At 39.0% G+C, this 288358-nt stretch overlaps 2 protein-coding genes, 1 non-coding gene and 2 pseudogenes across 11 annotated transcripts; 3 read left to right on the forward strand and 2 right to left on the reverse strand.

The window, feature by feature from the left end:
- Positions 1 to 38533: 38533 nt before the first annotated feature.
- SAMD3 (sterile alpha motif domain containing 3) lies at positions 38534 to 88790 on the forward strand. 3 transcript variants are annotated; one of them, XM_027600940.2, is made up of 11 exons: positions 38534 to 38576; positions 38835 to 38934; positions 39621 to 39810; positions 42702 to 42809; positions 58269 to 58454; positions 58713 to 58797; positions 65013 to 65180; positions 80141 to 80341; positions 87334 to 87505; positions 88013 to 88095; positions 88332 to 88790. In XM_027600940.2, exons 2-11 carry the CDS (start codon positions 38856 to 38858, stop codon positions 88614 to 88616), a joined length of 1557 nt encoding a protein of 518 aa, XP_027456741.2. In that variant the 5' UTR covers positions 38534 to 38576; positions 38835 to 38855; the 3' UTR covers positions 88617 to 88790. The 3 variants fall into 3 exon arrangements, with proteins under 3 accessions (XP_027456741.2, XP_027456740.2, XP_027456742.2); XM_027600939.2 differs by lacking the exon at positions 38534 to 38576 and having other exon boundaries at positions 38777 to 38934; XM_027600941.2 differs by lacking the exons at positions 38534 to 38576; positions 42702 to 42809 and having other exon boundaries at positions 38777 to 38934.
- Positions 88791 to 90962: 2172 nt separating this feature from the next.
- Positions 90963 to 210838, reverse strand: L3MBTL3 (L3MBTL histone methyl-lysine binding protein 3). 7 transcript variants are annotated; one of them, XM_027603584.2, is made up of 23 exons: positions 210751 to 210822; positions 207139 to 207216; positions 185627 to 185743; positions 179044 to 179155; positions 178608 to 178682; positions 177016 to 177175; positions 175763 to 175895; positions 173860 to 173944; positions 172226 to 172317; positions 170165 to 170269; positions 164243 to 164378; positions 162286 to 162377; positions 159593 to 159744; positions 148438 to 148514; positions 142595 to 142680; positions 140665 to 140775; positions 131857 to 131971; positions 130403 to 130505; positions 120985 to 121134; positions 108907 to 108986; positions 98204 to 98373; positions 97919 to 97981; positions 90963 to 92790 (listed from the first exon to the last, which is right to left on the reverse strand). In XM_027603584.2, exons 3-23 carry the CDS (start codon positions 185726 to 185728, stop codon positions 92647 to 92649), a joined length of 2343 nt encoding a protein of 780 aa, XP_027459385.1. In that variant the 5' UTR covers positions 185729 to 185743; positions 207139 to 207216; positions 210751 to 210822; the 3' UTR covers positions 90963 to 92646. The 7 variants fall into 7 exon arrangements, with proteins under 7 accessions (XP_027459385.1, XP_027459387.1, XP_027459381.1 ...); XM_027603580.2 differs by having other exon boundaries at positions 90976 to 92790; positions 98204 to 98376; XM_027603583.2 differs by lacking the exon at positions 210751 to 210822 and adding an exon at positions 209938 to 209957 and having other exon boundaries at positions 90976 to 92790; positions 98204 to 98376.
- Positions 136418 to 136887, forward strand: LOC113927618 (annotated as a pseudogene).
- TRNAK-UUU lies at positions 157664 to 157736 on the reverse strand. Its single transcript has one exon. It is a non-coding gene; the product is annotated as a tRNA-Lys (tRNA).
- Positions 186581 to 188131, forward strand: LOC113927859 (annotated as a pseudogene).
- Positions 210839 to 288358: the final 77520 nt, after the last annotated feature.

A 288358-nucleotide genomic window follows, 5' to 3' on the forward strand; every position in this document is an offset into this window, starting at 1 on the left:
CAGTTCGTTATATATTCCAGATATGATTGTAGACAGCCTGTACTCAAAGTGAAATCCCCATTAAACACAGAATACATATAGGGATACCCAAATTATAAAACGGTTGTAATATCTTATGATATTTTTACTAGGCTTGTTGGAATTTTAAAATAATTACTGACATTGAAAACAGCCAATAAATGTTAGCTAATAGTACTAATAGTAGTAGTAGTATATAATACTTTTTGTTATATTTATATGGCTAACTTAAGATGACTTTACTTAGTGTGTTACTTATGTTCAGTATAAATTTCTTTTGATACATTTTTAAAAGTATTTCTATTACTATATTTAGTTTCTTTTACTGCATCCCTTCCTATCAATAACTTATAGAATAACTAGGAAAATAAACAAATATGTTCATCTACATTCAAGTTAAGAACTTTTTTTTTTTTTTTTTAGAGAGAGGGAACATGTGTGAGCAAGGGTTGGGAGAGGGGCAGGGAGAGAGGGAGAGGGAGAGAATCTCAAGCAGACTCTCCACTGAGCACAGAGCCCCAAGCACAGCCCTGAGATCATAACCTGAGCTGAAATCAAGAGTGGGACCCTTAACCCACTGAGCCACGCAGGCACCCCTTAAGTTAAGAACTTGTAAGAGAGTTGCTTTTGACCCAAAATTTTAACAAAAATTTTAACTGTAAATTCTTAGCTATGAATTAAACTTAAAAGTAAGTTGTTTGAGGGCGCCTGGGTGGCTCAGTCATTGGGTGTCTGCCTTCGGCTCAGGTCATGATCCCAGGGTCCTGGGATCGAGTCCCACATCAGGCTCCCTGCTCCGCGGGAAGCCTGCTTCTCCCTCTCCCACTCCCCCTGCTAGTGTTCCTGCTCTCGCTATGTCTCTCTCTGTCAAATAAATAAATAAAATCTTTAAAAAAAAAGTAAGTTGTTTGATTTGAAAAATGAAAAAAAAATAGCATGAGGGCTTAATTAATTAATAAATATATATGGAGTGCTATATGTCCAGCACTAAACTCAATACTAAAGGAGAAACAAAAGAATTAAAACACCCGAGGCCAGTCCTTCTCAAAAAATATAGGACAGATATGATTAAATTTAAAAATAAAAAATAATAATAACTAAGAGTTAACCCACACGGTAATTACAAGATCTACGATAGGACATGAAAGAAAAGGTATGGTAGGAAAGGCTGAATTAGTTGCAGACAGCTTGGTGAAGAGACTAGAATTAGTAAAGGAGTCAATGAGTGAATTCAACCAGTGAGAAGATGAAGCATGGGATTATGGAAAGTGTTTTAGCCAAAGATTCAGGAGATTTGTTTTCTGGATCTGATTTCAATTTGATCCATTCAGTGAGACTTTCAAAAACTGACTTAAACTCTATTTTAGTCTCTATGTTGTTATCTCTGTTGTTTTAATTTTAAAATGAGGGGCTGCACAAAATTATTTTAAAGTATTTTCACAGCCTTAAAAATTCTACAGTTATGATTTCAATAGGTGGAATCATGCAGAGTTTATTTTTGGACCACGACGAAATTAAAATGAAACTTGAGAACAGAAAGGTAACTAGAAAGTGACCAAATGTTTGATAATGAAGCAACACACTAGTAAACAGCCCATTGGTCAAAGAAGTGATCACAGTGGAAATTTGGAAATACATGAGGTGCAGCTAAAGCACCACAAAGAGGAAAATTTATAGCACTAATTTCTCCTACTAGAATGGAGGGAAAGTCTCAAACCATAAGAGTTCCCACTTCAATAGAGAAGAAAAAGAGCAAAATAAACCCAAAGCAACACAAGGAAGGATGTAATCAAGTTAAGAGCAGACATTATTTAAATTGAAAATAGGACAACAGTAAAGAAAAGAAAATATACAAAATGCTTGTTCTATAAAAAAAATCAATAAGTTGATAAACTTTTTTCAAGGTAACAAACTAAAAGGAAAGAAGACACAAGTCACCAACATCAGGATTGAAACCAAGGATATTATTACCAATCCTCAGCCATTAAAAGGTGGTAAAGCAATACTACAAACAACTTTATGCTCACAAATTCAACAACTTAGGAGAAATGGACAAAGTTCTAAAAAACACAAACTCTAAAACTCAACCAACATGAAATATATAATCTGAAAAGTCCTAGAATCATGAAAAAGTGAAGTAATATTTTTTAAAAGCTCTGAGGAAAGGAATCTCTAGCCCCACATGGTTTCACCAGAGAATTCCAGTGAACATTTGGAGAATTAACACCTATTTTACACGATCTCTCCCAGAAAATAGAAAAGGAGGAAAACTTCCAAACTCATTTTATGAGGCCAATATTACCCTGATACCAAAACCGGACAAAGACAGTATAATAAAAGAAATCTACAGGCCAGTATCTCTTATAAACTTAAGTGTAAAGATCACCAACAAAATATTAACATTTTGAATCCAACGATATATAAAAAGAATTAAAGAATTAAAAGCCATGACCACGTTACTCCAGGTATGCAAGCCTGGGTTCAACATTTGAAAGTCAATCAATGTAACTTACCACATCAACAGGCCAGAGAAGAAAAATCACACGATTATATCAATTGACACCAAAAAAGTGTTTGACAACATGAAACACGCATTCATGAGAAAAACTCTGAGAGTTAGGAATGGAGGGGAACTTTAAATATTCAGGGAGAAAGAAATGAAAAGTAAAAGGGTAAAAAAGAATATACCATGAAAACAATAAAAATAAGGAAACTGGAGTGATTATATCAAAGTAGATCAAAAGACATATACAAGAATGTTCAAAACAGCTTTATTAGTAAGAGGCAAAAACTAGAATTCCCACATGTCCATGAAAAAAGCCCAATGAAAAAATAATAAATGGCTGTGTATATATTCAATGGAATACTAACAATAACAATAAGAAAGAAGTACTACAATGCAGTAACACGTATGAACATGAACAAGCAATAACATGCACTTCTATAAGCAACATAGGTGAATCTCACAGAAATAAGTGCGTAGATTGTACGATTCCATTTATGTGAAGTTCAGGAAGAAGTAAACTACTTATTATGTGATAATACATGTCAGTATAATGGTGACCTCGGGGGTAGCAGCAGTAAGGGGCGCAATGCAGTCTCCTGGACAGCTGGGCATGTTCTACATCTTGATCTGAACGCTGGGTTGCTGGGTATGTATGTATATTATGTTAAAATCCATCAAGCTGTACACATTAAATGTATACATTTTGCCCCGTGTATAACTTCAATAAGAACACTGTAAAAGTTCATAAATTAAAAGCTCAATAATCCTATAGCATTTTGAGTAAATTAGGTATGAAGGATTACTAGAAACTTCGATCCAACTAGAGGTAGAGTTGGTGTTGAGAAGTGGTGGGAGTAATAGTTGAGGGGTATAACATACTGTTTTTCTTAATCTGTCAGCAGTTAAAGTATTCTTCTAATTTATTTTAAAAATAGATTAAATGAATGCCAACTATTTATATTAACCCAATTTCTCTATTATTCTCAAAGTACTTTAGATCAGGCCAAGGCAGCTGTGGGACTTTGTACACTAGGACAAAGAAAAAAGTTTTAGAGACTCATTTACAGAGCAGCTATCTCCAAAAAAAAAAAAAAAAAAAAAAATTGAGCTAGCCAAATAATAACTTTGAGTACTTGTAAAATACCTTTGTTTTACACGATTCCATAAAGCTAAGTTAAGCATCTTGCAGAATGATAGAAAAGTGAACCCGTCCTTTAATAACATCTGGATCAGCTGGAACATCTGGGCTGGATGTTTAAAATAAATTTGAAACCAGAAATGTTTTATTTTTTATTCCGATCCTGTTTCATTTATTACATTGTGGAAAGCACAGGCAGCAACATCTGTTTCCAGGAACACTGGAAGGGGAGTGCATATAGACAAAACATGCAATCATAAACAGACAAGTCAGGAGACCAAGACTCTCCTAGTTTATAAACGGAATGGCAGGAAGCAGTAAAAACCAGAAGGATCATTGAGCAAGATTAAAAAAAAAAAAAAGAATTAGAGGGGCGCCTGGGTGGCTCAGTCGTTAAGCGTCTGCCTGCGGCTCAGGTCATGGTCCCAGGGTCCTGGGATCGAGCCCCGCATCGGGCTCCCTGCTCCACGGGAAGCCTGCTTCTCCCTCTCCCACTCCCCACTGCTTGTGTTCCCCCCCTCGCTGTCTCTTTGTCAAATAAATGAATAAAATATTAAAAAAAAAGAATTAGAGCAGGCAAAGAAAGATTCTACAAAAAGTAATAGTGTACAGATCTCCAGAACCGATTCATCTTGCATAACTGAAACTTCATTTCCTTTGGTTAACATCTCCCCATTTTCCTATCCTTCCAGCCCTCGGAACTATTATTCCACTCCCTGGTTTTGTCAGTCTGACTATTTTACTTTTTTATTTTCTGAAAGTAAGCTGTGCACCCAACATGGGGTTTGAACTCATGACCCCAAGATCAAGAGTCATATGCTCTACCAACTAACTAAGCCAGCCAGTTTGACTCTTTTAAATTCTTCATAAACTTGGGATTATGCAGTGAGCCTAGAGTTAACAATACTGTATTGTATACTTAAAATTCACTAAGAGGGTAGATCTACATTAAGTTCTCTTACAGCAAAAGAAAAAAAAATACTGTCAATACATACATGCATACATACATAGGACAGAAGGAAACTTTTGGAGGTGATGGCTAAGCCTATGGCCTTGGCTGTGGCGATGGTCTCACAGATGTACAGTTCTCTCCAAACTCGTCAGGCTACATGAATTAAAGATGCACAGCTTTTTGTATGTCAGTCATGCCTCCAAAAAGTGGTTTAAAAATAATAATGGGTATGCATAAGCAAAAACAGTCCTTCATTTTTACAAGACCATGAATAGGGAAGATTTAGTGCAGAGTCATCACTGGTCTTAAAAGATTTCTGAAGTACAATTATAAATGATTGTCTTGGATCCTGATATACAGGGCATCTAACAACTTAAATAACAAATTCTTCTGTTATAATGTTATAACTACTAGCTACAGAAGAAACGCTGGTATAAGTATCTCATTGCTGATTGTGCTAAAGAACAAGAAGCCTGGAGTGCCACGGTTAATCAAGCAGCTCATCAACGAAATCAAGGGTCCAACCCTCTTCATGTTTCCCGGATGCCATGGGCAGTTTATCTGCTTCATGCTTGCACTTCTTCCCCTCATGGCTGCAAAGTGGCTGCTGCAGTCCCAAACATATAGACATAAATGTGGCTGAGAAAATGGAAATACTTCCTACTATGCATTGTTTTTTGTTGTTGAAGAAGAAAACCTTTCCCAGATGATTCCCAGCAGACTCTTACTCGGTCCCCTTGACTAGAATTATGGCCCAGGTGCATGTCTTTTATGAGCGCAGGATGAGCAGGACTGGAGGTATCTGATATTGTCAGCCTTTCTAGTAGGAGGAAAACTCGGGTATCAAAGAACAGAGTTGAGGAGGATAAGTAAACTGTTGGGTGTATGACTGGTTATGTCTGTTACACTCTCAGTGTACAGATTTGAGGAGGGGGTGAGTGAAAGAACATAGAATTGGTGAGCACAGTTATGGTGTCTCACAGAATTTGTTAGAATCCTGACTCTGTGCTCTGTAACCTTAAGGCTAGCTGTTCTGGTCCTTAGTTTGCTCATACATAAAAAAATAAATAATGCATAAATCACAACCTTTTTAGTAATAAAGGATTTTAGTAATAAAGGATTTGTGTGGTGCCTGATCCATAGAACACACTCAATAAATAACACTACTACTACATTAAAGCAGCTCTATTAGCCCGTGACTATTATTAACAGGGTAGGGTTTCTGTTCAATTATACATTTAAATGTTTTCTTATTCTTTACAGGTTCACCTTCACATTCTTTTATTTCCTCATCTCTAGGGCTAATGTTTTTACAGACTGTTATGCTTTAAATTGTTTAATGGTATAGAAAAATGTCTATAAAGGAAGATCAGTTGATAAGTATAGAGATCAAAGAATGGTAAAATATCAGGGCTAGAAATTCAAAACCTCGTTTTACTAAGAGAAGACCCAATACATAGCAGACATTTAATGATCTCAAGTGAATGAGTAAAGTCCAGTAGGTAAGTAAGTAAGCTGGTTAGCAGCTGGATATTGCAGTTCAAAAATAATGACTTTGAATAAAATGCTGATTTCATATGGATAATGTTATTACTTGGCTTCTAGTGTACACGTGGTGGCATGAATTCAAAATTCCTCCCTTTGGCTCCTGGAAATCACCTTAGAGCTTCAATCCACATTGGCTTATTTTTTTATGAAACTGGGAGAAGCTAAATTTTCCAGACTTTAGAGGCAAGAGCTACTGAGAATAGCTGAGACTGAACAGCGAGATCAAGAATCACAAGGAACAAAGTGGAGAGAATGTAGCACAAAAAAGATAACCTTGGGGCAATGAAACTCAGTAGCTTCTGGTAAGAAGGGCCAGCGAGGTATACTCTTGAAGATGAAAGACACCCACTAGAGTGCAACAGCTGTTGACAGGAGACCCTTCAACTATTTTTAGTTGTGAGGAGGCAGAGGAAAATGTCAAATTCGCACAGGCAGCCCTGTTTTCTGGAAGGAATCTGTCTCTGGAGGCAGTGGATGAAGAGACTCTATATTGATTAATGTGACTCTCTCCATTGTCTGAGGGAAACAAAGGAAATATAACTTCTGCCAGTATGATGAGTGGGGAGAAACAAAATAAGGTATATTAATACACTGGAATATTATGTGATCATAGGAAGGAATGAAGTACTGATCCATGCTACAATATGGATGAAACATGATAACATTCTAAGTGAAAGAAGTGAGACACGGAAGACCACACTCTGTATGATTCCATTTATATGAAGTGTCCAGAATAGGCCAATTCAGAGATAGAAGGTAGATTAGTGGTTGTCTGGGGCTCGGCAATGGGGAGGGAGGGGTGGGGAGTGACTTCTAAGATGTGTGCAGTTTCTTTTGGGTGTGATATAAATCTTCTAAAATTTAATTGTGGTTACGGTAGCACAATTCTGTGAGTATACCCCAAACCCCTCTACTATACACTTACATATGTGAATTTCATGTTATGTGACCTCTATGTCAGTGAAGATGTGAAAGGGAAGAAGCTTTTATTTTGTAGGTATAACTGCTTCTACAGCCTTTCCTCACCCCCTCTCTCCCCAGTCCTTTTGCACTGGACCAAGGGTAAGAGCACTTGGTAGACTCTCTGTCAAGAGCTTAGAGCAGGAGGGAGAAAGCTTTGGAGGATGTCAAATGGGTTATGGTGCTATGTCCAAAAGAGGTCTTTGTAAATACTTTGATTAAATATGCTAAGCTTACGCCTCTTTGGTTTCAAATCTTAGCCAAACCTGTCTCACTGTGGTGTTGATGATTCTAATCTGCACAACTAGTTGTAGGTACATGTTGTAGAGCAGTCTGAGGGCTCATGTGCATCTCCATCCCCACCTCTTGCCCATTACTTCATTCCTGGGACCGCCATGTTGTTTAGTATTGAACCCCATGTTTGACCAGGGTTGGTTAATGTAAGTCAGAAGCCCTTCTTTATGCTGTGACCACAGAGCTTGTATCTGGACTTCTTTTCAGAGTTTATGGGTCTCAGTCAAACTATTTTGAATACGAGATGACCAAAGAGCGTCCCCACCTGATAACCTTCAGTATTATATAAAGCTCTACTCAGCAGCACCTGGCTGGCTCAGTTGGTAGAGCATCTGACTCTTGATCTCAAGGTCATGAGTTCAAGCCCCACATTGGGGATGGAGCCTACCTAAAATAAAATTAAAAAAAAAATAAAGTTCTACTCAGAATTATAACTTTTCTGGGATTTCTTCTTTGATAAAGGACTTTCCCTGAAACTGGTCCTCCTGGGCACCTTCAGATCAATGGTTCTCCCTGTCGTCCAGCCCATGTGCTTACAAGATGGGTCCAGACTAATAATTTTTTTAAACTAGTATAGACTGTGTCAAGTATCTTTTGAACTTATCATATTATTGTGCCTAGTCAGCATGTCTCTTCTCCTGGTTTCTCACTCTTGTTCCTTCACCCTGTATAATAGGATAAAAATATATACCTTAAAGTTCAAGTGTGTCTGCTGTGCATAGATGTATACAAGTCATTAAAGTACAGATGCTGGGTTTGCAAAACTCCAGTCAGCGCTCAGGATGCTGACAGCCGCAAAATGTAGATAAATTAGAGTGAAAGCACCATTGTTTCTCTCCTCGAGGTCTGCAGACACCATTCCTTTTCAAATATGAGGTTCAGATGTATTAGAGAAAAAATTAAAACAAAGTTATTTTGTACAAATCCGTTTTTACCAGAGGAAGACAAATGGCTTTGGAATAGAGACTCTTTGGGCAATTAGAGTAAGTTATGTTAGCATCATGAAGACAATGAGGAGCTAAACTCAGGACCTCATGTCCAAATCACACTGATTAGGCCCTAGCCATTTTATTTCCTGTCCCGGGGCTTCTGATAACCAGCATGGCCCAGACTTATGGCTGTAGGGCACTCATCTGGTCCCGGCCCCAGCTGTATTACCAAGTTTTCCAGGAAAGGGAAGGACTGATCTCTGAACAATTAGCTCCCAAATGATTTTTATTTTGTTTATCTTTTCAGAAGTGCCCAATACCATCTTGTTATTAAACCTTGGGATTGACCCCTATGTCAGATGCTCTGTGGGCCAGACATAGATGATATCTTTGCCCTTGAGGGCTGGTTTTAATCGAATTTTACCCTGATAGCCACCTAATAATTTAAAATTTCCTTTTGCTCCAGGAATAAGAGCAGGATTCCTTGCTAAGGCTTCTAGAAGACATCTTAGCTGAACTGCTTATAAATGGAGCCCAGGTCCTTTCTCTAAACCCTTCTCTACCTTACCCCTCGTCCCCAAGGAGAGCCTGGCTTGTTACTGCAGAGTTCTTCATTGGTTGGGTCAGCCATAATCTTCAATGCCAGATGCTGCCACGCTTGGAGTCTCTTTCTTGCCTTTTTCTCTCTACCGAGTCTCTACCAGGCTGTAGGTGATGGAAGGCTGAGGGTGGGGCATCCCCTGGTGACAAGCAGTGCTCTCCCTGGGTGTTCCCCAGGCACCGGACATCTTTCCTTGTTAACAAAGTGGGTGCCAACTGCTCTAAGTTGATTTTGTTTCTAAGCCTTTTGTGACTACCAGAGGTAACAGTGAGATGTAAGAAAAGACGAGATTAGGGTGCTGAAGGGGAAGAACTGGAGGGGGCGGAGCTCCCTGCAGTACAACTTTGATCCGGACATTAGGTGGTCATTTGCTGGGACCACTGCTACAGCATTTGAATAAATTTCAAAATACTGTGACTTTTTGTTAATAAAGGCAAAAAAGCAAATCAAAATCTGCAGATTGCATCACAAAAGACAGCTAAAGTAAAATGATTCATAGCAGTTCAAAATAACAGGGTAATCGAAAGTATACCAAATGAATGCTAATAAAATGAAAGCCTATCTAGGACTCTTAATTTCAACAAGGTCAAAATATGGCCAAAAATACTACACAGCACAATGAAGGGCAGTTGATCATCCTATAAGACGTACTTCATGCCAAAAATATTATGAATATTGGTGAATCAAATGCTATAGCAACCATAATCATAAAAGAGGATACAAGCAGAAATCTACAGATGGACTCCAGAGATGGACAACTGTGAAGTGCCCTGCTCATACTAGGATGGATACAATGGTCAACACAGAGGTGGAGACATAGACACGCCCAAGAGCCAGAAGTTATTCTTCATGTACTAGCCAAATACTTCTATAAAAAGAAACTTATCCTGAGGTGCATTTCATACAAGAAAGATAGGATATATACCTGACTTTGTTGTGGTTGTCCTCTTATTTACCAGTTTTCAAAATGATGGCTTGGTCCTTCAGCATCTTCCAAAGGTGACTGACCCATGGGGCTTCTTTAGTTATTAAGAATTTATGATTTTAAACATACTTGATGTGTTTCAATGCATTCTAGGTATTACTCATATTAATGCTCAGATTGTCTCATCTTTGTTCACCGGGAGCATTTCCAGGTTGATTCCTGAGTCCTTTTGATATGATAACAATCATTTTTAATAGCTCCTTCAGTTTCTGATATGACAGGATGACTTGGGCTCATTTTATTCACTTTATGCCCTAGGCTGGGAATCAGTCATTTCCTCAAGGAGAACAGGTTCCTTTGGAAATAGTTTTTAGAGGTAATAATCTGGGTTCTAGGAGTGCTCAATGTTTCTAGGTCAAAATTATATAGGAATATAATAAATTGTGAGCTCATAATGGAATTTCACATTCAAATTTATAAGCAGAAGAATTTTACTTAACCTTTTCAACCTTGTATTTTTATCTGTTTTTATCCCTACACCTGAAATCCTATTTTCCAACATCAACATAATTACCCATTTAATATACACATAACAGTCTTTAAAAAAAATACCAACACTACCACCAAAGATATGATTACTGAAAACAGTTTATCCATGTTTTGATTGTTTTTGTCCTTAGGATATATCCACTAGTGATGTACTGTGTAGTCACATTAAGATGTATTAAAGCCATTTGAAATAATTCCACTTCTGTGTGTTTATGCAACCAACTTGACATACTATTGTATTCCTTTGTTTCATTTTGTTTGCAGTTTTTATGGATGGCTTTTAAATTTTTCTATTTTGTTTTATAATTACATATTTACATGGTTTCAAAGTTAAAGCTACTCTCTCTCTATATATATATACACTTTAAAAATATTTTGGGAGCACCTGGGTGGCTCAGTCAGTTAAGTGTCTGCCTTCGGCTCAGGTCATGATCCCAGGGTCCTGGGATCGAGCCCTGTGTTGAGCTCCCCGCTCAGGAGGGGAGCCTGCTTGAGATTCTCTCTCTCCCTCTCCTTCTGCCCCTCCCCCTACATGCTCGCTCTCTCTTTAAATAAAATCTGAATGTGTGTGTGTGTGTGTGTATGATTTCTTATCTATTTTCTAGAAGCCTAGCCTTGATCATGGTTCTCCAAGACTCTCAGTGGTTCTATGAGCTACTGAATGTTTCTTTTATTAACCTCTTTTTCTGCTTAGTCTACTTAAATTGGCTTTGGTTTCTTGCAACTAAGAACTTGTCTGATACTTGGGGAATGGCTGTCGAGTGAGCAACCAGCTCCATTTGTGGACTGATCCATGCTTCCCTGAGACCAGCGTTGTATGAACAAAATCTCAATAATGTTGGATCTGAGAGTTATTAATGTGCCTATTACACCTTTACCACCCTCCTACCTTGTCCTGGATTCATGTCACTAAGGGATCCCACTCAAGTGATTTGCCACAAAATAGAAAGACACTGTTGCAGGATAACTTTGAACTCCACCTCTAGACTCTAGACATGGGAGAAGCTGGCCTAAATTTGAGGTATTCACTTCATTTGTTACCTTATATAATTCCTGCCTTACTCTGTTATGTACAGTTTTACACACATTTCAAGAGGTTCATTATATTCCCTGAGGCCTATTCATGGCTCTGCTCCAAAGGAAGGTTGAGAAGCTTATATTCATCAAGAGTCTCCACTTACTGTGTTGTGGCCACCAATGGTGTAGTGGTGCCCTTCCTCCTGGCAGGGGACAGTGACCTCTGATCTAAATAGAATATCAGTTCCTCTCTTCAAGTCCAACGTAAGTCTGAACTGAGACGCGACCACAGGGAAATTGTGAAAGAGCGCTCATTCTCTCCTCTATACTTAGAACACATGGTATACTAAAAAAAGGTAGGAGGTTTGAACACTATGAATTGGATCTGATGGTGAAATATAGAGATGTAATTATCAAAATAGCATTACTTTCTCTTTCCATGATAAGAGTCCTAAAAATTTCTAGACATTTCTGATTGTGGTGTGTATTTTCTACTTGTTCTTTGGCAGCAGAAACCCTTTTTAACTACTCTTCAAGTTAATCTAGCACCTTCCACACAACCTTAGTTTTTATAGAAAATGACTATGCCTCAGGCTGGAATTCCCAGGAGTCTGTGGAACATTTTCCTGGAGGCATTCACAGGCATGAACCCAAAATATTCCAAATTCAAATGGATTTGGGAACTTCTACAGAGACTTTACGCTGAGTGGGAATTCACATAGCCCTTGAGCATGTCAGAGCATTTCAGTCACAACACTGCTTTCCAAGCATGTATGCTAACATTCTTCATATCCATCTTCCCCTAGAAAACAGTATGGGAGTAAAAATAGCGAATATTTACTGAGGTCTCACGTGCTACCAAGCAGAGTCCTGTGGCTTTGTTCTATCCCATCATCTTGGTTAATCACAACAATCCTGTCAAATTGGTACTATTTTACAGCTGAAAAACTGGGGCACAGAGATATTAAACAATTTACTTCATAGTATACAACTGAATGTACATTATACTGTAAATGAAGGAGCCAGGAATCAAACATAAGACATTATGACTTTTGAGGCCATTCTTAGCTGCTACACTTGCTGCCTTCAAATGAAAAATGCTACCAGAGAAGCATCTCAATCATTTCTATGCTTTTATGACACATCTCATAAGGTTAGTGAGGCTTCAAATTGTCTATTGTGTAGAAGGTTTATTCTTTGTCAAAGGCATGAAATATTTCCCTCTAAATCAAATCATCCAATAAAACTAAATTTGCAACCAAATTAAAATATACTTCTAACTTATTAGGAGCAAATTTAACAGCCTTATTTATATAGGAAAAGAACCATTATTTGAAATCTCTCTTCTATTTGGTATTTGCAAATTGATTAAAATTTTGTTAGTCATTTATCTAATGAGAATTTCACGGTTACCTACTCCTCTTTTTATCTAAGGTCATAAACAAAGAATCCAAAATCAAGTTACTGACAATATATATTCATGAGACTATTCAAGAGCAAAACAACAATACAAGTAGCAGCAGATGAATTTTTAAAATTTTTATTACACAATGTGTGTGTGTGTGTGTGTGTGTGTGTGTGTGCGTGCGTGCGCACACTTGTATATGGGTAACACTGGCAGGAGACAACTTTCTCCCCAACTATTGGACCTCGGAGGAAATCACTAATCTTCATCAAGACTCATGGTTTTTAAAGAATTAGTGGTGGGGCGCCTGGGTGGTTCAGTCGGTTAAGTGTCTGCCTTCGGCTCAGGTGGTCCTGGGATCAAGCCCTGTGTGGGCTCCCTACTTAGTGGGGAGTCTGCTTGTCCCTCTCCCTCTTCCTCTGCCCCTCCCCCTTGCTCATGCTCTCTCAAATAAATAAAATCTTAAAAAAAAAAGAATTAGTGAGATTATATAATGTCTAGCACATAGTATTTTCTGTGGTTGAAAGAGCCCAAAAGTTGGGAAGAACTCACTTCAAATTTTGGTTCTGTACTCAATAGTTTCATGACTTTGTGCTGGTTATTAAAACTTGCTGAGCCTCAGTTTCTTAACCTGAAAACAAGTGGGGATCCTACCTACCTTGTAAGTAGTCAAGATTAAGGGAGATAATATATATTAGGCACACAGCATCTAACATGATAAATGTCCATTCCAATTTCCTCTTCCCCTCTGTCTTGTATTCTCTCATCTCCTAGAAAGGAGTGGTAGACATGAGGGGCACAGTTTGGAAGCAGAGGTGCCTCCTACTCAGGAGAAACCTTTGTCACTGAAGAAACCCAGCCAAGCATTGTGAGCTCAGAGAAGGGGAATCAGAGAGCAGAGTCCTCGGGTTCTAAATTTTAAGGCAGAAAGAAAAAAAAAAGAGGGCTTTAAAATTTCTTCCCACCTATCCCGACCCAACTCACCAGGACAGCAAAGTAGTTAGGGATTCAAGTGGAGACATAATGAGCAAGCACGTGCCCCTTCACCTGCAGGGAGCTCAGAAGCAAAGATGAGCTTCCTGGAATCGCTGGGGAGGAAGGGCTGGGGAGGAGGCGACGGTTCTTGGCATCTGTGATGTGAGGGGAGACTACAGATGCCTCAGTGCCACGGTACGGCCTGGCACAATCCCTGAGGTGCCCCAGGCACTGAAGGACCCCAGCTAGTGCCCAGGGACAACGGGCTGCCGCCCCCGAGACTTGCTCCCCTCACCCTCAGTGCCTGACTCCAGCCATTGGAGGGGGGCCTGCTCAGCCACCAGAGCTAAGCGTGCCTCCGAAGCACACGCAACACTATCCCAACAGCATCGTCTCCCTCCCAGTGTGTCTCCCGTGTCCTTCTGCCTCAGCGCAGGCGAAGCGCTCCTTCGGGGGGCCAGCCCTGGACATTATCCTACAAGCCCCTCCCAGAAGCTTCCCGGGCCGCTCCTTCCTGGCGGTCCTCCCTGTTCTCTGCCTGCCTCCCAAACCCGGATAAACCCCAGTCCTCATTTCCCTGCCGGTGTTTGCCAGGAGGCCTCTTTCAGTTTCTGGTAACATTACTATTCAAAATGTCTTCAATTTGTTTACTTATTTATGCGTATTCTTTCCCTCACCTGAAAACAAGCTCTAGCAGAACAGGGACTTTGCCTGTAGGCCAAATCTGGTTTACTGCCTGGTTGTGGTAAATGAAGTTTTACTGAAATGCATCCACACACATTAGTTGACATATGGTCTGTGGGAGCTTTGTGCTGTACAAGGGCATCGAGCGTTTATTCTCTTTATAGAAAAAGTTTGCCATCTTGTAGCCTGGTTCATTGTTCTCACAACAGAACAGTGTTTGGGACAAAACAGGCACTAAGTAATATTTGATGAATAAATAAATGAGCACTAGACAGAGAAATGAGGCCACCTGCTTCAGGGAAAAACTTCCCCCTTGGAAGACTTTAGACACTGTTGCTGGGAAAGGTTATATTAATATAAGTAGCTGAAGAATCATAACAGATAATATTTACATTTATTTTTTAAGCTTTTTTTTCCAATGTTTTTTTGGTTTTGGTTTGTTTTGTTTTGTTTCGTAGTGTTGGTAGTGACTTGGTAGGAATCAGGTCTAAGGTTCCTACTTTAATTTCAGAGCTACATTAAAATAACGATTTGATCCAGGAATATATCAGGCTTACTAAATATAATTATTTTCCTCTAGCTAAAGTTATTTTAAAAGATAATATAGATCCATTATTGAAAATGTAGAAGAGGAAAAAATTACCTCGATCCCATTTCTCAAAGACAGATGTTGACCATGCTTTCCTTTGCAGCCTTTATTCCAGATATAAGAAGTTTTTCAGAGTTGTGTTTTTATTGATGTGAAAATTTTTCTGCTTTGATTTTCAATTTAAAATAAAAATATTTTTGTGTGCTTTAGTAAGGGTTCATTGGTTGTAAGCCACAGAAACAAAGAAGCAAGGGCTTAAGTAAAAAATGAAATGTATTAGAAAGAGCTGGGGTAGCAAATAGAATCAAAGGCAAGTTTGTGTAACAGAACAGGCTCTTCAGCTGCAGCTGTTTCTAGTGTTGTGTCCCTCTGATCAATGTTCAAATTCCAGGCAAACAGAATCTGACCCGCACAGCAGGAGTCCTATGGACTCCCCTCCTACTCACCCCCCAACCCATCAGCCCCCAGGGAGCCTGGGCTGTCTTGATGGGCAGTTCGCCAAGGGTGAATGCAATAGGAAAAAGGAAGTGTGCCCCAAAACACTGAGGTGATGTTACCAAAAGGAGAGAAAGGAATGCAGATAAACAGATGTCCACTGTAACATGTTATACACTTTTTTTAAGTTTATTTTCTTAATGGAATGCTTTATTGGAAAGTTATTGATTCTTAGCAAGAGTTCTTTGCAAATGGTTAGATTTTTCTTTTAAGTAATCTCTACACCTATCGTGGGCTCAAACTCACAACCCCAAGATCAAGAGTCTCATGCTCTACCGACTGAACCAGCCAGGAGCCCCGCTCTTCATAAATAAGTTGAGAAATTACTTTTGAAATTGATGCAAGAATCAATGATTTAAAATGCTAGAAAGAAGGGTACCCAGGTGGCTCAGTCAGTTGAATGTCCAACTCTTGATTTTGGCTCAGCTCAAGAGTCTCGGGGTCGTGAGATGGAACACTGCGTCAGGCTCCGTACTCATCGTTGGGGAGTCTGCTTGGGATTTTTTCTCTCCCTCTCTCTTCCCCTCTGCCCCTGCCCCCACTCTCACTCTCAAATAAATAAATACATCTTTTAAAAGATGCTAGAAAGGGGCAAAAATTTTCCTTTGCCTCTGAGCCCACAGATGTCTATGATTACTTACCTCCCTGACATTTTCCCATCTGAGCATTATAGTTTATTCCAGATGGTCCCTCTTTGACCGTCTTTGGTCGCATGATTATTTTATTAAGACATTTTGAGACACTGTTGATTAGGTGTTTGTTATAGTGTTTATTATACCAGGTAGCTTCATCAGCATTGGTGCCCAGGGCTCTGGAGGATTCCCTGCATCCTATAGCATGGGTTAAAGAAAAAAACTATTTGGGAAGAGGAAACTTCAGGAGCCCAGATCAGCAAGAGAGGAAAATGCAGAGAGAATCTCTTCTTCCTCCCATTTCCCCATGGAGAGGCATGCTAAGACCAGGCACTGTGCCAGTAACACACGCAGCATGGGATTGCACTGCAGGAGAGAGAGCCGATTCTTCTGGTGCTCTGCCTTCATATAGAGCAAATGTGAGAATAGCTTTTCTAGAGAAGGTGTTCGCATGCTAACAGCACCATGGGAAGTCAGTCTTACTCTGGGGAGCAAACTTGGGTATAGTCCCTCCTATTAAGAAAATGGGGCCCTGGTCCCAGCTAGCTCATCATTCAGCCAACCCAACAGGGAGTATGTGCGGTGGCATGTTAACAGTTTTCTCAGGCCCAGGGCCCAGGGCTGCACCACTGTCTGCATTGTGGAAAGAAAAGAGAAGTTCAGAGCAAAATTTCCCCCTCAAAACTTAAACCAACCTTTGCATATAAATGTGTGGTTTTCACTTGGACAGTGGGATGTGCTGGCTGCTCTCATTTCTCCTTTTTTGCCACTAACTGTGAGACCTCAGATAAGTCAGCCTCTCTATCCTTCTGTCTGTTCGTCTCTCTGCCACAGTATTTTCACCTATGGTAGAAGTTAGTTGGACTTGATAAATCTTAGGCCCCTTCTTGATCTTAACTCTTAAAAATCTATAGCTCTGTGATGGACAAACCCTGAAATGCCTCCACAGGCTAAGTTTTCTTTAATTATGTAGTATTTAAAATTTCTTTCTAGATTTTTTTATTAAATTGACCTAGTCTTAGAATAGCTTATAAAGTACCTCAGTATATCTACTGACAGATATTTGTTGTAGCTGGCTTATGGCTTACTCATCTTTTGCTCATGGTTACAAAGCAGACCCTGCAACACTCCGCACCATTGAGCAATCTGGCGGAAAGGGCGAGAAAGTGGGAATCGGGATATAAAAGGCTTCAAGGTAGTGTACAGCCTTGGGACAGTCTCACACATCATCCGTTAGAGGGTTTCCAGGCGCTCTCCTCCACCTCTTCATGTCTGAGAAACTGAGGGGAGAACATTCCTCACAAGGACCTCCTGCGCCCACCGCTTCCTGGCCCAGACACGGTGTGTCAGTCGTGAGCTCCCTGTGTCCACAGGGGCATGAGGACTGCACGGGCTCAGCCTCCCCTCCTGCCCGTGTCCTTCCTGGAAGTCCTTTTAGAACCTTGTAGTTATTAGAGCAAATTTGTGTGCGTCCTTTTTCATATCTTTTGATCTTTTTTTTTAAGATTTTATTTATTTATTTGAGAGAGAGAGAGAGCACGAGAAGGGGAGGGGTAGAGGGAGAGGGAGAAGCAGACTCTCAGCTGAGCAGGGAGCCCGATGCAGGACTCGATCCCAGGACCCCGGGATCATGACCTGAGCTGAAGGCAGATGCTTAACCTACTGAGCCATCCAGGCACCCTTTTCTGATCTTTCTTCGCAAATACCAAGGAATAATCTTTTCTATTGTTTTTTTAAACAGTTAAACATGGTCTCTGGCTTTGGTGCCTCTTTACTCACATTAGTTATTCTGGTTAAAGGGTTGATTTGATGGAAACAAAAGTAATTATTCTTGATTTCCAAACATTATTCTACACTATCTTTCATAAGGACAGAAGAAATACTAACTGATAAAATAATTCACCTGCCATCTTCCAAAAATATTTCCATTTTTAATATCAGTTATTTGGCTTAACTGTCAACTTTGATCACATTAATATTAAGTTTCTAATTTCTTAAGACTGTTGGGGTTTTGTTTCTGTGCATGCAGTTTTAGCTGAATAAAATTAATTTTACAAAATATTGAGATTGCTGACAATTTGGTCCTATATATGCATAAAACATATTTATATATATGACTACTGTGCACTTTATGCTATAAAACAAAGTAAAAATGTGGTGATTTAGAATGTTTTGCACCTTTAATGCTAACTAATTCTCATTATGAACTATATTGGCAAAATCAACTGAACTAGGGTTTCTTTCTTTTTTTTTTTTTAAGCTTTGTAGACTTGGAATTGAACCTTTATTACATATTTTTAAACACTTAATTTCGGGGTGCCTAGGTGGCTCAGTCAGTTAGTTAAGCGGCTGCCTTCGGCTTGGGTCATGATCCTGGGGTCCTGGGATCAAGCCCCACGTCCAGCTTCCTGCTCAGTGGAGAGCCTGCTTCTCCCTCTCCCTCTGCCTGCCACTCTGCCCCCTTGTGCTCTCTATCTCTCTGTCAAATAAATACATAAAATCCTAAAAAATAAAGAAATAAACACTTAATTTCTTGTAATGAGCATTTTTACAAAAATTAAATACTCTAATCCTCACAACTAATAAATAAGCCTGAAATAACCCCCAAATCACTGATTTGGGGGGGTGCATTTGCTTTTAGAGGCAGTGCCTCAGAGGGATCACAATCAAATCTTGGCTCAAGATTTATTAGTTGTTTGAGTTGGGTATGTTACTTACCTCTCTGAACCTCGCTTTCTTTGTCTACACAATAAAGATGATCGTATTTCCTTCAAAGGATTGTGGTAAAGTGTAAATACACATGTATGTGTGGTGTCTGGCAATCAGTAATGCCAGGTGCTATTCTTAGTGCTTAGCTACCAGTCGTTTTTAAAGCAGTAAAACAGTCTGACCTTTATCAAAACATATCTGTTATCATTTTTATCCAGTGTATGGTCATTGGGCTTCAGCTTTAGGTAAAAACAAGCAATTCAGGACAGCTCAGAAATTTAGATCAAACCAAAATTCATCAAGTACTAAATGCTGGGTGCTTTGTGAAGCATTAGGGATGCCAGAATGAGAGAGAGCTAGGAAAGAACTACCCAAAGGGCTGATGCAAGTACAACAGAGCAGGAGGTGCGCTAACACACGCAACTGATATATGTAGGAGTCTGCTACTCTGTTTGACATGAAATGTCTCAAGGGTAACTTGCGCTATTGTTATTCAAATTATTTTTGAATACATATATCTTTTAAAACGAAATGGTTGAAAATGTTTTGCTATTAAGTAAAATTCATAAAAAATGGTTCACATAGATTTAGAAATCAATACATTCATTTAAAAATCTGTAATATATGTAACTAATTGAACATTTGAAAGTATAATTCAAGTCCCATAATTTAAAAATTGTTTACGTTATGGGTATTAGAGTTTGACCTCGGAGTTTGAAACCTAGCAAATTTACTTATTGGTTAATAAGCTAAGCTTGCTTATAACTCTACATCTGAACTACCAAATGCACATAATAATAGGACTATGAGGCTGATAATTATATGAGACAATGCCTGTAAATCATTTTGCACAGTTCCTAAAACCTAGAAATTGCTCAATAAATGTGACGCTTGTTACTCTTACCATTATTCTTAAGTACAAACTGAAAACAATTAGCTTCTACCGCATAATTTGAACTTTAACCAAATGTTGCATTTACTTGTGTTTCAGACTTTTTCAAATATTGGGAAGTAACTACTTTTTACTTTAATTTTTGAGGAAATGGATTTAGATTTGTTTTGAATGTTCTTTTACTGTTTGGGAGTCTAAAGGCATATAGTTTGAGCTGTATGTTTTGTAAACCTCAGGATTTGGTCTAGGTGGCAAATCTTCCTTTTAATTTTCTTGAGTAGTGATATTTTGTGTTCATTCTAAGTGACCTTATACTGACAGATCTCGGTTTTAGATCAATGAATGGGCATCTAAGAGAAAGATTCTATCATTAAAGTAGCCACTATTAAGTTCAAAACTCACCACAATGTGCAAACTCAATAGGAAATCAAATTATTGTTTTCAAACTCAATGCAAACACTTGGAATTGGTGTGTAAAAAGCATTTGTAAAAATATCAGCCTTGGGCGCCTGGGTGGCTCAGTTGGTTAAGCCACTGCCTTCGACTCAGGTCATGATCCTGGAGTCCTGGGATCGAGTCCCGCATCGGGCTCCCTGCTCAGCAGGGAGTCTGCTTCTCCCTCTGACCCTCCCCCCTCTCGTGTGCTATCTCTCTCTCTCATTCTCGCTCTCTCAAATAAATAAATAAAATCTTTAAAAAAAATAAAAATAAATAAAAATAAATAAAAATAAAAATATCAGCCTTATATTAAGGTTGAATGATGAGAGTTCTGAACAAGTTAGATAGCTTGCATAAAAACTGCATTTTGTGGCATTATATACATTGTTGCCAGGCATAAATACATACATACTTTTCCATCAGTAGCTCATTTAACTCATTAGAGAAAAACATTAGTATTTCCATATTTATTATAATAAAGCCAAAATAGAAATTCAATTAAATAAGTATAATTTTTCCATTTCTTTTTAAAACATTGAAATTTTAAACAGTTTAGAAAAGTATGTAAAGATTATAGTTCAAAGAAAAACAAGCTTTCAATCCCAAGTTTGTTATGCAGATTTGGTAGTACTCAGGACATGAAACTTTCTTTGTGTTCTTGATTATGGTGACAGTTTCATTCATATATATATATATGTGTGTATATATGTATATATATATAGTGATACACACTCATAGATATATGTGTGTATGTGAAAATCCATCAAGTTGTGCTCTTTAAATGTGTGCTGTTTATCAATTAAACTTTAATAAACAATTAATTTAATAAATAATTTAGTAAACATCAATTAAACTTTAATAAAGTTGCTTTTTAAAAAAAAAACCTCTTTGGTATTGAGAAGAAATAGTCAAACAATCTAATAAAGAAATAGGGGCTTCACATAAAATAAAGACAAATGTATCTTGAACATATGAAGAAATGATTAACTATCCATATAAGAGAAATACAAATGAAACCTCAGCAACAACATAACAGTGACACAATTCCTACAGTTTGGGAACACACAACGGTAAGAAAGGGTGGGGGTGAGGAACCACTCTCCTGCATTGCTAAGAGAAATTAAAAAAAAAAAAAAGGATAAAACCCTAAGAAGAGCCATTTGGCAATTTCTCCCCAAATTTCTAACAAACGGCAAGTACATTTAATTTTGATCCAGCAATCATTCTCTGGGGAAGACAATCAACAGATGCTTTCACTCATAATAAACGGTATGTACCATTTGTACATTAATATTATACATATGCAAATAGTGAATAATTATACAACGTGTAACATTGTATCTATTAGCCAGAGTTTGGAAACAGCCCAGGTGAATCACTACCACACTGGCCGAGGAAGCAGAGGGACCAACACAGGGTGCTACACGGCTGTGGAAAAGAATAAGGATGCCCTCTGCTTTGATAGGGAAATACTTCTGAAACTTATTTTGAATAAAAACGGCAATGTAGGATTGTGAGGATGGCTGCGCAACCATGCACAAACTAATGAACTCTATACTCACAACAGGCAAATGTTATGTTATATAAGTTATACCTCAAGAAAGCTTTAAAAATAGGTAAATACATATATTTAAAGTTAAGGTATTACTATCACCTAACATGTTATGTTGTAAACTCTGTTTCTCTTTTAAAAATAATTTGAAATTGTTGGGTTTTGTGAAGGCAGTGAAAGTGCTTTGAAAGGTGTAAATCTCTATGCAGAGTAATATGATTGATAAAAATAAATAATAATAAACATAAAAAATAGCAATGCATTTGGTGTACTATTTCTATCCAAATAAGGAAACTTAAGATTTTATATATATATATATATATATATATATATATATATAAGATTTTATTTATTTGACAGAGACACAGCGAGAGAGGGAACACAAGCAGGGGGAGTGGGAGGGGGAGAAGCAGGCTTCCCGCGGAGCAGGGAGCCCGATGCGGGACTCGATCCCAGGACCCTGGGATGACAACCTGAGCCGAAGGCAGATGCTTAACGACTGAGCCACCCAGGTGCCCCAAGATTATATTTTTGCATTATCTTATATTTGCATGCAAAACTAATAAAAGGGTAGTAGAATAAAATAACCAAGGTCACTTGTAGAAGGGGGAAATTTGGTAGAGGAGGGATAGGAATGGGAGGAAAAGATTTCTCTATATTTCTTTTAAAATTATTTCCATCTTTAAGGGAATGTATTTCTAAGTCAAAAATATTAAAATATATTTTTTATTTATCTAAAACCAACCAAACAAACAACAGCCAGACTTTTTAGGTCAAATGTTTGTCACATGGGTTTGTTAGTAAGCAAGGAACATTGTCTGATCAGCAGTGATTCAAAATTCATGTAATTGCAATCCCTAATGAAAGGTTTCCTTCCCAAAGATACGCTAAGAATTTAGGTATCTTTTTTTTTTAAGATTTTATTTATTTATTTGAGAGAGAGAGAATGAGAGATAGAGAGCACAAGAGGGGGGAGGGTCAGAGGGAGAAGCAGACTCCCCGCTGAGCAGGGAGCCCGATGTGGGACTCGATCCCGGGACTCCGGGATCATGACCTGAGCTGAAGGCAGTCGCCCAACCAAATGAGCCACCCAGGCACCCAAGAATTTAGGTATCTTGAGGAACATACCTGCATTCCTATCTAAATGTAATTAAGCAACAAAACTCAGTTCCAAAAAAATCTATCAAGTTATCCTAGAACGACCCTATGAATGAATGGGGTTGTGTTCATGTTGTAGCGGTATATGAAAGGATTACCCACAAACCCCACTTTTTCAAGGGAAGTCATTTGGTCCAACTACAGAAGCAATTGGCTCATACCAGGGAGTAATGTTCCATAAAATTAATTTTTTAAAATAAAGTTGATTTTTACATTTCAAGCACTAGATTGATCTTATATTCAGCAAGTCAGCTTCCATCGTGATAGCAATCAAATGATTCTACTTCAGGGTTCTGATTAAAAAAAGAAAACCCAGCAAACCCCAAAGGCCAAGGTCACCTTTCAGCCAGTCTTGCTTTTTAAAGCAATTCCTTCCTACGAAATGGCAGTTGAATAGAAACTCAAGCAGATGCTTGACATTTATCCTTCCACTCAACTCGGAATCCTTGATGGCCTCATTTACTTTTCTTTCACATCACTCGATTGCTGGGAGGACAGTGTGAAGCTTTCATTAGTCTGGAAATTAAATCAAGTCATTTCCATTTTGAGCTTGAAATTTAAAGCGTCAATGATCGTTAACAATCAAGTCAGAGAGTTAAGATTGTCTAATAATCAGGGACTTTATACAAGATGACAAATCCATTTAGGGACAATTTCCCTTTCCTAGCAGCTCTCACAGTGCAAATCAAAACTCCTAGCCAGACTGTGTCATCTCCACACTAGGCCAAAAATTAACTGAGAATAATTTTTGCGCTGGCCTGGCTCCTAGCACCAAAAAGGGAAGAGTGAACCCAGGGTGACCTAGGAAGGCGAATGGCCCCATTAACTCAGCTCATACCTCAGTTTGATTTTAGAAATGAATAGACAGAGTTGGGGGTTGCAGGTGCCCGTTTCCTTGAAAAAGGTCAGACAAAAGGAAAAGTTTCGATTTTGCTCTCTGCTGTTTCTGTTTCTCTCCTGGTCTGTTTTCGCCTTTAGATGCAGAGAAGTACAAGTGAAAATTGGGTTGTGGAATATAAAAGGAGGCTGCTGCCTGCATCTGGGTCAGCCCCACCGCCATCGGGTGGCACACTTAGATCGTCTGGGGGAGTCTTGGAAGAGTTCCAGGGCCGGGGTCTGCTGTGGAGTGTGGTTGAGTTCTCCTTGCGTTACTATGTTTTCAGGCTCTGAGACCCAAAGCTTTCTGAGTGATCAGAGAGCATGAGGGCACGGGGACCACACATCACGCTCTATCTCCGCAGTGATTATGGGCCTCCTGGACTCACTGTACTCCAGTCCAATTACTCTCAGGATCATAAAGGATGCGGCTGGCCTTTGTCCCTGGAAGGTAACTTCTAAGCCCTTGGAGTTTGTCAAGTGATAGAATTGTCTTTGCTGTGATTCAATCAGGAAACCTGTCTGTGTAATGAACCCTCAATAAAACTCTGGACACCGAAGACTGAGTGAAACTCCCTGGTTGGCCACACTCTGAGTATTGTCACTCTCAGGTACTGAAAGGGGACCAGGTCCTGAGAGCGGCAGAAGATTTACATTTGGAGCCTTTCCCGCAGTGGAGTGGTCAGACTTTAGAGGCTCTGGGGGAGTGCCGACAAGGTGGCGGACACTTCCCTCCTAGTTCAGGGTTTAGTGGCACAGAAAGAGTCTACCTGTGCTGTTCAACACAGTAGTCTATGCAACTATGTAAAATTAATTAAAATTTGATAAAATTAAAAATTCATTTTCTCAACCACATTTCAAATGTTTAATAACCATATGTGGCTAGGGACTACTAAACTGGACAGTGCAAATATAGAACATTTTCAATAATGATAAAAGTTCTATTGCTCAGCACTAGTCTATGCTGTTATGTAAGGGGGCTTGCGGGATATCCCTATATATAGGGGCAAAAAAAACTATATATATATATATATATAGAGAGAGAGAGAGAGAGAGAGAGAGAGAGAGGGAGAGAGTGAGAGAGAGAGGGAAAGATCATGAGATCTATCTCCATGCTAGGCGTGGACCCTGCTTAAGTTTCTCTCTCTCCCTCTGCCCCTTCCCCTTCTCTCACGTGCCCTCTCTTTCTAAAAAAAAAAAGAAAGAAAGAAGAAAAAATGTACACCATGCAATTTTTAAGGTCTTTGAAATATTTATTTTCTTATCTAAGTCATTGATAACGCCCTTGGACAGAATGTGAGTACAGGCTGAATTGAGAAGCAAGGCACTGAAGATCTTCCCCCAAGCTCTTAAAAGAATTTTTCAGCTTTGATTGTTCAACTAATTTTAAATATTCCTATCTTAGTATCCAATCCATATTTCTTTATCTTGGCCACAAGATATTAACAAGACTTCTTTAACCAGGACGGAACTTGTTTGTTCATTGAATTTATTCAACAAACATTTGTTGAGAAGCCATTCTCCCTCAAATGGGGAGGCTTGGAGGGTTGTGCAAACAAGAGGCAAACAAATAGCCCTCTAAGTTGTAAGCTCAGCAGACGCCACGTCCTGGACATGATGAGGGCAGCCCAACAGTCTCCCTGGCCCTTGTCCCCTGCCTGTCCCTGTTTGGTCCCAGCCTGCTGAAAGTTCCCACCAGAAAGTCCTCTGGATTGTGACCAAAATGTTCTAAGTGCAAAGACTTTCCACTTAATACCATTCTCCTGATGGGCTCACAGTAATAGCTTCAGCATTTAGGTTCTTGGGATCTCTTCTGGGAACTTGGTGGAAATAAATATGCATTCTTTTCCTAAACAATTTAATCAACACTGTTCTGCATCACAGCTTATACTGTGTGAACAAGAATATAATACCATCAAGTCCTTCTTTATTTTAAACTTCATTTCTTAAATACAATCACAACTTATTGTAAAACATGGTAGTATTTGTATAAGCAAATATTTGTCTAATGAATCATGAGTAGAGAAAAATAATTTCTCCAACTATGAAACTCGCCTACATTTCAGAGTCTACAGTAAATCTGTTTGATAACGATTAACATTGTCACTGTGGTGAGGTTTGCTGGCACTTTGGCTTTGAACCTCTCCTCCTCTAGCCATGCAATTCGTTTATCATAAAGAGCTCTGCAGTTTACCAGCTATGCAGCTTACTAGCTATAATTTAGTCATAAGGAGCTCTTCATTTACTCATCGTTTCAGAGGGTTTGCTGTGCTCCAGGCATAGTACTAAGTGTTAGAACGACAAAGTTGAATAAGATGTGGTCCTTAGTCTCAGAGAAGTTAGAGTGGAGAAAGCACAGGTTTATGATCAATTTCATTTCTATGTGATCAATGTCACAGCAGAACCACAACATGATGCTATGGTGCACCTAACCCAGGTTGTACCACCCTGGGTTTTTCTTAATAGCTATGATTGACTTAATTTTTTAAAAAGTGTCGGCAGACAGGTATAAATCTGGGTCCAATAAGTCAGTAGCGTAGATTATCAATTTGTCGTTATTTCATAGCAATGAAATATCAGGCTCTGAGTCCCTGTTGCACCAGAGTAAGGAGAAAGAGAAGCACCCTCAGTTCTTCCTAGATTTCCCCTACTCTTACTCCCTAGGGTTCTGTCATGGATTCCAGGACATGGGCACTGCTAAAGCAGTAAGGGTGGAGGGTGGCTGAGTGGTGGCATCTGGCATTTGGTCATTGGACACACAGTTTTCCATCAAAACATCCACTGTCCTAGGGCGCCTGGGTGGCTCAGTCAGTTGAGCGTCCAACTCCTGGTTTCGGCTCAGGTTGTGACCTCAGGGTCGTAGGATTGAGGCCTGCATCGGGCTCTGCATTCAGTGTAGTGTCTGCTTGAGTTTTTCCCTCTCCCTCTCCTTCTGCCCCTTCCCATTTGTGCTCTCTCTCTCGAAAATAAATAAATAAATAAATAAATAAATAAATAAATAAATAAATAATGATAATAATCCACTGCCCCTGTTGATGCAGTCTTGGGTCCAGAGGCTCACTACCACATCTGGGCCATGCTTGGGCACAGGAAACTTGACCCGGGCCTCCCAAGGTCACATCTGTGCAGCTCACAGCATGGCATCGCTGTCTCAGGGGTGGCTGTCCCCCGGCGGTGCTGAGAAGGCTCAGACTCTCTCTCCAGCCTGAAAAGGTCCTCTTCTCTTTGTTTTACCAGGATACTCTCTCTAAGCCCACGGAGTACCTTGGAGCTCAGGCTTTTGTTTATAATAACCAGCAACACCATACTCATTTCTGCTATTTCTCCCCAGTGGCAGTGAGCCCAGAGCCCACTTAGGAAAGGGGTGATAGTAGGAGGAATGATCTCAGACACACCTAAAAATACGTCTGCCGAGTATTCTTTGCTCACACCTCCCACTGGCAGCCCTCCAGGAGAACCTCCCTTGAGTGGATTGCATACAGCCAAGAGGAACCTCAACAAGGAGGTGCTTCCATGGCAGTCTTTCCTTGTTTCTGGAGGTCTGTTCTGTCTGCCTCACGTTACACCATTGCTTCTCAGCCCTGATGCACATTGGAATCACCGGGGGGAGCCTTAAAAAATACTGATGCCTGTGATCCACCTTCCAGAAATTCTTGTTTAATTGCACTAACTTGGAAGCTGGGCACAAGTTTATTATTTTCGTCCCCCCCCCACGTCCCAGGAGATTAATATGCAGCCAGAGGTAACCACTCGACCACTGCTGTCTCCATCCCTCCTAGTTCCCCCAAGCTCCATTCTGCTAGCCTGGCCCTTTGCTTCTCAAACTCTTCACATCATAGCATGCAGAGAAATGTGTATATGTGTGTGTGTGTGTGTGTGTGTGTGTGTGTGTGTGTGTACAGGATGGACTAAGTAAATAAAACTGCTTAAAGCCTCTGTACACTGGGAAAAGGTTCTAGTACGGCAAAGAGAGAGATCCAGCCCTTACCATCTGTCAGTGGAGGGCAGGCAACCAGTGTGCTCACGCACGGGGTTGGGCAAGTCTGGATTGAAAGAGGCATCTGCCCCTGTAGGTACAACCTGTGTATCATTCCCTTCAAAGCATATTCACACAGTAATTGTACATGTGCCTATGAAATGGAATATTGTTCAATGACCTTCGAGGTCCTGGTATGTGTTGTTAGTGCTCAGCATGGGGAATATACAGATGAAAAGGCTGTTGTCATCATGCAAGGGCTTCCAGTCTATAGGCTGGTAGCCAATACAATTCATTTTTCTTGCTTTACTGAGCCCGATAAAAAGTGCATCCTCACTCACTTAGCTGTATGTCCTTGGGCAAGTCACTTGGCATTTCTGAAACTCTCTTTTCCCCTCTAGGAAAGGAGAGGATTTTTGCCAGATCTGGAAGATCCTGGTAAGATCTCCATCGCTAGGGACACCCAGGTGGCTCAGTTGGTTAAGCATCCGACTCTTGATTTCAACTTAATTATGATCTCAGGGTCATGAGATCGAGCCCTGCATCCCGCATCGGGCTCCCTGCTTAGTGGGGAGCCTGCTTGAGATTTTGTCTGCCCCTCCCCCTCCTTCTCTCTCGCATGCTCTCTCCCTCTCTCTGTTTCTTTCTCTCTCAAATAAATAAATAAATCTTTAAAGAAAAAGGTCTCCATGGCTACTAATGATGTAACAGGAAATCAGAGTATGTTGAATGATTCCTCTATCTTTATGATCATGAAAATCAGCTTATTAAAGCATGGACCTGAACAGATCTGTACACTCATGTTCATATCAGCATTATTCACAATAGCCAAAAGGTGGGAACAACCCAAATGTCCATCAACACGTGGATGGGTAAACAAACTGTGATAGAAACATACAAAGGAATATCATCCAGCCTTAAAAAGGAAGGAAATTCTGACACATGTTATAACATTGACATAACATTATGTTAAGTGAAAAAAGCCAGTCACACAAGGACAAATATTATATAATTCCACGTAAATGAGATACCTAGACTAGTCCAATTCATAGAGACAGAAAGCAGAATGGTGGTTATCAGGGGCTGAGGGAGGGAGAGGGGAGTTAGTGTTTTGTTTTGTTTTTTTAATTTATTTATTCATGAGAGACAGAAGGAGAGAGAGAGAGAAGCAGAGGGAGAAGCAGGCTCCCAAGGAGCAGGGAGCCCGATGCGGGACTCGATCCCAGGACCCTGGGATCATGACCTGAGCCGAAGGCAGACACTCAACCCTCTGAGCCACCCAGGCTCCCAGGGGAGTTAGTGTTTAATAGGTATAGAGTTTCAGTTTGGGATGATAAGAAAGGTCTGGGTAGTAGTGATGGTTGCACAACAATGTGAATGTACTTAATGCCCCTGAGTTGCACACACAAAGGGGTTAAAATGGTAAATTTTATTTTATATATATTTTATAATGTTAAAAATATCAAAAAATATCAAAAAAAATGAGGGTGCTACATTTACCTCACATTCTCAGTTTTATGAAAAATCATCATAAAATACAATATTACTACATTGATTTCAGTGACATGTACATATTATTTTTATAAAGTGCTAAGAAAATTCTTGAGTATAATTTAGACATAATGACATTTTAGGATGAGTTGCAAACTTTGAGCTGTTGGGCCACACGGATTGGAAACAAATCATCATGAATATTTTTTTAAAGATTTTATTTATTTATTTGAGATAGAGTGAGAGAGAGAGAGAGCGAGAGCACGGGGGGGAGGGGCAGAGGGAGAAGCAGGCTCTCCACTGAGCGGGGAGCCCAGTGCCGGACTTGATCCCAGGACATGGGATCATGACCTGAGCTGAAGGCAGACACTTAATGGACCGAGCCACCCAGGCACCTCCATCATGAATATTTCAATTGCTTCTCAAACTTAGCTAATCAGAAGAATCATTGGAAATAATTCAAAATACTTATTGCAGGGGCTCACCCAAGCCACCTGAAATAGAACCTTCTGGGGGAAGGCGTTGGGATACATATGTTCACGAAGCACCTCTGGTTGACTCAGATCAGTTGGGAAATACATCTTTTAGGATAAAATTCTGAGTCCTGAATTCAGCAGAGAGAGAAGCAGGGAATCAGCAGCAGCCCTCGACCAGAGCAACTCCCTGGCACCCCCCACTCCTGCCCCGGCTGCACATCGGGTCCCTCCAGCCGACAGCCTTCACGAACACCCTGTCCCGGGAATGCTGATGCCCCCGTGTTCCTGCAGAGACTTCTGCAACAATGGATGGAAAACCGTACCAGGAAGAGAACAATCTGACATGGATAACCAGAAAGATGACTAGGGCAATGGGAGAGAAAGGGTAACGTGATTGGTAGACGATAAAGCCAGGACTGGGAGAGGAGCGGGCTGCCGGCCTCGCTCACTCAGGCCTCTTTCCTCAGCACGGCACCGGGAAGCCCGCACCAGCACTTCTCAAGCTGTGTTCTGAGAGCCAAGACATTTTAAATGACAAGTTAGTTTTAGGCCTGGTTATGGAAATACTGAATTTTTTGTTATATTTTAAGCCTTTGGGGAGACCTAATTTCTGAACCAAATTTATTTCTCTTCCTCTAGACTACTCTTAAACTTTTACCCTGGTATGCCACATTTGTCCCCAAATGGGATTAAACAATGGTGAAAGACCATTGTTTAAAATGAGATATTTTTTTTAATTGTAGAATTTTTTTTTTACTTATTTATATTTTTTATAGGATTTTTTAAAAGATTTTATTTATTTATTTGAGATAGAGAGTGAGAGAGAGAGCATGAGCGGCAGAGGAGAGGAAGAAGCAAACTCCCCCCTGAGCAGGGAGCCCAGCATGGGGCTCGATCCCAGGATCATGACCTGAGCTGAAGGCAGACGCTTAACTGACTGAGACACCCAGACCTCCCAATTGTAGAGATTTTTTAGAAATTTGTTCACCATGATACAATCTAAAAAAAGAAAATGTATTTTATTACAATCCCTACATCCTTATTTTTCCAGTATGATTATCTTACCACTTATTTGTTATCATTCATGATGACCTTTTCCTCTGCTCTTTACTGTTTTCCCCATGCTCACTTGTTCACTTGTTTGGTCCTTCCGTCTGTCTTTCTCTCATTCATTCTCTTTCTATCTCATACAGACAGACACACACACACACACACACACACACACACACACACACATTCAAGTACACACACTTCGACTTAACATTAGACTACAGTCTACCAATTGGTACCACTTTTATTTTGGGGGCCAATTTTTAAAAAAGACTAGTTTTAGCTTTGTGTGAATGAAAAGTTTGAACATTGCTGCCTGTCTTCAGAAAAATCCAGGGCGGACAGAAGCATGAGCATTTGTCACTCATCCAGTACCAGTTTTGTAGGAGAACTAAAGGGGTCCTGTGCCTTTTTCATCCCTGCCCATCCCGTCTGTGGTGTGAGTCCCACTGTATTAAAAAGAATTAAGAAGATCCAGCTGGGCGCCTGGGTGGCTCGGTCAGTTAAGCCTCTGCCTTCGGCTCAAGTCATAATCCCAGGGTCCTGGATGGAGTCCTGCACCGGGCTCCCTGCTCAGCGTGGAGCCTGCTTCTCCCTCTGCCTGCCACTCCCCCTGCCTGTGTCCTCTGTGTGTGTGTGTGTGTCAAATAAATAAAATCTTAAAAAAAAAGATCCATCACCTTGTGTCCTTTCTTTAGAGAAGGGAGCCCCAAAGTCCCACTGATGCTCAGTATCACAGATGAGCAGAGCCCAGCTTGACTCACGAGCAGAGCCTTATAGGAAGATGCAATAATCAGCTGTCACATGCTCTAACAGATGAGTGGCTCCCAAGAACTGTTTACTAAACTGCAATATTTCAATAACACAAGTTCTTGCCACCATTCAGAACTACAGAACAAGCAATTCTCACCTGCACTATCCCATGCACATTGAGCTATGTAATAAACATCACATTAAGCCAATGTCTGTGCTCAATAAAGGTTCATGCATTTTACTTCTAGCTACTTACTCCAAGAAAACAAAAGCCCTAACACAGAAGGGCTTTCTTAGACACAAAACTTTGAATCCTCGAATCAACACCTACATTCTAATGTATGTGTTACCATCTCTGCCTTAACGTTGCTATGGCAAATGGTTTTCTGATCAGTATAATTTCTTCTAGGAGTTAAAAAAAGTTAATAAGGAATTAAATATATTCGAAGATATATTATTGTGCACATGTACTTACATATATACTTACATGGGTGTTTATCACTCTTCTCAAGACCTTCCTTCAAGAGCTGATGAACATTAGCTCTCTGAAATCCAGCCCGTTTCAACATGGCTTCCTGCTTCCAATACCTTGCAGTGCACCTTAGAGGGCGTCTTGCTCTTCTTTCAAGGACACAGTCACTGCTCTGTCTGTTGCTGTTCAAAAGTGAAATCCCAGCATTTCCAAAACTTACAATTTTTTAAAAGAAATCAAGATTCTGAACATTTTTTTAAAGATTTTATTTATTTATTTCAGAGAGAGAGAGAGAGAGAGAGAGCATGAGCAGGGAGGAAAGGGAGAAGCAGGCTCCTGGTGATCAGGGAGCCCAATGCAGTATTCGATCCTGGGACCCTGGGACCATGACCTAAGCTGAAGGCAGACGCTTAACCCACGGAGCCACCCAGGCGCCCCAAGATTCTAGAATTTTTAATGAAATCTTCCATTTTTAAAATACAATAATTAAAACCACTTCCATGGCTGGATCTGGCATAGTGCTCCCTCTTTTGATCTTCTGGTATAGAATTGGTGGATTGACGCTTCTCCAGCAATGATCCATAAATATCACTTTTTATCTTTTATCTTTAAAACCCTAACTTCCCTGAAAATGAAATTTTTCTAATTTGTTACTCTCAAAATTTTCTCAATGAAAAAGTCTGAGAGTAACAAAATAGAAAACAAGATGCATTAATTTCGCCAAACCAAGGAAACCACTTTTCCCTTTTGGTGCCTGTTTTCCCAGTCTGTGCGACCCCTATATGTAGTTCTAGTTTTATTTCATACTTCCTACAACACTGAAGCATATTATAAACTTATTTTGACTTAATGATATTTCATGACTTTCTCTTTATTGCTATCTTTAATTACTGCATAATATTCCATTTTAAATATGTTACCATAATTCAGAAGTCAATTCCTATTTCTGGAAACTTAATCTGTCCAATTTCTAGCTATTGCTAGGCTGCCCATTTTTGTGCTCTTCTCTGGTAATGTCCTTAGGGTAAATTCTTAGAAATGTTATGTTGGGGTCAAAATGTAGGAGTTTTTTTGATGATTTTTCACTTATCTTAGTAGCCCTTGAAGTTGGAGAGATTGGGATTCAAAGCTACTCTTTCCCTTACAAACTATGGACTTTACGTGAATTACATCTATGAATTTCAGCATTTTCATCTATGAAATGGGAATAATACAACAGAATATGTTGTAGCAATTTATACTTCCTTTAGCAATATGTAAGAGAAAGTTAGACCTCGCATTCTTGCTAATCTTTTTTTTTTAATTTTCACCTTTTTTAATAGAGTAAATGAAAATGGCATTTAATCATTTTCATTACAAAGAATGTTGAACAGATTTAAAATCTTGTTCATGAATTGCCCATTCCTATTTTTTATTGGTGTATTTAACTTTTTTTAAAAGTTTTTATTTAAATTCCAGTTAGTTAACATACAGTGTAATACTAGTTTCAGGTGTACAATTTAGCGATTCAACACTTCCATACAAAACATTATATTCCTTATAACTATATGTGTGTACGTAAATATTTTTCTCTTTTAGTAGTAAAATCTATCAATCTTTTATTTTTTTTACAATCTTATTTTAGATTATTTTAATTCTTTTTTATTTAATTTTCATATTTAATTATTTAACTCATCTGAGGAATTCAGTTTATAGGTGATGTGATAGGTCGTGTCCCAACAAAATTGGTTGAATAATCCCTTCTCTCTCTACCAATTTGAATCAATGTCTTTTTAATACTTCCAGATTTCTATTCTGTTTCAATGATCTGTCCTCTTTTGGCCCAGTACCATGCTTTTACATTTATTATAATTTTATAGGACTTCTGAACATCTGGGAAAGCAAATCCTTTGCCAAGAATTTCTGTCTCCTTTTGCCCATTTGTCCTTCCTGATGAACACAAGTATCATAGTTAAGTAAAAACATAAAACAGTGTTTGAAGAGTAATTGGAATTCATAGATTAATTCTGAAAGAATTGACAGCTTCAGACTATCAAGACTTCTCAGTTACACATTCAGCTTTTGATAAAAGTTAACAGCATAGCTCACAGTATTCTCTGGCAAGAACCCCGAGGATTGCAGTCTGTGTTGCTGACCCATTAGCTTTGACAGTCAACTAGGCAGAAGCGAGGATGAACCATAAGTTTGACTCAAAGGCAAAAAGACCTGGGTGTTGGTGACTCAAAAGTCCCCAAAGTCCTGGGACACTACCCTATTTTTTCACTGGTTTGATTAACCTCCCGGATAAATTGCTCTTTAGTTTCTTTACAATGTAAATATATAAAATTTAAGTTACTCTTAACTGTGTTCCCCACTTCTCTTCCTCAGATTTCTTGGGGGTGGTGTGAATTACAGATACCGCTAGTAAGTTTTGCTGGACACAAGGAACCCAGAAAGACTTAGTAGTTTTCAGAAGATCAAGATTTTAGTCAGTAAGTTCAACCATAAGAAATTACTGATCTGAGACTCTCGTAGGTACAAAAAAAATGGCAATTTGATATGATTCAGCTTAATATCTATTGAGAACCCCTGCTGGTGTGTTTCATTTGCTTGGTGTCAGCTACCTTTGTAGATCTCATTCTGTTTTTGACAGTGATTTATGAAAAAAATTAAAAGTTTTATTTCCATAATTTTTAAAAAAAAGATTTATTTATTTATTTCAGAGAGCACACAAGAGGGAGGGGCAGAGAGAATCCCAAGCAGACTCTGTGTTGAGTGCAGAGCTGAGGTGGGGCTCGATCTCACCACCCTGAGATCATGACATGAGCCGAAACCAAGAGTGGGGTACTTAACCAACTGTGTCATCCAGGTGCCCTTATTTCCATAATTTTTTGAGAGATTAATATAAACATCTGTCTTCCTAAAATGAAGGAAAATTGGTGCATGTAGGAATGTTTAGTAAAAGCTAAACCCTTCATTGTCATACACAATTTACTTCAAGAAAGAACACCCTTTCCTGTAATTTATCTGACTCGGCTGTGTAAATAATCCTTCTGAAGCATGGATTAAGTGACCAAGTCAATGACTTCCCCAAGTTTATGTGTATCTGTAAGCTGGGAACTCAGGATTCCCAGCTCTCTAATGATCTTTCAGATCTGTCTGCTCTTGCCACTCCAGAAATCTCGTCCACCTACAGGTCCGCAAACATGACTTGTTTATTGCTGGGTTTTTACATTCACTGTTCTGAACTGTATTTTTTGTTCAGATTCCAAGTTAAGATCCATTCAATCCATTTCCAGGAGAGTGGGATAATCCAGCCCTGAGTGCTTTTTACAGCACCTATCATAATTGACTCCATATTATATTCAGTTTATGGACACGTCTTATGTTCTTTTTTTTTAAAGATTTTATTTATTTATTTATTTGACAGAGAGAGACACAGCAAGAGAGGGAACACAAGCAGGGGGAGTGGGAGAGGGAGAAGTCAGGCTTCCCCCTGAGCAGGGAGCCTGGTGTGGGACTCGACCCCAGGATCTGGGATCATGACCTGAGCCGAAGGCAGACTCTCAATGACTGAGCCACCCAGGCGCCCCACGTCTTATGTTCTTGGTAAGGTTTCTAACTTGTTTATCACCATTCACCTAGCTCGGAGCTCTAGGCAGTAAACATTTTGATGACAAAGGTGGGTAAGGTATTCCAGTTGACTATTCCAGTTTTCATACTTTCTGGTCTGGTGATGTTTGGAATGAACGATGGCCCAAAGTGGAGGAGATGATTCGCTTCATTGGAATACAATGACATCATTGTTTCCTGCCGTAGCAAGGCTGCTCCCGACGGAATTGCCTCGACTTGGCTCCATGTGACTACCATATACCTATTTTTTTGTACCTCCCCCTTCCTTCTTTTTCACTAACAGGATCTGATTTTTTGCTAAATGGCATCTTCCTTCAAGTACAGCCATGGTAAGAGACGTCCTTTGGCAGGTCAGCATGAGGCGTTGATCCAGGAGAGGACTTAATGTCACCAGCAAAGCTTTTAAAAAAATCTTTTTGTTGCCTCAGCTTTGCGACCCTGGGAAAAGAAAAAGAAAAATGCAAACAGCAAGAAAAGTGAAAAAATGTTTTCATATTTTCTTTAAAAGTGCTTATTTGTGGTTGATGTTGTTATACGCCACAACATCCTTGAAGATTATAAACCACATTCATGGCAGCTGATACTATCTTCCTTTGGAGCTTTAACAAGCTTATTAAATAAAACTTACCATTAGGCTGCTTTAACTGAAGTCTTATCTCTTCCTGGCTTTAATTAGATGTGATCCTTTAGTATTTACTACAAATTTATTAAAGTACAATCTAATCGAATAGTGAAAATGCTTTGGCTATGGTATTCACACATAATGTTCTGATGTTATTCTCCCTTTATTATCGTGCCATAAAATATTTAGTGATCATACTTGGCCTCACATTTCAAAATTGCTTCACATGTTTCTGAAACTGCTGGGTACACAGTAAGGCTGCTGGATACATATTTTCTCATTTGACATATCTTCTGTTCTCTATGAGGTGTAAGGTCATAAATAATATATCCATTATTTATGTGAGAAGATGCAAAGTTGTTACTTAAAGTTGTTACATTGTCTCGGAAGTGATATTATTTTATTTTCTTAAATATTCAGAAAACCGAATGGTCAAAAACTACACTTCTTTAATCTGATTATGTATGTATGTATGAAGTTATAACTGTTTTGTTTTTCCTGGAAGTAGAATTAGGTAAATATCAGGGAATTTAAAAATATGAGGTTTCCAAGCACTTATTTTATTTTCAAATTTCCTTTTATCCGTTGATGGCCACAGGGGCGGTATCTTCTGCTCTGCATACCTTTTAATCTTGGAGTTTAGCGAATTGTGGGTTTTTTTTTTCTTTTCTTTTCTATTATTTTTTAAAAGCTTTACTCTTCACAAGGAAGCCAGAAGTGTGACAGGAAGGTGTGATTTTTTAATTTACACCAGAGTCTCGCAAATAATGACTTTTCACACTGTGCTATTGCAGCTTAGCCTAAGGGAGGAGTTCTGTGGCTACTGTTGTCTTAGCAAATTAAATCTACTGCTGTAATTCAGCAAGACGTTCTTCTATACTTAACCCTTGTTTTCAGTTTGGCAGCTTGGTGTTTGTGAATGCATATGAGAATGTAGCTTATTACTTTGAAATGGACTTGTTTTCCAGGAAATGAGTTTTGAAGACCATTATCTTTTCAGATTGTTGCAGTATGAAAAAGGTAAACATGTTTTCCCTCCCTGCCCTGCTAACTGTGATGTTGGAAATTCTAACGGACTCAAATCCACAAAAATGAAAAATACAATAATATTAATTTTGAGAACTTCTAGCAATAAAATTTAAATACACAATCTAATAAATATTTGTATCTTTCCTTATGGTTCCATTTCTCTAAGAGTAGCTTTGTGTGGTCTTTATAGAAGAGTCAGTGTCTCGATGTACAAGTAAATTCTGCATCATTTAGATTAAAATATGAAATAGAAAGTATGCTGAAAGGTGAAAATGTTTTAAGTTTTTTCAGTTCCTCCCTGGTCCATTTAAAGTAATTTGGATTGAATTATAAAAAAAAAAATAGGGAATGAGCTGCTAAGAGAAATTTTAAAAATTACTGAAATTGATACACTTTTTTTTAAAGATATTTATTTATTTGTCAGAGAGAGAGAGAATGCACGAGTGCACAAGCAGGGGGAGTGGCAGGCAGAGGGAGAAGCAGGATCCCTGCTGAGTAAGGAGCCCCATGGGGGACTCGATGGGGGACTCGATGGGGGACTCCATCCTAGGACCCTGGGATCATGACCTGAGCTGAAGGCAGATGCTTAACCAATTGAACCAGCAAGGGTCCCTGAAATTGACATAATTGTTAAAGTTTTCTAAGCAGTTGCAGAATAGCGGCATGTAAAAATAACTGAATAGTTAAAGAACGTATCTTGCAAACTTTATATACACATCCTTCACTTAACGATCCTTAACATATTTCATTCTTTTCCTATTTTGAATTTGCCCAGCTAAATTTTTTTAAAGTTCTCAATCAATGTGCTTCTTTTTCCTTGTTATCTTACCAACCATAATGCTGTTTGATAAAGTTCTAGTACTGAATAGAATATACAAGAGTATTAATGGAAGGAAGGAAAGAAACATTCAGATTCTCCTGAGAAATCTGGCTCCTACTTCCTCCTCTTGTTAAACCAAAGTAATCAGAAGCCTGAGAAGCTCTTTCCTAGCTGGGCTCTACAAGGGGTTAAACAGTCTTGGTTTACTAAGAATCTCTGTCAGGCTTTTATTTGATCCTTCCTCCCTTCCTCCCCTGCCCACCCCTTTTGTAAATGTCAACCACTTCCTGATGAGCCTAGTAGTGGTGAATTTCACACCTTTCTTTTCTTTGTGAAGAGACCTGGGTGTTAATGGTACAGGATTGGGTACCATTGTACGGCTTTGGCGGTCTGTTAGTAAAGCTGAGGGATGCCTGTGGAAAAAAAGTAGAAGGTGAAGAAATTCGAGAAATGAGACTAGGAAATAGGTTCAAACCGGTCTCATTTTTTAAAAGAGTATTTGTTTTATTAGCAACTTTTAGATGTGTATTCGGGAAAGAGTAATCTTAAAGAAGCTTTGTATTGAGAATCTCAAAGAGTCTGGCAAAGGGAGGAGCTGAGATTAGAGAGCTGACTGGGAAAAAATAAAAATAAAAGAACAACAATCAGAAAGAAAAACTGAAGAATCCTTCTTTGACCTTTTATTCTACAGGTGTATTTACAAGACACAGCCATGGAAACCTGGTCAGTTGATCAGGTCTGCAGTTGGTTGGTGGAGAAAAACTTAGGAGAGCTAGTTCATAGGTTTCAAGGTGAGTTGTTTACACTTTGAAAAATATTAACAGAGCAGCCTAGATATTGAATGTCCTCTGTTACTGATAATTAATTACTCTCGTTGCCTAATGCATGCGAATGTGGGTGCGGAGTTGCTGCCTTGGGAAACTTCCCTTTCTTTACGGACTGTGGCAGAGTTTGCGTTTGACCTAACATCCAGAGGAGGATGTAATATTCGAAAAAGAACTCAAATAAAGCAAAATAGTAAGAGCTACTCAAAATACATCTTGGCTATTTGCATTTGATACTGCTTTTGTCCTTAAAGAATGCAGCCTGTGTTCTGATCATTGTTGGATTTACAAGTATTGGATATTGCCTGGGAGGTACTCTTAAGAATGATTTTCTGAGAAACTTTTTTTTTTTTTCTTATAAAAACAATGCCTCTTACAGAGAATAATCGGAGGGGGGAGGCCCCCCCCCCGGGGGAAGCAAATGTTTCACTGTGACTCCCTGTTCGGATACTTTCTTAGGAGCTGGTTGGGAATGATGTGGTGTCACGGGTGTTCTTTCTTTGTCAAAAAGAGAGATAATTTTATAACTTAAGAGGACAAGTTTAGATGGTCCTTTCAACCCCAGAAATGACTTTGCCTGTTCAGAGTGCTGTGTGTGTGGTGCTTTACCGGGCAAACATGTGGAGACATCTTTTTTTTTTTCTTTTTCCCAGAGGAAGAAGTAAGTGGGGCCGCTCTTCTAGCACTTAATGATCGGATGGTTCAGCAACTGGTAAAGAAAATTGGGCACCAGGCTGTTCTGTTGGATTTAATTAAAAAATATAAGCAGGAGAGTCAAAGACTGGGGTCCCTTGGAAGCCCTAGAGAAACAGCCCCTCATGCTCAAGCAGGAGCAGACCTAGAGTAAGTCTGTTCCTGAATGGCCTTAGTTTTGATGCTGTGCTTTCTTGATGAGGACTATAGCATGACATGTGGGGGTTAAGACTCTTTGAAAACAGTGACCATTTTCGGCAAATTATATGCACAGTATTTCTAGTCTCTTCATTAAGGACACTTTTCCAAAGTTTTATGAACCAATCTACATCTTTCTTTTTTTTTTTTTTTTAAATGCATTGCTTTTTGAACGTTGACTCCAGTTGTTAGGGAAGTCCTATGAATTGGGAGTTCCTATATAGAAAGCTCTGCAGCGAGTGGTTGAGTGTGCATAGAACACAAGTGCAAATTGCCTCCTGCAGCTTGGGTCTTTTTAAAATCAGGTTTTAGGAAAGGCATCTTTTACTGCTCCTTTGCTTTTCCCCCAAACTGTTTATTTATTTATTTATTTATGTATTTATTTATTTGCCAAGAATTTCTTGTAGTAACTAATTTATATTCTCCTCTAGAGGCTTTTGCAGTATAATTTGCTAAAGACTCTTGCCACAATGAGTTTTCTAATTTCCCAGGGGTATTCTTACTGAATGCTATGATCACATCCCACAAAAATCATGTAGAAAAATTTGTGGTGCCTTTGAGGTTTAGGGATGGTTTTGTTGTCTTTTTTTTTTTTTTATCACTCACTTCTGCAATGAAAAGGAGTGATAGCAGGAATTACAAAATTAAAATGGTCACTTTACAAATCTATGCCCCAGGGATCATTTCAAGCATTCTGACTTGGTTTTTCCATATTTGAGACTTTTTGCCAAGTTTCTAGGGTTAAATAATTGCTGCACACCGATTTTTCATTAGTTTTTTAAAGTAGGATGATGATGTTTGATAAAATCCATTCTATGTCTTTAGTCTTTCAGATTAAGCCTGTGATAATATATATGGCTGTCTTGCTCTTTGATAAGCAATACAATGTTAGAGAGACTTGGCCTAAATAATTTAATTCCTAGAATATTTGGATATTTGGAACATGGAGGGGGACAGGTGGTCTTGAAGGAGTGGTCCATGGTTGGCCTGAAGATTCTGCCATCTGATTTATTTGAAGGATTTCTCCTAAACATCGTTTTGACATATCTATGTAAAATCACACTCTTCAATATGTGACTTTTGATGAAGTTCCCATTGCATGCTTTTACTCCTTTTCAGCAAAGGGTGGGTGTGAACCTCAAATCGCGCTCGAAGTAATTTCCCAGCATTCTTGGATGAGTCGGACTTCTGAGTTGGAAGTTCCCTTCAGTTGACTGGAATCTTGATATTGCCTGAGGCACAGCTTGGAAGAAAGCAGACAGCCTTGTTTCCACTGCAGATCAGTTTACAATGTTCTCCAGTAAATGAGAACTAGCTGGACTGCCAGGAAATCTGGGCTTCATTCCTGGTTCTACCACTGCCTTGGATTGATTATGTTAAATGTTGACATTCCTGTTGCTTCATCTGTAGCTTGCGAAAAGTAATACATTACCTAACTTCATGTTAATTCACACTGATGTTGGTTGTATCATAATCTTTGAGAAAATCTTTCCTCCTTCAGAGCAGTCTCATGTTAAATATTAAACTTTGTTAACCTGGTTAAGAAAGCCATTTGCAAGTGTAGCCAAGACTTGGAACATTGGTAGTCCAGGGATTTATGAGTGGGGGCTTTTCACTTTACCCAGTAAGTAGCTTATTCACTTTAAGTATTGGTTAAATTAATCTGGTACAAAGCCACAGTTGCAGGTGGGGTTATTGGTTAGACTTGGTTTAAGTGCTTATTGCCTATATTTGCTTATTGTCAAATATATTGTCATGTGACAAATATATTGTCACATGGGAGTCATGATAATGGAAAGAGGCATGAGAATATGTTATTTAATTAGACCCTTTCAAGAAGTGCTTACTAGAGATGGGAAACTGGGTGTAGTAGTAAGAACCCTGAAGCTAGGTATCAAAACACTTGATTTCAAACCTCTGTTCTGATGATAGCTACTCATCTAACCTTGGAGATTTGCTTGGCTTTTTTTAGTTTCAACTGCAAAATGAATTAGGTAGACTAAATGGTGCTTAAGACTCCTTCTAAAGCGTCGATAATGGCATTCTAGATCAGAGATTGCAGATGGGTTTCAACTTGAATGCAGATTTCTTTTAAAGGCTAATGGTTGCCTAGTATGTTATTTTGAAAAGTATTTGTAGGCCACATCTGGACAGAATATTTGGCATCCTATTCGGACTTAAGCAAATCACAGAAATATGTAATAGGTAGGAGTATTTGCAGTTGCTTTTTGGTGGTTGTTCTTGTTGGAGCTGGTAGAGAAATCACAGGACAGAAAGTCAGAAGGGTGAGCTCAACTCCTGGCGCTGCTACTGAGGAGCCTGAGGCTGGGGGCAGCTTGCTTTTCCTTCTGGGCTTCAGTTGTACGACTCGTAAAGTGAGGGAGTTAGTGGACTCTGGTTCCAAGGGTATTAGATTCCACAGATAATAAAAGTCCCCCCAAAATGGCAGGGAGTGGAGAAGGAATCTGATGTAGATTTAATCACTTTGTTTTTTTGGCGGAATAGGGATATTAACCAATAAAGATGCATTCTATTCTCACCACCATCTCAAAGAGGAAAGGATTGCCATACCACCACTTACAATATGACCGACTGGTGCAAACTGTATTGAGAACAGGCATCAGTCTACCTCCTGGCATATATGAACCACTGTGTGAGTTTTGACTCCAGAGTGTCCTTTTTGTTTCAGTTCTCTTAGTCATAACCTTAATGTGGAGCTGGAAGGTAGACACAGATTATGGTGTCACTATGGGCTGTCTTCTACCCTCAGAGCTGCCATGAGATTCAACAGTTGTGGCTCCTGTTGAATAGCTCCTAACACAACTCTTCTTTCTTGGTGACAGGGATGAAGAGTCCCCTAGTCCTGCCAACCGTGGGAAGCAGACACCGTCTTTCTATGCAGCCAAAAACCTTGATAATGGACTAATTGACCAAAGAGTACTGAAACAGAGGTGGGGTTGCTAACTTCTAACCGTTGTAAAGCCAAATGATAATATTTGTCTTTATTTTTTATGAGATTTCATGTGTTTAAATGCATTTCTAAAGTGGGAACCTTTTGTTTTGCTGGAAGGGAATCTTTTATCAAGTGATGAAGAGATTTGGGTAAAAGATGAAGATGAAAACTTGTGATCCTTATATTGGAAAAGTGAAATGTTGAGATGATATTGAGCACCTTCCAAGTACATGTTTATTTATTCAGTGAATAATGTCCCATAGAGTATGCCTTTGGTGGAGTCTTCAGTTTTGTTGTGAATTTTGTAGTTGTGGTTGTCTTAACTTGACTGTTCCTGATGGAGACACCACTTTGGTAAACATTTCCTTGTATTTCTACACTGGAATTTACATGGTATAGTATTTCCATATATGGGCTACATTGGAACAAAGGGCAACTATAAACCTAGAGAACTAGATCCAGGAATATGAAAGTCAGACAAAGTCCTGAGGGCAATTGTGGCAAAGATGTGGTACAGAGTCATGGCAGCCTATACGGCATTTCCCGGCCACCTGGCCTGTGTGGTTCGTGCATCGGTCATGATGCTTGTGGTTTTCAGTCACCCACCAACAAATGCTTTTTGTTACATGTACTGTCATTGAAAGGAGAGGCGTCAACTCGCATAGCAGAATAATCAGGCAATAGTCAAGTGGGGGCCGGGGTGCTTTATATGGGTTCTGCCTTCTATGGGTTCTGTAGGTCTTTTCTCTTTTCTAAGTCTTCTTCTTTTTTTTTTTTTTAAAGAGAGAGAGAGAGCCCTAGTGGGGGTTGCGGGGGGCGGGTAGGGGCAGAGGGAGAGAGAATCTTAAGCAGACCCCAGGCTGAGTGCAGAGCCCAATGCGGGGCTCGATCTCACGATGCTGAGATCATGACCTGAGCCAAAATCAAGAGTCGGAAGCTTCACTGACTGAGCCACCCAGACACCCCTCTCTTTTCTAAGCCTTTTGATGACATTTCATCCTCATAACAGTTCTGTGATACCTGCAGGGAAGGATGATTATTGCCATTTTTTTTTTCATATGGCTGGTCAAAGGAACACCTCTGTTCCTTGTGGTATTTCTCATCCTTCATAGCACTTGGCAAGGGGGAGAAAAACACAGAACTGGCCTGGAAATGGAGAGAAATAGGAGGGTTTGGAAACCAGAGTCGATACTCCCATATCTTTCTCTGTAATCATTAAGTCTCTCCTAATCTCTCTGACCACCTGCTGCCCATCTCTATCCACAAGCACCTCAGAGTTAAATGTGTCCAAAAAGTGACCTCATGTCCCCTGCCTTAGTATACACTTGGGTGCAAGAGACACAAATCCACTCAAACTAACATAAGACAAGGGGAGTCTATTGTAAGAAAAACATTTCACAGCATGCCACAGCAAAGCCTGCAAGTTCCCTGGGCACGGAGGAAGCTGTCCCTCCCCTTATGGAGCCATGTGATGGCCGTCTCCGTCTCTGTCCTGCTTTCCTTGTCGGCCTCCTTCTCTTGCTTCTCCCTGTGAGGATGGATTTATCCTACTACTCGTGGTTGCCCTGCGCTGTTCAGACTGGCTGACATATGACTACCTTGCCGTAGCACTGACTCCAACGGAAATTCTCCCTGCAAACAGCTCAGGTCACCCCAGCCAACCGACTCAGTCTTCCAGTGTTGCTTTGTTGGGTATCTGAGGAGGAGAAACTGAGGGGTCCAGCATGGATCACATGTCCCCTCTTGGGCAACCAGCTGTGTTGTGGGCAGAGGCAGATTAAAGACAATGCACCTATTTTAAATATTTTCACTCTGGTCCTGCCCTTTATCCAGAGCCATGCCTGGGTGGGGTCAGGGGGGCAGACAGAAGATTCCTTTCCCACATCCTGTCTCAGACAGCGGCTCTGTCGTCCAGCTGTGTGATTTAAACTCACTGGAGCCAGCCTGCATCCCTTTGTCCTTCCTCCTGCCCTTCTGTCTCAGGTGCTATTCCTTCAGCAGGTGTCGATGCAGGGCCTGTTGCAAAGCTTTTGTGTCTGTGTTGTCCTCTTCCTTCCCGGCCTGCTCATCCTTGAAGATTCAGCTCAAAAGCTCTCTTTTACAAGCCCCTCCATTTTATTACTCCAGGCCCGGCAAAGAGCCCTTCTTCTATTTGTAGTATCCTCTATGTATCTCCTGCCTTACTTTTAAAAGGCGGCCATGGAATTGATCACTTTAACGTCTTTATTCCCTCATTAGCTGGAAAACACCTGGGCAAAACCACGCCCTTTTTGTCATTGTAAACACGGCACTGGCACCGTCCTCACAGTCCTTGGCACACAGAGTCTAAGGAGGAATTTTTAAATTGAACTGAGGATGCGTCATCCAATTAAAGACTGAATATATCTCCATGGGGTGGGATAAATATTTGAATAGCATCAATTTCTTTTTAGATCCCTTGATACAATTCGTGTTAAGTATGCTGACTTTGTAACAGAGTTAAACTCCAGAGTTAATATGTCACTCATTCGGGACAGGCTAGAAACCTTATGGTGTTTGGCTACAAGGCTTTCATGAAGCCATCTGCTCTCAAGAGATGGGGAGAGATCGTGGAACAAGTGTCCACTTCGGCTGCACACACCTGCTCTGGAATCTTGACTCCTCCGTTTGCTTGCCAGGTGGTCTCTGCACAACACAGGATGGGAAGACCCGCCTGCATATGCAGTTCTTGACGCCCAAATGGGACGGCACTTTCAAGTGCGTGGCACCCATTATCACACCATACAAGGTGGCTGTCATTATTCTTGTGATATTTTTTCTATGGTCCCTAAAAAGACTGTGTGCTTTCACCTAGATTATTTGCAAACAAGAAGAAAAAGAAGGCTCTAGAGACAAGCTGATCACCTGATCTTGGCCCTTGAAAAGTCTCTAGTAGAGATATGTGTGTCCCAGTGGATGAATTTTGTGAACCAGGGAAACACTAGGGTACTGTGACACACTGCAGGTGTCTTTGGGGATAGGTGATACCATGCTCTTGACTGAATTGCTTAAATGCCCTTCCCTGATTATGAGCACCCATCTTCAACATGCGTTGGTGACCCTTTGGAAAGAGATTTTTTTTTTTTTTTTCCAATGCAGTCCCTTGTTTTTCATTTACACGATTTGCTTCCCTTTTAGTGCTTAATAAAGCATGAAATCAAAGAGGTAGAGGTTTCCTAAATGCTACTTAGAAACACTTTGCTTAAACTTTAGGTATATGTGTGCAGATGTTTTGCTTCTCCCTTTGGGCATAATTATAAATTAGTCGTGGTTTCATGCATATTTAGAAATTATTTTAATGATTTGTGTCATTGGTCTACATTTCCTTGGAGATGCAGAATGATCTCACTTTTCTGCCTGTGCTCAGTAAGGCAAACGTCAGTGGGTCCCCACTTGATGTGTTGTTCATCGGCATGATCACACACGCAGCCAGATGAGGGGCATCGGGGTCGTCTGCGCATCTTATCCAGCGCGTAACGGGGCGGTTCAGTGAAGTGCACCAAAGACAATACATGTGATAAATTGTCACAGGTCAGTGGAGCAAGAATCCCTCAGAGGGAAATGCAGGAGCCCACCATCTCCCCCGACAAGGTGTCTAGAATATCTATACGTAAAGGATCTGAGCTTTGGAAGTGTTACATTGTAACTCTAGTCCTTAATCGGAGATTTCCCAGCGTACACAAACACGGTAAATGCTATGAGGAGTCCTACAGTGAGAAAACCCATGTGACTTTGTTCAAACCCGAATTCTTTCTCTGTGTAAAATACATTAACAGGGGCACCTGGGTGGCTCAGTCGTTAAGCGTCTGCCTTCGGCTCAGTCATGATCCCAGGGTCCTGGGATGGAGCCCCGCATCGGGCTCCCTGCTCCGCGGGAAGCCTGCTTTTCCCTCTCCCCCTCCCCCTGCTTGTGTTCCCTCTCTCCCTGTGTTTCTCTCTGTCAAATAAATAAATCTTTAGAAAAATAAAATAAAATAAAATAAAATAAAATAAAATAAAATAAAATAAAATAAAATCTATTAACATTACAAAACACACCCCAGGAAATACTGACTTAAAGATTTCTTACCCAAGCCATGGTGCATTCATTCCTTTCAGACATAAATGTTTACAGAATGCTGATTCTGGGCCAGGCCCTGATGTCAGCACTGAGGATATAGTAGCTAACAAAGCTGACCAAACCTCTTGCCACCCCCTTCCAAAGGGGGAGAAAAATAGCAAATAAATGTGACACTCCATTATAACATATTTAAGTGTTATAAAGATCATTAATGCAAAGAAAAAAGGAGGTGGGATAGAGAGTGAGTGGCACCGTGTGTGTGTGTGTGTGTGTGTGTGTGTGCGTGCGTGTGCGTGCGTGTGCGTGCGTGCGTGTGAGCATTCAGGAGGGTTCTATTTCAGACGGTATTTTCAGGGAAGTCTTTTGACTTCGACGAGGTGATGCTTGAGCACAGACCCAGATGAAATGAGGAATACTGGCTCACTAAGCTAGAACTGAAATTTCCTTCAGGGGAGGTTATCTGTGGGCCCGGACAATCAGGAACTGCAGAATCAGGGGAAATTGGGCTGAGACACTTGATAAATGTTTCTCTGACTCTTACGCATTCCCATTAAATCTAATATGCAGTCTTCAGAGCTCTAAAGTAAGCTTGAATTCTAAACTGTTCTCCCCCTTTTTGTTCAGTGCAAAAGTTCCTGAATACACACACCATGAGCTCGGTGTGATTCAGCCTCTGGGGGAGGGGGGTGGGGGGCACTTTAGTCCTCGCCCAGGGGACCTCCGCATCTCGTAGACACGACTGGCATGTCAGCTGACAACTGCCGTATGGGAAAGAGAGAGAGAAGCAGGAAGGCTCAGGGGACAGACACAGTACAGGAGGGAAAGAAGTAAGACTTTCAAAGAAGCCAGGATGGAGAAAGCCTCTGAGGGGATACTTCACAAAAACTGAGTGAGGATTTTCAAAGATGATTAGAAATTCAGCTAAAGGAAGACAGGGCAGTAAAGGAAAAAGACATCCACAGCGAGACAAAGAGCCCGTGCCGACGTACAAACACCTGAAACGGTATCAGGGATTCTGTGAGGTATTTTGGGAAAGTGACAGGTAGAGGTGGAGAAAATGGAGTTATGGGAGGTGGTAAGAGGTAAGGAGGCTCTGTGCTACGGGCATGAGCAGAGCAATTGTACCTCAGGTTCACCGTCAGGATTTAAAAGATACAAGTGCCCTAGACCAGTGCTTCTCAAGCTCTTCTGTACTTGAAGATCACCAGGGAGTCTTGTTAAAATGCAGGTTCTGATTTCATAGGTCAGGGGTGGGGCCTGAGATTAAGCATGTCTAACAAGTTCCCAGGGAATGCCAAAGCTAGGGCTACCCTTGAGGAGCAAGGCACGAGGCCAGTAAGGGTTTCTGGCGATGTACAATCGACTGTCTGTGTCCCTCCACACTTCATATGTTGAAACTCTAATCCCAACGTGATGGTATTTGGAAGGGGGGCATTGGGAGGTAATTAGGTCATGAGGGTGGAGCCTTCATGGTTGGGATTGGTGCCCTTGTAAGAAGAGGCCAGAGAACTTGCTTCTCCCTCCACCATGTGAGGACACAACGGGAGAACAGGCTTCTGCAAACCAGGAAGAGGGTGCTTACCCAGAATCCAGCTGTGCAGGCACCTGGATCTCAGACTGCCAGCCCCCAGAGCTGTGAGAAATCAATGTTTGTTGTTTCAGCTACCCAGTGTAATTTGTTACAGCAGCTCAAACTAAGACAGGGTGGGACCTGTGGGCCTGTGCATCAGTATTTTTTTATTTATGTTTTTATTTGTGAGAGAGAGAGAGAGAGGAGCAGAGGAGAGCATCTTCAGGCAGACTCCCCACTGAGCACGGAGCCCGACCCAGGGCTCAACCAAGAGATCATGACCTGAGCGAAAACCAAGAGTTGGATGCCCAACCTGCTGAGCCACTTAGGTGCCCCCTGTCCATCAGTATTTTATAAAGTTCCACTCACAATTCTAGTACATAATGAGAATGAGACCTATCTATGAGTTCTTGTGACTGTCATGAAAGGCTAGAAGTTTCTGGATTTTTGTAAGTGTGTCAGTAACAAGAGGAATTGAGCAATGGGAAGACATAAAATATTTATTTATTTTAGGCTTCTTTTTGCGATTAGTCAGAGCCCCAAAGGCTGCTGGGTCTCTGAATCTCACACTGGCAGCCAAAGACGGGGAGAATTTGAGAGGAGTCTGTCTGTCTGTGCCACAGCACATGCCTGATGCCATTCACATCTCTACCCCCGTTTTATGTCTGATTATGTGTTCACACATGCACTTCAGAAACTAAATTCCTCTGGAAGTCTGACAGTTTAAATGGCAGATGTGAAAGCCCGCAGCTATAAAACATAAATTAAAAGCAAACATCAAAATGCTGAGAATGTGGAGCAAACATTTTCTGAATTAGTGGTGGGGACTGTCAGTTCCAGCAAGAGAAGAGCACATTTCCTTCACAGTCCAGGCGCGTCTTGGACATTGTTCACTGTCTCCAGAGGCGGTACCTCACCTTGTTCATTCTCTTCACTGAGCTTTTCCATGTATCTCCTCACTCAGCTTTTCCAAACTTCTTGCTCGCCTTGTTTTCTTATCAGTCTTGCTGAGCTCAAGGAAAGCAGGCGATCGCCAGAGCACTGGTACGTAACACAGAGCAACGTTTCTGTGTCATTTGTAGTTAGGTAAAGTGTGATCACTCTTTTGAAGAGACATATAACATCCTTTCCTTCTCTAGGCTAAGATGACAGCAAATTCTTTAAACAGATGTCTAAGCCTTCAATAGCTTCCTTCCTCTTCTTCTACGTTCCCAAAACATCTCAGCCTTTAGATGATGCTGTGGTCACATGCTATTCAGCTTTGGAGTTGAACATGTAAAGCTGGGCATGCCAATAGATAACATTGTCAGTGTATGAAGTCTGTGAGCTTGGGTGTGGAGAAGAATAAAATGAAAATAAGATCTCAAAAGAAAGTGGCTGGTAGGACACTACCTTTCAGTCCAGTCCCTGGAGAACATAGTATTTGTCATCACTTTCCTTACCAATGGTGGGAAGACTACCCCTGGTGGTACTTCAGATATGAAGACCAAGTCCTGTAGCCAGAATGGACATTCTTCACAGAAAAGTGCCCCCATTTGTCCCTGGAGAACCAGAAAGCCATACTATTTTATAAGATTAAAAAAACATCAAGGTTCCTGAAGGTAGCAAGTGATCTCTAAGCAGGTGCCCTTGGAGAAAGGTGCCATTTGGGCTCTGAAGTTTAAAAAAGCAGGGGGGATTCATGAAATGACTGTGGCTCCAAAAGTCAACCAGGATTCAGATGAGAGTGATGCAAACTCTGCCCCTGGTTCTGGAGAGAAGCCTCACGGGATGCAGCTCAAGACGGGTGAGACACTGAGATAAACTCCTATGGGAGGTTTTTTTGCGGGGGGGAGGAGTGTGTTTGGTCATTCGGTAATTCTCCACAGCTGCAGTCTAATTCTTATATACCTTTTGTGTCTACAGAGGACTTGGCTCCAAGCCCAGATCTGCCTCTCTAGGATTTGGGCCCCACTGGTTTTCGTATCTCAAAACATAAGGACTTATGTGGCCCTTCTTGTTGCTGGCACGTTGGCTTGATGCCTTTCTAGCCAATGGTTCCTTTGAGATAGGTGGGCAGTTTTTAATGTAACGGAACTCTCCTTTTGGAAAGATATCAATTTTATGTGTGAACACACAAGTGTATGGAACAGAAGACCGCCTTTATCTGTCATAGAATATTACATTGAATATTTTAGATCTCTCTCAAATGTTCCTAAATCTTTTACAACATTTTTGTTACAAACTGTTCCACTCCACAAATTCACAGGGAAATCAGAGCAGATAAGGAGGCAAGACTTAGTTTGAAACCCATGGGGCCAACACTGGACTAGGCCATGTGGGGGGGTGCAGACAAGGAAGACCACCTGAAAGCCAGAAGAGTGGAGGAGAGTCCACCTGAAGAGAGAGCTTAAGATGAGCCCAGAAGAATGAAGGGAAACTTAAGGCTTGCTGGGTGAGAGAGAGAGAGAATGGCTGACACATGTGTAGTGTGTTCTGGAGATACAGAAGGCATGATTTTTGGCTGGATCTGAGCATTCACATTGGAGAGTAGCTGATGATAGGATAGCACAACATCGGACCATAGTACAAATGATTCTAATTATGATGATGATGAATTCAAATTTAGGATGTTCAGAAGTTATACACCATGAATTTTATTTTTGTTCACAGATTCTAAGAACCCTATCACCTGTTTTATTTGTGGAGATGTACAAAGGGGAGAATGAGAAAATTTCCTTGAAGACCAGATCACTAAACTGGAAGCAATAGTTTTGGACTCTCAATATGTTTTAATTCATAAAAAAACACTGAAGCTTTCTGGTCTGGAGGTTCAAGAGTTTATATTCTCCCTGAAGCAAGGGGAGAATCTGCTTTCAGGGGGATAAAATAACTGCCAACAATCAATAGCTCTAAATGGGGTTTTATTGCACGGAATAGTTCTAGGTGTTTCCTTCCAAACATACACTTTTACATTCAAATATATTAGTAAATCATGCTTATTTTCCTCTCCTTGGAGAGTTCCAGGAACCCAAAGGGCTGATAATTCAAGGACGAGCCTGGTTCAGACCTTCCCTTAGAAATAGGCAATAGTAACTCTATTCTCAGGGAGACCAGATACTGAAGATGCTATTGGTCAAAGAGATGAACATAGTACACTGGGTCCCCGATGGCCTGTCTACTGTGTTCAATGCTTAATATCTGCTTGCTAGGGACAGAAGAATCCTGAATCACCCATGTCACTCAAAAGTATGGGTTACACTATAAGGAAACAGGAAGAGTATCATGCCTATAACAATTGGGAAAAGGGTGAAGTTTGCATGGTGAATCACAAAAGGCAAAACATCCAGCATGGTCAGGTGTTGAAGACAAAGTTTCAGCTTTTCCATACACTTGGTCTTTAAACTATGGGACTTTTAGATTTGCAGTGAAATTTCCACATTGGCTTCTGTCTAATCCCAGCAATCTTTCAGTACCTGAGGTATTTTTAATTCTTTTACAGGCAGGGAATAGTCCGCCCAAATGCTGGATTCTTGGGTATTTGGACTGCATGTGGCTCATACATGCTGTCCAGTTATCAGATCACATAAGCCCAGAGACAGCTGACCTTCTCTATAGTCTCCAGTCACTGTGACAGTTGTCAGTCACAGACAGATAACCTGTTGAGTGGTCCTTCAGAATAAACTGCTTCAAAAGACAAGAGTTGAAGTGATAGTCCAAGGGTTCATCATATTAGGGCAAAATTTGTTATATGATTAGGACAAATGTGGGAGGCCGGCAATAGCCCACTCTCCATGTGATATGATTCTTTTCCAGCTCTATTTTAGGTTTGAATATCTTGTTTGTCTTCTCTCTGGAGATAATTTTCTTATGGATATTCCTCCTGGGCATCCATTTTCTTATCATGACAGGGCAACTGGGTGCTAGGAAGAGCTTCTCTGTAGGAACCTGGGAGCCTGGCAAGCTGCAGAGAGATGTTGTCTTTGAATAGCATCGTTAACAGCTTTTTTAACACGTCTAGACCTCAGATGGCCAGGTCTGAGTTGGCATAGTTTGCTATGGTCATTCAATTAGACCAGGAGCCATGGGCCTAGAACCTGAGTTGCTTCTTTCTCTTAGGCATGGTTACTATGTCAAGCAAGACTGGTTTAGTATACTGGGTCCCTGGGCTATGTCTTGGGTCAAGGAGTAAACTGGAAGCCATTAACCAGTTCCAGCTGGCTGCTGTACTGACATGATGATATCAGTGTTTAAGTGAAATGAGACAGAAGATCAAGGGGAGAAGGTTTTATGACTATGGGGATAAAACACAACAACACAGAATTTAAAAAATGCACTATTACCATATTGTTTTTCAATCTCTTTTCTCCTTATTTTTTAGATTGGATTATTTCTGTTGCTTTGCCTTCAAGCTCACTGACTCTTCTCTATATAATGTCAATTCTACTGTTAATCCTATCTAGTATATTGTTTAATTTCAAATTTTGTGATGTCCTATTATTTTAATCACTCTAGCATATTTTCCTTTAAGTCACTGAACACTGTTATACTAGTGGTCTTAAAGTCCTCACAGACATCTAGATCATCTCAGCATCAGACTCTATTAATTGTTTTTACTCTTGAGAAAGGGTCACACTTTTCTGGGGTTTTTGTTTGTTTATATTATATAATTTTGGATTGTATCTTAGACATCGTGAATGTCACAATGTGGAGACTCTTGATTCTGTACTATTCACGAGAAGAGTGTTGATTGTTGGTTAGTTTGTTTTAGCAAAGCAACAAAATTGGTTGGACTCAAACTGAAAACTGTCTTGGGGATCAGCTCAAATTCAAGTTTAGTTTTCTTGTTCTTAGTTGGGCTATGAACATGCGTAGTTCTAGATCAGCCAAAGATTTGGACAGTTTATACACAGAATTCATAGTTCCCTCTTATTAGCTACCTCCTTCTGAGGATTCTCTTCCTCTTTCTGGAGAGAAGGTTGCCAAACTCTGTCCACTAATTCAGTAGTCCAGAAAGACTGCAGGTTTTTAGTAGAGTTTTGAGCAGCACTGCCTGAGACCTGCCTTCAGACCAAAAGTCATAAAAAGGAAACTCCTTCCGTCTTCCTTTTCTTGCAAGTGTAGATTCTTTTCAGAATCTGCCTGCTTTTTTTCTACTTTCTGGTGTTTTCCGATAATTTTTGTTGGCTTATTTGTTTATTTTTGTATTTTGTCCAGTGCTAATAGTTATCATTCATAGGATAGTTTGTCCAGTGTGAGCTAATTAAGCCATTCCAAAAGCAGAACTCTGCTAGTCAACTAGCAAAGTGGTCCACATTTGAGTGATGAATGCTTGGATAAATGTAGTAACTGAACAATGGAGAGAAGCAGGCAAATATAAGAGATAAGATATAGAAGAATTTTCATGACACCCAGATCTGAAGAATTAAGACATTTAAGTATTAAGTCTGAGTTGCTAAAGAGATACAATGAAAGAGATACAATGAAAGACACATGGAAATTGGAATGGTGTGTCAGTCAGCTCAGCTGCCATAATAAAATAGATTGGGTGTTTAAACAACAAATTTATTTCTTACATTCTGGAGGCTGGAAAGTCCAAGATCAAAGTGCCAGCCAATTTGGTTTCTGTTGAGAGCTTTCTTCCTGGCTTGCAAATGGCCAATATGATGGAGAAAGAGAGTGTGCTCTCTGAGGCCTCTTCTTATAAGGACACAAATTCTGTATATCAGGGGGCTCACTTTACCTTAATTATTTTTATGAAGGTCCTATCTCCTACTATAGCCTCATTGGGGATTGGGGCTTCAAAAGATTATACATTATTTTAGATGTGTTGAGTATGAAATGAATAATATACAAATTGCTGGAGATGGAGGCTGAGGCATAGAAAAGAGAAGATTACTGATGATTTATAAACCTTCAACATGTAGCTTCAACATGTAGCTTCAACATGTAGAGTTGAGGCCCTGGGGGATGAATGAGCTGTATGAGGAAGAAAGCGTAGATCAAAACTGAGGATTAAGAGGGCAAAGACCAAGCCATGTGCAAACTCTCGTAGAAGATAAAGGATGAATAAGTGTGCAAATAAAACAAATGAGTTCTTGGATAGAAAGAAAGGAGGCAAGTAAAATAGTGTGTAGGAAAATGAGAAAGAAAAGGGGGCTGTGCAAAAGTGGTCAATTGTGCTATATGTGGTCAGAAAGGTCTTGAAAAAGGCCAGTGTTAAAAGGCCCTGGATTTGTAAATTAGGAAACTGTTATTGACTTTTGAGGAGGCCGTCTTACGAAGTCATTGGGAAGATATTAATGTGCAAGAGATTAAGGAAAGGCAAGACGGGAGTGACATGAAGGACATATTTGGAGCCTAGATGGTGAGTTGGATAACCGGCTAGCAAATGCAGTGAGGAGCCACTGAATGTTGAGAACAAATTGAATTCAGCCATTCGCAGATAACCACTCCTTTCAGCTGACCACGTTCATCCTTTCATCAGTCATTGTGCACGAACTCTACTAAAGCAAAATTATCTATGCTGGAGATAAAAGAAATGGTCCCTGCTCCTGTGTAACACATATGTGTCTTCTGTTCACTGCCAAGGCTCAACCTCTGTCTTGTGTGCACTGAAATCTTTCCTTAGAGAGCTAGAGCTCAACCTGACCTGTTCTTTTTTTTTATGTTATATCTTTTTTTATTTTATTATGTTATGTTAATCACCATACATTACATCATTAGTTTTTGATGTAGTGTTGCATGATTCATTGTTTGCGTAAAACACCCAGTGCTCCATGCAGAACGTGCCCTCTTTAATACCCATCACCAGGCTAACCCATCCCCCGACCCCCTCCCCTCTAGAACCCTCAGTTTGTTTCTCAGAGTCTGTAGTCTCTCATGATTCCCCCCTTTATTTTTCCCTTCCTACTATCTTCTTTTTTTTAACATATAATGTATTATTTGTTTCAGAGGTACAGGTCTGTGATTCAACAGTCTTACACAATTCCTGTGAGTTGTGTAAAACCTGACCTGTTCTTAATAGAGCCATCTTCCTTACCCAAGGTGAGCTCCCTACTGTCTGCAAAATTCAATGATTTTTCACTCTAATTGGAGTAGTGAGCAATGGGTGTTGTACACAATTGATGAATCCCTAAATTCTACCTCTGAACTAATAATGCAGTATATGTTAATTAAATTGAATTTAAATTAAAAACTTTTTAAAAATTAAAAAAATAAATATAAGAAAACTAAAAAATGTTAGACGTTTCAGAATCAATGAGCTTTTTCATGAGAACCTCATGAAAAAATTTTAAATTAGTGCATATGCAATAATGACTATGTCATTTAGTAGATGTATCAACTTTATTATAAGTTTTTATATTACATATATAAACTCTACATATAAACTGAGTATTTAGTTCCATAGACTTTGATTCAGTTAGACTGGGATCAATCCTAGCCATTAATATTGTCTTAAAAGCTTTCCAGTTGATTTTATTGGATACCCAAGACTGAGAGCCATTGGATCAGCATTTTGTTGTTTTGTGGTATTTTGTTGAAAAGCATTGGCCCTGAGGTGGGAACAGAAATATTAGTGTCCTCTCAGTTTGGGATTGCTTTTTGCTCCCTGCACTTGCTATAGGGTGACTTCTATTGGTGTTCTTCTCAACTGTACCTCACTAAAGATAAGATGAATAATCTTAACCTCACAGTAAAGATTTTTTTTTTTTGATCCAAAGCCAATACCATTTTATGGATGGTAAATGATTGTGCGTGCAGTTATCTGCTTCCAAATTAGAGTGTATTTTTAATTTCTGATGAGTCCTTTTACTTGTGTAATATTTGTTTGGACTTGTATTAGTTAGCATAACTTGTATTCTCCTCACTTCCAGAATACCTTCTTAAATTGCTTTAATGCAAAGAAAAAAGTCTGATGCCTCTGATTTTGCCTGATGATGCTGTTAAAGGGAAGATGGAATATCTAGCTTTGATAGAGCTTGGTATGTGTCTAGCTACATTTAGGGAGTTTGACAAAAAATAATGCTCCTAAAATAAGAGTCCTACCCTTATTTTGAGGAGAAGTGACATATAGGAAAATCTATAGAACAAGAAGGTAAAAACTGTACAAAGCCCTATCTGATGGCATGGAAATACTGAAGTTACCCATTGATGCAGTACTAAATAAGAGATAACAACCTCAAAAGCCTAAGGTGTCATGCAGCTAATTTAGCCACTAGAAACTTCTGGGGAAAAGGAGATAAAATGTTCTGAAACCAATTTAACACCTGCACAGTTATAGCACCTTTTAAAAACATTGGGAAAGCACAAAATACAGCAAACAAAACCTGCCTTACTTTATACCCTTGGTCTGAATGAGTAAAGGATAGATCACGGGTGAAACAAACAAGTTAATGCAATAGGAAAGGAAATCGGGATTGTAGAAGACGAATTGGCATACGGTAGACCCCCAGTAACTATTGGATGAAAGATTGAATGAAATGAGAGAAACATAGGGGAAGTAGTTTGGGCTGAAGCACAAATTTCATCTGGGAATTGCCTGTTGCTGCATTGGATCAAGCATTGTATTATCTGTGTGCTTCCTCTAGCCAGGACATAGTTTCCCCACTGATATAGGACTGCCAAAGGGGGAACAAAAGAGGGAGCTTATCATGAAAAGAGAGCAGAGTGCTTTCTCTTCTTTTCTTTAGTCCCTATGTTTCATTATACCACATGCGCTCTTATAATATATGACCTCAAATTCTAAAGGAAGCCTGGCCTTTCAAAACTCATCAGAATTTTGTTTGGACAATGAAGGATTCCATGGGTGTGCCAGAAAATAGACCTACTTAGGCTAATTTAGGAAATCCTTCTGTTCTTTGTCTTCTACTTGGTTCGGCTCTACTCCGCTTCCATTCCAAGGCAAGCCGATTGTCTCTGGTAACTTGTTAGGAAATTTTACTAGAGATTCCTCTTTTTACACACTTTATGATTGGTTACTAACTTCAAGGTTTACAAGTGGTTCTGATATTTAATTCTATAAATAGCTTTATTGTGGTATCATTTAGATAACATAAAATTCATCTATTTAAAATAGACAGCTCAGCTAATTTTAGCCAATTTATACAGGTGCACAACCACCATCACAGTCCACTTTGGGATGCTTCCATCCCCCTGAATAACTCCCTTGCACCCCTTTGCAGTCAGTCCCTGCACTGATTTCCAGCCCCAGGCAAACACTGATCAGCTTAATTTGCTTTCTGTGGCTACAGTTTTCTCTAGTCTTTTTTAGAAACTTCATCTGAATGTAAGTATCTGATATGTACTTTTAATTTAGAAACTCACTTTACCTTATTGAAATGGCCAAAGACCAACTAAATTAAGTGGCTCTTGTATTTCACTATAAACAGTAACAGAGTAAATCAGTTAGAAGAATTTTCTTAATCAGGTGCAGAGACTTTAATTGTATGCCTCATTTGCTTGGCTGATTGCAACTTTCTCTTAGTTGGATATCTTGTTCAGTTTTGAGCTATGCATTACATATTACCTCTTCAAGATGTATGAATCAATCTTCTTTCCAACTTTAGGCTTTATTCCACAGTCAATTTTATTAAGACATGTTTTCCAGAACTACAAATATTTATGTGTGTGCAAAGTGAAAGAAAACAGAGATACCTTATCAGCCCTCAAACATTTGCGGATAGATGAATGGATGCAAGATGGATTGATGAATTCCATATTTAGCCCTCAGGAAAGTGGTTTATATTGTAAGTTCTCAGATGTAGAGAATTCACAAGTTGCTTCTATTTGAAATAGAATTTCACTATCTGTGTGTTTTTATTTAACAGAAGGAATGTGAAACATGTTCTAGCAAGGAATAAAGCATTGCAATGGACTAAGCCCTATGTTTTACCAGAGTTTCCCTATGATGTCAAATGCATGTTAGCAGAACAGAAGTGTCCCGATCACAGCATGAGGATAAGGATCATTGAGTTTCTCCAGGCCGACATGACTAAGTATCTGGAAGGCTCACTGTGAGTAAATAACAGGGCGGACTTGCTGCTTTGGGAGAGGGTCTGTTTGCAGAGTAGAGTAGAACTCATGTGGAACCAATGTGCTTGAGATTTTGGATGACGTATTGGTGATACGCCCAACATTGCCCAATATTTGAATATCTACATTGTTATATAGGAGGATCTGAAGAACAGTGAGTATAATTTGGACTCAACTTATAGGAAAGAATGTGGGCTGCTGCTTGAAGTGAAAAATGTCCTCCTTGTTGCACTTACCAGGTATCCCAGCACCCAGCAGTACAATGATGTGGTCAACGCCTTGCTGCAGGCCCACCCTTTCCTGGACGAGGACGGCTGTGGCTTTGTAAGTGACCACATGGCGCCATACCATTCATTCCAACCCATCTTAAAATAATAGCATTGTATTGTCCAGTAATCTTATGCCCCATTCCCCTTCTCTCAGTCTCTCTCTATCCATCTATGTCTGTTTCTCTTTCGCTGTCTTCTTGGACTCCTTGTCTCTGTCTGGTCTCTCTGATTCTGTTCCGTTAGCTCTATCTCATTCTGTCAGTTCCTGTTTTTTTCTTAGCTTTGGTCTCTCTCTCTCTCCACTCCTCCTCCTTTTTCCTCTCTCCGCAAGATTGAGAGGAAGGTACAGAGATCTCTCATGTTCCCCCGGCCCCCACATGCGTAGCCTCCCCCATTATGAATATCCCACACCATAGTGGGACATTTGCTACAATGGGTGAACCTATATCAACACATCATTATCACCCAAAGTCCCAAAGTCCATAGTTTACATTAGGATTCATGCTTGTGGCTGTACATTCTATGGGTTTGAACAAATGTATAATGACAGGTATCCATCATTATTGTATCTTACAGAGTCTTTCCACTGACCTAAAAATCCCCTGCGACCCACCTATCCATCCCTTCCCCATCTCCTTCCTTTGTCTTCTTTGTCTGTCTGTCATCATCTTTCTGTCTCTCCCTCAAAGCAGTTTGGAAGCCTATGTGTCCTGTTGACTCTCCAGGCAGGGTCTTTAGGGAGATGTACTACACAGAAGGAGGACAGGACCGCACCTGTGTCAGTGCTATCATCACTGGAGTGTTGCTTGCCTTCCTTCCTTCTTTTCTTCCTTCCATTTTCTTTCTGTATTTTCTGTGTGGATAGAATCAGAATTTTCTGAGTGGGAGAGGGCCATATATATATTCTTATTTACCACCCAGACTCACGAAAGGAATTGTATTCTGTGTCTGGAACTAGTAACTATTGAAGCCCAGAATGGAATTTAGGTATTTTTGCTTATAGCCTGACATCATTCCTAAAATATACTGCTGCATATAAAAAGTATACTGTAAAATAAACCACATTTTCTCTAAAAAAAAAACCCACACTATATAAAAAACGTTTAAAAACTACAAAAATAAACAAACCTAGAGTCCCAACATTGATAAACACACTGATATGCCTGACAAAATTGAATCTAAAAATGCCTTTTACACTCAAGATGTATTATCTGCCAACTAATTGTTACTGTGTACATAGTTGTATTTTAAAAAAGAATTTAAATTTGCTGTTTGAATAAATTATATATTCACAAAGTTCAAAACTCTAAAGCTACAATAAGATATAAATGGAAAAGTTTCCCTCCCACCTCTGTCCCCAGCTACCTAATCTTCCTCCCCAGAAGTAACTAATGTTATTAGAGATTCCTTCTCGAGAACCTTTGCATACATATAAGCAAATACATATTTATCCAATTACATTTTGACCTTTAGTTTCATGGTTATGAAAGTGAGACAAATAGAAAGTAATGAATAATGCTTACTTTGATCTTGTGTGCATTTTACCCACTTCTATCCCCAGTGGCATTAATGAAAGATGGCTAACTGAAAGAAACCTGAAAAATGGCTTAGCATGTTATGGCCCATGTTTGTATACATACAATGGAGGGAAAACTCTGGTGCATAGTAGAGAATGTTTATATGCGCATGCACGTGTGTGTGTGTGTGTGAGAGAGAGAGAGAGAGCGAGAGAGAGCGCACACAAGCGATCAAGCTCTTTCTTCGTCATTTTTAGGGCTAATTTTATTCTCGACTTATTTTGAAAATTTTCATGTCTACACAGAAATTGAAAGAATGCTGCAATGACCACCCATATATCCTTTACCTCAATCAAGGTTTCTCCATCTTGGCAGTACTTAGAATTTAGGCTGGATGAGTCTTTGGGGTGGCGGCTGCATCCACATTGTAGGATAGTTAGCCGCATTCCTGGCACTCCCGAGGTGTGAGTAGCCCCTACCCACTCACCCAAAGCATGAGAACAACCACCATGTCTCCAAACATTGCCATGCGCATTCTGGGAAGAGGGAAAAATCCTGATACTTAAGAATCACTGATTCACTAGGTATTAATATTTTGTCACATTTATTTTTCCTGGCTCATATTGATCTCTTTGTTTTGGCTGAGCATTTGGAAACAAAAAATAGGTTTCAGATGCCATTCCTAAATACCTCGGCAGATATCTTGTAAGGATAAGGCTGATGTCCTCTATAAGCACAATACCATTTTTATACCTAAGAAAATGAGCAGTAATTGCATAATTTCATATGCAGTAACTGCATAAAGACATATATAACCCATATACCCATTTCTCCAATTATTCCAAAAATGTTTTTGCTATAAAGTCAAATTGCATTTGACTATGTCTCTTCAATTTCTTTTTGTCTCAGAGTCTCTCTGGCCCCTCCCCCGTTTTTTCCCTGATATTTATTTTTTGGACAAGTCTAGTCCATTTGCCATGTAAGATGGTTCATATTCTGGGTTTGTCTGAATGTTTCCTAAGGATTATATCTGGGTTTAAAATGTGGAGAAAAGACCTGCTGGTGATGCCATGGACTGCTTCCCGTATCAGAGCAAGGGTCCATAATTTCAGGGCTATTTTCTATTTCAGAGGGGTCGAAGGAGAGCCCTATCCATGTAGCTCTTTCTGCCTTCTGCCGCACTGCCCGGCCCCTCCCCCGCCCCCAGGTGGAAAAGCATGCCCAGGGAGGATGATATTTCAGTGACAGGGGTATTTTCTACTGAGGCATCTATGTAAGGAACTCATGGTGCCAGGCATGTCCCAGATGCTCAGTAAATACTCTCCGATTTGTCTTTTCTATGTTCCTATCAGACAGTTAAAAGGAGAGCAGGGAGAGGCTGGGAAAAAGACACTAGCAATTAAAAAATGTCCTAGTAGTTGATGGCTGTCATCTTTCCCACCAGATCAGCAGATTTAGAAGGACTTCAGAGCTGTAGGAAACATGAGGGAAAAATGTATTTGCATTCATTCATATTTTAGGGCTAAGAAAAATGTAAGCCGTCCATTCTTTTTGGGCTGTTGTAAAACAGCAGCGGCTGAGGGCAAACCCGCAAGGCTGTGGGAGGTGAGGGAGCGTCTCTGACTCATACATACTCATCATCAGAGTTGAAGCCGTCCGCCAACCTCAGCCCACAGCAGTCCTCTGCAGGGCTGTGGAAGGTTTTATGAACAGCACTCTCATTTACAAATCACTTCTGTGAGTAGCAATCATGTCGGTCTTCCAAAACCCCAGGGCAGTTGACAGGACTGAGTTTGTTGTTCCATTTTATAGCTGAAGAAACTAAGACTGAAGAGTTACTTGCTGATTTCTTGGCTAAGACACACTAGGCCTAGACCCTGGGTCCTCCCAACATAGATCCTTCTTCTGAAGGGTAGGGAATAACTCTTCTAGAGACTTAAGCCAGGGAAGAAGGAATGGCAGAATCTAACTGCCAGACATGGTACTGATGTGATCTCAGTGGCATGCCCATTTGCCCATGAGGAAATAGAGCTTAGAAGAGGTGCCCAAAGTCACCCCAAGTCTTGGGCCTCTTCAAGCACATGGCATGACAAGGAAGTGGAGGGGCTGAGAAGCAGCCTTGAGGCTCCGGTTTTAAGAAGTGTTGGGCACATGATGATGAACATTTTTTCAGACACATGAAAAAATGTTCATCATCCTTAGCCATCAGGGAAATTCAAATCAAAACCACATTGAGATACCACCTTACACCAGTTAGAATGGCAAAAATGGACAGGGCAAGAAACAACAAATGTTGGAGAGGTTGTGGAGAAAGGGGAACCCTCTTACACTGTTGGTGGGAATGCAAGGTGGTACAGCTTCTTTGGAAAACAGTGTGGAGAATACCCACCATTTGCATTGACATGGATGGGACTGGAGGAGATTATGCTAAGTGAAAAAAGTCAAGCAGAGAAAGTCAGTGATCATATGGTTTCACTTATTTGTGGAACATAAGGAACAGCATGGAGGACATTAGGAGAAGGAAGGGAAAAATGAAGGGGGGGGAAATCGGAGGGAGAGACGATGAACCATGAGAGACCATGGACTCTGAGAAACAAACTGAGGGCTCTAGAGGGGAGGGGGGTGGGCGGATGGGTTAGCCCGGTGATGGGTATTAAGGAGGGCACATTCTGCATGGAGCACTGGGTGTTATACGCAAACAATGGATCGTGGATCACTACATCAAAAACTAATGATGTAATGTATGGTGACTAACATAATAAAATTAAATTAAAAAAAAAAGTGTTGGCCTACTCCTCATGAAGTGAGGTCCTTACCAAGCAAGGCCAAGACTCAGAGTCTTGCTTCTAGTTTGTTGCTTTGACACCTGGGTCCCTCTACCTCACAGAGGACGGATACAAGGCATCCAGTATTTATAGTTTCTCAGATGCATCAGGCACTGTGCTGGGCTTGGTGGGCAAAGCAGACATGAGCCTGTCGTCTTGTGCTTACAGCCTAGTGAAAGGAAAGGAAATAAAGAGGGAATGGAGTGAAGTAAGGAAGCAAGTAAGCAAATGGGGGAGAATGAAGAGAGGAAGAATGAAAAAAACAGAATAGAAAAGCACAGAAGCAGAAAAACATCATACAGATGAAGGTAAACTCCCAGTGTGGTAAATAACAGACAAGGAAAGCTGAGAGCTGCTAACCAGGGGACATGAGCTGACTGAGATCTGAAGGCAGAGCAAGAGGTAACTAGATAGCAGCAGAGTGAAGGAGGAGGGGATAGAGCTTTCCAGGCCAAAACCAAAGGCCCAGCAGAGGAAGACAGTGTTGGTTTGTTGAGAAAGCCCAGTTGTGTCCCTCAGCTGTCGCCCATGTCTTTGATTTCCCAAATGCTCCACATGGCAGACAGATTCTTCCAGAGCCCAGATCTGATCAACTGCTGTCCTCTCTCAACATGGCCTAGGAGGACTTCCTAGCTTGGCTCTTTGGCTGGATTATCTATAAAGCCTTGAAAAATACAGACATCTGGGCTCGGCTCAGACCAACCGAATCAGAATCCCGAGGGTCTGGGCCAGCAACATCAGGGTCACCTGGGAACCTGTAAGAAATGCAGATTCTCAGCCCTATCCCTGACCTTCCCAACCAGAGAATCTGAAAGACAGGCCCAGCAACCTGTGTTTTAACAGGTCCTCCAGGAATTGTGATTCAGGTTAAAGTTTGAGAACCACTGCTTTAGAGGAAGGACCAAGGATGAAAGTTCCCTGTGAGATGCTGATGTAGCCTGTCCACAGACAAGGGTTTGAAAAGATCTCGTTCTGGATTGCAGAGAAGCTCCTTTATGGGGCAACCATGCCTTTCAGGATTGGGCTGGGGCTTCTCTCTCCTGTCTTAGTTTCTGGCCCATTCTCTTCTGGCCCATCTTAAACTCTGTGTTCCAGCCATGCACAGCTCTTGGCAGCTCTCCAAGGGGCGCGGGCTATCCCTCTGCTCCGTGGCACAGGCTGCTTCATCTGGAACTTCTAACCACCCCCACCCACCTGGCATTTCCCAGTGCCGTCTCCATTGGCCCCCCTCATGTAGTTTTCTAACCCTAACACCTAAACCTCAGCTTAGATGTACCTCCTACAGGAAGGCTTCTGTGGTCTCCTAACCTGTCTCTTCCCCTGTTATAACACTTTTCTTTCTGAACTGAAATTACTCATCCTTCTGCTAGATGGGGTCTTCCTGTGCCCCGGCTCCCTCCCAGGGCAGGACCCTGGTCTTTGCGTCTGAAACAGTAGATGCTCTACAAATATTTGGGGAATGAATGCCAATAGGATTCACCAAAGTGAATTTCAAGGGATGACAGAAAAATTGTTTCTAAGAAAATGCGTCAATCCACATATGCATAAGACAGTATCAGTTCTTCCCTAGAACCCAGTGGAAAAGTGGTATGTGTTGTGGAGACAGCAAAGTATGGTAGAAAACATCCAATTTGGGGAATTAGAAAATCCAGATTAAAGAGCCATTATATTCACTCAATAACTAGGTGGCATTGGGGAACTATTTTTATTTTTCTGACTCTGTTTCCTTAGTTATGATTTCAGGATTATATTTTTTATAGCAGTACCATAAGACCCTTGTGAAGGTAAGTGGAAGAATAGTTCTATTATTTCTATTACTGTGATGTGAAAATAACTTCAAGCCCAAGAGTGATGAAGATTTTAGTGTTTATATGGGCTTATTCTAATCTCCTTGAAGATTAACTGTCCTGTTCTGTTAATTTATGCAGTTTTTATGGAAACGAGCTCTCAAAGATCGCTTTAAATATGTTCGGAGACCCATAGAAGATGATGAACAAGTGATGAGAAATAAGTGTAAATTTGGACACCGAAGAGGCCAGACGAAGAAATCTCTGACCAATATAAGCTTTGATGAGGTTAAAATTGTCCAGATAAAAGTAAGATTGGATACTTAGATGTTCTGATAATTTGTTGATTGATTGATTAAAGGATAATAAGTAATAGCATCTAAAATCACTAAAACAGAATCAGATATTCTTTTTGAAAATTGGAGGTAGGGAAATCTGTTTTGCTTGGCTAATAATATGAATGATAATATTTCCAAAAGAGGGCTTCCTGAAACAGTTTGAGCAGAGTGTCTGTTATCATCATCTCAGGTTTATTCTTTCATAACCTTTGAAAAACCTGGAAACACCCTTTTGTTCTGGGTCTTTGAAAAATGTCTCTTCCTCTCATCATAAAATACATCTTATGTTCTTGCTGTTCTTATTGCTGCAGACAGTTTCTAGAAATCATATTGTAGGGTAGCCTCTATCCTCAAGGTTTCAGGGAAGCATGGGTACAAACCCCATCCTGCCCTTTCATTGCCCAGAAGACATCCCGTACCAACCCATGGGTGGCTGTACGGACTTTCAGGCCTAAGGGCCAGACAGCGCCAAGAGATTACCCCCTCAGCAGTGGGTTTGCTGTAAGTAATGTGCATGCAGGTCCTAATTACTGAGATCCTATAAATATCCTTTAACTACCTCAGAGCCCCCAGATATGGTCAAAGCCAAAAATGTCCCCTGCTAATAAAGTAAATGAACTCTTTAGGAAGGATGTCCAAACTACCAAGTATAAAAGAAGTCCAATCCCATGACTGCCAATTCTGTCTCCACCCCAGTCCAACATGAACATGTAATCCTAACTCTTCACCACAAACAACATATTTATGTTAGTGAATGTACTTGGTGTGAATATTCCATTTTCTTTTTTAGCTGGTATATTTATTTGATAGTAATACAGCAACCTAGTTGGTCGTCTCAATTTTCTTAGTAATAAGCTCCAGGGGATAGGAAGATTTTTTTAAACATATTTTGCAAATCATTCATCCCCAGAACATAAAAAAAATTAGATGAAGGTGTATATTTTAAATATCTTATTATAATTTCCAATGAGATTTTCACGTCATAGGCCAGTTAAGAGAATATAATTTTATGCCTGCTCTTTGACCAGAAGACAGAAGAAAGGTAACAATTTAGTGGTGTAACTTTCTAGAAACTTGGCAATATTCCAGTTATAAACTAAAATCATGATAAGATAGAACTAGATTTATTTTAATTATCTTTTATATTCTTAAAAAGTCACTTTGTAAGGGAACATAATGATGTCATACATAAATTGGTTTTCTCAAAAAATTTGATTTTCCTTGTAATAAAAATGGAGTTCCTTTATAAATAGTTTTGCAAATTCAGTTTTCCTTCTTTTTCTTTGATGCATGACTCACCAAAATTTACTGGAATGAACGAATGGTAAAATCAGAAGATTAGCAATTGTCCCTAGCCCTAGAACTCAAAGGTATGTTCGGGGGGCGGGGGGTCAGAGATCACACAGGCTGAAGGCAGCTTCTCCTTTTTGTTGACACATCATCACTGAACCAATATTTACACTTGTCTTCCAGTTCTTTCTCAACACCGCCTCAGTTCTTCATGTAATGACACCCTTCGTTGCTCTTCCCTTCTACTCTCCCCCCCGCGCCCAGGCCCCCAGACAAGCCTGAACACTCACATGAATCCTGCTAGGATCCATGCAGGGACTTTTGCTATGAAAACACATCCCCTTTCTCCCCCCACCCCAAAAAACACAGAAAATTGAATGTACCAGAGTCTGAGATGAGTTAAGTTACACTAGAATTTAGTTTTGACCTTCTTGCCAGCTGGGGCAAAAAGAGATTATAGAGTGACCACTGAAGAGACAGTGTTTTTTCCTGGCAAACAAATCTAATCAGTGAAGATTTACTTTTCTCCTCCTTACAAATGGAGCCACAGATTGCTGATTCTTTCAGAGACTGTAACATCTCTGTATGTGACCTAGTGTTCTCTAGAGCCAAAAGCTTTGAAGAATGGGGAATATTTTACACTAGAATATTACAGAAACAATGTGTCTCTCTATTTTGTACCCTGGATGGCGACAAGGCGAATGGTAAAACCCTAAGAAGAATGGAAAGACAAATCCATTGAATATACTTATCTCATGGGAATTGGATACTTCAAATGAATTGCCTAAATTACTTCCCATCTCTGTTTTGAACTTTTGATAGCTCCTTTTCAGTATTTTTAAGATTTCTGAAAATTGAAGACATTTTGGATTAAGACACTTTGGTAACTTTCACATCTTTTAAACTTTCTTGGCCGGGCACAGTATTTCCATAATGCAGAAAAGTTATTTCATGTGCAGCAGAGATAGAAAACGCTGATGGAGGCTAGAAGTCAGGAGTCATGCTATTTCCTCAAAGGCAGGGAAGTGGGTTTGGATGAACTAGAGGAGGATTTTGGGAAGGAGTAAGAGAGGGGAAGAGATTTTCATTTGTTTTGTTTCATTTCTGTTGTTTCTCTTTTGATGGTTGGGAGGAATTTACCAAAGAACTGAAGGTAGATGTCTCAGTGAAGGAAGGTGTTTTTCTAAGCTCTGTCACATGGGCTTCTGCAGATAACCGAGGCAGCAGTAGAATTTGTGTGGGTCTCAGTATGGGCCACGGACTTTTTGTCCCTAACTTTCCTCCTATCCCAGTCTCCGCGCCAGTTTAGCGCTGCTTAACCTACACTATGAAACCCAAAGCATCCGCAGCGTCAAAGCATCCACCTGTGAGTCTTAACTCTACCCAGGTTCCTCATATTCTGTCGCTAAAAAGACTTACCAACATGTTTCATGGATGGCTATCATTGTCAGAATCCCAGACTTTGTTTCTAGATCAAGCCTCCAAAATACTGGGCATTTTGCAATGTTTAAAAATCTTTTTCCAACCTTATGACCTCATGTCACTGCTGTGTCATGAAGCCCAACGCCATCAGCTGTGCTATAGCTCGTATGCATCTGACTTTCAGTTTCAGGTCTAAGCAATTTGCAGCCCTGTGAACCGATAAATCTATTTCCTTTGCTTAACAGTCTTTGACTATACTTTGTCTTATATTTAGAAACAGAGGTATAATGAGATTCTCAAAACAGTAGACTTAACTGAGTTACGTCATAAGTTGCTGACATTATCCTGTTTAAATGAAGATACTGGTTTTAAAAGCTTATAGGAATTGTATAGAACTGCATAGCAGTGTAATGGAATTTTACTTTGTATTTTTTTTGTTTGTTTTGGTTTTTTTTTTTTTTTTTTTGGTGAAAAATCTCAGGTGTTAAAGTTGAGTGAGTCCAACTCCATAATTCATGGCCTGTCATGGTCATTGTCCCATGTGAGGGCTGTCATTGTTCTTCATGTCGTTTTGTTCTCATCCCTGTCTGCTCATCTCTCACCTCTGCCCTTGAGCCACCATTCCAATGTGTTCTATATGTATCTTTTAATCTGTAAGTGTTCTAAAATGTGTACTATCATTTTGGGTTTATATATATATGACTTACTATAAATGGTATTCTATACTTCATTCCTGTGTTACTTTTTTCACTGACACTCTTTAAGACTCATTCATATTAGCATATTTCTAGTCCATGATTGCAACGAATTATAAAGTACTCCTTGCCCCAAGCCCTGTTCCTCCCCACTAGGAATTGCATCGTAGAGAACGCCATCATCCATGTCTGCTTCTGGACCTACCTATGTGTTACTTCTTTGGGTTGTATACCCAGAAATGGAGCTGATGGGGCAGAGGGTGTGCATTTACTTAAATCTGACCAATTATTCTCCAGATGACTCTGTCTCGTTCCCACAGTCATGCATCTTCCTGTTTTCCTGCCAACCCTTGGCATTACCCAGCTTTTTACATTTTGCCAAGTCTATTAGGTAGCAAGTGTAATGTCATTCTTGTTGTGGTTTGCATTTCCCTGGATAACTAATGAGTCTGAGCATCTCTTCACATGTTTGTTAGCCTCTTGAGTTTCTTCTTTTAGAAAGCTACCTCTTTAGATCCATTGCCCATTTTTTAATGAGTTGGCATCTTTTTTTTGTTAATTTGTAAGAAGCAGTCCTCCCCGTGCCCTAAGTCACAAAGATATTCTCCTACTCTTTGTTCTATTAAATATATTGTCTTCACTTTCATGTTTAGATCTTTAAGTCATCTGGAGTCCGTCTTTTATATGCTATTAAGTAGGGATCGCCACAGAGTGAGCCACTTTCTCAACATCAGTTCCTAAACAATCCATCCTTTTCTCATTGGTTTATGGTGACACTTATTGTATATTAAGTTCCCAAATGGCCGTGGGTGTGTTCTGGGCACTGTCTCTTTATCCCACTAGGCTATCATTCTGTTTTTATGCTACTGCCACATGACATTTGATGACTTAGTGTTTATTGCTTAGTATCATATTAGTGCTTAGGATACAGACATTTTTTGTTGCCTGTGGAAGATGTGCAGGGTCAGGAGAGTTCCTCAGTAAAGCAATTTCTGGGGAGATTCATCCTCATTTTTCAGAATAAGGGGAAGGATGGGAGATCCTTCTCTCAGGAATCAGCCCCTGGGACTCACAGGAGAACTGGAGCTTAGGCTAGGGATGCCACATTCAAGTGGGAGGGTCGGACCAAAAGAAGGTTCTGGCACCTGTCAACACAAGGAGCATCAGGATAAGCTATGTGTTACTCCTGTGGAAAGCCTTCTGTGACATGATGGGGATACCCTGCTGGAGGAATCCTGCTTCTGTCTTCCTGGGATGGAGGTGGTGGTGGCATCTGGTCTACATGAGGCCCTGGGCCTGGATCCTTACATGATCACAGCCTGATGCTCATCCTTACTTGGAAATCTCTTCACCAGAGGATTCCTAGGTGGTCCTCTTGAGCATCTGCCAAATGCCCCACTTGAAACATCAGGATGTAAATATACTTTTGAAATGCTTAAATTCTTTATCATATTTTTGATTAATGCATGCATTTTCTTAAGTTATTGAGATTTCTTTCAGCCAGCAGAGCCCTCAGCCTATTATAAACTTTTTGCTCATGGGATATAAGCCACTTTGATAAGAAGCCAATGCTCCTTTCAAAATTATCTGAAAAAAATTTGGCTTGACTTTTTCAGCTGTCCAGTTCTTTACATTTATGGCTGCTCTTTTCACTTACCTTGAAAAGATTCTTCTCTGTCTTTATGAGGTAGATTAACTCTAAATTGGATATTTGGTGAAAATTTATTCTTGAAGCAGTATAGAAAGGACTCTGAAGTTTCTACAGGAGCTTTTGCCTCTCTAATTTTTTTCTTCTAATTGCAATGAGGTTCTCTCAGTTGAGAGGCTTTTAATAGGATCTTTAAGTGCATAGATTATTTTATCTTTGTCAGTTAATTTGTCCTATGTTTAGTTTCTTTTTAAGAGTTTTCAGTAAATGACTTGATTCTTTTTTTTTAATAAACGACTTAATTCTATAAAGGTTTCTTCACAACTGCCTTTAATATCATCTTCTCAGGGGTCTTCATTTTATGACGTATTTGTTATATCTAGTTCTGAGTCCGTACAATCCGTTTTGTCTTCTCCAGGAATAGCAGCTGTTCTAGTTTTCTAGTTCCTTAATTATCATCTGCTTAGTGGTTCTGTTCGTTATTGAAAGTGGGGTATTCAAGTCTCCCAACTACTATTATTATTGAATAGTCTCTTTCTCCCTTTAATTCTGACAGTTTCTGCCACATGAGTTTTGGGACTCTGTTGTTAGGTGTATATAAGTTTATATTGTTATAGCTTCCTGATGGATTGGCTTTTTTCCCATTATAAAATATTTTCCTTTGTCTCTAGGAACAATTTTTGTCTTAAAGTTTATTTAGTCTGATATTAGTATAGCCATTCTATCGCTCTTTTGGTTTCTGTTTGCATGTTGTATCTTTGCCCATCTTTTTTACCTTTAAACAGTTTGGGTCTGAATCTAAAGTGTCTCCAGTAGACAGCATATTGTTGGATAATTTTTGCAATCTATTCTGCCAGTTATTAAATATAGTTACTTATAAGACAGAATTTATGTCTCCTATTTTGCTATTTGTTTTTTATTGATCATATGGTTTTTGTTAGTTTATTCTTTAATTACTGCCTTCTTTCGTGCTAAGTAGATATTTTCTGTGTACTAATTCAATTTCCCTTATTGTTTCTTTTAGTATATACACATTTTTAGTTATTTCCTTAGTGGTTGCCTTGAGAACTGGAACTAACATCTTAATTTTTAATAGTCTAGTTTGGATTAATATCAATTTAATTACAATAGCATACAAAATCTTTGTCCCTATATAACTCTATCCCTCTCCCCTTTGGTGCTGTTATTGTCACATAAATCACATTTTATATATTGTATGCCCATCAACACAGATTTATAATTACTGCTTCGTGCAACTGTCTTTAAAATAAGATGGAAAAAAAGAGTTACAAACAGAAAATACATTTATACTGTCTTTTAGATTTACCTATGTAATGACATAGGGCTCTATTTTGTCATGTGGATTTGAGTCACAGTCTAATGTCCCTCTGTTTATCTACTAGTGACCAATTCTCTCAGTTTTTATTTATTTGGAAATATATTAAATTTCTCTTTCATATTTGAAAGGTGTTTTGCTGAATATAGAATTCATTTTGTTCAGGGGCGCCTGGGTGGCTCAGTCAGTTAAGCCTCTGCCTTCAGCTCAGGTCATGATTCTGGGGTCCTGGGATCGAACCCCGCATCAGGCTCCCTGCTCAGTGGGAAGCCTGCTTCTCCCTTTGCCTCTGCTTGCCGCTCCCCCTGCTTGTGCCCTCTCTCTGTCAAATAAATAAATAAAATCTTTAAAAAAAAAAGAATTCATTTTGTTCATTGTTCTCTGGTTTGAGAATTGGGTGTTCTGATATCTCAGTTAAATGGTTTTGGCTGCAGCTAACAGAGAGCCCTGTCTAAAACTGGTCTAAATTATAAGGAGAGCTTTGTTCTCACATTACAAGAAACTCAGAGGTAGAGGACTATGAACATTGTAGCTCCTCACCAATTTAACCATCTTGTCTCCTCCAGACAATCAACAGGATTGTTAGTTCTCCACTACCTTGAAGTTAGAGGCGGCCATGAGACTGACTTTAACCAAAAAATGTGAGAAGTGACATGTGCATGGATGATCCAGTGTGCAATGCCCCAGTTCCCCCCGCCCCTTTCTTCATCCGTGTTGCCTAACAACATTCCAGGTGGTAGAGCCAGGTCCCTGGTTGAGGAGGATGAGGACCTGGGCCCCAAGATGGACACATCACATGAGCAACAAATAGACATTTTTTGCTGTAACGTTTGGGGGTCGTCAGGTACAGCAGCATAATTTTGCCTATCCTGAGTAATATCAGGGGCTCCCTGTGCAGTCTGTCAGGCTTTGGATCCGCATCTCAGTTATTCTCTTCGTGTTGGCTTCATGAAGTGACAGAGGCATTTTTGAGGATCTAGCTGATCCTGCCATCCTTACCCCAGGGATTTCATAGGCTGTATCTCTGTTCTGCATCTGGATTGGGGGATCTATGAAAAGTATTACCATATGTGACAATAAAAATGCCTACAGCGTAGGGAAACTTTATATTGCTTTATGCAAAAAAACCTAGTTTTCATTTTTTCAGCTAATCCATTTGGAGATTCTTTCTAGTTCCTCAGTATGGAGCAGATCATCTCCATTGTGACCTTAGTTAAGGACATTTCTCAGAGTCTGAAACATGGAGGAAGCAAAACTAGTATCTCGCCCAATCTGATGTGAAATAGCCTATCAAACATGTGGTGGCATTTTTCTTCCAAGAGATTAGAACTTGTGCTTTTTAAAAAACAACAACTAACCCCACATGATGTCCAGGACAGTGATGCAGGGATTTAATAAATCTTGCAGGCTGTTCTTGCATCCCCAAATCCTCCAAACATTTGCTAAGTAAATAAATAAATCAACAAACTGCCAGGTGTTAAATTACTAACACTAGACTTAGGATTCATTTCTATCTTAAAACAGGGTATTTCTGTTCTGTAACTTTGAAAGTCATGAAGTAGTTTTGTGTGTTAGCTTTCCTTCGCTTAGAAGTGAAATGGAATCAAAAGTTATGCAAAAACTGCTGAGAGGGCCAAATGCTAAGAATATCTCATAGGTTCCTTTGGATTTCTTTTATGGCATTTACTGTTTGCTTCTTACTGCACCTGACACATAATGATTTATTGAATAAATACTAATCATTTTTATAGGCTTTTGCACAGATGTTTCTCCCATGGTGCAAAACTGAGCAGAACAGCAAAAGTTGAAGAAAAATGTTGACAGTTAATTGCATTCGGGATATAATGCAATTACTGCCATCAGCAGGTGGCAAATGTACTAACACTGTGAAGTTTTACAAGTCAGCTGTGCACTTGGAAGCATGGGGCAAAGTGGCTGCCGTTTCCCTGATGACTGACTGAGCCACACAACTGAATGCTAAGCAGAGAGACTTTTCAAGTTACATTGAGAAACATCATTTCCACAGTCAATGTGATGACAATGGAATTGAAAACAGGGATGATTGGAATCTGATATGAAGAAAACCCTAGCACCTAACATAGCACTGCTCAGCAGAAATATAATATGGACCACCCGCATAATTTAAAATTCTCTAGTAGCCAGGAATTATATTAGTATATTTTATGTAACCCAGTATATCCACAAAATGATCATTTTGACATGCAGTCATTATGAAAAATTGTTAATGAGATGTTTTACCTTTTTTGAGGGCGGGTACAGCAAGTCTTTGAAATTCAGTGTTTCAGAGCCTACATCTCAGTTTGGACTAGCCACATTTCAAGTGCTCGATCACCTCCTGTGGCCCCCACCCTGGATGACTCAGAGAAACACACCCTTATAGGCATTAGATAGGCGAGATGACACTCTCTCGGGAATACCATAGTTAACAGGGAGCACGACCAGTTATCCGCTGATAATGTTCAGAGCTAGAGTCCCCAAATCTTAGGTACAGGAGCTTTCCATCGTGCCTTTAAAGTAGGTCTTTAAGGATATACATGTAAGAATTATTAAATTTACACAACAAGGCACTTTCTTTGTAAACTTATTCAGATTGCAGGATGCAGAGCAATAATAAGAGTCAAGGTGAGTTTTTATTCATCTCTGTGTGGAAAAAAGCTACAACTACATTTTGAACCATGCTGTGTCTTACTACTTCAAGAGCAGTCTCAATTTTCTGTCCAAATATAACTTAGAAATAGCGTCCTTATTTCTGTTCTAGCCGTTGGCTTAGATAACTGTGCTCTCTGCTATTCTACCCAACCCACCCCGCCCCCGGGGCTGTAGGTCAAAGTCATGGTGGTGTTGGAGCTGAGGGCCCACTCTCTGTTACCAGCACTCGTGTGGTAAAGGAGGTGTGGCATAAGCTCATTATCCAGTTTGGATCCAACTCAAGTTAATGTTCTGGTTAATTTATTCTGATTCCTTTGAAATCACAAATCCCACAGATGACTCCTACATTTCCCTTCAATGTGTCCACTCGTTGGGATTCCCTGGCTAGGTGTGATGTGTTCCCTGCTTCATGCCTTCTTCTTTCCATTACTTCTTGAGCACGCCCCCCCCTTCCCCCCACCCACTACCCATCCTGTGATTGAGTGTCCTCATCTAATAAACCACCTTACGGAGTTGTTCTGAGATTGGATGATACATGTAATGTGTCCAGAATAGAGACTAGAGTAGCACACAGTAAATGTGCAGACTAACCCAAGACCCCTGTCCCCCCCCCCCCCCCCGGCCACTCATCCTGGGGCTGCTCCTGCTGTTTTGTAAGACTCAGACCTCTCTCCTCCCCTGGTTCCCTCTTGTCCATGTGTACCGCTAAGGAAACCAGCCTGTCGGAACAAGGCCACCCATCTTTTTGAGAAGTCAGGGGCTACACTAACACAGGAAGCCCTGCACCTGGCCATCTCCATGCTTGAGAAAGTCACTTCCCCTCTGACAGTCTCAGATTGCTCATCAGAAAGCGAGAAGCACAGGCCAGACAATGTCTAAGTTCCTTCTGGCTCTAATGGTACATGAATCATTAAAAGGTGAGAATTCTAAATTCTGATGCAGCCCGCTATTCCTTTGAATATGGTACTTCAGTCTAGGATACAACTTCTCACATTATGTTAGTCCAATCAGGTAGAAGCTTTCCAGAAACTCTACTTTCTGGGACATTTCATGAATTGGGTGGGGGTGTCAGGGGAAGGCGTTCATTATGTGTACACTTGTCTACAAATCTCAATATTACCAGTTATAGAACTCCCACTACAGTACATAAAATGAAAGCTGCTTATAATTACAAATTTTCCCTTTCCTTTTTAAAAATTAGAATTTTTCCCTTTTTAAAAAAACTTCTCATTATATACATTTGAGACTTATGAAAGAATGTACATAACATATGTATAATTTATGAGACAAAATAAACACTGCGAGCCCAACATTCAGCTTTAAAATCGGAACAGTCCATACCTTCGTGTCCGTCCATCTTTCTCTCCTCTCCCATCACCTGCTTTTCTAACACCACTGCCCTGTACTCTGAACTTTGTTTCTCATCCACCTGTTTTTGAAAGATATGAATTTGCCACATGTGCAAGGTATCTTATTTAGTTTTGCTTGTTTTTGCAGCTTATGCAATGATACAGAGTATGTCATCGATGACTTCCTTTTTCTCACTTAATATATTGTCTCTGGGATTCACCCAGGCTCAGTTCAGTTGTGTCGTTCATTCATTTTTATATTGGCTTAAAAATCTACTGTGACAGCAAAACAGTTTATTTGGATATTCTTCTATTGACAGACATTTGCCTGGTTTCCAGGTTTTGTTTCTATGAGCTGTGCCACTGTGATCGTTCTTCTTGTCTAGCTCGGTGTACATGTGCAAGCTTTTTCCAAGCAGATCCGCGTAGAAGTGGAATTGCTGGTACCATGGGTATGCAAATATTCACCTGTATAAGACAATGACAGTTCTCCTGGTGGTTATAGATATTTAAACTCACTGAACAGCTCCTTTTATCAGACTTCTTCCTGTCACACCCCCAAGTAAGATACCATTTAGATCAGATATCTAAAGATAACTCCCTCCCATCCCAAGTAAAATACCAATGGGTTGGGAGTAAAATGCTACTTGTTCCTATTTTCATTTTAATCATTTATGAGGTTTATCATCTTTCATGCTTATGAAATACTCAAGTTTCCCTCACTGTAAAATGCCATCATGTCTTTTACCTATTTTTTGAGGTTGCCCTTTTTCTTATTTATTTATAAGAATTCTTTATATATTCTGTATTCTACTCCACCAGTTGTATCATTGTAAATATCTCTCCTAGTTGGTGCCTTGCCTTTTGAATTTTTTTAATGAAATCTTTTGACCAAAAGTTTGTAATTTTAATGTAGTTAGATTTGTTAATCATTTCTCTTATGATTAGTACTTTTAGGAACTTCTTTCCTACCTTGAAATGATAAGAATTATTTATATACATTTTTAAAATTTAAAGTTCTGCCTTAACATTTAAGTTCTTAAGCCACATGTAACTTACTTTTGTATAAGGTGTGTGGTATAGATCTGTTTTCTTCTTTTTTTCCCATATGGATAGACAGTTTTCTGTACCTTTTATAAAACAGTCCTCTTTCCCAGGCATTTGTGATATCATCTCTGTTCTTTCCAGAGATCTGTGTCTAGAAGCTCTACCGTGTTGCCCTAGTAATGTTATCTATCCCTGCATGAATATCAACTTTCCTTCTCTACATAGTTGTAAAATGTCTTGATAGTTTCCAGTTTCCATCACTACCTGTTATTTTTTAAAGTGCCTTGGTTATTCCTGGGCTTTTTAATCTTTCATGAGAATTTCAGAATCAGCTTGTTGATTTCTTAAAACATTAATTTTTGGTTTTTGGTAGATTTTAGATTTTGATAAAAATATCATTGAATCTATATCTCTATTTGGAGAAAGGTGACTTCCTTACGGTACTGAGTTTTTCTAACAGAGAACATGGTAGGTCTATCTATTAGTCTTGTTAGTATTTTCTAATAATTTTATAATTTTCTCCATAAAGGTCTTCCATATCTTTTATTAGTTATATTCCCAGGTGCTTTACACTTTTTGTTGAAACTGTAAAAAATTACATATTCTGTTTGTTAGCAAATTTGTATATTTATCTTATATTCAGTTGCTTTGTAAAACTCGCGAACTCTAATAAATTATATGTACATCATTTTGAGTTTTCTCTTAAATAATCAAATCACATCATCATCTGTGAACAGTTTCTGTCTTTCCAATTTTTATTCCTTTTGTTTCTCTTTCTTATCTTACTACTCTGGCTAGGATCTCTAGTAAAAGGCTGAATAAGAGTATAGCAGAGCATCATTTTCTTGTTTCTCATTTTAAGGAAAATTCTTTTAAAATTTCAACATTAAAAATGTTAGCTCTAAGTTTTTGGTAGATAACTTTATAAGTTTCAGAAATTCCTCCTTTTATTTTGATGAAAGATTTTTTCTTTAATTTTAAAGGGATGTTGAATTTTATACAGATTTTTTTCTGCATTATTTCAAATGTGGTCATTTAAAAGAACTTTAATTGGATAATGCAGTATATGATATTTACACATATTTAGATAATCCAGGTTAATTATAGAACTGTTAATATGTCAAAATTCTCAAAACCTATTTCTTTTGGGTCTAAATCTTTCTATCACAGTGGCCCTAAAATTCAGATTTCAGGGGTGCCTGGGTGGCTCGTCTGTTGAGCATCCAACTCTTGATTTTGGCTCAGGTCATGATCTTGGGGTTGTGGGATCGAGCCCTGCATCGGGCTCCCAGTTCAGCGGGGAGTCTGTTTCTCTCCCTTTCTCTCTCTGCCTCTCCCTCTGCCATTCCCTCTGCTCATGCTCTCTAAAATAAAATAAAAAAAAAAATCAGATTTCAGTATGAAAAGTATTTCCTTTATGATGAGTGATGTTGAGCATCTTTTCATGTGTCTGTTAGCCATCTGGATGTCTTCTTTGTGAAAGTGTCTATTCATGTCTTCTGCCCATTTCTTAACTGGGTTATTTGTTTTTTGGGTGTTGAGTTTGGTAAGTTCTTTATAGATTTTGGATACTAATCCTTTATCAGATATGTCATTTGCAAGTATCTTCTCCCATTGTGTAAGCTGCCTTTTAGTTTTGTTGATTGTTTCCTTCACTGTGCAGAAATTTTTTTTAATCTTGATGAAGTCCCAATAGTTCATTTTTGCTTGTGTTTCCCTTGACTCCGGCAACGTGTCTGGTAAGAAGTTGCTATGGCATAGGTCAAAGAGGTTGCTGCCTATGTTGTCCTCTTGGATTTTGATAGTTTCCTCTCTCACATTTAGATCCTTAATCCATTTTGAATTTATTTTTGTGTATGGTATAAGAAAGTGGTCCAGTTTCATTCTTCTGCATGTTGCTGTCCAGTTTTCCCAATACCATTTGTTGAAGGACCATCTTTTTTCCATTGGATATTCTTTCCCACATTGTTAAAAATTAGTTGACCATATAGTTGTGGGTCCATTTCTGGGTTTTCTATTCTGTCCCATTTATCTATGTCTGTTTTTGTGCCAATACCATACTGTCTTGATGACTACAGCCTTGTAATATAGCTTGAAATCCAGAATCATGATGCCTCCCGCTTTGGTTTTCTTTTTCAGGATTGTTTGTTCTTACAAATTTTAGGATTGTCTGTTCTAGTTCTGTGAAAAATGCTGGTGGTATTTTGATAAGGATTGCATTAAATGTATAGATTGCTTTGGGTAGTATAGACAGTTTAACGTTTGTTCTTCCAATCTATGATCGTGGACTGTTTTTCCATTTCTTTGTATGCTCTTCAATTTCCTTCATAAGTGTTCTAAGGTTTCAGAGTACAGATCTTTTACCTCTTTGATTATGTTTATTCCTAGTATCTTATTGTTCTTGGTGCAATTGCAAATGGGACCGATTCCCTGATTTCTTTTTCTGCTGCTTCATTATTGGTATATAGAAATGCAACAGATTTCTCTATGTTGATTTTATATCCTGTGACTTTGCTGAACTCATATATTAGTTCTAGCAAATTTCTGGTGGAGTCTTTCAGATTTTCTGCATAGAGTATCATGTCATCTGCAGTAGTGAAAGTTTGACTTCTTTGCCGATTTGGATGCCTTTTATTTCTTTTTGTTGTCTGACTGCCCCTCAACAAATTTTTCTAGAAACTTTTTTTTTTTGCTTCTCAAACTGAGTGTCTTGGTTTTTTAGAAAGGGTATGTGAGATATTTCCTAGCCATCCAACCCCACCCAATGTACTCAAATTTATAGTAAATATAATTGACAGTTTGATGATTTAGTATCACAAAATACCCACTGTTATTATTTTGCATTTGGATTTTATGGCATAGTAGTGCAGCTACACAAAGGCATTTAAAAAGGAAAAATATAAACAGTAGAAATGACAAAACCTTAATTTAAAACCTCTTTATCTCTTTTAAATCTTTTTTTTAAAGATTTTATTTATTTATTCCTGAGAGAGAGAGAGAAGCAGAGGGAGAAGCAGGCTCCCAAGGAGCAGGGAGCCTGATGTGGAACTCGATCCCAGGACCCTGGGACCACAACCCGAGCCGAAGGCAGACGCCCAACCATCTGAGCCACCCAGGCGCCCTCTTTATCTCTTTTAATATTTAAATGAGTAGAAATAAAAAACATTCCTGTTAAGTGTGAACCTTCTAGATAATCTAGGTTTCCACCAACAGAGTATGTAGAATTTGAAGTAACTCTTGCATCTGTCAAGAGAACAGATTATAAGTAATGATAGTAAGTAATGAACTATCTGATTTGTTAAAGACTGTCCATTTGTTAACCACAGTCAAGGCCAGGTGTAATCACACGTGGTAACACTCACCTTAGGCGTGCATTAAGAGTCTGCAATAACAGCCTGTGATTCAAGTTCTCACGAAGTATTAAACTGCAACTTGAAAAATGAAACATATTGATATTTCAAAAATATTTTGCAGGAAGAAACTGTTTGTTTAGATTCTGAGGCAGATGAACACATTATCTGGTTCCAGCAAGAATATATGAAAACAGAAAAGGACTGGAAAGAAATTGATAAGAGGATGAGTCAGACTTTGGAAATAAGAAGAAAGTTGATTGCCAGTAGAACACCTCTGAAGGACATTCTTAAAATGTTTCCTTTCTTGAAGTGCCCTTATCAGGTATCTTTATTTGCTTATAATATTCTCTGATTTTAATGTCCAAATTGATTTTTTTTTCTCTTCCTTTGGAGTGTAACAGCACTAGGTAGCAAATGGTGGGTGTGAATCTCAGTAGGATGTGTGAGGCTCCACAGGCTACAACTAGGACCATTTGGTAAGAATTTCTGGAAGCATATTCTAATAACATGCACTGCCTGCCTTCAGATTTAAAGATTTCCCTGTCATTGAACATATTGGGGAGGCTGGGGGGGACCACTACTTAGGGGTATTTTGACAGTATGAAACATTTTCCCTTTGCATGCATTTAGACAATCAAGATAGTTTAGGAACTCTTAGTATGCGGCATTACTCAAAATCTATTTCCTTTATGATCCCAAATTACTTCATAAAGTGGTCTTGGAATATATGAAGTTTAATAGGTAAATCAAATACCCTTCAATTTAGTTTACTTAAGGTGGCCATTAAAGGGCTCCTATTACAATTTTAGTGTAATGTTAGTTGTAGCACATAATGAAAGATTCATCAAAGTTTTTACCTGGGAACACATTTCATGGAAGAATTCTGTGGTTGCAATCAACTATTTTGAAAATAAAAGGTTTTACATGTTGGGTGCCTGGGTGGCTTAGGTGGTTAAACATCTGCTTTCAACTCAGGTCATGATCCCATGGTCCTGGGATCAAGCCCCACATTGGGCTCCTGGCTCAGCAGGGAGCCTGCTTCTCCCACTCCCTTTGCATCTCTTCCTGCTCATGCTCTTTCTGTATCTGTCTCAAATGAATAAAATCTTTAAAAATTTTTTTTAAAATTTAAAAAAAGTTTTCCATGTTATTCTTCCTCCAACAAATGAAAAAAGAACTTGCCTATATATTTCATTTTCAAAATCATGTCTATAACAAACATCTGCTTACTATGTAGGAAGCATATTTTGAGTGCTTCACGTGGATTATTTTATATACTCGTCTCTCAGCAACACTACCTTAGTTGTTCGTTGCTTTCTCTTCATATTTGGGTTGCTAGGAACAGCTATAGCCAGGAGGCTTTGGCTATTAGAAGAAGAGTATGCCAAATTGACACACCTACAATATATTGTTTTAAAGCAAAACCTTGTCAAACTGATAGCCTATAAACTCCGTAAGTGTAAGGAGCATATTTTAAACATGTTAGTAGTTCTCCAAGGGCCTTGCAGAATATTGTGCATGCAACACAAACGGAATGTTGATTTTTTTGAATGCTGAATGAGTTGGTGAATGGTTGGTGTCTTTGTCTGGACTGCTATAACAAAAATACCATAGACTGGGTGGCTTATAAACAACAGAAATTTATTCCTCAACAGTTCTGGGGATGGGGAAGTCCAAGATCAAGACCCTGGCAGATTTGGTATGACAGTCTGCTTTTTGGTTCATGAATGGTGCTCTCTAGCTGTCACTTCACATGGCTGAAGGGGCAATGTAGCTGTTTGGGGTCTCTTTTGTAATACCATCACATTGAGCATTAGGTTTAACATATGAATTTTGGGGGGACATAAACATTCAGTCCATAGCAGTTGGTAAGGCTGTCTGGACACTGATGTTGCAGCCTTAGGGGTCTTCATGGGAGTGTAGCCTGCACAGGTTTAGTGATTAAAATAGATAAGCTATGGTTCAGCAGCCTTTCAAAGAACCATAGATAGAATAAGTCTGAGTGGGGGGTGGAGAGCAGATTTTAGACCTAACAGTGTGTCTCTCATGCTTTGTCTTAAGTCTCTTTTTGTCCAATTCCCCAAGGCATTTCACCCTTTATATCCAAAATACGGATTGGGATATGGTTTTTGTAATGATGGTGCTACTTACTGAATAAAGTAGTCTATCTATTTTAAACAAAAGAATTGAACGTTTTAGCTTTCTTCAGGAAGTACCTCTGTAACTAAGCCTGGTACAGCCAGCTGGGATTTACAATTTATAAAACCCTTGTTGTGCTTCCCAAAATAAAAGCAAGCTCGACCTTACTTACAAACACCCAGTTAAACAACCAATCCCTATAGCAGGACAGCTGCCCCTACTCAAAACTACTCCCACCAATTGTTGCTACTACCATTGTGAAGCCCTATGAGCCTAGGGAGCTTGTGGGCACAGGTGTGGAAGAAAAGAAGCAGCCAGTTTGGGACACTGTACCAAAGAGTTTACATGGATCCTTCAGAATCACCACCTGCACTCATCACCCTCCTCCCCTCAAAACACATTCTTTAAACAGAAAATGAGAACGATATTTAGAGACTAAGATTTCAGCCCTAGGTATGCTCATTGCTACAGAGGTGTTATTGCTCTACAATTTCTCACAGAATAAAGCCAGGATATATACCTTTGTATAGGTGTGCATGCGCATGCGCACGCGCGCGCGCGCACACACACACACACACACACACACACACACACACAATCTGTATCTGTTCATATATCCATGCATAAGTATTAAAAACCATGAGGTCACATTTATACCTTCAATTCCAACCCAAACCAGAGGGCTTATTCTAACTGACCCCATTTCCATACATTCCAACTCTCTTTACCAGCAAGAAACCTGGCACCCATTATCCTCAATGTATTTACTTATTTGTGCCACCTTCCCCAAACCCCATACAGCCAAACTCCCAGCCATTCTGAATGATCAGCCACAGAAAAGCTCCTCTCTCCACACTCCAGGTTTTGTCCCACAGGTTACTAATCTTAATTGTCTTTTGTTGTTGTTGTTGTTATTCAGATTAACTTCTATTGCTCTATCTTCAAGTTCATGAAATTTTTCTTTGTATTTCCCATATGCAATTCCCTATTCAGTGATGTTTTCATTTCAGTAAATGTTACTTTCAAATTGAATTTCAATTTGGTGTGTGTGTATACAGATATACACACAAACATATATATATCCATCCCATTTCTTTGTTGAGATGCCCCACAGTGATGATACATGGAATTCACTGGTCTTACCATGTTCCCCATGATCCTAGATTAGTGGTCCACTGAAGGTTGCCTAATAAGAAAGCTGCCATGCCTTTATGAGAATGTGCGTTCCAGTTTTCTGATAACTACTTTTGGACCTAATCTTTGGGCAACTGATGATCTACCAAAATGTTCAAGAAACAATGAGACCCAGTGGGTAGTATGCAACTGTTCTTTACAGAGTTTTAGGGAAAGTGATGATTACTTTGATTCCTACCAGTATGAGTGATGATAAATTGTCTTATAATGCCACTCTATCAAAAAAAAGTGGGGAGAAAGGCAAGGGAAACAAAGGCAAAAATGAACTATTGGAACTTCCTTTTGCACAGCAAAGGAAATAGTCAACAAAACCAAAAGACAACCGACAGAATGGGAAAAGATCCTTCAAATGACATATCAGATAAAGGGCTAATATCCAAAATCTGTAAAGAACTTATCAAACTCAATACCCAAAAAACAAATAATCCAATCAAGAAAGGGGCAGAATACATGAACAGACCTTTTTCCAAAGAAGTCATCCAAATGGCCAATAGACACATGAAAAAATGTTCAACATCACTCGACATCAGGGAAATACAAATCAAAACCACAATGAAATACCACCTCACACTAGTCAGAATGGCTAAAATGAAGAAGTCAGGAAATGACAGATGTTGGCGAGGATGTAGAGAAAGAGGAACCCTCCTACACTGTTGGTGGGGATGCAAACTAGTGCAGCCACTCTGGGAAAACAGTATGGAGGTTCCTCAAAAAGTTAAAAATACAGTTAACCTATGATCCAGCAACTGTATTACTGGGTATTTACCCCAAAGATACAAATGTAGTGATCGAAAGGGGCACCTGCACCCTAATGTTTATAGCAGTAATGTCCACAATAGCCAAACTATGGAAAGAGCCCAGATGTCCACTGATGGATGAATGGATAAAGAAGATGTGGTACATACATACAATGGAATATTACGCAGCCATTAAAAAATGAAATCTTGCCACTTGCAACAACATGGATGGAACTAGAGGGTATTATGCTAAGCAAAATAAGTCAATCAGTGAAAGACAATTATATGATCTTACTGATATTTGGAATTTAAGAAACAAAACAGGATCATTGGGGAAAAGAGGAAAAAATAAAACAAGATGAAAACAGAGAGGGAGACAAACCATAAGAGACTCTTAATTATAGGAAACAAACTGAGGGTTGCTGGAGGGGAGGAGGGTGGGGGGATGGGGTAACTGGGTGATGGACATTAAGGAGGGCATGTAATGTAATGAGCACTGGGTATAAGACTGTGAATCACAGACCTGTACCCCTGAAACCAGTAATACATTATGTGTTAATTAATTGAATTTAAATTTTAAAAATGTTTAATTAAAAAAAAAGTGGGGAGGCTGCAGTGGTGATGGAATTCACAGAGGGGGAGAACTTGGGCAGTGGCAGGAAAAGGTGGTTTTGAGTAAAGGGGTTCCCATACATGTAAACTGGTTTTGCTTTTACTTTGTAGTCAGATCTCCTACATTTGTTTCTCACCACTTAGTTTTGTCTCTAAAGCTCTCCTCTTTCCCTTTAGAATGCTATGGTTAGGTATTTTTAAAGGTTTGCTTCCTAAAATCTGTTTTCTTATTTTGCCCCTTGTTGCACACTGCCTAAAGAAATACGAGGTCCTAGAATCTTGGCTGGTAACCAAATAGCCAAAATATGCATATATATATTGGAATCCTCGTTTAGTTGAGTCTGCATGCAAAGTTTTATTTATATGGGCATATAAGTTTGCTATGTCCATTATTTATCTTATTTATCCTATTCATTTCAGGCTTTCATTCTTTTTTCCTCCTCTGTCTTTAAGTCTTTACTTCTCCACTAAAGCTACTCATACATATTTTAAACTAGCATTCATGATACTTTATGTGGAAAACCCAGAAGACTCCACCCCCAAATTACTAGAAGTCATACGGCTATTCAGTAATGTGGCAGGATACAAAGTCGGTGCACAGAAATCAGTTGCTTTCCTATACACTAACAATGTAACTGTAGAAAGAGGAATTAAGGAATCAATTCCATTTACAATTGCACCAAAAATCATAAGATATCTTGGAATAAACCTAACCAAAGAGGTAACGGATCTACACTCTAGAAACTACAGAACACTTATGAAAGAAATTGAAGAAGACACAAAAAGATGGAAAAACATTCCATGGTCATGGATCAGAAGAATAAACATTGTTAAAATGTCTATGCTGCCCAGAACAATCTATACTTTCAACGCCATCTCGATCAAAATACCAATGGCATTTTTCAAAGTGCTGCAACAAACAATCCTAAAATTTGTATGGAACCAGGAAAGACCCTGAATCACCAAGGAAATGTTGAAAAAGAAAAACAAAGCTGGGGGCATCACGTTGCTTGATTTCAAGCTAATTACAAAGCTGTGATCACCAAGACAGCATGCTACTGGCACAAAAACAGACACATAGATCAATGGAACAGAATAGAGAGCCCATATATGGACCCTCAGCTCTCTGGTCAACTAATCTTCAACAAAGCAGGAAAAAATATGCAATGGAAAAAAGACAGTCTTTTCAATAAATGGTGGTGGGAAAATTGGACAGCTATATACAGAAGAATGACACTCAACCATTCTCTTACACCATACACAAAGATAAACTCTAAGTGGATGAAAGACCTCAACGTGAGACAGGAATCCATCAAAATCTTAGAGGACAACATAGGCAGTAACCTCTTTGACATTGGCCACAGCAACTTCTTTCAAGACATGTCTCCAAAGGCAAGGTCAACAAAAGCAAAAATGAACTTTTGGGACTTCATCAAGATAAAAAGCTTTGGCACAGCAAAGGAAACAGTCAACAAAATGAAGAGGCAAGCCACAGAATGGGAGAAGGTATTTCCAAATGACACTACAGATAAAGGGCTGGTATCCAAGATCTATAAAGAACTTCTCAAACTCAACACCCAAAAAAACAAATAATCAAGTCAAAAAATGGGCAGAAGACACGAACAGACACTTGTCCAAAGAAGATCCATGAATGGCTAACAAACACATGAAAAAATGTTCAACATGATTAGCCCTCAGAGAAATTCAAATCAAAACCACATTGAGATACCACCTTACACCAGTTAGAATGGCAAAAATTGACAAGGCAAGAAACAACAAATGTTGAAGAGGATGTGGAGAAAGGGGAACACTCTTACACTATTGGTGGGAATGCAAGTTGGTACAGCCACTTTGGAAAACAGTGTGGAGGTTCCTCAAAAAGTTAAAAATAGAGCTACCCTATGACCCAGCAATTGCACTCCTGGGTATTTACCCCAAAGATACAGATGTAGTGGAAAGAAGGGCCACATGAACCCCAATGTTCATAGTAGCAATGTCCACAATAGCCAAACTGTGGAAGGAGCCGAGATGCCCTTCAACAGATGAGTGGATAAAGAAGATGTGGTCCATATATACAGTGGACTATTACTCAGCCATCAGAAACGATGAATACCCACCATTTGCATTGACATGGATGGAACTGGAGGGGATTATGCTAAGTGAAATAAGTCAAGCAGAGAAAGTCAATTATCATATGGTTTCACTTATTTGTGGAACATAAGGAACAGCATGGAGGACATTAGGAGAAGGAAGGGAAAAATGAAGGGGGGAAATCAGAGGGGGACATGAACCATGAGGGACTATGGACTCTGGGAAACAAACAGGGTTTCAGAAGGGAGGGGGTTGGGGGATGGGTTAGCCTGGTGATGGGTATTAAAGAGGGCACGTACTGCATGGAACACTGGATGTTACACACAAACAATGAATCATGGAGTATTACATCAAAAACTAATGATGTACTACTGTATGGTGACTAACATAATAAAAAAATAGATAAAAATAGGAAAAAAACAGAATAAATAAATAAACAAACAAACTAGCATTCAAAGCTTAATATAATTCTAAAGAGTTATTTACTCCCTTACATTTTAAACATTAGCTTTTCTTGCGGTCTTTTTCTTCTTTTTCCTAGATGTTCAGAGAATTCCAACTTCTTACGAGAACAGATATTTATAAGAAAACAAAGCACATTCTGGAATCCTATTCAGAAAATATACTGACTTCTTTTTCAGTGGTGGATAATCCAATCAATATTGCATTGCAAGAAAAAATGAAACAGCACACAAATGAAGACATGTTGAAACGTTAGTAAACCTGGGGGTGGGGCAATCTGGTCTTAGTTATCTGTGTAAGTTGGGATAATTAGAAAAGCTCTGTACTGGAAATAAGTAATTCAGTGAAACAACATGCAGGATGAAAAAATGTTCTCAAATAGGACGAGCTGAGGTATAGAATTAAAAGTACACTTGATACTGTAAAATTATATTTAGGGAACTAGTTACCTGTTAATGTCATAATACAAATCACAAGGTAAAGCATGCTAAAATCTTCCTGGCTGATGGACAGAGAGTACAGGACTCTGATCTTCTCCTGGCCATGACCTGGAGGGCAGAACATGAGATCTGGATGTTTATTAGAAGGCAAATGTTTGGTTAAACGGTTGTGAAACACTGATGCAAGAAGACTGGTTTATTCTTTATAGATGCAAATGATTTAAAAAAAAAAAAAAAACCACATTTTAAGACTGGCTTTTGCTAATAGTTGGCAAAATCTTATTTTTCCTTGGACTTTAAGCATGTTTGTTTTGGCAGATATGAAGATGACAGCCACATGTTTGCTCCTACCAGATGTTTTTGGGGATGATCCCAGCCTTTTTGTCATTGTGAATGAGAAGGTATGCAGTATGTCAGTGACCACTGGGTTTGACATTGAGTTTGACATTACATCTTCATAGAATTTATTTGAAAACAGGGTGGTGGTCTCTTTTGAAGAATGGTTTTGTCATATTTACAAATATGCTGCACTACACCAAGCTCATTTACTGTAATATCACGATTAAATTGAGGCAGCTTATATTATTTGGCTATTATCCACATCACAGAGTGGTGACTCTATCATCTATTGTTTCAGGTGCAAGTTTCCACACCCGTGTTAGAAGTCAAGAATCCTTTCAACGTTGATGTCTGCGAATTTTCTTTGTATTTAGAAAAAGAGAAGCTCACAAGGGTAGACGACTGTGTTACGGCCTTGGCTGCTCTCATAGCTGCCTTCCATGTATTTGGAGTTGAGTGTCCAAGAAGACTGTCCCAAACCCTCAACTTCCTAGAGACGCTGATTTTTGATATGCACAGTCCCTATTTTCCTTCTATGAAAGAAAAGTTAAAGGAAGTAGGATTTCAACACCGAGTTACTTAGTAGCATGCCAAATATTGCATCAGAATTGATGATCTCTGGGACAGCTAAAATTTTATTAAAAAAATTGTTTTGACTTAGCATTGTAGTAGAGGTAGGTATTAGAAAATCATCTTGTCTCAAAGATGCAAATCAATTTCAGTACCTTCTATCTATGCTTAGATACTGAAAATTGTGAAATTCTGTAATAAAATACTATGTTAAAGAGCTGTTTGAGCTAAGAAATTCAATGGTCTAAGCTACACTTTTTTTTTTAAAGATTCATTTATTTTGAGAGAGAGAGAGAGAGAGAAGAGAGAGAGCATGTGCACAAGTGGGAGGGGCAGAGGTAGAAGGAAAGAGAATCTCAAGCAGACCCTGCGCTGAACGTGGAGCCCAGTGCAGGACTTGATCTCATCATCCTGCGATCCTGACTTGAGCTGAAACCAAGAGTTGGGCGCTTAACTGACTGTGTCACCCAGGCGCCCCCCAAGCTTCAATTTCAAGGGTGCTTTAGTTTTTGAAAGACCTTACACTTCAGATACACTCAAATCCTTTGATTAGGGTATCACACCTTACAGTTGGCCCAATATACCCACCCTCCTAAGATTTAATGCCCAGGAGCTGTACATTTGTGGACTGTGGGCTGCCTCCTTGGTCTGAATATGGCTTAGAAACATTTTGGTCTTGAACATTTTAAGAAGATGCACATACTCCCCGGTTCTCTTTCCCCCAGCTGATCTGCCTGGTCCCAGGCATTTTGGTTTCCTTCAACCTTATTTGTTGAGAACAAAGGCTGCTTCATTCCTGAGGTCTCCTCACTGCTGGCTGATCTTGCTCGTACAGGTTCTGGTCATCTGTGACCTGTGGAGTCTTTCACTGCTTCCCTCCCCTGGCATACAGTAATGGCCCCATTCTCGTCTCCTCACACCATTTTCTACTTTTCCCTGGCTTTGACATCTGGTGTTGGCATGTGCCCTAGCTGCTGCTCAGGTTTGTTCGGTCTGTAATGTGGACCTGGCTTTTTCCTCCCAGAGCTTTTTGGGCACCAGTTTCTAGTTTTTGGCTTGGCCCCTTCCTAGACTTGTTCTCCTGCCTATCTCTGAAGTCCAGGTTCTGGTTCCTCATCCACCCAGCTCAGAGTCCCATGTTGTAATTCCACTTGTTCTGTTCCTAAAGATGGTACATAAGGACTTCTTGGGTCTGACAAGACTCAGTGCACTCTTTTCAAGTATTTAATAAGGATACCTGACAACATTAGTTTTGAGGTACTCCTTGATAATCATCATCACAGTTTCAACAGAACCTATCAGTTTTGACAGAACAGATTGGTTTAGAGACTGAAGAGACTTAAGTGTGCTAATACTTCCATCACAGTGCCAGGAGGATTTTGGGGGTAACTTCATCATATTAATTTTTTTGAAGTTTAAGAAGAAAGTGGTTCCTATGAATTACTGAAAAATATTTGTATGACATACATCTCTAGAAATACTTATTCTAATGCCTTTTTCTCTATAAGTACTATTCTTTAAAATGCTTAAGTTAGTGAGCTAGAAAATGAAATTTCGATCAGCTGCCCACCTCTACAATGACTATTCAATACTAACTGCTTTGGTGAGAATGGACAGGCAGAGTACCAATTCAGTACATGTCAATGTCAGCTAAACTAGTCCCTAATTCCATGGTTTCTGTTTCTTCCCTTTCACTAGAATGTGCCTTTAGTTCCTTACAAACTTTCACTTCCCCGCCCCAATTTTTTTTAGTTCCACAATTTGTCTTATTCTTCCTCTCCCAAATGAATTTACCAAATTCTTACAGATTCCTTTCCTTAGGAAGTCCACAGCCTCTGTGGCTAAAGGTCAATGAAAGCCTCTCTTTGTTCCCATAGGCTGGAGAAGAGATTGGGGTGGAGCTGCAGGAACCTTGCAGTGAGGTTTGGCTCTAAACATGGCAGACGTGACCGTGAGGGCAAATTCACTTAAGCTTTATTATCTTTTCCACAGTGCATCTGTCCCCAGTGCCCAGCATGGCCCTGCCACTTGGTAAATACTCCTGTCAACTAACATAACTCTATTTACTTTGGAGTCTGCGTCTACTGAATCTAGAAGTTGCAAAATGGCAGCCTGTGGTTATATTCCAACCTGCAGACAGGTCCCATTTGGCTTACACAATGTAATTTTTAAAAAATGTCTCTACTTATTTACTTACTTATTTATTGTTGTTCTTCGCATCACCTGGGACACAGTTGGACAATTTTGAATCCTGCAGATTCATTACATAGCGAGGTAATGCCCAAACCTTTGACATTGTTCCTGCTCTCATTTGCCTGTTTGACAAGCTTTCTAAAAAAAAAATCATACATATGTAAAAAAAGTATCTGCAATTAAGATTTTATTTCATTCATGTCAGATATAACAAGTGCAACTTGAATGTACAAATTCTGAACAGAACATAAAAGAAAAAAAAAACCCCAACAACGAAAAACTTATTTAAGCAGATTCATGCAAGAAATGAAAGGGACATTGCAGATGCTATGGCCCTTTTGAATTATGACAAATGCAAAGGTCTGCTAACAGACTCCCGATGGGGGACATCAAAGGAAGTCCTACATCAGAAAAAATAAGGGCAACTAAGGAGAGAGGTGGAACTTGCCCCAGAATTCAGACAGCATGCTACAAACTTATTTCCTACTCTTATAATAGCCCTCGAACAAATGGTCCATCCTAGAAGTAGACATTACATCCAAAGGCTGATAAAATAATTACCTTTTGTGTTGGAAAGGCATTCTTGGAAAAGAAACACTAGTGCTAGCAGTTTCTAGGTAATCAAGGGCTTTCATTTAAAGTGCATCTGTACATTTATAAAACTTAGGTGAACCGTTCTACAGAGAAAGGAATCTTTCCAAAATGGAGGTTCTTGAATAATTGCTTTGGGAAGCTGCCCCCTTGATCTGTGAGCATTTAGAATCTTTGTGTTGACTGCTATTGCCCCCTCACACCCTACCTTTTCAGTAAAATCCATATACTCTCTCTTCAGCCGACCCGAAGAAAATCTTTGGGTCTGGAGGAAGAAGATCTGGGACAGAGCTCTTTATGGATTAGTGTTTCCATCGACAGAACGACCCCTTCAGCTCTGAAAAGCATCACAGTGACTTCATTGGCAATTAGAGAGAAGCTCAAGATCATCTCATAAATAGTTCAAGATCCTTACAAACATCCCCCCCCAACAGAACTGCATATTCCTTTGATACCACTGGACTCCTGTAAATACATACGGCACCACAATGTATAAGATTGATGCCATTCAAATACATCACCTAATTTATTTATATATTTTATTTTTCAATTCCATTATTTATATACACGTTTTTGGTAATTATAGTAAAGATGCTGGTGAAAAGTAATTTGTTTAACATTTCATAATGCGTGCAAAAGTAAAAACACTGATTGAAAGAAAGGTAATTCTTACCACCGTTCAGCCCCAACAAATTATGACAAGCAGTTAGGCAATATCATGACTTGCAAAGTTATACTTAGCATAATGTTGCAATTCAAAATATGGCACAGAATGAACAATACAGGTAACAGTCCCACTGGCAAATCGCAGCCAGGTTTTGACTAATTTGGTTTCAGTTGAAGTTGGATTATATAAAAAGGTTTCTGAAAGTACTGAAAAAGAAATTGTGTGCATGAAAGAGAATTCAACAATGTTTACAAAATGCCAAAAGTTCTTACTCTGACCCCCCCTTTTACCATAAATAATTAACGAAGTCCCCTTCCCCCCCACCCCCCGGCCTCAAAAAGATGTACAAAGATAAATTTAGCTCAGTGAACAGAACCAAAGGATGACCGCTGTTAGACAGTACTTGGTTAAAAGCCGAAGGACTTTCATAAGGATTCGTTATATATTGTCTCTTGAGGAATATAAATAATCTGATAGCATCGCTCTTTTGAGTTTTGGAGACTTCTCACGTAGGAGTTATAACTGTCCTTGTGCTTTGAATAAAACATGAGCTTTAAAGCAGAAAGCTGATGGTATTCAAAATTCACCATCTTCAAAGTTCATTGTGAGAGTTCTTCTCTGCAGCTTTGAACATCAGGATAGAATTGAAAATTTTGAGAGCAGGGCCCAACTTAATGCTCATAATTTTAACAATGTCTGTTTGGGTCATAAGCAGAAAGGCTTCTCCATCAATTTGCTAAAATGGGAAGAAAAGACAAAGAAGATTATGAATCAATCGGATGTGGTGGTATGGCAAATAGCCGAAGCTGAGTTATCAGCTGTCTTCTGCACAACACCACGAGAATGGCACAGATGGAGCTCATGTGTGTGAACATTCCCGACTAATGAACCTTTCTTACCGACAATAACCAAATGTGGACTGGAAGCAAACTAAAAACTCAGTCATCTGAAAAATCGGCCTGCAGGAAAATGGAAGACGCCCATATCTCCCCATGATGACTCTGACTTAGGCAATGAGTCAAGAAGAATTTGGAAAACTCAGGGGTGCCTTAGATACAGTTCCCATTATGGCAGGTTTTCGAATGAGAGAGGAGAATATGCACACAGCTGTTTGTGGATATAAACAAAGGAATTCAGGCAGACGTGTCAGCTGCACTCTAACATTTTTTTTAATTAGCTTTCCACAATGAAAAGAATAAATAACATTCACTTTATTAGTGAATAAATAGCATTCATTTTTAGAGTGGCCACAATTACTCTTCATATACAGAAAAAGAGTAGTAACTAACAAGGGCAATCAACAGTGTAGATGGGAACACATTAGATAAAGGTGGCAAACATGGTGTGAAGAATGGCAGACTAGGCTGGTTCTACTACTACTAGGCGGGTAACTGTGAGCAACATCCTTCCTCTCTCTGGGTCTCTTCTGAGATTAAAATTCTGCGCTTCCACAGAATAGAAAACTTTGAGGTTTAAAGATACAGCTCTGAAGAAGATGGATGTCTGGTTTAGTGGACAGAACAAAGGAAGAGTCTTTTTGTAAAATTTTCAGGTTTGGGGGTATCCCACCACCTCAAAAAAATTAATTCGTTTCTCTTTCAGTTTTTCCATTTTACACAAAAAGAAAAAAAAAAAACCAGTAAAACACACGTTTGCTCTCTGCCTCAGAGTACATCAGAAACTTTGACAGCAATGTACTGTTTTGAGTTGATTGTGTCTGTCCCAAATTCATACATTGAAGTCCTAACCCCCAATAACCTCAGCATGTGACTTATTTGGAAACGGTTACTGCAGTAATTGGTTAGGATGAGATCATACTGGAGTAGGGTGATCCATGATGACTGATGTCCTGATAACAAGAGGAAATGTGGACACAGAGACAGACACATATAGAGGGAAGATGATGTGAAGACAAAGATAGAACACCATCTATAAGCCAAGGGGGCAGGTCTGGAACAGATCCTTTTCCTCCATCCTCAGAAGGAAGCTACCCTGCCAACACCTTGACTTCTTGCCTTCTTTAGATTTCCAGACTCCAGAACTAGGAGGACAATACATATCTGCTGTTTAAGCTACTGGTTTATGGTTCTTTGTCATGGCAGCCCTAGCAAATCAATACCACTCCAAATTCTATAAACAGTTTACTAAATAAAGGCTGATATAGTTTAATAGCTGTTTAAGATTTCTCTCTTTTCTCTAAAAATACAACAAGCCTGAAAACCCTTTTAATCGGTAAGAACTAGGGCCATCTTATACAACTTTGAGTAATAATTATTTGCAAAAGTTTCCTAAGTTTCAGTAAGGAAACATCCCAGTCATAAACTAGGAAGGAAAAGACACTCCAGTGTAAATTTCCAAGTGAAGACAAGTTCAGTGTCAGATAGGAGAAATGTTCTTGTTTTTCGGGGAACATTTGCTCTGGTCTCACTTGTTTGTGCTATGACAGTCCTCTGATCAAGCAAGGCCAAGCAAAGAGGCAGATCTATTAACACTTCACTCAACCAAGGCAGACCTTAGTAGAATAAATGGTCCGACAGAAGTCTTCTAAGTCATTAATGAAAATATCAACTAACATACTGGTTCCCAAAGAGCTCATTACAAAGACAGAACTGTTTATTATGACCTTGGGCCCTACTGAGGCTCCTTCTGAGATTACATAAGAATTTAACATGACAGATGACTGATGAGAAGAAACAGTCCGAGAACGGCAAGGCTGGAATCTGAAAGCTGGGAGTGGGGTGAGAAGGTGAAGTTTTGGTAGAATGTTCTGAAGGTTACCCCGGAAAGAAAAAGTCATCCCGAGGCCAGTGCTGGCCAGTATATTTCACACTGGCTACTTCAAAGCGTGACTATATCTACACGCCTCGACTGGAAGGAAGTAAATTTAATTTGAGAAAATACTTTCTAAGAACAGTGATCACTGCAATGTAACACTGGGCTTGTTTTCTGTTTGCTTTTGTAATGTATATAAACTGGTCTAACTCTAGAGATGAAGTATCTTGCCAAAGGCCCAAAACTCCGAAGAAGGATTTGGAGCTCGGGGTTCTGGCCTTCCATTTCATTACTATTACTTTGCACCCCTGGTTCTTTACCCAGTGTTTTAACTCTGCAAATCACAGTGACATGCTGCTTGGCTGTCTTCCTCAGAGGGTAAAGGTATGAGCATGTTCACTCAACAAAAACTTTTTAAACATCTATTATATTCCAGACACTCTTCCTGGGGCTGGGCATCCAGCAGAGAATAAAACAGATGTAGGCAAAAACAAGCAAGGAAAGAAACCAAAACTCCTTGTTGAGTTTACACTCTAGTAGTCGAAGATAGACTGTGAGCAAAAAATGTAAGAGATAAGCAAATTAATTAGTAATGAAGTGACAGTAACACATTCTAAAAGATGATTCATGCTATGAAGAAGACAGCTGGGTGGGGAGATGACTGGGCAGCAGGGACGGGGATGGATGATTGAGAAGGTAGCATCAGAGCAGAGGGAGCGCGCCGTGTGAACGTCTGGAGGAAGAACACTCCACGTAGGGAAGAGCCAGAATGTGCCTGGATGATTCAGAGAATGGCAAGGAGGCCAGCATGTGGAACAGTGTAAGCTAGGGATGGAGGAGACAGAGCTCAGGAGGTTCTCACCTCTCTCAAGGTCATGGGTATCAGACTGCAGGCCCTTGTGAGGATTTTTGCTTTTATTCTGATTTACTACAGGAAGTCTAGGAATGGAAGAGTGACATGATCGCACTTATTTTTAGCAGAATCCCCCTGGCTAGGCTGGGAACAGATTGTAGAGGAGCAAAAGCAGAAGCAGGGAGACTGCTTAGGAGGTGACAGCATTACTCCGGGTGGGAGATGATGGTGGCTCAGACCAGAGTGGAGGTGGTGAAGGTAGAGAAACAGCCAGGATCCCTACATGTTTTTTAAAATATACCCAGTAGGATTTTCAACAGATTAGATGTGGCGTGTATAAGATAAAGTGAAGTCAAGGATGGTTCAAATAACGGCCCATCCTAACACCTGTACTGTGCCTCCTAGAGATCACTTACTAGACTTTAGTCAGATTTAGGGTTTACTTCTAGGCCTTAAAACCAACACCTGCTAACCTTGTGAGACATGAATTTCACAAGAAATTACAGGATGAACGACTAAAGGAATGAATGAATATGGGAATGATACACGTGGACAGTGAACACTCACTGTCTCATTCCTCACAAGAAGGACACTGAGGATACTGGTGCCTGAGGAACGTCTCCAGAGATAATATGCCATGAAGAGAAAATGTATTCAAAGAAATATCATATTTGAATTTGAACTTGAATCTTTAAGTAACAGAGCAAATCCACACAGGTTGTCTGGATATCAACAGAACCAAAAATAGGATTTACAAAATGGATGTACTATAAATTTATTTTAAAAAATGTTTTATCATTTTCACAGGTAGTAACTACCTGTTTTTTCAAAGGAAGAACAACAGCTCCCTGCAGGTGTCTAAATCTGTTCAGGGACTGAAAAGTAATGGACAGTGGTCCACGAAGACACTTAGAATTTAGGCGTTAAGAAAAGAAACTCAAAATCTGAATAACTGTCAATTAAAGATCAACTAAAAACCACCAAATCAAAAAGATCAACTAAAAAAAAGAAAAAAGCATTCTTGAAATAAGAACATAAATCAGAAAAAAAAGGATGTTGAAAATCAGATCCCTGTATGTCTTAATGGGCATCCATCCAAAGCATAATGATATCTCTTAGTGTAACTACACTGATGCCCAGTGCTTGGGTTCTTAGCTGTCCTGATACTCTTGCAAGGCTCTTAATTGAAAGTGTGCTATTCTTACCTGCTGAGGTTAAACACAGAGGCAAACAAGGCATATATACTTATAACCGTAGACAGCAGATGTGGAGAAAGCCTTCTGAGATTACTTGGTCTTCTTTCTACCTTCCGGTAGCCAAGATAAGACTGATAATTGACTGCTCTACGTGGAGGAGCTGACTGGCAAGGGGATTATTTTGAAAGGTCTCTAGTGAGAAGAGTCTCCTGCTGTACTCAAATAGCATTACTTCTATGTAGTTAAACCCAATTTCTTTTTTGTTCTAATGCTCAATATGGGTCATAACATTAATCATCTCTTATATTGAAGTTTTGGGCAGGCAGATGAAAACAACTAATGTAATAATCTCTCAACTGCAGACTGTAATGAATATCAGTTATTACAAACACTACTGAGATAGGTATAAGATCTACGGGGTTATTTTAGCAACAACAGTAATATTTATTATAACATTAAATGAATTTAATTTCAGTCTTGTTAAAATGACATTTGAAAATAAAATAAAGGGAACTCATTTCATATTATTAAAAATAAAATGTTGCTTATTTCTCTCTGTGCTATAAATTATACAAATGTATGCTATTAAGTTTTCTGTGTGTGTGTGTATGTATGTGTGGTATGTGTGGTGTGTGTGTTTAAGTAGGCTCCATGGGGGGCCTGAACCCATGACCCCCAGATCAAGACCTGAGCTGAAATCAAGACCTGAGCTGAGATCAAGAGTTGAATACTCAACCAACTCAACCCTGAGACACCCAGGCACGCCCACCTCGCCTTTTTTTTTTTTTTTAAATAATTAACCTAGTGCTATTGCTGTGGAGCATCATAAAATGGTACAAACATTCCTGCTGCATCTAATCTTATACAAAGACATTTTCATACAAATGACTAATACTGCTTTTTAGACAACTCCATACCAATTTGTCAATTTCGACACAATCCATCCCTTCCCTCTTCTGCCAATTCAAAGTATTTCACCATTCATTGCATTTCAGTGCTTTGATCCCATTAAGTAACATACTGCCATTTAGTGGAATACTTACTTCATCTTTAAATACCTTTCCATGTTCTTCACACCCAGGTAAGCTCTGTATGAATTCTGACACCTGTCAAAAATAAGATGAAAATTCCCGTTTTAAAAAAAGAAGTCAGAATCTAAGTGCTACAGGTTCAAAATATTTCTCCTATATGTTTTAGTTGGTCTTCTCAGAACAATTTCTTCTCTTTCAGAGAAAAAGATTCAACCCCACTTGCATTCACTGTACCCACCCCTGAAGGACCTACTGCTACATCCAGTCCCTGGCAGACAAAGGAAATAAAATATATACCTCATCTGTGCTCCATTTGGAAACTTTACTGGCAGGGATCCCGGCTACGGTGGGAAGAAGTTTGCTCTGCTGCTCCCAGCGTAAGGGCAGACATGGAATGGGAGACTTGAAGGACAGAAAGACAGCCGATCGACGCTGCGCCTGCTGAATGCTAGGTTCTTCCCGGGCACCTGCTTGATTGACACAATGGGAAATCACACTCTGAAAAAGCAGCAAAAAAAAAAAAAAAAAAAGCCCCAAATGCCATATGTCTCCCCCAAATAATGAGTTTGTGGGGGGGGGGGCGCCTAGGTAAAGCACTGCTTCCTTTCAACATCATATTCACTGAATAATTACACTTTCCTTTTTCATTACTGAAGGTCACCGTAAGAAACAACCCATACATTCAACTCACATGCTTGCTGCATTACCCATTATGGAAGATATGTCACGTTAGCAAAGCTGCCTCTTTAATGTTTCATGGAAGATACCTGCCTCTCACTTCAGGAAATAGTTTGGTTTCCCTTTCAGCTGTGGATGTCCTAAAGGTAATGGCCAAGTTGGGTGCTCAAGTCCAGCCACTGTGGTTACCCTGTGTTACTATATCTCTTTCCCTTTTATCTCAGTCCCGCATTCTTCTTTCAGTTTCTGTTTACCAATCACGTTGACTTTTTAAATAGCCAACTTACGGCGCCTGGGTGGCTCAGTCAGTTCGGCATCTGCCTTCGGCTCAGGTCACGATCCCGGGGTCCTGGGATCGAGTCCCGCATCAGGCTCCCTGCTCAGTGGGGAGCCTGCTTCTCCCTCTCCCTCTGCCTGCCATTCTGCCTACTTGTGATCTCTCTCTCTCTCTCTCTCTGCGTCAAATAAATAAATAAAATCTTTTAAAAAATAAAAAATAAATAGCCAACTTATTTTTTTGACAGGGATATGAAATTACTGCAATAAAAATAAAACCATAGAAAGGCAAATGCTTTTGTCATTCTTATATTCGTGGAGATCAAAATTAAAGGTACAGAATATTCCATTTATCTGCCAGATCTCCTGAATCCAAGCCTATTTACTGCCACTCTCCTAAAATCGCCATTTTTTGCAAATGATTTTATTGTCACTGGGACTCCTACAGCTTGTCAATAATTATCTCCTTAAGATTCTTTAGAACATAAATCTTCTCTGAAAACTACTTACTCAAAGCCCATCAGAAGAAAGGCACCTCCCCTAACATTTACTCTCCTCTACCCCTATTCCAGCTCACAGTTACAATGACACCTATCTTTGCCAAATGGTTACCTAGTTTAGGCTTTTGAATCTCTGAGAACATTTTAAGCTATTTTGTATCTCTAAGAATATTTTAAGGGTTTTTTTCTTTGAAGAGTATGATTTACAGAAAAGTAGACAAATTGTAAGTGTACAGCTCAAAGAATTTTCACAAAGTGAACACACCCATGTACCCAACACCAGGACCAAGAAACAACATGGCAGTACACCAAGAGCCTCCCTGTGTCCCCTTCTAATCACACCCCAGCCGTCAAGGGTAACCCCTTTCCTGACTTCCAACACCATAGGTTCTTTACCCCGCTTCTGAATTACATTTAGATGAAAACCTTGGTGTTTGGCTTCTTTCTTTCAAGAGCATGTTTGTGAGGCTCGTCCACTCTGCTTGCTGTCTGTGGTTGTACCTCACCTGTTCTTGGCTGTATGGTTTTTCATTGTTGTGAATATTACACAATTAATTTGGAATTAATGGACAGCTGAGTTGTTTTTAATTTTTGGCTATTACCAACAGTGCTGCTATGAGCATTCTTGTACATGTCTTTTCCTGAACATATGTACGTCTCTATTGTATATACATACTAAAGAGTGAAACTTGGAGCTTATAGTGTTTGTGTACATTCAACTTTAGCAAATTCTGCCAGTTTTCCAAAATAGTTGCACGATATGCATCCACTAGTAGTGTAAGAGTGTTACAAATCCTGTGTATCCTCAGTAACATGTGGTATTGTCTACCTTTTCCATTTTAACCGTTTTGGTTAAATGAATTTGCTATGAATTTGAATGGTATCACATTGTGGTTATAATTGCATCTGTCTGATGACTCATGAAGTTGACAATCTTTTCCCAAGTTTATTGGCCAAATGGGGAACCTCCTTTGTGAAATACTTATGTTTTATGCCCATTTTTTTTTCCATTGGGTCATCTTGCGTTTTTCTTACTGATTGTAGAAGTTATCTATATATACTCTGGATAGGAATCCTTTGCTGGAAATACATTCTTATTAACATCTCCCATTCTCGTCTTCCTTTGTGTTCCCTTAATACAGTCTTGTATGTCTACTGAAGAAATCCTTGCTTACTTCAAGGTCCTAAAGTTAGTCTCCTCTGTTTTCCACTAAGTACTTCATGATTTACCCTCACAATCTAGCTGAACTTTATTTTAGTACAGGGTGAGATAAGGCTTGACATTCCTAATGCTTTTTTCCACGTGGATTTCTAATTCCCCAAACATGATTGATTGAAAAGACATCCCTTCCCTACTGTACTGCATGCAGGGCCAGGTTCCCCATAAATATAAACATGTGTCTCCAGATTCTCTACTCTGTTCCACTGGTCTCTTTACACCAACCTATAGGTTTTAGTTACCACCACTTTAGAAGTGTCCTGATGTCTGTGATCTAGTTCTTTTTCAAGACTGCCTTGGCTATCCTTATCTCTTTGCGTTTCCATATAAAATTTAGAATCAGCTTGTAAAAAAAATGCTAGGATTTAGAGACGGAGATTACTGCTGGATATAGACCAATTTGGTTCTGAGAAATGACATCTTCACAATATCCAGTCCCCCGATCCAAAAACAAGGTATATCGCTCCATTTCTTTGGGACTTCTTTACTATTTCTCTTTGATCTTTTGTCATTTTCGGGTATAGGTCTTGCATATCTTTTGTTAAATTTATTCCTCTGTATGTGAAGTTTTCTGTTTCTTAAAAATTTATTTCCTATTGTTCTACTATGGTTCTTTAATAACTTTTCTTTTAAACTAGCCTAAGCTGAATTTTGAAATGCTCTTAATATTAAAAAGTAACTTAGAAGTAACTATTAGGGGGAAAAAATCTGTCTTATTGGAGCTAACACACACTGGTCCTGGTTCCACCTGAGTGAGCTCATACAAAAAAAATCTGTCTGTTCCACATGAAACATTTCAATTCTTCAAATAATATTTAAAAACCCATCATGGTACCTCTTGCCCCATTTAATTCAATGAATCTCATATAATTGGTTATAAGGTTTTAGGACCTCAGCCTGTTTTACCGAATATCTGTTATGAGCCAAATATATAAGCCTTACCAGTTTGTTTTTATTCTTTTTAAATTTCCCAGAGTTCAGGATGTTTCTGGTTAGCATAAATGTGGGGTAACTTAAAAACATTTCTTAATTTCAGATACTACCAAGAGTTTAGCAATTATTTGAAATATGATATTTGTACAATCTTTCATGAGGCAGGCTATTATGAAATGGTGAGATTTCCAGTTCCACAGGAGAGTGAAACCATAGAGCCTACTTTATGGCTTGTCCTCTGATTACTTGCCACCTAAGTGTCAGTCTTTTCCAAAGTGGGACATTTATGATACAACTGTTTCTATTCTATTAACACTTGCCAACGGTCCCTCTTTCACCATAGTTCTATTCTATTTCCTGCTAAAGCTGTCTTACTCAGCTCATTTCTAATGTTGCTACATCATTATTCTTTAGAAATACAACTGAGCCAGGGCACCTGGGTGGCTCAGATGGTTAAGCGTCTGCCTTCGGCTCAGGTCGTGATCCCAGGGTCCTGGGATCGAGTCCCGCAATGGGCTCCCTGCTAGGCGGGGAGCCTGCTTCTCCCTCTGCCTCTGCCTCTCTCTCTCTCTGACTCTCATGAATAAATAAATAAAACATTTAAAAAGAAAAACAACTGAGCCATTCTAAAGAAATGACTAAAACCCCTAAAGCTCCCATATTTCTGGTGGCTTCTGCATGTCTTTGAAGCTGATGCTATAAACAGGCCTACACGCGTACATCATTCTAAAACTAATAAGAACTTCGCATCTTTCACTTCAGACTTTCCTTGCTTTTGTTGATTCTTTCATGCTGACTGATGTCCTGAGGCCCAATGGTGTTTTCTGATGAATGGAGTAAAAGCAGAGTTTCCCAGCCACAGAACATCCCATCTCTTCAGAAAATAATAGTGTTAGCTATGATCCCCATCCAAAAAAAAACAGAGAAAACAACTTCAGTTGGCTGAATGTGTACCTGAGTCCTTAAATTGCATAGAAATGTGACTCCAGGTTTTTATTTTTAACATGTGATCAGACTAAAATAAATGCAAAAGACTTTGGCTCAAGTAGCCGGCTCAGTGCCATGAGTAAGGAAGAGTAGGTTTGAATGTGCTCAATGTGCTTCAGAAAACAAAGCCTTTGCTCTGGAAGACATTTCTGCCACCATCATTTTACTAGAGTCATATTTCTTACTGCCCTCCTATCAAACTATTCATCTGCCTGAAAAATAACACTTTTATTACAGGAGTTTTCTGTATGTTTTGAAGTTCCCTGAAATGAAAATTTACCAAAGTCCTTGTCCGCTCCCCTTTGGCTTCTGGTTTTGTGCTTCCACAGTTCTTCACTGCTACTCAGTTCTGTACCATTAGGCACACAACAGCCTGGGGAGGATTTCCAAGCCTAGTTCTTACTCATCCTTGCAAAAGTGAGATATGATTAGGAAACTTTCTACTTTGTCTAGAAACTAACTGGCTTTTACTGTTTTATGACTGTCAGGGATGTGTATTTCTGGGCCTCTTTAATATCGGAAGCAAGAAAATGTTAGGTGGCAGTAGTAAGAGAAATAACTTGGTGGAAATATGTATGGTTTTGTTGCGACTGCATCTGCTAGACAATTATCAAACGAGGAATATTTTTCTTAGGCTGATACCTGGGGAATGGGTAGTAGAGGCCTGCCTATTTACAATTATGATTTACCATATGGAATTCACTTACTCAGCATGGACATGGTGTCAGAAACTGTGAAAGGTTTGTCAATACAGCATATTCTTGCAGATTTTCTTGAAATGAAGTGCAATAAATAATAATGTAGTTATCCAAAGTAGAGACCTGCCACTACAAATTTGCCCACCATGTCTGTCAATTCTGGTTGAGAACACGGGTATTAAAATTCCTGATTTGGCTTGAGGTAGGAAAAAGTGAAGTGGAAGATTAACCCTTGTAAGAAGTCATTTCTGATAAAGGTGATCCTGAAAGAAGTATCTTCTGATGTTTCACACAGAATCAAGACAATAAATGTTCAGTATAGGGAACATCATCTAAACCAACCATGAAGTCTCCTGGTAGAAAGAGACGTCCTCACCTCCATGGAGTGTGAGAACCTGCTTCCTACAGGGCCATTCCATTAACACCCAGTGGGACCACTGTATGGTAGGCTGACCAAGCAGGGCAAGTCCTAGACAAAAGGAGAAGTACTCCCTCTCCGCTGCTTTCAGACTCAGATCCCACCTTGAGTGCGGTTCCTATTTCCAAGTCTGGAAATGCTATATCAACAAGCCAACAGCATAAGTTACCATTGACCTCTTGCCTGACTCATTCCTACCCCTTCAAGCCAGAGACAGAAGTGAGACCAAAACCTCCAACGGCCTTGCTTCATTTTAGTTTCAAAACAGTGCTAGGAGGTAACTATCCTTAAGGTGAGGAAACAGAAGCCTGACATGCCCAAAGCCACTCTATGAGAGAAGGGCAGCATCAGACAATGACCCTGGATCTTTTGCCTCCTAATACAGAGGAGAGGGTCATGGTCAAGAGGGTGAGCTTAAAAGTCTGATAAACGTGGATTCATATTCCTGCTCTGCCACTGACTAGCTCTGTAATCTTGGTGAAATCAAGTTAACAAGATTGTTGTAAGGATCACATGATATTTTTAAAATGCTTTTCCCAGTGTCTGACATATAGTAAAGACTCAGCAAATGAGAGAAATTATTTCTATTTTGAAAGAAAGGCATATCACTGAGAGTGTATTGGATATAAAAAGCAAAAATGAAAAGGAGTCAAAATACCCTTTCAGGCTAATATTCCATGAGTCTATAAAATACGTTCCTAATGTGAAAAGAACAAGGCCAGAAGAAAAGGAATACATCTGTCAACCAAAAAAAAAAAATTTTTTTTTCTTTTAATGGAGTTAACTAACTGGTGACTAAATATAAAAAGATGAACAATAAGAGTGATTGGGTAAGATAAATGGATCACAGCATCAAGGAATGGAGATAAAATTAGCTCCACGATACTTAACTCAAGCTGAAAGATACTTGAGGATCATTTCAAGATTAACAACCAAAAAAAAAAAAAACAAAAAAAACCCCACCAATTGCTATGGAGGCAAAAAGCAAGCCTGACTTTTCAAGTGAGAATCTAGCACATTACAAAACAGAATTCAATTCTTTCTGCATTTCAGCCACCCATGAGAAAGAAGGCTTGCAGGAAAGAAAACAAAACTACACCTTTCCCAGGAGTACAAGAGTTTAAACTTGAAGGACAGTTTATAGAATACTTTATTAATGCGCTTTCCTACAATGATAGGAATGAGTTATTTTTTTAAGGTAAAAAGAAGTTTTAAAAAAAAAAGGGACGAAGAAGAAGAAAGGAGAAAAAGTGATAAATTATATCCAGTTAAACTCCCCAAAGGTCAAATTCAGTTGCATGGTGAGAATCGTAATAAAACGGGGGCTCATCATTACATATATTGCATGGAATTAACCAGAATTAACTAAAGAAATGGGGGAGGGGAAGAGGCTTTTTTCAGAAGGAAGGTTTTTTTTTTTTTTAAATATCAATTTGCTCTATGACTCCAAACAAAATAGTTCTCATGGGCCTGCTGAGTCTTAAATCCTACTGGCATTTTAAACAAACTTAAGGTGGCTTCTTTTCAGTCTCCTCTATCCTAAATAATACACAAATTGCAAAGGGCTTTCTCTCCTACCCTTTGCACCACCCCTCCAGCCAGCTAGATTTAGGAAGGGTTCCTTCCACCACTGGAGGGACAGAATTGGGAATGATCCCTGGTGATTTACTAGGCTCAAGAATGTGGACCCGGAGTGGAGTACAACTCCCTGACCTCCAGGCTCAGGTTTGCAAGAGGAATTCTTCCAGCACCCAAATGGGAGCATTGAGGGGTAAGCGTTCTTGACAAAAGACCTGGGAAAAATTCTCTGGACTCAAAAATGTTAAAATAGAAAACAATCACCATGGGGCCTCTGACAAAAAGTTCTACAAAATATCAGAAGAGGAGCATTGATTTACTGACAGAAGAGTTTCATGATTTTAGTGAGGTACAAGGGGATAGAACCTTTACAAAACAAAAGCAGGCTATGAAAGAGAATAAGCCAATGTAGGAAACTGGAGGGAAACAGAAACCACTGCTGTTAAAATTCATGTTAAGACGAACCAGGAGAGATGATGGACTCTGAAAAACAAACTGAGGTTTCTGGAGGGGAGGAGGGTGGGGGGATGGGTTAGCCTGGTGATGGGTATTGAGGAGGGCACGTTCTGCATGGAGCACTGGGTGTTATGAACAAACAATGAATCATGGAACAGTACACCAAAACAAATTACGTAATATATGGTGATTAACATAACAATAAAAATTAAAAAAAAAAAGAAAAAAAATTCATGTTAAAGGCAGTAAGTAGTAGACTTGACAGAGCAAGAAACTAGGTAAGATATCTCAACTTGAGAAATATGCCTAGAACATCAAAAATATATGTAAGTTGTTAAAATACTAACATACTGGGGCACCTGGGTGGCTCAGTTGGTTAAGCGTTCGACTCTTGATTTTGGCTCAGGTCATGATCTCAGGATCATGAGATCGAGTCCACACTGGGCTCTGTGCTGAGTGTCGAGACTCCTTAAAGATTCTCTTTCCCTCTCCCTCTACTCCCCACCCCCACTGCTCGCTTGATCTTTCTCTCAAAAAACAAAACAAAAACTAAAATACTTTCATACTGGTTGGTACAATGCCCCCTCCCCCATCCCACTTTCACCCTCCCCCAAGGCAGCCAGGCCCTTAACTGGACTTCATAAGATCCAGCAATTAAGGCTAACTCGTGGTATAGTGGAGAGCATCCAAAACTCTCCTCCAGTACAAAGACCAGTGTTAATTTTAACTGTCTTGTGCAAGGTTGGATGCCAAACCAATTGTTAAATATTTTGAAAATAAAATATAATCCCTTGGCTCTAACTCAAGAATAATAGGTATTACCGGTCAACAGAGAGAACAGAGCACAAATGGTAACCGAAATTATAACTGAAAGAAGTTTCCTGGATTTAAAGACCAGTTGGCAATCACAGCATGATTTCACTGCAGATGAAATTAGTTTTACGAAAGTTTTATATAAAATGGTTCAAAACTTTGATAAGGAAACATCAAATTCATTTTAAGAGGCTAAAAATGGATGAGATATTAATAGTCAAATCTCACTTAGGAACATATGTGCAAAAATTCTCAGAGCAACTTATTTTATGAGGCTCTCTCCTTTTCAGTAATAAAAAATAAGACAGTAAATAATATATCCTTATTGAACTATAGGCTTTGTAGGTGAGAACAATAAGAGTTATATATGAATCCTAGTAATGTTTCTGGAGAGAATAAAACAGAAAAACTCAGGCAATTCAAATCGAGAAAAACAGGACAAAAATATACAAAGTTGGAGAAGACAAACAGAGAATACCATGCATATCATATGTTAATCAAGCCAAATTCTCTATTAAGAGAATAATAATTTTCCAGATCATTTCCAGAAAAAATGATCAAAATCAGCTCAGCAAATCCAATAAAAAGTTGTCAATCACCAAGTTAGGGAGAGACTGAAAAGTTACCAAAGTATTACTCCCTCAAAAAGTTCAGAGTCTAGAAGATTCTATTCTGCATCTATCTGAATTTTCACTGATGAGACAATTCCAGGCAATAAACACTTCCTCCACAATACTACTACTCTACTACTCCCACCAGCTAATACTTCAGCCACTGATGCATTGAATCCTAATGATAAGCCAATGACGTGGCTACCTACTACTACAGTAATCTTACACGGGAGGAAACTGAAGCCCGGGGTGAGCTGTGCAACTAGTAAGTGGTGGAGCCCTGAGAGGAATGAAGGCTGTGATCCTAACCACCATTCACAAAGAAAGACTGAGACCCTTGTCTAAGAGTCCAATATACCTTGATGACAAAACCCTCAGGAAACACATGTTTTTCTTCCTTTCTAAATGGCCAGAAACATATTAAAATAATCAATGCTTGCATAGCACTTACTATGCGCCAGGCACTGTTTGAAGCAAATGACAGAAGCACTTCATTGCCATGGCAACCCTGGGAGGGAGTTACCATCATTATGCTTCTGGGTAGATAAGGAACCAGAAGCATGGAGAGGTGTTCAGTGCCATGTCCAGAATCACACAGCGAGCAGGTGGCAGAGACGGCATTCAAACCCTGGCCATCTGTAGGGTTTGTACGTGGTGTTATATTAAACACAACAAAACATGCTGAAGACAGCAGAGAATGTAACCTTTAAAATAATCACACATTACTGCTTTCTAAAAATCAGATATGGAAATCAAAGCCTCCCTTATGGAACAGGTCATTGCAGGCAAACAGTCATTAGGTGCTGTTCTCAAATCTTATAGAATAATCTAAAGCAAGAAATACACACAAAAAAGCAAAGTCTCCAGGGACTATCATTAAAATCCCAATCAGGCTAACCTTTTCTCATTAAAAAAATAATTATTATGTGTAAGTTATAACTACAATCTATAGTATGACTTACAGGCATTACGACTTCATTACTTTGTTAAGCCACTGTAATGTGTTTTTAGCAGAGATGGAAGACAAATCACTTTCTCCAGTACAACTTAAAACATTTGTTCAAATGATTTGCTTTTCATTCTGTGGTATTAGACTAAGGACCTATTAATTCCATTTGGGTTTCAATACACATTCTGAGGTGAGTTTTAAACATATGAAGCAAATGACATCAACGATACCAAAGAAAATATATCACAAGAACCAAAGAGAATGCTGCCCAAACTTTATATATACTATTGCACAGATATGTGAAAAAGACTGTAAATATAGGTCACAAATGAATCCATATCATTATGAATTACATGCTACAGTTGACCCTTGAACAATGCAGGGGCTAAGGGCACCAACCTCTGTACAGTCGAAAATCTGTGTAGAACTTTTTTTTTTTGAAAATCTGTATAACTTTTGATTCCCCCCAAATATAACTACTAATAGCCTATTGTTGACCAGAAGCCTTAAGCAATAACTAGTTAACACTTATTTTGTATGTTATATGTATCAAATACTGTATTCTTACACTAAAGTAAGCTAGAGAAAAGAAAATGCTATTAAGAAAATCATAAAGAAGACGAAATACATTTATAGGACTGTACTGTATTTATTGAAAAAAAAAAATCTGTGTATGAGTGGACCCGCACAGTTCAAACCCACGTTGCTCAAGGTCAACTATATGTTTATCCCGAACAATAAACTTTTATAGCCTGTGATAACAGAATAAACCAACTAAACGAAGTTTATCTTTAATATAGAAGTGGCTGCTATATTCTAGTCAAGTTCTGACTGTTGAGTATTAATAATAATATCCATCAATAAGATGAGATTATTATGGCTACCTCTGGCTTCATGCGACGTCCTCATTTCACTTTCTGTTCTCTCTTCAAAGTCCCCTTTGACATCATCAGCATGCTGGTCTCTGAGAAAAACAGGTGTATCAATATTTTGTAATGCACTTTAAAGGATGGTTCAGCCCTGCATCTCAGCAACTGTTATAGCTAAGTGATAAATCACTGAATTCTACTCCTGAAACTAGTATTACACTGTATGTTAACTACCTAGAATTTAAATAAAAACCTGAAACATTAAAAAACAACAAAACAAAACAAAATAAAAACACATACCACTAAAATGTTAAAAAGGATTTTCAGTTCTACTAAGAAGCAACTCCTACTAATAACATCTATAAACATCCATTTTCTTCATTACCAATTTTCATTTACAGTTCAGAAAGGAGATTTTTAAAGCTAAGAATGGTATTAAGGTGAACTATTCTGGCAAATGCAGCTATTGAATAACTCAACTTCAAATGGGGACAGGTATTCATGAAGAATTTTACTTTGTACTATACAGTAAAACTACAATTTAAAGAACGAAAATATTTTGAAACTCCAGACCGTTTAATCAAGTAGCATATATACTACACTCAGCTCAGGGATTTGGGCTTGAGCTGAGATTGGCCCAGGAGAATCAAACTCAATTCTAGGAAGCTTTTCCTGGCTTAATAAGGTCAAATGTGTAGGCTGAACGGATTCCAACTCTTCTTGACCAGGAATGACCCAATGCTAACCTAAGCATGCCGAAATGCTCTAAAATGCAATGGAATCCATTACGATCTTAATTCAGAGCTTTATCCTTAAGTCAGGGACAAAAACGGCATTAAAGGGAACCAAGAACAGACTAATTATATTTTCTTTAAAGCTAAATTTCAAGTACTTAAAAATTTTCAACCTAATTTTTCCATTCCCAGAGTTCAAAATACATCCCACTCTCCAATTTCCTGGTACTATCGAGGCTATGATCCCTGGCTTACACACTTCAATGCCTTATAATACTCTGCATTTATGATGTCCTACTGTTTATGTGTTGTTACCTATATATAAATATATCCTGAGTTTCTAAAAGACCCAGATCATACTTCTGTTAAGTTTTAAGAAAAAAAGCAAACACATTTAAAACCAAATATCCCAACAAAATATAAAGAAGCTGTATAGTCTTAACTACAAAGGCACTAATTTATTCTCCATTTGAAGGATGATAATTCAACACAACAATTCAAACACAGTTAGTATGCCATAAATACATGTTCACTACTTCTTAGATCATTTCCACGAACACATGTAAAATTTCATTGAGATCTGTGCTCCCTGGCTAATAAGTTTATACTAAAAACAACTTATCCCAAACGCTGAAGAAAACTTGCTTATTTGAGAATGGAGATGAATCATTGTTAATACAAAATAAAAACATATCTTCTTCCAAGAGTAATCAAATGACTATTGGAGGCTCTTATTCCATAAAATGTGTAGAGATGGAACTACGGGAAAAAATAAGAAAATCACTGATAATTGGAGAAGGACATTAGTTGAAAACTGTCTTCTCTGTAAAAACTGTGCTAAAGTTATACTTGGGAATTACAACATGCTAAAATCAGCTTCATAAAATCAGCTTCATATGTTAAAATTAGCTTATGTGATCTTCTGAACTTGTTTAATATTAAATTAGAATATTCTTTGAGTCTACAACTCTATCCCAGTAAGTATTGTGACCACTGAAAAAAGTTGTTTGTGGATGACTATCTTAATATTTATTAGAAAAAAAGTCACATATTACAGTGATAACTTAAAATTGGCATTTTTCAGAGTTAAAATAAATTCCTAATTAGTTATCATAGATTTCCCAAAAGCTTTAATGAGTGGTTATAAGGAAAAAAAAAGACAAACTGAGATCAAAGGCTAAAATTAAGTCTTAGAATTTTTCAAGTATTTCCGTTTTCGTGATCAGAATTGTCCACTGACAACAGTTTTACATTTTTGTGGTTTTAATAAAGCACAGCATTCCTTTAAAGTAAGTTTTATTAAAATAAAGGTATAAGACTTAAGTATGAGCAAAGTTCTATTGTATGCTTATGCCCAAATACAATGCCAGTGGTTTATCTTATGAATGTAAGAAAAGGACCATTTGCTAGGAGAGAATGGAGACAGAAAAGGAAAATAAGACCTCTGACTCAAAGTTTCTTCAGGCCTGAATCTGCTGTAATCCATCCCCAGAGAAGCAAAATGGAAGCCATCTATTCTTATATTATTTATATAGCTTCATTATAGAAGCATGTTCAGTTTCCATTTTCCCTACTGCAACTCGTGATATTTCATTAAGCTGAACCCATATAAACTTGGGAATATAAACGTGAGTATTTATCCTTACCAAACACAATTCAAATAAAGGACTCTAGAAGAAACGTTTACTGAATGTTTTATTTCCAATTAATAGACTGATTCTACTAATTCCTTAAAATTAAAAGTGACTAAGCCCCTAGGGGGGGTTCTACATGATATTTCATTTACTAGAAAGTTGGAGGGGTGGGGTAGTGGGGTCACCTGAGCAGTCTCTTAGAACAAGCATTATCAAATGGATGAACAGAACCACTGAAGTGAGCAGAATCCTAATTTAAGCACATCTAGAAATGTGGGAGCAGTTAATAATAAAAGTTACAAGAACATACTATGCGCCAAAGGCTGGCTGAGATCTTTATATGTCCAATATTTCATAACAATCGCTAGAAGGTTCTGTTCTTATAGCCACTGAAATTTAAAGAGGTTAATGCCAAATTTGTAGAACAAGTATAGCACCAGGTCTATTGACACCAAAATCCATAATTAGATTCAAGTATTACTTGGTTTTTACCTTTGCATTTCTCCAGAATACACTATACCCGTCTTCTAGTGACAAGGTCAGTCATGAAGAATCTGACTCATTCTTGTTTGTTTTGTATTTTATTTAAAATAAAAATTGGTTTCTCGGGGTACCTGGGTGGCTCAGTCGGTTAAGGGTCTGCCTTCGGTTTGGATCATGATCCTGGGGTCCTGGGATCGAACCCCGCATAGGGCTCCTTGCATGGTAAGGAATCTGCTTCTCCCTCTCCCTCTGCCACTCCCCTGCTTGTGCTCTCCCTCTCTCTCAAATAAAGTCTTTAAAAAAATTGGTTTCTCAATTAGGCAACCAATATTTCTCTCTCCTACAAGGTGAGGAGTTTCATTGCTAATTCTGACTCAAGAGGTGCCGTGATGGGTCTCTTTCTCTGCGCAAAAATGAAATCCTTAACCTAGGATTTCAACGTCCTAGGCACAAAGTTATTCTAGTTGCACAGGTCTTCCGACTACAGACAAAACACGTTTATATCAGAATGCCCCAACTCTGTGATAACTTTATAATTAATCTCTCTGGAACATGGTACCAGATGTGCTTAACAGATTCTCTTTAAAAAAAGACAACCAAACATATTTTGATGTATTTTAATGGTACAATTTTGCTCAACATAAAAACATCTCCGTTTTCTTCTCTTGATCAATACCTTCCATTAGCAACAATTTCATTTAGGAAGGAGGTACAAGCTGACTGGGCAGGGGACTAAGGAATCAGAACATGGAGTGGTTACATGGATGGTCCCTGGAAGTGAACAGAACTCGTTCCAATATCAGTCCTGCTACTTAATTCTAAATGATCTTCAGCAAGTTACTTAACTTCCCTACTTCCCAGCTGCATCATCTGTAAAACGAGAAATCCCTTTCCTCACAGGCATTTTGAGGACTCAATAAAATAATGAATAGAAAATACTGCCCACAGCCAGACACAGAAGCGGAAGCATGATAAATGGCAGCTTCTACTATTTAAGAATTACTTCTATTTGGGGATAAAATCATCCACTGTCACCTGTTTCCTTCAAGTTTTAAAATAGTTTTTAGAGTAAAAGTTACAAGCCAGACTGCAGCCAGACGGCCTGGGCTGTAATCCGGGTCTGCTATTGACTACTTGTGTAATCTGTAACCACGAGAGGTTCTACATTTTTGAGTGGGGATGTGAGAACAGCACCCACCCCACATAAGGCACTGTGAAGATTAAGTGAGCTAAAGTAGGTAAAAACACCTAGAGAAGTACCTGGAATACAGCGAATTCCCTTGAGATCTTAGAATTTTCAAGAACCGATTTATTTCAACATTTCTTTAGCTTGAATTGAAATATAACCATAGCTAAAACCTTACTCAAGAATACTCTTTAGGTTTTTAATTAAGACAGTGGAATCCACTCATGTATTCTTTATGAGTCAGCAACCTCTTTTTCTCTGTAATTACATATCATGCTTTAAATGTCTTACTATCTTACTCTAAATATGCTTTGTAGTAATTATTAGCAAAACAAACATCAGAAGGGTAAATACACAGTAGCAGGATGCATCTGAATGCAAATAACTGTCTTTCTTCAAGTTTGTTTATTTTTCATTTAAAAATAATCCCTAGCCAATTATGCTTCCATCCCCAGTATGTTAAAAACAACATTGAAAAAAATGTGAAACAATTATTTTGCTTCAATTCAGAGATTTCAGCTATCCCTTGAAATCCAGCATGAGTTTGGTTTCGCTCCTAGCTTGAAATAACCCCACCTTTTCTCTCCAGCAGCGCTTATTCTAGTCTCACAGGGGTTTTGTTGGAGCTGAAAAGTACCTGTACTCCCTAGTAACAAGAGGCAACACAATGAGTGTAGCTGGGGCCGTAAAATAATGTAGGAATTTCTGTTTTGAACGTGAAAAGGAGGTCTTTTTTGCATGCCCCCAGCAATTTTTTTCCCCCTAATTTCTGGGCTGAGGTCACTCACAGGAAAAAAAATCCAAGAAAGAGAATCTCAGGGTTTATACTTCAGAGGAATTATAAAAGATTACTTGAACTGTCTCCAAATGCCTCCTTACAAATGAAGAGGAGAGTGTGCATGCACAGTCTCAGTACAAGGAGGTCACCAACTTCAAAAGGACTCAGAAAAGATGGCAAATAAAACCAGTCGGATTAAAACTTTTATGTCTATGGTTAACATTTGAATAGTCTTTAAAGATTTATTTATTTATTTTTGAGAAAGAGGAGGGAGGAGGAAGAGAGAGAGAGGCAGACTCCCCACTGAGTGAGGAGCCCCACATGGGGCTCAATCTCAGGACCCTGAGATTACGGGACTTTTGAGATCACAACCTGAGCCGAAATCAAGAGTCAGGGTGCTTAACTGACTGAGCTACCCAGACACCCCCAGCAGTGGTTTTTATAGTGTTTTCATAAACATGGCCTAAGAGAGGTAAACATGGTTTACTATTTATCTAATGACTAAAAATAAAACATTTTCATTAATAAGCCTATTAAATTATCATTTAGCATAAGGAACATATATTAATGATGAAAAGTAATATAATTAGTCAAAACAGTGGATATTATCAAATGCCAAGGAAAAACCCTCCAGAAACACTAATTGAGCAATTAACTGATCAATCGTCTTATAAAATGTAAAGCCCTAACCAATGAGGTGAGCACTGGGGAATAAAGACCATATACTATAAGAAGAGCAAGACTGCATTACTTTCATGTTGTCAAAGAAAAGTAACCAGGTGTCACTGCTTTTCCACTATATATAAGAGTCATCTGAGTCAGGAATTAGTGCTATTCGAGGGGATAAAATAAGACCCTGTTATAATTTTGGTCCAACAAACTTCACAGGCATACAACAATTACAGAGTCATCTCTTCCTTACACTTTGAATGGTTGCCCTGGTGTCACAGTGTTTGGCACAAGAACTGAGAGTGTTTTAACTAAAACTGAGCTTTTCTCTGGTGCACACAAATAACCACATAGATTTGACTCAGGTTCCCAAGAGCTGAAATATTTTTAAACTTCCACAGCTCCTGATCTGTATCTGGCAGCCCATTGACAAAAAGGGGAAACAGGCTTTTACATGGGCAGGTAATGCCTAGTCATCAAAAGGACTTTCTCCAATTGTCAACATCAAACCCTCAGGCTCAGAAAGCCTCAAAAAGCAAAACAAAGTTCCCAAAGATTCTTAATTAGCATTTGTAATCTTTTAGAACTTTTGGCTCTAAGTTAATGTTATTCTATTTGATCTTGCAGTTCTGCAAAGTAAAGAGATTTTTATACGCTTATAGTTTCATATTTATGTCAGCTTGTTTTCCCATCTGTTTAACAGAGCCCTCCTCAAGTATACAGACTAGCTCTTGGTGTGACTGGCAAGTCGGATTCATCCTAGAAACATAAATCAGATTAATACTTGCAATTTCTACAACTGCTCTCTGTAATTCTGAGTAGAAACATGGGTCCTACAACTTGAGAAGCCTTTTTAATGGCCTATAATGATCTGAACAGACTGCAATTTTTCATTGGATTTAGATTAGCAATGGGCATTTGCCTTGCAAGGTAACACAAGCATTTAGCAGATATTTAAAACATGCTTTCCTGTGTTTCTGTGGTTATGTCTCAGCAGGCTTAAACAACATGCGAGCTTAAAGCATTCCATGATTTTTAATAGAGATAGCACCTAATTTAGAAACACAATTACAAGCAGCTGTAGGATAGATTTCACGAGAATGAGCCTACGTGGGATAGATGCCGATGTTCTCCAAATGGTAACACATTGTGAATTATTAGTCCAGAGAAGGGTCTTTATATTGAGTAATAATTCTCAAAGCCGAGTATATAGATCACTTGCATCTCCTGGGGGTGCTTGTTAAAAATGAACTGGGATGCACCTTACATTTCCTGAATCAGTATCTCTGGAGATGGTACTTTGAAAGCTGCATTTTAACAAACATCTGATGATTCTGAGGCAAAACAAAGTTTGCAACCCAGGTTTTATTAAGAGACTGAGAAATATATACATACTTTTACTCAGCAGTAGACAAGCAGAGACTTAAGGTTATCAGTCCCCAGGAAAGGTCCGTCACCGACGGGGAGAGCCCCTGCCCCACCATCTCGTGGTCAGGAGTGCTGTGAGGGCAGAGATGAGCTGCTCCGCCCGCCCTCCCCCTCCCCCTCCCCCCGCCCAGGGAGAAAAACATCTCCCTGAAAACACAAGGCACAACGCACACACTCCTTACAGGCCTGACCAATCAATGGCTAACTGGAAAAGGATTGCAGACTCACATTTCTATCTAAATACACATTAGGGATTCACTCATAACCCAACCATCCTTTTGGGTTTGACATATTGCTATAGGAAAACAGATTTAAATATTTAACACACCTGCGAAAGGACTCACGGGGTAGCTATGTTAATGTGGGGCAGAGCCTACCAGCTAGGACACCCTGAGTCTCTGGGTACAAGTGCCCCCATCTGGTCATCAGAGGCAGCCTCATTCACTCCCCTTGTGCCATATCCATGTTGTCATTTCTGCGGTATCATTTTCTAAGTGGGGCAGGAATTAAAACAACAACATTTTTGGAAGCACTGCCAAGTTTATGAAAGAGTGCCAGTATGTATTTGGGGGATTCATCTAGTCATTTAATAGATATCCAGTGTGGAGATGTTACAACCTTGGGAATGTAGCTGTTTTACCAAAACAAAACTTTATACAGCTGTTGACTCTTAGGTTATATAACTCATCTGTCTCCTCTGAAGGCTGGTGGATGATTCAAGGTCACCTTGCATCCTTACTGGGTGCCAGGTAGCATGCTCAGTGCGGGGATGTCTCAGAGAACCAGAGACGATGTGGCCCCAGCCCTGGCGGAGCTTACTGTCAAGCAAAGTACACAGACTCAGAAGTACGTACACAGAACCGTCAGCAGCATCGGGATGTGTGCTGTGAAGGTACGTAATGAGGAACCTGAATTATACTCCAGCAGATCAGATAAAGCTTCCCCGAGGAAATCATAGTGAACTTGAAGCCTGCAAGATGAGAGACCAGCTAGGAGACGGCAGGTCTGGAGGCTCTAGGCAGAGTGCAAAGGATGTCTGAGGACCATGGTGTTGAAGCATTAAGTTTAAAAACGAGCCTGGCAGAGCTGGGCAGGGCCCAGAGAACACATGACCTTGCAGGCCAGGCTCAGAATTAGGGACTTAATTTCAGGAATAACGGAAAGTTACTGCAAGTGTCAAGCAGGGAGACAGACTCCCAAACACATTTTTTAAATGCACACTCTTAGGCTCTAGCCTGGAAAATTCTGATGGGCTGGCCTGGGCCCCCAAATCTGAATTCTGAAAGGGTCCCCGGTAATCTGATGCAAAGTCTAGGAGCTACTGCTGTGGAACATTAGTTGTCCCAAGGCCCAGCCTGAGCAGCTGGCCTGTGAACTTGCCCTTAAAATAATGGTCATGGTATGAAAAGGACATACACCATCCTCGCATTGTTACTTTATCTGGCCTGGTTGTGTCAGCTTCTAGGTCAAAAGCAAAGCCAGCATAGTCCTCATTCTGGTGACCCTCTGGCATTTGAAACGGGTGTGTGCGTGCAGGGGGGAGGGATGGTGTAGCAGCCGTGGTCAGTGCCCGGCCCATGTTCCGTGGACGGCACTCCCCTTCCAGCCACGGCGGCCAGCTCCCCCGGTCTCTCCTGCTCCGCTCTCCTGAAGGGTTAACCGGGGCTCCGGCTGCTGAACCCGCTGTGCCGGGGAATTACCGTGTGCTTCCTCCCCAGCAGCCTCGCTCTGTGACTGAAGGTAACCAGTGTTTAAATGGCTCAGCTCCCTCATCCCCACGACGGGCAAACTCTGAGATGTGTGTTTTACACTGACTCCCAGAGTGGTCGCAGCAGGACTGTGTTCCTGCTGTCTACAGTGGTAATCAGTGTGACAACAAAGCTTTCCCTGGTGGTCCTCCCCTCCCCGGCTCACTTCCTCACTCCCCTGCTGAGGTCTTCCTCACCTCCCAAATAAACCACCTGCAACTGAATCTTTGTCTCGGGGTCAACTTCAGGGGGTGTGAACGGTCTCTTGCTGTGCTAAAGTGCATTAAAAAAAAAAAAAAAAAGCCAGTAGAGTCTGGCTACCAAATTTAGTAAATTATTACAAAGGACGCAAAGAAAATGCATTAAAACCTGAATGAAAAATTCTATCCATGTATGCAATGAATATGGGAAAAGAAGAGAGAAATAATCTGATATTGTAAGAATTGTCTTGAATGCTGTATTCAAAGTTTAACTCAGGAATATCAAAGAAATGGGCCACTCTTTCCTTTGTTCCGCGAGAAGAAAAGAATGCTGTGCAACAAATAAGTAACCTAATTCCTCTTGCCCCATTAGTACAAACTAATACTTACTCAGGGCTTATTATTAGTCATTGCCCTCACAGCTTTGCACAGCTCACATTCTTAAGTCCAGGTTAAAGAAATCAACAATCCAAAAATTTTATATTTACTTACGAAATGAAAAAATATATTAAATATATTCACACAGATTTACTCACAGCAGAGAAGCCAGCCAACTTCTACCCTGTTAATTCTACCTTAAGTCAACCATCCTCAAGCCATAAGATACACTTTTTCCTTAACAACCCTTCTTTTATTTGTTAGCATTTACTATGTTGCCACCTCATGATCATTTATATCTAAAATACCCAATGCCACTGCAATTGCTGTGAGAACCAGTGACTGCCTGCAGAAAAAAGGAATCTGAAGTCAATTTTCAAAAATGTTAAAGAAGAAATTAAAATTTTTAAAGAGTAAATCAATCTGTGCTATTCTGAAACATACTGCTTTTTCAAGTACGCCTAATGAAGCATTTAGGTTGGAACATCAAAATGTCTGCAACCATCTCTTAAAAATTCTTCTGCGTAAAAAATACAGTGAGAAAAAAATGTTCACCTTAAAAATTGAGGGGTCATTTCGATCATCTCCCTCATGTTTCCTTTGCATGTGACTAATCAAATCTTTCAGGTTATTTTTAGTTATAAAAAAATAAAAACAGTAAATCTGGAAAGATGAAGATAAGAAGAAATCTAAACAAAGTCTCTAAAACCATGAATAATGGAACACTCATTTACCAAATGGAAGCAGATCACTTGAAGAAATTTAACCTTAATACAAAGAAGTGTTCAAGTATTCACTCACACAAAGTAATGACAGATCAGAATTCACTGACTCAAAAGACAGTATGGGCTAAAAATCTATGACACAGAAAAACTATTTAGATATGAAACGTGTGATAGGTTATACAGAAAACTAAAAACATCTGAGGTTGTTCCCTAAATCCAGGTGATTACATGAAGAACCACGACCACAACTCAGAGAAGACTGGTCACTGGAATGGTCAAATCCATTACATTTTTTTTTTTTACACAAATTCTGAGTTAAAGAAGACCCTAGGAAATCATCCCAAGGAGATCCTGCTGAGAGGAAACTCTGGCCCTAGGAATCTGGCCTGGAGCCCAGCTAGTGAGTGAAAAGCCTGTGTGAGATTAGACCTGCCCGCTCTTCAGAGTATTCTGTTGATATTTTAAACAGTATCTTGGCTTCTGAAATCTAAACGCTAGGTAGTCTTACCACCTTGTGAGTCAGTCAATGAACTCTGTATCTGTAATTATTACTATATGAATTAGTACTTTGTCTTAAAGTAAATTTCCTCACGTGGTATGACCTCATTTTGGAGTTCTGGGTTGGGTAAAATGAGTTTATGTTACATTAGTCATCGTTTTAAGGGTAAAAAAAAAAAGTCATCCTCCTGTGGTTAATAATTAAAGAAGTTACAGCTCACCCCGTCCACAGGATAAAATTACTTCTCTATAAGAATACTGAGACGTGAAATGCCATTAGTCCAATAGTATTGCTATGAATTTAGGATGAGATTTTTTAATTCAAATGTGTACCTGGCTCATCCATAAGAATGGAAGTTATAAAATATTTAAATAGAGAACTATGTTGCCTTAGGTTTTAAAATACTCATAAAAGGGGTGCCTGGGTGGCTCAGTCCATTGAACATTCAATGCTTGATTTTGGCTTGGGTCATGATCTCAGGGTTATGGGATCCCCCTGAGGTGGGCTCTGCACTCAGTGGAAAGTCTGCTGGGGACTCTCTCTCCCTCTGCCCCTCCCCCTGCTCACGAACATGAGCATGCTCTCTTTTCTCTCTCTCTCTCTCTCAAATGAATAAATAAATCTTAAATAAATAAATAAAATATTCCATAAAAGAAACTCCCAAAACCTAAGCACTAAGGAATATCTTTCCACTAATCTGCTCTTTTTTAGTAGTAGCCTCAGTTAATGTAAGGGCACAGACCTATTACTTAAAGATCAAACAAAATCTAGTTCTTTACTTAATAATCCACTGAGCTTAACATTCCAACTCAACTCTACAAGTGAAATCAAAACTAAATGACTGAGCTTATATAGTTGACCCTTGAACAACATGGGTTTGAACTAAGCAGGTCCACTTATGCAGATTTTTTTTAAATAAATATATACTACTGTAAATGTATTTTCTCTTCTTTATGATTTTAATAACATTTTCTTTTCTCTAGCTTACTTCATTGTAAGAATACCATATGTAGTATCTAAAACATACAAAATATGTGTTAATCAACTGTTTATGTTACTGGCAAGGCTTTCAGTAAACATTAGGCCATTAGCAGTTAAGTTTTTGGGGACTTAAAAGTTGTACTTGGATTTTCACTGTGTGGTCAGTGCCCCTAACGCCTATGTTGTTCAAGGGTCAAATGCAGTACAATTAACATCTTAATAATTAAAAGAAATAACACATATGCAAGTGCTTGGCATGAGCATGAAAAAGAAATAATGTACATTCTTCACAAAAATCTGACATCTTTCTCAAAAAAGGTGGCTCTATATAGATATTGATCAGTTCATTTGGAAATATGAACTGGCATGAAGTAAAATGACTGGAATTTCTAAACTTCTAACACCAAAAAATTTCAACTAAAAGATGAACAAGTAAGAAGAAAGCCTGTCTCATTTAGATATGCTTTTATAAACTCTCTGCCTAATTTTTTTAAGTCCACTACTGATCTCCATCACCATTTTACATTAAATCAAATGCATTTTCAATAATGTCCAAGAAAAGATAACCAGAGAACATAAAACATGTGAGATAGAAAACCTTTTTCAACCAGAGTACTTCTAAACAACACTAATATTATCACTTTAATTACCTGATTTCAGGAGATGAAGAGATTTCATTTGTGTCTGCCCTTTTATTTCTTGGAAATGATGGACTAGCTGGAGGCATCTCACCACTTAAACGGTCTGGGAAAATTCGGTCTTTATTCAAATTGATTTCTGAATAGGGACAGTTGGCAGCACTAAAATATTAAAGGAAAAAGAAAACGTTCCCATTAGAACATGCCTCTAATTAAAATGACAGGCTATAGAATATAAAATCCCCAAAATTTAATTGAATGTTATACATATTTATATATGTATGTATGATTAAACATATAAATATGAAATATTTTATCTCTAAGATATAATTTAAGTATATCTGATAGAAAATGTGTCTTTGCACTAGATAGATGTTTAGATGCAATCTGATGAAATCTTTGGAACTCAGCAATGATAACTCAAGGATCCCCTCTGTATTGTCCAAGGGCAGAGCCTGTGCATATCTATAGAAACAATCAGTTCCAAGAGAGAAATGCTTAAGACATCATAGGAGGCTTGGTGATAGAGGTGGGTGATGGACAGATGGTGCAGATCTGCTTCCTAAAGTGATCCTCCAGCCTCAGGGTCCGCACTGGCCATGTCATTTCCTTTATAACAGCTGTCCCTCCAAAGGAAGGAGGTTCCCCCGTGTTCCTGGCTCCAGGTCCAGCTGTACACCTGATATCCTAGGCAATACATGTATCAATCTGTAGTTAATCCTGTTTCTGATATGAAAGGAGCCCAGATGCCAACTTGGATCATGACCCATCCAGCTCATTTCCCTTCTACTGGTGCCTTCTGGACCCCTGGCTGGTCTCTCAGGTCCCATATGGGGATCATTCCTGTTATCCAAGTAAAGGAAATCTAGGTCACTAATTGTTAAGTCAGTATAATTGTCTACCTAGGCCTCAGCTTTCCAGGCTCCAGAACAACGGGGCAACCTCTGTATCTCAGGCCTCCAATACATAATGAACCCCTCCAACTACCTGCCCATCTTGCCCCTCTGGTTTTAGGAAGCCTCCTTAAATCTGAGAATTGTTGGCTCTTAGATAAATTATATTAGTGTCTTGGGTGCCTGGGTGGCTTAGTTGGTTAAGCTGTCTTCACCTCGGGTCATGATCCTGGGGTCCTGGGATTGAGTCCCGCATCAGGCTCCTTGCTCAGCTGGGAGCCTGCTTCTCCCTTTGCCTGCCGCTCCCCCTGCTTGTGCTCTCTCTCTCTGTCTCTCACTCTGACAAATAAATAAAATCTTTAAAAAAAGTTGTATTAGTGTCTTACATGTCTTTTCCTCTCTCTAGGTGAGAGTGGGAATGTTGATAATCACCCAGGGAAAATTTTTAAACAATGCGTGTCTATTCTCCACCAAGAAAAAAATCAGATACCTTCTCCTAGGAGGAGGAGGGAAGAGTTTGAAAACTAAGTGATCTTGATAATGGCCTATAAAACTTATCACACATATGTTATAAGCTAAAATACAATTTTTATTTAACTACATACTACTCTACACTATCATCTATGCAAAAGACAAACGTAAATAACATTTGATCATGTGTTGACATAAATGTATATAATACTAACCCAACAATAACAAAAACAATAACCAGTAATATTTAGGGAGCACTCACTAGATATCAAGCACTTTGCTAAGCACAGTATTTTACTTAGTCTTTACAATATCCTAGGAGGAAGGCTTCTCATGAGACAAACTAGGCTTAAAATGCTTAGGTGACCTCAATCTTTAATTATTTCATTCATTTGTTCAACAAGTATTTATCGAGTATCTATAATTATCTTTCTAGGCACTGGAAACACAATGGAAAATAAAAAGGCAAGATCCCTGCTCTCACGGGGCTGATATTCTGGGGGAAGATGAGCACTGCACAATTGCACAAACATAAATTAGACAGCCTCACATAGTGACACATGCCATGGGGTATGGCCTAAAGGAGAACACGGGGCTGTCCCAGGTGATGAGGAAGGGCCTCCCTGAAGCGGCAGCATCTGATCAGTGCCCTCAAGGTCAGGAAGAAGCCTGCTCTGGCCACACAGGGGAAGAGCACTCTGGGAAATGGGAAGAAGAGCACAAAGGTAGGGAAAGCTTGGCATGTGTGGCGGGGGAAGACCATCGACGGCCGAGTGCGTGAGCAAGGGGAGGGTACACACTAGAGGCCGGCAGAGGAAAAGTATTATGTAGGGTCTGGTAGGCCATGGTCATGGGTCATGAGCTCAGCTGGTTAGTTTACGTCTGATGTGAAGCCACTGGAGGACCTTCAAATAAGGGAATGATACGGTTTGATGTACAATTTTAAAAAATCACCCAGGATGCTTTGTGGAGGGAAGATTTCAAAGGGACAGAATTGGAGCAAAAGAAGTTATGTAATTATAAAGACATCATGGTGACTTGGATCTGGGTGGCTAAAACGGTCACGGTACCTCTGCGATCCCTCCAAGGGAACCTGTGCATGGATGGGTGAGGGGAAATGACATTCAAGAAGGATTTAAGAATGGTCTATAGGTTTCTGGCTTGAAGACCTGGGTGGTGATAGGGATGCATTTTCTTTTCTTTCTTTCTTTTTTTTCCCCCCCTGAGATGAGAATGATGAGAGAGAAGCAGATCTGGGGACAACATCAGGAACTGTGCCATGTTTATTAAACAATCAAGTAGAGACGTGGCTTGCCCAATGTCACAAAGCAACAAAGTAGCTCAGTAAGATGAGCGCACTATTTCATTTATCTCATTGCGAACAGGCATACTATTTTAACTCATTTTTATTCATTTAGTAATGATGTGAAGGAAGAATTCATCACCAACCACAAAGTCTCTTCTGAACAAGAATCCTTCAAGTACCTCATGGAATCCTTTATGGGATATTTGTACTAATTAGTGTTTATGGATATAAGTAACAAAAACCAATTCTAAGTTGAGCAGAAATAAACTTATTAAAGGGCATCGGACAAGTCAGTAGGAAGGCTGAGTAGTCAAGCTTGGTCAGGAAGGAAAGTCCAACCAGCTCTCCCCCCCAGACACAGTCTACACATGATGGGGGGGCTCCTGGGGCTGTGGCCCTTACTCACTCCCCAAACCCCTCAGCCATGTCCACACCTGCCCAACACCCAATTCCACAGAGACTGCAAACACCACGTGTGACCTGCCTTCACATCACTCCTCCCGATGGCCGACCCAGGTGGTAGCATCTGCTTGGCCACATTTCGGTTTTCTGCCCACACAGTAAGTGCCACAGGGCCTGAGGAAGGGGGAGAGGCCCTGCTCCCTGTGGTTCCCCCGAGGGACGTGGAGCCCTGCCTTACACCTATCTTGTTTCAGACAAAATATAAATGACCCAGGGCTGCCTCATAATAAACATGTTTAAAACCAAATTCATCATCTTCAATGAACTCCCCTCTTCTGCAGAAAAAAGATAAATACAACCTGCTCCTCCTGCTATTTTTGACTCTTTGTTTCTGACAAAGGAACTATATTAACTAAGCCTCAGATTGTCATCTTTAACTCTGTTATTCTTTCTTCCTCGTATTGTGTATTTCTATGACAAATTCACCTCCTTGCATTTTGTGACGGCAAGAAAAAAAAATCTAAATGTAATTCTTTGTGGTTTTTTTGACAAACAGTAAGCTGCTAATCCTATAAATACTGCAACCATCATGTTTCACTCACAGTTAAACACCTGGCTTTACAATTACTGAAGATCTATCTATACAACTACCCTAGGGTTTTATCAGATATGAAGTAAAGAAAATGAGAGTCCTGTTCTTCCCCCCCCCACTCCCACACTGGGAAGACCCACAGTATGCTTAAGATGGGCTGCATATCCCCAACTACACACAGAGTGAACAGTTACCGTTTAGAAGTCTTAGAATATAAGATCTATGAGAACAGCCCCTTCACCTATTTGTTAACTAAGTAAAGGAAGAACAGATCTCTCTAAGATCAATACATATAAAGTTGTACAGCTCACAGAAAGGCAAGACTGCAAAACAAAATAAGACCTACTGTCTAACTATCTGCCTTTTTCGATTGTTAGGGCCAGAGAGGAATTTCAAACTCTCAACTTCAAGCAGGGGAAGTGAGCACAGCCCTCCCAGCACGGATTTACTAATGGGCCAGGCCGATCTATCAAGGGAGTCCCGTCATGAGCAGCTATCAATTTTACGCTGACACCCTCTCATCCTTTGAACCCTGAGAGAAGTAAAATGGGTTTTACATACCTCACATTTTTACACCTACTACGGGGTAGAGAAGGAAGCCAGCTGGTTCCTGAAGTGGGTAGTGATTAAAAAAAAAAAACAAACAAAAGGTACGCCACAAAATGCAAATGAAGTGTGCTCAAGTGATGGTTATGTGTACAGAGGGATGGGCAATCCCCTAGACAGAAATCAGGAAATCAGGAACCTGGTTCTAAAAGGTGCTCTGCCACCCTATCCACCACTTACTGAAGAGTAAGCACAACTTGTGAGACCCCGTCTTCTCAATTGTAAAATGAGGATGATAGCAATATTACAGTTTCCATGGCTCAAATGCATTACACATGCTAAATGCTTTACTTGCATTATCTCGTTTACCTCCCATAACCCTGTGAAGTTGTTCCTTGTCTAACACTCGTTTTACAGATGCAGAAACTGAGGCTTTAAAGAGGGAACTTGCTCAGTGTCACTTTATCAGTCCTTGGCAGAGTCTGATGATGAACTCTGGCTGTCCCCTGTTACACTGTATATGGGGGCAATCAGTACCTTGCAGTATCAAAGAATGCCCTTAGCCTTAATCTCTGACAATGAAATCCCTCTGAGTACCGACTTCGAGCAAGATACTGCTGTCATAGAGCTAATATGCACTGAGCCATTACTTAACCTCTTTGCCAGTTTCCTTGTTCTTAAATTTACAAGGTTCATACAGCTTTAAAAGTTATTAACTTTATAACTCACCAGTGCTGATCAAACTTCTGTAGAGAAAGTGCGTTCTCATTAGGCTTATAATCATCTGTAGTTTCTCATGTACTAAGCTGTGTGTATCATGTATACATGGGCACACACATGTATCCATATACATGTAACTCTTTACCATGACGTAGTTCCTCAGAGAGCACAGGAAGGAATTCATGTAGGGTTACACAGCTATCTACATAAGGATTTTATTAGGGTACACCCTGTTCTACCGGCAAATAATTCCATATCAGCTTTGCACACAAATATCCCACCGGCCCCTCTAAGGAGGCAGTTTTTCCTAGAAAAGACTGGTCCGGCTTATGAGGAAAGGGGGACAGACTGTCTTGTTCATTTCTCCCCACCGCCACCTTTAAAATCCTTGTAACTGTGAATACATTTATTTCAACAATTAGGTAACATCTTCAGTTTTCTGAGTGATCGCATAATCGTTCTCACACTCCCTCATGACAAAACCTGAGGCAGGCTCTATCAGGCCACTTGCTTTACATGAGAGTCCAGGAGTTACAAATGGAGACTGAAGTGCCATCCAAGCCTGGGTTCAATTCTGGTTCTGCCACTGTCTGATCCTTGGGCACGTACTTAACTATTCCAACCCCATGTCCTCGCCTGTAAAACAGAGATTAGAACAGCACCTGCTTCACAGAGCTGCTGTGAGGATTAGGTGAGATCACAGATTAAGTCTACGACAGTGCCTGGAACACAGGAAGTCACCAATAAATCCCACCTGTTGGTCATTATTCAAAAAGGAGAAGCCGACTAACACATAACCGCTGTGCTGCAGAAGAGCATCCGCAAAGATAAACAACGGCATTAAAAACTCCATAACGCGCCTCATTGGTGGAGGCTCTCTGCTTCCCTCAGGGAAAGGGTGCTACCCCATTCATGCCTCTGGGAAAACCTGTTCGCACCAGACTAGCCTCCTAGAGGGAGGGACCCTCTCGTCTGTGCGGCCCGTCACCTAACCCCAGACCTGGCCCAAAGCAGGCACTCAGTCGGTATCTGTTGGAATGCAGGGATGGATGGGTGTTGAATCAATAGGATGTTTACAGTTTGCAGGTGTCTGTTCAAATTTTTAAAACTTTCCATGGACTTTACAATGACCTTTTAGAGGTTGTTGGAAATACTCCCCATTTTTTTCTTGTTTATTTTCTCCATAATCAAATCTTACATAGAAAAAAGTCACTTCTGAAGGCACTAGAGACGCAGATTATCTACTTTCATATAACTTCAGTTCTCCCTTAATCTCCTCCCCTTCTTTGACCTTGCAGTAGCCCAAATGAATGAATCGACAAAGGGAAACACCACGACACCACCCAGATTAATGCTCCCTCGCTAGAAAGAGAGCATTGAGCCATCTGGCTACTGAATATCCCTAGAGATAAGAATAACATCCACACTCAACTCACTCACTGATTGTTTATATTTCAACATCTGAAAACATCACATTCTCAAATTTCATCGCTGAGACACATGTTCTATTTCTAACACCTCTTACATCAAATTCAACTATTATAATTTTTCAGAGACGCTAACAACTGCTAGTCAAAACAAAGCCTTTTGCTTATGTGTTCATAAAACTGATTATTCTTGCTAAAAGAGCAACTTTCCTTGTTATCTAGGCAAAGAATGCATGTTTTGATTTATGCAGTTTCTCTGCAAATTAATCCAAAGAGAATTTTCTCATTATGTTTTCCTAAACACAGCATTCTCGGCAAGGACAAAAGTAAACGCCAGTGAAATGACCCTTTTAGAGAATATCCATGATGCTGCAGCTATTCCGCAGTCTACTAATCAAATGGAAAACAGGCTGTGCCTGTTAAAGATTAATACCCTGCCAGACCCAGAGCTCCGAGTGTTGTAAATAGGACAGTCAGGGAGACTCTGGAAAGCCAGCTGAAAGGGCTCAGAAGAAGGGGCGAGTGCAGCGGCTGACAGTAGCTGCCAACTGTCTGAGCCACAAGCACCCCTCCTCCTCCCTGAGGCTCGGCCAACGACTAACTCTGTCCCAGACTCACGCACGGAACTGCCAGTTATGCCTTCCATCCGACAGAGCAACAAACTTCTTTATCAATACGTGTCTTCAAGCCAGAAGGTCTACTGCTTCCTCTCTCCTTCCAAAAAAATGAGTAATTCCCTACTGAATTCCAATTATACTGAAAGATTTCTTTACCACATTTCTCCGTAAAATCTTCCACAACTCTCCCCACGATCTCCCCCTTCTTTTAGCAAATACAACGCTGCATCTCTGAAGAAATGCTCCAAAGATGATCACTGAAATTTTGTGAAATGGGTGTGGCTCAGCTGAGGAACCCTCAGAGGTCCCTGGCACAGTGGGGAAAAGGTGGTCGTAACGAGTGGCCAGTGCCATCAGGCAGGGGACAAGACTGTCACCAAAGACCTCGCCGTGGCGGGCAAACCTCTCTGCTCACACCAGAAGCACTCCTAAAGGGACGATGGACGTTGTTTAAGGTGGGTTTCCTTTCCAGAAGCCCAAAACAAAAATTTCAACTGCACCCCAACAACATAATATCAATATTCATGCTTTTTTTTTTTAAGCTTCTTTATTCTTTTCCTTCATAATTGGAACAAACTGCCTCAGCCCGATGAACATCTTGGGGTTGACGGACGTGTCAAAGGTTCAATATTACTGTTTAGTATCTTGTATTTTTAATTATGTACAGCTTTACATTTCCATTAGTCCCTGAGTTCTCTGAAGGTTGGGTCTGTGACGAATTCTTGGAGCGAGGCCTTGAGAGGCAGTGAGAGGGGAGAGGTCAATAGCACAGACCCTTGAGCGAGACTGGGAGCCAATCCCTGTCCCCCCTCACCAGCAGTCAATCAGTAAAACCTCTCCAGTGCCACAGTGGCCTCATTGAAAACTGGGAGAAAATAATACTAAAACTAATAAGGTTCAGAAGGTTATCCATAAACGTAAAACAGAGCAATACCTTGTGCAGAGTAAATACATACTCAATACACGTTATTATTGAAAAAACTCCTCAAAAATATTTAGTGAATGAAATAATTTATTAATACACAATGGAAATTTAGCATGCTAATGAATTATTTCTGGCACTTAGACTTATATAATGCCTGAAAAATAATCTAGCTGCCTTCACTCAGCAACACTGAACAACTTTTAAGGTGTAGTATTTTAATTCAGTTTAAATTAATCACGTAACTCTGGGTTGGCACTTACACAAACAATGAAAAGGACTTTTCTTTTATTATTATTTTTTAAGCAAGCTCCATGCCCAATGTGGGGCTTAAACTCACAACTCTGAGATCGAGAGTCGCATGCTCTCCCGCCTGAGAGCCAAGCACTCATGAAAAGGATTTTTAAATGGGTATTTGTAAATGGAATCACCACCCTATGTTTAGACTATTTACTCTGGAATAGAGACTGAATCCCATAAAAATCTCAGGAGGAGTGTTGCAGAAGGAAGATAAGCGGTATTTGTGGATGCAGAGATGAAAGATACAAAGAAAGAGAGGGAGAGGAAGGGAGGAAAAAGGGAAGGAAAGAAGGAAGGAGGAAGAAGCATTAATTACACCAATTTTACAGTTCCTATTAACTCTTAAACAAGTAGTGCAATCTTCAGATTTTTCAAAAGACCCAGATTCACAGTGTGTACAGACTAGGTAAACAAGGGATCATTTTCCTTACTGGGTAACCCAATTAACATGTAGTTAGAACACTTACATTGACAAATGATTATTTTAATACATCCCTAAACAGGTGATGCTTTTGTTCCTCGAAAATCTCAGTCAAATCATAGGAATTTCTAGGTATTTCAGTAATATTTTTAAATGTCTCCAAAGAGCCCCAAATCGCCTAAACAATACATCAAATTTCAAATGTATAATTTTGGTTTCTTTTTTAAGTTACTTAGGGGTAAATGAAAAATACTGAAAAACACTGTTTTGGATCAATGCACTCTCAAGTGTGACTATATTTGTGCTTCTTATAATCTTTGCTTATCTATGATTATAGATAATTATAGATAATCTGATTATCTATGATAATCTCACTTCTCATTATTCAAATTGTTGAGTCCCTCAATCATATCGTATTCTACCAAACAAAGACCAATCATACCGTATTCTACCAAACAAAGACCTTCAACAAAGACCTTTAACAGGGTCTGCCTTCTTCCCATTACGGTCAACCCAAGTGACTCTTTCAGAAGGTGAGTATCTGTACACCTGGTCAGGCTGTCAAGAAAAGGCAAATAGCTAGAGTAAATCCATTTTAGACTGTGAATGCATTTTTCTCCCAGGAAGACAACTACAGATATACTCTTCGTTTTTATAGGATCACCATGGAAACCACATTTCGTATAGATCAAAATATAAAATTAGCTCACATCTATTAGTACACATGGAAATCATTATCTTACACATACATGGGATGGGTACCCTGTCTTTGACCACATAAGGAATTCCTGTGTGAGTGGCAGCACCACATACCTGTGAGGGCCCAGGTGTCTCACTCTCTTAAAATGGCCAATCCCTTTACATCCTGGGGTTGAGCATCCGCCATGTTCTGAAGCTTCCATTAATTCTAAGGGGCCTATAAGAAAGCAAGGGGGAAAAAAATGAGAGAAAGAAAGAAGGGGCATAAAGTTAACCAGAAGGCTGTAAAATAAAAATTTTAAATCTTAAAAGTCTTTATTTTTAAAGGTTTTTCCCTATGCTTTTGTTCACACTATCTTTCTTCAATAGTGAAATGGTAGACTTTGATCTAACCCTCTTTCAATGTCAAATTCCAGAAACATCTAAATGTGAATTAATGCGGCGATTCTTGCAATTTTCATGAAGTAAATAACGGCGATTCTTGCAATTTTCATGAAGTAAATAACATACTTAGTATGTGAATACTGGTATACTGTGAAAATTTCAGACACCACACTGGAATACAGAGAAACAGTTACAGATTCCATTCATACTACCCCCTCCACATTTCATACACTCCCTCATCCTGACCACTTATGTTAATGTGTAATGTGCTAGATGTTGTTCTAAGCATTCCCATATATACCTATGTGTGTATATATACATGTATCAAGTTTTTGGTTTTGTTTCATTTTGTCCTATACAAGGGATAGCACAGATGTGCACTATTCTGAAACATTTTTTTTCTTTGGTCTTTAACTTCAGCTCCATCTCAATGGTAATATTCTTTAATGGCTGTGGCACAGCATCTGTATTATGAATGCACCAGAATTTAACCAATCTCTGTTTCTAAGGTTTGTTATTTTAAATATACTGTAACAAACGGCATGCATGTCAATTTTTGTACCTTTATGCAGCCTGTATGTAGCATCCAGAAATGAAGCCACTAGATGGGGGACTGCACGCTAAACTTTTTAAAACCCTGCAGTTATCCATTGTATTTCCTATTTATTTTTTGCTACAATATGTTTTCTTTCAAACCTGAAATTACAGTACGTCAAGTTCTCAGTGCTTACTTTTTTAACAAGTGAATTTAAAGCAAATTTTTACTGAGGTTATTGTAAATCCCATGCAGTTTTAAGGAATAATTCATAGGGAGAGCCCTTGCACACTTTGCCCAGTTTCTTGAAATGGTAACATGCTGCAAAACTATAGTATAAAACCACTCCTGATACATTAGATTTTGATAGACTAAGTCTGACAAACTATCTTCCAAAAATTCAGTATCAATTTTAAAAGGTGAGGAGTACTTCTAAATAAAAGTAAAAAAATCTATATAAACTTTGCTTTTTCAAACATTCCATTTTTTCTTTTATATTTTTGTGACTACCATGTGACTGAAAATGTAGGAAGAGGAAAAGGATTACATAGAGAAGAAATGTACAGTGAGAAAGAAGTAGAAAGAACACTTTAAGGACTCTACACAAGAACATGGAAACATTTATTTAAGTTATCCTTGTGTCTCTTACTCAAAGGAGGCTGAAGAGGATGCCCAGTTTTTGAACACCAGCCCACAGGATGAATATCAGGACAATCTGCATCTACCCAGTAATCATAGCAACTATTCCAGCCATCAAAGTGAACCTGGATAACAAAAAGAAATTAACAGTACAATTCAGGTCACAAAAAATCCTACATTAGAAGTTCTACCCACCATAACCATTTTCATTCTCTTCTAAATTATACAGTAGATTTAATACCAAATACATTTTTTCAATTATTTAAATTACTTCATTTACACTATGAGGAAAACAGGCACTTTTGACCTATCTTTAAATTATCTGTCCATCAAGAAATGTCTTCCCAAGGGAATTTTTCCAGCAGTACTTCTACAGAAATACTATTATGTGTATCTTCCAACACTAGAACAACCTGAATACATAACATCTTCATATAAGCAACACCAAAACACCCAGTAAGTATTACTTAAGTAATGAATAAATCAGGGCAGGGAGGGAGGATGGGAGGGGGAGTAGAGAGCCAGAGGGCCTTTCATTTAAAAGTCAACTCTCCCAGAGTTATGCTAATAAGGCTTTTTAAACAATTCAACATCCTATTAGAAATACACCCAGTTTACAAAATATCTCTCCATCCAATGCCTTTCTAAATATCATCTTTTTCTCATAAATAATTACAATATCTCTCAAAGACGTTTTAAAGAGTGGTCAGTGCCACTGTTATTGGCCACTATGTGAAAGTGCAATTGGTCCCCCAGGCAGGGTCACTAAGGATCAGCTAGGTAGCTTTTAAGTACTACATATATTTTATCTTTTAGGATGAAAGGATTTACCAAAAGGCTATATATATTTTACTTTTACATCAAGTCTGCCAGCTAGATTTCCTTAAGTCTGTGAATCCCTTACTCCTAACAAGACAAGAGATACCAGATGGATAAAAAATGCAAACATTAAAAGCTGAACAATACAAGTTCTACAACAATGTACGAGTGAATATATTTATAATCTTAGAGTAGGATAACCTTTGTAAGTAAGACACCAAACTCAAAAGCCGTAAAATAAAGATTGTTCAGTTTGACTACATGAACATTTAAAACTTGAGAGTGGCAAATATTCTGTAATGAGTGGCAAATACCACAAAAAAGATGGAAGACCCATGAAAAACCTGAAAAACACATTTATTACGTATGTAACAATATACTCTGTTCCTTAATTTATATAGATATCATATATCAACATAATAAGATTAAAAGCCCAATAGAAAGATGAAAAATATAAACTGTTCATAAATAAGAACCTAACTATAAATAGTAAACATAAAAAGATAATCAGTTTCACTTATAACCAAAAAACTACAAATTAAAACCACAAGATGCAATTCCTTCAACCTGTCAAAAATGTTCCATTTTGGTGATTCTTAGAGCTGGTGAGTATGAGAATAAAAAGCTTTCTCACGGACTACTGACAGGAGTATTAATTAGCAAATACTTCTGGAGTGTTATCTGCAGTAACAATCACTTAAAATATATCATCTTTGACTTGATAATCTCAATAACTCAACTCATTGTTTACAGTAGAAAACAACCTTGGTATCCACCGTTAGGAGACTGGCTAACTAAATTATGGTACATCTGTATGACAGAATAGTACAGAGTTGTTAAATACATGTATACGGGTTCAAAACAATGAATCCACTTTCTCAAGCTGAGAAATCAATTAATCCTAGAATCAAAGCCCACAGAATTCCACACCTGGAAGAAATCATAGGTATTATCTTAAAGAAGAGAAGAGATCACACAGCTAGTTGGAGTAGTAACCAAGCCTAAAATTCAAGGATCCAAATAAAATTATTCATTTCATTCACATACACTGAATATAAAAGTCGCAGAGAAAATTAAAGTAACCCTTTCCTTTCCTCTGATCAAAAACAATGCTCAACTAACAGTGAGATGACATTCATGATAATTTTCTAAAAATATCAATTTATGCTACCAATAAATGAGCAGACATAACTCAGTGTTACAGGAAGTTTAAAGTGTCTTAATTCTCAACTAATCAAATGATTACTCTATTTTACTAGAAACATCAAACTTTCCTGGATTCTGATCTTGCTATTCCTAAATCCCATTTCTTTTACACTGGAATCAATGTTCACACATAATTCATGTCTCATTTGTTGTAGACAAACCACTACATTTTAAAAAATTCAGGTATCTTTCTAGAGCACACATACTCAATCCTAACAAATAAATGGTTCTCCACCCTGGAAACATACCAGAATTTTCTCTATGATGAAAAGGAGAAAGAAATAAAGGGGGGGGGGGGGAAGGCTGAGCCTTCCTAGGAGACTGTTAATCCATAGGTTTGGTTTTGTGCATACATATGTTGTTTACTCAACTTCTAAGTAACTGTGGTGTGCTCTCAGAATTGAGCCCCAGGGATATTAACTGGTACATTATTGTACATCAATATAGTCTCTGAAAATCTTGCTATCATCCTAAATAAAAGGGTTCTTTTTAAAGTTTCCTTCCATATGCCTTTAAGAATGTTTATGGTAGATCTAGCATATCTGGTGACCACAATGTTTCATAGTTTTCCGTGACACTGAAATCTTGGTTTGGCAATGAGAAGTTATCTATCTAAGATTAATGTACTTTAGATACCATAGATATAACTAATACCTCCTATAAACTAGGTTGGTGGACAAGCTGGAGAATTTCAGTAGTTTAAGGGTTCAATTTAGGAGATAAAATTTAGTTTAAATATTATGAACAGAGGTAACAATAACATTCTCTCTGATAAGTACCAAATACACTTAAAAATGCTATCTGAAATTATATAAAAATCAATATATGCAAAAATTAATACTAACCCTACCAGATGAAATAGTTTTATTAAAGTTTGTATAGTTTACTTCATCTTTTGTAACTTCTACTACTTCAGTCGCTGACATATTAAGAGGTTTTAAACAAAAAACCAGACACTTTAATAATGTTATGTTTTACTCTTGCTGGGGACTATTCTGAAAAGAAATCAAATGTCTAACAAAGAACAAGAAAGGAAGATACATAAACATACAAAATGAAATATTTAAAAATTTTACAAACCCAAAAGAGACATACCAAATATTTATAATACAAATGTTCCAATATAAATACAAGTATATATGAAAGCAACTCAGCAATAATGCTGAATTTAATAAAAAATCTGAAGAAAATGAGATGAGGGGTGCCTGGGAAGCTCAGTCAGTTAAGTGTTCGACTCTAGATTTTTGGCTCAGGTCATGATCTCAAGGTGTGAGACTGAGCCCCAGGTTGGGTTCTATGCTGGGCATGGAGCCTGCTTAAGATTCTCTCTCTCCCTTTCCCTCTTCCCCCCATGCCTGCTTTCTCTCTCTCAAAAAAAAAAAAAAAAAAAAAAAAAGGAAGGAAGGAAGGAAAGAAGGAAGAAAGAAAAAGAAAGAAAGAAAGAAAATAAGACGATTATGGATTAAAGTATAGTGAGGAAGACTTAACTCACACATATTTAAAATTATAGTTTAGGAAACTGGATACATTTTTATCTAGAAGCATTTTTTGGAAACTTTGTAAAACCTAAATGCCTGTTATTGACAACTTATCAAGAATAAGACATAATATTTTAGAAAGCACACTATTTCTTAAAAAGAAAAAGATTTGGTCGGATTTTCTCTTCTCGTGAAAGGCAACTCACTAAAGCACATTATAGACCAGGTGTTTATTTTCACTCTCTTCTGAAATTAAAGTTATATCTGCAAAGGTATAAAGCCAGGAGGACAAATGGAGAAGAGAAGTGGCTGACAGGTGAGAAGTGATAGCGATGTGTGGGGAAGGCAGGAGTGTTGACCTACAGGATAGAGTGGGTGGGCTGCAGCCCAGGTGCCTGAGAAGAACAGGACCAGAGCAAACGGATGTACTGGGCAAAACCCAAGAAGGACTCAATCTGGTGGCAGCAGGTAGGAGAACTCCCTTAGTCTGCTCCCCACTCTACCACTCCACCCACCAAAGTAACTGCCCCTTCAACAACCCTGCCAGAGAGTAGAGGTTTACCTTGTAGAGAAATAAAATCACTGAGTGTCTGAATTCTAGAACAAACCTGCCATGGCAATGGGCGGGACAGAAAGCACAGGAACTAAGCAAGAGCCGCATATTCCAACCCAGTCCCCTCTGTCTCACACAGAGACTGCCAGGGAAGAGACTGGTGGAAACTGAAAGCCTCCAGAGAAGGACTCAGATGCCAAAAATGGGTATCTCCCTGTGAAAAAGGTGGCTCTTCGCTTTCTTATCATACAGTGAAGTCCACTCATCTCTAAGTCCCACCCATGGAAACTGCTCTTTTTGAGTGCCTTTTTCTTAAAGGAGACAGCCAGTCAAGGACCTGACATTTGTGGTGAGGCTCCAATAAAGCAGAGCAGAGACTAACTAATAAAGAAATTAAGAAGACATAAGCAGGGAACAGAAGAAAAATGATCACTAGTATCCTCAGATAAGAAACAATATTGCTTCAAGTAATAAAAAGATGATGCCATTTAAAAGGAGGGGAGCCTTTTACAAAGATGGCGCCGAAGGCTAAGAAGGAAGCCCCTGCCCCTCCCAAAGCTGAAGCCAAAGTAAAGGCTTTGAAGGCCAAGAAAGTGGTGCTGAAAGGCATCAACAGTCACAAAAAAAAGGAGATCCACACGTCCCCTACATTCTGACGACCCAAGACACTGCATCTGCGGAGGCAGCCCAAATATCCTCGAAAGAGCGCTCCCAGGAGAAACAAGCTTGATCACTATGCCATCATCAAGTTCCCCTGACTACTGACTCAGCCATGAAGAAAAGAGAAGACAACAACACATTTGTGTTCATTGTGGATGTCAAGGTCAATAAGCACCAGATCAAACAGGCTGTGAAGAAGCTCTACAACACTGATGTGGCCAAGGTCAACACCTTGATCAGGCCTGATGGAGAGAAGAAGGCATATGTTCGACTGGCTCCTGACTATGATGCTTTGGATGTTGCCAACAAAATTGGAATCATCTAAACTGAGTCCAGCTGGCTAAATCGAAATATAAATTTTTTCACCAAAAAAAATAAATAAATAAAATAAATAAAATAAAAGGAGGTGAGAATAGAAAATAAGAAAAAAACTGCTGAAAATTAAAAAAAAATCAGAGCTGTAATTAAAAATGCACCATAAGTTTTGGAAAATAGAGTAGATATCTCTAAGCAAGTAGAATAAAAAATCAGAGAAGCAAAACAGAAAGAAAGTATAAGAAAATCAAGGGGTCAATTCAAGAGGTTTAACACCAGAGTAGGACTTCCAGAAAGAGAAGAGAGAAGACAAAAGAAATCAACAAACTAGTAATACAAGAAACATTTCCAACAACTGAAGGACATGAAGCTCCACAGTAAAAAGCCTGAGTAGTCTGCATGATAAATGGAAAAAGACTCACATCAAGACATGACATCACAAAACACGTGAACATCAGGGATGGAGAGATGGTCCGGATGTGAGAAGATGGGGGAACAGTGCTTTTAATTTCTGTGGGGAAATGGTTCTCTACCTAGCATTCCACACCTAGTCACAGTATGAATCAAATGTAAGACCAGTAATACTGACATGCAAGCAGTCAAAAAAAGATGCTTTTTCATCAACCCTTTCTTAGAAAGTTATATAAAAAGATGTGTTTCAGCAAGATAAGAGAACACTTAAAAAAAAAACAAGTATGTTTCAAAAAATGAAATACAACATAGTCTGTCAGCAAAGAGCAATTTCAGGATGAAAGCTCTGGATAAGGCTTAGAGCAGAACCACCCAGATCACCATAGGTGACTGCTAAGTTGTAGGAAAAAGGGTTCAAGGAAAAAAAGACACAGATAGCAGGTTTAAAAAAAATACACTTGGGCTTTTGACAGAAAGACACGGCAGATTTATTGGAGCACTGGTAGACTTATTGATACTATGAGCACAGAAAATAAAAAAAAAAATCAAAACACAAGAAATTACTGACTCCAGGAAAAACAGTCATAAGAAAAAAAAACTACTCTGCTCAGCAGTGAACAAGATTTACTTACTCATAATAACATGAACATGGAAGACGGGGAAAATTTTTTTTGAAATGTGAAAGAGCTACTGAACCGGTAAAGGGTAGGGATGAATGACCCTAACAGGAAGGAAACAAACCAGACCTAAAATTGATGGAGTGACAAACAGCTGAATACAGATGTAATTCCTGAAAACGAGGGATAAAATGTCAGAAGCAGCAGCTAAGGAAAGTTGCAAGTTCGTGTGTATGGGGAACCAAACGTGAGTGTGGGGGCGGATGGGGAAGGACTGTATTACGTTCTCACTGTCCCCAAACCTAAAGATGAGAGCAAAAACATTCTGCTTGTCTTCCTTCAGCATGTGATGAAATATATGAGCGTTTTAAAATTTTTAATGGTAATAACTCAAGGTCTGATATAGATCATGGCCCATAAAAAGGCTGATTTTGTTTCACTGAAGAGTTGATTTTTTCCCTGAAAAAGTTAAAATATTAAAATATTAAGCTATGCTAATGACTTAGTCTCTATATGCTTTTTCTCCTCCTTCCTGAAAAAGAAAGATAAGCATTCTTGCGACATCATCTCCTACATTAGAAAAACTTCTACTAATGAAAGCTTTTTGTAATTCTCAGAAGGCTCTGATGAATTCTGAAACTGAGTCATTGTTACCTGTTCACTGAGCTTCTGAGGACTTCATAAACACACAGGTAACTTGTTTAGTGGTTCACCTTTAGCTATGAAATTTACATCACCAATTGTGGAAAAGATAACTGTCAACTACACACCTCATAGCCAGATCTTTTTTGGGTGTTAAACCACCAGAGGGTGTACTGGAAAGTGAATTCAGCCAGAAGCAAAAAGAGATCCTTGGATTCTAGTCCAAATTTTTCCTATTAGCTAAGTGAACTACCCACTTTAGAGTATTGGACTTCCCTGGGCCAAAATTTTCTCACATGTAAAATCAGAGTTAATCTAAAATTTTTTTATTATGAAAGTAATTACTATGTATTCCTGAAACCAGATCATTAAAAAGAAAACCTAATCATTTATAATTCATTTATAATTGTAAAAAATCATTTATAATCACTCATAATCTTAGCCCCCCAAGAGAAGCACTGTCATTATTTTGGTCAGTTTCATTCCATAATATGCTTTTAAAAAACAATACCAGACATCATACAGAATAGTAAATCTGAGTTTTTTTCACTTGCCAATATTAAATATTTAACATCCTGTAGATAGATAGTAATTTATTTTACCCATATCCTACTGTGGTTGTTCCCAATCTTAAATACTATAAACGGCACTGCTCTCTTTTCCTTGTAGTCTTTATCTTTGCATATTCTCTTTGGTTAATTCCGTTAACATAAATTCCTAGGACTGAAATTCTTGAATTAAAGGGTTAGCAGCATTCAAGACTTTTGATGCCTTCGCCAAACTGCTTTTTAGAAAGGCCGAGACCCTTTATATTCCTACCAGCTATGTAAGAGAATAAACTTTTCATGCACCCAAACTAAAACACATTTTTTTCCAATTCTGACCAATCTGATTTTTAAAAATAATATTTTGTTTAGTTCTACACTTCTCTGATCATTAGCCTAGATTACTTAAAAAAAATATTTCTGGTCCTAAAATACTGATTGCTTTATGATTTACATTATCACACCAAAGACAATTAATAAGAAAAGGCACTTGAAAAAGGTTAACAGGCTCTCTATTATTTATAACTTTTAAAATATTGCATGATTATATAATCTTAAAAATAGTGAATTAAACAGTAAAATTTCTATTTTATACAAAACCACATTATACGTTTTTCATGTTATTTTATAATTTTTTATATATATGATCTCATTAGAGATAGCTGAATATGTGATTTATTTTTTTAAAAAGAGCATAAATTTAGACTCCTATAGCTTATTAGGACTGCGACTTAGTTCTGCCACTGCCCAGAATTAATAAGTTAATTCATTAACTCCTTATGCACCTCAGCTTCAGATAAAATAGTGATAGTAACAGAAATCTGCACTGTTATCACCACGAACGTCAAATAATGGAAGAACACTGTTACCCTGTAAAAACACCATGAAAATCTAACATCTTGTTGTTTCCATAACTGTTATTATTCTGAAGAGAAACTCCAAACAGTCCTGTGGAGTAAGTAGAAAGAATATTGCTCTGGTTTGAGAGTGAAGTTAACACCAAAGCCAGAAACAGAACTTCTAGCTCCTCGCCTGAAACTGAGGCTACACTTCACATTATCAGCCTAGGACAGAACAAACTGAATCCACCTTCCTAACCATTCGCTGACCCTGTGAAAGGTACAATCTTATCTTCTTTATAAGATTATTTCTCTTTACTCATCCTATATTAAAAGGATGTACTTCGGTACTTTTCTTCTGAAAAGTCTACATCTAACACAACCCCATCAAAAAACATTAACCTTCAGGTTTTCAAAAAAAGAGCATACTATCGGAGAATGAGGTGTCATATTCCGAAGAAATTGCTCTATTATTTATGACGGACTTTTAATATTTTGAGTGTGTGCTAGGAGAAAAAAAGTAGATACAACATATTAAATGTCAGTCATAAAGAGAACTTGCATCGATTAAAGGAAAACCTGGATAAATATTGACAAAGATGCACAGCAGCTTTATTTGCATATTCCTATAGTCTTACTAATTATAGGACTTCACAAATTAAATACTGGCTAAGTTTCCAACCAAGATCTCTCGTAAAAAAGATAAAACAAAACCCCAACAGAGAACACTCACTTTTATTCGGTGATCATCCGTGTCTGCAACTGTTGCTACTCTAATAAACATAGGATTTCTTTTGTCTATGACTTCAAGCTTCATTTTTTTCTGGAATCCATGTGGAGGTTTCTGTCATACAGAAAATTTTACACGGTAAGATTCACAGGAAGAGAAGGTGGGCTCTGTGTCACAGAGACAGATTAAGATGAGCTATTTACAGAATCAACCTTCAAACTCGCAAGTTCCTCCAACAGCTTTGGACCTTACCCTCCCTATCAAAAAACACAATCCCAAATCACATGGCCAAACCCCGAGGCAACAGAAACAGCCAGAGCACCCAGCCACAGGAGGAGACAGAAAGCAAAAGATCTTAAGATAAAATTCAAAATGTTGCAGTTATTTGATTAGCCATAGGGGAGGCAAGACCTTTTTCTCATTAGTTAGAAGGAGGTGTCTTGGCAAAAACCAACAAGTATTAAAATAATTTATACAAAGAGAGGAAAGAACTTTAAAGTGGCAGAGAAGTGACACAGAGATTAGACATGATCATGAGACCAAAAAGCAGATGTCTTTAAAAAAAGAAAATTAGCCATCAAAACATGCAAGACCCCTTGTTAAGAATCCCTCTTGTAAGAACAGGAATGAGTACGGAGGACCTTTGCTCCTATACCTTAGCTACCTATGCCTCAGTACTTAGCAGAAACCTAGAAACCCCCCAAAAAGTGACAGGCTGTAGAAGGCAAGGTGATTGTTACGTTAGGCAAATTGCTTAACTTTTCTGAACTTCACACCCCTGTTCTTTAAACTGGGTAGAACAAAACTGTGGCTCTGAAAATTAAGTGTGAAAATTATGTAAAGGATAAAAAACAATCAATGCAAGGCATCCGAAGGCCAAACTAGAGAAATCATAGTTTTCTTTCTGGTATCAACATGACAGGAGACATGCAGACTGATAGTGATGTGATTTTATCCAGTTCAAAGCAAAGTACAATGCAGTTCTTCTTTGTAATAGCTTGAGTTAAAGTTAGAGAGTCAGGTAAAAATTCTTAAGTAGGGCATGACTCTATTCATTTTTAGATCCTAAATTTACTATCAGATACGTCCTTTAAATGGCTTTTCTTCATGTAATATACTTTTTTCTCTCAAAAATTTTTGATGTTCTTTTCTGTATGTGGGCCCACACGTCTAATTAATTCTATCATTAAAAACTCTAGCAATTTGTATATGAGAAAATCATTTAAAGAAAAATGATGTCTATGATAGACTAATTATGCTACATTAAAAATATTTTTAAAATATTTAATATTATTTTTCTTGAAATTTACAGAAACACAGAAATTATAAAGGAAGTTGTTAGAGATGAAAAAAACTTAAAATATATTTCATTACTTTAGAGACAAAAAAATGTAAAATATATTTCATTGCTTATTCTTCCCTTGCAAAGAAATCAGGTTTACTGTGAATCTTACTAAGTTTTATGTAAGATGCAATGACTCTGGTTAGAAAGATACTATAAAAAAAGCAGGTGACCTTGTATTTTGATAATTAAACATGCTGATTAACAGCAATAAAATGAAAAACAGCATCTCAGCTTGCCATAAACAAATCTAAAGGAACCATTCAATATAATTTTCATTAGAAAATATCCTGTCTTGTTTTGGTTTTTCAGAATATCTAGCTGGAAAAACAGAAGTCTGCCATAAGAACACAACAAATCATTCCACAAAATAATTCAAGCAGAATTATTTTCCAAGGAGACAAGTCCAAAATGAAGTACTTTCTGGATGTAAACAATACGAAGTCAAAAACATCTTCTGTGGTCTGCTGTTTCCCTCCCCCACTTCCTATTCTGGTTCACTTGTACTATCTCTTTCTGTTCTTGAATTTCAATGAATGAACACTATTGTCAACACAAATTAATCAAATAGTGTAAAACAAATTAACTCACCACTTTGAAAGCTCTTGCAGGAGCAGGTAAAGAATTGGTTTCTTCTAAGTACTTATCCCAAGAAAAATGTTTCACGTTCGGATAACCTAAGAAAGAAAAAAGTAAATCCTGTCAGGTTTAACCAAAATGACAGTGAGAACCACAAACTGACCTGTAAAATTATGATATATTATTGTATAACCTAGGAAGTTATGTTCATATTCCACATAATAACTTTAAACTGAATAACACACTCAGAACTGTAATAATTACATTACTTTCATCTTAATCAAGACTCCTCTATTACCTTTTATTTTTAATTTTTTTTTAAGTTTTATTTCATTATGTTATGTCACAAACCTCTATTACCTTTTAAATGAAAATTTAACATATATGTAAATGTATAATTTATATTCTCAGGTAAGTCCTATATACAGATACACATAAGCCAAAAGGACCCTTTAATGTCCAATTCTAATTCTACTAATCTAGGAAAAATCCCATGTACATACAGACAATGCACAGATGTTTGTTAATGTAAAAATGTAAAAACAATTTTAATAACCATAATACAGAAAATGTGCAAATATAAATATATATATATTACATATGGACTAGTACATAGGGACTAGAAAGCATTTATTAAAAAGAATGAGGCAGATTTACATATACTAATATGTGACATATTCCAGATATACCATCATATTGTTAGATCAAACAAGCAAAATCAAGTCATAGTATTTTTTTTTTAAGATTTTTATTTTATTTTTAGAGAGAGAGAGCATGAATGGGGAGAGAGGCAGTGGAGAGGGAGAGGGAAAGGGAGAGAACCTCAAGCAGATTCCACACCGAGCTCAGAGCCTGAGGGGGTGCTCAATCTCAGGACCCTGAGATTATGACCTGAGCTGAAACCAAGAATCAGATGCTCAACCGACTGAGCCACCCAAGTGCCCCAAGTCATAGAAGAGTATTAATAAAATATGTAGAAATAACTATCCCTCCTTCCTCTTGCCTCCTTTTGTTTCCTCCAGAGCTCAAAATCCATGAGGCAGGCATGAGCAGGAATTAACAGTGGCTCAGTGGGGTGGGAAATTGGCTACATTAAGAGGACTGAAAAAATAGGTAAATAAACTGAGATAAAGGAAGGCAGATTTCTTACTGACTGAAAAAAGAGGTATAAATAGAGAAAGTAGGAAACTAGAATAAACTTAGGGGTCTTGGATATGAATTGGAACTAGTGATATAAATTCATTGTTTTTAATATCTAAATAGATATAGAAATATACATAAATATAATTTTTTTATATTTTACATGAATGTATTTCCTAACTATATCCTCTGAGGGGACAGAAGTAGCATCATCCCAGTAGCAATGAGCACATCTACCATGTAGATTTTAGTTTGAATCAAGGAAAGTACAAGATAAGCCTAGCTGTGCCAGAGAGTAGGAGGTTCTCCAGAAATGATTAGAACATGTCGAAGGACATAGTAACCACCTTAAAGGGATTCCCACTGGCCAAATCTGAGAAAATCTGGACATGAAAGTAAATAATGCTGGTTACAGATTATAACTCATTGATAAAAACAGTAATGTATGAGTCCATGCAGAGATAAATAAATTAACTGAATGAATACATGGGAAGATGATAAAGCTATTCTTTGCAGAAGAATATCAACTAATTATGTACAAGGAATAAAAAAAATTAGCATTTAGCAGCTGTCAGAATAATTCTTACTAGAAATATCAACAGATGTTAAAACTAGTGAGTGATGCAGGGATGAAGTACAGGATATTCACACAATCTCAAAGTATCTCTCCACAAAATAGTTACTAATTACAGAGAGAAAAAAACTGTGTTAGTGGAGAAGCCCAGCAAACACCATCTCTTTTTTTTAAGATTTTAAAAATTTATTTATTTTAGAGAGGGAGAGCGCACATGCATGGATAAGCAGAGGGAGGGGCAGAGGGAGAGGGAGAGAGAATCCTCAAATAGACTCTAAGCCAGGCATGGAGCCCAACGCAGGGCTCAATCCCAGGACCCTAAAAGCGTGACCTGAGCCGAATCAAGAGTCAGACACTTAACCAACTGAGCCACCCAGACGGCCCTGGCAAACACATCTTGATCAATTAATGGTAAAAGATCAGTAGTGAAACAAATGACATCATGTGCAACCTGACAGGATGCAGTGAGAACACAGCGCTGTTTCTGTGATGTTCCTGCCAAAATATATAACTCAGATCCAATCATGAGGAAATGCCAAGCATATCCAAATTAAGTAGCATCCTACAAAATGACTAATCTGTGGGGTGCCTGGATGGCACAGTTGGTTAAGTGTCTGACTTCGGCTCAGGTCATCACCTTGGGGTCCTGGAATGGAGCCCTACATTGGGCCCCACGCCCTGTGGGGAGTCTGCCTGTCCCTCTGCCCCTCCCCTGGCTCGTGCACTCTCTCTCTCTCAAATAATTAAATCTTTAAAACAAGACAAAACAACAAAATGACTAATCTGTAATCTTCAAACATACTAAGGTCATGAAAGCCAAGGAAAGCCTAACTGAAGGAGAGTAGAGGGATATAACAACCGAGTGCAACGTCTGATCCTTTTAGTACAAATGACATCATTGATATAACTGACGAACTTGAATCAGTCTCTGGGTCAAGGGTATTCTTGCAACTTTTCTGTACCTTTGAAGTTATTTCAAAATAAAAGTTTAAGAGCAAGTATGCAAACATATTTCTATGACTACAAACATTTAACAACGTATTTTTAAGGACCATATCTTGCACAATTTAATATTCAAGCTGACTGCACATGCATGGAAGTTTGTATATACAAAGAGGCAGAAAGATTTTTCTGGAGAGATACAAGGATACACTCTTAAACTATGAGAGAGAACAGCCTCTATTACCTCTATTTTCACTCTGAAGTTTTCAGAACAAGCATGTATTAATGTACAACTGGATACAAGGATACACTCAAACTATGAGAGAGAACAGCCTTCTATTACCTCTATTTTCACTCTGAAGTTTTCAGAACAAGCATGTATTAATGTACAACTGGATACAAGGATACACTCTTAAACTATGAGAGAGAACAGCCTCTATTACCTCTATCTTCACTCTGAAGTTTTCAGAACAAGCATGTATTAATGTACAACTGGATACAAGGATACACTCTTAAACTATGAGAGAGAACAGCCTTCTATTACCTCTATTTTCACTCTGAAGTTTTCAGAACAAGCATGTATTAATGTACAACTGGATAATTCAAAATAAAATCATTTTAAAAGTCACAAAGACTTTAATTTTGGAAAAAGAACAGTAGACATGCTACATATTTTGAAAAAAAACCATGAACATGGGGTGTCTAGCAGGGCAGCTGAGGGGACTGATGCAGGATGTAGCAAGGGTGGCAGAAGGGCAGCTGGGACCCTTCTCAGACAGGACATCAGAGATGCAGCCAGGAAACTTCCCTTAGAGAAAAGGGACTGGAGAAAGAGCAGCTTTGTTGTCATGGCACCGAAGAGTGACATAAGCACAGGCCTTGAAAACCATTATTTGACAGGTTGGTTTTTTTTAAACATTTTTTGTATGTATGTGTGCTAAAATATATAGCACACAAAATTTATCATTTTATCCATTTTTAGGTGTACAATCAGTGGTGATAAGCATATTCACGTTGCTGTGTTTGGTACTTTTGAACTTTTGGGAAATTTGGATTTTTTAAATGTGTCAAAAAGCTATGGCTTTTCCCTTCCACTGAATTATAAAAGTCCATGAAAGGAGACAGATGACTTGGTTATTTGCCTCCTATTAGAAGTCAACAATGATGCCTTACACCAGCCCTTCCCACAGTACTTAAGCCAGCACTGTGAAGACATAACCAGGAACCTCCTGTTTACTGGTTCTGTGTTTATTTACCAGATCTCTGATTATGACCATAAAGGTGGAAAAGAAAAAAAAAATGGATCAATACTAAGTGGGGAAATCTAAGAGTCCTCACAGCAACTCAGATGGTAACAGTGACACACAGGTAACTACACGATCAATATTCACTGGCTCCTAATACTACGTAAGCCACAGGACACGTGAGAGCTGTCCAGGAAAAATCCTCCAGGCAGCACCACATTTGAGCCATGAAACTGTTCATATCTTGTTTTAACACTTCGTTTATGCTAATGCTCTTTCATCTTCAAAACAGCTCTATAAATCCATAAAGGACAGGGGATTTTTGTCCCTAACACAGGAGAAAACTCAAGAAAGCAGAAGGGACTCACCTCACCCATCACTGGGATGGTGTAAATGGTCCCCTAGGTGAGTAACTGATCAGACACTAAGACACGGTACCGAGGAACTGGAGACAAGCCCCCACATGCAATCAGCTGTTAGAATGGAATGAGACAGGTACTGGAAGCTCCAAGCTGAGTCTTTGCTTCTTCTATGCTGCCGGCAACAACCACAAATGAGCTTGAAGCAAACCAAGAAGCTATCCTTTGCCTGTGACAACGAAGCTGACATCATTCACATAAGTACCCGTAAGTAACCACCTACAGCGCAGTGACACTTTGTGTCAGCTGAGGACCCTGTCTTTTCACCCAGGTGGTAGCCGGGGCACCTTCACCAGGGATATGCCTGGGAACCTGCGGTCTTAATTATGCACATAAAATCAACTCAGTGTGACGTACAGAGAGACTACTTATCGGCAGTTAGACTGTTCCCTCTCAAAAAGAAAGTGAGGAAGCTGAGAAGGGGCCATGGGGCCAGAAGCAGACAGCTGAAGGATCTGAACACTGTAGAGAACAGAGAAGAGGTGCTACCAGCAAAAAGGTTGGAACCAACAACCCAATAGAAAAAGGAAAAGTGAGTATGGGAGTTCTGGTTCAGGTTATTAAAAAAAAAAAAAAAAAAGTCTAAAGCCTCAAGTTCTCACTTAAATGTGAACACTGTGCTTCTGTCAGGCTTGCCTCACATGTGGGTCAAGGCTCCAACCACAAGTGGCTGTCCCCTATGTCCACTCCTCTATAGTATTATACAACGCACTTCTGTGATTAGACAATATATTTAAATGTATATTAATGTAAGATCTAGAAATGAATTTCAACTTGAGAAAATAAAAGATCTTTTTAAAAAAAAGAACTTGGGGGCGCCTGGGCGGCTCAGTAGGTTAAGCATCTGCTTTCAGCTCCGGTCATGATCCCAGTCTCCTGGGATCGAGCCCCACAGGCTCCCTGCTCAGTGGGGAGTCCACTTCTCCTCTCCCTGTGCCCCTCCCCCAAGATCATGCACACATACTCTCTCTCTCAAATAAATAAAATCTTTTAAAAAAATTTTAAAAATTAAAAAAAAAATAAAATAAAAAGAACTTATTTTCCAAAGAAGACAACCTTTGATACTGTTATGGACTAAACCAGTGAATATACTTTCAGGTGTCTCAGGGGTCAGCAAACTACCACCTGTAGGCCAGCCGCGTGGTCTTTGCAAATAAAGTTTTACTCCAACAAACTATGTTCGTTCTAGGGCTGCCTTTGTGCTAAAACTGACTTGAGCAGTTGTGACAGAGGTTGTATGACTACAAAGCCAAAAATATGTACTCACTGGCCCTTTACAGAAAAAGTTTGCAGACGCTTGATGTATATGAAGAATATTAGACACATAAGGGACACCTGGGTGGCTCAGTGGTTAAGCATCTGCCTTCAGCTCAGGTCATGATCCCAGGGTCCTGGGATCGAGCCCCATGTCAGGCTCCCTGCTCAGTGGGGAGCCTGCTTCTCCCTCTGCTGCTCCCCCTGCTTGGGCTCTCTCTCTCTGACAAACAGAAAAAATCTTCTAAAAAAAAAAATCTTAGACACATAATAAACACAAACCTGGTGGAGTAACAAGCGTTCTTCTATGTTCTTTACACCAACCGACTGGATGAATGTGTGGACTCGATGCTTCACACCTGCAGTTATATAAATCACAAAATTATAATTATCAGGATGAAGTCTCAAATACAAGTAAATGTGTACATAAATAATCATATCGGCAAGCAAGCTAAAATTATGTCAGCATCTTGTAAGGGCAAACGTGCAAAAAGCTGGAAGCTCAATCACCCTCACAACACAAGCATGGTATTTCTATCATCTGTTACAATGGCAGAGGCCAGGTATCGGGACGGCGTAGTCCCTTCCTAGTCTCACCTCTTTCTTCTGTCATCTTTACTTCAGTCAAGCACATATCTTCGTAAGACCTCTTCAGCAGCAGGCATTAGGTGGCATCTGATTCCTTGCTCCTGATCAAACTGTTCTATGTATTCCTCATCTTAACATGCAACTCATTTCATTCATTCATTCGCTCACTCATTCATTTAAACACTGAGCGCTTACAATGCACAAGACACTGGGATAGACACTGAGGATAGAGGAACACAGAAAACATGTGCAAAGTTCCTGCTTCTGTGGGGTCTGCAGTATACTGGGAAGACAGGAAATAAATTAACAAAATATGCAACTTTGGAGGCACAACACTATGGGGACAGGAAGTGGAAGAAAGCAGAGAGCAAAAATGGAAAGGCACCCCTGTATACAACAGATTTAAGGTGGCCTCCCAAATAAGGTGACACCTAAAGGAAGTGAAGAAAGAGAACTGAGCCGCTCAAATGTGTAAGAAAAAGCCATTCCATGCAGAGGGAACAGCAAGTATAAAGGCTACGAGGTGGGAGTCTCACAGCTGGGTCAGGAATAGACTAAGGGAAGCAGAGAATAGGGAAGAGTATTAGAGGAAGGGCCTTTAGGCATGATAAGGTCTTGGGATTCTACTCAGAGCAAAATGATATTTACTAGAGTATCATGCTGGGGTTTTAGGAAGAAGAGTGGCATAATCTAATCTATGTTTTGAAGTAATTATTCTAACTGCTTTGCAGACAATTAACCACACTGGAAATGACATGAGGCTCTTAGAAGGCTTTTGCCAGAGTTGACAATGGTGATCTGGACCAAATTGCTGGTGGTAAAGATAACAGGAAGTGGTCATGTTTTTAGGTCTATACTTTAAAGAAGAACCAACAGGATATGCTGGTAGATTTGATATAGAATGCGAGTGATGTGAAGAAGTCAAGAACGTTCCAAGGTTTGGGGCATGGGCTGCAGGAAGAATTAGGACCATTTCCTGAGACGGGAAGACTGCAGACAACAGTTTCTGGCATTGCAAACAGTGAAGAGATTTGTTATCAACATATGTTTGACAGACAGGGTAAGAAGTCAAAGAGATAATGAGCATAAAAATCTGGAGTTCAAAGACAAGATCAAGGGTAAAAACACACATGTGGGAGTCATCAGCATTTGGGATATTTAAAGTCATGAACAGAAATGAGGCCATCCAGAAAATGCATATAGAGAGAGAACAGAAGAGGTAGGAGGCACAGAAGTCCAAGAAGAAATGTCTGGAAAATAAGAGAAGAGGAAAAAAAGAAGAAAGAAATCAATGCTGATGCTGGATCAAAGAAGAAAAGAAACAAGAACTGATCACCAGTTTTACCAATGTAAAGGTCTTTAGCATTCTTGACAAGGCTGTTCTGGTGGAGTTGGGGATAAGAAAGGGCAGAAACCGGAATAGGGACTGTTGTTTGTTTTTTTTTTTTTTAAGATTTATTTATTTATTTTAGGTGTCGGGGGCGGGGAGAAGCAGAGGGAGAGAGAAACTCGAGCAGACTCTGAGCCGAGCACAGAGCCCAAGGCGGGACTCAATCCCATGACCCTGAGATCACTACCTGAGCAGAAACCAAGAGTCAGACACTCAACCGACTGCACCACCCAGGCGCCCCTGGAATGGGGTGGGTTTAACAGAAAAATGGAAGGACTGCTGCAGATGGGGTCAACTAGTAGAGAAAACATGCTTAAGGAACTGGTTCAAAAGGAAACCAAGAACAAAAGGAAACTTGTTTTTGTTTTTGTGGGGAAATACACGGGGAAGCTGGATGAGGCATACATGGACATTCTCTGTACAACTTTTTTTTTTTTTTTAAAGTAAACTCTATCTCCCAACGTGGGGCTCAAGGTCACAACTCTGAGATCAAGAGTCGCACTCTCTACTGACTGAGCCAGCCAGGTGCCCTCCTCTGTACTATTTTTTAAGTTTAGAATTGCTTTAAAATAAAACTCTTTATAAAAGATGGGAAATATTACTTCATTTATTCAAGAAACACATGCCGAGCAACTGCCATGATCAGGGTAGTGTTCTAGGTGCTAGGTCTACAAGGGGTATCAAAAAACCCCAAAATCCCTTCTCCTGTTTGGATACTGATAGGAATAATTTAACAGAGAGGGATGACCTATTGATGGAGAAGACAGAAGCGACTCGGTGGGAGGGAACAGACTCTCAGGCATGAGAGTGGGCCCCCAAGGCAGAGGCAGGCACAACACCCACAGTCACAGAGAGAGTTCGGTCTATGGGCAGAGATCAGGAATATACCCACCAGACAAGGTAGTGGGAGTACACGCACATCTCTGCTGACAGTCTTTTTTTTCTCACTGACCAGGAAACAAGGTTATCAGTTGAGAGGGAGAGTGGGGAAGGAAGTGAGAGAGGTTCGAGGGAAAAAATGGAGTGGAATTTAGTGGTCCGGAAGAACAGACAGGAATCGGTTGAGCGGGATTATGGGGCAGGCCTTAAGGCCCCCCTGAGGTTAGCAGTCATGACTGTGACATCAGACGAGGGAGCGTGTTGTGCCTTTCTCTACAGCTCCATTCAACCAGTCAGGTGCAGGCATAAAGTAGACACAAAATGAGTTCAACCAGGGTTGGGATTTTGCCAGGCAAACACAATATAAGGCAGTAGAGGCCACAGTTACAAGGGAGTACTTATAACAGGATTACAAAATAAATGTATAGGCATCTAGAGACATATCACAATTAAAATCTGTAAAAAAAAATTTCCCATTGGTGTTCTCAAAGTTCAAGGGCCAAATGGTTGAGATATTCAATGCATTGCTAGCATATTAAAGGCTATGAAGTTATACTATAAACAAACAAGTTTCAAATTATTTAACTTAGTATTCCCTAAAAACATTTAACTATAATATTCTGCTTTAGTGGGCAATCCATTAACATCACATGGAACACTAGTGTTCTGCAGAACACAGTTTGGAAAATGTTGGTCTAAAGGATGCCAAAGAGTCCAGTCTTGCTCTGTTAACCAGATCCATTGAGCCTATGCTAAAAAATCAGGAAATCTCAACATAGCTCTCTGGATGGAAAACTAAAAGATAGAAAGCCAGAAAGGTAACACAGTGGCTAGAGTTTCTGGTGAATAAAAAAAGCTTATGACTACTAAAAAACAAAGAACTTTCTAAAAAATGCTCTAAGTGAATGAGATCAACATATAATCACCTCTTTTCAAACCAGCTTTCAAATTAGTAGCCCTGAACAGTAACAAGGTGAGTTGATATAGCCTCAATTTAATTTTGATTTTTCTCAGAATTATTTCAGTGAAAAATACCTTTAAATTTATAGTTAAAGGTTTCTTCCTTTCTCTTCCTGTATTCACTTGTTATCTCCTACCATCCTTCCCCACGCTATTATTTCTCTTAATCTATGTATTAGGGTTATGTGTATATGTGTATGGCATTATTTTAGAAATGTAAAAAGAAAACAAACACTGGTCAATGCTAAGTTCATACAGCAATTGGTACATTTCTTACAATGATATATTTTCATAAAAGATATTTTAATATACAATTCCTTAAAATACCTTCTGTTGTGGGAATGCAAATCGGTGTAACCACTGTGGAAAACAGTATGTAAGTTCTTCAAAAAATTAAAAAGAGAAATACCATATGATCCAGTAAATCACTATTGGGTATTTACTCAAAGAATACAAAAACACTAATTCAAAAGAATATATGCACCCTTATGTTTATCACAGCATTATTTACAATAGCCAAATTATGGAACCAGCCCAAGTGTCCATCAATAGATGAATGGATAAAGATGTGGTAAATACATACAATGGAATATTATTCAGCCATAAAGAATTAAATTTTACTATTTGCAACAATATAGATAGATCTAAAGAGTGTAATGCTAAGCAAAATAAGTAAGTCCGAGAAGGAAAAATACCGTATGATTCCACTCATACGTGGCATTTAAGAAAAACAAACAAAGGGGTAAAAAAAAGAGGTAAACCAAAAAACAGACTCTTAACTATAGAGCACAAACTGATGGTTGCCAGAGGGGAGGTGGGGAGGGGGATGGGGGAAACAGATGAAGGGGATTAGGGATACACTTATCTTGCTGAGCCCTGAGTAATGTGGGTAATTGCTGAATCACTAGATTGTACCCTGAAACTAATATAACACTGCATGTTAACTATACTGGAAATGAAATGAAATAAAAGCATTCTGTTATAAATTGTATAAACAAGGCTATAAAGCTCTATTTCCAGCTATTCTACTCTTTTCTGAGACAATCATTTGGTTATGGATTATTACTGATTATGTATTGCCTCTATTTCAGAGAAATTCTTATTTTATTTTAGAGAAAGGCATTAACTCACATAGGGCTCATTAAAAATAATAAAAAGAACACATACACAATAGTTGTCTACTTTTTTTCTTCCCAGTCTAATACAGCTTGTATCAAATAGTTTTTATAACTACCTGCCAGGCTCATGGCGATTAAAGTTAACAACAGTGACATTACTAATTCTTTTGATTTTATTGCATTTCTCTATAAACTGCAGTTAAGGAAAATACTGTGGTGTATCTTGGCCACACATTCCTGTAAGACTCGAAGCTTATTTAAGGTTTTAATGCTGCCTAAATATTGATCAAAGTCACCATTTAAAATCAACAGGAAGCCATCTCAGTAGAGAAAACAGAAAGAGCCCTGTTCCCATCTATTGTACCATACTCTGCCCGTCAGCCAACAACACTTTATTGAGACTGAAGTTGGAAGACTGGGGAAATCCTTTCTGCTACTACTGTAAAACAAGTCATCTCTTAGTCCCATCTAGTGTTCAAAAGCAGAAATGTAGCCAGAAAGAAATGTAATTATAGAAGAACAACTGATGGTGAGAAGTTTGTAAACTGTTGATCACTGTACCCCCTTTTCTTTCTTTTGGGTTTTTACATATATCATCAAAGAAGTCTGTGTCAAACATTCTTTTAAGTCCATTCCTGGGGTGCTTGGGTGGCTCAGTCGTTTAAGTGTCCAACTCTTGATTTCGGTTCAGGTCATGATCTCAGGGTCATGAGATGGAGCCCCGTGTTGGGCTCTGCACTCAGCGTTGGGCTCTGCACTCACCGAGGAGTCCGCTTGGGGGATTCTCTCCGTCTGCCCCTCCCCCCCTCCCCTCATTAGCACACGCTCATGCTCTCTCTCTCTCTAATATAAATAAATCTTAATTAAAAAAAATAAAGTCCGTTTCATAAGTGAGTGCAAATTACTCATGAAGGCTGCTAAGATCTAATCAGACCTAGACTGGTAGACTTTGAAAAGGTCAGAAACCAAAGAAATCACTCATGAAAAACTCGTGTTTGTAATATAAGGATAAAGAGAGTAGATGCTAAGATATTCATTTTACGGAAACATAAAGAGGTTAAAGTGACTTCACCAAGCCTTCCAGGTGAAAAGAAAGAGATCCTGGTTTTATCAAGTCAAAGCCAATAGTTCAACAAAATGCACACACGCTGGGCTCTGCAAATCTAGGCAGAGAGTCAAACAAGAACATTTCAAGATGCTCACTTAAGGAAAATATTAAAGTCTTCATTTCAAGCAATAATGGTTCAGATTCTTTGAATAGAGGACACTTGGCCTCACCTACTCCCTGAATCCGGAGCATGATGACTTGATTTATTTCCCAGCACCTTGCTTTCCTGGCTCGGGTATGCACCAACTCTGACAGGGGCCTCCGTTACTCTGTGTTTCGCTACTAAACCCCAAACCTCATCAGGCTGAGTTATGTAGTTCTTCTTTTCATCCCAGTTCATTTCCAATCCCATTCCCCATAGTAGCTGTTTTCAATATTACTAATTTGCTTTAGGCTTAAAACGTGATTTTTCACTAACACAGTGACTCCTTGGGAAAGAGGAAGGAGATGCCATGTCATTACGCTACTCTCAAATTTTCCTGTCATTTCTTCATCTCCTTCGGGCTGACAGGGAAGGGAGTTCATTCCCTGCCCCCCACCCCACCCCCCCGCCCCAGGTTAGCTCTTCTGACAGGACCACAAGCTCAGATATCTCCCTTATGGTGTCCTCATTTCTTCAGCCTGAAAACCAAGCTCAAAACTCTCTTTGTGCGGGGAACCCTGCCCTGACTATTGATTGCCCCCACCCCCCACCCCACGCCATAATCCACTTTCGCCTTCAGGGCCAAACTTCTCTGCCTGAAGTCTCTTGCAGGCATCTCTTTAATCTTCTGCAAACTAGTGTCTGCTTCTAAAACTTTTCTTTTCATCCTCACAACACCCTATGAGATATGTAGTAGTACCCCTTTTGCAAAGGGGGCAACTAAAGCTTAGAAGAGTACAGTCACTTACTAAATGGATGGGCTGCCAGTCCCCAAACACAGCTTTGTTTGCCCCCCTGGGCCTAAATATGAGCAAATGCTTTCCTTGGCCAGGAATATTCTATCCCAACATCTAAGTACTGATTCCTATCATCCTTCATGGTCCAGCTCAAATCCCACAGCCTCCAGGAAGCCTTCCCCAAGAACCCTCCATTCAATCAGTCAGTCCTTCCCTCCACCCGCCACCTTAGACAGCAAGTGGCTGGTTCTACTAAGCATAAACCACCTACCCTGCAGCCTAGACGGTGGAGTCTGTAGTTTCTATCCCTCCCCAGACCCTGAGCCCCTCAGGGCAGGAGTGCAGAGCTTAGTTTCTTTTCATCTCTGTAACTCATGACCACCATCAACCCATGCTTCTCAAATGATGACAAACCTATTAACTTTGACACTGCTCTCAGAAACTGACAACATGCTGCAAACTTTTCAACATTACTTTGGGGACAAACATAGTATTACTATTACTCTCAATTTATAAATGTAAAAGAACTCCATCTCAAAACAAAACCAAACCAAACCACAAAAAACAACAACAAAGTTTGGAGATAAAGGCCCTAGCCTCCTGTTTGTTCTAATTCACTACCTCAATGCTTCTCTTTTTCATAGATCTACTTGTTGATTTTTTTGCCCTGCCTCACCTGGGAGACCAGACCGAAATTCAGGGACAGCTGAAGCCGCAACCTCAATGGTGACAGCTTTTCTACTCAACAATCAGCTAAATCCTGGCCTTCCTGGTTCCCATAAGATGAGATCACATGAAAATAAAATTTCTAAAAAGAAGGTTCCTGGCCAGCGCCTGGGGGAACGGAAGGGATGTTCCTTCACATCAGCGCTCCGCTGCGAAGCCCAGTTTTCAGGCGGCGGAACACAGGAGGCGAGGCGGCACACTGCTCTGGGAGGACAGCAGCATCCTCGCCTGGATGGTGTTCCTCCCCGGCTTTCAAGTCCTTTCTAGTTCTACTATTCGGAGCTATTTAGGATTATTAATAAATCTAATGACTGTCAAGGGGACAGAATTAAGCAGCTAGCAATTACCAGTATAATAAAAGCACATAGGAAACCCAGCGGTAAAGCAAAATTTATTCTAATATATACTATTTTCCTTTCATGAAAAACTACTTCAACTCTGCATAAATTTTCAGTTTTCCTCTTTGGAAGGAAGAAATGTTTCATTGCATTTGTACTACTATAAATGTACACGGATTTTATACAGTTGACCCCTTGAACAATACGTGTTTGAACTGCATGGGTCCACTTCTATGTGGATTTTTTCCAATACATACAGTACTATAAATGTGTTTTCTCTTCCTTATGATTTTCTTAATAATATTTTCTTTTCTCTAGCTTACTTTATTGTAAGAATACAATATATAACACTCATAACATACAAAATACAAGTTCATCAACTTGTTATGTGATCGGTAAGGCTTCCGGTCAAGAGCAGGCTTTAAGTTGGAGAGTCAAAACTTAAACACAAATTTGTGACTGCACTGGGAGTGAGGGCCCCTACCCCCGCCACACTGTACAAGGGTCAACTATACACATTTTCCAATTCCCACTAAGGTAAAAAAAAAAAGAGGTAAGATCACTATCCAATTCAAGAGCAAAAAAAAAAAAAAATCTCATTTCCAAACTATTTTAAATTGGGAAAGCAATCCAATTTGTAACCTCAATTACATACCTAAACAAGTAATTTATGCAGATAAAAACCATTCCAAAATTCAAAGATCAAAGAAGATAATATTAAATAATGCTGGAGAAATTCCAATGCATTTAAGTGATTTTCAATGTGCCATAATTGCATATTGAGAAAGAGAACACACTGTACTTTTTCTGCTTTTTCTGACAATTAACAAAATATGATTTCATGTCAATAGTGGAAAGTGTAAGTAAATCCTCAAAGTACATTCTGTCCTAAAAATAATTAGTTTGTGCTTATAAAAGTACAAAAATCAGTGTTAAAAGAGATCATTTTTTTAAAAAAAACACAATATCTTTCCTATTCCCTAGGCATTTGGCATCAAAGAAAAATGAATGTGTCAAAGTCTTCTAGGCTTTTCATTACTTTTTTCCAGAAGAAAGTTTTTAAAGGAAACATATCTTATGTCAAATAAACAACTTACACTTTTCAAACTCTCTAATACATCTAAGACCACAAAAATAACATTTACCCATTTTGTTTAAATCAGACAAAAGCTAAAAAATAAAAATCTCCCTAAATGAATCAGAACTTTAAAAATAAAAGCGTTCATTTTAACAAATTCTAGTAATTGCTTTAAAGTATCACTTATTTATTTTTACTTTTCTAAAGATTTTATTTATTTATTTGACAGAGAGAGACACAGCAAGAGAGGAAACACAAGCAGGGGGAGCAGGAGAGGGAGAAGCAGGCTTCCTGCTTCCAGCTCCCTGCGGAGCAGGGAGCACGATGCAGGGCTTGATCCCAGGACCCTGGGATCATGACCCGGGCCAAAGGCAGACGCTTAACGACTGAGCCACCCAGGCGCCCCTCACTTATTTTTTTAAGTATATATTTAAATAATCTCTACACCCAACATGGGGCTCGAACTCATGACCCTGAGATCAAAAGTCACAAGCTCTTCCGACTGAGCCAGTCAGGCGCCCCTAAAGTATCACTTTATTAAGGGATCTGGTCATCACTTTGGTACTGTCATCATTATAGCACATCAAACACAGCAGGGGAGAAACACGTTCAACCTCAGAACAGATTTATAGTGTTACTAAATTTGTTTTCTCATCGATTCCCTCACTCAAGTTAGGTACAGATAATTTTGAATAAAACAAAAACTGCCAATTAATAAGAAATATGAGGAACAGATGAACATGGTAAGCAATATGAGAATTCAATCAGCAAATCCAGACTGTGGAAGACTCAATAGGACAAACACTCTGGTTTCTTCAGTAAAAGTTACAAGGGGCAGAGAAAGAGGAATAGGAATCTATAAATTAAGAGAGGAAGAGAAACATCAAAATAATCACAATGTGTACACCTCATTTGGATTTAAAACCATCAAATCTAAAAAAAAAAAAAAAAAAAAAACCAAAACACAAAAAACCAAAACTAAGACAACTGGGAAGAATGTTTAAGTATGTTAATAACATCATGGCATTTATAACATTATGAATTTGAAGAAAAAGAATCCCTATGTTTAAAAGATACATACTGAAATATATACAGATGAAATGCTATGCTATCTGGAATTTGCTTCAAAATAATCCTGAAGTGGGGATTTCAGGAGAAGGAATACAGAGAAAACAAGAGTGAATTTTAAGTTGATAATTATTGATGCTGCATAACGGCTACAGGCAGGTCACTATTATGCTACTTCTGTACCTGCTTGAAATGGTCTATATTTCAATAAAAATTTTTACTGCAAACTGAATGAAAAGACATGCTATGGGGAAAATTATGTTTTGCAGAAAAAAGCTGGGGAAAAACACACCAAAACATTCAGAAGTACTTGACTCCGTGTGGTATAATCATGGAACTGCTTGTCTACCCTTAAAAAAAAAATCTGTAAAAAGCACATGTAATGTATAACAGAAAGCATTTAAAAAATATGAATAGCAAATGGCTTTCAATGCCTCTCCTTTTTAAAACAATATAAAACTGGTGAATGTCTAAGAATTTAATTTGAGGAGTAATGGAAATTATTGATGACTCTGCTGAATTTTTAAATGTATGCATACTAAAAGGTAAGGTCAGGAAACAAGCTTCCCTGAAATGTAGCAACACCTATATAAATTATTATTCAACTGATACCGTAACACTAGCCATATTTTATAAAGATACGTGTCACTGCTCTAAAATGTTCTCACTGCCAGTGTTCTAGGAAGGAATTAAATACTTCAGAAATGCCTTTCACCAGGAAACTGAATTGTAATGATCAATAAACATGAATTAGGTATGGAAATCATTATTTCAACTGCTTAATCAAAATATGATGGCTTTATTGTATACAGTTATATAATTCTATAATACATTGCTCCTACTACTTTTTGCAGTTTGTCCCAAAACTCTAAGGATGAAAAACAATATTCCTCAACTAATTTATTTATATATGGCAATTAAAAATGGTTCAATTAGCTACTGGGAATAAAAATATGAAGGAAAATTAAAATATTTTCTGAGAAAATGGATACCCAGGATGAGGGGGGAAGTATGCATCTCTGTGCACTCCCAGGTGAACATGTGTTGGGCAGGAGGTAAACCGCTCTTCCACAGCAGGAAGTGAGTTAAAATACAAGTCATAAGGTCGAATTAAAGGATACTATTTAGAAATATGTGCCATATGAAACAGATGAAAAGTCAAAAATCTGAAATGGGAAGGAGTGGGACAAGGCACTGTTATTTTTTGTCACGAGCTTGGCATTATTATTGTTTTCAAACCATGTACACCTGGTGGACTTGAATACACCCATTACAGAAAGCACACAGCAACGGAAAAGGTCTCACCAATAGTCATAGCTCTCATCCCAGTTGTCAAAATGTACCAGGAAACGATTGTCCACCATATCTGTTACCGTAGCAACACAGATGAACGTAGGATTCTTTTTGTCTACAGCTTCAAGCTTCATTCCAACTCGAAAGCCCGATGGGATCACTGTCTACGAAACACACAGATTTAATTAGAGATAAGCACACACTTAACAGCGAGATCTGCACCCTCTCTACACCTCCCGCCTGAAGACCTGGCATCCATCAGCTGCATTCACATTATTTAAAGAGCATGTACTAGTTTTAGAGCAGGATCGCTTTCCAACGAGCAGCAATGAGAAAACAACGTCCTGTTGGTACACCCAAGTCAACTATCTAGATATCAAGACTAAAAACACCCATAACCTCACAGAGTTTAGTTAATTTCAATATGTGTTTTGGCACCGCAGTTACTAGTTGGGCAAGTTTAATTCGCCATACAGTTCACTTTTTGTTTTTCTTGTCCTTGATTACAGACTTAACAATGAAAATTATTTCACACAAAATATGCACTTAATCAAGTGAAAAATGTGTATGAGTCAGTGCAAGTTCACTCCCATTTCTGAAAAGATCTCTCTAAAGAGTACTCTACCGAAACCAGGTCATCTTCAGACATGAAAGGCTGCAAATTATTACAACTTTTACCTAACACTACAGATATTATTCACAAAAGCACCAAAAGAACTGGTTGAACATATACAGCCATTCAACATAGTTTGTAATATAAGGAAAACCAAACATGACCAGCCATCTGGGACATGGAACTAAGACAATAATAGCTCAATAAGATTTAGTGCTTGAGGTGCAGTAAAACGTAAACATTCCTTAGGATCTTGTGTGAAGAATACTATCCTAACTCGGAGAAGTGTATTGGGATATTAGTAATGTCAATCATAACACACAAGTCATTTCTGCCCTTCTAAAAAAAAAAATCCTCTGCCCAGACAAGTATACAGATACTATCCTAATTACTTTAAGCAAAACAAATGTTATCTCCCATTTTACTATAATTATACAGCTACCATTACAAAAACGTAGACAGCCACGTATCTGAAAATGTTAGCAGATGTCTTATATGAATAGAAGGAGTAGGCATTAATGCTACACAGACACCTTGATGGTACATTTAAGTCCTGAAATTATTTACCAGGGTTCTGGCCACAAATATTTGAATATTCTTAGGTAGAAGAATCTAGAAATAGAAAAATTACTTTCTTCTTGGATATCAAACTCATAGCCAAAGATTAAGTTGTGTGCTAGCAATGCACAGAATTTAAGATGATGGTTCAAGACAATTAATCAAATCCATGACTGAACGCATCCTCAGAGAACAGACAGGGATTAGGAGGAATCTTGGAGCAGGCCGCTGAATTTTCCACCTAACTGACCTCCCTCCCTTGTCTTGACAGAGAATACCTACTGACAACACAGTATTTACATTTCAGTAATTAAGCTCTCCTCTCAATTAAGGGATTTTAAAAATAATGATCTGGCTCATTAGCTGTATTAGTTACCTAAACACACACACACACACACACACACACACACACACACACACACACACACACACACACACACACACACACCCCCCCCTCTTGAGTTCTCTAATTCAACCTGGCTTATGCTCAATTTGATCAGACTCTTTTAGCCATCAGACCAATGCTCAAAACAACTCTTAAAATCATTTCCCAAATGGAAGGTATTTGGAGTGGGTGAGAAAGTTTCTGCCCACTCCTAATATTCATTTCCATTTGGAGGGAACCCCATTATTGAAACATTATTGTCTCTTTCTACATTCTCACTCACTGTTACCTGACTGGTGATTCTGGAAGAAGGAAGTGGTCATACTCTTAAAAATAAGCTGGCCTACAGGGCACGCAGTTTCCATCTGCTCCTGTCCCTGCAGGGGTGTAGATCTGCCCTTGTTCAGTGCTCCTGGGCTTGGGGAATGGGGCAGAAGGGTCAGGAAATCGTAATTCTAGGTCTCAGAATCAAGAAGCTCATGTGTCAACAGATAGAGGCCATGCATGTACTCCAACTGAGCCCTTAATCTGTTAGAAAGATGGTATTTTGGCTTTCCACCTGCTTGCTCTCTGTTAATTCCAATTAGATCAGAACGTGGACAAGAAAGAAGAGTGTAACATGTTGGGCTTCTTCAGAGATGCAACAGGGAACACGCAATGGAAAGTGGGAACACAGGTCAAAAAAGCGGGAAATACATACACATCCAGACTTTGCTTCTGTCATATGGCAAAATAAAGCTACACGCTGGAGTGAAGGTAAATCATGGTCCCTAGCATGCAAATACAAACAGGGCTACACTCATCTCACTGCATGAATCCCATGTGAACAGCACTCTAAGCAAGAGACACTAACAATAAAATATCCTGCTCAATTTCAATTTTTTAAATGTACTTTTACTGTAAATTACACCAGGGTTTCATACTATATCGCCTTCTACCCTGTGTTTTATTTAAAACACAATAACCATGATTTGCCTATGAAATATTTATTCATGATGATTTTAAGCTAATTTTAAAATTTAATTAAGAGTGCTCTATATACCAAAGCAATAAAATTTACTATAGTCTCTTGGTATCACTTTTAATTTAACCTACGAAACACTCAAAAGTCATTTCCCTTGAAAGGAAAAGTATTTTGGATGTACTTACTATATTCTGATTTTCAAATAACGACTTGGGAGCAGCTTGAGCTTTGCATGTCTTAAGATAGGTCTGCCAATTAAATTCTTCTTCTTTATAACCTTGGATAAGCACATATATATGGACTTAGTAAAATGTCAAAATACTTCACACTTAATTTTCCATTCCCACTTTTAGCTATACTTCCAACAAGTTGAAATCAAACAACTGATTTTTTAAAAAGACAAAATTTAACTCATAATTCATAACTATAGATTTTCCTACACAGGCTGTGTTAATTTCCAACAAATCGTATTATTTTTTTCAATTCCGAATGAATGATAATGGATATAAAGAAAAGGTAAAAGGAAGCAAATACATATTATATTCAGGTCTGCGTCTTCTTATTCCAGGCCATTTCTACCAGTATTTAGGTGCAACTGCTCAGCAGTAGAGGAGTAAGCCAGGGGAGTGAAAATCTTTATTTTCTCCTCCCCTGTTCTATTTTGAGAAACTCACTTGTAGGAAACAAGTGGGAAACTGGAGAAAACAGTAATAAAACAGAAAAATCTTTTTAGCCTATCACCACCAGAATGACAATTCAAGATTTATGAAGTAAGCATGTTGGCAAATTATAATAATGGAAATGTCCTTGCCTTAATGCTCACAATTTCACATTTAATGTTGCTGAAGCCAACATTTCCCTTAAAAAGGAAATTGAGTATTTTATTTTATCTGCTCATGTTCTTTCTTCTACTTCCATTGAAGTCCAAAAGGCAGCATTAAAAGAACAGCTAATAATTCACCACATATAGGAGGTCAATTTATATAAAGGCACACAGATTTTCTTTTTCACCCTCATTTCTTTCTGTGTTTTTGTTTAATCCTTCAGCCATCTGAAAATACCATTCTGCCATTAATTTTTCACTTAAAACCAAAGGATGGCTAGTGCATGAAAAAATGAGAGTCCTGAGACAGGCCAAAAATATCACACTAGCCACCTGGATCTTTGACATCAAGTAAACAATACTGAACGTAACAGTTGAAAAGGAAAGAAATAAGATATTGTTAAATACATTAGGGACAGACTGAAAAGGATGGTTATCTGTTTTTCTTGGATCTTTATGTAAAAATGAAACGGGCAGAATGACTGCCAGACTGTACTATAAAGAACTCAAGAATAAAAAAGTAATTGCTATTAATTCAACCCCCATCTAAACCAGCTTTTAATGCTATATTCTCCTTTCCAATCTTCTAAATATTAAGATTCATGAATTCAATGCATAATTCCTTGAGATTCTCTATATAACGAAATATCAGTAAGTAAACTTAGTCATTTAAATAGGTTTTCAAATGTGTTTTTTCAAGGATATATGTATTTTTGACCCTGAACAATATGGATCTGCACAGTACAGGTCCACGTATTCATATCTTCTCCTCCTTAAGATTTTCTTAATAATGTTTCTTTTTCTCTAGCTTACTTTATTGTAAGAATATAGTATATAATCTATATAATATACAAAACATGTGTTAATTGACTATATTAAGAGTAAAGCTTCTGGTCAACAGTAGGCTATTAATAATTAAGTTTTTACCAAGTCAAAAGTTACATGTGGATTTTCAACTGTGCTGGGAGATAGCGCCCCTAACCCCTGTGTTGTTCAAGAGTCAGGTGGGGGGGGGGGGCGGCGCATGGGTGTGTGTATGAAAGAAATCTGTAACTAAAATTTGTATTCAAAATTAAGTATCAATCAAATATTATTTTATATACAAATAAGTACATGGACATAGTTTATTCTCTTAAATAGAATTCTACTTTTTACATTTCTTTCACTTTAATGAATGTTATTTTTCTTCATCAACAATAAGCTTAAATTTGGGCCTATCTGAATCATTATAAAGTCTGAACTCTTAAAAATTCCAAATCACTATGTAAGGAAAGAAGTTTTTACAGAATTTAAAATATGAAACAGAAAAGTGACAATACCTTTCGGAGGATGGAGTTTATGGCCAGTTTTCTCACACCACCCCACTGGGTGAATATCCAGAGCATCTGCATTTACCCAGAAGTCATAGCAATCAGAATATCCATCAAAGTGCAATTTTATCCGGTATCCACAAACCTGAAATAGGTAAAGCATGATGACTGATTAAAAAAACAAAAAGAAATCCAAAATAACTAGAATATCTATGTACAAAACTTACTTACAAAATAAAACAAAATCTATTGATTTCAGTGCAAGAATAAACATGGACATCATGTGTGAATAGCCTATGTTAATCAAAGCACCCTCATTAACAGCAACAAAAGCAAGTGAACAAAATGACAAAAATCTAAAAGCAAAGGCGATTCATTGGGAAGAGCTGAGCTGCGGTGCTTTGACATTTTTCCCAGTTATATTAGGAGCGCACAAATACTGGGGGGAAGAATGATTTTCCTACATATACATGTCCTCTCTGCATTCTTTATATTGTACCAGCATGTATCACCAAGGAGGACCGGCAGAGAAAGAGCCAGTCCCGCACAGGGTACGCAGCCCCTGCAGAGTCCCAGGTCGATGCCCTGCTGTCCACTGCCTAAATGCTGGCCCTTAGCCTTTACAGAGCTCTGCAGACAGTGATATTTGGCCAGACCAAGGCTGGTACACAGAGGGAAGTCAATGGCTTCTCCTCTCTACCCGTAGCTGGGTTGGGAGAAAGAAAAAAAAGCCTTCGTCAATTCATACTTAGATGAGACAGGTTCCCTGGAATGCCAGTAAGAACTCACTTTATGTAATGCATGCTGAATGCTGAGGCCATGCATCTGTCTAAACGGTTCCTCTTGGGGAAGTTCTGAGTTAAAAGGTCACATAGGTCTAGGATGTCCCAGCTGGGTCACTCTCTGCCTTGCGCTCTTAGAGAGAAGTTCAGCCTCTCAATATCCTTGCCACTAGCACTGCAGATGTGGAACCACACAACACACCAGACCTCTAAACACTTCAAATAAGAAGCTTGAGACTAGAGCATAGAGCCAGGGTAATTAACAACCCCTGAATAATAAGGCAGCTGTCTATTTACTGCCATGGAAAGTCCTCTGAAACATACTATTAAAATCCAAGTGGCAAAACAAACTGTACAGGATGAGTCAGTGTATGAGAAAAATTATATATATGTGAATTCATGTATTTTTATGTGTGTGCACATACGTGCTAGTCTGTATACATATATATACATAAGTATTTGTATTTATACACATTTATGTACATACTTACACATGCACATATAAATGTAAATTCACAGTAAAAAAACGTCTGGGAATATATGCCAAAATATGGACGATTTCTTTTTTTTTTTTAAGATTTTATTTATTTGACAGACAGAGACACAGCAAGAGAGGGATCACAAGCAGAGGGAGAGGGAGAAGCAGGCTTCCTGTGGAGCAGGGAGCCCGATGTGGGGCTCGATCCCAGGACCCCAGGATCATGACCTGAGCTGAAGGCAGATGCTTAACGACTGAGCCTGGGTCCAGGCGCCCCGACAACAATTTCTTCTGAGAAGTGGGAATGAGAAGGGAGAGGCCAAAAGGGAAGGATGGGCTTTTTATATTTCATCTTCTATATGAATATTTTTTCAATTAGAATGTCTTGATATGTTACATATATCAGATTTACAACTGAGCTGACTCCCTCCAGCGAAACTAGAGTCCCTCCGCAGAGCCAAGATGGGGGTTCCTGCGAAGCACAATCTCTGCCCCCCACCCTACATCAACCTCACCCCCAGAAGGAGCTCAGTGGCTGCTTCTCTCCACAGTCTCAGAGCCAGGCAAGCCTACTCTGCCTCATACTCCACTGTCTCTGGTCAATGCCTGAGAAACAAGCCCCTTTTGTGACTTCTCCCTCTAGTCCCTTGGGGTCATACTGTTCTGAGCTGCACCTCCTGAGTCAGCCTCCCTGCCTCCACCTGGCCCCGCAATCTCCACCGTGTCTCACGCTCTCGGGAACCCTCGGCTTTGGTAAACACTCTCTGACATCATCAAACTCCTTGTCCAAAGGCATATGTAATGCACCCGTCTCAAGGCTTCCCTCAAGTGGAGACTGCCCCTTCTCCCACTTTCCATCCCTCTGAGGCTCAGGAGAGGTTACTGCCTAGGTCCTGCTCCTGTGAGTCCTGTGTCATGTGGCTGCATCACCAACTCGTCCTTATCATCGCACATACCACCCTCCCAAACATCCTTTCTCACTCATCAGACACTAAGCTCTGGCTTCCTCTCTTCCTTTCTCTCTCCTGAGCAGTTCCGTCGTGCGCACAGATGACTCATTCTGTCAAAGGACCCTGGCTCCTTGCTCCCTGCATTTCTTCTCCACTTCAGTTACGCTCCTGAATCTTGTCCCACAAGGAATTAAACTGCCTCTCAACTACTAAATTAAAACATCCAGTGCTATGAAGACATCCTCCTATTCAGTTTGCTAACCCGATTGATTACTCCCTATACACACTTCTTCCTCAATCTCACTGAAAAGTCTAGTATCTCCCAGAAGTTGATCCTTCTACTTTTTCCCCTAGCATCTGCCCTCACCCTGAGCCTTCCTTCCCTAGCAATCACCGAAAACATTTTCTTGCCAACATTTTTTAATTGTTGGCCTCATGTCCTTCCTAAAACACACGCCTGACAAAATTCCATTATCCCCTCGACTCACCTAGTCTGCACCTATACGTGGTCTAGGGACTGCTGCTGAGGGGGGAAAAAAAACGGAAAAAAGACATACAGCTCATTCTCATTATTCACAATTTCCTGTCTGCAAATTCACCTACGTGATAAAATTTATTTGTAATCCAAAAATAGTACTCATGGTGTTTGGGAACAGATGCACATACAGAGCGGCAAAAAATGTGAGCTGCCTATTGTGCAAGTTCTGGGATGAGGCTGAAGAAAGCAATGCTCTCTCTGCCTTGTTTTCCATCTCATTCTGTCAGCCAAACGTCCTTTGCATAGTCAGTTTACTGCTACATTTTTCACATTTGTGCTTCCTGTTGGCGATTTTGCTATTTAAAATGGCCCCCAAGCACAGGGCTGAAGGACTGGCTAGTGTCCCTAAGTGCAGGAAGGTTGTCATGGGCCTCATGGAGAAGACATGTGTTAGATAAGCTTCAGCAGGCATAAGTTATAGTGCTGCTGGCCAGGAGTTCTGTGTTAAAGAATCAACAGGAGATATTAAATAAGATGTCATGGAACAGAAATACACATAAACAAGGTTAAAAATTGATCAGGTGACAGAAATGTTGTGACCAGAAGCTCAGAGGAACCTAATCCTGTACTTCCTCTAGAAGCAGTCGTCCAGGGTTTGCTATTTATAGGACTCAGCTTCCACAAATGAGAACCAAATGCACCTGTAGAGTGGACTCTCCCTCTGTGCAGCAATCATCCTAGATAGCCGTGTCCGGTTCCCACTCCCCTTCTTCACAACAGCCTTTTCAAATCCTACTCTCTCTCCTTCAGCTACCATGCCCACGACCTCCAGCGTCACTCTCAGTGATTTACCTTCTGTGGTAAAGAAGCTGCCTCGAACATCTGACTCCAAACTAGCAAACAGGCCCATGCCTGTGCACACCCACCCCCTCCACCTCCACCCTGCTAGAACCCAAGAAGAGATTCCTGCTCCTGGCCAAGGCTGGGTCTCCTCATATACCCTGGATCTCATCTACCCCTAGCCCCTCCTTATCAATTATCTGCTCTCTCTGAGCCCTCCAATCCTCTGCTCCCTAGCTGCTTTTTCAGAATTCATTCTCCAGTCTCTTCCCATTATTTAAAAAAAAAAGGCAGGGGGAGGGAAGAAAAAGAAAAGTAAATAAAGACTATCTCTCAGGCTTAGGCAAACAAATTACCCCATAGTCTTGGTAAGAATGTAACAACTGGTAAATCTTTTTGGAGCAACAAGTAGCAGCATGCATCAAAAATTGAAATTTTAATCACTCTCACAAGGGCACTGTTTGTAATAATGAGAATGATGAGAAAGTGAAGACCACTCATTTGTTCATCAATATGAGAGAAATTAAATGAATTACAGCAAATTAGTAAAATGAACACCACCCAATGCTTAAAAATAATATGTATATAAAATATAAGACACACTGTCATAAAAGCAAGCTCCAAAAAGTATGTATTATACCATTTACATGTAAAAAAGAGAAAAATATACGTATATGTATTTTTACAAGTAGAGAAAACATCTGCATGGAATACAGTGAATGCGTAAGGGTCATTATCTCTGGGATCTGGAATAAGGAAGAGCAAGGAGTGTGACAGAGGACTTTTATTTCTTATAATGTATATTCTTTTTTTAAAAATATATTTTATTTATTTATTTGAGAGAGAGAGAGAGAGAGGGAACACAAGCAGGGGGAGTGGGAGAGGAAGAAGGAGACTCCCCCCTGAGCAGGGAGCCCAACACGGGGCTCGATCCCAGGACCCCGGGATCATGACCTGAGCCGAAGGCAGACACTCAACCAACTGAGACACCCAGGCGTCCCTATTTTAATGTATATTCTATACTATTTGAAGTTTTCATGATGAGCAAACATTACTATTATAGTAAAAAGCTAGACAAACTAAAATATATCTCCTTCAAAACCAGGGGTTGGAACACACACACCTTAAAAAGATCCCTTTTGCAGCTAAACTTCTCAAAAGCAGTCTACACTTACTGAATCTGCTCCTTCACAATGCTTCCTCAATTATTTAGGGAACTAAGATGAGCTAATATATGGCAGGCACTAAGCTCAGCATCTGTCCCATGGTCCTCTCTGTGTAACTGTATATCATCATCATGTACCATAATTGTCATCATCCATCAGATGTTACTGTGTTCCACAGGAGCCAAGCTTCTTACAAATTCACGAACTCACTGAAAGAATACTATGATAACTAAAACTAGGACACAAGAGATCATCTTTTGGGGGGAATTTTTAAAGACTTTATTTATTTTGTTTTCGAGACAGAGGGCGTGTGAGTGTGGGGAGGGGCAGAGGGAGAGAATCTCAAGCCAACTCCACACTGAGTGTGATGCGAGGCTTAATCCCATGACCCTGAGATCATGACCTGAGCTGAGCTCAAAAGTTGGATGCCCAACCTACTGAGCCACCTAAGTGCCCCTTTGGGAGAATTTTTAAAGACACATACCCCTGGCTCAAGAGAGGGAGGAAGGTGGAGGCTAGCACAGGAGGAAAAAAGTAAATTCTGCACAGGAGGAAAAAATAAATTCTAAGAAATGCTCTCAGTAATATACTAGACTGACATATATATAAATAGACTTGGACAATTTTTCCTAAAAAATTTCACAGAGGTACCTTGAAATACTAAAAAATACACAAATATCTGTTGGTCTAGTTCTTTTTCTTTTTTTTTTTTTTTTTTAAGATTTTATTTAATTATTTGAGAGGGAGAGAGAACAAGTTGGGGAGGGGAGGCTCAGAGGGAGAGGTAGAAGCAGACTCCCCACTGAGCAGGGAGCCTGATGCAGGGCTCCATCCCAGGACTCCAGGATCATGACCTGAGCCAAAGGCAGACACTTAACTGACTGAACCACCCAGATGCCCCTGTTGTTCTGTTTCCTATGTGAAGGAACCACAGTATGACCAAAGCTATGGAGTCAGATGGACCTGGGGTCAAACCCCGGTTCTATCACTTTGAAGCTGTGCGGCCTTGCATACATCATTTAACCTCTCTGAGCCTCAGTTCCTTTACCTATAGGACAGGAATAAAAAAACATGACCTGCATAGGATTCTTGTAGAGATTCAGTGAGTTAATACACAAAACAGTAATAAGCACAATGCCTGGCATGAAATAAGCACTCAACAAATGGCACCTTTTCCTATTATTAAAACCCCAGAATCACCACTGTATTGCAAAAATAAAGACAAGGCAAGGCTTACCTCAGCCACAGTGAGGACACAGTACACAGACTGATGCTCAGGGTCCACACCTTCTAACTTCATGCCAACTTTAAACCCATTTTTGTTATATGGAAAGGACTGATACTAAAATGCAAAATGACAGCAGTTTTAGTATTTTATCCTGAACGTCCAATTAAAATGTGAATAATTACCATTAAATAAAGACTAACAAATACATAAATAATTCTTAAAAATCCAAAAGAAAAGGACCACCAAATAAGCCAACGATAAATGAACAAAGACTATAAACAGGTCACAGAAAGGGAAAAGTTTTAGATATCTGAAAAGATGTTCAACCTCACCCATGAGAGTCATACAAAGTAAAATTACACTAAAACACATTTCCCCTAATCAGATTTGTCAAGATCAAGAAGTGTGGTAACACAGTGAGGGCAAGGCTCTGGGAGGACAGGCACAGACATATATCTAGCAGGGGTCAAAACTGGCACAACCTCTAGCCACCTCCCAGTATCTTGCAAACAGGACATTCGGTGTGTCTCAGGAATTCTAATTCTGGGAAATTATCCAACAGAGATACCCACATTATGTGCAAAATGACAGGTGTACAAGGTCATTCACCAAAACACTTATGTGTGGTTGTCATCTATGTGTCATATATTAACATATATGTGTCAACCAATAGGGTGCAGCTTAACTTGTTATGGAACAGACATAAGATGTCGTATTACGAATATAAAAGAATGATGAAAGGAATCATGAACTGAGATGGATTCCTTTCCAAACTAAGTTAAAAAAAAAAAAAAAAGCAAAGTCTAAAACCGTGTGTGTGACATGTTACCATTTGGCTGAAGATGGGGAGGACAGGCTCTGTGAATATCTACTGCTTATCTGCACATACAATTTTCTAGGAAGGGGCTGGAAGAACTGGTAACAGTAATCACTTGTTACTGGGAGAGGCAAATCTGGGACCTAGAGAGCAGGGCTCTGCGGGACATACTTCACGTTCTTCTAGTACTTTTACAGTGTGAATTACATGACTGTTTTACTGATTCAAGTCATCAGGTATAACTTAAACTTTTTTTAATGTAAAAAAAGTCTATTCTACAAAGAATCACAGTTACAGAAAATAATCATATAGAACACGTTCATACGTAATTACAATTACGTTTAAATTAAATATTCCTAATGTAGATGTAATCATAACATTTACTATTCATCACTTTTTAAAACTGCCTATGTGAATGCATCTCTAACAAGGTATCAATGGAGGGTTTATTACACGCCATGATTAAACATAATAAATAATTTAAAACAAGGTTCAGCGGACTACACTCTATGGGCCAAATACAGCCCACAACCTGTTTTTATAAATAAAGTTTTACAAGAACATGGCCATAGTCCTTCCTTTATATAGTGTCTATGGCTGCTTTCATTATAACAACAGAACTGAGCTGCTGCCACTGAGACCAGATGCCCCACAAAGTCTAAAACACAGACCATCTGGCCCTTTTACAGAAAAAGCTTCCTGACCCCAGGTTTAGCCCGGGGGTGGCAGCTCCCACTCAGAACCACACTTGGTATCTATACTTCTGAGCTTAAGTCACTTAAGACAAAATGTTTTTATTACAGTTAATAAAATACAATAACCTGCTTTTAGATTTTTGTTGTGATATTATATAAACCTCTAACTCACTTTCATTTCTCCCAAAACCGTAATGTTGACGTGAAATTTCATGCCAGGTTTTCTTTATCTACGAGCTTTTCGGCAGTAGTAGAGGTATTCCTCTTAAAATTACTAAGTGAAAGCCCAGTAAAGGTCGAGAGAAAGAGCATGTGTATCTCAACATGTGCCTGTGCATGTGGCACCGGGCGGTGGTCAGCATATAGTAATGTTAGTTGCCCTTGCACTTACCCCACCACATAAATACACTCATGAAAAACAATATGCTTGAGAAATTACCCCAAGTCACATTTCCTAAACAAACAACGCTAATTCCAGATCAGAATTCCAGAGCTTTCGCCCTTGTAGACAAGGCCCTTACAGACAATGCAGACAGTGTTTTCTAGAAGAGTCCGTACCTCCTTGAAGAGCTTTGCGGGCACTGCCACAGCTTTTTCCTCCTCCAGATAGGATGCCCAGCACCAGGCTTTCTTTCCTTTAGGAGGCAAACCTGAAAAGCAAGTGAGACTAAGAAGCTAGGGTTCCCAAATCTAAGAAGTCAGAGGTGTATCTTGTGAAGTCTCACTACCCGAACCACTACTATGCTGGGCCCTTCTTTTACTTCCATGGCTGGCAGTTCCCAGTCTCCTCCTGGCCCCTCTTCCAAAAAAGCAAAAGCTAAGGAGTAAACTGTGGTGTATGACCAGTTATGATGGTAGAAGAAACAGCAGAAGAATTTAGAATAAATGAAGGAGACAACACAGGAAACCAAGATAGAACAGTATCATGAAAACAAGATGATCAAAAAATGTTTCCTGAGATCAAGAAGCTAAGGACTAAGAAGAAGCCAGTGTACTGAGTGCTGAGGGAATGGCTGCTGATCTGGGAGGGGAGGGGGTGGCCAATTTAGCAAGGGCCAGATTTTGAGCTGCAAAAGAACTATAAGTGATAAAGACATGCAGCCAGCCAATATCAATTTTATTTTGGAATAACTCAACAAACAATAGAAATGAAAGGAAGAGCATAATACCTTGATGGGTAGCGAAAGGTATTTGGGGAATGAGATTTGAGCAGGCTAAGATGGGGCCCATGAACAGAAAAAAGAAATGCTGAATACCGAAGGGAGAAAAAAATAAATGACTGGAGAACAAGGTCCCAGAAGAGCCAGGGCCCTGAAGACAGAAAAATGGAAGGGAGAAAAAGGTTAAAACATTTGTGAGGCAGAGACCAGGGTGAAAAATTTACCCCCTCTCAGCTCAGTGATGTAAAACAGAAGGTCATCTCCCCCAAGAATATAAGAGTTAGGCTGTGTGCCTGAGGCAGGCAGAAATAGTTGAAGCTGTCTTGGAGGAACTGAGAGATGAACGACCGAGGAGTGCATCCACGCAGCGAGGAGGCACACTGGCTTCCTGGCCCCAGTTAGCAGGGACAACATGAACGGCCAAGTCGGCGGTGGGGCTGCCCTCAGTGGAGAGATCTAACACGAAGGGCTGGCAGACAGATGGGACGGGTCAAAAAGGCGAAACAAAACCTACTGGAGGACACTGAGGCCTCAATGGAAATGAGCTCAGGGCCATGCTGAATGAGGAGGTAAGGTCGTCCAGTCAATTATAAAAGGAAAGGGTCTGAGCACTGGATTCATCACGAAAATAAAGTGTTGCCTAAGGAGCAATGACAGAAACAAAAAACGTTCCCCATCAGGAGGCTGTGGTTTGAGGGGAAACATTAAAAGCTTAAAGTCTTAGGAAATGAACAAGAACAAAGGTTTTAGTCCATGTGCAAAAGTAGGGAAAAAAAACCTATTTGATGGAAAAATATAGGAAGATGTTTTCATGTTTGCATGGACACTACTCAAAAGTTTGAATTTCCCTTTTTTTCCTTATCTACTTCTTCAAAATGCTGATTTTTATTGACAAAATTTAATCAAAGAAAAACCCAACACAGTATCTTCACTGCCCTAGTGTACATTACAATTAAGACTAAGATGTCTACCTGTGTGAAATGTTTTCCACTTCATAAAGCCACAAGTAAAACCTTTCTTTCATCGACTTACCCTGCTTCAACACAGCCGAATCACCTCGTCTTTTCCTTCGGGCTCTCTGTGAACCCCTCAGGATTCTTCCATCTTGTTTGTTCTCCTACAGCAAGAAAGGACAATTAATGATTTCAAAAGCGCATGAAACTGGCACCAATGAAAAGTTAGCTGTCAGAGAGCATTATTATTTTTTGTACGTTTCTTCAATTTCACTTCGTAACTTTTAAAGAAAGAAAGAATATAGGTCATTTGAGAACTGTGTTGCTTTTGGCCTGAGGTCATTACAAAATAAGAACGTTTCCAAGAATCACACTCTGCGCCAGCACAGATACTGCTCCTGCCTTCTTGGAGCACTTGCTTCTTATAGCTCCTTGACCACTGTGTTCGGATTTTCCTCACACCCCACTGGCCGCTCTTTCTCAGTCCCTTTGCTCGGATCTCCTCTAACCCACTTCCTTTCTCTTCCCTGTTGAACCCCTCACCCTGGGTTTTAAATATCGTCTGTCTGCCAAATATCCCCAGTCTGTATCCCCTAACCTCTTCCCTGACGCCACACTCATGTATCCAACCGCCCACCTGGGATCTCCACTTGGACACCTAATGAGCACCTCAAACTCACCATGCCAAAGGACTCTAGATTCTGACCTCCAGTCTTGCCTCCCCATCCTCAATAAATGGCGTCATTATCCAGTGAACTGTTCAAGCCAAAACCTGAGTTATTCCTGATTCTTCTCTCTCCCTCAGACACCGTGATGATCCTGCCTCCAACATCTACCCTAAATCCAGTGACTTCTATCCTCCGTAGCCCCCTCTTAATGAGCCTACTGCAATAAACTGTTGGTTTCCCTGATTTCATTCTTGGTCGCACATACCAACGCTAGAGCCATCGCTTTAAAACAACAATCATATCACCGTATTTCCTTGCCTTCAACCTTCCAGTGGCTTCCCACCACACACAAAACAGAATGAAACCCCACTAGTCTGGTTTCTCATGAAGCCTTACATGGCCTGGACCTCTTGAACTTCATCTTACTCCATTCCCCCTTAACCCGTAAGGCTCAACTAAACGGTCTTTATTTCCTCAAACAAAACGCGTCACACAGGTTCTTGCCTTAAGGGGCTCTTCCCCAGCCATTCCATTGCCCCGGGGGCCTCCTCAGTCCTTCTTTTACAAAGCTGGCTCCCTCTTATCACCCAGATCACACTGTTCATGCCCCCTCCTCTGGGAGGCCTCCCTGACAACCCAGTTTAAAGGAGTCAACCAATCCTCATGCCCTCCTTTATTCTCCCATGGCACTTATCACAGGCTGCCGTATCTCCCATTTATTAGATGTCCCCTTAAAAGAATGTGGTGTCCCTGAGAAGAGATCCTGTTGTCCTGCTGCCGCACATCCCTGTCTTCCCAGCTTCTAGGAGAGAGACCAGCAAATAAATGGGGGCTCAACACTGATCTGAAGGGAAAGTCTTCAAGACCTCAAAGTTCTCTTTTCATACAGGATCACTAATATATACTTGAGAGATAAGATATTTATGTTTTAATTAGCACATTCTGAATTAGGTTCCCCTAAATATACCTGACATTTGTCTGCCATTTTCTATCTACTTGCATAGTTTTATGAGCTCTGCAATTTACCAAAATGGGATTGACATTTTTGCTATCGAGAGGGACTGAAGATTTTGCTGTGGCCTCTCTCATCGGTAATAAACTTCAGCACATCCTACTTCTTCAGCCTGAGGGAGGAGTCCTATTCCCATTTTGAAAGGTGGACAGTGACACCCAGAAGAGGGTCGGGAGGTAACTTGCCGACAGTCACACAGAGAGTCATGGAACCACCAATGGAAGTCAGTGCCTCTGACTGGGGTGCTGCTCTCCTAAGAAGCACCCACCGTGCTCCTTGGTAGGTGCACAGGAGATACTAACCATCTCGTCATCTCTCTCTTCTCCATCCTCCTTGGAGTCAGCTTTCAGAGATAATTTCGGTTTCTTCTTCCGACTACACTTAGGATCTTCTTCCTCGTTGTCTTCTCCTATGTCCCTTTCTTCCTTCTGATCTCTGTTGTGTTTATAAACCCAAAATAGTGACAGGAAACAATGCCTATCAAACATCTACATGTTGATTATCATGCAACTTTAAAAAAAAAAAAAAAAATCATCCTCCAAAGGAAAAACATTAACCACCAGGAGAATAGTGTAGACATCAGAATTTCATAGCTAAGGAACACTTGGAACCACTGTCATGTGTAACAGCTCAGGGTAGAAAATGGAAATTAGCTTATATATTAATTTCAAAAGGGGATCAGTGCTGTATGTGAAACAGGCTCTAACAAGTTTAAAATGATCTGTCTTTCACATCTGCCAACCACACTAATAAAAGAATCAATTATTTAGAGATGTTTTAGTCTTCAGGGCCATTTTAATGCAAGAATCTAGCAATTATTAAGAATGACAAGTGCAACTGAAAAAAGGCCAAGTGTAACTTTGTAAAATAAAAGCTGGCCAACAAAAACAGACAATTCCCAGGCCTATGCTGGTGAAAATACATGGGAAATGCCACAAAAATTTAAGGGTCAAGTCACTGCTTTGTGGTACACAATTATATGCAAAAATGCACCCTGGTGATTAGCTGAACTTGTCAGACAGTCCCCAAATGGCCAGGTCCCATAGCACTGTCAGCCACAGAGCACACCTCTGTCTCCTAAACCTCAGTCTGCACCGAGGTCTGTGGTCGGGCACCTCATTACACAACTCTCTACAGCCATCTTCATTCAGTTGGTCCCCAATTTGTGGCGGCTCAGTTTCATTGGTGGAGTTGTAGGTGAGTTACCTAAGAACCCCCCCCATGTATAAACAAAACCGCTTTTCCGTAAACATCAGTATCATCAAAATGTATGTAGTCCAGAGAAAGTGAAATACTCTCAGCTAGGGAGCACATGAGGTCATCAAAAGGCTGAAGAGAAAGAGGCCGCCCTTACAGAGAGGACTTATGCAGTACAACTCAGACCAGACATGATGGAAGTAATGGGGTCAGGGTCCACACGTCTCTAAAGGAAAAGTCTCTGGGGGAAAAAAAGGGCATGAGTGAGGGACAGATGCCAGAGCGCCTCTGTATTCCCAAGCACCATGACGTTGGACTCTAAAACCCATTTTACAGATGGAACAGGGCAAAAACCTACTTGTCTTTGATATGCCGGGCACAATTCTGGCTGCAATAGTTTCCTCCAGAAAGACACTCATCTACATTGCCATACTGACAACAGTTCTCACATAATTGAAGCCCTTCTACTTTCACTGGATCCTTCAACCTGAAAGGCATCCCAGTCTTCTCTGAAAAGACTAGAAGATGAAAAGGAGGAAAAAAACAAAAACAAAAACAGTGAAAGCCATGACAGAAAACATTCCAAAATACATTTACACTTTTCCTCTAATAATTTTGTTAGCGACACAATAAAAGAATAATGTTTGTTGAATGAATGAATGACCAGTCTATAGTTCGTGGGAGGGGGGAAAGAATGGACTTGGCAGGAATCGTTCAAATCATTTACCCAACAAAAAATATTCTGCAGAAAAGATAAAAGTTTATCCAAGGCTTTTTCTACAGAGTTCAAAGTAAAATAAAGAAAATTTCATGACTAAACTCAGAAGATGAAACTGTCAACCTACAGAATCCTATTTTATAGATGTATCTCTGACACAATTTAAAAAGGGTTATCTATGTTGTTTACCTTTTGATGAGTGGCTTTGTTCTACTAAATTGGTTAAATCACCACCTATGCAACTTCTCATGTAAAAGATCTCCTAAATCATAATGATCCAAATCATTTAGGAACTCACGCTTCCTTTTGCCTGAATTTGTTAGGCTAATCATTCATTCAGCAAACATTTATTAGGCACCAATTTACGCTAGACACTGATAATGATAGTACAGACCTTGCCCAAGAGAGCTCACAGTCTAGAAGAGAAGACAGGCAAGAAAACCAATATTTATAATAAAATGTGATACATGCAATTAAAGTATGAACAAGTTCCAGAAGGAGTACAGAAGAAGAAGTGTTTCACTCAGCCTGGGTTGAGGTCAGGGAAGGATTGTCTGATATAAAGCCTCAACTGGGTTTTGAAGGCCCAGAGGCATTTAGCAACTGGACAAAGAGAGAACTGGCATCCCGGCCAGAAGAAAGAGCAGGGGCAAAGGCAAGGGGGCACAATACCACATGGTGTGCTGGGAGAACGACATGGAATCCAGTGCTGCCGGCACTACCAGGACACCATGTACAGACAGAACAGAACAGAACAGAGAGCAAAGACACAGCAAGCCGGTGGGTGGTGCCACCCACATCTTGTATGTTTGGCTACAGAGACAATAAGAAATCAGTGAAGTGTCAGATAAGCGATCTACAAAAGTTTCTCTGACTTCAAGGTGTGGGATCAATTAGGTGAAATTAGCAGCAGAGTGATTCTCAAGGTGGAGTCTGCAACAGTTCAGGGGAGAGCTGATAAGGGCCTACACTGAGGCAGTGGCAGTGATCATTAGTAGAAAAAGCCAGATCTGAGACGTATTTAGGAAATAAAAACCAAGAGGGTTGAGTAACAGGCCATGGGACTGGGGGAGGACAAATTCAGGATGACTCCTAGATTTCTTACTTGTCCACGGGGTGGACGGTGCTACCACCAATTGAAATATGGATTATAGAAGAAAGAGCAGGTTTGGGGGAAGGGGAGAAAGAAATAGAAAATGAATCGCATTTCAGACATGTGGAGTTTGAGGTACCTGTGGGACATCCAGGTGGAGATGTCCAGTAGGCAGGTGGAAATACGGGCCTGGAGCTCGGGGGAGAGGTCGGGGCTGGAGATATAGATTTAGGAGTCATCAGCATATAGGTGTTAGTTACAACCATCGGAGTAGATGAGAAAAAAGTGGCAGGCTTTTGGCTAAATCACGTGGGTAGGCTATTACAACACTGGATTTACTTGATAATTTCCAATTAACCTTGTCCTATTACAGATCTGGCATTAGGAAAGAAGACAGTTTATAGTTATTTTAAAATATAAAAGTTGGTTCCATATGAGTTTTGTTATAGAAATTTACTTAAGAACATGTGACATGAAAATCACCCAGAATTTTCAAAGTTCCAGCCTATTATAAAAACAGATAGTCTTATTTTAAAACTCTCAAAAGAAAGGCCCTGCAGACGACCCATTCTTACCTTCTTGAGCAGTTGGTACCATCCAAGTTGTGGTAGCTGTTGCTTTTTTCACGTTTTCCATCTCACTCTCATCTGTGATAACTTCCAGGGCTCCAAACTCGTTCACCCGAAACTAGGGACAACATGGTAGAAAGAGGCAACATTTACAAAACCGCTCAAAATGGTAAATGTTTCATGGCTGACACATATAATCTTTAAGCAAAGTAATTATGCTTTAAAAGTTCATTTCAGCAAATATATCTAGATAAGTCCTCTACTAATATTAAGTCCTTTGCATTTTACTAATTTGGGGATTCAGGGAAGGGAAAACAGAACAAAGCAGCAAGGTACTTCTTCGAGTACGGTAACCAACCAACTCTACACTGTGCCAGTAGAAGTGACTGCTCACTCCATGTGCTCTCCAAATTCAAACACCAGTTTTTGCTAGGACTTTTTTTTCCCCCCTTATTTCGTATTACTACTTACTTAGTAATCAAAATTAGTAAAAGAAGAATGACTGTTTTCCCTGGAATCAACTTGTCTCACCCAAGTTCAGCGAGGCCACGGGAAAGAAATGTCTCTTCCAGAAATATAATGACCTGCACTCGCATCTCCTTATATTTCCAAGGTGTAGACGAGGAAGACCGATGTGTGATCATGCGAGCCCCAGCTCCATACTTCTTTCTTTCACTGCTTTTTGGAATTCTCCATCCTATTCATCCGGAGTCCTCCAAAACAACTGGTAAAGTCTATGGAGATCTGAACAAATCTACTAGCTACTGGCCAATGCTATCACTAAAAATTATAGGCATTTTGATTTCATGGACATTTTGATTCCAAATATCGAAAATTTCCTCTCATCTCACGGCAAGCTTCAAATCAAGTATGTTTCTGCAATACCCTGGTTGTACTGTGCATGTGTTGAAGGCTTAACTACTATCTACGTGCAGGGACCCCCCCCCCCCCCCAATCCCCTCTGAAACAACGAGGTTTTCTCTCCTATTAATGAAGCTCAAAGTTTTCCATAGTCCTCTGTTTTTCCATAAAATAAAATGACATCAAGGGTCCACTAATTTTGACAGCTGGTGAAAAACTGGAAAGCTCACTATTCAAAAAATTATAAAACTTTTTTCTTAAAGTTTTTAGATCTTTCGCAGAAATACGGATGAGCATGCCAATATGTAGTAGTGAAACTTAAGACCTTCCATTCCCCAATCTAAAACATCTATTTAGTCAACACGCCAATAGGAGGATTCATTTAATCATTCAGACTACAGTCAGAAAAAGCTGAAGCAAAAATTACTATTCTTTCCACCAGGAAAACATGGCACCTTATAAAATTTTATGCGTGTACTCTACAGTGATTAAAAGCTTTTTAGGCTGACAAAGCTGAAATTGTTAATAAAAGTGAAAATGTTTTCTACTACGTATTTCAGATAGAAGTTCCCAGCTAACATGTGTTTACTATACCTAGTGTGCTCACCTAAAAATAACAGTCTAGGAAGTGGCAAAAAAGGTAATTGAGAGGAAAAGTGCTAAAAATTACTTTTGGGAAAAAAACATTTTAAATGATCTACTCTTAAAAGGGAATATTTCAAAATAAAGCTGACAGTACCATCTACTGGGCAAGAGTAGAAAAAACAAGCCATAATGTTACTAATTAATGACATTAAAGAGTAAGACAAAAAATCAAACCTGCATGAAAGTTTAACAAAACAATAGGCATGACCTTTGTCATTCAGTTCAGGTAAGTAATTTTACTTTCATTACATGCTGATGTTAATTTATACCTATTTGAAAACTACAAAATGTGAGAAACAGCACTATTTGCATTACACTGAGAGTCTCCTGTGGTATTAAGTTTCCAAATTGCTAAGCTGGGAGGCACCCTGCATCTCCAACACTGAGAAAGAAAACACCACTGAGTGGAATCTTTAAATAAAAATTCAGAGTTATGACACCTGGAAAGCTTAAGGCTCAACTACTCTCAAAGTTAAAAGATAATATTCTCACAATACAACAATTAATCCCAGTTATCTTTTCCTTCTAATACTTATTGCCAGTAACTGACCTACAGCCAAAATACAAAGTAAAGATGTCACGACACTCAGGGACACAATTAACTCCTGTAAGCCAGGGATCCATAGTTGGACTTCAGGGGATTGATGAATCCCATGAAATACATGCAAAATTATGTCAAGAGCACATATATATTTTTCTGGGGATCGGGTTCATAAGTTTCATCATATTCCCAAAGGCATCCTGTAACCCTGAAAAAGTAAAAAATATCTAACCAAAGTTACTTTATCTCAAAAATTAACCTCCAAGTGTTTTCAAAGTAAGTACCCTACCATATGCAAAAAGACAGAGGGATTAATTTTTTTTTTCCTGGCTTCTCAATTTGGATTTACTGTCTTTCACAATGTTGCTATTGTAGAAAATGCTGGACCACATAGGCTGTTAGGTGCTGCCAGCATTACTGGAGTTCCACAGATGGAATTCCAGAAAGACTGACACATTCCCTAACATTTTTCCCCCCAATAAAACCCTCAGGTTCTGAAATGGGGAATGTTTTTATGAATGGTTTGAGAGCCATGGAAACTTGAAATAATCCCTCTTATTTCTTTTTTCAAAGTTATTAGTTCTTTTAACTTAGACATCTAAAAAGCAGCATAAAAATTTATTGAGTGGCTCCATTCCATAATCAAGAACATCAAAATTATAAACTTTACAGAAGAAATTTATTAAGCACATCAAACACATCAGCTGACATCGTAATTTGTTCTGCTAGTGGATACATCTAGGTCAGTCAGAAAACAATTATGCCTGAAATATACAAGGGGTTGCAAAGGTTGGTTTGTTTAGCTTAGCTTGAACTACCTTTAATTGATTCAATTCTCTTCTTTATTTTTTCTTGTAGAGGCAAAGGATCCTTTGCTGATTTTTGCCCGTTTTTAATAATAGATCATTAAAAGATGCTGCCGAGGTTACTATTTTTATTACTTTCCATGTTGAAATGTGAGTTCTACTTACCAATCTGTTTTTAAGAGCAAAGATTTTGGTAACTACACGTTTCTGAACATGAATCACAACAAGGCAAAACGGTGCACTAAGCGCAGTGAATTTCCCGGTTGGGTTTCTGCATTGCTGCTGCAGGGTCTTGCTCTCAGTTAAGTGGCAACTATTCTTACTAGATAAGACGCTATCACTCCCAGGAGTGTATCTGCATTTTACTAAAGGATTTCAAACAGCTAAATCCTTATGACCCAGAGGAATAATTCTCTGTGGATAAATTTCAGACACCAATTAGAAGTTCAGAGAGAGAAACTGCTTAGGGACAGGGAGCCCTGCCATGCACGTTCCCAATACCACTTAATACCTGCCTGTTTGTATGGCTGGTCCTGAGAAATTAATCTACAAATATTAATTCTCCATTTTACAGAATAATTAGGCAGTGGTACAGTTTCCAAAGCTTGTTTAGGCAAAAACGTCTTGTGGATGACCACAATATTTCCAAGAGGGCCAGTGGACACTTGCCGTTCTCCCCTAACACTACACTTTCTTAGGCTAGTCCTTCTCTTTCTTGGATACCATGCCTGCAGGCGGAAGTCTTCACATCGATGCCGACCTATTTTCAGACACCTGAAGCCCACGTGACAACTACTTCCCAAAGCCTTCCTGATCCCTCCAGCTAAAATAATACCTCCTCTAAATTGCTCTAACATTTTCCCTGTATCTCTTTTGTTATGAAAACATTTCTCCCTTTAGACGGTAGTATAGTAGTATTAAGAGAATCGATTTCAGTATCAGAAAAGCCCGGCTTTAGATGCAGTTCTGCCAATATCTTGACCTTGAGCAAATGCTTTAACCATTCTGGGCCTCTGTTTTCCCATCTGTAAACTGACAAAACAGTGACAGGAACTGTCACTGTTAAAGGAAAGGATTAAATAAAAAGATGCAGATAAAGTGCTCATCAGAGAGTAAGCTATTTTTTCCACTGCTGCACCCAAATGAAAAGTTTCTGCACTCCATTTTATATAAAGGTTGGTTAGTCCAGGATGAAGCAGGGCAAGGGGATTCCAGCAACAGGAAACAGCATAAACAGACCAAGGTTTGAAGCCTTCAAGTAGCTAGTTGGGCTGGAAAGGAAACAAGATGGCACAGAAGAGTGAAAAGAGATGTAGCTGCAGGGAAGTAGAGGCCAGATCACCAAAAACTTCTGTGATAAACTCTGCCATGAAAGACAGGAAACTGCTAAAGGATTTTAAGCAGAAGAGTGACATAACTTGATTGGCCAGCAACGTTTTACAGAGAAATGTTCTTTCAAAATGGCAGTAAACTGAAGCATATAAAAACCTGTTCCCATGATAAGAAATTGACTTCTGTGTATTAGCTGATGACATGGGCTACACTAATCTGAGCTGTCTTAGGAGAGCACCTTGTTTATGAGGAAATCCACGTACCTATACCCATTAAAAAACGGAAGCTTCAGGAATCTAAGACAGACAAAGCACGATGTCAGAGAGTAAATCTCATGCTTTATTCAAAGTTCTTTTTAATATCTTATTTTTGTGAAAAATCAATTTCTCAATCAGGCCTCTTAAACAACTCAGACATTAATATCAGAAGCAAGTGATTCAGAAATCCTAAGTAACATAATCAACTGGCTTGTTCTTCGATCTCTTCAGGTAAAAATGGTTATAAAGTAGAAAAAAATTTTTTAAATTATTTTTTTTAGAAGTGGGGTTTCAAACTGTCTACAGTACATATAGTGAACTGGATACATGGCAATTACCTAGGTAATTAGACGACCCTAAAAGTCAAATAAAATAAACCAGATTATAATACCCACTAAGTGGTTTAATTACCTGATTACCTTAATAAAAGTAATAGGTTAATTCCTAAAATCCATTGCTTAGAAGACCTTCAGGCAATTTAAATTTCTTAGGGATGGAAACTTCTTAGGGATGGAAAGTTCAAAATCTAACTGCACAAAAGTTATAAATTTCATCATCTACCTGACATCAAAATAACACAGTTGAGAAAGGACAAAAATGTACAAGGAAAATACAAGAATAGAGCAATAAAAAAAAAGGCAGCTTACATAATATATCACAAAGCCAGAAAAGATATAATTTGTTAAGTGTTTTCCATATGTTATTTTTTCAATCCTTATAACCACCTTGTGACATAGATCCTATTTCCTCATTTTATAGATAAAGATTCTGAAACTTAGGAAATTTAAATAACTTGACAAAGCTCATGTAGCTACTATGAGGCTGACATTATAAGTGTCTGGAACAATTTTTCTTTCTCACAAATTTCAGCACTCGATTCCCATCATATCTAATCCAGATGAACATTTGGAGAATCTTAGAGCAGATAAAATCCTGAGTATTCATTTAATTCCTCATTTCACCAAAAAGGAAACTGGCCCAAAGAGACTAACTGACTTGTTCAAGGTCATAGAGAACTGAAACTAAAAACCATATCTCCTTTCCAGATTTCACTGAACCTCACTGCAGTATTTTTGTTAAGCTAAACTCAGATAGATAGATACGTTGGCACACTGCACTTAACTCAACCTAACGCAACTGAAATCTAAGTATTCTTCCAATGACAGATTGTCCAGATCTCACCACTGAGGATGAACTAGAATGGGCTTGGCTGAGATACTTGTCAAGTAGCCACTAAAAGGTACTGGATTTCAGGAAGCCACTATTAGGGGGCAGGAACTTCTCTTCAAGATAGACCACAACACCAAGCACTACAGAGGAAAGCCAAGTGACAGCCAGTTAGGGTGATTAGAAGTTCAAACACCTGAGTAACCACATACAAACACAAAGTCTAAAAGGCCACAGACAGGTTCAAGGTCCCAGAGACAGGATTAGAGCAAAAACACATTAGAAATGAGAGGTGGGGGTGACTGGCTTCCCGGATGAGCACTTGCATAACTATGTTTCATAGGGTAGCAGAGGTGGTCCTGCCGTGGGTTTAGGGAGGACTGGGAAAAGGAGCAGACTGAAGCATCACTCTCTGAAGAGAGTTCTCATCTACATAAAAGCAACCTGGTTTACAGGAAGGACCAGCTTTTGAACAAGTGATTATATAAAAATCCATATTTATAGTATAAATAATTTAAGGGAGGAGAATAGCCCTGTCTATTCAATATTTTAACATTATCCAGTTTTTAAAAGAGAAAACTAGGGCACAGGGAATGTGGTTATTCATTTAAAGTTATAAAGTTCATAACTACAAAACATAGGAAGCTAGGTCTTCTAAGCCTACCATTTCCATATTTATTGTCCATCATGATAAAGTCAAACCTGGGATGATCCTCTGGAAGCTACAATGCAACTTCTGCAAAATAAGAACATATTGCCAAAATATTCCCATCCACCACCCCAAGTGACAAAGACTTCTGCCAAGTTGTCAGCATTTCAAATTGTCTTGAAAATTTACTGTAGAGATCTGGGCATCATATGAAGCCTAGAGGGTTATGCTTAATGCTTTTAATTCTTCTTTCACATATTTAGTCAAATTTATTTTAATAAACACACACAGATGCGTACACAGATAACTGTATTTAATAAAGACAGCTTACCTTTAAGTCACTTCCTGGTAATGTGCCTACTCCATCTTTCCAGTCCATAACACTGAATACATCAAACTCTTGACCACTTGCACTAGAGGCAGATTCAGTCATGATTTATTTTTGAACCTGGAAGTGGGGGAAAGGCGTATCATTAAATATTCTACATACAAATCAGTTTTTATTTTAGTGGCCATTGCCTCAGTTTCCCCTAATTACATAATTTTCTTGATCATAAATCTCATACCCATAAATCTAGCAATAAATGCTTCAAAAAATATCATTTTTTTTTCCTAGTGCAATCCCTGGTAAATTATAGAAAAAACAATATTACTAAAACTTATAAATTAGAAAGTGTCAATTTTTCTATTCTTAAAAAGGAATTCTTTGTTTCATAGCATATTCATCCAAAATAAAAAATCATGACACATATAAATAGAAATTCTTGCCCACTAAGTAGTTTTTTTGTTGTTGTTGCTTTAAGATATTGAAAAGAGAGTGGGTATAAAGGACAGAATTAATATTAAATGTTAATAAACAAAATGAAACCATTTAGATAATAAAAAAACAAGAAAATGCCAGTCCATTAGGACTGTCATCTACACAAAACTTGTCAATTAAGTTTGCTCTGTCAATTCAATGAATTCACAGTGTGATTGATTCTTTCAGTAAATTGATTAATTTAATTCAGTCAAGATATCTGCCAATTTGATGTTCTGGAAAATAGGGAAGCAGTCTTAAAATATACAGCAAACACTAATAATAAGGCTATGTTAAGATAACCAAGTCAACTAGCTAACTGTGATAGTGCTTTTAATTTGCATTTTTTAAAAAATTGCAAAACAGTTTTCCATAATCACACAGTTAGTGTTCACATTGATATTGTTATTCCAAGACTGTTGTCTATGTGGTAGGGGATAAAAAAAAGTAAGTAATTATGTTGGTGTCATTGATAAGCAATGAAAGATGGGTAAGTCCTATATTTAAATGGAATTATCAGTATGAATTCATAATGCACTTTAACCTTTAAAAAATATGCATATTTTCTAGCTTTGCCCAGGGACAAAATCTAGAAACAACCAACAGTAATGAGCAGCCAAGTGCTCAGACTGTGATCTCTAAATACCATTTCTCTGAGGTCTTCCCAGAGAAGGGGCTGATTTCTGCTCAGTGGCAGATGTGCAAGATGAATCTGGAACTGGTCAACAAAAAGCAAGGAAGCTATCAAAGACAACAGAGGTCATATCAAAAGAACTCAGAAGCCAACTTGAAGAGGCTCCTGCTGGCCAAACTAAGGATAGGATTCCTGCAAAGAATTGAAACACATCAAGGAAGTTTAGATCCATGAGTTCATATTGATATTGAAAACAAACAAACAAACCAAGAACACTTCATTGATCACCTTTTGAGACTACAATGGAACCAACTCATTATCTGGAAAAAGAAACAAGGATTTATCCTGCCTACATTGCATGAGACCCCTGTGAACTGTATCTCAGGGTAGCCAAATCATCGGGGAGAGGAAGTGTCAGTTTAGAAAGAGCTCCTGCTAATAAATAAAGAAGGAGAGACAGGATTAACCGAGAATTCGCAAGGATCCAGCTCTGCCCTAATGCCCGCCTGGCCCTGAAGCACCCAGTTCTAGGGACTCTTCTCCAGTGCCTGAGATTTATGGGCCTGAAGAAAATTATGCATCCATGCAAAATGTCATCTGCTTAGACACCCCAAGCAGACCATCTCTCCTCTTCCTTCCTCCATTGATCTGCTTGTTCAGGACAGCCCCAACTCCTCCACCAGTCCCAGGGTAAAACTACCACCCACTTCTGGAGAGGAGAGAACAGTGAGGAAGGAAGATACGGCCCAGGGCAAGAAAGAGAAGATCAGGACCGTGTTCTCTCAGACCCAACTCTATGTCCTCAATGATTTATTTGAGACAGAAATACCTCAGTCTCCAGCAGATGTAGGAACCGTCCAACATTCTGAACTTTAGCTATAAGCAGGTGAAGACCTGGTTCCAGAACCAGAGAATGAAATGTAAGAGGTGGCAGAAAAACCACTGGCCAAAGGAGAGCAAGAGTGTGACTCAGAACAGCACAGCAACCGCAGAATACCCAGGCTTCTATTCCTACCACCAGGGATACCTGAGGAACACTTCCGGAAACCTTCCAGTATGGAGCAACCAGACCTGGAATAACCCGAATTGGAGCAACCAGACCTGGAACAGCCAGTCTTGGAGCAACCACTCCTGGGAATGGCCAGTCTTGGAGCAACCATTCCTGGGCCAGTCAGACCTGGTGCCCCCAAGCCTGGAACAATCAGCTCCAGAACTGTGGACAGGAATCCCTGCAGCCCCAGATCCAGTTCCAGTAAAATTCCATCAGCGATTTGGAGTCCGTCTTAGAAAGTTCTGGGGAAAGCCACAGTGTAATACAACAATCCGCTAAGTATTTTAGTACCCAGCAAACAATGGATTTGTTCCCAAATTACTCTGTGAACATACAGCCTGAAGATGTGTGACTATGAGAATATTATTTGGTCTCAGTTTGGGCAGTGGCTATATTACTTCTCCTAGGCTTTGTTTTTTAGGGTCCTATATATCTCTACCTCGATATTCTGTTTCCCATTATTCTTATTGTGTCCATTGAGGGGATTGGAATCAAAGAGGTTTCAGTAGCAGTCCACTGCTATGGACAACATGATAAAAAGTGTTTCTGGCTATAGATAACTAGATACAATCCTAATGTGGATAGCTTTAGGCTCTAGAATCTAACCTAAAGAATAGGAAGTGAAGATACAAAGATGTGTATGAAGGATAATTTGTATTTTCTGAGATTGTGAGGCTTTTCTTGTTAATAACCTCAACTGTTAACGGTGAAGGGTTAAGCTATGATGTGCTTCATTGATTTCTTCTGTCCCCTATCATGTTTTACTAGAACTGTTAATTTGTTCATTATTCTAGTATTTGTAGAAAGATGTTTTGTATTTTAATGTATCATGATAATAGTACCAGTTCGGCTGATTGGTTTATAGGTTTAAGTACAAATAAATAAGATACCCACTTTACCCTTAAAAAAAATTTTAAAAAAATAAGGAATGACAAAACTGAAACATTACCATTTTCAATCCTCAATAAATGAATGGCTTTGGCAATGGCCATCGATGACCACTAAGAATACAAACCCAAAGTCATCCTGCCAAGAAAAAACAAAACCAAACCTAATCTGATCAAGTCTATTTACAGGAAATACCAGAGGCAAAGAGACATGTTAAATCACACTATAAAAATAGAGAGGGAGTAAAATTCAGACTGTCAGAAACTCTTAGCAAAAATTCTCAAAGTGTGGTCCACAGACCCTGGGAGGACCTGAGACCCTTTCAAAAGGCCCAAGAAGTCAAAACTATTTTCATAAAAATACTAACCCATTATTTGCTTTCTTTGCTATGTTGACATCCACACTGATGGCACCCAAGGGTAGGAGTAGTCATTGCCTCCTTTACCACCTTGTACTTAAAAGAAACACCAGTTTCACCCGAGATCATCCTTGATGAAGTCAAGTAACAGCTTTCATTAAGTCTTGATATGTGAATACACATCTTTTCAATATTCTGTGTGATGAAAGGGGAAGCACACATAGAGCGCTCGGGTGTGTCAAAGCACCAAGGAAGAGCACCCGTGAACTGTTTGAGACGCAAGCTGAATGAGCTGCTTTTTCCATGGGATGCCATTGATTTAACAAACTCTTGTTCATTCAGGTTTGGATATCTGGCAAATATTTTGTCAAAAATAAATGAAGTGAGCCTGTCAGCGACAAGGAAAACACTGACAGCATTTGTTGCTGAAGATACAATTTGAGCATTCAAGGGAAAACCATGATTTTGGAAAACGTGTATCTACCACCATGAGCTTGACAGCTTCCCAGTAGCTAAATACTTTTCTAAGGAGATGGGTGGTAACAGTCATGAATAGGATTTTTAAAATATTTTATATTTGACATATGTCAACATTTGGGAGATTTGCATAACTCAGTGAAGCAGTATTTTCCAAATAACCATACTTGATGTCACAAAATTATGCCTGGAAAGGATCCATTTAAGTGTATGACAGACCAATGGATTTTAATGTAATGTAGTATGAAAAGTTCATTGTCAGGGTTTCAAATTGCTCACTGCAACTTACCTTTAAGAAACTACCACTTGTCAACTTTTGGTGTAGTATCACAGAAGAATGTCCACCATTTAATGAAAAAACTTAGAAGACTCCTCCCCCTTTCCAACCCCACATCTGTGTAAAGCAGATTTTCTTAATACACTTCAACCAAAACAACATATTGCAACAAATTGAATACAGAAGCAGGTATGAAAATCCAGCTATCTTCTATTAAGCCAGACATGAAAGAGATTTTCAAAAATGTAACACAGTGCCACTTCTCTCATTTTTCCATTATGGAAACTATGATTATGTTTCATGAAAACTGTGCAGACATATATTAATGTAACGGGCTTGCTACTGTTATTTTTAAGTAAATAGTTTAAATTATGTATTTTAATTCTGAATATAGAAAATATTAATAGATATAACCCATACAAACAATAACTCTTTGGGGTTTTCAGTCATTCTTAAGAGGGTCAAAGAGACTTGAGAGCCACTGCTGTATAGGATAAAAACTTGGCTTTCTGTGGGGCGCCTGGGTGGCTCAGTCGTTAAGCGTCTGCCTTTGGCTCAGGTCATGATCCCAGGGTCCTGGGATTGAGTCCCACATCGGGCTCCCTGCTCAGCAGGGAACCTGCTTCTCCCTCTGCCTCTCCCCCTGCTTATGTTCCTTCTCCTGCTTATGTGTCTCTCTCTGTCAAATAAATAAATAAAATCTTTAAAAAAAAAAAACAAAAAAAACCCTGGCTTTCTGCCACACAGACACATACACACACAAAAGGCCAGGAGTAAAAAAATACATGGAAGAGGAAATCTGAAACTTAGATTAAGAGATTTAAGAGACATATTAATAAAGCACAATAACATAATTCATAGATCTTGTTTGGACCCTGATTTAAACTATTTTTTAAAGAAGACGACAAAGATTAGACAGGAAGGGAAGCATGAATGCCACCTGGCTATTTGATGATGTACAAAAATGCTGATTTTTCTGGAGGGATGATGATGGCATGTACTTTCAAAAGGGGACTTCATCCTTGTCAACAGAAACTGACAGATGGAATGATTAAGTTAGGAATTTGCTATAAATTAGTCAAGAAGGTGAAGTGGTGAAATAAACAGGCAACGTGCTGGTAATTCTCAAGAAGTCTGAAGGGCCCAGAGCAGTTTATTATACTACATCTTAGGTTTATAAGTGCTTGAAAAATTCTGTAATAGAAATATATTTTAAGTGCAGTCTCTTTAGATACATAATACACATTTATTTCTTAAATAGTCAATAGAAGAAAAACCTGTGTTTCTTTGAAATATAGCTAGCTTTTGTTGAAGTTTATTAGATGCTTCGATATTCTTTCTTCCTTTGTCCCCTTTAAATGAGTAAATGTCAAATGTTACATATTAGGTCTATTTCTGATCATTTCAAATTTTATACAGTCTGAAATTGAAGAAGTACTAGATTGCACTATCATTAGGACTTAACCCTTAAAACAGAAACTAAGATGTGAAGGCCTGAGGAAGATTAATCTAAGAAACAGTGAAGATGTTAAGTGAATTAAGACTTGCACTTAAGTTCTCTACAACTCCTACCTCACTAAATAGAGATCAGCAACAAAATCAACTTCCTTATTAAGTGTTGTAGGAGTGGCAACTTTTTCTTGATAGACAGTAGAGTGACAGAATAATTTCCCCCCTGGTGAATAAACTGGGTAAAACCTGAATGATCCATGGAAAAGAAAGTTTTACTATTCTTTCTCTAATCACAAGAGCATTTATTCACCAGGTACTCAGTGTCAGACATAATACGTATACTTTTTAATTTATTAATTCAATCTCACCTTCTTCCAGAAAAGGATTCAAAGCAGCAATTTACATATATTATTTCATTTCTTTCTTTCTCACAAAAAGATGGGTTCTAAGAATCCCTCCAGTCTACACTAAAGAAAGTGAGTTGCAGAGTTCAGTAATTCACCCAAAACCTTATCTGGTGGCATGGCCAATATCTGAAACCAGGTCAGTCTCATTCCAACCGTGGGCTTTTTTCTCAACCACTGTCTTGTCTTGTCTCAGAGTCTTACCCCTCTAAGAATCTGGCTAAACCTACTTTTCCCTAAGTTATTCCTTAGACATGACAAATCCAGAAACCAATTTACTAGGGCCGAAGTTCTTGATTTATGTATATCAGTGCAACTGTATCCTTTTAATAAAATACCATCAAATATATACTTATTAACAAAGTGTCATTAAGACACATATACAACAGAAATAGAATTTCAGTCTTTTCCCAGGCGCCTGGGTGGCTCAGTCCTTAAGCGTCTGCCTTCGGCTCAGGTCATGATCCCAGGGTCCTGGGATCGAGCCCCACATCGGGATCCCTGCTCGTCAGGAAGCCCGCTTCTCCCTCTCCCACTCCCCCTGCTTGTGTTCCCTCTCTCGCTGTGTCTCTCTCAGTCAAATACATAAATAAAATCTTTAAAAAAATAAAAAACATAAATGCATAAAATTCACAACAATAAAATCCTGTGACTAGGAGAAGGAATAGAAAGCAGGAGAAAGCTAAAAGTTAGCCCTATACAAAACCCGCAGTAAATGCTCATGACACATTTTTAGAAATACTGAGAATTTGCTTTTGCTCCATAAAACATCGGTAATGTTTCACAGTGTACTCTACCTATAAGCACATATTTAAAATTTATCAAAAATTTTCTATCGTTTCACTTTAAGGTTTGCGAACACTGTGTAGAAAATACGATAGCATAAAAATATTTACCATGTTGTCTTTCCCATGATCTGATTTTGAAGCCAAATGGCTACTCGCACTATCACAAGAAGTTGGAATGGCTAGGACATTTTCTATCATCTCTTCATCAGACAGAACATCCAACAACCCAATATTATTTTAACAGAAGCTGCTTCTTCATGACACCCTACGTCTTCCTCCCTTGTTTTCATTCTCCAGAAGTGCGCACATTGCATACATACAAAGTCTTTTCACTTCAATCAGTTGGGGTCCTAAGAAAGAAGCAGTTTTTCCCCCCCACAACTTAGAAATGTTTTGTGTTATGTTTTCTTTAATTATCACCTGGTGTTATTCCACAATCCCATGTGTAACCTATATTTCACGGACTATAAAAAGCAGGTAGGTAACAGAGTACCTCACAATGCAAGTCAGAAACAGCATCTGTCATTCTGCAGAAAATCTCATCCCCAATCTCTTGTTAATGATGCTGAGATTTCCTAAGGAAGTATCTCAAAAGTGCACCATGGTACGTCCTCTGTGCTATCAGCGAAGAGCCACCATTTAACTCTTAACCTCTTCTAAATCCTAACAGTCTCCAGCCACTGCTGATGTCAAAAAGGACCACTTTGGGGTTCACATATCCAGCAAATACACCACTGCAGCTTTTGATCTTCTGATTCCCACTAGCTTTCCTATCATGACTGGAAATGGTTAAAATCAAGGGTTCTGATGTCCAATGTGCTTTTACTGATGCCCACTGTTAGCAGCTGATGACTACCGAAGGCAGAGACCATTCCTGTTGACACTAATTCAAACATATTAGACTCCCAAAGTCCCTCTTTGGTGAAACAGTTCACTTTAGCTTTTACTCATTTTTATTACAATCTTCTTGCCCTAAGCCTCCAACAAAAGGGCTGGAAGACTGATTAAATGACATGCAACACTGTCCTCAGAATTACCTTCTGTATCTCTCTCTCCTGCACCATTCCTTGCCTCCAAACAAAGCTTTGCAACTTGCCTTTCCCTTGGGACATTGTATCTGATGGATGAACTTGCTCAGTCTCTCACATGAATAAATCCCTGGAAGCCTCAACCTACCATATACCAGTAGTTTTCAAGAAAAAGGAGGCAATGAGGAGATTAGTTAATATCTTATATTCAAAAATCCTGTTATGAGAATATGGGGAAGCAGGCCCTCTCGTGCATTGACAGTGGCATTATAAATGAAAACAACCTCTCTGGAGATCAATTTCCAAAAACATATCCTCCAACTCAGCAGTTCTAGTCATAGAAATTTATTCTACAGATACTCGCACATATGTAAAAAGAAAAAATGTAAAATGTTATTCACTGACTACAGGTCTGTTCGTAAAGTCAAAAAACTGGAAACAATCCAAAAGTCCATCAATTAAGGACCATTGCGGTACATCCATATGGTATTCAATGCCATTATAAAAAACAATGAGGAAGCTCTTTACATTCTGATATAGAAAGAGCTCCAACACACTACCAATACTCTAATTTTATGCCAGGTATAAAAACTGTGTGCTACCACTTCTATAAAATAAAAGGGTGTGTGTGTGTGTAACTTATATAGGCAAACATTCTCTCTGCAAGGATTCATCAGAAACTGGTAACACTGGCTGTCCCCAGGAGGAGGCAATAGTCTGCTGAAAGACAGCCATGGGAGGGAATCTGTTCTCTGGACATTCCTTTATGTCTGTTCAAATTTTCTTAAAAGGAAAAAAATGTTTTAAAATCCTTTTTCATGTCAATTTAGAACAATTCATGTCACGAAAGGCAGGTCTTTCCATGAAAATATTTAGTTTATGATTGCTGTAAACAATGGAAACTATAGCATAGAAGTCACTAAGGGAAGTCAACTTCCCCAAAGCTCTTGGGTAATTTAAATAGTAGGTATTTAACTGTATATGCAAATGAATCAGCTCCACAGATGGATGAGAAGAAGAAGGGTAGGGTTCACTTCTCCACAACTCGGGTATCAGAAATATATAGTAGATCGCTGGCATTCACAGACTGTTTATGGCTTCTACCACTCCTGAGAGGCATCTGAAGTTCCCATGACATTCAGTAATCTGTTATCTTGCAGAGACATGACTCTGAATGAGACATGCCATGAAGCTGAGGGGCAAGGGCAAGTTGCCTGGACCAGCCATGGTCCAGGGATGCTCTTACTCAGAGCACTTAGTCTTAGTCCATGGCCACCATAAGGAAAGAGATAAACCATTGTTTCTCGTGAAGAAATGAAACAAACAAAATTAACTGCTAGTTGATTCTAGTGTTGATGACAGAATGAGGGGAATATGGAAATGTTTATGAAAGCGCTAGGCCCTAGCCACAAAATAGAAGTTTCAGATAAATTAAAGACTGAAATGTCAAATGCAATGATGACTCAGACACATTGTGTGAACAAAACTACCAAATGCTCCAAAAGGAAGTAAGTAGAAAAGATGTGTGAATTTGTTTCAATAAGTGCTCCAGACAGTACAAAAATTGCTCATCAAGCAAGATAAGTAGTTAAGGTCTAGAGACAGCATTTACATTTTTCAGTTATACTTTAGTAATCTGAAGGAAGGAATTGTATGTTACAATGAGTTTTTTTTTCAAGTTGAGAACTGGCGATTGCCTTGGGATATATCCTTCACAAATGTCAAGAATCTACTGTTATCTTATTTTGTCTAGAGATAAGCAGAGTTTGTGTGTCCTTCATAATCCCCCCTTCATACAATCCCTTCATTCATATCTGCCACTAAGTGGATAAAACAAGCGGTGGCTCGAGTGAGGGGCATGGACGCCCCCAGTGCTGAGCTCCTATAGTGGAGTCAAGGTGAAGAACCTGCCTAGCACTGAGATGAAGACAACAGTCTCTTGAGAGATAAGCCACCCAATCCAGGATGCTCAAAATCAAGTGAAAGAGTGGGCACTGCCTATAAACCAAAAGTCTGGATCTGCAGATAAAGTGAGAAATAAAGATTATTAAGAAAAGGAGCTAACTATAGCTGGGCCATTCCTGCTCAGACCATGGTTTTAAAATAGTATATTTAAAAGAATGGCTAGTTAATGTTCACTAAGAGCAGTTAAATAGTTTTAATAATCTTACAGTGGCTTTTTTAGAGTTACATTTTATAGCTTTACAGTTAACAGGCGTGTTCTTCAAAAATAAGGTACAGAGAGGATATGGCCATGAGTTGGAAGTGGTTATAAAATGGGGATAAACATCACCTCAAAAGCAGAATCGGATTAAAATTCTGTCACTCAGATGACAGAACTGAGATATCAGTTTTAATCAGTTTGGGTTAAAAGGACAACCTACCTTTTGTAAAGAGTCAGGAATGCTAACCCTAAAATAATCATCAGGAACCAAACAAAAATGCCAATTATGCAGAAGATAGACAGCAATGAGATCCAGAGCAACATACATCCATGAGAAAAGTCAATCTCTACTGTGCGAATCCAACGCCTTGTTGCTATGCTGCCCACTTTAATACCATCAACTGAAGCTGGCTTTTTGTTTACTTTGTAGAAATCATCTGTCCCTAACTGAATGCTCTTATCTGGCACAGTGTGACCTACAAAAAGTCCTAATGTCACGATTCGGTAACACCACCGAAAAAGCCTCTCTTCACTGCTAACCACCTTCTTAATGTGGCTTATAAAACTGTTTTGAGGCTCCCTATCCTCACCCACCTTGCTCCTTGTCATCCTGTCACAGGCACAAATTAAATACTTCATGGATCATCCCCAAAACCTGCCACGCACTCATCAGTTCCCCCTTCTATCCTTCGCCCTTTCAACTGCTTCCTTCTTCTTTCCTCCTCTTCATTTCACTTTGCAAAATCTGACAACTGCCTACTCAGTAACCTCAGACCAGTTAGCTCTGGAAGTCTCAATTCCCCCACCTATAAAGTGTGGAGAAGGGAACCTTTCTTCATTGGGCAATGGTAAGTAAGGTTCCATGAGATAAATCAGATAATACCTTAGCCTAGTGCCTATCACACAGTAAGCAGTCAATAAAATGTTAGCTTTTTATTATAATTATCTGGTTTAACAATTACGTGAGTTCATGAACGCTGCTCAAGTGATCTTAAAAAAATTAGACGGTGATTTTTGTTTCTCTCATTTGACTGTATTTCTGTGGTATCTCTTACGGTAGGCCACCTGTTCAAAATCTAAATATCACAAGATTCAAGATCACTCCATAAAAGCAGATATTTTATTGTTAATAATATCTCATATTTACATAGCTCCAGAAAAGACTACTAGCTCTTAACCCTCTTCACCTATTCTGCCCACCCCCCACTTTCCTCCCCTTTGGCAACTAGCAGTTTGTTCTCTATATTTGCGAGTCTGTTTTCTTTTATTTGTTCGTTTGTTTTTTTAGATTCCACAGACAAGTGAAATCATGGGGTTTCTGTCTTTCTCTGACTTATTTCACTTAGCCTAATACCCTCTAGGTCCATCCATGTTGTTGCGGATGGCAAGATCTCATTCTTTCTGATGGCTGAGTAATATTCCACTGTGTGTGTGTGTGTGTGTGTGTGTGTGTGTACACACACACACACACACACACACACACATATATCTCACATCTTCTTTACCCATTCATCTATGGATACTTGGATTGTTTCCATAGCTTGTCTATTATAAGTAATGCCACTATAAACACAGGGGTGCATATACCTTTTCAAATTAGTATTTTTTGTTTTCTTTGGGTAAATACCTGGGAGTGGAATTACTGGATCGTATAGTATTTTTATTTTTTAATTTTTTGAGGAACTTCCATACTGTTTTCCATGGTGGCGGCACCAAATTGCATTCGCACCAACAGTGCACATGAGGGCTCCCTTTATTCTACATGCTCACCAACACTTAGGATTTCCTGTCTTTTTTATACTAGCCATTCTGACTGGTATGAGCTGCTATCTCACTGTGGTTTTGATTTGCATTTCCTGGATGGTTACTGATGTCAAGCATCTTTCATTCGTCCACTGGCCATGTGCAAATCTACTTTGGAAAAATGTCTATTCAAGTCCTCTGCCCATCATTTAATTGGATTGGGTTTTTCTGGTGTTGAGTTGTGTAAGTTCTTTACATACTTTGGATATTAACCCCTTATTAGATATATCATTTACAAATACCTCCTTCCGTTCAGTAGGATGCCTTTTTGTTTTGTTATTGGTTTCCTTTTCTGTTTAAAAGCTTTTTATTTGGTGTAGTCCCAACAGTTTATTTTTGCTTTTGTTTCCCTTGACTATTACCTTTCTTCATAGGACAATAGCTCCAAAGTGATGGATAAGGGTCTGCCATACCGGGAAGGAGTTGGGCCTGAAGGCCAGGCTCTCTCTGCCACTATGCTGGTCTGACTATACACTGCAGGCCAGGCTAAGGCTTTGCAACAAAACTAGATGAAAGGCCACAGCAACATTTCCCAGTCTGTTCCTCAAAACACAACCTTTGGGAGACCACTGATTCCTGTCCTATGATACAAAGTTTTTTTGTTGAGAGAGGGGTGGAATACCCCGGGGGTCTTCAGGACATGTACAGTGCATATCAGTAGCAGTGTGGCGATCTGTGAAGTACTGGACAAGCCAAAGCTTCCCACGGTCACCTTGCTTTGTGACTCTATTATCACAGTGCATTGAATTCCATGGAGTCCCTCACGCCCCCACCCCTGGCCTTTGGGAAAATGCTGAGCCACGGAAAATAAATTCAGGAAATAACATGAAAGTCGGTAGTATTTTACAGGAATAAAATTGATTCATCTTCACGTTAGATTCAGCTACGAATGCTACCTTCGGACCCTTGTTCCCCACCTGCATCTGAGTGGTGAGATTCATAGTATCTAAGCCTGGAGAATGCCCTCCGGACCTGCAGTCCTCGAAGTCCAGCCTGGAGAAAGTGATCCTGAGAAAGATATGGCCTCTGACTCCTAGGCCTGTCTACTGTTTTCTGATTTCCTCTCTGATGGCCTGCACCTTCATGACCTCAGAGAGTTACACAGCCTGTAGGGGGAAAACTCACAAGCACACGGCTACAAAGGGGTGACCGAACAACAAAAAAAAAAGCCCAAGATACATGAAGGAGATACAGACATACCAGAGCAGAGGAGTCTCTTCCATGCATTGTCATTTTTTTCTTTTTAATATTTTATTTATTTGACAGAGAGAGACACAGCAAGAGAGGGAACACAAGCAGGGGGAGTGGGAGAGGGAGAAGCAGGCTTCCCGCTGAGCAGGGAGCCTGATGCGGGGCTCGATCCCAGGACCCCGGGATCATGACCTGAGCCGAAGGCAGATGCTGAACGACTGAGCCACCCAGGTGCCCCCCTCACAGCTACCTCTTAAGACTGATTACATTTAACAGGCAAGAAAATTGAGGTCATCCAGCCAAGAAACAAACTTTTATCTCCCAAGACAGTGCCCCTCAGACTCTACTGCAGGGCCCAGCATGTTGTATTTTACTCAATACAGAAGCCAATCTAGTGCGATGGTGACAAGCACGGGCTCTGGAGCCCCAGAGCACTTGGGTTTGAGTCCTAGCCTCATAATTTCCCAACTACTGCATAATCCTGGGCAGGGTACCTAACCTCTCTTGAGCCTTAGGCTCCTTCATCAAGAAAATGGAACGGGAATATCTACTTTACAGAGCTGTAAAAACGTGTGTTTCAATCATGCACGCTAAGAGTGTTTTGCACATGGTAGACATGCAGTACATGGAGCCACAGATATTTTGAAGAAAATAAAACAAACAGCTCTCCAGTGTCCACATTCCCTCCAGGCACCAGTTTGCCCAATATCTGAAGCATACCAGGGCAGGGGAATGATAACTGCAAAGGCCAAGACCTCTGCACCACAAAGCCCTAAATGATTTCTCCCGAGTCCAGAGGTGAAGGTGAAGAAAAATGGGAGGTTAAGAATAATAGTAAGACTCTGGATTTCAACGACATGTAAACTTTCAAAATGAATTTGGGAAGGTGATATAAGGTCAATAACTCTTAGTTTTGCCACACTCTTATAAAGAAAAGAACGTTATAACAACCAAAAAAAGTCAGAAGGACATAATCTCTGAATGATGACCCAAGAGTAGACCATTGGCAACCTTATGGATATTTTGGCTGAGGAGGTATAAAAGCTTCCTCACATACCAACTGTGGTTCCAGGTCCTGTGAAAGGCCCATGGGAGAAAGAGAGTCCTTCTCTTTACAAGTACTGGAGTATGTGTATGTGATATGCCAGAAGAGAGACTAGGAGGAGAAAATCTATACCCCCATCACAATACTTCTGACATTGTATCATGATCATCGACTTAGACGAGGCTTTGGAGGAAAGGGACATTGATTTATTCATTTCCTTATCCCTGATGAATACCCATTGTAGGTATCAATACAATTTATCAAATGAATGAATAAAAGAGAAGGGGAAAATGCAACAGACTAGTTGTGGGTGGGAATTAGGGAGGGGGAAATCAGAAAAAAATATCAAATTCATTTGTCCATCTATCTCATATTCTTCAGTGAAATTCTAACTCACAGCTAGGCTGCTAAGTATTTACTTGCTTTGTTGGCAGAAGCGTAACATTGCTGCTCCAAGAAACCCTCCTTATTTAAGTGTCAGTGGAGGACACATCAAAAGAAGTTAAATTCAAACCTCTTAAACAGGCTTATTCAATAAGGATAAGAGAAAAATCTAAACTCACACTTGAAGCATCTCTCAACAAACACATATTGCTACAAAGAAAAATCTTCCTTTCAAATCAAGCATGACAGATACCAGCTTTGATATTCTACTCACCCGCCTGATAAGAACTCTGAATCACACACATACTGGAATTGAGATCCCGTTGTGGAGAGATGTAAAATTTTGCCCCCAGGGCCCAAGTTCATAGATTTTCGGCAGGCAAAACTCTAGATCATTTCCATGTGAGAAATGAAATCTCAGTACCATCAAGAACAAACAAATCCTTGAGTATCTGGGTCTTCTGTCCACACCTACCCTCATATAGTAGATGACTAAGGGGCAACTAATCTATGCTTCCTTTAAATATGAAATCGCTTATAGGATGGTTCCTAAGTCTTATTGATATTTTTTCAAAACCCCTATCTCCTGGCCATATTTTAATGACAATGATCCTATTCATGCAGCCATGGTTTATCTGATTTGCTACCTTTTCTGCCATGGAGATTATACACAAAGGGGTAGTCACCGAAGGCAACCTTTACAAAATCTCAACTTCCTGCCTTCCCGCTTGTTACTGTAAGAAGGATGAATTATTTGAGATTCTGTGGCCTAACCTACTTACTTCCTCTAAAGGAGGAACAGAAAATGAAAAATGCCTTTCAAGAAAAAAAAATGTACATAGAAAACGAAATCACAAACTGACATTAACAGGCCTATGGCATATTTAATATACTCTCATCAAATGCTTGTATTGGAAGTTCATTTTCAGTGTACAGAGTGTAATATATCTCAATTTGAAGCAAAAATATCCTGACAGGTGCTATCATATCATCAACATCACTACACTAATAGAGTCATAATAGAAATTTTACACCCATTAAAGGGACTCAAAGGACATAAAAAGAACGAGAACCTGTCTGACACAGATATGTCCATGTTTATGCAAAACATGCATGAACTCAAAAAAGAAAAACTAAAAGTAGTATCTTGTTCTTTTCTCTTATTTCATTTCATAATTTTTTAAATGCTAAAAGTAGCATCTTTTTCTTACTCCCCTTCATATTTTTATAGAACACAGAGCTAAAATTAAGAGATTTACACTTGATTTCTCTTTTGTATCTAATAAAGTAGATGTGACCAGATTTTATTTCTCTCACACGAGTCAAGTCTACAGGTTTATCTTGATAACCATTTGGAGCTAAACTCCTTATCAACAGATTGAACAGCTAGGCCTCAAATCCACCAAAGAAGAACACAAAGCAACAGGGTGAATTATTTAGACCACTTAACAACCTGACCACACTGATCTCTTAGGAATTTCAATTCACAGTTCAGGGTTCAGTCAGTGTAACAGATGAGGGGAAAATAATCAAATGATTTTGGTGCCTGAACAAGCCTACTCAAAATGTTCTACTGAAGTAGTTTAACGTTACAAAATTACACATAACACAAAGCTAGGGTCCAACCTTAAAACAGCCTGCCTGTAGTTAAGTGTTCAAAAAAGTTTACAGGGTGACAGAGCTTCATTAAAGGAGAAACAGTCTACTACCCTATGATCAATGCATGCAATGGTATCCTTCTAAGTCAGACTAAAGCTCTGCTTGATGGACCACAACTCATATACCGGAGATACTGACTCCCACTGTGACACAGAACCACCCAATGAATAAATAAATAGAGACTCTTCACTTCATCTGGCAAGCATGAGCATACTCTTCTAGTTAAAGAGTATAACAGTAACCATAGCACTGTTGTTGAATGTATTATTAGTCATATTTCCTGTTTTCTTTTTTTTTTTAAATTTTGATTCCAGCACTCTACACTCAGCCCTGCCCCCAGCTTCTCCCCACCAATATCTCTATCCCTCAATTTAATTTTTTTCTTTCCTTTTGTAATCCTGCCTTCTGAGTAAATTCCATCATCTTTTGTGTTCACTTTAATAAATTTAGGTCCCACCCTTTCTATTGACGGACTGGTCTACATTTTTTTGAGAACTAACCCTACTGCCTCATCTATTCGCTTCCTACAAAGAACAAGTGAAACCTCTTTACAAATAAGCCCAGCAATTCTCATACCTAATCTGAGTTATGTTTTCTTAACAGTTTGTGATCATTTCAAGGCCATGAGCCAGACCAAGGTGTTCTTTTCAGTATAATTCAGTAGTTGGTCTTTTCCCAATTCTTGGTTTAAAAAAGAAAAAAAGAAAGGAAAGTGAAGAGATAAGTTTTCTATTATTTTTGCTATTGCTTATCTTAGTAAACAAATGTATAAGAGTAAATACATTAATCTGGAAATGTGTTTTCTTAAAAACATTCTAGGAATTACTTTTTTGAAAATCAGAAACCTAAAGACATAACAACACAATCATAAGCCAGTATCAATTTCCCTGGTCCTACCTTTCAAACAGCATGATATGAACTTAGACAAGTTGCTATCTCTGAGCACCAGTTTGCTCTAAAAGTGAAATAATAATACCAACTGCACAAGGTTAGAGAAAGTATGAGAGATAATACTCAGTGCCTACACTAGCACCTGGGCAGACAGAAGGCACTCAATAAGTATTGGTTGGACACATAAATAAGGGAATGAAGGAATGAAAGAATATAAAGTGCCTAGCTAGCTCAATGCCTGACATTCAGAAGGCACTCAATATACAATTATACTTAATATATCAACACCTGGCAGTGTTTTGCAGAGGACACCCCACCTCCCAGGTCTTTACCTCAGCAATACATTTAAGGCCACATCCAGTGGTATCACCCTAGTACTCACTGCATTCATCTCTACCTTTCCGGAGCACAAGCACTGAACTGTGGCTTTGTTTTGTTAGTCACCACTGTACGGTATGTGGTGCAGGTTATTTCCTCAACTAGAATTACAAACACATGGAGGCCAAGGTCTGCTGCTTCTTTGTAGCCCTAACCCATTCATTCATTCGGCCCTGTTCTAAGTGAAGATTATGTGAACCACTACCCAACTGAGACTTCCAAAAAAACAGGTGCTCAATAAATATTTGTTGACAGACACAAAACACTAGCTTACAGGAAGAATAATAATAAAGGAAACATTTTACTATCACATATAATATACATGTAATTCCTCCAATCGCTGCCCAACTAACCAATTCTAGGTCCACTTTTTTTTTTTTTTAAAGATTTTATTTATTTATTTGAGAGAGAGAGAGAATGAGAGAGAGAGAGCACGAGAGGGAAGAGGGTCAGAGGGAGAAGCAGACTCCCTGCTGAGCAGGGAGCCCGATGCGGGACTCGATCCCGGGACTCCAGGATCATGACCTGAGCCGAAGGCAGTCGCTTAACCAACTGAGCCACCCAGGCGCCCTCTAGGTCCACTTCTAAGGAAGTTCTCTCATCCAAGATCACCCAACTTCACTCAAAAAAAAAAAAAAAAAAAAAAAAAAAAGTCCTGTTCTTTCCCCCAAACCACCCTGTCTCATCAAGGGGGAATTTCTTAAACGTCTTTCTCAATTTGACTTCATAAATCAAACTCAGTTACATTATAAGGGTACCCTTTTCCTGGTGTTTTGCTTTCATCCACTTGCTGCATAGCTGTTGCTACAATCAGTACAAAGTAGTTCATAATGTGCCACTGTTTACCCATATCCTCATGTGTCAGTAAAATAATTTAACTTACTAAAGAGACAACCTGAGAATATTCTCATTGGATAATGAGGTCCTTTACAAAATATATTTTCTTCGGATGCCCTGAATTTCAAGACGCCATATACAAATATACACACATACGAAGGTATAAGTAGTTCTCTTTAAATACACTGCCTCCCAAATAAGTGGTCTCTTTAAATACAGTGTCCCCCAAATTCTTGTGAGGAATGGGTTCCTCAATGGGAGCAAGAAGAGCAATCTACACCAGAAAGTTATCTTTGTGAACACACTAGTCAAAGAAGAAAAGAACTGCCCAAACCCATCACCATCACCGGATATATAATTCAGAAATTCCATATCATGGGTAAAGAGCTTTTTATTAATTTCTGAAGACTAAGCATTAAAAAGGGGATGGAATATTGTGCCACGTATATACAATTATATGGCATTGTACTGCTCAGTCAACCCAGGAATCTGTTCCCTGACTCACCAGCTCCCAAGAGTGCTGGGTCCCTTGTTCTTTCCTACTGGTACCAAGTGCAGCTTGGTTCTTAACAGAGCTCAGAGCTGTGTCCACTACTGGGGTGAGGGTCTAGGTAGGGAACTCAAGGGCAAAGACCTAGTCTTTTGGTGTTCAGCACTATAAGAGCTCAAGAAAAATTAGTTAACTAGGAGAAACACTGCAAGAGGGATCACTCAGGTTACTCATCCTCTGAACCCCAAGGGTACCTTGTCCCATACCACATAAAGTAACTTCTCTTATAAATTTCCCATCTTAACTATATCTGCCACAAAAAGCCTGGGTTGAAATATATATTCTTAGAGGGGCGCCTGGGTGGCTCGGTCATTAAGTGTCTGCCTTCAGCTCAGGTCATGATCCCAGGGTCCTGGGACTGAGACCAGCATCAGGCTCTCTGCTCCACGGGAAGCCTGCTTCTCCCTCTCCCACTCACCCTGCTTGTGTTCCCTCTCTCACTGTGTCTCTCTCCATCAAATAAATAAATAAAATCTTAAAAAAGAAAGAAAGAAAGAAAGAAATATATATTCCTAGAAATAAACTACCAAACAAACTAGGGGAAACGATTCAAGAACCAACCCTCAATTACTCAAGAACTAATTCAACAGGACACATATTTCTTCTTCCCTCCACTATTGGGTTTTTGAATTCTTAGAACATTGATTGGATAATCTATAAGAGAAGAGAGATGAACTAAAACTAAAACTTGTCAGGGTTTGTCAAATTCAGTATCAGCAAATTGAGAATGATGACAGACAATACCTGACTTTTTTTTTCTTATCTCGATAATAGGCGGTTAGTTATAATTAGAATAAAGTAGCTAAGGGGTCTAGAAAACCCAAGTGGAGTGGGGGGAAAGCCCTGCATGGACCTTTCCCTAAATCCAGTCATTTGCAGGACCCATTTTCTGACCCCTAGAGTATAAAATCTTACTACCCCAGTTACCTATTTTCTCATGCTCATTTCCCAGCAGACTCACACAACTAAAATATTAATTACAGTACATGAATTCCCCTCATACCAACCCTTCTACTCTCACTACCCTCCCATTTCTACAATTAGGCATCATTTTAAATTTGATTTATTTCACTTACTCCTACCTATTAAATGACTAGACTGGGATAAATAAATTTCAGTTTATATTCAGCATCATGTTAAAACATGGTCCCTTCCTGCAATGAACCAATGCTATTAAAGATAAACTACTTTTTTTCCTAAAGAAAAGAAATATCCCCTGGAAGTACTGTGACAAGTCCACATAATATATATACCAGAAACCAATCTCATAATTTTAGCCAGGATTTAAATCACTCAGTTCTGCCCTTTACAACCTACTTCCTGCCCTTGACAAAACCTGACTAAGGTAAAATGGTAATATGACTACCAAACATTTGAATAAGGCTTTATAGTTCTCAAAACCTTATTTTATCCTTTCAACAAAGGAAGTGAAGCAAGCACTGTTGCCCCCATTTTCCAGATGGGGAAATCTAGGCTGAAAGAGGTAAAGTGACTGATACAATGTGATACATTTAGAGGCCAAACTGTCTTCTGATTCCCACTTCAGCACTCTATCCAGAGCCAGAGTGATTCCCCAAATGAAGAAAAACAGTCACTGTCTTCCACTCAGCATTTCTAAACATGAAACTCAGCATCCTAGGAAACACCTTCTACTCTGCTTGCACTCTACTTCTGTCTGCATGATCCTGGAGTTGCTCTCGCCCCACTGTCTCTGTTGCATCATCCACATGGACCCAATCTATTTATTTGGCTACTTACACCATTCAAGACCATCCACAAGCAGAAAATGGCAATAAACTCCTGTTAACAATCATTTTACACCAGTAACTATTCAGTGTTGACATCTAGGTCATAGTTATCCTGGTTCCAAGAGCCCAATGAGGATTATTAGTCCTACTAATAAAAGGTAGGACTAATTGATTTTGTTTTATATGTTTTTCCCAAACAAGAATTAGCAACTCCTTTAATACTTAAGACAGACCAAATGTAAAGAAGCAAAAAAGAAGAGGAAAAAAATTAAATCGGGGGTGGGGGGGTGTGGGGGGGTGGAGGTATAAATAGAAAGCACTAGAGTAGCACAAATATACTTTGATGGTTTACCTACAGAGGGCTGCCCTCTTTGCTAGAGAACAACCTTCGTCCTGAAAATAGGCCCTGAATTACTAGACATAAACCAGCAAGCACCCTCCAAAATTACCAAAGGGACCTTATTAGATAACAGCTATATACTCTGTGGAGATATGTTCAAAAGTTGACAAGTCTATGCTAACACGCTGGAAAGTCACAGCCCTTTGGCATGATATTTGGCACAAGCTGGCCCACACTGGATTTAAGCCACAAAAGTTGAATTACTTAAATGCCCCAAAACTCTTGTTGTAAATTTCACCTACAAAATTTTAACAAGTTCCAGAATCTTCCATATCACTGTGTTACAACAGTTACATTAACTTACAAGTGCTTTGTTCTAGTTTTCCCATTTTTTCAATTCCAAAGAACAAAACTACTTGCTTTCAGTAGAAAACAGGTACAACTGAAATGAAAATTAAGAATCTATTAAAAGAGTCAGTCCAAAAATTATCCAGGACAATCTTGAAACTTTTCCTAATGTTTTATTTACTTGAGCCTCAATTACACTTCACGTCAAGGCTTTCATGCATTCAAAACAGCCCCCACAAAATGATGCTTTTCTGCCAACCCTGTCCCACATTCTCCTTCCTGATCCCCAAGCGCAGCTTTTAACATTTGCAAATACACCAAGTAATTTGTTTCAACAAGCAAATCTTACCTAGTGGCAGTGAAGAAATAACTCCCCTGTAGTCTAGGATTGCTGTCCACCCCCAAGACTTCTCCTAAAGGTCCAGCACTAATTGAAAGAGAGGAAATATAAAATCAATGCTTTGTCATAAAAAAGAAGACTTCAAGTCCACAATTAATATGTCTAAATTTTGAATCACTGACTTATTGCATAATTTCACACAATACCACTCAGTATATTAAAAATAAAATAAACTAGTTCTGGATGAGATAAAATGGATTTTATCATTCATATCATTCCCTTTTCATAAATAACTAAATTAAAGATTCCCCCTTTGTATGACCAGCAGGTGAAATTTACAGGGATCATTTGATTCAACTTTAATTTTTCTCAGTGCTTTTATCTTTAAAAATTGAAGTTACTTTGCAGAACACACGCTAGCAAATGAATAGATATTATGTAAGCAGTTTTTCCCCATGTATGTAAATATTTAAATCACAACTTAAACAAAGTATTCAGAAATAATGTCTTAACCAGTGAAACAAAATTACACTCTTAGAACTAAAACGGACCTCTTATTTTATGACTGACTATATATAACGGCTCGGTTAAGAAACTAAACACCATCCTTTAATTATATTTATGAGAGAATAAAATGATCAGCTTATATAAAAGACAAATTTCAACCAAAGGTCTTTTTCATTTTTTTCGAAGTTTTAAACACTTTGTATTTTTATTAACATTCAAAATGAAACGACCTGCTGTGACTCCTGATTGATTAAAGATAAAGACAATAATAAATATAAAGACAAACTGTTTCTAACCCAGTTACGGACCCATCTCAAATCCCCGAATAAAAGCAAAGTGTTTTTCCCATATAAATGAAAAGGGATCGAAGCTACAGGCTCTGGGTCGTCAGAACTTATCTGCTCTCCAATTTACTAAACCTATTTCTCATCGGCATCCATTCACACAACATCTGGCTGCTCGCTCAGGTCCTCTAATTACTTCCACGTCTGAATGGACTACGTAGCTACCAGCAAAGGCCAAACTTTGCTGTCGGCCTTCCGAACTTAAAGATGCGTTTAACCACTAGAGGTCTCCCCTTGGCCAGTTTTGCATGTTCGCTATTTTGCTGCACTTGAAACTTTCCGGAGAAATGCTTTACTCGAGTCAGTGTTTTTCTAAAAACTTGCGCAAAAATCCACGCGACCAAATTAGCCAGTAGAGAGACTCTTGGGCTCCCCAAACCAATAAAGATATCACAAACAACGCTCTAGGAAAATCAAAATTAAAATTCGACGCACTCGCCTAGCCGTCGTCCGCCCCCCCGCCCCAAATCTTATTTCTCATCTCAGTTTCCCTTAACTTAAACTTAGAACAATTAAAAAATCTATTTTTGTTTCTGTAGACTTTGAATGATTTCTAATGCATTTTCTCTGGCGGTGGACCCGAGGTGGGAAAGGAGCGGGCCAAGGGATGCAGGGAGGGGGAAGGGCCGTGCTCACAGCGCCCGAGGAAGTTGCATAAGGAAAGAGACTCCGTTTTTTGGGTCCCCTCAAAAAAATCGGCGGGGAGGGGGAGGAAAAGGAAGCGGGGTGGGGGGGAAGGCGGGGAGGAGGGAAACTGAAGCGACGTTTACCTTCGTCTCCCCGTGGAAGGGTGGGGTAAGGGCTACGGTCTTCACGACCCCGGAGGGCGACTCGTTACCCCCACCTCTCTCCGAGCGCAGACGGACAAACAGATACCCCCACCCCTTCGCGGAGAAGGCGGCTAAGAAACCGCCTGCTTTTAAACTTTCTCTCACGGTCGCACTGTGGGCCATGCTTTGACCAGAAAGGGTGGGGGGGGTGTAATCAAAAGGCCTTTTTCTTTAAAGGTAATTAAAGTTTTACCACCAGCACAAAAGTTGCGTCCTCCCCCCGCCCGTGCCACCGTGCCCCCCCCCACCGCCTCCAGGGCTCACAAGTTTTCCTCCCTCCCCCCGCCACCAGCTCGCGGGGCGCGCGGCGGATGCCTCGGCTTCTGCGCTTCCCGATCCCCACCCCCGCCGGCCTCTACTTCCCCCCGCCCGGCCGCCGCGGCGTGAGGACGGCCCGCCGGGCCCAGGACGCGAGTGTGCAAAACCCATTATTCCGGAATGGCACACGCACGCGGCGCAAGGCGGGCGGCGGCCCGACCCGGACCCCTCTCTGCCTCCCCAATATAAGGGCGGCGTAAACAAGTTGCAGGAAAAGCAGCCCCGTGCCTCCCCCCAACCCGCCCGCCGCCCCGGCGCGGCCGCCGCCGCCGCCGCCCGCCGCTACCGCCGCCGCCGCCTCCCGACACACGCCCGCGCCCGCACCCTGGCCGGCGCGGCTCGGCACGGAGCGGGGCAAACGCCGCGACGGCGCGGGCTCCCGGCCCGGCCCGCGGCCCGCGCCCTCCCCCGCGCGGACGGCCGCGGCGGGCCCGCGCCGCCTTGCTTCCCGAAGCACTTTCCTGCCTCGGGCAGAAATAAACCGGAGGGTTTATTTTTGTGCAACTTTCCCAAAATGGCGGAAATTGGAGCTGATCTATATGAAATTCTCACACAGTCGGTCGGGAAGGGGGAGGCGGCGAGGAAGAAAACGCAAACTCTCGGCCGCCGAGCCCCGCCGCGGGTCCGCGAGTGTGTGCGTGCGTGTGAGTGTGCGTGTGCGCGGTGGGAGTCGGGGAGGCCTTTCCGCCGCGCACACACACAGCACACGCCGGGGAGACGCGCCTGCACATTCAACCAGTCCATTCTCCGCAGCCCGAGCGGGGAGAAAGTGGCCCGGCCTCTTTTCCCACTGCCTCGGTCTCCCGTACTTGTACTTCTCGCGCTCGCTCGCTCACTCGCTCGCTCTCCGGTGCGCGCCCGGCACAAAGGCCACACGGGCGGAGGGGGCCGCAGGGGCGGCGCGCGGAGCTCGCGCCTCCCGCCGCACCGATCCGCCGCCCCGGCCGCCCCCGCGCCCCCCCGCCGGCGCCCCCCGCCTCGGCGGCCGCGCTCGCCGCCCGGGCTGCAGCTCCACGGCGCCCACTCGGGCACGCACCCCGGCGGAGCCCGGCGGAGCCCGGCGCCGCCGCGCTCCCCCACCCCGCGCCCGGTGTCATGAAAGCGACCAAAGTGACAAGCTCGGGGGGCGCGGGGGAGGGGGCCCACACGCATCCCGCCGCCTGCGCGCCGGCGAGAGCCCGACGCGGCCGCCTCGCCCCGGCTCCCTTCAGCACGGCCCCCCACACCCTTCCCCGTGTGCGCGCAAAGAAAAAAATACAAGTCTCTCCTCCCCCCATTTTTTCCTTTCTCTTTTCTCTCTCTTTTGTTCCTCTTTCACACTCGCACTCACTACTTCAGAGTGAGATGCCCAGAGACTCCCCCTCCAGCCGTTTCCGAGTCACTTGCCCACTTTTTTTCCCCGGGATTAAGTTTTCTCCTCTTTCCCAGAGGCGCAGAGAAGTGGGGGAGAAACCCCTTCTGTCCTTTCCCCTCCCCTGATCTGTTTCACAAGACGAGGGTGCGCTTCCTTCTCTCTATAGGTCTCTTAACTTTCATCCTCACCCAGAAAAATAAATGAATGGCTTTTGCACGGACAAATCTTCTGATTAATTAGAGATTAGATCCGATCAACCGCTTCTTACCCCCAAATTTTCTCTTTTTTTTTTTCTCCGTCTCACGAGTAGTCCTGACAAATGGTCCAGGGCTGCGGGCGCAGTGCGCATGTGCGCGTAGAGTCAGGGCTGGGGAGAGGGGAAACTGCGCTGGTGCTGGTGCCGCCGCGGCCGCCGCCGCTGCCGGGGAGGCTCGCGCTGGCTTCCCTGTTACTGCTACTGCGCCTTCGCCGCTGGAAAGCAGCAATAAAGCCGGTTGGCAAATCAGCTGCCCGCAGATAGTGTTTCAGGTGCATCTTTTCAGTACCCTTGTCACCGGCTCAGGGCTGGTGCCAGAACAGTCAAAACAAATACGAAAGACTGCTCAGGTTGTAGATTTCTTTGTCTATTTTTCACTTTACTTTTTTTTTTTAAGGCAATTCTCAGAGCAGCTAATCCAGCATGTACTGTAAATGGATTCATTCAGCCATTAAAGAGTGGGCCTTGGTCTTATACAAACACTACCCACAGGCTCAATGCATGCTACAGGTCGTGAAAAATAAGAAACTTTTAAGCTTCTAGCTGTAGAACCTCCCCCGGTTTGAGGACTGGAAGAATGCACGGGTTAAGTGTGCGTGTGAAACTTGCGTGTTCTTTCGGTTCCTCAAGTGTTGGGTCTTTATTGACAGCTTCAGCATGTTAGGCCTCTGTTGTGAAATATGTTTGGATTCGTTCATCAACTTAGAAATCAGTGTTCCCAGACCCGAGCAATCGGCAGATCCAGGACTAGTAACCTTCATGTAAGCAGTCAAGATGGCTGAGCTGTCCTAAAGAGCCAAACCTGTCTTTGTTAAGGCGTCAAAACTAGATCGGGGAGAGTATTGGATTTCAGTATTGACAGCCTCCCACTTATTGACTGCAGACCTCCTTTTGGGCAGCTCACCATTCTCCTTTTCTACTAGATGCAAGTATTACAAAATAATTTGTGTAATTGAAGTTGTGATAAACATTGTAACGTCAGTAACAGTTTGCGGTTGGAAAAAGAAAGGAGTAGCACGTGTGATTTCCAGAATGGCAGAAGCCACGTCTTATATTCGGCAGGGGTGGGGAGAGTAAGGGAAAGGCTTCGGCCCTCAGAGTGGACTATTTATTTTGCATCTGGTAAAAGGTAAAGGGGGCCTTTTTCCAAAATTGCTGCCCGAGGCCTAGAATTTAAATATATCACAGATGGAAATACTGTATTAAAAATCCTTCTTCAAAATGTAAGTAATATTATTTCTTGATTTTTTTTTTGTTACTTAAGGAATGTTCCTTGAACCAGTTTCAGAAAATAAACTGTTAATTTCTTCCTTTAGGATCATGAAATTTCCCTAGAGAAGCTGCCCACCCCACAATCTCTTCTGTTGGTATAGTGACCAAATTCTCCAAACCAAAAATCAGGACATCTGTCTTGCCATGTACTCAAGAACAAAGGAACAAACCCATGAAGCTGAAATGAGCTTATAAAATATGCTCATATGTTGAGCAGCCATTGGTTTAGGGGTTCGAAGTGGAGCAGGCTGGGTTAGTGAAAGCTATAGATAATCTCAGACCACCAGTCAACTATTGATTTCACCCACCACCTCCAACCCTTTTCAGAGCTGCTTCCAAACAGCCTAATTAACTGATGTGAATTTCAGCTCCTCTCCTTTTCTCCTTAGTCCTTGAATAATAAGCAGTGAAATGGCCAAAGGCAGACTATAGGAGGAGCAGAAAAGAAAGGCCATGAACTATGTGCAAAACTAAGACCATACCACAAAGAAAAAAAAACCCTTAAATTTTAGATCTTTCTTTCTAAAAATCCATTTTAGATTTATTCTCTCTAGATAACTTCTGCATGATATTTCTGTTTCACACATTTTCAGAGATGTTGGTTTAAAAGTCTGTAAACTTGTATTAATGGCCTTCCTGTGCTGAGCATTCTGCAAGGTGCTAGGGAATAACAGCAGACAAAAACTAGGCCACAAGGAATTCAGTCTGGCAAGAGAGTCTAGCGAACTGGGCATTGCATTCCAGTATGGTGTGTCATAGTAGGGTATGCAGAGCAAGGACGCTTGAGGAGCACCTATGGCTCTGAGGACAGGTTGTCCAGAAAAATTTGTAGCTAAGCTGATTCTTGAAGGACCGCCATCCCTGGTGCGTTGTTCCACTTTTCCTCTGGGAAAAATGATCCAGTCAGAGGAAGTCTGAGGGTTTGGAGAACAAGGCTTGCCTGGGACCTGTGCATTTATTGAGGTCCACTAACAGAAATAAAGATGAGTTGAGGCTCTCTGGAATAGAGATTTGCCTTTCTCCCCCCCAGAGATCACCCATAAAACCGCAAAGATTTCATCGTGGCTGTTCCCAAGATGTGGTTCAGGGTAGGAGATATTTTGAAGGTACTCACATGTAAAATTAAGACGGCTACTGCATTTTTCTACAGAGAATCCTTTAGTGCCACCACGTGAGACAGAGGCAGAATGCAGCATTAGAATCTAGATAACATTGTGGTATTCTTCAGGTAAACTGCTACTATTTACAGGACCTCTCTCCATCCGGTCCCTAAATGGTAATATACTCGTAGAAGCTTCTCTGCTGTTCCTTCACCCATCCACCACTTAGTCACTGCTTAAGAATTCATAATGAATCCCTTCTTTCTAGCTTCACCGAATCTCATCACTCTCCACCACTCCTCACCTCCCATTCCACCCTGCTCTACCCTCTGACACCTACATACCAAATCCGTCCTTCAGATGAGATTTCAATTTCCTTGACACCTCAAACGAAAGTATTAGTTCATTCCTTTATTATTCTTTGTACTGATTTATTTAAATCCAAATTTATTCCCCCCAAAATGACTTCAGATTACTCCATTCCTAAATATTCTGAAGCTGAAGTTATTTTACATGGAAAATATTTTAAACAAATCATTGCATTCGTTCTTCAGAGACTTTTTGAGGCTTCTCGTCACCTCCCAGTGAAGGTCATCTAAAACCTCTCTCACTGGACTCTTAACTCTAGGAAACAAACTGAGGGGTGCTGGAGGGGAGGTGGATGGGGGGATGGGGTGATTGGGTGACGGGCATTGAAGGAGAGCACTTGTGATGAGCACTAGGTGTTGTATGCAACTGATGAATCACTAAATTCAATCCCTGAAACTAGTAATACACTCTGTGTTAACTAAATTGAATTTAAATATATTTTCTTAATGAAAATAAAAAATAAAAATAAATAAAATAAAACCTCTCTCACTCTACTCCATTCTCCTTCCTCTACTCTGTGTGAACTTCAGTTTAAAAACCTAAACTCCCTTTTCCTAACACTGAGCTTGTGCTGCATCGATAGGACTCACTCTTCCTGGCCTGGAACAGTTCAAGGACGACCTCCTCCATGGGCCAGTCCCTCACAAATTGAAATTGGAGTGAAGTCCAAGAGATTTGCGTTCTAATCCAGTTCTGCCACCACCTGCTGGGAACCATTAGGCAGGTCACCTCACATTTCAGGGCTTCAATTCTCTCACTAGTTAGACAAAGAGAACAGTCATTGATTTCTGAGGCCTCTTTGAAAGCCACGTCCTTCCCCATCTTTCCCACAGAACAGGAACACTGTCACAGTTTGGTACAAATAATATGGAACCAAGAAAGGAATTTTAAGGAGTGAAAATCCATCCTTCTGCTAGGTCTCAGAATGTTATCAGTTTATAGCTCATTCAGTTGGTTTAAGCCTGGTACTAATGAGATCAAGGTCGTGGGTTCCATTCCCTAATGGCTAGTTAGTTTTGATCTGTTTCATAGCCACAAACTGCTTTTCTAACACCAGTCCCCCATGTTGTAACGTGTGCTGCTGGTCACAAGTCTCGAGGTAAAACTGAATCTTTCCGTAGAAATTTTCTAAATGAACAATACTTGAAATCATCCTTTTAATGTATTATCTTACTTTTAAGTGTGAGTCAAGTTATTGATTTTTTTAGCCTACATAATTGTGTGCTCCATGTTTTTCCAAGTATAAAAATGACGTTAACATTGATTTGGCCAAGATTCTTATTATTGATATTTGTAAGAACTGAGTTTGATTTTCTTGTTAGTGTTCTAGATAACACTGAAATGTTTATTAAGTCCTCTCATTTGAATCCTGGTTATCTTTATTGTGACACATCTGCATACATTTTTAGCACAGTGCTTGTGATGGTAAAATGTAATTGAAATGCTAAGGGTGAAAGAAAGGGTATATTATTCATCAGGTAGGGAAAGCATTACAATGTGTATCACATTCTCAACATCCTAAGGAAATTAATATAGAAAGAGCTTCTGGATAGATGTGAATATTTATTATCATTTTGTTTAGATACAAAAGTAAAGATAGAAATATGACAGACATATCCAAAATAGTAGAATAATATTGGACTGTAAACTGCCTTCTAAATTTAAAGAAAAAAGATAATTTATAATTTTTCATAATGTACTCACTCATTTAAAGCCTAAATCCAAAAGTCTTATGACTAAACAATGTTAGAAGGCATAAGCCAGACTTCAGAACATGTCTGTAACAATAGCCCCCCATACTCTGAGAGCCTGGTCCTAGAATATTCTTTCCATTTGACCTGGCCTCCTGACCACAGCTGATTGGTCCAGGAAAGGACATTTAATCCCAGGACTGAACTGAGTAGCAAGGGGTGGCCTATGAGTCAGCAGGGAGTGCTTTCCCATATGAATAAAAGTGATGAAATGGACCGGTCATATTCTTAAACTTGGCCATATGAACTGGAACTACTGAATATAAAGTTAGTTCATAGGCATTATAAAAACTAAACGATTCACAGAGAGAATAAGGTAGAGTGCAGGCTCATTAGCTATTAGGCATTAGAAACTATGCATAAATAGAAATCGTAAGGTAGAGCAGAGCAGAAGTTAGCCAGCCAGATAAAGATAGAGGTGCCAGAGTTTCACTGGGCTCTGCATGACCTCCTATTCCCAAAGGTCATTCTAGCCTTGGAGAGGCCTGGCCACTCTGTGATCACCATGAAGACTACCCACATAGCTAGAATTTCTGTCTTCATTAATATCGCCATAATAACTCCCCATCCCTTTGGGAAAATGAATCATTTTTTGAATTGAGTGGATAAACAAAAGAACCCAAGGAGGATGACTTGTTTCCATTAGACTTGCAAAACAGAGGGGAATTTTACCTCACTCTCTAGATCTGTATAATGGCGATATGACTAGTACCTAGCTCATAGGGGCATTATAAGGATTGAATGGATCTATGCAAGCCTAAACCTTGGCACGTGGTTAGTAATCAGTAAATGTGAGCCTGAGAGTCGGGATTTTTGCCTGTTTTTGTTTTCTGCAGTATTGCTAGCATTCAGAATTGTACCTGCACACAGTTAACTATGAAAAAAATATTTATTGAATGACTTAAGGAAATGTTAATACACAAATTATTACATCTGCTCTTCTAATTGTCCCTTTCCCAGATGGTTACTAGGCCATAGGTATCATGTCACAAACATGCTCATGGGCAACATCCCCCTAAAAGTTCCTAAAAGCATGTAAACAGAGAGTGCTAATGGAATTCATAGGCCTTATTTCAAAGGAGCCTGCTGTTCAGAATATATTATCTTTATTTAGCATTTATATTACACTTTTACATTTTCAAAGCCCTTTGCAGTTTTTTAACTAAATATTTGTTATAACATTCCTACGTTATCTTTCATAAGGGTGGTAACTGAGGCATGGTTCCAATTGTTAATACCTAGATCTGGAGTTGAATTCATCACATAAATACAGTAAGTATAACTGTATATATATATAAAAAAAAATCTGGAACATTACTTGGTTCATGTAGAATGCCGAATGGAATGTCAGTGTTTGAGAAGAAGACAATCTGTCACTTTAAATTACACTGGCTATGCCTTTACCCTTCGTTCTATTTCAGAAACTACCATCGATAGAAAGGTTTTTAAACTGAGGTTTCTCAATGGGTTTGAAGTCTTTAAAGAATAAGATTTTGAAATTTAGTATTAAAATATTTCACAATATCTCAGTAATTGCACAATCTTTTTCTTTGAAAATCTCTTTGAGACAGTAGTTCTTTCCTAGTGTCAATGTGTTGAGGGTTTCTGTATGTGTGCCCTTAGAATTTGTAGACAGTGAGGAATGAAGTGGGTAAAAATCAGTATACCATTGATGAAAGCGGTCAAGAGTAATCTAAGTTAAGGGTCTACAAAAGGGCTAAGGAGATTTGGGAAATACCAAATTCCAATCAGGTGTCCCTGTGGAGTTTCAACAAAGTCTGAAATGTATTGGACCAAAAAGAGATACTGAGCTTAGGTTGCTATTTCAACTGATTGACTACAGGAATATAGTCAATAATATTGTAATAACTTTGTATGGTGACTGATGGTAGCTACAATTATCATTTTGTAATGTATATAACTGTCAACTCGGTATGTTGGACCTTAGGAACTAACGTAATGTCGTATATGAACAATACTTCAAATAATAAAAAAAATACCAACCCCAGCCAAACCAAAACAAAAAATCCTCAGAGGAGTCTCCAGTAGAGCTGGATAATCTATTCATTTGTCTCTAGTTGACGCTGTCTTCTATGGCCAAATCAACTGTTTACTGATCTCAAGGTCAGATTCCACTCCAGGGTTCCTCTTTCCCCATGCATGCTCCTTCAACTCTTCCCTTCAACTTCCAAATCTCTCTCTTTTCCTCTCCCATCTCTTGTGAAAAACATCCCTACTTCTTCCCCAGGCTGTGCTTCCAAATGTGCTTTTGGTCACATCCTCTTTTTAGTCCTCCACGAATTTTCATGATTCTCCCAATGTTTACAGTTCATTATTCTGCACTGGCTTTTTCACAGCCAAAAAACATACTCATGCTTATCTTCTCAATCCTGAAAAAGAAAATCTTTTGTCAACTCCACACCCTTTTAAATACTGTGCCATAATTTCTCTTTTCCTTTGCTGCCAAACTTCTTGAACAAGTAGTTTATATTTACTTTCTTCATTTCCCTACCTTCCATTCATTCTTTAATCCATGGACGTTATGATATATGCTTTCTTCTCTGTAAAGTCTCCAATGACTTCCTAAATGTCAACTCTAATGGCCACCGTCCACCTCCTATTTAAGATTCTAGATTTGACAGTGTTGACTAATCCCTTCTTTGGAATTGTCTTTTCATTCAAACTCGTTGCCAATTCACTATTCTCAATGTTTTCTTATCTTTCAGACCTAGTCCTTTCTTCTCCTCCCACTTGATAAATATGAGTGCTTCTGGAATTAGCTTCTTGCCTTCCTGTCTGTCTCTACCTTTTCTCTGGAGTGAACTCACGTACTCACCCAGCATCATTTGAACTCATTGTTGTATAAAGAATTCCTGGACTACATTTTTGTATGTGAGCATTCCACTGAGCTTCAAACTACATCTCCAATTTCTTGAGAGATAAATCCACATGGGTATTCCATGTGTTTGAAGACAGTGGAATGGTGTGGGGATTTACCAGAGCAAAGGCTTCAACTTTGGAGTTCCACCTGGGTTGGTTGTTTGGAATTCTACCCAATTGTACCCCTTAACCAGATATTAATAACTTAATCTACCTAAACTGAGTTTCCTCCCACGTACAAGAACCCCCACTTCCCTGGGCCATTATCAAGATTAAATGAGATAATGCCTGGAAGGTACCTAACCGATAAAAGCTTAGTAAATGGTAACGACTGTTTTTGCCTGCTTCTTCCTTCTGCATTCTTCATCTCAGTTACTGATTTAACTACAACTTCCTCTTCCTGCCACCCACGTCCAGTTGTCAACAGATTCAATTGATTGTTCCTCTATAATAATCTCTCCTCTACACCCTCTCCTGCCTTTTACTATTTCGACTGCCACTGCCCTACTTTGTCTCCTGCCAGGATTACTACCCTGTATCTCTAACTCTAGCCTTTCCACTACAATTAGCTTCCTCAAGTATAGGGTTAGTAATGTTACTCCCCTGCGCCCATTCCCTAAGTGGTTCCTCATAACTTTAGAAAAAGTTTATCTCCTCAGTGTGGTACTTAGGGCCCTTCAAGCATCGGGCTGAGTGGTCTTTCCATCTTCAGCTAGTACACCCCACAAACCCATGAGGAAACCCTACCAAGTGAGCGTGGCGCATTTTCACTTCACTTGGCTTTTGTTCATGCTATTTCCTAAGCTTGAAATGCCCTGTCCCTGCACCTGCTTAACCTAGCAAAATTTCTAACTCACTTGAACAGATATTTGTACACTCATTTTTATAGCCATGTATTCACAATAGCCAAAAGGTGGGAACAGCACAAATGTCCATCAACAGAAGAATAGATGAACAAAATGTGTTATGTACATACAATGGAATATTAGAAACCCTTGTAAAAGGAAGGAAATTCTGACACTTGCTATAACACAAATGAACCTTGAAAACATGTGAAGTAAAACAAGCCAGTCACAAAAGGACAGGTATTGTAGGGTTCCACTTACATGAGGCACCTAGAGTAGTCACCCCAAAGATACAGATGTAGTGACCCCAAAGATACAGATGTAGTGAAAAGAAGGGGCACATGCACTTCAATGTTCATAGCAGCAATTTCCACAATAACCAAACTGTGGAAGGAGCCAAGATGTCCTTCAACAGATGAATGGATAAAGAAGATGGATAAAGAAGATACAATGTAATATTACTCAGTCATCAGAAAGGATGAATGCCTACCATTTACGTTGACATGGATGGAACTGGAGGGTATTATGCTAAGCGAAATAAGTCAGAGAAAGACAATTATCATATGGTGTCACTCATATGTGGAATATACAAAATGGAGGGAAAACTGAATGGGAAGAAATCAGAGAGGGAGACAAACCATGAGAGACTCTTGACTCTGGGATACAAATTGAGGGCTGTGGAAAGGGAGGTGGGTGGCAGGATGGGGGAACTTGGTGATGGGCATTAAGGAGGGCATGTGATGTGATGAGCACTGGGTGTTATATGCAACTAATGGATCATTGAACACTACATCTGTAACTAATGATGTACTATATGTTGGCTAGTTGAATTTAAATTAAAAAATAAAAACAAATTCAGAGACAGAAAGTAGAATGGTGGTTGCCAGGAGCAGGGGGAAAGGGAAATGGGGAATTATTGTTTAATGGGCACAGCATTTCAGTTTTGCAAGGTGAAAAAATTCTGAACATGGCTGGTGGTAATGATTTTGCCACAGTGCGACTGTACTTAATACCACTGTCCTGTACCATTAAAAATGGTCAATTTTATGTTATGTATATTTTACCACAATTTAAATTTTTTTCTGATTCCTCTTTAGTTACATATACTAAGTACCAGGGATTATTCTAGGTATGGGGAATTCAAAAAGTAAACAAATAAATAAAGTGCTGACTGTCCCAAAGGGGCATATAATTGAGAAAGACTCAAATTCTAACTCTACCATGCAAAACTCCAGGTAATTACACTGGGAATTTAAAGCTTTCTTCTGTCTCTGTATCTATTTTAGCACTTGCCACCTTCTGCTCTATATTGTATCTGGTCTTTGTAAACTTTTGTCTCTCTTTTGGGATAATAAAATACCTAAGGTCGGAGCTCTGTCTTATCTATCCATTTTTTTTTTTTAAATCTATCATAGCACTTAATGCCATTCACTGCACATAACAGGAGCTCAATAAATACTTGTAGAGCACAACAGAATGGAATGAAAGTTAAATTTGGCCATCAGTGATGTTCCAGGCTGGAAATGACACCATCTGATTAGATGGGCCTTCCTCAGAATGGGTTTCCTGACCAATGGCATTTGCCAACTAAAAGATCAAAAGAAAGCTCACCTCAAAAATACTACTACATCACTCAACACCAGGTACTCCCAGCTGTTACAGGTTTGATTTATGATCCTTAGTAAATGTGGCTATCATCTCCTATCTGAATTAATTTTCTAAAATTTTGAATTGAAAGCCGTAATTTAAACATGGGTGGTTGGGCCTAGACACCGTCCAGCATATTTACAATCAGAGCCATGAGCCAGCCATTAAGAGTTTTTTGAGAAGAGATACAGCCACCATCAGTTGGCTTCCGTCCCTGGCCCACAGAGTTTGGAGCAGTCTGCCTCAGAGCTGGTTTGGTTCTGAGTACATGGCAATAATCAGCACAAATAGCACTTAGGAATCTAGAACTTTCTATTCTCTGATAAGCCTTTAATTATAAATCATCTAGGTAGCAACAGGCACTTAAGCCTGTCTTCTTGAGTGCTAGGAAAATTTCTCCCTCATCAGGATGGGATTTCTCTTTTCATCTTCAGAGGCAGAGTTCTTTATTTTACTGTCAAGATAAGATTTAGGCACCCTGGTGCTTCGTAATTATGGTTAAAGTTTCCTGAGTGATTACTGAGTGCCAAGAACTGTGTTATGCACTTTATCTGTATTATCTTATGTCTTCTCCACAATGCTATAGGGAGCAAGGTGGATTTCTTTTGTTTGTGGCTTCCCCAGATTCCCTTCCTCCTCTTTCATTAATACCACCACCTAGATCCTAGGGAGCTCCCAGCCTCATTCCATGTGGTCTTGGGGGACTGTCTGTTCTAATACTTCCTGACATCAAGGAAGGGGTGGGTAATGGAAATGAGGCCAATTAGACTGTCAGGAGAATCTGATTCATGGGCCAAGTGACAAAGGTATGGTGGTTGAGGCAGGTTATTTCAAAATACAACCCCCCCCCAAATTCCTGAACGATAATCTCAGAGTAGCCCTGGTCCCTGTTACCCCAAGGCCTGATCATTTAACTTTTCCTCCAACTCTGACATAGCAAATTCTGTTCCAATATTTCTGCTCTTTAAAAAAAATCTAATGTTAGCCAGACTCAGTTGCCTATAACCTAAAAAGCTTCCTAATAAGGTAGCATATTTGTTTTCCATTGGGTCACAAATGTAGCTGCCGACAACACATGTTTATTACTGCACAGTTTCTAGAGGTTAGGGCCCCTGGTATAGCTGACTAGGTTTTCTGTTGGGGGTCTCTCAAGGCTACAGTCAATGTGCCAGCCAGGGCTAAGCTCTCATCTGAGGTTTGGAGTCCTCTGCAGTTTGCATGGTTGTCGGCACAATTCTGCTCCTTGTGACTGTAGGACTGGGTTCCCTTTTCTTGCTGGCTGTCACCTCTTGTCAGCTGGGGGCTGCAGTTTCTGCTACATGACCCTATCCCTAGGCCTCTTGCAACAGGGCAGTTTGCTTCTCCAAGCAGGGCAGCAAAATCTCTTTCCCTTCAGGAAAACCCTCGACCCTCCTTTTAAGGGCTCACCCAATTAGGTCAGACCCACTTGGCTTTATCTCCTTCTTGATTAGCTCAAAGTTAAGTGATTAGGAACCTTAATTACAAGAGAAAAATCCCTTCCTTTTTGTCACATAACATGCTCTAGTCAGGAGAGTAACTTCCCATCATGGGTCCGTCCCACAGTCAAGGAGAGGTGGTTATAATAGGAGAGTACACATCAATTTGGGGGAGACTTTGGGACCATCATATAAGTCTGCCTAACACAGGTAGTTACTCTTATTATCCTCAGTTTATGGAAGAATAAACTAAAGTTTAGAGAGGTTACATGATCTGGCAAAAATCACAAACTTCTAAATATTAATGTCCAGATTTGAACCAGGCCTTATACCAGGGCTTAAGCTAAGCTGTGATATTCTTGAAATGCTTTTTACCTTCTTCATTTAAATCTTCTTGTAACTGCTGAAATTTTTCTGTATTTTTAAGAGTGTATCTGGCTTCATATTTACACTTGATCTGAATACTCTAGTTCTCTACATCACATGTTCACATAGGACAAGTCACTACAGAGATGCTAAGGCATCTGACGAACATCTATGGAACATTAGCATATGGAAGTCACTGCGCTGGAAGGCTCAAGAAAACTCAAGGTGGACCCCAAGAAATGTATTTCCTATCAAAAGACACGAGATCAAATGCAAAATTATGAACATATGTGAAAAAATAGTAAAGGAGGCACAGAAGAGGGAATAATGAATTCTGACTGGAATGAAAATACAACGGGCACCTGGGTGGCTCAGTCAGTTAAATGTCCAGTGGCCGACTTTTGATTTCAGCTTGGGTCATGATCTCCAGGCCATGAGATCAGGCCCCATGTTGGGCCCTACCCTGGGTGTGGAGCCCACTTAAGATTCTCTCTCTCCCTTTCTCTCTGAACCCTCCCCCCCAACTCACACACACACTCTCTCTCTCAAAGAAAAAGAAAACAAAGAAAAGAAAAGAAAAAAGAAAGAAAGAAAATGTGAGAGAAATCTTCTCAAAAGAAATGAATAGGATTTGACCTTTCAGAAAAGTGAAGAGGTAGCAGGAAACATCTTCCTGAAACTCTCTCCTTTCATGAGTTTCTCCTTACTTGATCCTTGATTGTTGTAAGTTGACACATAAGAAGCTTTTTCAGAACTAAAAGATGGGTAATAAGTGACCCCATATCTTGAGGTTCTGTTTTCTTTGGTAGTTTAGAAACCAAGGACAATAAATCAATTTTGGTCAATATAGAAAAATAATCTCATACTTCACAGTACCATCTAAAGAATGTTTTCACTGGCTTTATGTGTATATTATCCCAACTTACTTTTACTTTTCTTAAGTGATTTATCCAATTGCTTCTTGGAGAATTCATTTTTCTCTTTGGCCCAAGGTGCCATTGATGGCCAGTAAAGCAAATAGCGCTAATATCACTAGGGATAGTAGAGAAAACAGAGGAGAAAATAGCTTTCTATATTATATCAAATTGTAGTATATCCACATTAGAAATATAATGTGTATTTATTTTGCTAGAAATTTTACATGAAGCAGTAAAACAAATGATATGAAAATAGTGCTGTTGAAAGTAGTTGCTAAGACCTTCTACTACTCCCCTTGCTTGTGTTCCCTATCTCGCGGTCTCTCTCTCTGTCAAATAAATAAAATCTTAAAAAAAAAAAAGTAGTTGCTAAGAGATTTAGGGCATTTAAATTAAAATTTCCAGATACCCAGAGCCCGTATCCTAGCTGAATTTATCCTTCTATTTATTCATTAATTCAACAAATACTTATTGAGTACCTACTATATGCCAGGAACGATACTAGGTTCTAGGAACAAAGCATTGAATAAGACACATATCAGCACTCCCCTTAGGACGTAAGATGTAGTGTAGATATTGTCAATAAATGCGCAATTATAATACATCATAATATGTGCTATGGTAGAGAAAGTAAAAAGTGCTATGGGAGTATGAAGGAAAATAACTTTGTTGAGTTCAAGGGAAACTTGTGAGGCTTTCTTGCGGGGGGATGGCATTTAACTTGACATATAAAGATAGAATGGGAGACATGGGACACCCAGGAATGAGCAAAAGATCAATAAGTACCAAAAGAAAAATTGTGATAGTTATTTGGGGACAGAGGGGAGGTAACTAAGGGCTTTCATTTCTTTAAACTATTTGAAAATGTTAAGATTAAAAAAATCCATCTTCCCACACAAAAGTGCTTCATTATATCACTTAACCAGCACATATGTATGAGCTACAAGTGCTTATCTACAGCGTCCAAGCAAGAACTCAAGAAATCACCTTGCTTGCCTTCATCAAGTTTTGCCTGGAATCTAGCTCCACCTGACTCTGAAATCTTGCCTCTGTGATGACAAGCACCATCTCCTTCACTAGCCACTGTGAACTTGGCAATTTACAAACGGTGAGACCTTGTGTTCACGGGTGCTGTCCGTGCCCACTGCCTCAGGGCCTCCAGCAAAAGTTGCCAAATTGTGTCAACTATATGCTGAACAAGTGCCAAAAACTTATGACTTCTCCCAAATTACTTTCATGGTATAGGAAATTCATGGACAACAGCAATCATTTTATATATTATAATAGACTTTACACCTTTCTTAATTTTTATTTTTTGAAATCAATTTTCGCTCCCAAACATGTAAATTGCTTGTGTGTGTGCATACCATTCAACTCTGTTACATTCACCTGATCACAACTTAGTGTAACATTGATGTAATCTATTTTTATAAAGCTGTAATAAATTACTTACTTTGTTTAAAAAAAGCATAAGTTTATAAGTTTTGCAACATATGTTGAAATTACAGATGTGCTTAAATCTTGGACCAGCATTTCTACTTCTGTCCTATAGACTTGCTTTTACATGTGTAACAGAACACAGGTACAGGGTTACTTACTGCAGCATTGTTTAGAAGAACAAAATAACTTAGAAAAAATGTGTCCATATAGGACTAGTTTTAAAAATGATGGTTAATTCTTAACAAGGAGATAATATGTAGCCATAAAAATAATAAGGAAGATATATATGTACTGATATGGAATAACGCTGAAGGCATTTTGTAAAGAAAGCAAGGTGCAGCATCAGTGAGTGCAGGATGCTTTGTATAAGAAAAGGAGAATATGTAAAGAATAGAAATATGTGTATATATGTGTGCATATATATTTAATATGTGCTATTACAGACTGAATGTTTGTTTCTCCCTAAAGTTTATATGTTAAAACCTAACCCCCAATATGATATATTAGGATGTGGGGCCTTTGAGTGGTGATTAGATCCTGAGGGCAGAGCCCTCATAAATGGGACTAGAGACTTTGGAGAGCTTCCTCGTCCCCTCCCCTCTGTCACCTGAGGGCACAGCAACAAACCCATTACATGTTAACATAAATAACATACTTTAATGAAAAATCACGAGGTTTCCCAAACCAGAAATGAAGAGTGGCATTTTTTGCAAATCTCTTGAGTGTCTGACTTAATAGAAGGCATCTGGATTCCCATATCTGCTTCTGCACTCATTCCATTGTGATATGTTGTTCTGATTGAAGTATACGAAGAAAATCTAATTTCACACAGATAAGAGGCTTTGGAAAACAGAGAAGTATTTTCAGCTTTTTTAGATAATTGTAGCTATTCTTCTTTGATATTACACCAAAACTCAACAACTAGTAGTTTCTTAAAGGTTAATTGCAATATAGTATCTGAAACTCTACCAAAGAGCTATTCGTACCCTGTTATGTTAAAATCTGTTGGTCAGCCTTCCCCTTTGGAGGGTTCTTTTCCCCATGCATGTTTTTTTTTTTAAGATCATGCATGGGTCATTTGGGAAATATTGGTCCACTGAGTTATATAGATCTTTTAAATATCAATACATCTCATTTTACAATATGAAAAAATTGCATTTACCGTATCACCACCAATTTCATCAGAACAGGTTTTAGATACTGAAAAGCTATTGAGCTCACAGTGGTGAGTACAAGTTTTCCAAAATTCTAATTTCTATTTAAAAGCTCAAATTTTGTAATTTGCAGCTCATACCATCATTTGTTTTTCTTGAAGTAACAGGCACATTTTGTTCATTTTTAAGGAAATGTTCGCCAAACACTTGTATGAATAACCATAGTTTGTTTGTCATTCTTTCAAGTAAAAATAGTCTTGTGTGAAGAATGCAGCTAGTTGGGTTTGCAACTCAGACAACCAGCAAGTGCGTTTCCTTGAGATAAACCAGTACTTTGGTATGCAGCAAAAGTGCTTTATATGTACTTCCCTTTTGCATCAGACAGACTCAAGATTTAATAAAATGATTAGCTTTTCTTGCTCATCAAAGACATTCTTAAGTGAGATTTGCATGTTTTTATCTGTGAGTATGTGGCAGGGAAGACTACAGTGACTCCTAGTACAGTTGACTGCACTGTCTTGGTTCATATCAAAGTGCCAGTGGTTTTATCCACCACTACTTTTGCATCACCAGGGAAAATGCCAACAGTGAAAATGGCCAATGATGTCTCCTTACCATTATGAATGGTTTTGATCTCACAGACCCCCTCAATGCATCTTGTGGACCCCCCAGGGGTCCACAGGTCACACTTGGAGAAATATCTGCATAAATAATTTTTGAAGTAATATATTAGAAACTAGTAATATTATTTGCCTTCAATGAAGAGCACTGGATAATTGAGGGACAGGTGTGGGAGGAAGATGTTTCACTATATACCCTTTTTACTTTTTGAATTTGAACCAAGGGAATGTATTAGTCATTCCAAGATAAATTTAAAAATGATTTTAAAAGCCGTAAGAAACTTGAAAGCTGGACCAAGGAAAGTGAGGTGACAACTCATATTTATACAAGGATAATATTCCACATGGCTGCATAGTTGCAAAGTGGCTGGCTGGTATAGAACTCAGATGATTTTGGAACCATGGCTCATAAGGATGCTTAGCCCAGAGTCATTGGTGAGGCTCACACGAAAACTGCTAATTGGTATAGTAGTTCAGGCATGGAGAGTAAGCAGGGAACTTGCAATAAATCACATCATAATTTGATAATAATAAAACTCAGGGAAGAAAATCAGAAAGCTATATGTGACTGCAAGCAATTAAAGACATCCAATAGTCCTTGATTACCATTGACTTTTCTCCCCCACAAGAGTCTCATCCCTACTCCTAAGCAATAAATCTACATGACAAAGGTAAGTACTGGTCACATGAAAGGAACTGTGCTTTTGAATAACTGACCATCATGTTTACCTATATCCTGATCTTGGCCTACCTGACCCACCTTTGCCCTTCTAAAGCAACAGTCCTAAACTCTGATGCTCAGAGGTTCCCATCAGGTCATATCAGTGAGCGAAGCAGGCCAGGAAAAAGAATTCTGTTGTCCTCTCAGTTTATCTTGCATATCTTCATTTATGGTAGAGGTAACACCTAGGAAATAAGTCATTTTCCTCTTGACTCCACTGCAAGAAAAACACGAGTTCCAGCATAATAATAAGTGGGAACCGAAACCTGGCCTCTGTGTCAGAAGGGTAATAGCTGGTGGGGACCCTGGTGACTGGAGAGCACAGCCCTGTGTCGAGAGGACACCTGCTTCTCAGCTCTCCTTAGCAGCTCTGGAGCTGGTGCTGCCATTGGAAAGTTACACTTGGTGTGATCGTCAGAGCTCACACTTCATTAGAAAAGATAGAAATCTGAACATTTATAGGACATTTCCAAATTTTTTAAATAGGTAACTAATTTTTAAAAATTATGCAATCCTTTTTTTTTTAAAGATTTTATTTATTTGAGAGAGAGAGAGAGAGAGACAGAGAGAAGCAGGCTCCCCACTGAGCAGGGAGTCCCATGCCAGGCTCAATCCCAGGACCCTGTGACCATGACCTGAGCTGAAGGCAGACGCTTAACCTACTGAGCTGCCCAGGTGCCCCTTATGCAGTCTTTATATACAGGCAAACACTATGTTGGTCAAAGAAAATGTGCCTGTGGGCTGATTTCACACTATAGGCTTATAGCTTGACATCTCTGATCTAAATTCACTTCCTAATATCTTTGTGAATACTATTTGGGCATAAAGAGGATTCCAACACAGCCGACCTGTTTCTCTTCTTCAGAGAAGCTCATGCCAGCCAAGGCTAACTCCTCAGTGAGGGAGAAAGAACTACGGACAATTAAAGGCACTCCGGCAGGACACTAAATTAAAGGGGCTCAGTGCCCTGAGATAGGTCCTCACCTCACTTATAGGCTGTGAGTAGCTCAAGCAACCTTGAGAACCCGACTTGCTTCTGAGGAGGGGAGCTCTGTTTTGCTCTCTGTATTGGTAATGAGAGATAGGAGCTCTGACAACCACACAGACACACTCCTCTATAAAGCACAAGTCCATCCTATCACAAGAAATATTCCAATGCAAACCCTTTGTGATCTTTCAGCCTCAGTCAGAGTTAAGGAAGACAATCCAAGGGAAGTCAACCAATGCCTATATGCACAGCACTTGCTCGAGATCCAGAGCCTCCAGCAGTATGGTCCAGTGATAGATGAGAGACTTCTTAACCAAAACAACCAGATATATGTGTTGGCCTGAGATACACACCCACAAATGCAGTGCTTCTGCTATGTGCAGCCACGTGGCATTTGACATGATCCTTTGGAATTTCTGGTGACTTTAACTTTTGTGTCCAATACACGAACTCCTATGTCACACGAACATAGGGAAGGTAGATCTGAGGGTCTGGAATAATTATTTCCAGCCCCTTGACCCACAAGCACCTCTTGGATAATATTACCAGGTATTTTATCATTGGCTACTCCCCTTTTCTTTCTTTCCTAAGGTACAATATCATCTTGGTAGAAATAGATTCCTTCACCAAAATAAACACACATTATTTCTGCATGGGAGGTCTGTGCAAAGTTTTTTGCCTTCATGGACTCCCAACTACTTCCTCTACTCATTCAAACCCTTCTATCCATATCTATCTTTCTATGGCAAATCACAGACCATTGGCCAGACAGAAAGAATCTCATAAAACTCATTTTCCAGACAATACATCTGGTCTACCACAATTGCTATGTGCACAACTCACTACAACCCTCCACCAAGAGCACTCTCTTCCATAGTAACAATAATTTCTACTCCTGTTACTTCTTTACATCACCATCTTTCCAGCAACTGTTGAGTGCAGAGAATCACTTCAAGCTGTCCAAGAAGAGCAACAGGACTTGCTTGAATATAAGAAGGAAAAAAACCCAAAGGGAATGGACCTAGAAACAAAATCAGAATCAGAGATAGCATCTGACATTCTTCTTGACACACTCATATCCCTAACTTTTCAAAGTTGCTGGAAGACTGTTTCTCAGGACTGCCAAAGTCATGAGAGCCACAACTGTACCTCAAATTGTAATAATAATTAGATAAGGAATTCTCAGCTCCAGGAAACTTCTGGTTTACCTGTTGAATTTGATAGTATGAAAATGAATAGTTTAATATCTAGGCCAAAAAAACAAATAGCCTACAAAGGAAAAAAGAAAAAAAAGACTGGCATCACACTTCTATCCACAGCAGTATTCAATGCCAGTGATCATGGAGAAATGTAAAGTGCCCTGAAGTAAAAGAAAGCAGGACCAAAGAACATTTTTCCAGGCGTGGTGTCATGTAAGTAAAAACAAACATATTTAAACAAGAAAGACCTCAGGAACATAACACATTTAGCTTTTCTTGTAAAGAAAAATATATTTATTTGATGACACAAATTGAACTGTATAAAAAAATGAGTCAAAATCAAAAACTGAGGAATGGATAAGTAGAAGGCAAAAGAGCATGTGCCAAGCAATTAATCCATTTCCATAGAGAATACTGGAAAATAACAACCAAATATAACTGCAGGAAGTTTTGGCAGTATAAAAGTAAAACAACTCACGGACATGGCAAAATTGGGAGGAGCAGGTTACAAGAAGTGTAAGAGTGCTGATGTTCTCAGCTCTCATCGCAGTGAGTCTGCTGATGGTGTCTAAAACCAAACACTTGGTTGAAACAAACAAACGAAATAACAATTTCCATCTCTTATTTTTTAGTGTTAGTTTTTTTTTTTAAGAGGAAATTACGTATTTTGTGGTGAAGAAACATATTTGAAGTCATTGATTTCTTTAACTTTTTCTCTATTAATTAAAATTAAAACTGCTACTTTTAGTCAAATGAGACCATGTAACAAAAGTCCATCCATCCATCCATCCATCCATCCATCCATCCTGTTGTCTACCTTTGCCATATGCATTGTACGCAAATGGTAACTCCTGGAGCAGTGTAATGTGGCAGTCCAGATGTGTCTTTCTGTGAGCATGCGTAGAAAAAGATGATTAGAATGATGTGCCCCTGGTCTAAGGGTAATTTCTCAGGGGCAGGATTTGAAGTGATTGTTTAAACTTTCTTGTTTGCATTTTTCAATATCGCTTACATTTTTTAAATTATATACTCTTTTTTTCAAAGAAGATGTTTCTTTAAATAAAAACAAAGACATAACATTTTAAATGAACTAATTAACCTTGAATAGTCCCCCCATGTCTGAGACAATCATCTTCAACCTATGCTTGTTTTCATACTCTTTGGTTTCAATTCCATCTCCCCAGTTACTCTTGAAAACTCTGACACACACCTTTGAGCCCACCTCTGTCCTCTCTGTCCCCAGGATGTGGAATCTCACTTTTTCCTCTGGATTCCCCTCCATTCTCCAGGAGTCCTAGAAGAAATCTGTGCTGCAGGTTTTGCTGCCTGAAGACTTGAGTCTGGTATCACACACAGTATGTAGTGCATGTTGTTATTTTACTCAGAAATGAATTTAACAGAACCCTAGGATTTTAATTAATTTTACCATTTTATAATACTGTATACAATTAGAAACAAAGTTTTTGTTGTGTGTGTGTGTGTTTTTTTAATGGTCTATCCAGTATCTGAACTCCTGCCTTTATCTGAGGAATGCTCCAAGGTTTGAACCTTTGCTGCCCACACATGTGGGTGCTAAGAAGTCCAGAAGCATGCTTTCGCTGCACCCCTCTCTCACACACACCCAGACCTAAACCTGTCCAGTCACTAGGACCCTTCTGAGATTTGAATCCGGAGGGAGGGAAGCAAAGAAGAGTTAAGTGGAGAATTCACTTCAGAGGCAGCAGATGCTAGAAGTTACTAGAAGCCGTGCCAATGGCAGCATCGTGCCCCTGTGCTGGTAGAGACAGGTGGGAGACAGGAGAGAGACTGCTCAGCAGTGGCTGTGATTCTAGCTGCTTAGCCTTCCTTTGTTCCCGCCCGTTTTCAAAGCCTGGCATTTTCATCTTCCTGGCAATTCTGTGGGCTTCCCAATAACCTTTCAACAAATTCCTTTTCTATTCCAATCAGCCTGTATCAGTGTCTACTACTTGCAATTAAAATTTTTGACTGATGCTGTACTTACACTATGATTCTCTCTGTGTCTATCTACTTGTATTTTACATTGTTAATATAGAACCTCCAGCCTTAAATTCAAATTCTGGTAGTTGTCTGTATTGCTAAATCTGCTAGGCTTTTGACAGCCCTGTTTACTTAATAATGGACTCCTCTGTTTTCATTTTCTCGCAATGCATTCGACAAACATTTATTATGCAAAACATTGTGCAGGAATCTGGGGATAAAAAGAAAGAAAAAAAAAACAAGACATAATATTCACCATCAAGGAATTCAAATTCTAGTGGGGAAGCTAGATAAGAAAATAACAAGGTGGGCAATGGTGGAATAGGGAGGGGCACAAGGTGTTCTAAAGGGGTAAGCAGAAGTGAGCCAGGTGGGAAGGCACAGGCAAATGACACAGTAAAGACCTGATGAGACTGTGTAGTTTATTCAGGAAGGCTCACACCAATTGGCTTTCTAAAAGGACAAGTGGAATGGGCATGTCTGAGGGCTGTGTTTCTCAATCTTGTGAGATCAGCAGAATCACCTAAGGCTTGTTAAGTATCAGATATCTAGAGCTCTTCCTCCAGGGAATGTGGTTCAGGTCTGGAGAGGGGCCCCAGGTGACTCACAGGAAAGGGAAACTTTGTCCTGAGGGACTGAGGCTGGAGGCAAAACTCATGAAGGGCTCTGTAAGCTAAAAAGTTTGAATTTTATGCAAATGGTAAGGTGGGGCCATTAAAAGGTTTTAAGCAGCTTGGTGATAAAATCAGATTTGCATTTTCCAAAGTTCATTCAAGTAGCCCTAAAGAATTGGAAGAAAACTGAGATTAGCGGTCAGGACATCAGCAGCAGAAAGATCAGTTAGGTTATTAGCAGTACTCTGGTTGGGAGATCATATGGATCTGAATGAGACTGTAATCTACAAAATGGAGAGAACCAACAGGATAGAATTTAGTGCAGCAGACTAGGTTACTATTAGCTGTGGGCTTAAGAGAAGAGAACTCAAAGATGGTGGCTAGACTTGGGACTTGTACACCAGTGTAGATGAGGGTGGTAGTCACCTGGATGTGGCAGGGAAGAGAAATGCGACACAAAATAAAAAACTGATGAGTTCAATTTTGGCTATAGGTGAAAATATGAAGTGTACATGGGATGATGCCAAATGTCTTTGGGATCTTTGATTCGAGGACAAAACATGAATCAGAACAGAAACTCTAGACCATTCTCAGGATATCAGGGGCCAGATATGTTATGGTGCCATTCAAAAAACTAGAATGAAGACAGTAGTAATCCAGCCATAAAGTCCCATTCCAAGTTGTGTACAGGGCAGGGAGTTAGTCTCAGGATCCGTTCACCTGGAGACTTATACAAAGTAAAATCCCACTGGCTGAGGCCTAAGGTAGGACCCAGAGTTCCATATTTTTTTAAAGAAACTTCCTGAGTGCTTCTGATGAGTAACTGGGTGTGGGAACCAACCACCAAAGAGGGTGGTAGTTCCCAAATTTGTTGCATATTAGAATCATATGGTAAGGTTTTTAGAAAAGTCCAGTGTCTAAGTCCCACCCAACCCCAATTAAATCAGCCTGTCTGGAGTGGAGGCAAGTATTTTTTTTTCAGTAACCTCAGGTGATTCCAATGTGTTGCATAATTTGGGAACTACTGATATAGATTACTAATAACTAGATTGGGCCAAATGAAGTGTTTACACATAGTAGCTGAAAGCAGAGCAGTCAGATGCCTCCACATGAATATAGTCAAGGAGTGAATCATCAGATCCGCTAAGAAAAGGAGGTAGGTAAAATTGACCCAGTGACCTTCTCAGAAATGAGTTATAGCCAAAGCTATAAGAATGTTACAAGCTTAATGATGTTCTCCTGAATGAAAACAGTGAAACAAGTAAAGAGGTTCAGGTCCTCTTATTTCTGTGAATTGACAGTTGAAAGATTCTAAGTGAATTTATTTGAGATTGTACCAGAAGCAGACAGCGAGAATTGAAGGCGGCTGAACAAACCATGGGGCACGTGGTCCTGTAAGAGGCAGGTGAAGGAACAATGTGCAAGGGGAAGGGAAAAGCAAGTAAGAGGGAGGACGGTGTGGCAAGCATGCTATGAAGGCAGACAAGTGAGTTGCGTCTTTCCAGAGCATCAGCTTTGTTCAATCATAAAGCAAGGTTAACGTAAAGCAGATTCTGGATTCCAAACTCCATGGCATTTTGCTTTGCACTTAACTTGGCTTCATGTATGTACCACCAAGCAAAGCACAATACAAAGTCACAGGTCAAACGATGCAACAAGGGGTAAGAAGTTAAGGAACCAAACGCAAAGTCAGTCCGTGAGCGTGCAGTTGCGGTGAGGCCTCGGTCTGGTCCTGGTCAGCTCTGGTCAGCAGGTGCTGCTTATTCTGTTCAAGCAGTGGAGGATCTCCGTGATGTTCAGAGATCAATCGGGCAGAACCTTGGGTAGCAGTTGCCTCTTTGATGTGGTCAGACATAAAAGGGCCCACGTCTGGAGAGTGTGACAGTTGCTGCAAAAATCCTCCCTTTCCCAAGGAGTTTCATCAGTCTTGGGCCTTTGCAGCCCTCCTCTGGTTCTGCTGGTGATCCGTTCTGGGTGTCATAAGCCTGGGCTGCTTTCAGAGACATCTGGTCTTAGCTGCAGTGCCCTTGGCTGCTGATGTCACTGCTCGACATAAGTCACTGCTTGACATGAGTGACTCCATTTGCTCTCCACAGAGGAAAATCAGTAAGACTAGTATTGCAGAAGTTAGTAGCAGAGAGGATTTCAGTAGGACATATCTATTCATTCCTGTTAGAAACTATTGGAGGGTAGGAGGCTATTTCTCTTGCAACCTGCTTGATACCTATCCCCCTGACCTCATGACTGGTAGATGATTGAGGGAGGGAGGAGAACTATTTGAACTGCAAAGCTCATGAGCATCGTCCTTTCTCAAGCCCACATTGCACAAGAGTGATTGCAATGCTAACAGAAGCATCCCTAAATGTTAAGGATGTTATGAAAGGAATGTTGAGGCAGCCTCTGAGCTCCAATTTTAGTGTAGAGAGGTGAAGGCTGAGAGGGCTGTGACTGAGGCACCCAATTAGTCATTGGGTCTGCTCTATTCTACCTCTGCAATGTGTCTCATTCCTGCTCACTCACGCCGCTCCCACGCCCACCGGCCCAGTTCAGTCCCTAGCGAACAACTCCTTTACTGGTCCTATGCTTCCAGAATCTGGCTCATTGAGGGCTCTGGATCCCTCACACAAACGCTCATGCAGGGCTCTCCTCCTCAGATGCCTTTCCCCAGCCCATACCCTCCCACAGGGAATCGACAAAGGGGCTCTGAATCAGATCACCCCTGTGTGTCCCTGCTGGGCCACTTACAGGTCCTGTGACCTTGAACAAATAACTCCAGTCCTCCATGCCTTATTTTTATCACCTGTAAAAGGGGTAATAGTGCTTACTTCAGAGGAACATTATGAGAATTAAATGAGCTTTACATGGAAGGTATATGGCAACAACTGTGTGACAGTAAGCAATTAATCTCGCTCAGATTCCGTTTCCTTATCTATACGATGCTGAGGCAAATCTTATCCACCTCGGATTGTTATGGAGATTAAATTAGAAAATGCAATCAAAGTAAATCAGCATAGTGCAGGGTATATGCAGAGCATCAAAAAATTGTAGCTGTTATGGTTTTTAAATCCCAAGTAAAAAGGCACCTGTAGGGTTGCCTGGGTGGCTCAGTGGATTAAATGTCTGCCTAAGGCTCAGGTCATGATCTCAGGGTCCTGGGATCAAGCCCCATGTCGGGCTCTCTGCTCATCGGGGAGTCTGCTTCTCCCTCCACTCACCCTCTGTGCATTCCCTTCCTCTCTCTTTTTCTCACATGAATAAATAAAATAAAAAAAAAAAAGACACCTGTATGGTGAAGACTCTTCCTAAGCCCAGTGGAGAGAAATCATTTCTTCCTCCATGCTCTGCTCTTCATTTTAGTTTTAGTATGGCAATCATTTCTCCCTTTTTTCTTTTCTTTTTGTATTATTGTCACTTGTTAACATCTCCCCCTTCCCCTCCAGGTTATCAGATTGAAGATAGAGACCAAGAACCGTATCTCCCTAATCTCTCTGTTACATACAGTGTAGTACCATGTCCTGATTTTTAAATTCACATAGTAGTTCCTCCTTAACTGGAAGTTGAATGACTTTATTTACATTTTTATATTGGGTTCCCCTCCCTTTTAAATATATATTGTAAATTTTAATGATAGTACGTATGCAATAAAAATGTGGGAAAACTCTAAATTGGAGTGTAAATTGGCACAATCTTCTGGAAGAAAATATGGCACCCAGAGTTTCCCAAAATAGGGTACTTGTCAAATAATTTAGAGTATATCGATATGATGGAACAATGTGGAATATTATCTGTGTCATATCTTAAAATGTGTATGTATACATATATATGCTGATTATTGAAAGATCTCTAAAATGTATCATTTTTAAGTATACAAAGTTATAAAACAATGTAAATTTTATACTCTCTTTTTGTGTAAAATTAAAATATAGATGTGAATTTATGCAGATTTATGCTTTTTAAAATTAGGAAGTGTTTATGAACAATTGTTCATTTGGAGAGGGTAGTAGGGGGAGGAAGGAGGGATATGAGGCTTTCACTTTCCATTTTGTAACTTTCTGCATTGTTTAAACTGTATAACCTTATACATGCATTACTCTTTATTAAAGTGTTTATGGGAAGGGGCATTAGAGGCTACCTCTTTTTGGTTGTTTTATTCTTTGTACCTCAATGTATTTATAAAAAACATAATGCGAGGGCGCCTGGGTGGCTCAGTCGTTAAGTGTCTGCCTTCGGCTCAGGTCATGATCCCAGGGTCCTGAGATCGAGCCCCGCATCGGGCTCCCTGCTCCGCGGGAAGCCTGCTTCTCCCTCTCCCACTCCCCCTGCTTGTGTTCCTTCTCTCACTATGTATCTGCCAAATAAATAAAATCTAAAAAAAAAAAAAAAAAAAGTATTGCGAGAATTTCCCCATATAAATGCTTTTCAAAATGGTATTTTAATAGTTGTTTAACATTTCATTATATGACATATATTATGATTTATTAACCCTTTTTGTTGAGTATTTAGCTGTTGACAATGTTTTGGCGATTATAATAGTGAAATAAGTATTTGATTATTTCTTTAGTTGTGAAAGTGGAATTGCTGAGGTAGTAGTAAAATGTTGCCATCGATAACCCCTCCAGTAACAGTACGTCTTGGAATACTCTCTTGTGTATGCGCTGAAGGGTTTAGCATGCAATTATGGAATTGAAAATTTGGAAGAGCTGAAATGCTCTGCACAACAGAGAAGAATTCTGAATCCCCTGAGGTAATGAAGGGTGGGGAATAAGAGAGAGAAATAAGACGTAAGACTCTGGGCTCTAAGGATGTGGCCCCTCCCTCTTAGTGGATTTCTTTTGGAGACTCATGAAGAAGCTGAATTGTTGGAAAGAGAAACAAAGACATCATATAAACACAGGAGCCTGAGGCCAATTACACCACAGAGCATAAACCTAGGAATTAACGGGAACCAGGGGGAGGACTCGGGAGTTTCACCAATCAGGGAACTGGGGATGGAGTCAAATGTAACTAACTAGCTTTCTCAGGGGCAGGACTTCCCACCCCCTCCTTACAGCACACACACCTCCTCTGAGGACCTCTGTGCTACTGGCACAATAAAATCTTGTGATTCATATGACCAAATTGCCTCCTGAAGGGGACGTACACCTTCTGCTTTCACCAGACATGGAGAGATAGGCCCGATTCACTCGCCATTGCCAATAGTGGATATTACAGTTTTTAAATCTTTAGCAAGTTAACAGAGAAAACGTTTTCTCATTGTTTATTTGCACGACTTTGAGTTTAGAGAGTTTACGATGTTTTTATATTTGTCCCATGTCATGAAGAATGTGGAAGTCATCAAACAGGATCTTCTTTATCCTCCCACAAAGACACAGTAGCAACTACGACCTATTCAGCACTTGGTATATGCCAGATATTTTTAAGTGCTTTTATAAAGGTTAAGTCACTTAAAATTCACAAAACAAATCTATAACAGAGGTGATACTTTTTCTCTGTTTTAGAGATGAAGAAATTGGAAGTCCAGAAATAGCATAACTTGAGCAAGCTAGTGGATGGAAGAAGTTAGATTGGGGCCTGTCCCATAATCTGGCACCTACACTTTCTACCATGCTGCCTCTTTCCTTTATCCATTCTAACTTAATCACATACTTCCACTGCTTTTAGCCTCTTGAAAGTGTCGGAGACCAATCCTTCCATCCTCCTTTGGATTACATTGCTCAATGTCTAATTGTCCTCACCCATCAATTCTCTCCTTCTCTCCTGTTCATCTTCAACCTCCCTTCAGCCCTGATATCACACATCTTAAAACAAAAACAAAACAATTACACTAAAAAGCAGACAAAGAATAGCAACAAAATCTGCCAAACTTGTATTTCCTTCCAACTACCACAGCTTTTCTCTATGATATTGTCCACTCATAGTCTCAACTTGTTTACCCATCGTTACTTCTCGACACATTACAATCCTGCTTCGACCAGCCCACTAAATCTGCATTTGCCAAGTGCATCAATGATTTTAGTTTTCCCCAAATCAATGAGTCCTTCTTTCACTTAGTTTGTACTTGATACAGTTGACCATTCCCTCTACTTGCAATGCTATGCTCTGGTTTTCATTCTGTCTTTCCCATCTTTTCTTATTCTGCTTTGTTAGCAACTCTTCCTATGCCCAATCTTTAAAACTTAAATCTTAGAACTTTCCTAAAAATTGAGACCTGTGATTTTTTTTTCGCTTGTTCAACTTGACCACATCCAGCTTCATGGATTTAAATAATATCTATCTGGTGATATCTCCCTAGGTTATTGTACATATGCCCATTCTATTGGGATGCATCTCAGACATCTCTAACTTAGCTATAAAAACTGCATTCTTTATTTTCCTCCAAAATTGAAAAACTTTTTCCTTACCTCCTACACCTAGTTAATTCCACGAGGTCAGGGACTAAGATTGGTTTTTTTGTTTGCTTATTATTTTGTTTTTAGGGACCAAGATTGTTTTGGTCACCGCTTTATACCTAGAACTTAGCATAGTTATTTATACGCAGAGGGTGCTCAGTGAATGTTTAATGAGTGAAGGAGTGAAAAATTTTTTTGTCTGAGAGAATTTGGAATCCAAACTGTTTTTACCTACAGACCTATAATTGATTAATAATGCACACCCAGAATTAGTGGAAGAAATAATATATGTAATGAGTGATTTTAAAAATCAGGAAAGGACTTTAGACATCTTTCCATACAAAGGTCTTAGAGTTGAAAGGAAACATAGTTCAAATCTCTTCTTCTATAGATGAGAAAAACTAATGTTAGTTTACTTGTCTGATAGGACATCAGTTTTGGCAGAGCTGAGATAGAACCCTAGGGTCTTGTTACCATGCAGAATACTCCAAGATGTTTCAAAATTGTGTGTAAGTTCACTATACTTCATTTGTGTGTGTGTATATATACATATATATATATATATTGATTCATACAATGAGTATAGGTATCACTAACTGAAAACATTTCAGTTATTCCCTATCTACTCCCCCAGTATGCCCTCAGAGACTAGAAAAGTGCCTGGTACACAATGGAAGGTTAATAAATATTACTGACTGAGTGACAAACTTACTGACAGCTAAAATAATATAACTTGAGCAAGCTAGTAAATTTCTCGCTGAGCATGTCTACACCATTTTTCCAACAGCATTTGCTCTCTTCATGTATCTGTGTCACATTTTGGTAATTCTCACAATATACTCAAATGTCTTTATTATTATATTTGTTATGGTGCGGGCGCCTGGGTGGCTCAGTCATTATTTGTTATGGGGATCTACGGTCATTGATTTTTGACGTTACTATTGTAATTGTTTGGGGACACCATGAAGTACGCCCATATGAGACAGTGAACTTATTGGATAAATGTGTGCGTTCGGATTGCTCTCCTGACTCAGCTCTTTCCCAATCTCTCTGCCTCTCCTTAGGCTTCCCTATTCCCTGAGACACAACAATGTTGAAATTAGGCCAATTAATAGCCCTACGACAGCCTCTAAGTGTTCAAGTGTAGGGAAGAGTCACACATCTCATTTTAAATCAAAAGCTAGAAGTGATCAAGCTTAGTGAGGAAGGCATGTTGGAAGTTGAGATAGGCCAAAAGCTAGGCCTCTTGTGCCAAACAGTTAGCAAAGCTGTGAATGTGAAGGGAAAGTTCTTGAAGGAAATTAAAAGTGTTAGTCCAGTGAACACACTAATGATAAGAAAGTGAAACAGCCTTATTGCTGATGCTGATAGGGAGAAAGTTTGAGTGGTCTGGATAGAAGATCAAACCAGCCACATTTCTTTCAGCCAAAGCCTAATCCAGAGCAAGGCCCAAAGTCTCTTAAATTCTAGGAAGGTTGAGAGAGGGGAGGAAGCCACAGAAGAAAAGTTTGAAGCCAACGGAGGTTGGTTCATGAGGTTTAAGGAAAGAAGCCATCTCCATAACAGAAAAGTGCAGGGTGAAGGCAGCACGTGCTGTTGTAGAAGCTGCAGGAAGTTCTCCAGGAGATCCAGCTAAGATCATTCATGCAGCTGGCTACATTAAACAACAGATTTTAAATATAGACAAAACAGCTTTAGATTGGAACATGATGCCATCTACAGCTTTCACAGCTAGAGAGAAGTCCATACCTGGCTTCGAAGCTTCAAAGGACAGGCTGCCTCTCTTATTAGGGGCTAATGCAGTTGGTGACTTGCGGTTAAAGGCAATGCTCATTTACGATTCCAAAAATCCTAGGGCCCTTAAGAATTATGCTAAATCTACTCTGCCTGTGCTTTATAAATGGAACAACGAAGACTGGATGACAGCTTATGTGTTTACAAGATGATTTACTGAATATTTTAAACCCACTATTGAGACCTACTGCTCAGAAAAAAAGATTCCTTTCAAAATATTACTGCTCATTGACAATATACCTGGTCACCCAAGAGCTCTGATGGAGATGTACAATGAGATTAATGTTGTTTTCATGCCTGTTAACACAACATCCATTCTGCAGCCCATGGATCAAGGAGTAGTTTTGACTTTCAGGTCTTATTATTTAAGAAATATATTTTGTAAGGTTATACCTCCCATAGACAGTGATTCCTCTCGTGTATCTAGGCAGAGTAGATCAAAGACTTTCTGGAAAGGATTCACCATTTTGTTAAAAAAAAAAAAAGATTTATTTATTTATTTGAGAGAGAGAGAGAAATCACGGGGGAGGTGGGGGTGAGGCAGAGGGAGAGGGAGAGAGAATTTTAAGCAGACCCCATGCTGAGTGTGGAGCCTGATGTGGGACTGAATCTCACGACCCTGAGATCATGACCTGAGCTGACACTGAGCCAGACGTTTAACTGACTGCACCACCCTGGTGCCCCAGGATTTACCATTCTAAATGCCATTAAGAACATTTGTGACTCATGGGCAGAAGTCAAAATATCCACATTAACAGGAGTTTGGAAGAAGTTGATTCCAACCCTCATGGATGAATCTGAGGGGTTCAAGACTGCAGTGGAGGAAGTCACTGCAGACATGGTGGAAACAGCAAGAGAACTAGAATTAGCAGTGGAGCCTGAAGAGATAACTGAATTGCTTCAATCTCATGATAAAATTTGAATGGATGAGGAATTGATTTTGATGGATGAGCAAAGAAGGTGGTTTCTTGAGACGGCATTTACTCCTGATGAAGACACTGTGAAGATCGTTGAAATGACAACAAAAGAATTTAGAATACGACATAAACTTGGTTGATAAAGCAGCAACAGAGGTTGAGAGGATTGACTACAGTTTTGAAAGAAGTTCTGCGGGCAAAATGCTATCAAGCAGTATTACATGCTACAGAAAAATCATTCGTGAAAGGAAGAGTCAATTGATGCAGCAATTGTTGTCTTATTTTAAGAAATTGCCACAGCCATACCAACCTTCAGCCATCACCACCCCGATCAGTCAGCAGCCACCAGCATCAAAGTAAGACCCTCCCCCAGCAAAAAGATTATGACTTGCTGAAAGCTCAGTTGATTGCTAGTGCTCTTTAGCAATAAAGTATCATCTAATTAAGGTGTGTACATTTTTTTAAGATATAATGCTATTGCACACTTAATATTATATAGGATAGTGTAAGCATAACTTTTCTATGCACTGGGAAACACTAAAATTCACTGAATCTCTTTATTGTGATATTTACTTTATTATGGTGGTCTGGAATTGAACCTGCAATATCTCCAAGGTAACCCTATATAGGTTGAATGAGACATGGGGAAGTAATCTTGTTTTTAAAAATCTGGTTCTTCTAAAACAGGAGGCAATCATTTCTTTCAGGTTTCTTCTCTGTGCCAGGTACTTTATATACCTTGTCTCATTTACTTTTGGCAGCCCAGAAAAATAGGTATTATAACAATTTCACATATAAGGAGGTAGATAGGAATTCCAGAAGAACAAGGGATTTGTCTAGAGTTATATAATAAATAAATATCAGATGGGATTTAAATCCAAATCTGAGGCTATGCCATACTCCCCCTGCCCCCGCCTCTGATGGGCTATTTTTTCTAAAACAGTGAGGGGAAAATGTTATTTACCCACTTATTAGACTTCTGAGCTCAAACTAATTTTGGGTGTGGCAGGCAGAATGAGGAATAGAATTATATTAATTTCTTTATTTTAAGTATAATCTATCTATCCATCTATTTAAAACCTAGAATTCATAAAGATCAAACTCTATTTTTGAATGTTTTGAATCAATTTTAAGGATAACTTACGTAAAATAAAATGCATTTATATTAAGTTTACAATTTAATGTGCTTGACAAATCATATACCTGTGTAGCCATCACCTGAGTAAAAAAATATATTTCTATCACACATGAAGTTCCATTAACTCCTAGTTCCCGGCCCCAGGCAAACATTAATCCACTCTCTGTCATTTTCCATTAGTTTTGACTATTCTAAGATTTTATATCAATGAAATAATGTGGCATATATTCTTTTGTGTTTGGCTTTTTTCACTCAGCATGATGTTTTTATATGTTTTATATGCCTATATGCAAGTATCTGTAATTCACTTCTTTTTTTTGTTGTTGTTCTTAGTGTTAAATTTACTGAACTTATATTTTTTTTTTTCCATTCACCTGTTTTTAAACATTTGGGTTGGCTCACGGTTTGGAGTATTATTAGTAAAGCTGCTTATAATCATTCATGTGTAATCTTTATGTAGGCATTTGTTTTTCATTTCTCATAGCTAAATTTTTAGAAGTGGAATTGGTAGATCATATAGTAGGTATATATTTTCTTTCATAAGAAATTGTCAAACTGTTTTTCTAGTGTGGTTATACAAATGTACATGAGAGCTGCATTTGTTCTATATCTCTCTAAATGCTTGGTACGGTCAATCTTTATCACTCTAGCCATTTTAGTGGATGTGTAGTAGTAGTACACAGTGGTTTCACTTTGCATTTCCCTAATGACTAATGACGGTGAGCATTTCTGTATGTTTACTTGCCATCTGTACATCTTTTTTTTTTAAAAGATTTTATTTATTTATTTGAGAGAGCGAGAATGAGAGAGAGAGCGAGAGAGAGAGCACATGAGAGTGGGGAGGATCAGAGGGAGAAGCAGACTCCGCGCCGAGCAGGGAGCCCGATGCGGGACTCGATCCCGGGACTCCAGGATCATGACCTGAGCTGAAGGCAGTCGCCTAACCAACTGAGCCACCCAGGAGCCCTGTACATCTTCTTTTTATTGTTAAGTAGTATTACAGTGCATGAATACACTGTACATTTTTGTATGTTCATATATTTTGAGGTTCAGTTATTGGGTGTGTACCCATTTGTTTCTTCCTACCAAATGTCCTTTTTACCATTACAAAATGTTGCTCTTTATCTCTGGTAATAAACTTTGTCTTAAAGTCTATTTATGTTATTAACATAACCATTCCAGTCTTTTCATGCTTATTCTTTGCCCAGTATATTTTTTTCTGCTTATTTTCAACCTAATTATATATTTATATAAGATGCTTTTATATGTCAAATATGTCCTTTATAGGCAGGAGCTAGCTGGATCTTTTCTTTGGTCCAATCTGACAATATCTTTCTTTTAACTGGAAGTGTTTAGGCTTCAATTAATATTTAATACAATTATTGATGTAGATGGATTTAGTCAGCCAATTTATTGTTTTCAGGTTTTTTCCTTGCTCTTTTTTTTATTCCTGGTCCCCCCTTTCTGTCTAAATTTGGATTATTTCAATATTTTTCAGCATCCCATTTTAATTTATCTATTGGCTTTTAGATATACTTCTTTGCATATTTTTTAGGGTTGATCTAGGAATATCTATCTATCTATCTGTCTGTCTATCTATCATCATCTATCCATCATTTTCCACAGTCAACTTAAAGTTAATATTGTACTAACAACATTATGTAAAATATAGAAACCTTTCAACGATGTAGATTGCTTACCTTCCCCTCCATATTTTATGTTACCAATATCATATGTATTATATCTATATTCATTGAAAACACCTGAAAACATTATAATTTTTGCTTTAAAAAGTCATATATATATTAAAACACTCAAGAGGAGAAATAGACGTTTATATTTATTCAGGTATTTATCATTTCTAATATTTGCTATTTGATCTGAAATCCAAATTTCCCTCTAGCATCACGTGTTCGGGCTGGAGAACTTCTTTTGTCATGTTTTACAGTGCAGGGCTGTTTGCAACAAATTCCTTTAGTTTTCCTTTACATGTGAAGGTCTTCATGTTGCCTTAATCCTGAGGGATATTTTGGCTGGATATAGAATTCTGGGTTGACAATTTTTTTCCTTTTAGCTCTTTATAGATGTTGTTCTATGTCATCTGGCCTCCATTGTTTCTGATGATAAATCTGCAGTCATTCAAATCACTGCTCCTCCTTATGAATATGTCATTTTTTGAGAATTTAAGAAACAAAGTCTTAAGTGTTTATGGAGTTTGATTATGATGTTTCTAGGCATGGTTTTCTTTGAATTTATCCTGTTTGAAGTTCTCTGAGCTTCTTGAATCTGTTAATTTACATCTTTCATGCAATTTAAGAACTTTTTGACCATTATTGCTTTAATTTTTTTTTTCTGTCCTGATCTCTTTTTTTGTATACTCCTTGGATTCCAATTACATGAATGTTAGCTCTTTTGATATTTTCCCACAGGTCCCCGAGGCTCTTTCTTTTTTATCTTTTTGTCTCTCTGTCCTTCATATTGCAAAGTTTCTATTGATCTAGTTTACAGATCAATAAATTTTTTTTTTTTTGGTCATGTATATTCTGCTATTGAGCCTATCCAGTGAAATTTTTATTTCTATTATGTTTTACTTCTAAAACTTTCCATTTGCCTATTTTTTGTAATATATTTCTCATTGAGATTTCCTTTATTTCATTAATTTTAGGTGTATTCATTCTTTGCTTCATTGAAAGTCATAATAAGTACTACTCTAAAAGCCTTGTCTGATGACTCTGATATCTTGAGAATCTCAGAGTTGGCCTCTGTTGATTGTCTTTTCTCCTGAGAATGGGCCATATTTTCCTGATTATTTTTATGGCAAGTAATTTTGGATTTTATCCTGGACATCATGACTCATTTGATGTGTAGATTTTGGGTTCTGTTCTAATCCTCTGGAGAATATTGATAGTTCTATGTTAGTAGACAATTAACCTAGTTGGGTTCAGATAGTAACCTCTTTTTACCTTCTTTGAGTGGTAGTCCAAGTCTCAGTTTATTCCTTTGAGCTTTTGTCATGCTGTTTTGGTCTGTTTCATGCATATGGGGATTGGCAGAGTCTTTGTGTATTCATAGGCAAAACTAGGTGTTCTCTTTTCCAGCTTTTTCCTGTCCAAGATTCTTCTTCATTCTCCAGCCTGCTTACGCTATTTTCCATCTTTCCTTTACCAAGAAATATGTCAGGGTTTCTCTGGGAAATTTAGCTGTTCACACTGTTCCATGATTGTGGCTCTATTTTGGGAAAGTTGCAAACAAAAATGACAAGCATCAGAGTAAACTGGTTCCTGTGCCAGGCATTTATCTAAATTTGATTCCTCTCCATCCTAAGCCTGTTTTACTCTTACTATTCAGAGCTCTCAGGTAGTTGTCTTAAATATTTTCTTTATAGTTTATCATTGTTATCAATGGGAGGGATGGGCTTTTAGGGGATTTACATTGTCTTGGCAGAACTGGAACTGATTTGAATGTTTTTTGAAGATCAGAAGATTTTACTTTTGATGAAGTCTAAATTATTATAATTTTTAAATTTTATGGTTGGTGGGTCCTCTATCTTGTGTTATCTTTGTCTACCCAAAAGATCATGAAGACTTGCACTCATGATTTCCTTCAGAAGTTTTATGCTTTTGGGTTTTCTTGTGATCTGTTTCAAGTTAATCTCTGTGTGTGGTGCAAGGTAAGGATCAAGGTTCATTTTTTTCCTCCAAATGGATATTCAATTTTTCTAACATGATTTCTTGAAAGGACTATTCTTTCTCATTAAACTACTACTTTGGGAACCTAACTAATCATATATGTATGGATCTCCTTCTGGCCTCTATTCTGTCTCATTAATCTATATATCTATCTTTACACAAATTCCTCCCTATTTTGATTAATTTAACTATTATTAAATCTTAAAACCAGGAAGTGGAAGCCATCCAACTTTCTTTTACTTTTCAAAATTATTTCAGGCTATTCTAGATCTTTGTATTGCCAAATAAATTTTAGAATTAGCCTTTTTTTAAAAAAATACTTTATTTATTTATTTGTGTGTGTGTGTGTGAGAGAGAGAGAGAGCACACAAGCAGGAGGAGCTGCAGGCAGAGGGAGAAGCAGATGCCCTGCCGAGCAAGGAGCCTGATGTGGGACTTGATACCAAGACCCTGGGATCATGACCTGAGCTGAAGGCAGATGCTTAACTGAGCCACACAAGTGTCCCTAGAATTAGCTTACCAAATTCTTTTTTAAAAAGCTTTCAAAGTATTTACTGGGACTGCGTTAAATCCATAGATCAATTTGGGGAGAATTAACAGGATAATAATATTTGGTTTCCCAGTCCATTAACATGGTTTATCTTTGCATATGTTTAGCTCTTTTGAATTTCTGTCAGTAATGTTTTACAGATTTTAATATATAGATTTGGCATATATTTTGTCAATATTTTGTCAAATATAGGCCTAAGCATTTCACTTTTTTTTGATGCTATTGTACATTGTATTTAAAAAAAATTATTTTCAATTGTTCTTTCTACTATAGAGACATTTTATTGAGTTTTGCATATTGACCTTGTATCCTGCAACATTGCTACTATTATTTCTAATAATTTTTTGACAAGTTCCTTAAGAATTTTTGCATATATGAATACATAATCATGTCATCTGAGAATTAAGACAGCTTTACCTTCTTAATCTGTATGCCTTTTTTTCTTGTCTTTTTTTAAAAAAGATTTATCCAAGACACATCATAATACATTATTATTAATTTTGCTTCGAGTTGATTGTAAGAATATTAAAAGATGAGGAAAAAGTCTTTTATATTTACTGACATATTTATAATTTTTATCATTCTTCATTCCTTTGTATAGCTATAAGTTTCCTTTAGTGTTAAATATTTTTGCTGGATGTAGATTCTAATGTGTTAGCCATTCATCTAGCTCCTTATTGTTAGCTGTCTTATTTTCAAACCCTTTGTCCATTTTAAAAATTGAGCTTACTATCCTTTTATTATTAGTTGTAGGAGTTATTTATTGATGATGATTACCAACCTCTTATGTGCTTTTGCAAACATTTTCCCCTAGTTTGTGGTCTTGTCTATTTATTTTCTTAACACTATCTTTTGATAAACAATAATTTTTAAAATTTGGTAAACATTTTCTTTTATGCTTATTATTTTCTATGACCTAAGAAAACTTTACCTACCATCAAATTACAAAGATATTGTCAGATGTTTTTTTCTAAAAACCATGGCTTTGATTTTTGTGTGTAGCTGATGATCCATCTTGAGCTAATTTTTGTATGGGGTGTGAAATTTGTATCTATTTAGTTTTAGTTTTGCTTTTCTAAAAGTTTGTAGAGATTCTATTTCATCTTTTTTGAATCTGCAATTTCACTTATTATAACTTCCTCTCTTTACAGACATCTTCAAGCTTTTTTTATTTCTTTAAACAGTGAGTATTGTCGTTTTAGATTTTGTGTCTGGTAATTCTAATATCTGAAGTCTTTGTGCATCTGTTTCTGTTGTTTGTTGTTTCTGTTGGTTCTCACTCACAGAGTTCCATTTTCTTATTTGCTTCTTGATCATATATTGTGTATGGAATATTATATTTGCAAAGTTTTTTGTGGAAATAGTCTGAGACTTATGATGAAGGTACCTTCTTCCAGAGAGGATTTATATTTGCTTCTGTCAAACACTTGGGGGCACTGCCAGACTATGGCTGTATTAAACCTTCAAGTAATTACTTGAAAGTTACTTCAAGTTACTTCAAGTAATTTGAATTTGGGCTTTAATTCTACTTTGGAGTTTTGTTTTGTTTTAACTTCTGGTTCACCCTTACCCTGATGGTATAGCCCAGTGGGGGTGCCAGTTTATTGTTGGGAAAGCTCCTATCTTGGATGACTTACAGGATTTGGTTTCTTTTCCCCTCAACCGATGAGTTGTCAAAACTAAGCTGCATTTCAAGGATCAGAACATGCTCTAAGAGCAAAGGCATTTTTGAGTTAATGAAATTATCTTGGTTCCTATTTTCTTTTAGTTCGGGCCTAGAAAGTTTTTACTGTCTCATCATATCTTCTATGCTTTGAGAAAGCTATTTTTTACATTCTATCCAGGCTCTTTAGTTATTTCCATCAGGAGTTGATCTATTCAGAGTTTGTCTGAACAGCACAGTCTGCAATTGCTGTCTGACCAGTTTTTCCCTCCAAATGTTTAACCACTTAGTCAACAACATTTGTTGAAAAATGTATCTTTTCCACATAGGTTTCAAATATCATATTTATGTTTTACTCAAAAAATACATTGGTCTGTTTCTGACCCTTTTCTCTATTGCACTCATTTCTCATGATTCCCAGTAGAGACCACCACAGGAAGCCTGCCTATCCCAACTCCTTTTCCTGGCCTTCTTTAACTGATAGACTAGATTTTTCAGGTGATAGGAAAGAAACATTGTCTCAGATGTTGGCCTAGGACACTCTCAGATATTGCTCATGGGAATGCAAAATAGTATAAGCTTTATAGAAGAGAATTCAGCTATATCTTTTAAAAACTACATATGCATTTATGCTTTGTTGCAGAAATACCACTTCTAAGAATTCACCTCAAAGTTACACCTCAAAAAATAAAAAAAATCATGCATACAATATTATTTATTGCAGCATTTTGTGTAACTGGAATATATGGAAATGACCTAAATGCCCATACATAAGAAATTGGTTGAATAAACTATCATACATCCATGCAATGGTGAACCATGAAGCTGTAAAGAGTGAGAAGGATCTCTATGAACCTATATAGATTTCTGTGGAACATAGTTAAATGAAAAATGCAGGGCGCCTGGGTGGCTCAGTCGGTTAAGCGTCTGCCTTCGCTCGGGTCATGGTCCCGGGGTCCTGGGATCGAGTCCTGCATTGGGCTCCCTGCTCTGTGGGGAGCCTGCTTCTTCCTCTCCTCCCCACTTGTGCTCTCTCACTGTCTCTGTCTCTCTCTCTCAAGATAAATAAAATCGAAAAAAAAAATTTTAAATGAAAAATGCAAGGTGCAAAAGAGTTTGTACAGTATGCTACCTTTTGTATAAGAAGGAAAATAAGAACATATACACATTTCTGCTTATTTTTGCAAAGAGAAACACAAGAAAAACAAACCAAAGACTTATAAAATTGGTTCCTTTAGAGGTTGATGGGAACTGGGTGAATCATTTAATATTTTAAATATTCAAAACATTAAAGTTAAAAGGGCAAAAAGTAAATCATTAACTAATACATAAACAGAAACAAATAAACCTAAATGTATATCAAAATAATAAAATAATCATTCAAAAAACCCCATAATTCAAGTAACTTTGAACACAGTACTTTATATATCTTCAACAGGATATAATCTATTGAAAAAAAAACCATAAGGAATTCCTTTTTTTTTAAAGATTTTTATTTATTTATTTGAGAGAGAGAGAGAGAGCACAAGCAGGTGAAGCAGCAGAGGGAGAGGGAGAAGCAGGCTCCCCACTGAGCAGAGAGCCCAACTCAGGGGTCAATCCCAGGACCCTGAGATCATGACCTGAGCCGAAGGAGGATGCTTAACGACTGAGCCACCCAGGCCCCCCAACCATAAAGAATTCTTGAACTTTACTCAGTAACAACTTTGTTGCTCTTAGTGGTGTTACTGTATTATAACTTCTATTGCATGTATGTATAGAATAGAGCTGATGAGTAAATGTATTGATTTTGTTGGGAGCCAGGGTTTTCACTGTGGTGAAGTGAGATATAAAACATGATATTGGGGAAGGGGAGAAAGAGGAAAAGTACATAGTCCTAGGATATTTCCTGCAGATGACTTACTAATTACAAAGAAGAGAAATGATAACTTTATATGGAGAAAGTTTGTATGGTCCTGAGAGGCTAAAATATTCATAATCTGACACTTCACGGAAAATTTTCCATATTCCTTCCCCCTACTCTCGAGTATTTCTCCTCAAATTGGGATGTGTATACGAGCACAAAGGCCCCGCTCCAGATCTCCCTAAATCAGAATCTATACTATTACAGAATTCCCAGGTGATACGCATGCACATTGACATTAGAGAAGCGCTGCTTTAGAGAAGATAAATTTGACTTGTTTTGTTACTGTTTGTTACCATTTATCCACTGCCAATATGAGTGAGGAAATGTGCTTCATAGTCATTGTCAATTAGGTTCTTTCTGTTTTCCAAGGTCACAAATATGTTAAACCTAACCTAGATAATAGAAGTTTATTATAAGAATACTGAGGAAGGAAGGAAGATCAAGATATTATCTCAGCTCTCACAAAGATCTGTGGGAGGCATTTATTAGTTTGGAGATCCCGAACTAGGCCTACTGGTTCCCAGAAGCTCTGGTGATTGGAAAGCTGTTGTAGATGGATGTGATGCTTAAGCCTCAGCTACTAGCTCTCCCTCTCCACCTTTGGGTTTCTACTTGTTTGGAATTTCTACATTCTCTACTCCTGACCATCTTTAGGGCTCCCAGAGGGGTTCACGTATTTTCAGTAATAGAATAGAATTGGATAGCAAATATCAGCATGTGTCATAGATAGAAAGAATAAGATAAGTAGTTTCGTGGAATTTTTACTGCAAGGGTTTGTGTGTGTGTGTGTTCTGGGTTATAGTGTAAAACATATTTTTACTAGTCAAAAGGTTTGAAACCCCCAAGAGACCACCAAGACTAATTTCATGAGACTCTACATCTCATTACATAGCCATGCTTTTGAGATCATTCCTTATTATCTCTGGAATTCTTGTCTGCAGACGACTCTCTAATTTTCAAGTCTTCCGCCCTTCCCAGATCCGACCACCTATTGTATCCTTTGGTACTCATAGTTAGTCTTCAGTTAGATACTCTATGTCTTTGAGCTCCTCTTTGAACCTTCTTTCTCTCATTATAGCCTGACTCTCCTTTGAGGACCCAGCTTCCCCTAAAACCCTGACAAGTGAGGCTTGTTTATTTGCCTGTACTCCACAAACCACTTGGTCTTGGGATATGGTGGAGGTCCACATCCCTGCTTCTTGTTGCCATTTCTAGAAAAAAAAAAAAAAAGATACTGTTCCTTGAAACAAATATGTAAAAATACCCCCCAAAAAGCCTATTTTGGAGGGAAATCTATGCCATCGGATTCACAGTTACAACAACGTTGTGCAGGCAGAACCTGCACAAAGCTGTGTGGATAGTGGCGGTGACCAGAGGAAGGGGGCCATTTTCTAAGGTGCACCGAGACAAACCATTTGCCAAGCCTAGTTTAAGCAAGGCTACATTCATCTAGAGGGTAATTTTCTAATTTCTGTGAAGGCACCCACAGTATGGGCCAGCAGTCACCCTGATCAGACCACATCACCTCCTTTTTGTAGTCAACTACAATATCTCCCTCATTCATCAGAAGTGTCATCCCATTTACTACCTTTCAACCACTACTTTGGTCATTGTTCTTGGTGACATCAACATCCGTATAGAGACACATTACCTATAACATTACCACTTCCAAAACTCTCCGTCACTTTCAAACATCTTGCTGTTAAACCACTCCTTATACCTTTCCAGATCATGCCATATAGTAAGTCTATTTCAACAATTCTTTAAGCCCACCAAGATCTTCCTTCAGCTTTCCCACCCTGGGTAAAACTCTACCTCCTACTTAAATCTGATGTTCTCTCTTGCCCTCTGTACCCGAGTTGCTGAAAGTGGCCAGAGAAAAATGAATGACTATCCGGACTGCTGGCACTTTATATTTATGTCCAGGTATACTCGAATATGCCCCCAATACGACTTGGCTATGTTATTATATTTCCTTGATGTCTTCACACCCTAAGATGTCTATTTCATGCTTTCTCTTCTGTCTTTTTAACCTCCAGAATATCTTCCCCAATCTCATTCTTAGCCTACGACTTTGCTTTATATTTTATCTAGCAAGGCATGTCCTCATAATCCCAGGACCCAATTTGCCACCTTATATACCAAGGACTCGGGATAGTCTGAGATTTTACCCTATGTGCGAGCTAACCAGCTAGCCTTCCACCATGCCATGAATGCCAGCAAAAAAAACGCAGGCCTCCTGGATCAGAGATGGAGAACTTTATTACTCATAGCACAGCAAGAGGCATGAGCATCAGCATATTCACTGTGACTTCCCCCTGCCCCGTGTCGCTCACAGATGAACCCAAATGGATGCCTGAATATGCTATAGGCTATGTTACAGGAGGGGAGCCCTGAAACCAGAGCCCCGTATCTTTTGTCATAGGCATTGAGCAGGCTTAGTCTTCACTCAGAGGCAGACAATATCTTTGTTTTCCAAGGTTGTTCATTAAACCAACATCCTCGAAAAGATATTTGGAAACAAAATGAGTCAGCACCTCTGCTTGCAAGATGTGTGAAACCACAAGAGACCCATGAACTGTCTCCCCGTGTTACATGGGTCTGAACAATAATCACTCCCTTTCTTCTGTGGCTGAACTATCTAAGGCTCCTTACCCAATTTCTCTACTTGTAGACGGAATCCCATCTTTTTTGCCTACTCCTCAATATCTCTCTTTCAATTTTTTGCCCTCCTGAATTATTCACATCATCAACCACTACCATGTGCTGTAATAATTCCCATAATTAAAAAAACAAAAGTAGAAAGATAAAAACTCTTGACCTCACATCATCTTCTTCCATCACCTGACCCATTCATTTCTCTTTTCTCCCTCGAAAAGTCACATGTGCTATTTCTTTTCACAGTCTTATTTTCTTCAACTTCCACCTCTCATTTTCTTTGGCATCTACTCCGGTCAGGTTGTATCCCCATGTCTCCACTGAAACTGTTCTCATCAATGCCACTGGTGACATTCACATTGGTGAATTCAATGGTCAATTCTCAAGTCCTCATCTTAACTGACCTTTCAGCAATATCTGACATGGTTAATTAGTCTTCTCAAAACACTTTCTTCATTCGGCTTCCAAATCCTCTTTATTTTCCCCCAAGTCACGGGCTTTCTGCAGTCTCCTTTACTCACTCTCATGGGGAGCTCATCTTATCTAATGGCTTTAAACACTACCCATACTCTGATATGGGGCTCTGGTTTCAGGGCTCCTCTCCTGTAACATAGCCTGAAATATATTAGCTTCTCCCCGATCAAGGGTTCCTGTATATGATTGTGTACATACCCTTTCCTCTTAGATGTTTAAACTTAATAGGTCCAAAATCAAAGTCCGAATCTCCTAATTCCCTCTCCAGCACCCTCTAAAGATTCTATCTATGCTACAGTCTTGCCTATTTCAATAAAATCACTGTTTTATTAACAAGGAGTTAACACCATTAACAAGGAGTTCAGGTCAAAAACCTTGGAGCCATCCCTCCTTCCTTCTTTCTCTCACCACCTCCATATATAACCCATCAGCAAATCCTATGAATTTCACTTCCAAAGTGCACTCAAAATCCACCATTATCTCCAGCACAAATATTCTATTATAAGCTGCCCTCATGTCTTCCTTGGATTAATTATTGTCATAATCTCCTAACTTGCCCTCTATTGTATTCTCCATGCAGTATTCAGAGTGTTAAAAATCCTCAATGACTTTCCATCACACGTAGATTAAATCCAAGGTCCTTGCCATGTTCTAGAACATCTTCCATAATGTGCACCTCCCACTACCTCTCTGTCTTCACTCTCCCCTTTTCTCACTATGCTCCAGCCACAGGAAACTTTCTTTGAGTCCTCAAACACTTTACATATGCTCTCTCCACAGAACCTTTGCTTTTGTAATTTCATGTGGAAAAGCCCTTCCCTAGATAACTGCATGGCTCTCTTTCTCGCTTCTTTCAGATTTCTGCTCAAACGCCTCTTCAGTCAAAAGGCCTTCCCTGAACACCACATCTAAAAATAGCATAATCTGGCCATTTCTCTCTATCCCCTTATCTACTTTATTTTTCTTTATGGCACTTAGCACTGACATTATATAGCTACTGAGTTTCAGCAACTCTGAGATGCTATCAGTTGAAACATGTGCCATTATTTCATACACCCATCAAGAAAGAAAAACTCTGACAAAATTCACTTCATCTTTCTTATCACTTAGAATTTTTATTTTATACTCATTGAAAGAACTCTTTCAGACTTATTTAGGCACAGTTTTTGTTTTAAATCATATATCTTTCACACACACAAAGAAAACTATAAACAAAATAAATCAGTTAAATTATATCTAAGACATCTTTACATTCAGAATTTAATATTCTGATGTAGTCTTCAACTCATACTCAATGTCAGTACTTTTCCACACAATATTTCACTAATAAAATGGAACACAGCTGCGTCTACTTGTGGGTGCCTTCCTTTCTTCAAACCCATAAAGCAAGAAATATGGAATTGTGGTCATTCTTTAAATGACCTTACTTGCTTCTCTAATATTAAATTTATGTCTCATTTCTAACTATTTCTGAACTACTTCTTTTTCAGCCATGTCACAATACCATCTTTTTGAAGACATTTTAAACAGTATCTGCACTCCGCATGTACAATACCATCAGTGCACATGACTTAATCGTGTTTATAGTTATAAACAGATATAACTAAGATCACGTAGGAAAACGACTCTGTGTCTGCTGCCTATCCAACTGTAGTTATAAGATGCCAATGACTGTAAGATGCATTCTATTTTCAGAAATCTAAAAATGTGGAAAAAATGCATGTCTTCAAATCAATTAAATACAATAATGTGTTTGTGTCTCTCATCAGAGTATGAATATTAGGAGGGCAGGAAATTGGTTCATTTTGTTCACTGGCTATATTCTCATCATCCAGAAGAATATTTGGAAAATAGTAGAAGCTCAAGAAGTGTTTGTTGAATACATGAGTGTATAAATTTCTGCCTCCACTACTAACAGTACTTGACTCCAGTACTTCATAATTAAAAACCCTAAGACAGAGAATTCAATTGGCTTAGTCACCATCCAGTAAAGTGCACCCCTGCTGGGGGGTTGTCTAGTTCCAGGCACTCAGAGACTACTAACTAGTCATCTAGTCATTCACACATGTTGACGACCATCCTTGACATTGGCACTCCCCTCAGAAACTTGCCTGCAGAAATCATGGCTTCTAGGGAAACTCTAGAGAAAGGCAAATGTAGCACTCAGACATTTGTGAGATCTTATTACAATTATCCGTGAAGACTTCAAAGAAAGCCATGGACAAGGCAAGCACTTCAGAGTCTCAAAAAAAGGATAGGGGACCTGAAGGGAATGGTCTGCTTAATGACCATTTATTTTTTCATTTAATCCCCACGACAACCTTCTGAGGTAGAGATTTCTTTCAGTATTTTAGAGATATGAATATTAAAGCAAGAAAATTAATTATTAAGTCTCTTATTCAATGCCACACAATGACAGATTTTAATGAAGATTTTGTGTCTTTCCACTTTACTATGCATTTTCCAGGTGCCAAGCACTGGGCTAGGGGATTCGATGGTGAATAAAAGCAACTATAAATCCTGAGCTCACTGAACTTTGAGACAGGGATCAGAGGAATCTTAGTCCACATACTCAACATGCAAACAAGTATCAGGGTTCTCTAAATATACTTAATCCTGAGAGCAAGCATCTGTCTTACTAGGCTTAGTCACTGCAGTGTCTCTTTTCCTGACTACACACGTTCATACTCTAAGCTGTCCACATGTTTTGGAACCTAAGGTGGCACCAAAGCATTTGGAAGCCCTTCTAGTCATCAGACTAGATTAGTTTTTTGTTTAAGATATTAATTATCTTTGTACATATGGTCCCATTCTGTCTGAAGTTTCTACTTTTATCATGAAGGAAGTACAGACATCTCGCCTAAGCTACAAACCCATGACTGGAATTCTTCCCCAGGTACATCACACAGCCACACCTTCTTCAGACTTTCACCTCCCCTGACAAACTGCCAGAAACTCATGGGTCCCTTTCTTTGTCACGGTTTGTAGAATTTCCTGCCCTTCTTGTCAGTCCCTCAAAATCACTCTCCTTCTCCCCTGTAACCACACGGCAAAATCTCTTCTATGAGCATTACTAAAATATTGTTGACCTCAGGCATCTTGGCATCTTCTGCTGGAATTTCTAATCGAAGGATTAAAAAGCGTGGCTCCTTGCATGAATAGGGTAAGAAAAGACTATAGGGGAACAAACCCATTATTATGTCAGTATATTATTTTGCTAGTTTCCTCATCCAGGTGTCCCCCAAAAGGATGGAACCTCATCCCTGTTCCAAGTTGGGTTTTCCACATTCTCACATACAAAGCAGCATCTGATTTGAGACTAGGCATTTGACTTTATTCCCAGCTGCTCAGGTATGATGCCTACCTTGCCCTGCTGCTTTATGTTTCTACGCAGTGTAAGTATCCCCAGGCACAGAGGTATGTAATAAAGTCAGAGGAGGAAGGTCAGAGGTCCAAGGATTATCTGATATTTCTTATAATTGTCTAATATCAAATTATGTTTCCTGTAACCCATACTAAAGTGGAAAAATGACATATATTTTAATTTGATTTCATTTATATACTGCCTGATTCCAAAAGGAATTTAAAGCAGCTAAGGAATGTAAGGAAGATATTTAATGACAAACACTGAAACAGAAAGGGGTTGCTGCTTAACCTGAACATTCATTTTAGAAGAGTGGCTCATTCAAAACGTTCCACGTAAGTAAGATTTAATTATGTTTTATGTTTGTATTTACTAATACAACATTTGTTCTTACTCATATAGGAGAGCTCTTGAATGATTTGTCAAGCTACAGAGAAAGAGGTTTTTGTTTTCCTTTTGCAATGAAATAATTGGCATTCTCCTGTTACTCTTCTAAATTTTCAGACATTTACTAAAGCCGTAAAATCTACTGGGAGGGAAGGGAGGCAGGAAATGTCAATAACCTGATTTCAAATATATTACCTAGGCCAATCATTGTTAAAATAATACAAGCTAAAATATTCTACTTCATGTGGAGAGAGTTGGTGCTGACAGCTTGAGTTTTAATGGTCTGTAATAGTTTGGGCTGAAGTAAGAAAGACCAACAACAAAACAGTGATTTCCCAAATCTTTGTGTTCTAAGGGGAGGTGCTAGACCATCCCTATAAAAACCAGTTATTGAAAGCCTTATGCCATGACCCACCTGAAGGCATAAACTTGCCGAAGTGATTTTTTGAGGAATCTCCATACTGTGTCCATAGTTGCTGCACTATTTTGCATCCCCACCAACAGCGTAAGAGGGTTCCCATTTTGTCACATCCTCGCTCACACTTGTTGTCTTTGTTTTGTTTGATGATAGCCATGCTAACATTAGGCTAAGTAAAATAAGCCAGGGATGGAAGGACAAATATCCCATGATTCCACTTATACGAGGTATCTAAAAGAGTCAAACCTAAAGAAGCAGAATAAAATGGTGATTTGAGGGGCTGGGGGGAGAGGGAAACGGGACTTGGCATTCAATGGTTGTAAAGTTTCAATTATGCAAGACGAGTAAGTTCTAGAGATCTGAGGTCCAACATAATGCCTTCAGTTAACTGTACTGTATTGTGCACTTAAAAATTTGTTAAGTGGAGAGATCTATTGTTAAGTATTCTTAACACACACACAGGAGGATGGGGAGGAGCACGGCACTTTTGCAGGTGACGGATATGTCTCTTACCTAAATTGGGATATATGCATGTGTCTAAACTTATCAAATTGAATACATTAAAGATGTGCAGTTCTGATGTGTGTCAATTATATCTCAATAAAGCTATTTTTAAAAAATGAGACATACTTAGACTGAACTCTGTAGACTAATAGGAAAACACGTTCTAATCCTACTCTCCTTCCCGTCCACACCAGGGATCTGACATTATCTCCTCGAAACAATGTCAAATAGCCTTGAATGACTGTGTAACTGCATAATTACTTCTCTTTGTTCTTTTTTCCAGTTAATTGTTTTAGAATGGCCAGGCTTTTTCCTGCACATATTTCTGTCTTTTGTGGTCCTCATCTGCATACTCTTTGCCACTACAACCTAAAATTTAGATAAATTTTGTTTTTAAAAATAGACTTTATTTTTTAGAGCAGTTTTAGATTCCCAGCAAAATTGAGCAGAAGGCACAGGGACTTCCCATATATTCCCTGGAAATTATATATATATATATATATATATATATATATATATATATATATATATATGGTGGTAAAATATACATAATACAATTTCTTATTTTAAACATTTTTAGGTGTACAATTCAGGGGCATTAAGTACATTCATACTGTTTTGCAATTCTCACCATCATCAATCTTCAGAATTTTCATCATCCTTAAACTGAAACTGTATCCATGAAACAATAACTCTCCATTCTTCCCTCCCCTAGCCCTGGTAACCACTATTCTACTTTCTGTCACTATTAAGTTGACTACTCCAAGTACCTCATGTAAGTGAAATCAGACAATATTTGTCCTTTGCATCTGGCTTTCCACTTAACATAATGTTTTCAAGGCTCCCCTTTGTTGTAACATGTTTCAAAATTTCCTTTATTTTATTTTACATATTTTTAAGTAGGCTCCAGCGTGCAGCCCAACATGGAGCTTGAACTCACGACCCTAAGATTGAAACCTGAGCTGAAATCAAGAGTTGGACACTTAACCGACTGAACCACCTAGGCACCCCCAAATTTGCTTCTTTTTAAAGGCTGAATCCATTGATGTATATACCACATTTTGTTTATCTATTCACCTGATGAAGGACATTTGGGTTGTTTCCACCTTTTGGCTATTGTGAGTAAATTTTGTCACTCTAATCGAGAGTCTTCCACTGGCTGACTACTTCCTCTGAAATAAAATCTTCCCAACCCCTCTGATCTCTTGCTATCCCCATTACTGGGCTGGCTTAGGGTTTACCACAGAATACGGAATCACCACACCACACTTACTTGTTCTTAACTCAAAACCTTTTAATGTTTTCTTTCCTCATCCACAGTACAAAATCCAAAGCCTTACTTTTCCCACAAGACTGGATACCACGGGATTTCAGAAGGAAGTGAATGACAGCCATCCAGTTTTTCTTTATTCTTCCTTGTCCGGAAAGGAATTATTTTCTACTTTTCTATGACAGAAAGCTTCTGCTCTGCCTCACACCATCTGAGGGTTTTTTCACTGCTCCTTACATCCTACAGCCCGAACTGCATGGGTGCTGAGGAAACTCAACACGCAATCAGGCCGACAACTCCCTGTAGGGTACAGTTACTGTTGAGCAGCAAACTAGTCATGCGGCAAGTCTACTGGGAAAATGTGTCAGAACACAGCAAAATACAAAGAGGGGGCGTTAATAAGGGAAAAAAAATAGGAGACAGATCCAGAAAACCCAACAAGGGATTAATTCAACATGTGGGACTCCTCCTGGAACTCAGAAGAAGGCAGATTGGGAGTAACAATTAAATTATGAGATAAAATTTCCAAGTGGCAAGAGACTTGAGCGTATGAACGAACAGGGTTTGCCCAACTTTAGGTAAGATTATTTAAAAAAAAAAAAAAAAGACACTTTCACTTCTAGCCATGCTGGAATTAGAGGGATTCAATTTCCCCTCCCACATTAAATAATTACAACACCAGACAACATCTGTGTAACAGTAATCACTGAGAAAAAAAGGAGACCAATGAGCTGAGCTCTGTGAATGTCCCCACTTACTGCCTAGAGAGAGTTTGAATATCATATTAAAATTCCTAAAATTTAAGAATAAAAAAATTGCAAGACAGAAAGAACAGGACATCTGGGAGATGAAAGAAGTAAAAACATTCGAATTCTCAGGTGTGGAGAGGAGAGACATGAACACGCAAAGTAGGTAGGATTTGACATAGTTGTTCTTATATTCGGATACTATAATAGATAAATAGAGACTTAACTATAGCTTTAATGATCAGCATCATTTAAAAGAGAGACAAAATCCTAAGTAACCAAATTTGAAAAAGCAATGAAGAAAAATTTGATATAGGCAGACTAGGTAATAAAGAGAAAATAGTAACAAGAGTAAAACATAAAGAGAGCATATGACATATGAAAGCATAAAATTAAGAATATCAATTCTCACTAAATTTTTTATCATGGCCATATTAAAAAAGTAATTTTAAAATGAAACTCATCTAAAAAAAGTTTGCAGAAAAATGTTCAAAATGAAGATACGGACAAATACATGCCGGTGGATACCAATAGAAGGCAGGTGTGAAAATACCAACAAGCAAAAGACCAAAAACATTAAACAGAACTGAGGCATTATTTAATGATGAGAAATACAATTCACCTAGACTTAGGAAAGTTTGTTCCCATAATTGATGCATTAAATTTTATGCACAAAACAACAGAGCCATCAAATACATAAAAAGGTTCTATAAGTGCAGCTAGATCTTAAAAGAAATATAGTAGAAGAATTTAATAAGCCTTTTCCAGAATTTGATAGCTCAAGTAGACAAATAATAAGTAAGGTCATAGATTATTTTAATAATACAATCAACAAGCTATAAAAAACTATGTCTTACATCATAGAACATATATTTTCTGCTTAGCTCCATGGAACATGTGTAAAAATTAATCATATTCTTGGCTACAAAGAAAACAATAAATTTTTAAAAGTAGAGATTTTACAGACTACACTTTCTGATAATAATTCAACATAGAGATAAAAAATAAATAATCATTGAAAAAGTTAACTCCTTGGAAATGAAAATATGCCATTAAAAAAAATCTTAAATCAAAGGGGAAATCAAAACCAAAGGGAAAAAAAGATCTAAAAAGAAAAGAAAATGAGGACTCATCATACTAAAACCTGTGTAAAAGAAGAAACAGTTAAGAGGGAAGCAATTTTATCGCCTTAGAAGTTTTTATTAAAAATGGAAAGAAAGATTAAGATAAATGAAAAAAGGACCCAATTTATGATATAAGAACAACAAAATAGACTGAAAGAAAGGAGGATTACAGGTTTCATGGGAGTGGGGATTTTCTTTTGCTTATTACTGCAAAATATTTACTTACTTAGACTAGCACTCAGTAATTATCTGTGATATCAATAAAAAGGTAAGCACAAATTAGGACAAAGGGGATAAAATAAATTACCCCAAATTAAGAATGATGAAGAAGTTATAATTAGAGAGAAGAATAAAATTAAAATGATTATAAAAGGACATATTGTGCAATTCTATGGTAATGAATTTGAAAATCTAGAGAAACTAGATGACTTCCTGGCAAAATACTACTACTATGAAAAGGAGATGTTGTTTTATTTTCTGGCTTTTCTTCATGGACACAGAGACTTCTCATGATTGGGTTAAGACCATGAGACTGAGGTCTGGCCAAAGGCGTGGAAGAGAGCTGAGACAAACCACTTGCATCTATGGTAGGTTTATTGGGATGCAACCCCTCGTAAGTTGAGGAATATCTATAGATGCAAATTTTCTAAATAAATTATTAACAAATGGAATAGCAATACATCAAGAGAATGCTACCTAACCAAGTAGTCTGTCCCAGGAATGTGTGAATGATTCAAACACAGGGAATCTTTCAATATAATCACTATATCAATAAATTAAAGGAGAAAGCCATGAATACATCATAGATGCTAAAACTGTTCTGATAAAGAACCTCTTAATGCTAAACGTAAAATAGGAATTTAAAAAATTACTGAAATATGATACAGATTATTTACCCAAATAAACACGATTATCATATTAATAAAATTGGGACTATTGTAAGAATAATCTATTTTTTAAAAGATTTTATTTATTTATTAGAGAGAGAGCATGATGGGGGGGGCAAAGGGAGAGGAAGAGGGAGAAGCAGACTCCCCACTGAGCAGGGAGCCCGATGTGGGGCTCGATCCCTGGGACTCTGGGATCCTGACCTGAGCTGAAGACAGATGCTTAACCAACTGAGCCACCCAGGTGTCTCAATTGTAAGAATAATCTTAATGAAAAGGCCAGTCTATCTGTAATCAATAGATATTCTGAAAGTTAAAACTCTCATCTCGTAAAGATTCTTAATGTGGTACTCCCCTGGACAAAGACTATGAGTACTTTAAATACCCTAAATGCATTACTTTGACAGCTTTCAAATATATATTATTGCTATAGACATTTGTAGCTGTTGGATCTCTTACTGAATTTAAACCAAGGGTCTCAGGACGCCGGGGTGGCTCAGTCAGTTGAGTGTCTGCCTTCAGCTCAGGTCATGATCCCGGTGCCCTGGGATCGAGTCCTGCATCAGGCTCCTTGCTCAGCAGGGAGCCTGCTTCTCCCTCTGCCTGCAGCTCCCCCTGCTTGTACCCTTGCTCACTCTCTCTCTCGCCCACACTCTCTCTCTCTCTAACAAATAAATAAAATCTTTAAAATAAATAAATAAATAAATAAATAAATAAATAAATAAATAAATAAATAAATAAATAAACCAAAGGTCTCTATGACTGTTATTGTGGGGAATTCCACCAGGAGATAAATGAAATTTTGTCAGCAAAATACAACATGACAATAGAAGTGATTTATGATATGTTCATATTCCTAGATGAGTCAATAATGTTTAATCATGGACCTACAAGTGTTTTTAATCGCATCACAAAATCATATAGAATATTTGACTTAAAATGGAATGGAGATAACATATTCAATATTTTCCTGATAACAGTAGGAAAAGAGAAGGAAATATGCTATGTCTTTGAAGTAGAATTTCTTAGAGGAATTGCCAGAACTTCCCTGAGCTAGAAACCTCGTGCGGTCGCCACATTCACAGAGCATTCACCATCATGTTTTTCAGGCACTCTCAGTCATATCTAAATCTTAGATTTAGACTGAAATATTTAACCACCACAACCCAAACACAAAAGAGGAAAGTTGAAATCACCTCTAATAATAAACATTTTAATCTTGGTTGGGGGGGATCATTCTTCTGCCTCTGTATTATTCCTCAAGCCACCCTAGTGTGATGTGAAATATAGGACCGCTTGAACAAGGTCATCTCTGGTCTGCTGCCTTGGGAGAGCGCAGGAGCAAGGTCCCCTGAAAAATCTGGCCTGGCTCCCAGTGTGTTTGTATGGTCTCCAGAGCGTGTCATCCCGGTGCCCAGACGCTGGCAGGGGCAGCTCTCTCATGGTAGGCCCCAGACCCCAGTGCCATTTCTGCAAGGTATGTTGTTTTCTCCTGTTGAGAACCGCCCTAACACGCTGAAGCCTTCAAAGCTCCAAACCAAGGGCAGGAGAACAGAAAAGCAGCAAAGAAAGCCTCCCTTCACATCTTGGCTTCCATCCTATCATGTGTGACCTGAAACAGTGCTGTTGGTCCTCTTGTGTTTTGCAAGGTCTTCAGTGAAGCAGCTCTTCCCACCTTCCCATAATGTCCTCCATCCTGCACCTCAGCTCCAAGTCAAGTCCATGGAGACTGAACCCGGGGCAGATGCTGGGGCAGACACCCCTGGGCTCAGAATTACGGCAGCCTCTCATCCCCAGCATAGTCAACTTCGTTTTCCACAACTCCCTTCCCACCAAGAATGTGTTATTTTCTAGGAGGTTCCTTCATTCCCACAAGCAAATTGAAAGAAGCCCAGAAGGCCACCCCCCAGTTCCTTAGGCCTGCTCAGACTTGCTTATGTCTCAGCAGGAAAGTGACACAGAATCTCAAGCTGAGAAGCCCTCCTACACAGATCTCTTTGTTGTTCATAATGGGATCATGCTATACCCAGTCTTTATCGTGCTTTTTTAATGTTTAATACCATGTCATACGTTTGCCATGTCATTTAAAAACATGATCTCTTCATTCCTACACAAAATTCTGTTTTATGAACAAGTCATCACGTATTTAACTAGATTCCTATTGTTAGATATGGAAGTTCCCAAATTTTCTGTAAAACGTAATTGCAATGAACACCCTTTAATAAAAAAAAACAGCTTTGTGTTTCTCTGGGGTTATATCTACAGAATAAATACTAGAAACAGAATTACTTTGTCTTGGTCTGCACATCAAATTGCCCTCCAGAAAGTTTGAAATAATTTTTATGTCTAGCAGTGTATAAGGGTAGCTAATTTCTATAACTTAGCCAATAGTAATTACTATAACATTTTAATCTTATCCAATTTGCTAGAAAAAATTTTGTTATCTAATTTCATATTTCTTTTAATAAAAACATGTTTCAATATTTTTCCCTATGAGTATTGGTCAGCTTTAATTCTGCTTTTGTTAAAAACCATGTTTTTGCATGTGTTAAAAAACACTGGAGACAAGTTTAAGAAAATTTCTTTAAATATAAGGGAAAACACAGATGCAGAAAATTAAACAATAATGTCTCAATCATCACTTTATGCTGTATGCAGTTTAAGAAATAAAAATGAACAGCAGAGTTGATGTCCCCATGGACTCTCTCCTAATCCCAATCCTCCCCTTCTCTCCTCTCCAGAGATAAGCTTTATTTGCATGTACACATGTGCATCAATGACACAAAATTAACATTCATATATCCATGTGAAGATGTTTAAATGCTTATCATCTTTATTACTTTTTTATTTGAGTATATTTGACACCCAATGTTACATTAGTTTCAGCCATACAACTTAGTGATTTGAAAAGTTTATACATTATATACTATATTCACCACAGTGTAGCTACATCTGTGCCATTACAACACTATTACACTATCACCAACTGTATACCTTATGCTGCACCTTTTATTCCCATGACTTATTCATTCCAAAACTGAAAGCCTGGGTCTCCCTCTCCCCCTCATCCATTTTGCTCAAACCCCCACCATCTGGCTACCATCAGTTTGTTCTCTGCATTTATAGGCCTGGTTCTGCTTTTTGTTTGCTTATTTTTTTTTTTTTTTATTCCACTTATGAGTGAAATCACATGGTATTTGTCTTTCTCAGCCTGGCTTATTTCATTTAGCAAAGTACCCTCTGGGTTTATCCATGTTGTCTTAGGTGACACAATCTCATCCTTTTTATGACTGTGCAATATTCCGTATATGTATATGTGGTATATGATATATATGTATATATATATATCACATTTAATGGACACTTAGGTTGCTTTCATATCTTGGCTATTGCAAATAATGCTGCAATAAACATAGGGGTAAATATATCTTTTTGATTAGTGTTTTCTTTTACTTTGGGTAAATATCCAGTAGTGGAATTACATACTACATCAGACAGTATTTCTATTTTTAATTTTTTGAGGAACATCCATACTGTTTTCCACAGTAACTGTACTAATTTACATTCCCACCAACAGTGCGCAAGAGTTCTTTTTTCTCTATATGCTTGCCAGAACTCATTATTTCTTGTCATTTGACTTTAGCCATTCTAAATTGTGTAAGCTGATATCTCATTGTGGTTTTGATTTGTATTTCCTGAATGGCTAGTGATGTTGAGCATCTTTTCATGTGTCTGTTGGCTATATGTATGTGTTCTTTGAAAAATGTCTATTCAGGTCCTCTGTCCATTTTTTTCTTGGGTTGTTTTTTGTTTGTTTGTTTGCTTGTTTTGGTGTTAAGTTGTCTAAGTTCGTTATATATTTTGGATACTAACCCCTTATTGAGTATAGCCTTTGCAAACATCCTCTCCCATTCAGTAGGTTGTCTTTCTGTTTTGTTAATGGTTTCATTGTCTGTGCAAAAGCTTTTTATTTTGATGTAGTCCCAATATTTTATTTTTGCTTTTGTTTTCCTTGCTTTAGGAGACATATCTAGAGAAGTGTTGCTGTGGCTGATGTCAGAGAAATTATCGCCTGTGTTCTCTTCTAGGATTTTTATGGGTTCAGGTCTCACATTCAGGTCTTTAATCCATTTTGAGTTTATTTTTGTGTGTGATGTAAGAAAATTGTCCAGTTTCATTTTTTTTTTTACATGTAGCTGTCCAGTTTTCCCAGCACCATTTATTGAAGAGATCTTTTTTCCCTATTGTATATTCTTTTTTTTAAAGATTTTATTTCTTTATTTGAGAGAGAGAGAGAGAGAGCACACGAGAGGGGGGGAGGGTCAGAGGGAGAAGCAGACTCCCTGGTGAGCAGGGAGCCCGATGTGGGGCTCGATCCCGGGACTCCAGGACCACGACCTGAGCCGAAGGCAGTCGCCTAACCAACTGAGCCACCTGTCATAGATCAATTGACCATATAACCATGGGTTTATTTCTGGAGCCTCTATTCTGTTCCATTGATCTGTGTGTCTATTTTTTGTGCCTGTACCATACTGTTTTGATCACTACAGATTTGTAGTATATTTTGAAATCTGGTATTGTGATACTTCCAGCTTGGTTCTTTCTCAGGATTGTTGTGGCTATTTGGGGTCTTTTGTGGTTCTATACAAATTTTAGTACTATTTGTTCTAGTTTTGTGAAAAATGCTGTTAGTATTTTGATAGGGATTGCATTGAATCTGTAGATTGGGTCGTATGGACATTTTAGCAATATTAATTCTTTCAATCTATGAGCATGGAATATCTTTCCCTTTGTTTGTGTCATCTTCAGTTTTTTTCATCAGAGTTTTATAGTTTTTGGAGTGCAGATCTTTCACCTCTTTGGTTAAGTTTATTCCTAAGTATTTATTCTTATTGGTGCAATTGTATATGGGATTTTTTTTTAAATTTCTCTTTCTGCTACTTCACTATTTAGTGTATAGAAACACTACTGATTTCTGGGTGTTCATTTTGTATCCTGCCACTTTACTGAATTTTTTTATTATTTCTAGTAGATTTTTCATGGAGTGTTTAAGATTTTCTACATGTAATATCATGTCATGGGCAAATAATGGCAGTTAAACTTCTTTACCTATATGAATGCCTCTTATTTATTTTTCCTGTCTGATTGCTGTGGCTAGGACATTCAGTACTATGCTGAGTAAAAGTGGTGAGAGTGGACATCTCTGTCTTGTTTCTAACCTTAGAAAGAAAGCTCTCGTTTTTCATCATTGAGTATGATGTTAGTTGTGTTTTTCATATATGGCTTTCATTATGCTGAAGTATGTTCCCCCCAACCCCACTTTGTTGAGAGTTTTTTATTATAAATGCATGTTGAATCTTATCACCTGCTTTTTCAGCATCTATTGAGATGATCATACGATTTTTATCCTTCATTTTGTTGATGTGGTGTATGACATTGATTGATATACAAATATTGAACCATCCTTGCCTACCTGGAATAAATCCCACCTAATCCCAGTAAATAATCTTTTTAATGTAGTGTTGAATGTGTGGAATGTAATATTTTGTTGAGGATTTTTGGATCTATGTTCCTATGATACTGCTAAGAACACTATTGTGCTATTTGCCTTTACATTTTCTTAAGTTTTTGATTTATAGAACTTATTTTCAAAACTTTAGTAATCAACTCAACTTCTCCTTTTTTGAGATGTCTTAGGAAGACCCTTTTCATGCTGATATCAGATATTCATCTATGCTTTGTGCTGATATTTTAATAGATGTTTTTACATTTAACTCTTCCTATATCTAGAACTCAAAATTATATATGTTATGAATTTGTGTTCCAACAGAATTAATCCCAAAATAGCTTCTTTTAATGAACACCCTCAATTTTCATATGAGGAAACAAATCTCAGAGATTTTTTTCTGCACAGTCAAATAAATTCTAGAATTTAAACCTCCTCCTTAACCCAAGTCCATTGCTCTTACCTCCTCTTATATTTCTTTCTAAACCATAAATAAGTGGGTGAGGATCTCAATGATCTGAATAATTTCCTAGGTATGATCTCAAAAAATCATTTGCTCAAGACGAATCTCAAATATACCAGCCTAGAAGAAAAGATTATTTTCCAGAACAGGTATACAGTTTTTATCCAAGAAACTGATGGAATATCACTGTGTTGTAGATCAGTGTTTATAATAGAGCCAAATATAAAACACATACCTTGTTTTCTTATAAGCTCTGTTCTAGTCTTCAGTAAAACAGAACAAAGTCTCTCCAAAACTTGGTTATTAAAACTAACACGAATTCAGTGCTTATAATGTGCCAAGTACTATTCTGAGGGCTTTTTATGTACTAATTCACCAAAGCCTTGCAGTAACTCTGTGTTGTAGGTTCTTTCTTTCAAATCTCTAATTTGCAGGTGAGGAAACTGAGGCATAGGGAAAATAAGTAACTTATACAAGTTTTGTTAAACACGGCAAGTATTAGAGCTGGGGTTTGAACTTTGGCATCCTGGTTATAGAGTCTGCACAAGCTGCTTCTTACAGTAATTGTAATATGTGGCCCCAAGGCAGTGGTCACAGGTGCTAATCTGGCAGAAATAGGTTTTGGAGCAATCTTAAGTTCTCCACATCTGGCAGATGTATTTAGTGGTACCAAGCCAGAGGGACATATTCTGATTTTAAATCACTCTAGGTCCTCCAGCTGCCTGACTTTCCACACACATGGTTCTCTCTCTCTCATATATTTCTAATATATATATATATATATATGTATATGTATATATTCAAGGACACAGTATGATAACCTCTTTAGAAAGCAGATCTCTAAAGAAAACAATTAGAATATAGAAACCATTATCTGCAAAAGTAGATAATGAGAGCAAGAGAGAAAGAGAAAGAGGAAGGAGAGATGACATGAAGCTGACAGTTTTATTACGACCCGAAGGGACATGGTTTGTTATAGGCAATGAACTATATTGGTTTACAGGTTTAAATTTTATTTTGATCAAAAGCAGATATTTTCTCAAGCAACCCCCAGCCACAGCCTTCTTGTCTGAAAGACCAAATGGCTGGCTACTCATGTACTGTTGAATGTCTGAGTATGTTTGGACAACTGAGTGCAATAGGAAAATATCACAAGTCAGCCATTTTTGCTCCTGTATCAGCAGAAGAAATACGCTTACATAATGAACCCATGAGATCGGTAAGGAAGAGCCCAAGTTATAATGCTGCAGCCCAAAGTTCCATTTTGCATTGCCCCTTCACCGGGCTGCTAAACTTAAAAAAGAAAACACAGAAAGCAGTTACACTCTGTAGGACTTTCTAATCACTGATGCCAGATGGTGCCCACTACACTTCAAGCGTGGATGAAGTTACACATTTCAGAAGGACCCCTCTTCCCTGCAAAGCCTGTGGCTGAGTTATCTGGAAGAAGCTGTGGCTGCCAATAGCCACAGAGACAGTGATCCGTTTAAGCATCAGATTCCAACCTGCCATTTCATATTGAAGGGGCAAAGCAGTTTCAACACAGGTACCCTCCATGAATTCATGCAAAAATATGCAGCAGCTTACAGCCAGACCCAAGGCGAAGGTGGGAGGAGGAGGAATATGGCATTGGATAGCATCTTATTCTCTTTATGAGTTTTCTGGGAAACTCAAGGAAGCCACTTCTCTGGGTCTTGGCTCCTAACATGCAAAGCAAGATAGTTCAATGAGACCTTAGTTCATGTCTATTCCCACTGACATATGATAATTAAAGGAATAAAAAAGCAATTTCTTAGTACTGAAAACCAAGCTTTTGTGTTTGGAGTTTCTTATCCAAGGACAAATAAATGGCTTTTCTGGGTTTTAGAAACCTTAAAAACATCCCCATTTGGATCTTTGGTGAGAAGTAGTTGGTTTTGTCCAAGGTGTGGGAACTGGGGTGGGTGGCAAAGGATGGGTTCTAATACTTGGACATGAAGGCAGTCTTTGGGAGGATGACTAAAGCCTGGGGCAGAGCTGGATTCCCAGATGCCAAGAAAGCAGAGGAGTGTAATGAGACCCCAGTGCAGCACGGACCAGTACTGTGCCACCACATGGTCCGGGTTGTAGCCGGACCTCTGACTTGTCAGCATGTGGATTCCTGGGACTGAAGACGAAGGGCGGTACTTTGAGAACCAAAGCAAGCATCACCGTGGTCGAGAGTAGCATAAAGGGAGAGAGTGCTGAGAGAAGGAGAATGTTGTAACTTCGAATGCTACACATGGTTAGCGAACATCTCAAGGGCTTATTTTTTTTTAAAGATTTATTCATTTATTTATTTGAGTAGGGGGGGGAGCGGCAGAGGGAAAGAATCTTCAAGCAGACTCCCAGCTGAGCGTAGAGCCAACTGTGGGGCTGGAGCCCGTGACTCGAGGGCTTATTAATCAAGTATTAACTGGGGTTCTCTAGAGAAACAGAATATATATATATATATATTATAGGGGCCAGTAAGTCTGAAATTTGTAGAGCAGACTAGCAGCCTGGAAACTCAGGTAAGATTTTTATGCTGCAGCCTTCAGGCACATTGCTGTTTCTTGGGGAAACCTTGGTTTTTGCTTTTATGGCCTTCAACTAATTGGATGAGGCCCACACTCACGTTGTGGACAATAAACTGCTTACCAAATCTACTGGTTTATATACTAATCACACCTAAAATTACCTTCACAGCAACATCTATACCGGTGCTTGACCAAACAACTGGGCACCACAGCTTAGCAAAGCTGACAAATTAACCATCACAGGAACCTTGATGGAAGGCCAGAAGACCTCTCCCAGTGTTCCTTGGTCAGTGTATGACCCTGAATCAAGGAGGGGGCCACACTCCAAAATGATATAGAATAGATTTTCAACAATCCTACAGGCCTAGCAAGATTTGACTTGGAAAATTTAAGAAGTACTCTTTTTTCTTATGTTCAAGGATCATGGAGCAAATCCACAACAGATGTACGTATAAAATGGAATTAAGAGTTTTCAAGGTGATTTCCATCTGAAGACATCTCACAATTTCCTAATGTTAAACTGCTCTGATGAGCCTGACCTGAGACATTGCAGTAGGTTATCCTGTTTTCTGTAGAAGTATTTCCTGGTTAAACTGGGATTACATACCCTATTTTCAAAAAAAAAAAAAAAGTTCAGTTTTTCAGATACAACCCTGGTGAAAGCCAATTATTTTTTTTAATTAATTTATTTATTTGAGACAGACAGAGAGAGAGAGCACACGTGTGCATGTGTTGTGTGCATGTGTGTGTGTGTGCAGAGAGGGGCAGAGGGGCAGATGGGGAGGGAGAGGGACAAACAGACTCCATGCTAAGTGTGGAGCCTGACGTGGGGCTCAATCACAGACCCTGGGATCATGACCTGAGCCAAAATCAAGAGTTGAACATTCAACTGACTGAGCCATCTGGGCACTCTTGGTGAAAGCCAATTCTTAAAATAATTTTAAAATTTTATTGGCAACTATTTACTTAATATGAAGTAGATATATTCCATTTTATCAGAACCTGCAACCTGAAACATTGCAGATTTCTTATACTAGTAAGAGGAAATTACCATATATCTCAATTAAAATGTTATTCATAAGATAATAATGCTTTTCATGAAAATCTCAGTAGGCCTTAATATGTGATAGAGTAATAATCCATTAATTATCATTCTGTGATAATAATCACCTTCATATTAATCTGTAGAAAAAATATCTAAGCATGAACATCTAACTAACAAATTTAAGTCTATCGTTTACATTATAAGAAAGTAAGAAAACATAAATTACAACAAGAGCAAACAAATATTTTTGTTAAGTCTGGCCTATCATCCACATTAGGCATATGAGCAACATAATCACTGGCAAAAAATAAAAAAATAAAAATAACATGTATTTACCTATGGTAAGATGTTGGTGAACAAATGGATTAATATCAAAGTGTATTTTAGAAAGGTCTTCTGTGATCACCACAATTTAGCTATTAGGTTCAAAGACCAATGGTTATTATGTTGCTGGAACAAAATAGAAAAGGACCATTTTACCCTTTTCTGGAAAGAAACAATCTTATTCTAGGAAACCGGTGGCTTGCCAATTCACAGTTCTCCCTAACTAATGTTAAATTTTGGAACAACAAACAAACAAGCCCCACACACATATCTATTCCACTGATCCACACACCCACACACAGAGTCTAACCAACATTGTTTCCTTTGCAAAGGCACTAAAGGCCAGAAATGCTAATAAAGTTTACAACAGAATCAAAGAGGTGATATGAGTTTTGGTTTATTACTCTAATAAGGGACACAATAGCAAAGGAGGAAGGGGTGAAGCTATTCAGTGTTAAATGAAGTGTTCATTTAAGAAGTGATGTTTATGTCAGTTGTTACACAGGGTGACAATTTCTGCCATCACCAACTGAAGTCAGACTTCTTTTCACTTGTCTTTGTCTAAATTCTGATTGGAAGAAAGGCATTAATGAAGCAAACAGCCTGAGAATGGTCAGTGGAAAGAGCAGTGCAGGAGAAATCAATCTGGTCCTTGTCTTAGTCTTGTCCCTACCTGTGCAAATCTGCACAAAATCCTCCAGAGATCCTGTTACTGAATTTCTCCATCTTCGGTTTGTATGTAAAATAATTTATTCACATATCCACTTAACCAATATTTATGGAATGCTTACCGGGATTGAGGCAATGCTTGTGCCCTAGGAATACAAATAGCACATAAGAGGGACACCATTTTTGTTTTAGCAATAGTGAAATAAATGTAACACAGGTCGAACTATTGAAACAATACAGAAATGCAAAATCTTATGTGGCATGAGAGCATGACAAAGGTGCCTAATTCAGTCCTTACTTTGTTCATCGAGTTACTTACTTCTTTGGGCTATCTTCTTTAGTTCAGCGTAAACAAATGTAAAAGAGAGAAGGGCTGAGAATGGTGGAAGAGTGCACCTGTATACATTCTTTCTCACTTCTAATCCCTTAAGGAAATGATGGGAAATATTTTATTTGTTTGTTTCTCAAGAACAAAACTATATCAGTACCGTAAAATGAGCAAAGATTCCCTGAATATTAAAGTTTCAAGGAAGATAAGTAGAAACAAAAGGGAATCAGGTTGATGAAGAAGCAAGGTTAGAGAAAACCTCAGGCTATACACGGAAAAGAGAAAATTTTACAGTGTTGAAGGAATTTCAGTGATTTTTTCCAAGCTCACAGTCAACACATTCTTGAAATAGCTAGGCCAGTTGGGCACCTTCCCCCTCTCTCCCTTCCCACATATTCTGAGTGGCAGGGATTAGCAGTGTTTGCCCCTGGATAATGTCAGAAAAACCCTTTCTGGAGGGGAATAATCTGTTACGGGAAAACAAGGGCTTCTCTGAGAATTACTCTGCCTTGGAGAAGCTGGGCAGACCTGGGGAGACTCCTCTGGAACTCCATCACAGATACAGAGAGAAGAAAAAAGAACATGTATCTAAAGACACTAATGGGATCCACTCCAAATGCTGGCAACAGGATGAGAGAGGTTGCCAGCCCTCCTGATTTCTTCCTGTCTAGAATGAAATGTGGCAGTCAGAATGCCCTGCCAACTTCACATAGAACACAAATAAGTCTCTCTTTTGGAGAAGGAGCTAGTTGGGGAAGCAAAATAACACAATTCAGAGGACACCTTAGCCAGCTGCCTAGATACTAGTCAACAAATCTTTGTCACCTATGATTAAGAAAAAAGTGAAAAGACAAAATTACCAACATTAAAAATAAACTGTTTTATACAAAAAAAAAATAAAATCTAGATGAAAGGGAAGGTTTTCTAGAAAAGGCAAATTGCTGTATTTAACTGAAGAGGAAGTAGAAAACCTGGATAGACCAATAACCTTGGAAGAGACTGAAAGGAGCCAAAGATTAGTCTTAAAAAGGCACCAGTCCCAGATGGTTTTACAGGTGAGTTTTTCCAATCCTTCTATAGGAACTTTTCCATATTTACCTCTGTATTCAATACAATTCCATTAAAAATTCCTGCAGAAGATTGTAAGAAAATTGGAAAGGCATCCAAAAAGATTCCTATGGAAAGAAATACTTAAGTTCATCTAAAAAAGAAAATGTATAAAAAAATCAGGAAAAGTTGAAAAAGAAGAATAATTGAATATCACAACATAAAGTTATATAACTGAAATAGTGTAGTATTGTGAATAGAATACAAAAGAATAGTAGGGAATAAGATTTGGAAAAAAACTATGTATGAGAATTTAATTTATAGGACAAGTAGATTTTCAAATCAGTGGGTAAATATTAACCAATTCCATAATTAATAAGGCAACAGGCTATTCATTTAGAAAAAAATAGATTTAGCTCCCAACTTACAGCATAGAGATACACAAATAACTTCAGATTGTTTTAAAAGGTCAATCTTTAAAAAGATATATCAATATATTTATAAATTAGAGAATTTTTTATGGTCTTGGTGTGGTAAAGACTTCCTAAACAATATACAATGTCTGGAAACCATAAAGGAAAAAAACCAAGAGTTGACTGCTCAAAAAATTAAATTTTCATATGATAAAAACACCATGAACAAAGTTAAACCTGGGAAATATTTGCAAAATATACAATGACAAATGAATAAGTTGTTCCTGAAAATGATTTTTTTTAAGTAGGGCAAAAACTCCAAGAGAAAAAAAAAAAGAATGTATGTGAATAGACAATTTTTAAAGATATTTTATTTATTTGAGAGAGAGAAAAAGAGAGAGAGAACGAAGGGGGGTGAGGGGCAGAAAGAGAGGGAGAAACAGACTCCCTGCTGAACAGGGAGACCGATGCGGGTCTCCATCCCAGGATCCCGAGATCATGACCTGAGCCAAAGGCAGACGCTTAACTGACTGAGGCACCCAAGCATCCTATGAATAGACAATTTAAAAAGGAAATATAACTGACTAATGAACATGTAAAGAGATGCCCGTTCCTATGAATGATCCAGGAAACAAAAATTATAACATAAAAGAGAGACTGTTTTTTATTCTTCAAATTGGCAAAAATTAAAAAGGATTGTTGATATCTGGGGTTGGCTAGGTGGTATGGAAATGGACATTCTCACACACTATTGGTGGGAATTGAGTTATTACAGCTTTTTCTTGAGGACCCTTTTGTAATATCTGTTTTCTTTTTTGATATAGAAGAAATATTCTCATACAAGCATGAAGAAATATGTACAAATATATTCATCACAATATTTTTCATAGTAAAAAAATTAAAAACAATAAATATCCACCAATAGAGGAACATTTCAATTATGATACCTCTATAATACGAAATGTTATGTAGAACTTAATGTCCATATATATAGTGATGTGGAGCCATATGCAACACATATCAGTAAATTTAAAAGAGCAAAGTTCTGTTTAATTGTTATACTTTGATCCCAATTATGTTGAAAGAAATGAAACAAGACAAAATCAGAGAGGGAGACAAACCATAAGAGATTCTTAATCTCAGGAAACAAATTGAGGGTTGCTGGAGTGGTGGGGGGTGGGAGGGATGGGGTGGCTGGGTGACAGACACTGGGGAGGGTATGTGTTATGGGTGAGCGCTGTGAATTGTGTAAGACTGATGAATCACAGACCTGTACCCCTGAAACAAATAATACATTATATGCTAATAAAAAAATAACCCCAGATTATATATATTTTATATAAATGTGTATATGTAAATACATAGAAAAAAATCCAGAAGTATATGTAACACATTGGGTTTTTTAAATAAAGATTTTACTTATTTGTTATAGAGAGAGAAAGAGAGAGAGAGCACAAGTGGGCAGAAGGGCGGAGGGAGAGAGAGAATCAGACTCCCCGCTGAGCAGGGAGCCCAACACCCAGCTCGAGTCCAGGACCCTGGGATCATGACCTGAGCCATAGGCAGTTGCTTAACTGACTGAGCCACCCAGGCACCCCTATGTAACATATTGTTAATGGTAATTTTGAGAAAGCAAGTTGTATTATTGTAGGAGGAAGCTGTTAAAAGGAAATTCCTTTTTTTTTTTTTACTTTGCATATGTATTTTTAAATAAAATTTTAAGTGATGTATTTTAAAATAATGAGTGTATATTTATGCATTAAATCAAGTTGCAGAGCAATATATATAAACCATAATCCTAGTAAGTAAAAAAGAAAAGATAATTCAGTTGTGTGAAGCAGAACTTTGACTTTTTCATCCATATGAGCTGTATTACTAGATTCTTTTTACAATAAAAATGCATTCATGTGTTACTAATATAACTTTAAAAATTTAAGTCATTGAAAATATATAACTTTAACATACAAGACATATTGTTAAGTGACAAAACAAAAACAAATTGCAGAGCAATACTTATAGTATGATCCCCCAAAGAATAAGGTGTGGAAGTTTTACACATCCAATATGAGAAAAATGTGTTCATGTACTATTAATATAATTCACAAAAAAGAAAAAAATCAGTAAAAAGAAAAGCATATTTTGTGTGAATTCAGACCCTATCGTTCAGCTACCTGATTGCAATGTGCAAAATCACCAGCATCAGCTGGCCCCTGTCCTAGTCATCGGGGAGATTCAGAGCACCTAGGTCTTAGGTGGGCACAGGTCTGGGCAGCTGAGCCAAACTGGGGCAATTCTCTGGTGTCCTAGTTTGGCCTGCCATAATAAAATATCATAGGCTAGGTGGCTTAAACAACAAATGTTTATTTCTCGCAGTTGTGGAGCCTGAGAAGTCCAAGATCAAGGGACCAGAAGATCGAGAGTCCAGTGAGAGCCCACTTCCTGATTTGCAGACGGTTGTCTTCTCCCTATATCCTGATGCGGTAGAGAGCAGAGAGGAGGTGAGCCTCTAGTGTTTCTTCTTATAAGAGCACTAATCCCCACAGATTAGTGGGCTTCACTCTCATGACCTATTTACCTCCTAAAGCCCCCACCTCCAAATACTATCACATTAGGAATTAACGTTTCAACATTTGAATTTTGAGGGGACACAAGTATTCAGTTCATGGCACCTTATGAATGGGACTGCGAGAGAATCCATTTCTCCATGTGGTGGGACCTGAATATATCTTCTGTGAGTCTTGGTGCTTTGGGCTTCATCCAACTTCCCTCACCCTGTGGGCTGAGGTGCAGAGAAGGTAACTAGGCAGAGAAAGAAGCACCAGTCAAATGGCGGAGACACACTGAACTGAGACTTCCGGGAGAGGAGTGAACCTCCTAGATTTTCCCCAATCTTTGGTAATCCTGATCTCCAAAGTTCCTGGTCTTCAACTGCATTCTCCTCTTGGTCTGAGGACTTCTCTAACCTATTATAAATTTCTCTTCCTTGCTGTTACTTGCAACCAAAGGCAATGTCAGGATTTCCCTCTGACCAGGAAGATATAGTATAGTAAATTGGGTTTGTCAGATTTCACGGTCCCTGTACTACATCTATCCTATGTAGATAGCATCTGCTGCTTGATACTGTTTCAAAGTTAAAATAATGGAATTATGGACGTATTTAAAATGAATAATGGCTCCGTGCAGGGCATTTTCTGGCTACCATTTTTTCCTCATGTGCCAAAGTAGTAAACAATATTGAAAATGTCACACTAAAATTCCCGCTTCCTGGGAAATTATTATAAATGCCAAAATATAAGACGACTGCCCCCCATTCTCTTTTAGAAGTTGTTTTATAATTGAGTTCCTAAGAGAGCTCAGTTACTCTGTTTTAGACACACACACAAAATGTATTTGGTGAGGGCTAATTAGTCTGAAACATCCTTAATCAATTTTGAGTGCTTTTAGAAAGCACCTGGTAAAAATCAGTAAAAAAGGACATAAAGAAATTTAACACCATTTTAGTCATCATTTTTTGATAAGGTGGAGTAAGACTTCACAATTATAAATATTAGAGTAGTGTGGACAAGACTAAAAAAAATCACTTAAACAGGAAGTATGTGGTTACATTGTGGAGACTGTCGCAAATCTACTACCTACAAAACAAATACATTTTATTTTTTAAAAAAGATTTATTTATTTATTAGAGAGAGAGAGTGTGTGTGGGGAGGCGCAGAAGGAGAAGGAGAGAGAGAACCCCAAGCAGACTCCCCACTGAGTGCGGAGCCCAATGCAGGGCTCTATCTCATGACCCTGAGGTCATGACCTGAGCAGAAATCAAGAGTTGGCTGCCTAACTGGCTGAGCCACCCAGGTGCCTCCTATAAAACAAATTTAAAATGTAGTTAATGACAAGAAAAGAAGTAAAAAAGGATACAAAACCAAATTTATAATCTGATCTAAATTTTTTAAAATTACAAATAAAACAACATAAACAAATATTAGTGGTTCTCTTCTTGGAGTTCAATTCTTCTTTTGATCTATGTTGTCAATTTTTAAAAGAAAGCATGTATTGATATTATAATCAGAAATTAGGGGCTCCTGGGTGGTTCAGTCAGTTAAGCATCTGACTCTATTTCAGCTCAGGTCATGATCTCAGGGTTGTCAGAGGGAGCCCTGCCTCCGTTCCCAGCTCAGCAGGGAGTCCGCTTGAGATTCTTTCTTTCCCTCTGCTCCTCCCCACACTTGCGTGCTCTCTCTCTCTCCTCTCTCTCTCTAAAAATAAATAAAAATAAAATCTTAAAAAAAGAAATTAATTACAAAATGTTAACATAAAATTTTTGAAAATATGATTCCAAGGATGATTTGTGAATCCCAGATAGATGGTATTAATGTGTAACTTTCATAGGACTACAAATATGTTTTTATTTATGAATTGTGAATTAAATATTAAAAGTTATCTGTTTTATATGTTGTTAGATGTCTCTTGTTGCCATGGGAACATTCAGGTTAATAGTAATGTTACAGAAAAATAATCTGTACTTAATCCACATGTAAGATTCATTTTTTAAGATGATTAACATATAGTACTTAAAATGTTTCAGCATACTTTTCTATTCCATAGGGCACAATTATTATTAAAATCGTGTAATTAGTTGATATTTTCAGAAGTTATGGCATACCAAATGAATGCTTAATAACTTCATTGGTCAGCAATTTTTTTTTGTATTTGTACTTCTAACGTAATTGTGTTTTTCAAAATAAACCAAGTAGTTTATTGTATTTAATTCAGATTAAGGTCATTTAAGAAATATAAATAGAAAAAAATTATTTCTTTCTGAATTATTTAATTCAGATTAAGGTGGTTTAAAAATTAAGCAGAACAAATTTGAGGGAAACCATAGAGCACTAAAATCAATCTAGATTTTTGAAATCGGTTTAGGAATCATATGTATTTATTTTGTGGTTGAGAAAAGAAAAAAGATTGAATTGTTTACTAGATCAACTATGTCCTCTCCAAAATGATGAGCACCACATGGTGAAGCACACAGTAGGTGCTCAATAAAGGCTGGATCATGAGAAACCTAAAATTCATATAGTTTGTGGCAGTCATCATGCAGTTTCTTATCCCTCTGTCTACGTTCTTATTGTCTCTTCTACCTGGAATATCTTCTTCCTCCTCCCTGCCCTTCCTTCAAGGCCCTCCCTTCTCTCTAGTCCTCCAGACCACTTCTTTCCCCTTCAGGAAGCCTTCGCCTCCTGGAGGGTCTCTCCTCTAAAACCCTGTGCTTACTTTATCCCTGACACCTAGGTTGTGTGATACTTAAAAAAAAAAAAAAAAAAAAGATGTATTTACTTATTTGGGAGGGAGAATGAGCATGCAGCAGGGAGGAGCAGAGAGAAAGGGAGAGAGAAACTCAAGGAGACTCTGCAGTGAGTGAGGAGCCCAACAAAGGGCTCAATCTCATGACCCTCAGATCATGACTTGAGCTAAAACCAAGAGTCAGATGTTTAACCAATTGAACCTCTCAAGCACCTCATGTGATGCTTTTAATACAAATATTTCAAAGCCTCAAGGGTCTGTAGGCTCGGAGGGGAACGTATTATGAAATCTTGGTCCCATTATGCCTGGGAATATGGAGAGAGCATCTCTCATGACCTTTTGATGGGGCTGTTCTCACAGTCATTCTGGTACAGCCATTTTGAGGCAGCCACAATGATGCAGCTGTTGTGATTTCAGAGTCTTTGAAACAGCCACTTTGCCACATTTCCCAAGGCAGGGACATTTTGATGAGGTATTTGGAAAAAGTCTTAATTTGTTCTTTTCTTTTTAACAATTTGTATTACTAGGTAATGGTAAAACCAAACCATTTTACCCCATCCACATGGAAACTCATCCCATTTTTTCCCTCTTCCAACAGGGGGCATTCTAAGATGTGGGGAGGCCAGAGATCCGAAGAGAACTGGGCTGGGACCTCTGGCAGAAACATGATCACAAAATCTTGTTTTCCGCACTTGCCCATCTCAGGAAAGGCCATCAGTCATTCCAAGCAAAGCATCTGCTCATCTCTGAGAATTCACTTGCATCTTGAATGAGCTGCATACAATTTCCTCATCTCTCCCCTAAAGTTAAAGACACTGGGGAGGAGAATGTTTGGTCCACATGTACGATTCCTTGTTCTTAGGACTAGGCTACACGATAACAGTCAATTAAATTTCTGACATTTCTTTCAGTAATATTAAGAAAGCATAATTACTATTGTAAAACTTTATTAGTAGTAATGCATTTGGGGGACAGCACTATTATTTCTTAGAAGTTCACCCAATTCTATCAAATTATAGGGAAAAAAATCTTTTTTTTCCCCTGTTCCAAAAAGTAATACAAACCCAAAAACATTCCAACCACACCCAATGATGTAGAAAACATAAATCTCTTATAATCTTGGTGTGCCTAGCAAGCAGAGTAAGGTTCAGGGATGTTATACACACTGTTTGGGAAAACAAACAGCAAGAAACAAAACAGATTTGACAGTTTTCATGGGCCACCAAAGTGTCCCTGGCATTGCAACAGCCTGTCAGGTGTATCATGTCCAACTTCACGAATGGTCCCCATGAAGTCTCTAGGTTACACTTCTTCCCTTGCTCCATTCCACCCACCCCTCTCTTCCCCAACACTCCTCTTCATCCTTGTCCTCGGCTTCTGAAGTGACAGAGGATGTCTGAGGGTGGCTGGTGACCCATATGAGAATGATGGTGTCTGTGTTGAGATGACTATTTTTCACGACTCTTGACTCCATTAGTCTCAAGGAGCAGTGCTGGGTTCCTTCTCCCAGACTCTAGGTCAACTTTTGCCACTAGAAGGACCTATGAAGCTCTGTTTGCTCCCCACACTCCTTCCCTCTTCGCTATTTCTATTTGTCTCATGGAGCCCTTTAGAAAAACAGCTTCTTCAGCTCTGCCTGTTGCTCCGTTCTCCTCAAGACTCAACAAAGAGTGCAGATAATCATCATGGCGGAAGGGGTCTCTGGAGAATGCTGTGTGGACTTACATCCTGGGTATGACGCTTGAAGCTATGTGATCTTAGTTAAATTAATTAAACTCTCTGGGCTTCTGTTTCCTCCTCAAAATAGAAATGAGAGTTACAGGGCCTACTCCAGACCATGTAGTCTGTCTCAGTGTGCTAGTTGTTGGGATGGGCTTTGTAAAAAATGAATTCAAGACAAAGTCCCCAGAACAGTGTCCAGGCTCACGCAAACACTCGATCAATGTTAATTATTATTTGAAAAGGAAAACATAAAAGAGCTTGGAGCCAGGGACAAGACTCCGGGCTGTCCCAGTTCTTATCCAGCCCATTTGCTGTGTACCTTTGCACAACACATTGTCCTCACAGGCTGCCTTATATAAACTCTTATATAACCAGACATCAAGCCAAATCCTGGTCTTCTGTTCTCCATTGCTTAGGCAGGACCATCCTGCTACATTATTCAGTTTCTTTTTATTCCTCCCCTGCTATTCACTGAAAGCATGAATTTGTCTTTCCCTTGCATGTATCCCTGGCACTGTGATGTCAATAACACACAGCAGTTTTGATAAGTGGATGAATGAATGAATGAATGAATGAAGGTAGTGGTGTTTATATGGAAGCCATGAGTGCTGTCTCAAATACTTCCATTCAAGACTGCTTGGTTCCTGAATTATATTTAAATGAATTTCATTTTACAAAAATTGTACTGAATCTAGAGTAGAATTAAAATAAAACATACAAGAGAACCAGCTTTTAAATGGGAAATTGGAAGTGAGAATATAAGAAAGATAAAGACTAAAAATGCACATGTTTCCCACAGAAAGGCTGGACACCAAATGAATGCTTTTTCTTCTATGGGGTTTTGTTTCGGCATCATTATCCCACCATTTAGAGGATATGATGACTTATGGTCTGAAAATGAAACAGTATATCATTAAAGCCTTATTTTCACGAAGATATTTTCTTCTAATTAAATTCAATACCATCCAGTGGAAGAATAGCTTATTCAACACGATACATAGAAATGCTTTTCCATGTAATAGAGAGCTCAAATAAAGAGTTCATGTTTTACTGTGAATCAAGGAAAAACACACTCCGGTTTTATAGGCTTTCTATGGGCAAGCATTTTCTCTTAACTGAACAGTTTGGGCTTTATTTCACAAGTGGAAAAGAAACCTAAACCTGATTAATTTACCATGGCTCGTGATGAAACATTAAAAGTGGGGACAAAATATTTTCCACCAAAAAACTGGAAGTGAACACTATTCTTTAGTGGCTACTAAAGCCCACCCAAACAAAAACAAGCACAGAAAGAACAACAAAAACAAATAAAAAGTAAAAAGCAAAACAAAACAAAAAACCAAAAAAAACCTTAGACACATTTAAATTATTGATGGTAAGCTTCACCATGTTCTAGGAGTCTCTGCAATTTATTCAGCAAATGTTTAGGAAACCCCTGGATTGTGTCAAGCAAAAGCTAAGCCCTGAAAATGTAAAGATGATGGAGAGAACACACAGGTGGTGCTTTCAAGTGAATCACAGTCTAGTAATTTTGGCACATTTCTTCTAGAAGTGTGATCCAATAAGAAGCCTAAAGGGAAACACCTGTATGCATATACACACATAGCTCTGTTTATTCACTACGGAAACATATTTGTTGGCTGCTGATTTAGTGAAAAGTAAGGTAGTGAGAAAAAGTGTATACATAATTTATAATTTCCCTCCAAAAAGCTTTCATCCTGAATTCATATCTGAGAGTGACAAATTTTATAGTGATGGAGTCGTGTTAATAGTGGCAATAATCAAAAACAATAGTTAAGAGTGAAGCAAATTTTGTTAACCAAACCATTCCTTAAATTTTCAAAGCTCTTTAGAAATCCTCTCAGCTTTAAGATGATTAAGACATGGAGAGGAAAACATGATGCAAAAACCTACAGAGGAAAGATTCAAAGTAAACAAAAATCACACCTAGTGCCCAGATCTTGGTTTCTAATAACATTCTCCAGTGAAAGGAATCGGCGCTTGATGGAGCAATGGTGGCTAGGGCAGGAAATATACAAGAGGAGCTTGGAGTACTTAGTAACACCAGAAAATAAGAAAGTGTTCCCAAAACAAAAGGAGGGAGCATGTCAAAGGGATGCAGAAGCCAACCTGAAGGAACTCCTAATGGCCAAAACTAGAACAATTTGAGCATCAGGATAAATAACATAGTAAAGGATTATAACCAAAAATCCATGAGTCCATTTGATATAAATAAATGACATATAAATAAACAAATGTGGGAAAAGAGACAATTATCTCATATAGAAGAATTCGAAATACTTTATGTGCATAATTCCCACTTACGGAGATTAAGTACAACTCCTGACCCCTAAAGTGTGGGCTTTGCATTGTCCCTTCCTTCTAAAGAGTACTGTATAGAGAGAAAAGAAAAAGTAGAGAAACCTGGCAAAAATCACCTTGGCCAGGTGATCAAGGTTAAGATCAACAGCGATAAGTCATGTAGATAATATCTACCTTTGATGTGATGTGATGGCGCTTTGTGCCTGTGTGCTTCCTCTCAAAAAACTACAACCTCAGTCTAATCATGAGACAAACATCAAACACAAATTGAGAAACAGTTTACAAAATGCCTGGCCACTACTCTTCAAAACTGTTAAAATCTTCGGGTGCTTGGGTGGTTCGGTCAGTTAAGTGCCGACTCTTGATTTTGGCTCAGGTCGTGACCTCGGGGTCGTGATCTCAGGGTTTGGGGATCCAGTCCTGTGTCAGGCTTGCGCTGAACGTGGAGCCTGCTTGGGATTCTCTCTCTCCGTGTATAGAGTACGCGGGAAATCTCTTATCTTTGTAAGTCTTCTGTGAATCTAAAACTGTTCTAAAATGTAAAACTAACTAAAACAAACAGAAATAAAATACCTAAAACCAGTAAAGAGTTGACACAATTATTTTTGTAAATAATAATAGATTTATAAATGCTAAATTAAATAATAAAAATTGACTTTATACTTTGAAGCTCTCTACCATCTCATTACTGCTTATTGCATGTCCCAAATATTTTGAAGACTAAAAAAAATAATACAGAATTCTAATACACTGCCTTGTACCTTTGTACCTAACTGTCCCCAATTTCTCTGGTTCCCCTCATCTCATGATTCTAGGGACTACAGATATTTTGAAAAGTTTTCTAGCATTTGGCCAATAAAGCTGCTGTATATTTTTATTTAAAATACATTTCCATAGTGAATAATTTTCTCTGATTATTGCATTTTTCCCAATTTTCTCATGTGATGGACTATCACTGTATGGTACAGAAACAGCATTAGAGGTCAAATTTACTCTGATTATGGAGTGTGGTCACATTTTATGCAAACCTGAAATGGTGTAAAGTAAGCATGTTAATAAAGTCCCAATTTATGTACAAAATTGGAAGTAATGTTAATTAGTCAAATTAAAAAGTGATGAAGAATCATAATTGGAAAGCTGATGACACAATGCATTATAAACTGTGTTTACCACCACATGGTGGCACCACATCAGCTGGTGAATGTAAAGCTTTGGCAAACCTTGGATTAGTCTTGAATTGACTTGTGAATTACATGACTTCATCAGGAACACAGCCTATATTCTAATTCTATCCTTCATTTTACAAATGAAATGACTGGAGGCCAGAGAAGTAAATTAGTTCCCCAAGTCCACACCAGGATCACTACTGAGCCAGGAATAGAATAGAATATACTTCCTTTCATTTGGTTCTGTGCCATAATATGTATATAGTTCTACAACAACAAAATTTTATGGGGGAAAATACACCTCTTAACATAATTTTCAAATTCATACATATGAGTAAATGTCCAAAATATATTAAAATCTCAATTAAGCACAATTATCTTTCTTTAAGTACCTGAAAGTTTCGGTACTTTGGCTTTTGCTTTGCAAAATTTTTTCCTGATGTGAGACAATTTCGGAGCCATTGAATTAGAACTATATAAAATGACTTAGGTTTTCAGAAACTATTGTTAAGTGAAAATATAATAAGTAAAAAAGGATTATATTAGATTAATCCCATGTTTATAAACCAAATAATGGCAAAAATTAAAATACTCTGTGCAGTATGTATACAAATGTAAATGCAAATATATTATTTGAATACAGTAAAAAAGTATGGATGATGTATAAAGTCTCTAATATAAGTTACCTTTGCAGGGAAAAGAAAGATTCACATGAGAGAAAAAGTAGAAGAGAATGAGGAGAAAGTCAAACAAAACAGGAAAAAAACTGCACACACGCAAAATTCCTATCTGTGATCACATTTCTGCATTTATAAAAATTATATTTATATGAATATATGTACATATACATTTAAATACTTTGTTTTAAAAAATAAAATTTACTATAAGCCGGATAAATCAAATTTACTGCAAATCGAAAGAAAATGAAAATCTAGAAATATTATTTGTAATAAAAATGACAGCAAAGATAGCTAATTTCCTAAAAAAAATAAAAAAATAACCCTCCTTCAAAGCAATTAAAAATAAAACAAAAACAACAGCCTAGTAGAAAAGCTAACAGCCTAATAGCTAAGACCACAAACAAGCCACTTACATAAAAGAAAAATATAAAAACTTCTACATAAGGATGTTTATTCCCATTTGTAATCAGGAAAATGCAAATTAAAAGCCACAATGAAATTCTATTTCAAATTCATAATATCGGCAAAAAATTAATAAATCCTAATATACCAAGGTTTGCCAAGGATGTGAAACAACAGGAACTCTTCTGTACTGTGGATGAGAGTATAGATTGGGGCGATTACTTTCAAAAGCAATTTCACATATGTAGTTAAGTTGAAGATGTCCAATCCCTATGGCAGATCTACTCCCAGATGTGTGCCCACTTGTGTGTTGATAAAGAAACATTTACAGGAATGATCATAATATTGTCTGAAAGAGCAACAATTGGAAAAAAACCTAAATGGACATCAGTAGTAGAATAGATAAATTGTGATACATTTATTCAATGGAGTACTAAGAAGTAAGGTAAATGAATACATCTGAGCTAGTACATATCATGAATATATTTTCACAAAATAATATTGAGGATAAAAGGCACACTGCAGAGGAATACATGGAAGTGACATTATTTACATGAAGTTTTAAAGCATACAAACCAATTATACACATAAACATACAGGTTGGGAGTACATAGGTGTGTTGTAAATTGGCGCAGTCACTTTGGAAAATAGTGTGGAAGTTCCTCAAAAAACTAAAAATAGAAGTACTATATGACCCAGTAATTCTACTTTGAGGTATTTATCTTAATAAAATGAAAATACGAATTCAAAAAGATACATGCACCCCTATGTTTATTGCAGCATTATTTACAATAGCCAAGATATGAAAGCAGCCTGTGTCCATGCATAGATGAATGGATAAAGATGTGGTGTATATACATGTGGGAATATTACTCAGCCATCAAAAAGAATGAAATCTTACCAAGTGCAACAACATGGATGTACTTAGAGGGTATTATGCTAAGTAAAATAAATCAGACAGAGAAAGGCAAACACCATATGATTTCACTTACATGTGACATCTAAAAAACAAAGCAAATGAACAAACAACAACAACAAAGTAGAAACTAAACTAAAAACAGAGAACAAATTGGAGGTTGTTGGAGGGGATGGAAGTGGGGAAATAGGCAAAGTTTGTAAAGGGAATTAAGAGGTACAAACTTCCAGTTATAAATAAGTCACAGGGATGAAAAGTACAGCAAAAAACACATGACATTATATAATCAACAATATTGCAATAACTTTGTAGGGTGTCTGATGGTAATTACACTACTGTGGTGAGCATTTCACAATGTATATAATTGTCAAGTCACTAGGTTGCATACTTGAAACTAGTACAATATTATATGGAAACTATACTGCATTTTAAGATGAAAAAAATGGGGGGTGCCTGGGTGGCTCAGTTGGTTAAGCCTCCACCTCTTGGTTTCGGCTCAGGTCATAATCTCCGGGTCGTGGGAGTGAGCTTTGAGTCGGGCTCTGTGTTCAGTATGGAGTCTGCTTAGGATTCTCTCTCTCTCCCTTTCCCTCTGCCCCTCCTCCCCCTACCCCGCTTACTCTCTCTCTCTCAAATAAATAAATAAATCTTTAAAATAAATAAAACGGAAAAAAAACCCTGGGAATGATAAATATTACATTTAGGCAACAAATACTTCTGAAAGAAGAAATGGGAAAATTCAACCAAGAACAGCATGCAGTGGTCCTCATCTGACTGATTATGTGCTTTGTAAGCCAAGCAGTGTGTGCTTATGTTATTTTTTATTATTATCATTATATTTAAAAATATATTTTTGTGTAAATTATCATAATAGTATGCTTACTATTATAGTCATATTATTTATTGGTATTATTTCATGGCATTCTTTAAAAAGATACTCAACTCCCTCATAAGAGGAGTAGTTATTAAGATGACAGTGAGAAACTATTTTTTAACCTATCACAACAGTAAAGATAAACATTTTGATAATGAATGTTCTGGCAAGGGTGTAGTACTTTCAGGAATTGCTGAGAGAGTACACTTGTAGAACTTCTATCTATGGAAAAATTTGGCAATGGTTAGAAGAATGAAATGCATATACACTTACACATACACGTTAACATTTAATGCATATACATGTCACTTTTAGGGATGTATTCTTTAGATACAGTCTAGCAAGTACACAAGGACACATATACAAAGTTATTCATTGTCACACTGTCTATGATAGCAAATGATGAGGAACAACCCAAAACAACCTTCAGAAGGAGCTGGTTAGGAAAAAAAAAATGGTTCCTCTATAAAACCGATATCATGCAGGAGATGAAAAAGAATGAGCTAGCACTCTATAAACTGATATGGAATAGCACTTGCAATAAAGAGTAAAGAGGGGGGAAAAAGTGAGGAAAGAATGCTTATCTGGTAATCACATTTGGCCCAGCAGGTGATCTCTACTACTTGGAGCTGGGGCTTAGGGGGCAGACAGGAGACGTGGGTTTTGTCAATATATCCATTTGTGTTTCTTGA

This window comes from Zalophus californianus, chromosome 7 (genome assembly GCF_009762305.2).
Source record: "Zalophus californianus isolate mZalCal1 chromosome 7, mZalCal1.pri.v2, whole genome shotgun sequence".
Taxonomy (NCBI): domain Eukaryota; kingdom Metazoa; phylum Chordata; class Mammalia; order Carnivora; family Otariidae; genus Zalophus; species Zalophus californianus.

What these genes read in the sequence shown, in the direction of transcription:
- L3MBTL3 (XM_027603580.2), bottom strand. Translation starts at nt 185,728, where the DNA reads ATGACTGAATCTGCCTCTAGTGCAAGTGGTCAAGAGTTTGATGTATTC. An exon ending in TCCTCTTCAGCCTCCTTTGA is followed by an intron (nt 130,506 to 131,856) that starts GTAAGAGACACA and finishes GCTTTCTTATAG; the next exon opens with GCCCCTTAGAATTAATGGAA. An exon ending in GAAAGGTATTTAAAGATGAA is followed by an intron (nt 92,791 to 97,918) that starts GTAAGTATTCCA and finishes TTCCCATTTTAG; the next exon opens with CAAATTGATGGAGAAGCCTT.
- SAMD3 (XM_027600940.2), top strand. Translation starts at nt 38,856, where the DNA reads ATGGAAACCTGGTCAGTTGATCAGGTCTGCAGTTGGTTGGTGGAGAAA. An exon ending in GCTAGTTCATAGGTTTCAAG is followed by an intron (nt 38,935 to 39,620) that starts GTGAGTTGTTTA and finishes TCTTTTTCCCAG; the next exon opens with AGGAAGAAGTAAGTGGGGCC. An exon ending in AAATGAAGACATGTTGAAAC is followed by an intron (nt 87,506 to 88,012) that starts GTTAGTAAACCT and finishes TTGTTTTGGCAG; the next exon opens with ATATGAAGATGACAGCCACA.